The following is a 288,358-nucleotide window of genomic DNA, read 5'->3' on the forward strand; positions in this document are numbered from 1 at the left end:
GCAGCTCCACTGGTGAGGAGAGAGACCAGGGGAAGGGATGGGGCAAAAACTAGCAAGCAATAGGTAGATTCAGGTGAGGAGTTGATTGGCTGATGAGTCAGGGTGGAGATATTAACCAAGGCTGGATGTGACATGTGGAGAAGACAAAAAGGTGCTGTTTGTGCATAATTGCAAATGAGCTAGTACATTTAGGCTGTGGGCCGAGGAGCCAAAAGGCCTCTAGATTTTAACTTTTGTGACATGTCTGGTATCTATTTGAAATTTGGCACAGGTTTAGATAAAACATCATTGATAAGGAATTAATAACTCGTCAGTGCAAAAAGTCGAACATTAATTAAGTTAATTAGAAAAAGTAACATCGCGCTCAGGTGCTCAATCACATATAGCTGTTTATGGGTACATTGAATACGGGACTGCCGCAGAGGTCCAGGGTTTCACCGGCTCCTGAACCCACCTAATTAATGGCTGAGGGCAGATTGTATGCATTCCCCAGTATACTGAACCACACTGACTGCCAGTGTGCAGAGTGGGGGGGGTCACGACCATAGTGGGACTGTGCCAGTGCCAGGCTGGGAGAAGGCCAAGTCATCTTCCACTGAGAGGAAAATGCCTAACTGTAATCCTGACTCGCCCCCCTCCCAGAGCTGCCCACGGCTGGAGCTGGAACTGCTTTGGGACCAGCTGCAGGCTCCATACGTGTGGCCGCTCAGCGCGCCCACCTCGGCCAGCATGCCCTTCTGGATCATCAGCAACAGCCCACCCGAAGCCACGATTACACCGAATGTCAACATGGTGGGGAGCAGCACTGCCCTGCAAGCCGCCCGGGCCTCCGTCAGCACCCCACTAGCGCCAGCTCTGTCAGTCCGCCCACTTGCTCACTGCAACACCGGCCGGCCGACAGCCCGACCGACCCCTCACTGCACCCACTGGCCGCCCATCAGCCCGACCGACTGACTCCGTCTCTTCTCCCCAACTGCTCAGCTCTGCCCAGGGCCGCCTTCAGCGCCAGCTCCGTCAAGGAAGTCCTCAGACTGCGGGCTGGATATTTTCGGGTTATGGGCAGGATCTGGCCTGTGGACCGTAGGTTGCCGACCCCTGCCCTATCCGTAACCCTCTTCCACTGAGAGGAAAATGCCTAACCCTAACCCTACATTTTTACTTATCATTATTATTTCACAGTTCATAACATAACTTTACAAAGATAAATCAGTTGTAAAACAAAATTATCAGCAAGTGGTTAGCATTTTGAAACCTTGCTATTGTGATGTTATTAGGAGGCAGCCATGATCCCAGTGGCCTTGCTGCCTAACTAGCATGAAACAAAGCACGTGATTGGTCAATTGGCGTCCGACTCAAACATACTTTGATAGAACAATTACGACTCAGAAAATTGGATGTTTTTCTCATATTTTAAAAATATGTGCAGGTTTGGTTTCAGGTATGATTTCTATAATATTTTTACACAATATGTTATAAATGCAGGTAGTAACATGATTTGGGTCACGAAATGAAACGAAAATGCACCTCGGCCCACGGTCTATATGGACTGCAAGTCTACCTGGACTTTTTAATTCGGCTTTCAAAATAGATTTTACACAAACAATAAGTATCAATACAATAAAAGACCTTTTAGAAATGTGATTCTGTTCCTAACTGTAAAAAAAAAGCAAATCACTTCAGTTTGGAAATAAGTTTAGACCCTTTCCTTAAAACAAATCAAAAATAATTCTGTAACCAAGCTTGCAACATTTCAATTCAACACATGTAATTGATGTAAAATATTTAATTTTCCAACAGTTTAAATTGAAGATTAAACTCATTGAGCTTAAAAGCAATCTCTAATGCCACACAAGGCTAAACACCACAACAGCTGGACTGTTACTGCAATTATGCCATTAACTCAATTGAAATCAAATATTTTTAACATATTTGACCTTAAAATAAACAAGCATAGATTATACTTCTAAAACCATTTCAGCGTGAGAAGTCTTGAAATTGTGAATTTGAACCCATCTTGGGCACATATCTAGCCCATCACTGGTGAGAGTGCCAATTTTCATAGAATAATTAAACTACTGCTTCTTCAGGTGAATGGAAAAGGAGTACTGAACTTGAAGATGGACAGCATAGTTATCCCACAGTTTAAACAGATTAACTGAGGAATTGATCCTTTACAATAGTAACTGGAGATATTTCATTGTGAAGCTCTGGGGACAGAACTGTGGCCACAACAGACACCTAATGGCTCACCTGTATCTCCTCCAACCTCATCTAATGCATCCGCTGCGCTAGATGTCAGCAGATCTATATCGGCGAGACCAAGCGGAGGCTGGGCGATCGTTTCGCCGAACACCTCCGCTCGGTCCGCAATAACCAACCTGACCTTTCGGTGGCTCAGCACTTCAACTCCCCCTCCCATTCCGTATCCGACCCCTCTGTCCTGGGTCTCCTCCATGGCCAGAGCGAGCAAACCCGGAAATTGGAGGAACAGCACTACCTTGGAGTCTGCATCCTGGGGGCATGAACATTGATCTCCCAATTTTGTTAGTCCTTGCTATCTCCTCCCCTTCCTCAGCCCTCGGGCTGTCTCCTCCCATCCCTCAGCCTTCGGGCTCCTCCTTTTTCCTTTCTTCTTGTCCCCGCCCCCGATCAGTCTGAAGAAGGGTTTTGGCCCGAAACGTTGCCTATTTCCTTCGTTCCATAGATGCTGCTGCACCAGCTGAGTTTCTCCAGCATTTTCGTGTACCTTCGATTTTCCAGCATCTGCAGTTCCTTCTTAAACAGATACCTAATGGATGCAGGTTCTTTCTTAATTAGAAAAAAAGCTTACCTCAATGACTTGTAGTTAAGTCAGTTTACTCACAGGGATCAGACTTGATCTTTGGTTATAAATCAAGTTATAGATTAGGTTAATAGTATAGTGTTAGTGTGTGACGCTCGCTGGTCAGCACTGTCTCAGTGGGCCGAAGGGCCTGTTTCCACACTGGATCCTCTAAACTAAATAAAACTATGCAGGGCACTGACTTTAAATAACAATTTCATTATTTTAAGCCACTCGTTTGCATCGTTTCATTAAGACAATTTTGTGTGTACATTTATCATTGAATGTCATTTATTTAGTTTTTACCACATTTTGGTCACAGTTCCAAAGGGCATCCAAACTACAACTGCTTTCTGCATTATGATCTCTTTATTTCCATTTCCATTTCTTTTTCATTTTATTTGTTATTAAAAACTCAAAGGATTTATAATTTCCCCTAATTACTCCTAACGGTGCATGTATTTGCCACATTGAAGTGCCTAGGGCATGTTGTTGTGTTACACTAGTGTCTAAATAACTGATCATCACCTCCAATATTAACCAACCAGGCTCACCCTCTAGATAAATGTACATCAATACATTCTCTGTCATGGTAAGTAAATCCACAATAGATGAGGGGGGGGGGAGAGCTCATTGAAACTTACCGAATAGTGAAAGGCCTGGATAGAGTGGATGTGGAGATGTTTCCACTAGTAGGAGTCTCAGATCAGAGGCCACAGTCGCAGAATAAAAGGACCTACCTATAGAAAGGAGACGAGGAGGAATTTATTTTACTTCTTTAGTCAGAGGATGATTAATCTGTGGAATACATTGCCACAGACGGCTATGGAGGTCAAGTCATTGGATCTTTTTAAAGGCAGAGATCGACAGGTTCTTGATTAGTAGGGATGTCAGGGGTTATGGGGAGAAGAATGGGGTTGAGAGGGAAACATAGATCAGCCATGATTGAATGGCAGAATAGATTTGATACACTGAATGGTCTAATTCTGCTCCTATAACCTATGATAAAAATAAAATCATGACCAGCAAGTCTGGAGTGGAAAGAGGATAAAGCAATAAACCTCCTCCTCGAAGCAGTGTAATGTTAGACAAGATTTGAAGGGAAACAAAAGGTCACAAAATATAATGAGACAGGGAGCTAGAGTTAGTTATGATGCAATGCATTCAGTATAATTACAGCACGTGCAAGTATCAGATTTACGCTTCAATTAAGGCATGATTGTCAGAAATGTCCCAGCGCTTCAGTGGAAGAGACTGTGACAAGACAATTGGAATTAACTATTTTTTAGTGGGTTTCTTGCCAAGGGAGTGGTGAAAGCAGTTTTCAATGGGGCGGGCAGGCGCCAGCTAACGAGTATCAAGCTACAAAATGTGACACAATGTGTTCACAAACTCAGCTCAGATTATACAAGAAACAGATGGTGGGCTCCTTGCAAAATTGGCTGCTTGCAACTGACTGTAGGTGTTTGATCCAGACATAGCAACTACTGGATAACATCAATATGTAAGGAATAGGATGCTAAAACTACAACACTTATGTGTTTGTGTAACTTAATTTGTTTGCTATAGATTTTTTAAGATCTAATTAATATGGACTGAATTTGGTAACTGAAGTTATTGCAAAAACAGGAATTACCCATCGATTGATTTGCAGCGGGGGTATTTCATAATCAGTAGTTTTTGTGTGTGGGTAATATATGATCATGGAGTCAGTATTGGGACATAAGCAACATAAGCTTCGACTGCCGGCCCTGCGGTCTGCGGTGCTTCTGGCTGCAGCGCGGCGGGAACTTTAAATCTCTGACCGTCGGCCTGCACCAACCTGAAGCCGCGGTCTCCGGTGGGGGAGGCACTGATTCGGGACTTACCTTGACTTTCATTCATCTGGACGCCCGCAGGGGCGGCTGTGGAGGGTTGAGGTCCCGACCATGGGGGAAAATGGAGGAGGACTGGCCAAATTTTGTGCCTTCCACCACAGTGATGAATGTTTGTGTTAAATTTTTATTGTGTTTTTGTGTGTTCGTTTTCATTGTACCGCTGCTGGCAAATTCATTTCACTTGCACTTTATGTGCAAGTGACGAATAAAACGGATTGATTGATTGATTGACCCAGATACTGGCTTCATGAAAGGACGTGGAATGCTGGAGTAACTCAGCTGGTCAGGCAGCATTTCTGGTGAACATGGATGGATGACATTTCAGGTCAGGAGCCTTCTTCAGACTGAAGGTTCGGAAGAAAGGTATTGACCAGAAACATCACCTGACCATGTTCTCCAGAGATGCTACCTAACCTGCTGAGTTACACTTTGTGTCCATTTGTGTATTAACCAGCATCTGTAGTTTTTTTGTTTCTCCATATTGGCTTCATGAACCTGCCACACAAAATGGGTACATTTGGAAGAATAAGCTGTTAGCCAAAAGAAAGGTTAGTTGACACACATTTTGAAATACAATTCCTTGCAGACCACATTGCACATCTAAAACAAATCATCCCATTCTGATATACTAATCAAAAGTTACTTCAAGTGCCAAGTGCCATGTCACAAGACAATATGAGCAATTTCTAACAGAGGACATTAATTTTTATTTAAAGGAAAAAACATGCATTTCATATACAATGATGCTCACAACTACAGTGTATACACTGTATACATTTCAATTAGTACTGCAAAATGTCATTTTACCTCTATTCTTTAGAAAAGACACAATACGGCTATCAAAACAGTTATTGCAAGAACGAGCTGGTGAGACAGCGTAGAGCATCACAGCTGTCAAAAAGATTTAATACAAACAATAAATTATATGATGCACAATGTCTGTTGAAATTGGATTCAGCCGTGTACAAATTTAATTCTTGCATGGAGCACAAAGAGTTAGCCAGCACCAAAGAATGGAGCAAATCCAGGTCTTAATGACAAAGCAAAATTGGCAATAGATCAAATTGGCAATGGATCTGAGAATAATTTAGAGATACAGCATGGAAACAGAGCCTTCAGCCCACTGAGTCCAATCCTACTTTGGTGAATGTGGCCATTGGAAAAATATAGATTCAATCGAGAACTAAATCAAGATGTTTCAAGGTAAAAAAATTACAGTAGTCAGTGTAAATTTCTAAACACAATTTTTTGAAATCTATCACTTGCTCTGCAATCCAGCTTCAGGATTCAAGCAGTTTAAATGTTTCATAGTCACCTTGCTTGGATTTTACAGCTTTCACAAAGATAATTAGAAAAATATTTCAGCATTTGGAGTTCAGCTTGGCCTTAATTCATGCAAACCTATACCCAAGACATTAGGCTCACTGTATAGATTTCATAAATTTGGAAAATTAAGTCTCAAATTGACATGTTTAATAAGTGACGTCACAACAGTCACACAAACTCAATCTGTTGTCACCATATCAGTTAACTGACTTGAATATACATTATGGAAGCGAAGAGTATTTCTGTAAAGAAAATAGTACAATGCTGTACAATTATAATTGAAACACAACAAGTAATAACAGATATCTGACAAAGTATTTCCCTCTGTAATGCGAAGCAATGATTACAATTCATTATAAAATCCAAGGTACCTGGTTAACAGAACCATGGATTCCAAACATGAGAAGTTCATTTGAAGAGGCCCGTGTGCTTTTCCTACTGCATGCCAAACCACTGTTCTTGATCTGCCCACTGTGCAGTCTCACTGTCACTCCCCTCCAGGTCTCCCTCTTCTCCACTACCTTCCATGTCATCCACATCCTCCTCTTGTGCTGCCTCGGTCTGGCTTTCTTCCTTCTCCATCTTCTGCATGCCTTCTAAAGACTTCTGATCATTGGGGTCCAAGCTGCAAAAGATAACGTGAGTTACTTCTAGAAGTAATACCTTCTGGATAAGAGATCAAGGCCCATTTGCATTCATTATGAAATTGTCAAAATATGTGTGTGGAGAGAGGGAGAGATATGTTTATTGATTAGAATTCAAACATCTAGTCAAGAACAACAAAGAACAAAAGTAACACATTTTAAATAAGGTACAATTTAGACTTTACTTTAAACTTTAGAGATATAGCATCGAAACAGGTCCTTCAGCCCACTGAGTCCGCACCAACCAGGAATCACCCTGCACACTAACACTATCCTACACATTAGGACAATTTTCAATGTTTAATTTTTACCAAAGCCAATTAACCTACAAACCTGTGCAGCTTTGGAGCATGGGAGGAAACTGAAGCACCTGGAGAAACCCCACACAGTCACAGGGAGAACGTGCAACCAAGAATCAAACAAATTTCAACTTGTATTAAAGGATAAATACATCATGAATGAAAAATTGTATTTTACTCCCTACTCTTTACTACAACTGACAGTCAATTGCAATTCTTCTAAATTGCAGAATCTGAAGGTATTTTGGACCAGGGCATGAAACATCTATTTTAAACATGTGTCCTGCAAACAACAAAATATACTCATCCGAGATTTGTTCACCACGCTCAAAGATGACCCAACTTCCCGAGAAGCAGCAGAGGAAGACGGATGTCACACATGTGCTCAAGCTGGACTGGTTTCAGAAAAAGCACTTAATTCATTTGTGCTCAACTTCACTTACACTTTCTATAGACCTTTTTATTGGTTTATAAAAGTACAGGTGAAACAAGGAACTGCAGATGCTAGAATCTTGGCCAATATTGCGTACAGTTTTGGTCTCCTAATCTGAGGAAAGACATTCTTGCCATAGAGGGAGTACAGAGAAGGTTCACCAGACTAATTCCTGGGATGTCAGGACTTTCATATGAAGAAAGACTGGATAGACTCGGTTTGTACTCGCTAGAATTTAGAAGATTGAGGGGGGATCTTAATAGAAACTTACAAAATTCTTAAGGGGTTGGACAGGCTAGATGCACGAAGATTGTTCCCGATGTTGGGGAAGTCCAGAACAAGGGTCACAATTTAAGGATAAGGGGGAAATCTTTTAGGACCGAGATGAGGAAAACCTTTTTCACACAGAGAGTGGTGAATCTCTGGAATTCTCTCCCGCAGAAGGTAGTTGAGGCCAGTTCATTGGCTATATTTAAGAGGGAGTTAGATGTGGCCCTTGTGGCTAAAGGGATCAGGGGGTATGGAAAGAAGGCAGGTACAGGATACTGAGTTGGATGATCAGGCATGATCATATTGAATGGCGGTGCAGGCTCGAAGGGCCGAATGGCCTACTCCTGCACCTATTTTCTATGTTTCTATGTAAAACATAAAAGGCTGGAATAAGTCAGTGGGTCAGGCAGCATCTGCGGTGAACATGGCTAGGTGATGTTTCAGATCAGACTGAAGAAGAGTCCAGACCCAAAACGTCACCTATCCATGTTCTCCAGAGATGCTGACTGACCCGCTGAGTTACTCCAGCACTTTTGTGTTTTGTTAAAAAATACTGGTGTTTTGTTTTTTTTTTTAAAAAGGGGACACAGTGGCGCACTGGTATAGCTGCTGCCTCGCAGCAACAGACCAGGTTCGATCCTGTCGACGGGTCTGTTTGTGGGGAGTTTACACATTCTCCCAGAGACTGCACGGGTTTCCTCCGGATGCTCCAGTTCCCCCTCACATGCCAAAGACGTGTGGGTTTGTAGGTTAATTGGCCTCTGTAAATAGCTATTAGTATGTAGGAAAGAGAAAGTGGGATAACATAGAGCCAGTGAGAATGGGTGATCGATGGGTGGCATGGAATCAGTCAGCTTGAGGGCGCGTTTCCATGCTGTATCCCTAAACTAAACAAACCAGTCGGCTGGCAAGACGCTGTGTACCTTAATGCAATGCTGTATTGATCCATTGCTTCCTGATAATCGCTTATAGCCACCAGAAAATCTCCAAGCATCCGATGCAGAATACAAACACTCTGGTTTGCCAACGCATTTCGCAGAAGAGCTATACCTTCTTCGTACTTCTGCTCACGACCTAAAAGAGAGTTGATAAGATTTGACTGGCAAAACTAGTAAACGGCAAAGGTTAAAAATGCAAAATAAAAAGATTTATAGCAGATTCTTTATACCCTCCCTCCAGTTTCCCCGACACTGGGTGAGTGAGTCACCAGTTCTCAGGCTTGTGCAGTTCTCAAACAGGCTGCAGGAGGTGCCGGGCTCCATTTGTTCTACTTTTCTTTTCCCATCTATGGAGGAGCATTTTGCTTTTGCTCTAACCTCTCTCCGATGGTTCAAGTGAAAGGAAGAATCAACCATTTTATGAATTCGCAGACTTCCTGAGGCAATTAATTGTTAGAAACTTGATTTTCTTTTTTTAAACAAAACAAAAATCAAGCCATAAAATCTTCCACCCGACTCAAAAATTACACATTTAGTTGATTAAAAACAATGATATTTTAACACAATGCTAGATATGACCAACATTGGTTAATTCAATCTATCCCTTCCTAGTTGCATGCCTCAACATAAAATAGTTCATAAGTTATAGGAGCAGAATTAGGCCATTCGGCCCATCGTCTACTTCGCCATTATGGCAGATCTATCCAGCTCAACACACTCCCAATTCCCCCTCAAAATATAGGTATTATAGGTGAAAAAAATAAGTTTTTATAAATGTTATTTAAGACAATACCAAGCCAGTTTAGATCTTTTTTAATATTAGTATTTGTATAGCTATACACCTGTGACCCAAATGACCTTTTCCATTACATAGCAGCATTAAATTTAGCTGTTAGTTTTAAAGATACAGCAAGGAAACAGGCCCTTTGGCCCACTGAGTCAATGATGATCATTGATCACCCATTCACACTAATTCTATGTTATCCCACTTTCACATCCTCTCCCTACGCACTAGGAGCAATTTAGAGGCTTCTTAAAGCTACAAACTCGCATGGCTTTGGGGATGTGGGAGGAAACCGTAGCACGGGGTGGAAACCCACGCGGTAACAGTGAGAACTTGCAAACACCAGACAGGACTGAACCTTGGTCTCTGGTGCTGTGAGGCAGTGGCTCTACCAGCTGCACCACCAGTAATGCTAAAGGCTTAATGGCCAAAGCAGATTTTGTTTAGAAATGGGGGGGGGGGGGGGGGGGGGGGGGGGGGGGGGTATTTGCGTAAATATGAAAATTACATGCATCATTTCTGCCATAATTTTCCCCAAAACTCCAGAGAAAATGTACAGAAATGCAATTTACATTCAAAATGGACAAACATAAATGATGAGTTCTCTTGAACATTTGCAGACACTACGTAGCAATAATTTTGTCGAAGACCGCATTTGTTCTCAATTCCCCATACATTGGAGAAAGTCATTATTAAATGATATTTTTATACATAAACTTGCAAGTATGTGAATTATACATCGTCATATCTTACAATTGGGTCACAGAATTTATAGTATAAAGGTCAATAATGCTCATGGTTTACATTAACACCGGGACTCGCACCTACCTCTCTCCTCCTCCTACATTCCTTCCTCTAGTTTCACTATTTGCAACTCTTCAATCCTTCCATCTCACACCTTCTGTTTTAATCTCGGACCTATGTTGAAATCACATGCCTAGCAAAACCGCCTCTACTCCTGGCTCCAGCTAATACCTGCCGTGCTTTGTTCTACCTCTCTCCTCTCCCAGCTTTCTTGCCATCCCCCTCCCCCCAACAATCAGTATGAAGAAGGGTCTCGGCCTGAAACGTCACCTATCCATGCTCGCCAGAGATGCTGTCTGACCTGTTGAGATACTTCCAGCACTTTGTGTCCTTAAAATTTTTTTTTTGATTTAAGATTATTCCAAAATGCTCAATGAAGAATGGGGGATATTTAACCAGATTCCCTGCCAGCATTCTTTCCTACACATTTTGTCCCACCTATCAGTGTTTGGCCCATATCCCTCTAAACCTTTCCTATTCATGTACCTGTCCAAATGTCTCTTAAATGTCTCCTAAAATTCAATACATCTCTTTTCGTCTTGTATTTACCTCACATTTAACCACTTGTATAGATTCTTGTAATGAATGACACATTATACCACACACACACACGCATGGACAAAATGAAAGGAATTAAAGACATATCTTACTCAGAAGTTCTGCTTTTTTGACCACTGCTTTTAGATAGTCGGATTTCTGTGCCAGGGCTTTATCCAGAAGTGTTCTCGCCTTCTCTTGCGTCATTGGGTCTTCCAAGCAAACAGTGGCAAAAAGAGTCAAAGTCTGGGCATTTGGGCCCAGTGTTTTGAAGACATTATTTGCCATCACCATTGCCTCACGAATGCTGTTTGAAGCTAAATAGCATTCAACCAGTCCTGCAGTTAGAAAGTAAAAATTTATTGCATCCAAGAACACAGGAGAAATAGGAAAAAAAATCTTACAAAATTAAACTCCAAGATTATGATGGAACAAAGTTAATGCCTTGAAGACATAACAAGTTCTGTTTTTAAAATACAAATAAAATGTCAGCAGGTTTAGAGTGAGAAACAATATTTTTAATCAGTGACCACAGTAGAAATGGAAGAATTAGAGACATAATATAGAGCAAAAGTGCTAGATGGAATAAACAAAAGCAGAGATGTACAAGAATAGAAATTAATAGAAGCTAACGAATAAAAAGGAATGTGTAGGAAGGAACAGCAGGTGCTGGTTTAAACCGAAGATAGACACAAATTGCTGGAGTAACTCGGTAGCATGTCTGGAAAGAAAGAATGGATCGGGACCCTTCTTCAGAAAGGAATAATGTGCAATGCAAGTGGATAACGAGGATTCTCTCGGACTTATACAGGTGTGCTGTAAAAAATATTCTGTCAGGATGCATCTTAGCCTGGTTGAGCAACTGCTCTGCTCTTGACTGCTGAACCTGCGGAGAGTGGTGAATGCAGCCCAGTCCATCACAGGCTTGTCACTTCCCACTTCCTTCCATCCAGTACAGCCTCACAGTGCAGAGATGCCTGGCACACCGGTTAGTTCATTTCTCCCTTCTACCTCTTGGAAGACACAGGAGCTTGACAACTCAAACATTCAGATTTAAGAAAGCTTCGTCCCCACTGCCATCAGACTTATGAGTCAGCTACTTGTCCCTCACCACCTTCCCAGAGGTGCTGCTGCTTACTCTTACTTTTAACTCTACCCCATTCAGTTATCCCGTTATTGTACTTAAAAATTTATTTGCTCTACTTCAGATTGCACTAGTCTTTGCACCATTCTGTTGTTTTACACTTGTCGTACCTCGTACGTATTTATCATTATCACGTATACCGTTTACTCTATGAGCTTCACATGAATAAGGAACTTCATTGTACCCCGGTGTATACGACAAATAAATCTGAATAATGCGAAAGAGTATTGAACAAAGTCCAAGACTAAATGGCAATAGCAGAGTTTATAATTGTAGTCAAAGTACAAGCCTAATCGTATAAGGAGAAACTGCTTTGCACTGGAATACTGGTTTACACCGAAGAAAGACACAAAATGCTAGAGGAACTCAGCAGGTCAGGCAGCATCTCTGGAGGAAAGGTATAGGTGACGAATCAGGTTGAGATCCTTCTCCACCTTACAAATTTATTTTTTCTTTCCTCCTTCCCCTCCCATATCTTATAACTATTTAAATTTCTAATTTCCCAGCTCTGTTAAAAGGATATTAATCCTATAACTGTCTCTCTCTCTCGCTCTGTACAGTTGCTGTCCGATATGTTACATTTAAGCATTTGCTGTTTTAGTTTCAGCCACAACATTTTAAACTTTGCTTTTAAAGTTAGTGGTTTAAATTGGGACGAGACATTTAAAAATTAGGACAATAAGTTGAAAGGAAGATCTATGAGTATTCAGAACATCTGAATTGATCAGAAAATACCAAGTCAGTGACACCACGAACAAATCACATTAATTCTGGATTAGAAGTTGAGAACGTATTTTGCAAAGGTTATCAAGAACAAAATGCATTTGGCGGAAGAAGTCACACCGAGGGAACGAGTCAAACAGTGAAAGAAAGTATTAAAAGGAAGGAAAATAACAAATTTGGGATTCTGGGCAGAAGTGGCAGGGTAACCAAAGTGGTTTAAGCTATCTATCCAACCTTCCCTTATAATGATAAGTTTGTTATTATTAGCAATACACTTAGTTGTTTTTGCTTTGTAATTCCTATAAGATAATTAATTTTATTATTTAAAAGGCATGTTTATATTTTATATAAACTTTATCTCTCTATAAACAGGTTGAACACAGATTTTTCCAGCACTGGTTTTCTGGACCAACAGAGGTCACATGATAATGAAATGACAATACATCCCTGGCCCGCTAATGACACCACTTCCATGTCTCTAAAGCACTATGGAGTGCCAGAAACTTAAAACAAACACCTGGATAGGAAAGGTTTAGAGGGATATGGACCAAATACCAGGTAGGTGGAACTAGTGTGACTGGGACATCTGGTTTGTGTGGTCAAGTTGGGCAAAGGGGCCTGTTTCTATGCTCTATGACACTATGACTATGGATCAGATGACTGGTGGCAACATTTCAAATATCCACGGCCACTGAATTGGAAAAACTAACTGAAAAGCTGCAACTTCAATGCAGCAGAAGCCAACGGATCAAAATAATTCTGAGCCGTTCTACTTATCATTTCTTATGTGTTTAAAAAAAAAAAACAATTTCCCTGGCTAGAATTTAAAGTAATCATACAGACGCAAGAATATGTGAAGAATAAGTTAATACCCTTTATCATGTACACTGTGGTTGTCTCGATCGTAATCACATAATCTTTCCACTGGCTGGTTAGCATGCAACAAAAGCATTTCACTGTACCTCGGTACATGTGACAATAAACTAAATTAAATAAACTAAGAAATAACTTGCCTTCATAGCAATCCATTCTGCAAGGGGAGAGACGCATGGCTTCTCTGAAGTGTATAATAGCTTCCTGGATTCTGCCCAAGGCTCGCAAAGCAGCACCTTTTAACAGCAAGGCTTGCACACTGTTGCTATTCAATTGAATTGCTTTTGCTCCCAGATAAAGTGCACGTGAATATCGTTTGCTGTACAAACACTGATAACTGCAGAGACAGTAGGGCAGAGCAAAGTCAGAGGTAACATTACCATCATTACTTCAGTGACTGTGGTAAACTATTCTTACAGTTAAAGTAGGAAATCAAGGGATGCTTGATACTTCCCACCAGTTGCAGTGAGGATGCTTGATTAGATTGTACAAATTAACAGAACGCACGCCACTCCTGTCAAAATGGATCATTTCACAATTTTCTGCATTGTAGTCCATTTGCCAGATATTTGCCCACTCACCTAACCTTTGTGGGTTTCTTATATCCTCTTCATGAGTTATTTTCCTATCTTTCTTTTAGTCATAAAAAAAATTAGTAACTACCACTGATTTTCCGGCACCATTGGTTCCAGAGGCTTTCTACATTATCCTTTTTGCCAGATTAATAGAGGTCAGGGCCTTTGAGGGGAGTCGAATGCTACTGGAGCAGCCACGTAGGCTGCTGAGGGGCCTATGAATGTGATTCAGAGTTTTCCAAATCTGGACTGGTTATCCGTTTGGGTCAAGGCGTCTGCTTTTGTTCACACTGGTGATATTACATTACGCCCATTTAAGACGGAAGGAATTTCTTCTCTTGGAAGATTGTTAGACTTTGAACTTGTGTAATCACGAAAGCTATGCTGTCATGGCCATCAAACGGGTGACTGCAGGCTGGTAAATGGGATCAGTGTAGGTAGTGATGGTCAGCATGGACATGGTCAGTCAAAAGGCCTGCTTCCACGCCCCATTGCTGTCAACTTACTTGGCATCAGAAAGTTTGAAGTGAGGAGCGAGAAGAGAGGGAAGAAAACTATTATTTGTTCAAACCTTACTTGGAGCAAGAATTGGGGTTAGGCAAATGCAACGTGGTCTTGTGCAGCTCAGGTGTAGCACATAGATCAAGATGAATTGAGACCCTGCCCAAGATCTGCTAGAAAATGGAAAATCTGATAACTGCTCTTCATTTATCTCTACAACTGTCTAAACAAAGCACATTAAAATCTCTCTAGCAATGCTCAGAGCAATGAAGATCAAATTACCTGAAGAAAAATTACACTCTGTAGTAGAAACATAGAAAACAGGTACAGGAAGAGGCCATTCGGCCCTTCGAGCCAGCACCGCCATTCATTGTGATCATGGTTGATCGTACCCTATCAATAACCCGTGCATGCCTTCTCCCCATATCCATCGACTCCACTAGCCCCTAGAGCTCTATCATGGTTAATCATGGTTTCTATTAACCAGAAAAGAATGCTTTGTTTCATCTTGCAACAATAATAAAACTTTATACCTACCCCGAGACAACCCACGGTTCTGCATGCTGATCAGATATATTGAATAAACGTCCACCTAAATTTTCAACGTCCTCGAGTCGGCCCTCACCTGCTAGAAGATATCCATAGACATCCATTCCTGAAGTGGAGTAAATATTTGATAGCTTCTATTAGATAGTTTAAGATACCCATCATGCTTGTTTAGCAATATTTCACATTTCAAAATGTTATGTTAAGCTGGAAAGAATGCAGAAAAGAATTAAGAAGGATTGTTGTCAGGCCTTAGTTTAGTTTGGTTTATTGTCACGTGTATCAAGGTAGAGTGAAAAGCTTTTGTTGCATGCTAACCAGTCAGCGGAAAGACTACATGATTACTATCGGGCCATCCACAGTGTAGATATATGATAAAGGGAATAACCCTTTGTGCCTGAGCTACAGGGGAGGATGAGCAGGATAAGACTTTATTTCTTAGAGCGCAGCAGGTTGAGGGATGATCTTATAGAAGTGTATAAAATCACAAGGGAAATAGATTTAAGGCGAGGGGAAAGATTTAAACCTGTGGGCAACTTTTTTCGCAGGGGGCACTGGGTGTATGGAACGAGCTGCCAAAACTAGTAGTTGAGGCAGGTACAATGCAACATTTAAAAGACATTTGAACAGGTATATGGATAAGAAAAGTTAGGAAGGTTATGGCCAAATGCAAGCAGGTGGGACTAACTTAAATGGGGCATCTTGGCCAGCATGGATGAGTTAGGCTGAAGAGCTTGTTTCATGCTATATGACTATTACTATAAATGCCCAGTAGCCATCCAAACATCATTCTGCTTAAAAATTTAAGAAATCCATCTTTCTTCTGAAACATAACATTATAAGTTCAAGTACCATGTCAGAAACTGAGCTCACAACAAATTCTAAACAAATCCATTTTCCAATATAAAATAAGTGATGTGCAGATGATACCGTCTTCAGAATGAGTTACTCATCCATGATTCCAATTGCTCTGTGGTGGATGTAATAGATCTTATGGCACTCATTTAAAGAGTGTTTTAACCCTGGCATTCTGGCCAATATTCATCCCTCGAACAATATGTCTAAATAAAGGATTACATCAAATTGCTGCTCTGGGGAGATCGCAGTACAAATATTGTGAGTTATAATAACGGGCAAGTAAAAGCCACTATGTAAATGAAAAGGTCTTCTTTAAATATACAGGCTAAATACCAATTTAATTCTCATCAAGTCTTCAAACATTTAGGCATCCTTTTTAAAGCAAAATTTAGAACTATAATTGTAAAGTGAAAAGCTAGTGATTACTCTACTGAAAATTCCAAATAAATTTGTATCTATTTCAGTGTTACTTACCCTTAATGATATATGGATCCAGCATCTGAGCTTGTTCAAACTTAAGGATGGCATTTTTGCTGTCACCCACTCGGAAATACAAGTCTGCAAGGCTTCCCATTAAATCCACGTTATCCCGCAATAATGATTTCTTCTCTAACGAGCTGTGAATGAAATGATTGTAGAAGTATGCTGTTAATTGTTGTGCAGTGATTAGAAAACTACACCTTTTACAGAAAAGCCTTGCTAACATCCTTTCCAGAAAGGATCTCATGGGGATGATGCTCACTACATATAAAATTGCAGGCAGATTAAACCATGCCAATGTCCGACAGGCCCCATTTTGTTATTAAAACTGATAAATTAAAGTAAGTTTCCAGAAAAGGAATGCCCCTTTAAGTGGAGGTACAATAAATACCGATCAGCAGCACAATGTTTTAATACATATTCGTGCACTATGAGGTTCAGTCTCCTCACCAGATAGCATTGATAGCCCTGGTATTATCACCAGTGTGAACAAAAGCATACGCCTTGATCCAAACAGATAACCAGTCCAGATTCGGAATACTCTGAATCACATTCATAGTTAGAGATGCTACCTCCGCACCCTTCACAGAGAGGGATAGCAGACCTAGAGGAAAAGGACAGGAAAGAGAATTTATTAGTTTACTTTAGAGATACAACATGAAAACAGGACCTTCGGGCCACCGGGTTTATGCTAATCAATGATCACCCGTTACACTAGTTCCACGTCATCTCACTTTTTCATCCACTCTCTACACACTAGGGGCAATTTACAGCAGCCATTTAACCTACAAACCTGTATGTTTTGGGGATGGGGAGGAAACTGGAGAACCCAGAGGAAACCCACATGGTCACAGGGAGAATTTGCAAACTCCACACAGACAGCACCACAAGGTCAGGATCGAACATTTTTAACCATTTGTAAATAAGTTTTAAAAAAGGATATTTGAATAGCGATCATCTTATGATCCAGTATTTATTAACCTCAATACCTTATTTTTATGATTAAAGTAGCCCGATTAGGATAATTATTTTACCCTCAAGGTAGAAATATTTCTATGGATGAATTTCTTTAGTGTAGCTCTACTGGAAAATAGAGTGTTGATCAAAGTGTTTCTCCCAATTCAGCAACGGGCAAACACACCTCTTGCTCAACACCAGCCCTCAAACTTAGTCTTGTCACACCAAGGCAGGTGGTGATTACTTGCAGGATATGCACTGCAGACCTGGCAAACCAATGTGCAGCAACAAAGAGGCAGGGAGTTTGTATTAGGTTCCCAGCACAGCAGCACCATCTGTACCGTGTGTGTGTCTCTCTCTCTAAACAAAAGCTGTTATGATCAGTGCTTTCAGCACGGCTTCCGTTAGCTACCCTGGAAACAAATCCTTGGCACTAAATAAGGTACTATTACAATCAAACATAATCTCTAGGATAGACACAAAGTGCTGGAATAACTCAGCAAATCAGGTAGCATCTCTGAAAAATATGGATCCATGTTTTCCAGAGATGAAATCCAGTTGTCTCCCTAATCACCACCTGCTGGTTTTCAGTTCCATTTCTCCCCAGCTTGTCAATTGTTCAAATAAACAATTATAGCCCATATTTAAAATCCTACCTAATATCGCATCCATAGCCAAGGGACACTGTCGTAGAACTTCTTTATAGCTGGTTACAGCTGATCTTTCCTGCCCTGCCTTCTTATACAGATTGGCCAACATCATGTTAATCTATTACATAGAGAAAAAAATAAGTAGATAATAAATATAATTTGCTCTCTGGAATAATTCCAGATAAAGCAATGCAAAAATTACATGGAAGTACCAATATTTAAAAGTCCAATACACAGTAAGTCAACAACTAAACCATGTTAAAAATGAAATAGGAAGTTAAATCGACCTTGCTTCAATATTTTTTTTTTTTTTTAAAGAAAAACAAAATTTAAAAAAATTGTAAAATCATTTTTTTTAAACTGTTCATTAGCAACTGTAACTGTAGTTCCAAATTATAGAAAGCTAAATAAAGTATTTTAACACAATATTATAGAAAGAAAATACTTCCACTGTGTTTTTAAAAAAAGGATATCTTAAGGTAATTAAAAATAAGTTGCAAATGTGGGGAAAATTCTGCTTGTAACATTTTACTCAAATTGCACAAACTTTAATATAAAATGACTAATCAATGTTAACCTTTGGAGTGCGCTGCCTGGTGGGAATAGTGTCCAGTATTGCAACTGCATCTCTTTCTTGACGGAGCATTGTATAACATTCAGCCATTTTATATTTAACTTCGATCTCTGATGGCAGACACTAGAATACAAGTAAATATGTTATATACAATTCATTTATTTCTTCTACAATTTACATGATCTCCAGCTATAACAATTACTGTACAGATCTGAATACACAGTGCTGTAGAAAACCCTCTACTCCTCATTGTGAAGGATATACAGTGCCCAGCATAATGTTTGGGACAAAGACCCATCATTTATTTATTTGCCTCTATCCTCCACAATTTGAGATTTGTAATAGAACAATCATCACATGCGGTTAAAGTGCACATTGTCAGATTTTATTAAAGGCCATTTTTATTCATTTTGGTTTCACCATGTAGAAATTACAGCAGTGTTTATACATAGTTCCCCCATTTCAGGGCACCATAATGTTTGGGACACATGGCTTCACAGGTGTTTGTGATTGCTCAGGTGTTTAATTGCCTCCGTAATGCAGATATAAGAGAGCTCTCAGCATCTAGTCTTTCCTCCAGTCCAGGGGTGGGGAATCTGTGGCCTTCTAGGCCATTCAGTGCGGCCTTTTGAATGAATCCAAATTTTGTAGAACAAATCTTTTTATTATTATTAATAAGATTTTGTTCATTCTTATTATTTTTATTTTAATCTTAAAATGAACGTATTTAAAATACCAAAGAGTAAAAGAAGATTCAACAAAATAATCCTCCCCAACTGATGGCCACAATTAATACAATAGTAAGTCATGAGGGCTATTTTAACAAAAATAATGTACATTAAGAAGTATATCTAATTGAAGTTTCTTGGATGCGGCCTTATTAGATTACAGCTAACTTAATGCGGCATTCCAACATGAAAAGGTTCCCCACCCCTGCTCCTGTCTTTCCATCACCTTTGGAAACTTTTATTGTTGTTTATCAACATGAGGACCAAAGTTGTGCCAATGAAAGTCAAAGAAACCATTATGAGACTGAGAAACAAGTATAAAATTGTTAGAGACATCAGCAAAACCTTATGTTTACCAAAATCAACTGTTTGGAACATCATTAAGAAGAAAGAGAACACTGGTGAGCTTACTAATCACAAAGGGACTGGCAAGCCAAGGAAGACCTCCACAGCTGATGACAGAAGAATTGTCTCTATAATAAAGACAAATTGCCAAACACCTGTCCGACAGATCAGAAGCACTCTTCAGGAGTCAAGTGTGGATTTGTCAATGACCACTGTCCGCAGAAGGCTTTATGAACAGAAATACAGAGGCTACACTGCAAGATGCAAACCTTTTAGCCGCAAAAATAAGATGGCCAGGTTACAGTTTACCAAGAAGTAGTTAAAAGAGCAACCACTGTTCTGGAAAAAGGTCTTGTAGACAGATGAGACGAAGATTAACATATCTGAGTGACTGAAGGAGCAAAGTATGGAGGAGAGAAGGAACTGCCCAAGATCCAAAGCATACCAGCTCATCTGTGAAACACGGTGGTAGGGATGTTATGGCGTGGGCATGCATGGCTGCTGAAAGTACTGGCTCACTTATCTTCATTGATGATACAACTGCTGATGGTAGAAGCATAATGAATTCTGAAGGGTATATACACATCATATCCGCTGAAGTTCAAACAAATGCCTCAAAACTCATTGGCCAGCAGCTCAGTCTACAGCAAGACAATGATCCCAAACATACTGCCAAAGAAACAAAGCAGTTTTTCAAAGCTAAAAAATGGTCAATTCTTGAGTGGCCAAGTCAACCACTGAACCCAACTGTACATGCTTTTTCTATGCTAAAGAGAAAAATGAAGGGGACTAGCCCCCAAAACAAGCAAAAGCTAAAGGTGGCTGCAATACAGGCCTGGCATTGCATCACCAGAGAAGCCACCCAGCAACTGGTGATGACCATGAATCGCAGATTTCAAGCAGTCATTGCATGCAAAGGATATGCAACAAAATATTAAACATGACTACTTTCATTGACATGACATTGCTGTGCCCCAAACATTATGGTGTCCTTAAATGGGGGTGACTATGTATAAACACTGCTGTCATTTCTACATGGTGAAACCAAAATGTATAAAAATGGCATTTATTAAAATCTGTCAATGTGCACTTTAACCATATGTGATTTTTTCTATTACAAATCTCAAATTGTGGAGTACAGAGGCAAATAAATAAATGATGGATCTTTGCCCTAAACATTATGGAGGGCACTGTATTGCCTCTATTATTTTCTAAATAATGTGGAAAGTTTTGTGAAAATTGCAGTTGCATCCAATACATTTTCAGATCAACAAACAAAATGCAGTAGGCATTATTGACATGATGTGCCTGCACTTATTCATATTGCTGACCACTTAATTATAAAACATTGTTGCCATGGATTTCCATTTTTATAAACATTTAATTCAACTGCACCTATCATTCAAAATAATTGTTAAAAATGGACAAGAGAAATTTTGAGTGCCCAACATATTATAATGTTGGATTTCTAGTGCACTGAGAAGCAAGCCTATTTTATAAGCCTTAAGAGCCTGTCCCACTATCACGACCTCTGCCGCGTTTGCCCTTGACTCACACTCGCAGCATGGTCATAGGTAGGTCATAGCAGGCCGTGATGCTAGTCGTAGGTACTCGTGGCATCAAGTAGGCCGGGGCGTATTTCTAGCCTGATGAAAAATGTCCACGAGTAAAAAAGGTCGTGAAAGTGGGACAGGCCCTTTAGTTTGCTACCAACGCCATGACTCCAAGTTTATAAATGTGGTTTAACGAATAAAAGCTTCTCCTTTTAGTACCAGCACAATCTAATACAGGCATTTCTGCTAAAACACGATGGTGGCAATCCTAAGAAACTGTGTTCGACAAAATAGCATTATAACAAATTGATTCAAGGGGGAAAGGGGGCTGGGGTGATAAAGTTTCAGACATGCAATTTTCCTACAGGATTTTCAAAAATTAAGGACTTTCCAATAACAAGTTTATTTTTGTTACTGCTAACAATAGTTTAGCAGAGTATCATTGCACGTTTCAATAGAAGCCTGTGACTGTGGCACACAGACCCAGACAATGCCACACCTACTGTAATGTCCATTGCTGGATAATCCATGTACTACTGCAGACCTTGCACTTGACACTCCAATAGCACAACGATGTGTACAGCAGTGGCGAGCCACTATATAGCGGAAGACACGAGGACACGAAAGAAGAAGAATAGAAGCCATTATCGTCAATTTCAATGGCCACCAGGGCCAAAGTTTACAAGGATAAAGTAAAAGTTTCTGCAAGTATATAGAAGGAAAAAGATTAGTGAAGATAAATGTAGTTCTTCATCGTCAAAAATAGGAAGATGTATAATGAGGAACAAAAATTGGAAAGCAATTAAACAAATACCTTGGTTCTGTCTTCCCATAAGAGATAAATAATGTCAGAAGTGCTAGGAAACAAAGTTAACAGAACATCGCAAGAAAAGGAACTTCCACCCACAATGTCTGTGCCGACCATGATGCTAAACTGCACTGGTCCCATCTGTCTGCTCAGAAGATAGGCATGTGTCGAATTGTCCACTTTCACAGATGTACTGTAGAAAACATTCCCTCAGGATGATCACAGCTTGGTTTGGCAATAGCTCTGCCCAAAATTGCAGGAAATTGCAAAGTGTCGTGAAGTCCAGTCCAAGGTGCAAACCAGCCCCTCTCTTACACCCCCAACATCAACTCAATCTGCATGATGTTGAATTATTAAATGCCCTATTAACCATTTCCATAATGCAGGTAGTTTTGCCCCAATGTGTGTTTTCATAAGACAAATTGATTACAACATGATTTCTATCACCATTGAAAAGTTACTTTGGAAATTGACAAGCAGTTAAGAAAACAGTTTTGTAGAAAAAGTCGAAGGGAAATAAACTGTGATCATCTAAATCGGACACTATTGTCTCTTTAAGAACACAATCTGTCAGTTTGACTGTGGGTGGTCATTGAAAATGATAAGAATCACTTCTATTGACACACGTGCAATGATACTTTATTAACAGTTTTCACAATTGTTTGTTTGACCAAGAATCAAACAATAGCCCTTTTTTTAAATAAACTTACAAAAATGCTCATACGATGAACTCCAATCACAGGGTTTGAAACAGTACATGCTGTTCCACACACCACAATTAACAACTAGACAGTTGTTAGAGGAATGTAATTAGTCTGTTCCAAAACAGGTAATTTTGTTGTGATTAAAAGGAAGCACCATTGCGTAAAAAACACAATTTTAGCTGAAATTGTTTTATATCATTCATTGGTAGTCAACAAATTGAAAAGCCGTTTCAGATAGTAATCAGCAATGTTCATGGATTATCTCTTTCTGCTAATGGGACCTCCCTTTACCTTTCTTAACATTGCTAAAAGGGCGGCACAGTCACGCTGCTGGTAGAGCTGCTGGCTCACAATGCCAGAGACCCAGGTTTAATCTCCACCTCGGGTGCTATCTGTGTGGAGTTTGCATGTACTCCCTGTGCCCATGCGAGTTTCCTCTGGGTACTCCGTTTCCACCCACACCCCAAAGATATGTGGGGTTTGCAGGTTAATTGGCGTGTATATATTGCTGCAAGTGTGTAGGGAGTGGATGAGAACATTTAGTGTGAACAGGTGATCAAAGGTTGGCGTGGAATTGGTGGGCCGAAGGGCATGTCTCTATGCTGTATCTCCAAAATAAAAATTGCCCAGAGTACATCTAAAAAATTTGAAATCATACTAAATAAAATATTTTTAAATTCTTCTTCTTTACACACTACCTGTGTTTGTGGTGTTGATGGGGCGCTTCCACCAGCTGGTCTCACTTTTGTAGTTTTAGTCAGCGCCTTCTTCTGCTGCAAGGCGATTTTGTATTTAGATTCAGCATTACGATACTCCTTATCATGAAAGAGAGAATCGGCATGGTAGACAAGGAGCTGGTACTTCTGCACAGGAGAGAAGAATTCTCTAAAAGCAAAGCGCAAACATGGAGAATTAGAGCATAGGTAACGCCTTCTCCAACCTTCATTCGATTGACATTTCTGATGTAGTACGGAGAAAGTAGCTGCTCACCAAGATCACAACTGCTTACAATCACATTGTTCCAGATAACCAAATTAGTTTCTCAATCCCAATGTCACCTTTTCATTTCAGGTAAGATTAGAACGGGGCACAATTTTTGCAAACATTAGCCTAACTTCCACTTCAACATTCCAGCACACACAATTGTGAGAAGTCCAAAGGACAGATAAATGGACAGACAAAAAAAGACAACTATTAACTGCAAAATGTGAAGTGTAGAGTAATAGAGTCAAATAGTCACTCAGCTTAAAAATAAGGCCCTTCAGCCCAGTTCGTCCATGTGGACCAAGATGCCCCATTTGTCCTATTTGCTCACCTTTGGCCCATATCAGTCTAAACCTTTCCTATCCATTTTATTGAGCAACAGAAGTGAAAACTGATCATGTTACAAAAGCAGAACTGTGCAGTGCAGCATGGATATGCAGCTAAACACTGCTTCAGTAGAAAGGATCCCAGAAAACATCACAGCAAAGGCTAACGAATTTAAAAGCATTCAGTGCTGCTCCACCTATTCTGTTTTTTAAAACCCCAAAATGCTTTTGAAATCAAAGCATGGAAGCAGCTCATGTGGAGGATCAGATTTTTTTTATGAATGGGAGTTTCTAGCTTCTATTACTTTAGGGAATTAAGTCTAACTTGGAAAGTGTAGGTCCATGACTAGTACAAGTTGTAGGCAAGCTACAGCAAACCACCAGCGTGGTTACAGGGTGTGATTTTGTGACCATTTTATGATAGTATTTGGCTACTTTCAGGGATCTTTCACCATGGCATCAGAACACAGGGGGCCTGCTTCACTAACCTGGTTGTGCTCTTTCTGAAGACCAGACTGACGATAGTCCTGCATATCTTGATTTCCAATAAGTGTTCCGATAAAGCTAATGGAAAGAATTATATGGGATGACAGGACATATTATGCTAAATAATGAACTATTTTTAATACTTCAAGCAGGTGGCTATGAATTAACAGAACCAAGCTAAACTCACTTTTAATTATGAGTGGAGTTACAGAATATTCTGGGACCACTGCCCTTTCACATTTTCAGTAATGGCTTAGAATGTTTTAAATCTGCTGATGATGTTAAAATGTTAGTGATTTAGTCCTAAGCAAAACATTACAGGGCATTTTGAACAGGCAAATTACTCTGCTTTTGTCTGTATGAGCACTGTGTGCCATACAGGGTGTTATTGAACACACATGTGGCAGGCATTGGCGAATAAAGACAAAAGCAGTGTTTTGGGGGTATGGAAAGTTCAAGATACATTTTGAACATTGAAATGCATCTATTCAAAAGGGGAATATATGTTGTAAAATATATATTTATTTTAAATACAGAGAGTGGTTCCAACAGTCAGGGTTGGTAGTTGAGGCAGATATGACAGTGGCATTTAGGAGGCTTTTGCAGACATATGGATAGGCAAGGAATGGAGAGATGTAGATTATGCACAGGTCAATTATGCACAGGTCAATGAGATGGCCTTAGCTGCATATTCGGCAGACATTGTGTGCCGAAAGGCCTGTCCATGTGTTGTACTGTTTTATCCTGAAGATAATGGCATTTCAAAATAATAAACGTTTTGATATACGAAAAGAATTGGATTGTTAGATAGGGTTTAAAGAGTAATGCATTTACAGTAGTTGCTTCTCCTCCTTATTCTGAAGAAGTCCCTTGGAGTGGAGGATGATATGCTTCCAATAGGGCTTTATGATTTTGAGGGGGCTAATGGGAGAACAGCAGACTCTTGCACATATGAGGTTGATCAGATAGGCGGCTGGATAATTAAGGAAGTACCTTCCCCCTCCCCCTCCCCCTCCTTATGTGAAGCCTTTGTGTGCTCCTAATGCATAGCTTTCTCAATACCATTGCGAATGCTGCTTCTCCATTGAGTGGCCGTGGGCTTGAGGTTGCCAAGAGTCAGCAAGGACACTTCACAACGCTTTGATAAACCTATTCTTGGAATTGTATCCAGGAAATGCTTACTGATATACAGAATCTGGAAAATATGCAGAGTAGTATAACCTAAGGATTTCAGCCTGGAGTCATAAAGCCAGATAGCACAGAATGCTTTGGACAGACCATGTTTACCTTTTAAATGAAAGATTTGACTGGGTCAAGCTGAATAAGTGACTTGAGATAGGTAGGCGTGGAGGCCACAGAGACATGCAAATAAGATCCTTGGCTGTGAATTAGGTAACGAGCAAATACTTTCCCTCAAAGTTATCACTGTCTGGATATTGATTTCTGAAACTTCAGGGCGAGGCTTTCCTTGCATTGAATCAAAAGAGATAGGGCAATTTCGAGAGAAAATGAACGTAGTATTGGGATTAAGCTATTTGTTGCAATTAAGAGTTAAAGTCTTGGAGTTTAACGTGATTATCCTACATATTTAATGAACATCCCAGAGTTCAAATTCCATATGATTTTTACAATTCCATGGAGAATGCACTATTAAGGATGGATCATAAGGCATAGGAATAGAATTAAGCCATTAAGCCTATCAACCCCAATCTGCTTTCTCCCCATAACACCTATACTAATCAGGAATTTGCCAATCTCCGCCATAACAATATCCATTGACATGGCCTCCACAGCCATCTGTGACAATGAACTGCACAGATTTGCCAACATCTGACTAGAGATATTTCTCCTCACGTCCCTTCCAAAGATACGTTCTTTTATTCTGAGGCTATTGCCTCTGGACGGAGATTCTCCCACTAGTGGATCGGGCAGCATCTCTTGATCCATGTTGTCCAGAGTTGCTGCCTGAGCCACTAGTTTCCACTACTGGGAAAGTCTAGGACCAGAGTCTGGGATTCATGTTCTCCAGAGATGCTGCCTGATCCACCAAATTACTCCAGCACTTTCTGGTCATATTTAGCATACTTGTCTGACAAATGCATTGCTATCTGAATAATGACTTATTTTTCCATTTGCACAGATATCCCCTTTCTCCAAACATTCCCATTTCTTTACAGACATGTCTGTCCTTTACATGAATAGTACAGGTCATAACTGTAATTTCCTCCGAGACGTGTTGCTCGATCTCCAATTCCATGAGCTGCCTCTAAAGCTTCTGATCTGTGGCAAGACCATAAATTGGCATTTAGTTCCCTCAATGAATACCCACTCAGCAGAGGGAAAACAATAAAACCATCAATAAATTAAATGTGAGGATACTATTGAAAACAGATTCAGCAGCAAAGGAACAGTGAACACTGCAGTTGGTCAGCCAAAGTAAAAGAGGCAGGAAGATCTCTGCTATGTGCTCAACACAAAGAGCCTGGGAGTATACTGTTTTGCTGTGATCATAAGGAAGAAAATTTATAATTAATTTAAATCATCCATTTTTCAGAGTTTGGTGATTTTTTCATTTACATACGCCTCTTAATATTTTGCGTAAACCATTTGCAGTTATTTTTCTTTATCGAGATAATGTTGACTACATCAGATTCATAGAGCACTGAAACAGGCCCTTCTGCCTAACTTGTCTGTCGACCAACATGGCCCATCTATGTGTAGGAAGGAACTGCAGATGCTGGTTTACACCGAAGATAGACACAAAATGTTGGAGTAACTCAGGACCGGCAGCATCTCTGGAGAGAAGGAATGGATGACGTTTCAGGTCAAAACCCTTCTTCAGAATGATAACAAATGTTGTTATAGTACTAAGCAGCTCATTCCATATACCCACTACTCTCTGAGTGGAAAATGTTGCTCCTCAGAATTCTAATAAATCTTTCCACCCTCATCTTAAACCAATGTCCTCTAGTTCTGGATTTCTCTACCCTAGGGAATCAGTGTTGCAGAGTAGTCAGGTGTGCTACGTGTTTATCAGTAGACACTACCTAATTACAAACATTGTTTGGAGGTCTGTGAAATGACAAGTAAGAATTTAATTGTTGCGTTATCAGTACATAGACAATTAAACATTCTTAACATTCTCTTTGGAATTGTTACATCACAATGTTGAGAACCATATTCTGTACAATGTATATTTCCCTTTGCTATACCTTTTGTACCTGGCTATTCACGTATAGTATGATCTGATCTGTTTGGATAGCATGCAAAACAAAGCTTTTCACTGCACCTCAGTGCGTGACAATAATAAAGCTAAAACTAATGCAAAGTGTGTAAAAATTACTGCAGATGTTGGTTTAAACCGAAGATAGACACAAACTAATGGAAAGGACCATTTAACTCAGAGAGAACGTTATAAGAGTTGTAGGACAGCCCGGGGAAAGTTGGGTGTACCCACAGACAAGTTGGATAGGGCTGGAATGGGCCGGTTATCACTCACGGGTTGTTGTCGCTCATGGTGAGTAACAAGCTGCTGAGCAGCCTGACGTTGGAGTAGAGGCCGGCGGCCACCATGTCGCGGACGTGGTCGATAACGTTCATCTTGTTGCCGGAGCCGAACGCGAGCGGCCTCAAAAATGGCGCTGGGGGCCTTCCTCCAGCCTCCAGCTGCCCGGCCCGCGCCCGTTAGATTCACTCACTAAATATGCCTGAAAAAAAAAATTAGCTGAGCGAGATCTGTAGATTGAAAGACAAATACCATCTCATGGCGGCGGTTGTCATGCATCGAGATATTTAATGATTTGAAAGCGCGGCGTACAGGTTAAGGTAGAGGCGCAGCGCGGGCAGACTGCGCATGTGCGACACGGTCGTCGCTAGGCTGATTGCGCGTGTGCGGCGCTCCTGGTGCCGGGCGTACTGCGCGTGTGCGGCACGTTGTTGCTAGGCGGGGGGGAGGCGCGGTGCGGCCGTTGCTAGGCCGGCGTCGCGCATGTGCGGCACGGATGCCGGAGAGGGGGGTGGGGACGCGGGAGGCTCACAGGCCGCGGCCTCAGCCTCAGCCTGCAGGCGGCGAGCGCCTCGGCTACGGCCAGCTGGACGTGCAGCGGGCGTTCCTCACCTTCTACCTCACAAACTTGCTTTACTTTTGCTACCTGTTTCTGATACTGTACCTGCCCTCACGCCCTCTCCAATGATGAACGACCAGTCGACCCTGCTCCTCAGGAAACAGCTGGCAGGTACGTGCATCGCTGGAGGTTGTGGCGGCTCAGCCTCGACCAGTAGCTCCTCCCTGTCGCCTGTGGTGTGAAACATGCAAGTGATGTTCAATAGCTAACAATGGCCTGTTTCCTTTATAATCGTTACTTTATTGCATATCTTTCATTCATTTGTTCTTTATCTCTCTACATCACTGTCTGTACCTCTCGTTTCCCTGACTCTCAGTCTGAACAAGGGTCTCGACCCGAAACGTCATCCATTCTTTCTCCACAAAAATGCTGCCAGTCCAGCTGAGTTATTCCAGCATTTTGCGTCTATCTTTGTGTTCAATAGTAATGTGTGAATTCCTCCTGACCGACTAACTTCAATTAGGTCGATATAAACATTTATTCCTACTAGTGGATCAAATCTTCCTGTCTAACTCGAGACTCTGTCACTATTGATATTTATTCTTATCAGTATTTAAATTCTTCCTAATTTTAACTCGAGACTCTGTCACTATTGATATTTACTCCCTTTAGTGTTTCATTTCTTCCTGACTTTAAATCGAGACTGCCACTGGTGATATTTATTCCTTTTATTGTTTCAATTCTTCCTGACTTTAAATCGAGACTGTTACTATTGATATTTATTCATATTAGTGCATCAATTTCTCCCTCCTGTATGTTTTAGACCATTGTCATCTGTTATTTTTGCTAGCCATTGTGTTGTAACTTTGATTTATCCCCAACCCCTCCCCCCCAAAAAAAATCTTCATTATCATTAATATGATCATCATTAAATCTGAAGAAGGGACTGGACCCAAAACGCTCTCTGTCCATTCCTTCCACTGAATTCCTTTAGCAAACTGTTTTACTCAGTATTCTAACATCTGCAGTTCCTTGTGTCCAAAATAATTGTCAGGTTGAGCAGAAAGGAATTGTCCTAACGTTTCAGAACTTGCTACCTCTCCGTTTTCAGATGTGATAATGGCAGATAATTGATCTGAATTGTTAGATTTTCCACTGTTGCTACCAGGCCACCTGAGGCTTAACAGTATTTTCTGTTTTCTTGTTTCAGGTTTTCAGCATCTGAAGGATTTTTTTTAGCCAGTAGTAATTCTTTAGAGGAGTTTAGCCAGAGGGTGGTGAATCTGTGGAATTCCTTGTCACAGATGACTGGAGGCCCAGTCATTGGGTATTTTTAAACCAGAGATTGATAGATTCTTGATTAGTAAGGGCATCAAAGGTTACAGGGAGAAGGCAGGAGAATGGGGTTAACGGGGGAAAATTGATAGTCATAATTGAATGGTGGAGTAGACTCGATGGGACAAAGGGCCTAATTCTGACCCCGTCTTATGGTCATCTGATCATGCATGCAAGAAACATCTTTCCTGCCATCATTCACTACCATTATAACAGTTGATGAAGTATTTTTAACCTGAAGCACTAACTCTTTCTCTTTTCCACAGAAGCTACATGGCCTGCAGTGTCATAAGGTCATAAGGAATAGCAGTAGAAATAGGCCATTCGGCCCATCAAGTCTACTCCGCTATTCAACCATGGCTGATCTGTCTCTTCCTCCTAACCCCATTCTCCTGCCTTCTCCCCATAACCTCTACTAATCATGAATTTATCTATCACTGCCTTAAAAATATCCACTGACGACCTCTACAGCCTTCTGTCCCACATTCACCACCCTCTGACTAAAGAAATGTCTCCCATCTCCTTCCTAAAATAACGTCCTTTAATTCTGAAGCTATGACCTCTAGTTCTAGACTCTCCCACTAATGAAAACATTATTCTGTATGTTTCAATGAGGTCCCCCCTCTTCTTCTAAACTCTAGCGAGTACAGGCCCAGTGCCGACAAATGCTCATCATAGGTTAGCCTACTAATTCCTGGGATCATTCTTGTAAACCTCCTCTGGACCTGAAGTGTTTCCAGCCATTTCTGTTTTTTATGAAAAATGTATTGATTACCTACTTGGATTTGTTCTTTGAACGCTGCAAACATGAATGTGAAACATTGACCAGTAGCCCATGATGTCAATTACAATTATTATATGATCTTATGACAGAAATAGAGACACAGGAACTGCAGAGTCTGGAATCTTGAGCAAAACACAACATGCTTGAGGAACTCAGTGGGTCAGGCGGCATCTAATAATAATAATAATAATAAATTTTATTTATGGGCGCCTTTCAAGAGTCTCAAGGACACCTTACAAAAATTTAGCAAGTAGAGGAAAAACATGTCAGGGGAATGAAATAAATAGTAGAGACATGACTAGTACACAAATTAAAGACAGAATACAATTCAAAACACAATATGAGGCAATTAATGCACAGATGAAAAGGGAGGGGAACGTGGGGCTAAGGATAGGCAGAGGTGAAGAGATGGGTCTTGAGGCGGGATTGGAAGATGGTGAGGGACACGGAATTGCGGATCAGTTGGGGGAGGGAGTTCCAGAGCCTGGGAGCTGCCCTGGAGAAGGCTCTGTCCCCAAAACCGCGGAGGTTGGACTTGTGGATCGAGAGGAGATCGGCTGATGTGGATCTGAGGGACTGTGAGGGTTGGTAGGGGGAGAGGAGGTCAGTGAGATATGGGGGGGGGGGGCAGATGGTGGAGGGCTTTGTAGGTGAGGACCAGGATTTTGTAGGTAATCCGGTGGGAGATGGGAAGCCAGTGAAGTTGTTTGAGGACTGGAGTGATGTGATGCCAGGATTTGGTGTGGGTGATGAGTCAGGCGGCTGCGTTCTGGACCAGTTGGAGTCGGTTGATGTAGGTGGAGCTGATGCCAAGGAGAAGTGAGTTGCAGTAGTCCAGTCGGGAGGAGATGAAGGTATGGATGAGTCTTTCAGCAGCGGGAGGTGTGAGAGAGGGTCTGAGTTTGGCAATGTTGCGGAGGTGAAAGAAGGAGGTTTTAATGACATGGCGGATGTGAGGCTCAAGGGAGAGGGTGGAATCAAAGATCACACCAAGGTTGCGGAGATGGGGAGACAGTGGTGCCGTCGATGGTGAGAGTGGGGTTATTGATTTTGCTGGGTGGATTTGGAGCCTATGAGGAGGAATTCTGTCTTATCGCTGTTGAGTTTGAGGAAGTTATGTTGCATCCAGGTTTTTATAGCTGACAAACAGGAGTTGATATGGGAGAGGGGGGGTTGTGGGGGGATTTGGTGCCGAGGTAGATCTGGGTGTCATCGACGTAACAGTGGAAGTCCAGGTTGAAGTGGCGGAGTATCTGACCAAGGGGGAGGATGTAGATGATGAAGAGGAGGGGGCCGAGTACGGAGCCTTGGAGAACGCCTTGAGTGACTGTGGCTGTAGCAGAGGTGTGGTTGTGGAGAGAGATGAAGTGGGATCTGTTGGAAAGGTAGGAACGGAGCCAGCTGAGTGCAGAACCTTCAATGCCGAGGTCTTTGAGTCTGGTGAGCAGGATGTTATGGTTCACTGTATCAAAGGCTGCGCTCAGGTCGAGGAGGATGAGGATGTTGAGGGAACCAGTGTCAGCAGAGGTGAGGAGGTCGTTGAGGACTTTGAGGAGAGCAGTTTCTGTGCTATGGAGGGGGCGAAAGCCAGATTGGAGGGGTTCAAGTAGGTTATACGCAAGGAGGTGGGAATGAAGTTGTGACACAACGATACGCTCCAGGGTTTTTGAAAGAAAGGGGAGGTTTGAGATTGGGCGGTAGTTAATGAGAGAGGAGGGATCAAGACCAGGTTTCTTTAAGATTGGTGTGACAGCAGCAGTTTTGAAAGCGGAGGGGACAATTCCTTGGGACAATGAGGAGTTGAAGAGATTAGTGAGGTAGGGGCAGAGAACGGGGAGGCAGGACTTCAGCAGGGGAGTGGGGAGAGGGTCGAGGGAGCAGGTAGTGGGTTTGGCATCTGTGGAGGGAATAGCTAGATGACATTTAAGTTAGGAACCTCTTTCGGACCGTTGTGAATGGTCCCGTCCCAAGATGCTGCCTGTCCATTCCCTCTACAGTTGCTGCCTGACCTACTGAGTTACTCCAGCACTTTGTGTTTTGCTCATGGCAAAAATAGTTTTTAGATAATATTTGGTGATGCTTTTATTTGGCTAAGAGTTATCAGTCTGAAGAAAGGTCTCGACCCAAAACGTCGCCTATTCCTTCTCTCCATAGATGCTGCCTCACCCGCTCAGTTTCTCCAGCATTTTTTGTCCACCTTTTATTTGGCTAAATAAGATTTTTTAAATCCATCTTTTACTTTGGCAGTTACTAACTCTTGATAATCTAGCACTCTTTGCACTTTGGTGGCTGGCTGGCAAGCTTTCCACATTATCGTAGCATACTTTTGTTTTATTGTTTCTTTACATGATGGTATAATATATTTTCCAATTGACCCAGTGAGTTGCAATGGAGTGGGGAATGCATTTACAACTTTAGCTGCAAACTTGTACATGTTCATGACTCCTGGTGTTTGAGATCTGGATTCTTGCTTCATCTGGCCTGTACTCTGGACCCATGGCTCTAGTTGCATAGTCTGCGTGCACTCTAGACCGTGGCTTACATTCTGTACTCATGAGCAAGCCAGTTGCTGGCTCATCAGAATTTTTGAACAATCAGATGCTGACTTATCTTAGTTTTAAAATATTTGGGCTGTAGACTGGCAGTTGAAATGGAAGAATATTTACGTATATATGTATTTAGACTCGTACAACCTGAAAACAGGCCCTTTGGTTCAACTTGCCCACACTGGCCAACATGCCCCAGCTACACTGGTCCCACCTGCCTGCATTTGGCCCATATCCTTCCAAACTTGTCCTATCTGTGTACCTGTCAAACTTTCTAAAATGTTGCAATAGTCCCTGCCTCAACTATCTCCTCTGGCAGCTCATTCCATACACCCACCACTCTTTGTGTGAAAAGGTTATTTTCTGGTATGGAGTGAATATTCTGTTCAGAAAATGTTTTTAATCTGTAACACTTCCTTTTCTAACAATATATTTTTAATGGTACTAACAGAAGGCATTTTTGAAAAATGAACGAAAGCTTGCAGTCTCCTAATCACGTGCCAAATAAGAGTTTATACTCTTTGCACGCTAACCCACAAAAGGTTCAATATAGTCATGTTCAAAACTAACCTTTATAATCTAGAAACAAGGAACTGCAGATGTTTGTTTACCAAACAAAACCCACAAAGTGCTGTGGTAATATAGTGGGTCCGAACTTATCTCTGGAGGACATGGATAGGTGGTATTTTGGGTCAGGACATCCTGGACCGCAGTGTGAAGAAGGGTGCCAACCTGAAATGAAACCTGTCCATGTCCTCCAGAGATGCTGCCTGACCAGCTGAGTTACACCAGCACTTTGTTTTTTTTTTTAACCTTTATAATTGGATTGGAATACCAAATTCAACTTCCAGATTTAGAAATTAGTTTTTATTTCTCTTCAACATCCCAAGGGGTGAAGGAAAAGACCACTTGATAACTGAAGAAGGGTCTCGACCCGAAACGTCGCCCATTCCTTCTCTCCAGAGATGCTGCCTCACCAGCTGAGTTACTCCAGCATTTTATGGAGCCTGAAGAAGGGTCTCGACCGGAAATGTCGCCCATTCCTTCTCTCCAGGGATGATGCCTCACCCGCTGAGTTACTCCAGCATTTTGTGTCTACCTTCAAACCACTTGATATGTTTTATTTTGCCAATTTAATGACCCAAATGCAGCAAATCCTAATCCTAATCCATTTATACAAAAGCAATAATAATGTAATAAAAAGGAACTGCAGGTGCTGGTTTATACCAAAGATAGACACAAAATGCTGGAGTAATTCAGTAGGTCAGGCAGCATCTCTGGAGAAAATGGATAGGTGATGTTTCAGGTCGGGACCCTTCCGACAAAAGCATTGTTTCTGGTTAATTTAAAATTTCTTATGACACTGTTTCATTTGTGTGTCTTCTTTCTCCCAAGAACTAAATAAGAATCCAGTGGATGGGTTTTCTGCTGGATTAATAGATGATGACGACATATACCGATGGGAAGTTGTCATCATTGGCCCACCCGATACTCTTTTGTAAGTTTGTAACACCAAAAGTGAACTAAGCTGAAATACTAACTGAAATGAAAATTAACCACTTAACTTTCGTTTTTGGAAGGTCGGTACCGTTACAATATCAAGAAAGTTGGTATTGTTACAGATATTTCTATACTTGGAAAGTATCAGGATCTTGATACCAAATCAAAAGACCATTCTTCAGGTATGGGTAATCTGGGATTTGGTAACTGCATCATGTACTAATTTACATGGTTTACTTCACTTCAATACTTCCACTTAAGAAGTGCATTGACTGTGAGGCACTTTGATAAATGATGAAGAGGTTAAAAGCAAGGTAAATGCAGATTTTTCACCCTAGCTATGACCACTCGTTTTAGGTCTGATTTAACTCTTGGGGATTCTGTTGTTAAGTAACATACTTAAGTAAGAATTTCTTTGTTCCAAGGTTGTGCAGAACTTAAGTCCCTTAATACATTTTAATTTTCCAGCAAATTTGCCGTGGATGCTGATATATTGCTTGCATTTAAAAGCCACTTTTTACAATTCCTTGTCTCGTGGGGCAGGTTAATATAATTTGACTGAATTTTGTGATGTTCGTGACATCTAGGAGACTGATTAGGAAAATATTCTATTATTCAGCAATATCTTATACAACATGGGATATATACGATATATCCCACACTAAAAGGACATGCTTTTATTCATCCTTTTTAATTTATTTTTCCTAGTGAGGGTGGATTCTTCAAAGCTCACCTTACCTTTCCCAATGATTACCCTTTGCGGCCGCCAAAGATGAGTTTCATCACAGAAATCTGGCATCCAAATGGTAAATATGTCTATTTATGATATCAAACATATTGATTGAATTATCACTTTTAAACCTATAACACGAAAGATGAAGTTTGTGTCTTGTTTTATTTTATAACCATTTGAATCTCTTAAGTATCAAAGGTAGTGTAAACTGTAGTCCAGTTTCTGGACTTGATTATGAGCGTGGAGATCACAAAGTTGATACCCACTTGAGAGAGAATTTATATAATGGATTAAATCCTACAAATGTTTTATGCAATCCTCTAGCTCCATGTGGCCAATACTGACAAACTCAGCAGCAAGAATAGCTGGGTTAAATTAACAGTTAGAGTTTAGGATAGAAAGTACAGTTCTTGCTTTATATTTGAGGGATTGAAAACAGAAAACGCTGAAAGCATTCAGCAGATCTGGCGGCACCTGTAGATGAAAGATGGTTAATTTGGTTAACTTCAAATACAAGACTCTTTGTGAGAACTGGGAAAAACTGAGAAGAAGTTATATGGATTGCAGATGCTTGTTTATACAAAAAAAATACACAGATTGCTGGAGTAACTCAGGCAGCCATCTCTGGAGAACATGAACAGGTGACGTGTACCCTAGTTTTCAGTTGCTGAGGGAGTGGGGGACCGATAGGTTGAACCAATCTCTGATGGGGCAACACCAAATGGGATAATATGACTGTTATAAGGGATTCTTCTTTATACATTACTTATAGTATGGTTTTTGGACATGGGCTTACTAATGGAGAGAGACAATTTAAATTACAGGTAGACAACTGGTGGGAGAGTTCTGATATGATAGGAAGAAAGAGTCACTGAATGTTGGATAACTCAGTAGTGAGCTCAGAAGACTCAAACGTGCCCAGATGGAAAATGAGGTGTTGTTCTTCAAGTTTGTAATGTGCCTTGTTGTAATAGTGCAAGAGGATGCAGTCAGATAGGTTGGAGTGGGATGGAGAATTAAAGTGGCAGGCAAGTGGAAGCATGTAGTCACTCCTGTCAACTCCATTGTGGAGCTCTTGCTTTCAGTTACCGAATCTTCACAAAGTGTTGGAGTAACTCAGCGGGTCAGGCAGCATTCCTGGAGAACACGGGTAGGTGACTTTTTGGGTCAGGACTCAGTTCCTCAGCATCTGCAGTTCCTTGCTTTTACTGTCTGCAACTGTAAATGTGCCAACACCAGTATTGGATGCAGCCTGACCTGTTGAGTTACTGCAACACTTTGTGCCTTATTTTGTAAACCAGCATCTGCAGTTCCTTGTGTCTACTAAATCTGCACTTGGTTTCTCCAGTATGGAGGAGACTACACTAACAGTATTGGAAGAAGTGCTCGTAAAAATTGCGTCACCTAGGAAGGCTGGATCCTCGATAGGAGAAGGGAAAAGATTAAAGGACAATTGCACTGAATGCTTAGTAAAATACCATTAGGAGCGATTGGACGAGATAGAAGAGTGAATAAGCAATGGGAATGATTTATTTGAAATACAGAAAGGGTGGCGGCACGTTTGTGTCTAGTGTAGAACCTGGTTGGACGGGTATTCAAGGAGAGTCTTTTGAATGCAGGATCTGGTGAGTGGAAGATGAGGACTCTGGGAACTCCATTCTTGGTGTGTGGAGTAGGACTGAGCAAAGGTGCTCTCTCTATTAATGTAGCCCGGTGTATTGGCACAGCCCAAAGACAAAGAACCAGAATCTGCTACTGACTGTCACATTAATCCATTTAGACTCGACCTTCAGGGATATTCCCTTTGTTCTCACTATCGCTGCAGTTAAACTGACTTTTTTTTGTTTTCCATTCTAATGAAGGATTGTAGACCTGAAACATTAATGCACCTGTCCCACTTAGAAAACCTGAACGGAAACCTCTGGAGACTTTGCACCCCACCCAAGGTTTCCATGAGGTTCCAGGAGGTTGCAGGTGGTTGCCGGAGGTTGCAGGTAGTGGAAGCAGGTAGGGAGACTGACAAAAACCTCCGGGAACCGCACGGAAACCTTGGGTGGGTCGCAAAGTCTCCAGAGGTTTCCGTTCAGGTTTCATAAGTGGGACAGGGGCATAACTCTACTTCTCTTTCCATGGATGCAACCTGACCTGCTGAATGTTCCAGCATTTTCCATTTTTATATCAAATCTTTTGCATCAACAATTTTTTTAAATCTTTGTTTTTTTGTTCAGGGAAGGTTTAGAATAATACACAATTTATTTAATTGTACAAAATATTTTTTGCAGTTATAACTGATTTTGAAATGCTTTCCCTGATATTTGTAGATTGGTAAAACTGTGAATGTATTTTACAATGGGGTGTTGTAAAGTTACATAAACTGCTATAAATAGAATTAAACAGAATGCGTCCACATATCTAGTAGTTATTGTTTTTGGTTTAGTTTATTGTCACGTATATCAAGGTACAGTGAAAAGCTTTTTGTTGCATGCAAACGAGTCAGCGGAGAGATTATACATGATTACAATCGAGCCATTCACAGTGTCCAAATACATAATATAAGGAATAATGTTTAGTGCAAGGTAAAGTCAGATTAAAGATGGTCCAGGGGTCTTCAATGAGGTAGATAGTAGCTCAGGATCACTCTCTAGTTGTTGGAAGGATGGTTCAGGTGCCTGCATTCAGTTTATACGTCACTGTACCTTAATGAGCTGTTGATTTTATATTACCTGTCATAGCTTTGCATTTCATTGATAAAACTCAGGACCAATCAAACCACTTTTCATTTTACAGTTGGTAAGAATGGCGATGTTTGCATTTCAATTCTGCACGACCCCGGTGAGGATAAATTTGGTTATGAGAAACCTGAGGAACGTTGGCTACCCATTCACACTGTGGAGACTATTCTCATCAGTGTCATCTCTATGCTGGCTGATCCCAACAGTGACTCCCCTGCTAATGTTGATGCTGCAGTAAGTATTTAAGAATTATTCATTTTTTCATTGGCCAGGTGATTAGTAACTCACAAATTTCTTAAGGGGTTGGACAGGCTAGATGCAGGAAGATTGTTCCCGATGTTGGGGAAGTCCAGGACAAGGGGTCACAGCTTAAGGATAAGGGGGAAATCCTTTAAAACCGAGATGAGAAGAACCTTTTTCACACAGAGAGTGGTGAATCTCTGGAATTCTCTGCCGCAGAGGGTAGTCGAGGCCAGTTCATTGGCTATATTTAAGAGGGAGTTAGATGTGGCCCTTGTGGCTAAGGGGATCAGAGGGTATGGAGAGAAGGCAGGTACGGGATACTGAGTTGGATGATCATCAGCCATGATCATATTGAATGGCGGTGCAGGCTCGAAGGGCCGAATGGCCTACTCCTGCACCTAATTTCTATGTTTCTATGTTTCTAACTCCTTAGGGATTGATTTCTTGGGAAAACCAAATGTGTGCGGATAGAGATAAGAAAACTCAGTATCAAACCTAGTCAGGAGTTTAAGAGATGAAGAAAAACAAATTAAATACGTCATTTCCAGTTTGATTCGTACATCAGTTGAATAAAAGAAATCAGTTGAACCAACTTTTTCCTCTGTAAAACTGGAGCTGACAATTTTAAACTACAATTGTCATCCTTTCATGCAGAAAGAATGGCGAGATGATCCTTGGGGTGAATTCAAGAAGAAAGTTGCTCGGTGTGTAAGAAAAAGCCAAGAAATGGCATTTGAGTGAATTCTTCCTCCAACTTTGTGGTAAGTGTTTGTGAAAACTCCTAACTGAATAAGCTGTATTCATATTGTGACAAAATATTGAATTATTTGATCTATCATTCATTTATTTTCTTTTAATATCAGAATATAAATGAGAAACACGAGCAAGTTGGACAGTCCCTCTGTTCCGTGCCACTATTCAACAAAATCATGCCTGTTCTCCGTATCCTTGACTCTCCTTTAATACATAAATGTACATCAACCTTGAATATATTCAATGGCTCAGCCTCCATTAAATGAGTGTAGAGCATTTTAAAAATATGTTCCCCTGAGAGAAGTAATCCCCTCTCATCTGCCTTAAATGGATGACCTTTTATTATGGAAATATGGCCTCTGGTAGACACAAAAAGCTGGAATAACTCAGCGGGACAGGCACCATCTCTACGGAGAGAAGGAATGGGTGACGTTTCAGGTTTCAAACATATTGTGAACTGTATCCAATGCATGTACATCCCTTCTTAAATAAGGAAACCAAAGCTGTACATAGTAGTTGGGATGTGGTTTCAGCAAGGTCTTGTTGCAGTAGTAGTGGAAGTGCTTTCTTTCCTACTATCTCTTGCAAAATAATTGGAAAGTTAATGTTTGTTCTAATTATTTGCTTTACCTGCATGTTAATTTTGTGTGTCATGTATGAGAACACAAAGGGTGAGCTTTTCTCCTCTTCCTGCATCCACCCTGTCCAATCCTCTTAAGAATTTTATATATTTCTATAAGATCCCCTCTCTTCCTTTAAATACCAGCGAATACAAGACCAGTCGACCCGTTCTTTCACCATATGTCAGTCATGCCATCCCGGGAATGAACCTGGTGAATCTATGCTGCACTCCCTCAATAGCACTAATGTCCTTCCTCAAATTAGGAGACCAAAATTGCACACAATACTCCAGGTGCGATCTCACCAGGGCCTGTACAACTGCAGTAGGACCTCCTTGCTCCTAAATTCAAATCCTCTTGCAATTAAGGCCAACATGCCATTAGCTTTCTTCACTGCCTGCTGTACCTGCATCATGCTGACTTTCAGTGACTGATGTACAAGCACACCCAGGTCTCGTTGCACCTCCTCTTCTCCTAATCTGACACAATTCAGATCATCTGCCTTCCTGTTCTTGCCACCAAAGTGAATAACCTCACATTTATCCACATTATACTGCACCTGCCATGCTTCTGCCCACTCCTTTAGCATCCTTCTCGCAGCTTACACTGCCATCCAGCTTTGTGTCATCCGCAAACTTAGAGATTTAACATTTAATTCCCTTGCCCAAATCATTAATATATATTGTAAACAACTGGGGTTCCAGCACCGAGCCATGCGGCACCCCACTAGTCACTGCCTGTCATACTGAAACTAATTCCCACTCTTTGCTTCCTGTCAAAGGCTTTTTAAAGTCCAGATACACCACATCCACTAGCTGTCTTATCCATTCTACTTGTTACATCCTCAAACAATTCCAAAAGATTAGTCAAGCATGATTTCCCCTTCATAAGTCCATGCTGACTAACCGATCCCGTCACTGCTTTCCAAATGCGCTGCTTTAACATCTTTAATAACAGACCTGTCCGCCGCTCAGACTGGATGCGTCGTCTGCCCCGACATCTCCCAAGAGGCCCCTAACCTCCCGTATCCTGCAACAAATGCACTGCAATAACATTCCTGCTATCACAAGTTAAATTAAATTAAACAACCGATTCAAGTGTATCCTCCTTATCTCAGCCTCCTTGCCGAAGACTCTTGAGCCGAAGACTCGCACTTTACCTCACCAAGGCACTTCCCCCCCCCAACAAGGCCGCTCCCCTTGAGCTGCTTCATTTTATCTAATCAAGTCAACGATCCACACAACTAATTATGATGTCTCAACCAAGCCACCCACTCGCTACTCAGTCTGATCAGTCTGAAGAAGGGTTTCGGCCCGAAACGTTGCCTATTTCCTTCGCTCCATAGATGCTGCTACACCCGCTGAGTTTCTCCAGCAATTTTGTGTACCCACCCACTCGCTAGTCTGGCTGCTGCTCCTCTGCGACCTTCAAGGTAATTGCCCCGGGCTGACTCTTGGCTCTCTTCTTAAACCTCCTGAACTTTACTCACCTAGGAGAAAGCCTTCCTTCAGCCAATCCACCCACTCGCTGGTCTGGCTGCTGCTCTTCTAAAGGTCTGACATTAAGCACAACTTTAAGTTTGCTTACGAATGCTTATGATAGACATTTACATAATATAATTAATACAGAGCTATCTTCCCCCGCACAGAGCTCTTAAGTAGTGGGCTCTCTTTGCTGAGGAGGTGGTCTTTTAGCCCCTTTCCATGTTAGCCCACTGTAAGAGCAATCTAATTGATCCCGTTCCACAGTTCCAGTCCCGTCGAGTCACGCAGCCCAACACATCCTCATCAAACGCCAACCCTTTCAGTCCATGGCCCTGCAGTTTTTCTTCCTTGTTCATGTGAATCTGTTTTGAAACTCGCTATTGAATTTGTTTCTGCCATCGTTTCAGGTGGGGAATTTGAGATCATGAGTCCTGCTGCATTAAAGATCTTTTCTTCATTCTTTTGCCCATCACTTTAAATCTGTGCTTTCCGGCTCCCAACCTTCTGCTAACAGTTTCCCTTATTCACCTTGCCCAGCCTGGCTGATATTGAAAACTTATCGATTCACCTCTATACTGTCTGCTTTAAGGAGAAAAATCTCAGCCTGTCCAGTTTATCCATATAACCCAAGTCCCTAAATCTAAGGGAATAAATGGTGAATCTTCTCTCCTAGGGCTTTCACAGCCTGCCTGTGGTACAGTGATCAGTAGTGGACACAATACTCTCATTGTGAGTGAACTAATGTGTCGAGATCCTGTGGTTTTTGTTCCTTGGCCTTTACCTATAAACTTCAGGATCCCATATTTTCTTTTAATCACTTTAAAAAAACTTGAGCATATTTATATATATATTCATAGAACACTATTCAAAGAACACAGAACACTACAGCAAAGGAACATATCCTTCAGTCCTCAATGTCCATGTTGAACATGATGCCAAGTTAAACAAATCTCCTCTCCCTGCACATGATCCATATCTCTCCATATACCTGTGCCTACCCTGGACACCTTGTAAAATTGTACTCTTTGTACTCATTATCACTTTGTGTTCTTCCTAACATAATGCATCAGTCTACACCTTTCTGCATTAAATGTAATCTATCATGTATCCATCAATTCTGTCGGTCTTTCAACTGTCTACATTCTTTTAACAGTTAATTGCTCTCCTCATTGTTTACCACGCTTCCAAATATTAAAAAGGTGTTAAATATAACCAGATCCAAGTCATTAATATCAAAAACAAAGTGCCGGGCAGCATCCATGGAGGGAAATTAACAGGCGATGTTTCAGGTCAGGACCCTTCTTCTGATGGATGCAGTTGAGGGGAAAAGCTGGAAAAAAGGAGTGAGGGGAAGGGATGGGGCGAAAACAGGCAAGTGATGGGTGAACCCACAAAGAAGAGGTGTGATTGGCAAAGGAGTATCAAAGGCTAGAGGTGACATGAAGGGTGCAGACATGCAATCAGATGAGGAGGGTCGAGGAAAAGTAAAATATAGTATTTTTTTCACTATTTATAGAGCCAATTAACCTACAAACCTGCATGCCTTTGGAATGTGGGAAGAAAGCGGAGCACCTAAAGAAAACCCATGCAGTCACAGGGAGAACATGCATACAGCATATAATCAGGATCGAACTCGGGTCTCCAGCGCTATCTACCACTCCACCATGGTTTCCACTTGTTTGAGAAAAAATTCTTGCAAGAATCCACATTCGGCTGTATGCGACCCAGTGGTGACAAGAACAGCTTGTATAGTCCTTTCTTAAATACACTGTGTTTGTGAAATAATAATGGAAAGGAGTTCTTCAAACCCAATAGGGTGACTTTAAAAAAAAAAAAAATGACCATTGATATTATCTGTGATTTTAAATCTATTTTTAGGAGTCATGAAAGAGAAGAAACCTCATTTCTCACTGGCCGCTGATATTGTGGATGCCAGCCTGCAGCTCAGAATTCTACGCTGATAAGCTTGGACACAGAGAAGCCCTCATCCCAGAGAGAAACACTCACTGAGAAGAATTGTGCCCCCCATCCCCCGCAATTGATAGCAACAAAAATGTTTTAAAATACCTTAAGTTTCATCTCTGTTATTTTCTGCTCCCACCAAGAATTAGTTGTATTCATTTAGGTATATTTTGGATTTGGTCGCGAATCTGTCACATTAAGTGAGGCTTATCTTTGCACTTCTTAAGAGTGCTGCTGCGTTTGCCTAAAAGTAATTTGCTGAATCATTAGGTAGCATTTCTAGATCAGCAGTTTTGCAGACAAATCTTCTAGGTACAGTAATAGTTCAGAGCTCGGGATAAGAGGGATAACTCAAAATACCTTCCAGTTTCCCAGTTAAGCCATTTGAGCAATTTCAGGAAGTGCAGAGGCAGTTGCCGTTACTGCACTTGTTGCCATATATTTGTAAATTATATGTAAGACTTATTTTTGAATAACTACACATTTAGATTATTATCAGGAGCCATTCGGGATGTTATTTGCTGTTTTTCTTGCTGGAAAATATGACTAAAATTATTCATCTTTAATTCTTTCTATATTTGATCTGAGCCTAATAAACCAAATTTATTGTAGAGGTTGGTTGTGTCACCAATGGTTCTGTCTGTCATGGTCTTACAATTATGAATATAACAAGACAGCCAAAAGAAGTGGCAAATATAATTGTACAAATAAGTGTAATTTAGAACTCCATTATTTTCACAGTCAAATTCATTTTGGTGTGCCTAAGTGAAAAACAGAATCCAAAACACTTGGAAATTTGAACTCAAAGTGATTTACTTATTTAGAAACTGATTGGTATTACAATCAAAATATCAGTTTGGGCTGCAGTGTGTTCTGGTGCAGTGTAGCAGCTTGCTAATGCTTTTTCAAAGCTGCTTTTGCATTTTGAATTTAAACGTAGTCTACCATTTAAACATTTTTATAACAATTTCAGAGCACCAGCTGAGACAACTGCACGCGAAGGATTGATAATGTTATATGTAATGCCCATTTACAGCATTGACCAGGCCATTTCACTCAACAGGTCCATAGTGCTGTATTTTGTTAGTTTAAACCGGACCTTTACGATTGCATGATATTATTGAAAGAGGAAATCATTCTGATGGTCTACCCATCTACAATTAGGTTGACTTGCTGTTTATTGTTATTTGAGACTTTATGCAAAGTGGCTCCCATTTTTACTGCACCTTTAATCCATAGTCATGCACCATGGAAACTGGGCCATTGGCCTAACTTCCCCATGCTGACCAAGATGCCCCATCTAACTAGTCCTACCTGCCTGGGTTTGGCCCATATCCCTCTAAACCTCTCTTATCCATGTATCTGTCCAAATGTCTTTTAATGTTGTTATAATACTCGTTTCCACTACCTCCTGTGCCAACACGTTCCATAAAAGTTGCCCCTCAAGTTCCTGTTAACTCTTTTTCCTCTCACCTAAAACCCATGTCTTCTGGTTCTGCATTTCCCTACTCTGGGTAAATAACTGTGCATTTACCCTATCACTAACAACGATACAAATCGTTGATATAAACACAACCGTCATAGGCCAGCACTGATCCTTGAGGCATACCACTCGTCACAATCTACCAGTCTGAAAAACAACCTTCTACTGTCACTCTGCCTCCTTCCATGAAGCCAATTTTCTGGGCAGTTGGCTAGCTCTCCCTGGATCCCATGCTATCTAACCTTCCAGAGCAGCCTACCACACGGAACCTATCAACTGCCTCGCTGAAGTTCACATAGGCATATATGTATACTCAGAATACTCTCCAGTAGGCAAGTTACCACAGGTGTTCAGCTCATAGGTCTATAGTTACTAGGTTTTTCCTTGCAGCCCATCTTAAATAGAGGCACAACATTAGCCAGTCTTCCAGCACCTCACCTGTGTCTTAAGATGAATCGTAGATCTCAGCCAGGGCACCGGCCATTTCTCAGCTAGCATCCCACTGGGTCCTTGGATATATCTGATCAGGCCCAAAACATTTATTTTCCTTCATCCGCGGTGGGACATGCATGTTATTTATGATATTAATAATGAACACTCAGGTCCTCCATGAATACTTATTTTAATCTCAACATTTCTGAGGAAGGAATTGCCTTTATGCTAGAATCTTTTTCAACTTGCAGAAATGATTCTAGATTTTGTGGAAAATATTAACTTTTGTACACTTTTGTTGATATCATCAGAAAGACATTGTTCACTCTTGGTACTTCTAATGTCTCACTTCAAAATTATTGTCCCATCATTGTGTCTTTTAAGGGTTTAACATCGGTTCTGCAAAGCAGTCGTAAAAAACTTGCATGTACTTCTTCATGGCAAGACCAATTTAATCAAAGTTATTATACAACTCCACTCCTCATTGCTATCATAAATCAAAACACTACTGGCCTTTATTCATGATGAATCTAGTCTCATTTTGATTAATAAGCCAAAATGCTCTACTCATTGTAAATTCTGGTGAAACTCTATATATTGGAAAGTCAAACATTCACACTACATTGCATCTGGCATCTTTCAATCCTTATTTTTGAGTTGTAAAACAAAAGCAAAGGTGCTGGAAATATCTGCAATATATTGAGAGAAACAACATTAAAGGTTCAGGTTGTCCAACAATGAACTCTGGAACCCAAGTGACACTGTTACTCAAACTTGTTTCCTGGCCAGTGTCTGTTCCCACCCTGCTGTATTTCCTATTGTACTTGCCCATTATATTTAAAGCATACCACTCGTGCTACTGCGGTTCATTTTCATCTTATCACCTTACATAAAAATCACCAAGGTGATCATGACTATTTACAGAATCTATAGCATACGATTTATTCACCCATTTCCAATGTTTTCTATTTTAACCCTGAATTAGGAATTCAGAGGCTGCTCATAACTGGCATCAAACTCTCTACAGTTAACCGATTTGTTGCTCTTGAACAATGATCAATTATTCTTTGTTCCATACCACTATTTGCATGGAGCTCAGGGCTTTCTTTTGTGAAAAAAAACTAACTTCTTTAGTAGAGTATAACAAAAAAGTGCTGGAGGAACCCAGCGAGTCAGGCAGCATCTGTGAAGAGAATGGACCAATAACATTTCGGGTTGGGATCCTTCTTCAAACTGGCATCTTCAGAGTATGAAATAAAATTGTGTCAAACTTTGTCTGTCCCTTTCCTCCACAGATGCTGCTTGACCCAGAGGTCCTCTGGCACTTTGTTTTGTCCAAGATTCCAGCATTTGCAGTTTCTTGTCTTTAATACTGTAGCAAGTATTGTCTATGATATGTGCATTCTTACTTTGGCACCATTGATGCAATTCAACTGCACAATATTATCTCCATAGTTTTTTTCTACTCATTTACATATTTTTACTCACTTCAAGGTCTTTTGAAGAAGTCTCCTATTTCTAGTTTTGAAACAAGGAAGAGGGGGCATGATTTCTACATTAAAAGTTGAGCTGTGTTAAAGAAAGTAGTGATAAATGTTATCTCAGGAGACAGAATAGATAATAGGGCAAACAATGTGAATTATGTATTTGCTCCTGTGTACCAATAGAAGCAGGAGACTAGAAAAAAAAAATTACCTTACCTTACCTTACAGCACCTGCCAAATTATAACATTGCCTTGATGTAGTTTTATTAGTCTTTTAACAGCCAGTGTTTTTTTTAGAAAAATCTATTCTTTGGGAGTGTTTGGCAAAACTGCCAAACTAAGCACATATCTGGAAGAACTGTTCGTACAAGACAATAAATATTCTCCAATCACTCGCATAATTCATACGTGTTCCAAGTTTTTAACTCGTTTGTAACAAAAGTCATAACATTGGGGCGCAAGAGATAGAACCGCCACCAATTTCACTAATTTGCGCATTTCTGTTCATTACTGTGCCTTTAGCCGATTGGATCATCTTGAGATCTTCCTCGACAAAACCCATCTTATCCGTCAGATTCAGCTTTTTGAATAGTTGTCTTGGTTATTTCTCCTCTGCCGTTTATCTTCAAGAATTGATTCAATATTGTTTATCACAACACGAAGCACCTTGTGATATTTTCAACATAAAAAGTTCATAAATACAAGTTCATCATTTGTGTCCTATTCCAAAAGGATTAAAATGTAGCAAATATGTTTTTACTTGCTCAACTAAAGTGGGTACATTTAAATCATGTCTTAAAAGTAAAATTTAATGAATGAATAAAAAAATGTATTAGCCAAGTATGTATACATAGAAGGAATTGGCCTTGGTGCATTGCTTGGTTGCAAACATGATATACAGTAGGCAATTAAAAATAAGGCATTATAATTTAAACATGAAAATACAGTAGCAGAGTAAAAAGGCTACAGAGGGAAGTGCTTCAAATAGTTTGTGGTCAGGGTGAGAGGGGTCATAGATGATCTTACCCATTCACTTCCTGGCCTTTGGCAGTGTACAGTTTGTTAATGGGAGGGAGTGGAAGGCTGCAGCCAACAACTTTCTCGGCTGATCGAACAATGTGCTTCAGCCTCTGGATGTCATGCCTGATGGCTGAGCCAAACCAGACCATGATGAAGAAGGTGAAGACAGACTCTATGATGGTAGTGTAAAACTGGACCATCATTGCCTGTGGTAGGTTGTGTTTCTTCAGCTGCTGCGGGAAGTACATCCTTTGGCTTTTTTAATTGGAGTCCTACACAAGTTTTTTTTTTTTTAAATACATCCAGAAGCAACAAACCTATTTATAATCATCAAGTAGAAGAGACTGTTACTGTGAATACTCATGCCTATAAGCTTGTGGTTTACCTGGATAATGAAGAATACAGCTTTTGGTTTAAGGACCAGTATCTGTAAATATTATCAGTATTAACAAAGGCTCTTCTATTATTATTGACTTTCCACACGATGGGTCTCTTTAAACTGGTTCAGTGAATAGAGCCAATTTATTGAATTGAATTGAATACATTTTATTAGCCAAGTATGTACAAGGAATTTGCCTTGGTGGTTTGCTCGCAATGATAACAATATACAGTAGACAATTAAAAATAAAACATAATTTAAACATGTGACGAATAAAATACCAGAGCCTCATTCAGCCAGCAAATTAACAGCACAGATAAATGACCCAAATATAGACAGAGTAACTAATTGCTCGAATTGAGTATTCATTTTCATTTGCAGTGTTGTGTATCATTAAAAAAAGATAGGCTTGCTGTGTCATTCGCTGAGGTCATGACTTTGACTCTACTTTGTTTGAATTCCATAACCCTCTAGTTTCTCTAATCAAGGTTTCTTACCATATTTCCATGATTCCTACCAAACAGGATTCCTCATGTTATGTCACTTTTTGCCCATTCAGTTAACCCGCGCATATCCCTTCTGCAGTCCATCGCCTCATAACTTCATTTCTTTCTCACATCAACAAACCAAGATACAAAATACTTGGTCTATTTATTCAAGTCATTAACTTGCCAATAGATACCAATTCCTTGGCACACTACCAGCTATAGCCTGATAACTTAAAACAAACCTATGTATCCCTACGTCCTGTATCGTCAGCAAACCACACCGCGGCATCAGGCCTGGCTCGCCTACCGCGAAACCCGCCTGCCTAAGAGGGAGCCGCCGACCTTGCTCGTCCCCGAGAAATGGAGAGGAGCGTGGAGGGAGTTGGCAATGGCAGACCCAAAAACAAGAAGAACCAGGGTCTTACCTTCTGCACCCTCGTGGTCAACTGCTAGAGACGCCCCAGAGTACAAAGGCTGAATGGGGGCCCAGTGAGGAGGGACGACGGTTCGCTGGACAATCTGGATCGAGGCGATGACTGCAACAGGCCTTTATGGCCAGCTATAGCTGGGACTGAAAATGGTGCCAAAAACCTGGTGACTCTTGTATATGGTCTCAGTGAGCTATTTCATTACACTTTGTACTTAGATTACGTTTGGTAATAATTTACTGAACTTTATGCAACAAAAATAATTTCACTGTACCTTTATTATTATTATTATTGTGATAACGAGCCATTGAACCAACCTATTATCTGCCAGTTTGTTCTGCTCCTCCTCTCTTCTTGCTTTCTTCTCCTCCCCCTTCCTCCCTCCTCAACAATAGCCTGAAGTGTTCCAACCCGAAACGTCATTTATCCATGTTGTCCAAAGTTGCCGCCTGACCTTCTGAGTTACTCCAGCACCTTTGTGTCTTTTTTTGTAAACCAGCATCTGTTGTTCATTGTATTCCATTTATAGCATAGTTCTTCAGTGTTAATCTGTCCAACACAACATCAAATTGCCCGAACTCTATCTACAATTCACATACTTTATCAAAAAAATTAAACTTTATAAACTTTTAGAAACATTCGGTAGCATTTAACTGATCATCGCAATATTGCTGCCTCAAAACAGTTGAAACTTTAATATTTACATCTTTATACTACCAGTTCAGGGAATGTTTTTGTTAAGACGTATTTTTATTAACATTTATATTTATTGAAACTTTTCAGTAGCATGTCAACAACCCCCATTTCACAAATGACTTCAATCAGGTCTATTTGATATTTAGCATTTTATTTGAGCTTTTTAAAAAAAATCCACATCAGCTAAATCTTTGATAAAGCCTTATTAATCCAAAAGCTTTCAATTAACTCTTTTTGTGTTATACAATTTAGAAAATCACATTCATACACCTGAACTATGAATTCTGTTATACAAACCACAACTAATTTCATAATGGCAATCCAATGCCAGTTACAGGAGCAATAGGACCTTTGCTGTTAATACTAATATAGTTGTGCAGGAATCTTTAAATGATTAGGTACTCTTTTCCGATGCACAATATGCAATAAGAAGACCAACAGGGAATCAAGGTACAGCTTTGAAATACCAAAGACAGCCTTACCTTGTGTTAACTAATCTACTAAACACTGTTTAGGCACAAAATTCTGCAGACGTATTTTTAAAGATCAGCCATTAGGTAGAAGCTTTAAAGTAAATAACAAATCAAGCAGTTAATCTTGTTCACATTCAAGTGAAAAACTCTTCAGAATGACACTGTTCTTTTATTATAACCAAACCCGGTATAAAATCTTACAAGACAAAACAAAAACTTTGTACATCTTGCTGCGTGACACATTGGCCTGATGTTGCACAATTGTAATTATTACTGCCCAGGCGCTGACAGGCTTTTGTTCATGAACTGCTTCTTTATAAAGCATGTCCACCACTAGAAAGAAAAACAAAAAACAATATTTTAGGAAAAATTGCCGATGTGGTATCAAATCAATTTAATTCATCACCTGAATTATTTCGTAGGAAAGAACTGCAGAAGCTGGTTTAAATCGAAGGTAGATACAAAATGCTTGAATAACTCAGCGGGTCAGGCAGCATCTCTGGAGAGAGAATGGGTGACGTTTTGGGTCAAAACCCTTCTTCCCTCTCTCCAGAGATGCTGCCTGACCCGCTGAGTTACTCCAGCATTCTGTAGCATTTCTGCAGTGTTCTAAAATTTGCCATGCTATATGCAGTGCAGATTTTCAACTTTTGTCAATTTTCTGTCATCATCTTCTTAGACAAACCCGAATACAGTGTTAGTACACGTCACTTATATATCCAGTACTTTCTCGTGACAGTACATGACAGTATGTATTCCGGCACCTCTAAAAACATGACGGTGTGCATTGGAACCGTGTACCGGCCGGCATCTCTAACAAAATTACAGTACGCACTGATTCAGCATTCTGGCACCTCTAAAAAGTACTGAAACTGTACCCTAGGTGATGGCAGAAAATTGACAAAAGATGAAAATCTGAACTGGATAGTATAGATTTTAAAATTGCAGTAAAATACAAATAAAGCAGTTTTAAATGATTGCAAGAAATCAACAATATACTTATTTGCCACATAATAGACTGTCATTTAACTCGTATATTGCCAGCCAATGATCACAAAAGGCAAATGTATCATTTAAGGATAATATATAATGTTTGAAAAGTGTAATCCATTTAAGGTCTATGCAGTCTCATTTTAAATGAACCATAAGATTCTAGGAAGTCAAACAGTAAGATTTGTACAGTAAGTGTTGCTGCACTGAAAACTATGGTTAAGTCCCATTGATAATGGCAGGGCAGAAATCACTTCACTTTCATATCATGTGCATGTTTCCATGCTTTGTATAAGGTAATTCAAAAAAAATGATATATGATTAGCACAGGATAATTAAAATCTCAAATTATCAGAAGCAACAAAAATATTTCTGAATACCATAATAAAGGTAACAAACTCTATTAAATTAACACGATATAGAAATAGTTTATGATCATCCACATACAGTATTTTGTTATTTTTCTATGTTTCTTTTGACTGCTTTGCTGGGGTTAACATTTCATTTTCAGAGTTTAATCTGAGTCATGGCAGACTTCAGGAAACAAGTGTCGTTTGCTAAATAAACCACTAATCACCAGAGAAATAAAATTTGGCAAAACTGCACACGTTAACACTTCTAAAACTGCAAACCGATGTAATTTATAGGATAAAAAGGCTTTATAGGCCAAAAGGTTAAATTTAATTAACTGTTGCCATACGGCTGCATAAAAAGTTTGGTGTTTTCCAAATGATTATTCTTTTGAAAAACTGTAATGCTTATAAACCTGTTTAAATTTAAGTACAACATAATATTTCCACACAAGAATTCAAGCTTAAACTATCTCGCCTCACTCCATTGCACCACCAGTGGGCATAACAGAACATGTTTGGAGTAACTCACAGGTCAGGCAGAGTTATAAACCCGGCATCTGCAGTTCCTTGTTTCTACATTCTGTGTTTTGCTTTCTTCAACAAGATGAATAAATCACATACCCAAGTGTATTTTTAGCTGACCGTGTGAAAGATTTCATTACAGAGGTATCCTCCTTCAGAATGATGCTGGTATTGTGCCAGTTCAATATCATTCCCTTGGTCCAAATAAATTGCAACATTTTGTTACATTAGCTGAGAAGCCCGGGCAGCATTAATGACTGATCACAAACCCAAGAAATATCTTCTGTTGATGAGTCACAGTAGGTTTCTTTGCTGCCCCCTTTTAAAAAACATCACCTGTGATTAAACCTTTGTGGAGAGTAAGTGTTTAAGAAGGAACTGCAGATGCTGGAAAATCAAAGATAGACAAAAATGCTGGAGAAACTCAGCGGGTGAGGCAACATCTATGGAGCGAAGGAAATAGGCAACGTTTCGGGTCCCGAAACTTTGCCTTTTTCCTTCGTTCCATAGATGCTGCCTCACCCACTGAGTTTCTCCAGCATTTTTGTCTATCTTGGAGAGTAAGTTACTGTTTTAATCTGTTTCTAAAAAAAAACAACTAAATTAAGTCCTTTCTTAAAACCACAACCAGAACGCTTACCTTGCTGGGTTTGTCAGTCTGTTGATCAAACACTTTTTCACAAAGTCTCAGGCCAGTTTCTTGCCTGATCTGCTGCAAGTAACCCCTCATCATCTCTGTAAAGGTAACCAGAATTTCAGGATGTTGAGTAAATCAATTCACAGAACATCGACTTTCCTCCAAACAACTGGGCTTTAGACTTTGGAGATACAGCGTGGAAAATAGTTTTCCTTAATTACTGTTCCAAAGGATACAGAGGAATGCTTAAATGTATTTTAAATGCAAGAAATATAATTTCCTAAAACTAGGTCCCCAAATGGGAAGTAATAATTTACTGCAGAGGAACTTCCACAATAAATCTTTGGATAATTGAAATCTTGCTGGCAAACTAAAAATGTGTTATGAATTAGATATGTCACATTTAAGAAATAAATTCAAATTCGTGAAATTGAAAGAAGAAAAATGTTAAATTAACAAAATATATATCCTCTGGGAAAACAGCGGTCTTTCATTGTACGTACAATGAAACTGTTAATTTTCCACTGTTAGACTGTTCCTAAACACAGCATCCTGTTCTCCAAAGAATTGGGAGAACCGTTTACAAGTTTCAGAGTATCAATGATGGAGAGAGAGCAAATTTGGTGCCTTTTACTCAATTGGGGATAGGGAAATGATATGAAGAACAGGAGGAGAAAGGAGGAGAATGCAAGGAACTAGTTTTCAAAAAAAGACACCAAGTCTGGAGTAACTCAGCGAGTCAGGCAGCATCTCTGGAGATTTGGTGATGTTTCATATTGGTAGCCTTCTTCAGATTGATTGCCAGTGGAGGGGGGAAGAGAAAGCTGGAAGAGAGGAGAGGCAGAACAAAGTCTGGGAGGTAATGGGCTGATACAAATGATGGTGGGGGGGTTGATAGGCAGGCAGTGGGTAAAGGCCAGAGATGAAAAGGCAGAAGGTAGAATAGTAGAATTAGGCCTTGCGGCCCTTCATGTCTACTCTGCCATTCAATCATGGCTGGTCTATGTCTCCCTCCTAACCCCATTCTCCTGCCTTCATTCCATAACCTCCGATATCTGTACTAATCAAGAATCTATCTATCTCTGCCTTAAATATATCAACTGACTTGGCCTCCGCAGCCTTCTGTGGCAAAGAATTCCACAGACTCAGCACCCTCTGACTAAGAAAAATCCTCATCTGCTTCCTAAAAGAACTTCCTTTAATTCTGAGGCTATGACTTCTAGTCCTAGACTCTCCCACTAGTGGAAACATCCTCTCCGCACCCACTATCCAAGCCTTTCACTACTCTGTACTTTTCAACAAGATCCCCCGTCATTCTTCTAAACTCCAGCGAGTACAGGCCCAGTGCTGACAAACGCCCATCATATGTTAACTTACTCATTCCTGGGATCATTCTTGTAAACCTCATCTGGACCCTCTCCAGAGCCAGCACACCCTTCCTCAGATATGGTGCCCAATATTGCTCACAATATTCCAAATGCGGCCTTACCAGCACCTCATAGAGTGTCAGCATTACACCCTGTTTTTGTATACAAGACTACCAATTCGACTTGCAGATTAACTTTTTGGGAATCCTGCACCAGCACCTCTAATTTCTGGATTCTCTCCCTATTTAGAAAATAATCTATGCCTTTATTCCTATTACCAAAACGCATGAATCCACATTTTGCTACACTACATTCCATCTGCCACCTCTCTGCCCACTCTCCCAACCTATCCAAATCCTTCTGCAGAGTCCCTGCTTTCCCTACACTACCTGCCCCTCCACCTAATTTTGTAACATCCGCAAACTTTGCCACAAAACCTTCAATCCCCTCATCCAAATCATTAATATAGAACGTGAAGAGCAGCGGCCCCAACACAAAAGACATACGGAACTCCACTAGTCAGTGGCAGCCAACCAGAAAAAGCCCCCTTTATTGCCACTCTTTGCCTTCTGCCATCCAGCCAGCCCACTATCCATGCTGGTATCTGCCCTATGATACCATGGGCTCTCATCTTCCTTAGCAGCCTCCCGTGTGGCACCTTATCAAAGGCTTTCTGAAAACAACACCTACTGCCTCTCCTTTGTCTGCAAATTACAAATTGTGAAACTAGAGAAAGGAATTTAGAAAGGGTGAAAGAAATTTACCCCAAAATAAATTTGAATTAATCCACGACTGCAGATGGTGGAAGTTTGAGTTAAAAACAAACTGCTGGATGAACTCAGCGGGTCAGGCAGCATCTGTGAGAGGAACAGATGAGGATTTGGGTCGGGATTCTTCTTCAGACAAAAGAATCCCAAACCAAAACATCAACTGTTCATTTCCCTCACAGTGCTGCCTCACCCGTTGAGTTCCTCCAGCAGTTTGTTAAATTTGTTTCTCATGTTTTTAAATCAATTTTAAATAGAACTAAATTTGAATCTTTATAAATGCGCTACTTGTGTTGAGGATAAATCTTGTGCTATAAAATAATTTCTGAAGAAAGGTCAGGATTAACTGAATTCCTTGAAGCATTTTACATACATTTTCCTTGTTTTATATTAAAAAAAGACTAATGTTGCATTGACGTACCGTCTTCCTGCCTGTGTCCTGGCTTTGCATACATGGCATTGAGCGGGAATCCGGGCTCGCCAGGAATGGGGAAGTTAGTGATTCCCAAGGTGTACATTTCCTTCTCGCCCTGATTTTTGGAGTTGCACTATGTTGGGAATAAATATAAAACAGGTTCTTTAAACAGGTTCATTAAATATAATTAACAGGTTCTAAAGTAATCCAGAAGAGTTGAAAAATACTGCACCATAATTACAATAAAGAGATAACTGTTTATTAGTTTATTGTTATAGTCACGTGTACCTAGTTACAGTGAAAAACTTTTTGTTGAGTGCTATCCAAAAGACTATGCATTATTACAATCAAGTATAGATACAGGATAAAGGGCATAACGTTTAGTGCAAGGTAAAGTCTAATTAGGTCCGATTAAAGATAGTTAGAAAGTCTCCTATGGGGTGGATGGTAGGTCAGGACCGCTCTCTAGTTGGTGATGGGACGATTCAGTTGCCTGATAACAGCTGGGACGAAACTGTCCCTGTATCTGGAGGTGTGCGTTTTCGTACTTCTGTACCTCTTGCCTGATGGGAGAGGGGAGAAGAGGGAGTGTCCGGGTGAGACTGGTCTTTGATTATGCTGGCAGCGTGAAGTGTAGATGAAGGGAGGTTGGTTTGCGTGATGGTCTGAGTTGCCTCCACAGCCCTCTGCAACAACAATCTCAGTGGCAAGGAGTTCCTGGGATATTTCTACATTTTTCCTGCATAGAAGGAAGTGATCACTTCTCAAGCAAATGCAGAGCAAAACAGAACTATTCCAATCACAGTTCTGCTCGATTGAAATCACTTCCTGATTCCACGAAACAGTTCTTGAATTTCACATCATTTTGCATCAAATCATCTCAAGCAGCACAACAGAAATTAACACGCGTGAGTTGCCAGGGCCTTATATGGGCAGGGTGAAGGAAATTTAAGTATATCAGCATTCCTCCTTACCTTTTGTAGTTTTTTGAGGCATTCAGTGATGTAGAGGGTGATATAAATTAAGGTTCTATCAGCTTCATTCTGCAATAAAAAATTTGGACTTTCATTTGAATGTTATGGCATTCAGTATTGAAATAGAAGAACTTTTGTATGTACCACTGTTTAATTAGTTCCAGGCTGATCGGCATTCTAACTTAAGTTCATAAGTTGTAGGAGCAGAATTTAGACCATTTGGCCCATCAAGTCTAATCCGCCATTCAATCATGGATGATCTATCCCTCTCAGCCCCATTCTCCTGCCTTCCCATAACTCCTGACACACATACTAATCAAGGACGGCACGGTGGCGCAGTGGTAGAGTTGCTGCCTTACATCACCAGAGACCTGGATTCGATCCTGACAATAGGTGCTTGTCTGCACGGAGTTTGTACGATCTCCCCGTGACCTGCATGGGTTTTTGCCGGGATCTCCGGTTTCATCCCACACTCCAAAGACGTACAGGTTTGTAGGCTAATTGATTTGGTATAATTTTAAATTGACCTTAGTGTGCGTGAGATAGTATTAGTGTGCAGAGAATCACTGGTTGTTGCGGACTCAGCAGTCAAAGGGCCTGTTTCTGTTCTATCAATCTCTACCTTAAAGATATTCATTGACAGCCTCCACAGCCTTCTGTGGCAATGAATTCCACAGATTCAACACCCTCTGACATTATCCCCTGTCTTAACTTGAGAGTCTTTAATAGCAATAACCAAGGCAAATCCATCACAGTTTGTGGGTGCTTTGCAATTGATCTATCTTTGGAGTTTTCAGATACAGCATACACAATTCTTTTTATTTTGTAATAATTTCCTGAGTTCAAGAAATGAATATTAAAGAGGATGCCCCAGTATTAACTGAAAAATCTGCCAATCAAATGTCAAATGACGCAACACAACATTTAATATGTGAGAAAGTTTTGTACCAGATTTTAAACAGTATAAGATGTTAATCCTGTATGACAAACGCTATGGTCTTCTGGCCTGACACCATGTAGTTTTAGACACAAATGCTGGAGAAACTCAGAGGGTGAGGCAACATCTATGGAGCGAAGGAAATAGGCAACATTTCGGGTCGAGACCCATTTAGTTTTATGTTCTTTTTTAAAATGTTTCTAATTTCTTTATCTTGTTACCAACATCAAAGGTATCAAAGGTATTTTATTGGTCACATTCACATACACCGAGGTGTAATGAAGTGAAATGCTTTTTGCCATTTTGCAGCACACAAAGAAAGAATACAGACATAACACCAATGTGAGTCTTAAACACAAAGAACATCCCCCCACAATGGCTCCCACCATGAGGGAAGGCACAAAGTCCAGTCCCCAACCCCAGTTCACCCATAGTCGGGCCTATTGAGGCCTCCACAGTTGCCTCTACGGAGCACCAATGTTCCAGTCCGTTCTCGCCGGGTGGTGGTGCTCCGGCGTCGGGAGAGTCCTCACAGCGGCATGGGAACCCTGAAACGGCCGCCTCCGTAGTGGAGGCCACAGCTTCTGAAGCCGACAAGGCCGCGCCGGTTGGAGCTCCATAACTGGCGATCTCGTCGCGAGATCCTAGGCTCCCGGTGTAAAGTTCGGCGCCGCTGGCCGCTCCACAGTCCCGCAGCTCCGCGATGTTTTACCCGGCGGTCTCAGCTCACCGGAGCTCCAGCGCGGCGACCCAGGCAAGGCATCGCCCGCTCCACGATAGCGCTCCAGCGCTGTGCCGCCGCCGATAAACCATACCAGGGCTCTTAAGTTTTACAACATCTATCTAATATCAGGAAATAATGAATAACTCATTCATCGCCAATCTATTTCCCAAATTTTGTCAAAGAGAATTCACTTGCTGCATTCTCTGCATTATTCCCTTCAATACTTTGTAGATATGACAATTTTCTAGCCAGTGTTATATTCTTCAAAGTTGTCACAACGTCAAACTTACCTTTATTTCATAGTTTTTAAAGAAAACATTTGCTTTAAAATAGTAGATGGCTTCTTCAATTACATCGAGATCTTTGGCTGGAAGAGAAAAAACATTGTTGCTACAATAACCAATGTGTATGGCTGCATCCTTCAAGCCAGTAATTAATACTATTCCTTATTCTGTCCTCCCTGCAATCCAGCCAAGCAAAACATTCTACTAATTCATTAACATTCTTCGAAAAGCAACCCAAGCTTGCAAAGGGAAACTTTGGGTATAAGTGTGGGCAGATCACAAAAAACTATGATTTATTGTTTGGTTTCCACAGCTGAGCTGCCCACTAAACAAAGTGATAGTTTTCTTAGAATATAGAACAGTATAGCACAAGAATAGGCCATTCAGCGGACAGTATCCAAAACCATCTCTGCAGCCGAAGAGCATCTCTTATCTACCTGCACATAATCCATACCTCCATTGCCTGCATATACAAATGCCCATCAAAAAGTATTTTAAATGCCACTATTGTATCTGCCTCAACCACCACTCCTGGCAACATATTCATCTTCTGTGTAAAAAAATTGGCATGCAATTCTCCTTTAACCTTTGCACCTCTCATCTTAAAGTCATGCCCGCTAGTATAGCTTTGTAAATATGTGTACTAAATCCAACACTTTGCAGGGACTTGTAGACATATATGCTGCAAGTCCCTGCAAAGTGTGTGGATTTAGTACACATATTTAACCAGTCTTTACTGGAGTTAAGAACTGCATTTTATAATAGAGCACTAAGTGCCTCAAAACAAAAATGCTCTCCAGCTAATTTCATTGCCCAGACTTGCTCACATCTTTATCGGGAAGCCCAGAAATACAATTTACTTCATAACCACTCCTTGCATTCTCTAAAAAGCACCTCCCCTCCCCCTATTTAACAGGAAGTAGGTAAGTGTGCTGCCAACACTAGTGTTAAAAAGCTACCAGGTCTAAACATTAACAACATTATTTATCTCACAGTACCTCAAACATATTACCAATCATTGATCTCAATTATTTAAATGATTGGGAGAAACTTGGAGAATGAAAGCTTGCACTCAATAATTGCAAAGTAATAGCAGCGGGGCTAATTGCGTTGCAGTTTAGGAATTTAAAAAATAGAAATACTGACAGGGGATGACCCTAATACAATGTTTAATCTGTAAATACATGTGTAATGCAGCTCTTTGTTTATAAAATGGCAACATGCAAGGACAGAGTCTGGAGGGTGAATGTTAACAGTCATGTCATCTGTACATACTTGGGTAACGCAATTCTTTGTTTCTAAAATAACAACATGCAATTGGGTGCACAAATGTTTGTTGATCACTAAATCTTTTATTCTATTCCACTGAGTAGCACTGAACATACATTTCCCTAAATTGCATACAAGTTATTTTAAGCATGCAGCTACAGCTTCTCATTTAAGGTTTCCGTTTCCTCTGGTAGCATGAGAATTTATAAATTACCGTATTTCCCGGCGTCGAAGACGCTCTTTTTTATCCTAAAATAAGGCCCGAAAATTTACCGGCGTCTTGGAGGCTGATGGTTAGGTTGTTAGCCAAGAAAGATAGACTTGGCCATTCCTCAGTACAGCAACATCAAGACGTTGCTTTACTGAGGGATAGCCAAGTCTATTCCTCATTGTTGGTAGCTGATTTACATTCTCTGGTTGGGTGGCTAGTCCCAGTGTCATCCTTGTAGCCAATTTGCTGATGGCGATATTCTACCAGGACTCAGGGTCCGGTCCCCAGGGCTGGAAGACGGAGCAGCTTTCCGCCGGGACAGCAGGGACAGTGGCCGTCCGCTGGAGTGGAGTTGGCCACTCTCGTAGTGGCTGCTCCGCGGAAACCTGCCATGCCTTCAACCCTGGAACTGTGTGAAGTGGGAAGCGGCTGTAAAAGGACCGCGCTGCGAGGGTGGGGGAGGGAAGAAAGAGTTCCTTGCCACAGCGTGTGGGGAGTCTGGCCCGGGTCAACACGGCCTGGGCAGCAAACTTGGCAGGGTCGCCAGGGGTAAAGTTGGGGGGAAGGCAGGAGCGTTGAGAAGGAGGGGGTCGGGAATTGAGCCAGTAACTCACTCAGTAGCTCGGGTGGCTGCAAGCGGCTGCCGGGGCCAAATAGCGGCACCGGCCACCAGCTCTGCACCTTTAGCCACCCCGCCCACCAGCCACGGTGTCCTTCAGCACAGGCGCAAGTGATGGTGGTGGTGGTTGGCGGGTAGCTACTGGGTGGACGGCTGGCTGCTCTGTCCTGGGCTCTGTCTCTCTCCCCCCATTATGTGATCTCCCTGAGCTAGGAAGCCCCCATCCCTCAGGCCTGAACCACACAGCACATTGTGGGACAGGCGAAGATGGAGGCTCCCCCGTCCTCATTGCCTCCTTGAACCAAATCCTTGATCCTGTCTCACCAGCCTTTTTTCAAAATTTAGCAACTCAAAACGGGGGGATGTCTTCGACGCAGGTGCGTCTTCGTCGCCGGGAAATACGGTACTGCACACTTGCTTCCCTCACGCTAGGAGCTTATTCAAAATAATGTTGTAATTTAAAATTAGGTTTATTAGATTACAAAATTAACACCTACGCTGCTTTCCCTCAGCACAACAGTATAACTATATTTAATGCATGAATCTTAAAACTTACTCTCTTTTGGAGCTGGCCCTTTGAATTGAGTTTTCAGTGGCAATAATGCCATATTTCCAATGAGCTTCACATCCTGGTCCATGAGGGTTGAATGATAAGCCTAAGGAAGAGAGATACAACAATCAAACATGCTTTTCCCTTTCTGTTCAATTTGAATATTCAATATTTGTGTGCTCCCACATTAAGACTTTTTTTGCTGATGGGCATCTCAAATCCTAGAATAACCTATTTAAAAAAGTACATAACTCAAGTGTGGAGGAATTGCCTTCTTCAAACAAATCAGTGGGGAGAGTAAGCTCAAAAAGAGAGGCGAGTCCAATAAATAATAAACTAAACTAACAAAAACTAAAAATAAGTGAGGAGGATGCATGTGTGACAGGCAGGTGGGTGGAATAAGCAGCAAACAGGTCAGGTAAAGAGAGAAGAGGAATGAAATGTCAAGCCAGGTTTGTGGATGGAAGGGGACGAGTGGGGATGCAAGTGCGCCAGGATAGTTGGAGATATGGGAGAGGGACACAGAGAAGGGAATGGAAGGGGCATGTCAGGTTCAGGGACAGACAAAAGAGAGATGGATAAGGGGGTTGTTACATGTAGGAATGAACTGCTGTTGTTGGTTTAAACCGAAGATAGACACAAAAAGGTGGAGTAACTCAGCAGGTCAGACAGCATCTCTGGAGAAAAGGAATAGGCGATGTTTCGATTCTGAAGAAGGGTCAAGACCCGAAACGTCACCCATTCCTTTTCTCCTGAGGTGCTGTCTGACCCGCTGAGGTACTCCAGGTTTTTGTGTCTGGCAGAGGGTCGTTAGGGTTGGTGTCAGGGACACACGAAAGTGAGATGGAGAAGAGGTTTGTGTAGGAAGGAACTGCAGATGCTGGTTTAAACCGAAGATTTTGGAGTAACTCGGCAGGGACAAGCAGCATCTCTGGAGAGAAGGAATGGATGATGTTTCAGGTCGAAAAGTCACCCATTCCTTCGCTCCAGAGATGCTGCCTGTCCCGCTGAGTTACTCCAACATTTTGCGTCTATCTTGGAGAAGGGATTTGTTAGGGTTGGGGTAAGGCAACAGGGGAGAGAGAAGGGGGAGGGGGATGCTACTTAAAATTGGAGAACCTGTTTAAAGGTGCAGCCTGACAGCACCAAATATTATAAACTTCAATTCATCTATTTCAAGAGGATGAAGGGAGGGGTACCCGACGAATGGGATCAAGAAGCTTAACGATGCTGAGTCCATTGCCTAGGCCTCAGTCACTGACCTACTTCCTGATCCCTCACACCCCACTCCCGGTATTAATTTGACATTTTCAATGTCACGAATTAACTCGCATTCACCGAAACTATAATATATTCCAAGAGGTAAAGCTTTAAAGCAGAATCAGGTGGAAAACTTACCGGCATTTTGCAAACTTCAACGGATCGACACAACCCTTTCACTCAGTGTCTGTCGCTTCCGCTTGTCCCACCCTGCCGGGAGCGCGCACGTCGACCGTCCGAGAGCGCGTCCGCACGTCGTCGGCCGCCTTCCCGGGAGCGCGCACAACACCGCGCCCACGTGACACAGGGGGACCCACCCACCCGCAGAAGCTGACCTCCGCCCGCATTGTGACCAAAGATCTTAGAGCGAAGCAAGATAGGTTACTCTCACGCAAACGTGAGGTGCGCTCATGGGCGGTTTCATGGGTGATTACAGGACACATTTTAGCAAGCTGACTCCGCCATCTTGTTCCGCCATCTTGCTCCGCTTTCTTGCTCCCGCCTTCTTGCTTCCGGCCAAAGATGGGATCCGCAGCGAGGAGAGAGAGTGCAAGGCCCGGGGCAGCGGGGAGAGAGAGTGCGGGGCCCGGGGCAGCGGGGAGAGGGAGTGCGGGGCCCGGAGCAGCGGGGAGAGAGAGTGCGGGGCCAGGGGCATATGGGGAGAGAGAAAGTGCGGGGCAGCGGGGAGCGAGTCAGTGCGCATCCCTGGGCAGCGGGGAGAGAGAGTGCGGGGCCCGGGGCAGCGGGGAGAGAGAGTGCGGGGCCCGGGGCAGCGGGGAGAGAGAGTGCGGGCCCCGGGCAGCGGGGAGAGAGAGTGCGGGTCTTGCTTTCGGGGAGAGAGAGTGTGCGGGGCCCGGGGCAGTGGGGAGAGAGAGAGTGCGGGGCCCGGGGCAGTGGGGAGAGAGAGAGTGCGGGGCCCGGGGCAGTGGGGGGAGAGAGTGCGGGGCCCGGGGCAGCGGGGAGAGAGAGTGCCCCAAGACAATGTTTCTTATTTACAATGTTTCTTATTTAATGTCCCTTGTCTAGTCTGAAATAAAGTTCATTATTGGTTTAGAATAAATATAATTGTGTGTGTTATATACATTTATATAATTTTCATGTATGTGTGTTTATAAACATTTTATTCCTTAACAAGAATCAACAGAATTATGAACTAACAGAATTATGAATCTAACCCTATAATCACGCACAAAAAGTCCCCCCTGTCAATCACCCTGCGAGCCGGGTCGGTTCCGGTTACTACAAAATCAACTCAAACACGGCTTGTGAGCCATTTAAAAAGAAATGATTTAAAAAACATTAAAACAGACAATTACCAGAATCAAATTTTATTCTTGACAAGATGTTTGAACTGACAGATTTATGAATCTGACCCACACAAACTGTTGCCCCGCAGCATTGATTACAGTGCGAGTCGGGTCGGGTTAGGTAGGCTCAGGTTGCTAAAATGGGCGTGGAAAATGCCCATGATCCTCTCCATAGCGTACTACACGTCAGTCCATTGCATTTAGCAGGAGTAGCCTATCTTGCTCCGCTATAAGATCTTTGATTGTGACACTAGCAGTAACTGAGTGGGTCGGGGAACATGGATAGGTGATGTTATGGGTCGGGACGCTTCTTCAGACTGCAATTCCTTGTGCCTTCCGCCTGCATTGTGATCATTGCAGCGTGGTGCGCGGAGAACTCCTCTCCTACTGTGCACAATGCGTCCAAATATCTGCACAAGTTATCCACCCGTGTTCAAAGGCTTATCAGCCCCCCATGCATTCGTGTAGTGGTTAATAGGGTGATTTCACCAACGCGTTTGCTCGCTGAATTTCATCAAAAGTAAGTTAATAATGCCTTACATTTGATGAAATTCAGCGAGCAAACGCGATAATTCCCGATATTTTGGATCTTAAAATCTCCACGGCAAATGTCAGCTGTTCACTTCCGCTGCTTTCTACCTTCAGTTCCCTCTTGTAATTACCTTACTTTCTATCTTTTTTTTTGCCTGAAAATTTAGGTCGATGTGCTTCACGGTTCGCCCGACTAGCACAGAAAATTTCAGCTCAAAAATCGGCCGTTTTCCATGTTTTTAACGGGTGGGAAAGTGCGCGTTTCCCCATTCACTAACATGTACCGATCTGACATATGTCCTCCAGTTAAAATTTTCGGTCACGTGAGGGGGGATCTACGCTCATTTGACCTTTGGTGAAATCACCCTATTGCATTTGGAACAAACTGGTAGCTCCCATGTGCCCTGCAGCCCATTGATAGCTTGCATGTCTGGAGCCAACAGGCCAATTAAGTGGAAACAGAACTGCATATGCTGGATAATACCAAAGTGCAGAGTAACTCAGCGAGTCAGACAGCATCTCTGGAGAGAAGGAATGGGTGTCGTTTCGGATCAAGACCCTTCTTCAGAATGCTGCCTGTCCTGAGTTACTCCAGCATTTTGTGTCTGCCCCATCTACATAGTACTATTTGCTTGTCTTGCTTTCTCAGCCACTCACTACACAACATGGACAAGCTACTGAAACTAATTAATCCACCAACCTGTACATCTTTGGGATGTGAGAGGAAACCTACCGATCACAGGGAGAACATGCGTCTCTGGTGCTATAAGGCAGCAGCTCTACCCGCTGCACCACCCTATGCCAGGTGTATCAACATTAAGTACAAAATATCCTGTGACTCAAATCGGCTTCCTTTATTACAAAACAATTAAACAAAACATTAGATTTTGTCCTTGGTGATGGGGGAGAGTAACATGGATTTGGTTTGAGCTTACCCTTTTTGTTAGCATTCAAACTCATCCTCCAGACTCACATTCATTTTGAGTGTGCACACAATCTTCACAATTAACCATACCCAAGAACATGTATTGATAAAACATGGTTGGTTGATTGACTAAACAGACATAGAGAACACTTTTCCGTTTTCAGTTCAATCCTTTGAGCAACCTAATTCAAGAACTATTTTATCAATTCATATTTTGCCAACATCAAAATCTACATCTTCCAGCAAAGGTGCTTCGGGACACTTCCTTCAAACAAGACATTTTAGACAAGCCAGGAATTTAAGAAAATTGATTGAAGAGTTTACAAATAAATGATCCACGACATCTGTAATTACTGTAAAATTATAATTGCAAAATATCTTCAGCTGTTACAAAAGTATGGTTTATGTGCATTAATATCTCAATTTTATCGATGAAACAAAATAATTTCACTTTAGACTTTTACTATAAAATCAGGCGCTAGTGAGTATGACAACAACATTTGAACAGAAATAAAATATGAATTGGGGACTTTTTTTCCATGAAATACAAATGAAGAAATAAGTTTGATTTCCAGTTAAGCTGTGAATGTAGCCAGTAATGTTGTAACAGGAGGAAATCAACTTTATGCTCCATTTACTGAGGTTAAGAATTACCTGTACCTTAATTCTATTTTTTTTTACCTTTGTTCCACATTCCCAAGTAATCTGTTTAAAGTCTGCCTTTATAAGAAATGTTAAATTGGAACTAGAAGGCATTCGATGTTATTTCAACTTTATATTAACATTTTATAAATAATCTTCCTGGGATTAGAATTATTTTGACATGTGTGTGTGTAAATATATATATTTACACACACACACACACACACATCTTGTGCTATGGAAGTACAAAGGGTACTATGCGTAAGACAGAACATGATAGATTCTACTGATCTCTGCTAACCACACGATTAAAACTGTCTTAAGTAGAAAGCATTCTGGTGTATCCAAATATGAGATTTACCAAGATAAAAACCATTGCTGCTAATTTTACAATTCCAGTCATGTCTCACTTTGTAAACTATCATAAACAACATTCATAAGGTGCCTGCAAAGTTTGCAGTAAATAAATGGGGAAAATATACTTAAATCTTTGCAACAATTTCCAGCAAACAACCTTTTACGATCCTGATATTTTATAGTTTAAATAAAATTGGTTTGCCAGTGGTCATTCCAAACAGCACTGAAATGTTATTGGCATCAAACAGAAGACCTCTTCAGCAGTTGGTAACTTGCCAGCACATAATTAATCCAAGCAACTTCAAAAATAGTCATCACTTTCATATACCTATTGAAGGATCTGATTCATCTTCACACAACAGTGCAAATAAGCCAAGTTCCTAAACAAGGTCTTAAATTGCCTGGTAAGGCACAGTGTTAATGGTTTCCAAATCGAATGTTTAACTGGGTCCAAGTACTCGATCACATCCAGGAGTTCAGTCAGCACTTGCACCTTGGAAAAATTGATCGCTCATGCTTGGAGCATCAGGATCCTCTTCTTGCTCCTGCAATGAAGAATTCATTAGTAAACTTCATGATGCAAGTAAATGCTGAAAATCCTCAGGTCTTTCAATGCAATGTTTTGTATCTGAAATATACAGTGTTTTACTATTATCTACATGTTAGCATAGGATTTTTGATACTAATTTTTTCGTTTTTAAGATAATCTATGGGAAACAAAGTAAAGATCACGCTTTAAATAAAGGTATTAATTTATTGGTCTCAACATCCCACTTTCACAGCATCAGCATTTGTAAATCAATTAGTTATTCTCCCTGCTCTCCTGGAGAAATGTCGTCTTGGATTTCATGGGCATCAGAAACCCTTGGATAACTGATCAAAGTAAAACATAGAACAATATAGTAGAGGAATGGGCTCTTCGGCCCATGACATCTGTGTCGACCATGATGCCAATATAAACTGCAAATTTGCCTACATATGGTCTCTCTCCATTCCCTGCCTGTTTGTATGGCAGTCTAAATGTTGCTTAAACGTTGATGTGCTTTTAATGTCACTTGTTTGCACACCTGTTGATGTGCTTTTAATGTCTAGTCATACAACACAGAAACAGGCAAATTGGCCCAATTCATCCATGCCGACCAAGATGCCCCATCCAAGCTAGTCCCAATCCCTCTAACCCTTTCCCATCCATGTACCTGTCCTTTAAATGTTGTTATAACCTGCCTCAATTACTACTTCTGGCAGCTCGTTCTGATTCAACCTGTGTCGAGGTTGGAAAGGCAGGTTTTTTTTAATAAATGAGAGATGCAAGGTAATGCAACAATTGATTACATCAATTGCATCACGTGCTGACCCATCACGGAATACCAGTCCATGGGGGTGAAGATGATTGGCTGAAAGGGGAAGAATAGTATCACTGAAATAAAATCCTATACATGAATAACTTTCCACACTCACCTTTGGTTCTTTGACTTCAAAGTCCTCTCCATACTGAATGGAAAAGTCAATATGCTGAAGAGTGATGGAAATACTTTCATCATCGGAACGGTCAAATGGCAAAAAACGAACCATGCTGTAGTCATCAACCTAAAAAGACAGTTAAGGATCATCCCAAAAAATCTTCCCGATGGCAAACCCAACAAATAGCTTAGCAAATTCTGGATCCCCAAAATTTTACCGGAGATGGGGCGGCACAGTGACGCAGCAGTAGAGTTGCTGCATTACAGCGCCAGAGACCCAGCACCAATCCTGACTACGGGTGCTGTCTGTATGGAGTTTGTATGTTCTACTCATGACTGCGTGGGTTTTCCCCGGATTCCTCCCACACTTCCAAGACGTACAGATTTGTAGGTTCATTGGCTTTGAAAAGATTGTAAATTGTCCCTAGTGTGTAGGATAGTGTAGGATCGCTGGTTTATATTCAGCTAATTACAATTTAGTTTCTTTGATTTCAGCAAATGACACTTACCAATCCACAAATTGCTTTGGTTAATTTCTTAAATTTCTTGCTTTTCCAAATATCAGAGGAGTCTTGCATCAGTGAATACATATCGGGGTCTAAATATCTTAATGAAAATAATTAGATGGAAATATTATTGATATTGCCACAGAACAAATTCTGTAAATGTAGACACCGATTATGAAATACAACAATTTTGCAAAGTAGATTTTCAAATGACGATGAGATCAAGGAGATATCAATAGACTATCGACTGATGTCCATTATAAACGTACTGACTCCCAGAGCTATCTAGGCTACACTTCTCACCTTGCCTTTTGCAAAGACTCTATCCTCTACTCCCAATTCCTCTGTCTATGCCGCATCTGCGCCCAAGATGAGGTATTCCATACCAGTCTTTAGGGAATGGGGGTTCCCCCTTTCCTCATAGATAAGGCTCTCACACGGGTCTCCTCGGTATCCCGCAGCTCACTCTTGTTCCACCTCCCCCCAGTCGCAACAAGGACAGAGTGCCCCTAGTCCTCAACTTTCACTCCAACACTTTCACCATCTCCACATCTTCCTATCCCCTCCCCTTACCGTTTCCCACATAGACCGTTCCCGCTGCAGCTCCCTGGTTAACTTATCCCTTCCCGCCCAAACCACCTCCTCCGTAGTTACGTACTTTTCCCCTGCCACGGCAGGAGATGCAACATCTGTCCCTACACCTCCTGCAGCGTCTCCATCCAAGGACCCCAACAGTTCTTTCAGGCGAGGCACAGATTCACTTGCACCTCCTCCAACCTCATCTACTGTATGCGCTGTTCCGGAGTGGAATCTTGTATATCGACGAAACCAAGCATAGACTGGACGATCGTTTTGCTGAACACATTTGCTCAGTCCACTTGGGCCTACACAAATCGGCCAATTGCTAAACACATTAACTCACCATTCCATTCCCATACTGACCTTTATGTTCTAGGTCTCCTGCACTGTCAAAGTGAGGCCAAACACAAATTGGAGGAACAACACCTCATATTTTGTTTGGAATGTTTACAACCCAGCGGTATGAATATTGATTTCTCTAACTTGAAGTAGCCCTTGGTTTCCCTCTCACTGTCACTCCCCCACCCTAGTGCTCCAACTAGTTTTACTGTCCTCCTGATTAATTTTGTGTGCCTTGTTGTCACCTTCCCCTCAGCCAACAATTATTCTACATTTCCTTGATCATCGTCTGCTTTGAACTGTCCTTTTCACAAATACATTCTCTTTATACCCTTCCATATCTAATTTCCCTCTCCCCTAGACTCTCAGTCTGAAGAGGGGTCTCGACCCGAAACGTCACCCATTCCTTCTCTCCAGATATGCCACCTGTCTCGCTGTTACTCCATCATTTTATATCATCTTCATTCTAAAAGTAATTATCATCTGCAATTTGCTATTCAAAAATGTAAAGGCTGGTAAACAAAATTCCTCTCCGAAACCGTGCACCACTTTATTTGTCAATACCACGTGTATTTGCCAATATAATAATTAGTCACAAAATACATTTTCGCTTACCTTTCAATTTCTTTTTTTGCTTTCTTGTTAAGTAAATCCATTTTTGTCATGATGTTGACCTGCGGAATTTCCAGAGACACCATAGCACTGAGGGCTGCCATTACACCTGATACAAACTAAGAAAATTGTAGCGTTACATATCTGCATGTTTTGCAGAAAGAAACAGAATTATGCCATGCACGTACAATTAAGAGAAATCATGCATAATTTAAGATTGGCACAGTGAGGCAGCTGGTAGAGTCGCTGCCTCACAGCGCCAGAGATATCTGGGTTCGAACCTTGGTTGCTGTCTGTGGAGTTTGCTCCTTCCCCCTGTGACTGCATGGGTTTCCTCCGGATTTCTCCTACATCCCAAATTCATATGGGTTTGTAGGTTAATTGGTCTCTGTAAATTGTCCCTAATGTGTAGGGAGTGAATGAGAAAGTGCAATAACATAGAACTAGTATGAACGGGTGATCGATGGTTGGAGTGGACTCGGCGGACTGAAAGACCCGTTATAAAAGATAAGATAACCGAACATTTGGATAGCAGTAAAAGGATCGGTCCGAGTCAGCATGGATTTACGAAGGGGAAATCATGCTTGACTGATCTTCTTGAATTTTTTGAAGATGCAACTAGGAAAATGGACAAGGGAGAGCCAGTGGATGTAGTGTACCTGGACTTTCAGAAAGCATTTGATAAGGTCCCACATAGGGGATTAGTGGGCAAAATGAGGGCACATGGTATTGGGGGTAGAGTGCTGACATAGATAGAGAAGTGGTTGGCAGACAGGAAACAAAGAGTAGGGATTAACGGGTCTCTTTCAGAATGGCAGGCAGTGACTAGTGGGGTACCGCAAGGTTCGGTGCTGGGATCACAGCTATTTACAATATACATCAATGATTTGGATGAAGGGATTCAAAGTAACATTAGCAAATTTGCAGATGACACAAAGCTGGGTGGCAGTGTGAACTGTGAGGAGGATGCTATGAGAATGCAGGGTGACTTGGACAGGTTGGGGGAGTGGGCAGATGCATGGCAGACGAAGTTTAATGCAGATAAATGTGAGGTTAGCCACTTTGGTAGCAAAAACAGGAAGGCTGATTACTATCTAAATGGCGTCAAGTTGGGAATAGGCGAAGTACAATGGGATCTGTGGGTCCTTGTACATCAGTCTATGAAAGTAAGCATGCAGGGACAGCAGGCAGTGAAGTATGCGAATGGAATGTTGGCCTTTATAACAAGAGGAATCGAATACAGGAGCAAAGAGGTCCTTCTGCAGTTGTACAAAGCCCTAGTGAGACCACACCTGGGGTATTGTGTGCAATTTCGGTCCCCTAATTTAAGGAAGGACATTCTTGCTATTGAGGGAGTGCAGCGTCGGTTTACAAGGTCAATTCCTGGGATGGCGGGACTGTCATATACTGAGAGAATGGAGCAGCTGGGCTTGTACACTCTGGAGTTTAGAAGGATGAGAGGGAATCTCATTGAAACATGTAAGATTGTTAAGGGCTTGGACACGCAAGAGGCATGAAACATATTCCTGATGTTGGGGGAGTCCAAAACCAGATGCCACAGTTTAAGAATAAGGATTAAGCCATTTAGAACGGAGACGAGGAAACACTTTTTCTCGGAGAGTGGTGAGTCTGTGAAATTCTCTGCCTCAGAGGGCAGTGGAGGCAGGTTCTATGGATGCTTTCAAGAGAGAGCTAGATAGGGCTCTTAAAAATAGCAGAATCAGGGGATATGGGGAGAAGGCAGGAACGGGTGCTGATTGGGGATGATCAGCCATGATCACATTGAATGGCAGTGCTGGCTCTAAGGGCCGAATGGCTTACTCCTGTACCTATTGTCTATTGTTTCAGTCCAATCTATCAAAAAGAATGCTGGTGGAAAATGTTTGGGTTAAATGTGTAATATAGATCCTACATTCTATTTCTGACATGTTGATTTCACCCGTCTCAGATGGAGTTAGTAACAGATGACCCAGGTGTTATTAATTTAAAATGGGGGGGGGGGGGAACAAACTCTGCTATCTAATCTCTTAAAAAGTCCATCCCAATTAATTAGAAAGGAACTGTATCAGACGCAAACCTACTACTGTGGCTCCAGTAATCGAATAGGCAGCTGGTACTCAGAATCTAACCCTACATAGAAGAATGTGTACTATACTGCCGGTTGTCTGGATTTGTTCTGCAATAAGTCAAAGATTAAACCAATGCTAAAAAAATTGAAAATATAATTGGGGGAAAAGTAGATTACACGTTCTCCTTTTGCATGTCAATCTATTAGATATAATAACTCAAGTTAAACAATAATAAGATACAACAACATCTTCAATTATTGAATGGTGTTCATTACCTTAAACGACTCCACCATAAACTGAGAATCAACTAGAAATACCCCACAAACACGAAACTCCCACTGCTGTAACTGGTCCACAAGCTGTTTCATTATTGGCAGGTGAGTATATAGCTCAATCTGTCCTATAAATAATTGATAAAAACACATTAAGATACAATGCATTTTTAGATCCAATAGTTAGAACATTACAATTAAAATAAAAGGCTCTGATAGGAAGCGAATCCGGAAATACAACTCTCCCATAAGAAATGCCTACTTAAACCCCAAATCAAAATCACCAGATGGTGCTGTGGTAAAAGGATCATGCAGGATGCTTGGTTGTACAGATCACTAGATCCTATCCAAAAATACCTCTGCATGTAAGAAATGCCTAATATGGATGTTGAAGAGATCAAATCAAAACTCACCAGATGGTGCTGTGGTGAATACTATCATGCAGGAATTCGCCAAATAAATAAAGGTTTTGGGGCTACTAGACATCATTAGATCCTATCCCCATACCTTTATAATCAACTGTAGAAGGGAAAAAAACTCACCTATGGATTTGAATGAGAGATCAGTCAGGACCTGCTGAGTTTCTCAACACCTTTTTCCTTTGATTGAGCATCTGCGGTTCCTGATCTACATTCATACTAAAGAGTACGTTAGCTTCAGAATTTGCCAAATAATAATAAGGGTTTTGGGGCTTAACTCAATACATTCAATTATCATTGCTTTAACTAATTTATATATATTTTTAAATAGTATATGTCATTGGGTTAAGGTCTTTGAATGCAGTACCTTCATCAAACACAGCATTAATTTAAGATGACCACCATTTTAAGCAGAATTCAAGATGGGAAATACATTGTGGCCTTGTTAATGAATGAATGAATGAATGATTAACAAAAAAAGATTTTGCTGCAGGGGAAGCTAATGTTACATGAACCTAATAGCATTTTAAATAAAAATGATTGTATAACCAGAGGTCTCAGATTTAAAGTAATTGGCAAAAGAGCCAAACCAGAAATGAGCAAAACACAAAGTGCTGGAGTAACTAAGCGGGTCAGGCAGCATCGGTGGAGAGTATGGACAGATGACATTTCAGGTCAGGACCCACTTCAAGCTCCACTGAGCTACTCCAGCACTTTGTATTTTGCTCAAGATTCCAGCATCTGCAGTTCCTAGTGTCTCCATAGATTCTTGATTAGTACGGGTGTCAGCGGTTATAGGGGAAAAGGCAGGAGAATGGGGTTAGGAGGGAGAGATAGAACAGCCATGATTAAATGGCGGAGTAGACTTGATGGGCCTAATGGCCTAATTCTGCTACTGTCACATAATGGTTTCCTATTACACAGAATTGCTAAAATTTAGAATATTTTTCTTGTAAAGGTGTTGATAGATGAGAAATTGAAGGATGAAAAATTGAACAGCTATTGGGTAATGGGAGAGAAATGGGACTAATGAGACAAGTCTTTCAGAGATTCACCAGAGGTACGAAGAACCTCTGGTTTCTCCCATATCACTCTATGATTCTATAACTGGTGAGTGCCTGGAATAAGCTGCCAGTGGCATTTAGAAGCTTTTAGATAAGCACATGCATATGGATCATGCGCAGGCAGATGAGATTAGGGTATTTTAGCATCACATTCGACACAGATATTGTGGTCCAAAGGGCCTGTTTCTGTGTAAGAAGGAACTGCAGATGCTGATTTAAACCGGATAGACACAAAAAGCTGGAGTAGCTCAGCGGGACAGGCAGCATCTCTGGAGAGAAGGGTGACGTTTCGGGTTGAGACCCTTCTTCAGCCTTCTGTGCTGTACTTTTCTATGTTCTCGGAGGAAGATCATAGTTCAAAGCCTCCTGGAAGATATGCAACATCCTCTTTTGGGAATTATCAGACCATGGGATGTAGGCCAAACGGGGCAAAGGGAATAGTTGAGATCAGGTATCTAGGTTGGCATGGTCAATTTGTGCCAAAGCACCGAAATGGTCCTTCCATAAACTAGGGTACTGTCCAATAACCTCATTGTGGACATTGGATTATGTCTTTGGAACTGCTATGCTAAAATGCTGAGAACTATATTCTGCACTCTGTGTCTTCCCCTTTGCTCTATCGAGCTTAAACTGATGGTACATCTGGTCTGTTTGGATAACATGGAAAACAAAGCTTTTCACTGTACCTCAGTGACAAGTGACAATAATAAACCCAATCCTAAAAGAACCCACTTACCGTCACCATCAAACTCCATCTGCGGTGGTTTGCAAATTCTCACTTGTTACCTGACAACCCACAGAACTGCCAACAAAGATACCCAGAGCAAAGATACCCAGAGCAGTAGAGGAAATAAATATAGATCAGTACGTACCTGGACAATCAAAGAGTATATAATCATCCTCCATGTGCCCAAGGCAATCTGCCAACCAATCAAAGTTGTTGGCAAAGTATTCCATGCAGTAAATGAGCCCACCATTTGGACCAAATCTCAATGAGTCATCTTCCATCACATCGTCTACTTGGATGAGCTCCCGGATATCTGAAGTGAACACATTTTATTAGCCAAGTGTGCATACATACAAGGAATTTGCCTTGATGCTTTGCTCGCAAGTAACAACATAACATACAGTAGACAATTAAAAATAAAACATTATAATTTAAACATGTGGAGAATGAAATAAAATACCAGAGCAAAAGGAGGCTACAGATCTCTGGCTGTTGAGTAGCGCTACTGCTTGTGGAAAAAAAGCTGTTTATGTCTGCCTGTGGCGGCTTTGACAGTCCGGAGTCGCCTTCCAGAGATAAGTGCTTCAAAGAGTTTGTGGCCAGGGTGAGAGGGGTCAGAGATGATCTTGCCCGCTCGCTTCCTGGCCCTTGCAATGTACAGTTCGTTGATGGGGGGGGGGGAAGGTTGCAGCCAGCAACCTTCTCGGCTGATCGAACAATGCGCTGCAGCCTCCGTATATCATGTTTGGTGGCTGAGCCAAACCAGACCATGCTGGAGAAGGTGAGGACCGACACTATGATGGCAGTATAAAACTGGACTATCATTGCCTGCGGCAGATTGTGTTTCCTCAACTGCCGCAGGAAGTACATCCTCTGTTGGGCCTTTCTGGCTATGTAGTCGATGGTGGCCTCCCATTTAAGGTTAGTGGAGATGATGGTTCCAAGGAACTTAAATGACTCCTCAAATGTGACTGTAGTGTTGTTGATGGTGAGTGGGGGGAGGGGAGAGGGAGCTCTCCTAAAATCTACAATCAATCCCACCGTCTTAAGAGCATTGAGCTCCAGGTTGTTGCGATGGCACCAGGACACCAGCTGTGTCACTTCCTGTCTGTAGGTAGATTCCATCCCATCCTGGATCAGCCCAATTAGGGTTGTGAGGTCCGCAAACTTGAGAAGCTTGACAGAGGAGTCTGCGGAGGTGCAGTCATTGGTGTAGAGAGAGTAAAGGAGAGGGGAGAGTACACAGCCCTGCGGTGTTTCTATGCTGAGGGTCAGCGGGTCTGAGATGTGCTTTCCCAGCCTCTCATGCTGCTTCCTGTTTGTCATGAAGTTGGTGATCCACTCACAAGAGGGGTTCAGGCAGTCAACTGGTAGAGTTTGGAGAGTAGTAGTAGCTCTGGCACAATAGTGTTGAATGCAGAGCTAAAATCCACAAACAAAATCTTTGCAGAAGTCCCTTATCTTGATCAATTAACACAAGAAAGCTTAACTTGCTCTGTAATTCCAAATTTATATCCATTTTAAAACTGGACATTGCATCAAAATATTTAAAAGTGAGAATTGTGACAACTAAATGTTCACTTTCTTTTGCAAAACCACGTAAATATATCATAAAATCGGAATTAAGCTTATGAAGAGCTGCCAATTTTTCAGTGTACCCCGTTCCAATTCCCACTCGGTTATCTAGCAAGTCTTTGTGAGAATAATAACAACTGTGTACAAGGTGTCTTGGAACTTATGTCCCAGTGTATGTAAAAAGGTACAGTATGGGGAGGAGTACAATGACAATTTAGCCTGCAGGCATTTTCTTGCTCCAAAGAACAGACTGTAAACTTATTAGGATATTACTAACTAGACTCTGGACCACATGCATAATCAGGAAATGGAGGGATATGGATCATTTATTATTAGTTGAACTTCGCACCATGTATGGCGCAAACCTAGTGGGACAAAGAGCCTGTTCCTGTGCCGTACTGTTCTATGCTAACTACAGGGCCAGAAACAACACTCCTATTCTCCCGACTTCAATGAGTTTCTTCAGCTCATAATCAGCGAATTATATTTTAATGGATTTATTAACAGCCTTATTGTATTTAACTAAAACATAAGTACCGGCATCACAGTGACAGAACATGTAGTGCTGCTGCCTCACAGTTCTGGAGATCAGGCTCAAACTTGGCATCAGGTGTTGGCTGTGCAAACGCACAGATTCTCCCTGTCTGTGTGGTTTTCCTCTGGGTATGCCAGCACTTCTCTGGGATGTTGGAGGAAGCTGGCATACCCAGGGGAAAATCACACAGACAGATTGTTATTTTGCTACTGCAAATTACCTCCCATATCGGTGAAGGGAAAGTTAATGGGCATGGGATAAAGAATAGATTACAGCGAATGGGGTTGATTTGAGAGCTGGCATTGCCCCCAATTGGTCAAATGGTCTTTTTGCTTACTGTAAAGGAATATGAAATGTGAAAATAAAATTACATTTAATTAAAATCCCAAATTAAAGATGTTTCACAAAGGAGAATGATAAAATTGAGGAATTTGCTCATATGTCTTCAACACTGAAGGATATTAAAAATAAATTACAAAGACAAAATATTAAAGAAAATCATCAGTCTTAGACTTGCCAGTAAATCAACAGAAAAGGAAGTCTAGAATCATAGAGTTCTACAGCAGGGAAACTGAGCCTTCGACCTAACTCATCCATGACGAGCAAGGTGCCTCATCTAAGCTAGCCCCATTTGCCCACGTTTGGCCCTTATCGCTCTAAACCTTTGCTATCCATGTACATGTCCAAATGTCATTTTAATATTATTACTATATCTGCCAACTATTTCCTCCAACTCATTACACATACCCATCACCCTCTTCAGGCTCCTAATATATATTTTCCCTCTTTCCTTAAACCTATGCACTCTAGTTCTTACTTCCCCTATATTAGGTAGTAGGACTGTTCAGCGACAACGATGAGTCAGCCTACAGGGAGGAGATCCAGCACCTGACAGCCTGGTGTGCCAACAATAACCTCGTCCTCAACTCCAAGAAGACGAAGGAGATTATTGTTGACTTCAGGCAGACCAGAGGAGGCAGTCATACCCCCATCCATATGAACGGGACTGAGGTGGAGCGCGTCTCCAGCTATAAATTCCTCAGAGTACATATCTCGGAGGATTTGTCCTGGTCCCCCAACACCTCCAAGCTGATCAAAAAGGCACAGCAGCGCCTTTACTTCCTGAGGAGGATCAAGAAAGACCACCTGTCCCCCCGGATCCTGACCAACTTTTACCGCTGTACCATAGAGAGTATCCTGACCACCTGCTTCACGGTATGGTACAGCAGCTGCACTGCTGCGGACAGGAAGGCACGACAATGGGTGGTGAAAACCGCGCAGCACATCATCGGTGCCCCGCTCCCTGCCATGGATGCCCTCCACCGAAAACGGTGTCTGAGACGGGCTGGGAAGATCATCAAACCTCTCACACCCCAACCATGGACTATTTGCCCTCCTCCCATCAGGGAGACGGTACAGGAGCCTCAGGTCACGTACTAGTAGGATGAGGAACAGCTTCTACAACAATATAATCACATTGCTGAACTCGGAGTCCTGCCGATAGATTTCTCCGGTCCCTCCGTCCCCATTGTTTAATTATTCTGTATTTTTTGATGATTCTGTACCTTCTCTCTTTCTATTTTTTTTATTTCTTTATGCACAACTACTACGGACTGATGCAAAACTGCATTTCGTTGTACTCATACTTGTATTTGTGCGATGACATTAAAGTTGAATTGAATTATGGGAAAAAGAGGGGGAGAGGGCCATGGCAGCAGCAGTGAGTGAGTGAGTGAGTGAGTGAGTGAGTGAGTGAGTGAGTGAGTTGCTGGCATGATCCCCGACCCCGTCCTTCTCAACGCTCCTGCCAACCCCGCAACTTTACCCCTGGCGGCCCAGCCAATTTGAGCGGCCCAGGCCGTGCTGACCCAGGCCAGACTCCCCACACACTGTGAAAGGAACTCTTCCTCCCCCCCCCCCCCCCCCCCCCCATGGTGCTGTCCTTTTACAGCCGCTTCCCATCAGCTGCCAGCGATGAGGGATACACTTGGATATCCCTCAGTACAGCAACGTCGTTCTTGATGTTGCTGTACTGAGGGATAGCGAAGTCTATCTTTCTTGGCTAACAACCTAACCTTCAGCCTCCAAGACGCAGGCAAATTTTCGTGCCTTATTTTTGGGTAAAAAATAGCACCTTCATTGCCGGGAAATATGGGTACATCATTTTGTTTGCACGAGATATTAACATACTTCAAAAGTATGTTTATAAATCTAATGTATGTATCATTTTTTTTATCAACATTTTAAAGATAATTTGCAAATATCATAAGCCAACTTGCCTGCCAAAACAGAATAGTCAAAGTATTCGGCAGCAGGGTCAAGGTTCACAACCTGCACAGACCGATTCAACACCTCACATTGCTGCTGTATGGTAGAACAGTAAGTGCTCTGGAATGAAAGAAGATTATACAGTATGGACCACACGGTTAAATATACAAATTAAAGAACATTAACATTTTCCTACATCTCTGCACCTATAATGGATTATGATTCAAAATTTGCAATATTGTAGAGGGTCAACTTTGTCAGCGTCGGAGGTGGCTGCATACATTGTGTATGCAAGCAAAGAATCTCACTGCGCCTAGTCACATGTGACAATAAAGTATTCATATTCCTAAAGCAAACATAATTAATTCAATAAATTTAAAATAGTATTAGTTCAAAACAGAACAAAGCTTGAAGCATCTTATGCAACCAAGACAGTTTCTAGTTTGGAATTTAGTTGGTCTTTGTAGTGTTCATTAGCCTGATGGCTTATGAGTGTTACCAAAGATCTATAAAGTGGAATAAGAATACAATGAGAGGTATGGGATAGTTTTAAGTATCCTGTTACAGAAGCTATAAATGTCGTTTTGAGAAGAAAGTGAGCAGTTTGTTTTTAATTGTAAAGGATCGGAATAGAAGATTTATCTTCTGATTCCTGGCATATTGAAAGGGTTTAACAACATAAGAAAATTTAAAATAAGTGTCGTAATGCAGTTGTTTAATCTGAAACGCGTTGCTGAAGAGTTGAATCAGGGACCAAAGGATTTTAATTATTCCATGTTACACGAATGCTCTTTAGTCTCGAGGCAATCTTGACATCGCAAACATCATCAAGACCACTGCAGAATGACTGAAAACGGTGCAATAGATTTATTTGGTGGAGTTTATAGGAGTTTAACGAAGCCATGAGGACGGCTGACGCAGCCAGGCTCAGGCTCAGGCTCGGCCGAGGTTGTCCACCCTCCGCGAACGCGCGCCGGCGCCATTTGCTGCCAAAGACCGCAAGTACCTTGCCACTGCCGGCGGGCCCCATCACCAGCTGGGCATATCGAGGCATCCCGGGCCAGTTAATGGCGGGGAATCTCTTCGGATTCCGCGGCCTTCAGGTAGGGGTAGGCCTCCACCTCGTCGCCATGGCGCCCGGCTACGGAAGCCCGGTCGCGGTGACAGCGGCGTAATCGCGCATTTCGCTCCGCGCCTCAAACACGAGTGGCAGCAGTCTGCGACATCATGGCTTTAGTAAGAGTCCTGTTTAGTAAGAGGCTGAAGAAGGGTTTCGGCCCGAAACGTCACCTACTTCCTTCGCTCCATAGATGCTGCTGCACCCGCTGAGTTTCTCCAGCATTTTTGTGTACCTTTAGTAAGAGTCCAACGTGTTTAATTATCATATGTACAGACTGCAGCACAACGGGCCTTTCACACAATACACAGAGACTATTGTACAAAGTATTGGTGAGGGTATGGAGGAGAGAAGTTGGGAAGTAGACAAGGGTTTGCTTAACATCCTAGCATCTGTAGTTAACTGTGTCTCAAAGATATGGTCACTAGGTAATGCAGTGAGAAACTGTTAGAGTTATCTCCATCACCTCCACAAGACTAATCTTTTATACCAGCATCGCCCCATCTCTTGATACCTAAAATGTTATTGCTCTCCATCTTGAACTGAACCTCCACAACCTTCTTTAGTATAAACTACCAAAGAGTATTAAGAATTTGTTTAAGAAGGAACTGCAGATGCTGGAAAATCGAAGGTACACAAAAATGCTGGAGAAACTCAGCGGGTGCAGCAGCATCTATGGAGCGAAGGAGATCGGCAACGTTTCGGGCAGAGACCCTTCTTCACTGGTCAGTTTTCTCAGGCATTTCCATTGACAAAATTAAATTTGGTTAATAGAGTTGTCACCACATTAGTGATGTACTTTGCATGATTTTTTTCTAGTGGACACATCTGATTTGTTCTCAGTATGTTATTCAAAAGAAACAGAGTTATTATCGGGAAAGCAGTGATTTATTTTCCATTCAAAGTCTTTCTATGAACTAAATTCCAATGAACAATTGGGGTTAAAGGTGGAAGCTTCATCCTTATATATAACCTTTCACAGGGAATAACTAATCCACTAATTGTGATCCATATGATAAAATTAATATTTCCAATATCCCTTTCATGAGCATATTAACACGCCAATCAAATTTTCAATGGCAAAATCTACTTGCTAATTGATCTTGTATTAACTATTAAGTATGATTTACAACCGAGAGAGTGTAAAATATATCAATTTATCATCGGCATATGTGTAGGATAAAATTGTAGATGCTGATTTAAACCAAAGATAGACCACAAAATGCTGGAGTAACTCAGTGGGACACGCAGTATCTCTGCAGACAAGGAATGGGTGACGTTTTGGGTCAAGATCCTTCTTAGGAATGGGTGACCCAAAACGTCATCCATTCCTTCTCTCCAGAGATGCTGCCCGCTGAGTTACTCCAGCATTTTGTATCTGTCATCTGCATATATTGAACTCTGGATTCAATTGGATGAATGTGAAGTTTACATAAAGACGTTTGATCATTGAACCATTTAACTTAAATTGTAATCCAGATTCAGATGAATGTAGATAGTCACCAATACAATTGATTGCAATGGGGGTGTCTCCATTACTGTGTCCTACTTAGCACATTAATGATGGAATGAAAATAGAGTTATCTATAAGATAGCAAATTATGTAAATTGATTTGTCAATCCAGTATCAGATGTTTAAGCAGATTTTTTCAGAATATACAAGAAACAGTAGATACATTGCAATGGAAGAGGGTGTAGAGAAAAAAAAAAAAATGGTCAAGGCGGGGTATGAGGGAGAGAGTAGAGAATGGGTTGGGGGGGGGGGGGGGGGGGGGGCGGGGTATGAGGAGGTAGGAGGGGGGGGGGGGGGGGGGGGAGGAGGAGGAGGAGGAGGGGGGAGAGAGAGAGAGGGGCGTTGTAAATGTTACCTAAAATTGGAGAATTCAGTAACGGCGTTTGCACTGCAAGTTACCATTGCAGTTCATAAACAACTGTTGTAACACAACAGGCATTGACTAGCATTGTACATGTATTGGTGCGTGCTTACCCTTCACTGATTCATTTAAAAAACCCGATTAAGATAATTAATGAAAATGACATTTTAAAAATGACCCAGACAAAACACGTAACAGTTAATTGAGACGTAGTTATTAAATCAATTGTAACATAAATGGCACTGGGTGTGTTTTTATAAATCCCTTACCTCAAGAGGTTATGAAGCAGAACCTTAAAGAGATGTGAAGTTTAGTTGGCATTTTGTCTAACGGCGTTAGAACTCTCACGTTGTTACACTCCGCTTTGTATCAATTTCTCCCGCTGTCGGCCACGCCCACGGTGAGCAGCATCTCTGGAGAGGGAGACTCCCATAAAACAACCTAGCTGGTGATGCTCGGATCTGCAGCTGTTTGGTTGCGGTGGGGGTTGGAAGTAACGGGCGCTAAACGAGATATGGACTCCAGGAAACAGGTCACCTTTCTGGAACGAGAGTCTGTTTGCCAAGACCTGCAGCAGCTAACCAAGACTAACGCAGGAGGGAGGCAAGGAGCACATTTATTATGTCTTACTTTTTTCATTCTCATCCTAGCTCTGACACCTGCAAAAATCAAAACCACAGCTTTTGCTTATTGCCGGGATAAATCAATGAATTTCGCACTTGGAAACCAATTTAACGTAGCTTTCGCTCTTGGAAGCTTTTAACGCAGAACACAAAGTGCTGGAGTAACTCAGCGGATCAGGCAGCATCCCTGGAGGGCTAGATAGAGGACGGGACCCTTCTTCAGACTCAATAATTTCAAGTGCTCAATAATATCTCAATGATATCTGTGGCAGGAAATTAAAATCTGCGAGGAAAATACAACTCTTTGGCGGATGGAGACGAAAGTCGATTGTTTTAAGTTAAGTTTTATTCGTAAAACGGTTAAACATACGATGCGTCTCACACAACCAACAAAACAAATCCAGTCACAACGGTGGTCTAGAGCGACGGAAGGGGCAACGCCCAGAAAGCATGGGAAACGCAACCCCTCCCCAGTGTCACATGCCCGAGGCACCCGACTGCAGGGTTCGACTACCTGCGAGCACCAGCAGGTGCCACTACAGGTCCCCCCAGATCCTGAGGTACAGAACCAAGCAGGGACCCAGATGATACGTCCAGAACGAACGCGTGGACCTCGCAAGTGGGGTGGACGTAACAGTAGGAGCCGGCCAAACAGGGCCGGTAGGACACGTGCGGTGAAAGTGGGACGGTCGTAACAATGGGGGCCGGCGGAACAAAGCTGGAAACAGATGTGCTCAGCACGGGCGGAACGGCTGGCGGATGACCTCTACGTCGCGGTGGAGCAACGACCACCGGGTTGTCCCCTTCCACGTGGGCGGGCTTGAGACGGCCGATGGAGACGAACTCCTGCTGGCCACCCACGTCCAACGTGAACGTGGCGACTCCGGCCCGCAGCACCTGGAAAGGCCCTTCATAGACCCGCTGCAGTGGCGAGCGGTAAAATGTGGCAAAAGATCGACGAGGTCCAGGTGCACTTGCAGAAACCTGCCCTCGATGACAGCGAAATCCTGCAACGGAGGCCGTACGTGTCCCTGGTCCTTGGAGGTCTGGCACGGGATGCAGGGGTGGGCCCAAGCTGCCAACTGCTTACGGAGTCTGCGCCAGACGAACTTGTCAGCCAACAGGGCGGACGTCGCGCGTATATGGACGGGTGGGCCAAACAATGAACCACGTCGAAAACCCACTGTTTCCAACTGATGGGGATGACCGGGCAGGCACGCCCTGTGGAGACGTCACACAGGACCATGACACTTGCCGCGCCGCAAGGAACTTCGGCTAGCCGAAGACCAGTGCTGGCGGTGTGGTAGTCCTCCATACTGGCATCGTACTGGCTGTTGCCAGTTCGCCATAGTCGACGCCAGGGTCTAGAGCTGAAACGAAGGGAATGGCGGGGCGGGACAAGGCGTCGGCCATGACGTTAAGCTTCCCGGCTACGTGACGGATATCTGATGTGAATTCAGACGTAGACAAGGTGCCGCTGCTGTCGGGCAGACCACGGATCAGCGATCTTACTGAGGGCGAAAGTAAGAGGTTTGTGGTCCGTGAACGCGCTGAATGCGCGGCCCTCGAGGAAATACCCGAAATGCCTGACGGCCAGGTAAAGCTCCAGGAGCTCTCGGTCGAAAGCGCTGTATTTGCACTCTGGAGCCTGCAGTCGCCAGCTGAAAAACGGCAATGGCTGCCAGCGGTTGTCAACAAACTGCTGCAGAACTGCACCACCAGGAGCATCCGAGGCATCAACGGTGAGCGCTGTGGGGGCGGATGCTCGTGGGTGCGCCAGCATGGTGGCATCAGCTAACGCTGCCTTGGCACCCTCAAACGCCGCGTCCGCCTCTGCGGACCACACAAGGTCATCGGGGTGGACGGGGATTTGGTTATAACTCTGGACTAGGTCTACCTTGGAGAAAAACTCGGCGCCCTCGAGGTGCGCGCAGAAATCCTGGATGAGGCACCGGGTAACGGTCCACCGTGGTTACCGCATTAAGGCGCTTGTAATCGCCACACGGTCTCCACCCCCCCAGATGCTTTCAGAACCACATGTAGCGGGGAGGCCCATGGGCTGTCGGACCGCTGGACAATGCCCATGTCCTCCATCAGTTGTAATTCATCCCGGTCGATGCGCAGCTTGTCCGGCGGGAGGCGGCGCGCCCGGGCATGCACAGGGGGCCCCTCGGTGGGGATGTGATGCACGACCCCGTGCCGGGGAGCCGCCCCGCTGAAACACTGCGTAAGGAGCTCGGGAGAATCGGAGAGCAGGGCGGCGTAAGAGCCCTCTACCCCGGCGACGGCGTCAAGCTGCGGGACCGGGGGGGGGGCTGCGCGGTGCAGCGGAGCAGATGTCTGACTGTAGAATCATGCGATCGTCCCGTAAATGGACAATGAGGGAGAAAGCGCGTAGGAAATCAGCTCCCAAGAGCGGCTGGGCCACATTCGCGACAATAAATTTCCATTTGTAGGGGCGGGAAACGAAAGTGAGGGTAAGGGTCCGTGTACCGTACGTTTGTATGTCGCACCTGTTAACGGCCGAGAGGCCAGAGCCCTTCTTACCACCACGGGTATCACGGCTGGTTGGGGGCAGTATGCTGTCGATCGCGCCGGAGTCCACCAGTAAAAGGTGGCCGGATTTGCGGTCGCGGTCGTCGTTATGGCCGATTGCGATCGCCTCTACAGACGATCGGCCGAGGCATTTCACTGAAACATGCAGGGATGGCGGCAGCGTCGAGCCTCCCTGCAAAAACGGAGGTGGTAGTAGCACCAACGGTGCCTACTGCGAGTCTCGGGACGCTGTTGCGGCACTTCGGTGGAAGCTGATGGCGTGCCTTCCTCGCGGAGCGAAGGGCATGCAGGTGCGGGCATGTGGTCAATGGCGCAGACGTCCTGATGCCTGGTCATCCAGAGCTCATCAGCCCGCTCCGCGAGCTGCTGGGGATCGTTGAAATCCGCGCCGACGAGCATTAGACGGACATCATCGGGCATTTGTTCCAGAAACGCCTGCTCGAACAACAGGCACGGCAGGCGGCCGTCCATGAGTGCGAGCATCCTGGCCATCAGGACGGACGGCCGTCGATCTCCCAAGCCGTCCATGTGAAGGATGCGGGCCGCACGGTCCCGTCGGCTGAGTCGGAAGGTGTGCAAAAGGAGGGCATTGAGGCCGTCATACTTGGCGGTTGCGGGTGGATCCCGCAGGTAAGGCAGTAGACAGGAGGCAGACTCCTGAGGCAGGGTTCCCACCACATGGAAGTATCTCGTCTCATCTGCAACTATGTGGTGCAGATGAAACTGTGCCTCAACATGGGCGAACCACACCTGAGGTTGATCGGGCCAAAACGCGGGCAGCTTCAGGCTGACAGCGTTCTGATGGGCCTGGCGGGAAGATAATTATCTTGCATCTCGTCGTCCAATCTTCGGATGGACGCGTCGGGGTCACCAATTTGGCGGATGGAGACGAAGGTCGATTGTTTAAATTACGTTTTATTCGTAAAACGGTTAAACATACAATGCGTCTCACACAACCAACAAAACAGATCCAGCCACAACGGTGATCTAGAGTGACTGAAGGGACATCGCCCAGAAAGCCGCGAAATGCAACCCCTCCCCAGTGTCACATGCCCGAAGCACCCGACCGCAGGGTTCGACTACCTGTGAGCACCAGCAGGTGCCGCTATAACCCTTTACTAAAGTGGAAATTGTCAAACTAGTAAATCTAACGATGCAAAACGAAAAACAAAAATCATATAGTCATATTGGCTTCACATTCAAACATTGATATTTAATGCAAGCATTTATAAATGGCCCATTAAAATGAATAATAATTATTGTTTGAGTTCTAAATCTTTTCCCCGGTCACATTTCGGGGCGGTGCAATTGGTAGAGCTGCTGCCTCACAGTGCCAGTGACCCAGGTTTGATTATGACTTTGGGTGCTGTCTGCGTGGAGTTTGCATGTTCTCCTTGACCACGTGGGTTTCCTCCGGGTGCTCCTCTAGTATCTTTGGTTTCATCCCACATCCCAAATGCGTGCGGGTCTGTAGGTTGAATGGCCCCTGTAAATTGCCTTTAGTGTGTAGGGAGTGGATGAGAAAGTGGGATGACATAGAACTAGAGTGAATGTGTGATCAATGGTCGAAGTGGACTCGGTGGGCCGAAGGGCTTGTTTGAATGCTGCGTCTGTGTTTGTCAATTAATACATTTCATAAACCATTCGCCACCAGAGTAAATATAGTGATATTTTATCAATATGTTATTCATTTAGGACAATTGGATTTCAAGTTCCAAAGGTTCGCAGTTCATTTGGTAAGTAGAAACTTATTTTCCAGTTTCTTGTGTGCAAGCCAAGAACTTAATAATTTGTAAAGGTGATGTAGTTACCTCTGTAGTGACTCATTTACTAAATGTAATAAATAAGGTCTGAAGAGGGGTCTCGACCCAAAACGTCTACTATTTCCTTCGCTCCATAGATGCTGCCTCAACCGCTGAGTTTCTCCAGTCTACTTTGGATATTATAATGAGGCACAATTTCGGCTGACTGCATTACAGTGAGGACCATACTTATTTGTTTACACTGATTTCATGCATTTTTGTTGGTTGGTAAATAGATTGCAGTCTTTTTCCACAAGGCAATTGAAGGGTAGAATTAAGACAAGCGAGGCCCACATTGGTGAAGGAGAGGATCTGGTTTGAGAGCCATTCCTCTCTGTCCATGCTTATACAATATAATTATATCTATTATGTACTAAGAAACCAGTTACATGGCTTAACTAATAAGTGAAAAGACACTTTATACTCTCAGCATCCTGTGTATTTGCATATAGATATTTGAAGATCCATTGTAATCCACAGATGAAGTGCAATCAAAATCACTCGGACTGTAATTCTATTTATGCGCATTAATATGGCAAACTATACCTATAAACGGTTTAGAGAAACAAGGAACTGCAGATGCTAGTTTACAAAATGCTGGAATACCTCAACAGGTCAGGTAGCATCTCTGGAGAACATGGCCAGGTGATATTTCAGCCCGGGGCCCTTCTTCCGACTTAATTTTTTAATTAATAATTAATTAATAAGAGTTGCTGCCTGGCCTGCTGAGTTACTCCAGCACTTTGTGTCTTTCTTTTAACTGCAGATCAATGCTGATTTATGAAAAGACCATAAAGTAACTAAGTGGGTCACGCAGCATCTCTGGAAGACATGGATAGGCGACGACTCGGGTCGGGAACCTTCTTCAGACTGATTGTGGTAGGGTGTAGAAAACTGGGAAAGAGGTGGGGCGGGACAAAGCCTGGCAAGGGATAGGTGGATACAGGTACATATCAGTAGAATGTTGTCTCGATGGAATCCGTATCTGAGACCAACAACTGCCACATAAATAATTACTTGTATTGTGTTTGATGAGTAAACAATTTATATTACATTACACAGATACAGCTAGATTGTCAAATGAATAGTTTAAAATATTAAAACCTGAACTGTTATGACCATCCTCACACATTTGCACAAACAGTAAGGCTATGAATATAAAAGGATTTAGAGATAATAGACACAGAAATTGGATAATATTCTTAAGCATCAAGCCACATTTGTTAAAATAGTAGCTTTTGTTCACCCATTTCTGCTCATGTAACATTCAATGTGGATTTATGATGTCCATATAAATACAGTGAACAAACCTGAGATGTAACATTGTTTCTGCATAACTTGATATCAAAAAGGTATAGTGGCGCAGCGGCAGAGTTTGCTGCCTTCCAGCGCCAGAGAACCGGGTGCAATCCTGACTATGGGTACTATTTGTATGGAGATTGTTTGTTCTCCCTGTGACCACGTGGTTTTTCTCTGGGTTGTCTGGTTTCCTCCAACATCCCAAAGACATGCAGGTTAGCAAGTTAATTGACTTCTGTAAATTGCCCCTAGCGTGTAGGATATAACTAATGTATGGGTGATCGCTAGTCAGCGTGGACTCGGTGGGCCAATGGACCTGTTTCCACACTGTATCTCTAACCTAAACTAAACAATTAAAAACATTCTATAAACCATCGTTTCACCCTTCCCCAAATAATGTAAACCCCACACCAGATTTTCACCACTATGTCAAGATGCTTCTTCAGACCTTTCAGTCTGAAGAAGGAACCCAACCCAAAACGTCACTTGTCCGTGTTCTCCAGAGATGCTGTCTAACCCATTGAGTTACTCCAGCACTATGTTTTTTTTCAATCTAAACAATTTGTGATGTAATCACACACACTTGGCAAGCTGTTGCAAATCTATGCAGATTTAAGAATTGATACTTAGAAAAGGATAAAGGTGTTGATTAGGGTAAGATAGGACAGTGCATGAAATGCCACTCATGACGGTTCAACCTTTGTTACAGGTGCTCAGGAAACCTACCAAAAGATGAGCAGCAAAATTGTTTCACCAATTCCTCCTCCATTTGATGGTTGCAACAGTGTTCAGACAGCAACCCCTGAATATGGCAGCCAACGAGCTGATTGGAACCAGGAGGAGGAACATAAACCAATGGCAATTTCTACCTCAGATATTTGCCCGATTCAGAGAGACCATCCAAAACAACAAGAATTTTCAACTGAAAATGCCAAGAAGAGAGGCAAAAAAAGCAATACGTTAACTGAGGGTGAAGTAGATGTGGGAATGGGAAAGGGATGGAAAACACAGTCTGATTCTGATCTCCCAGTCAGAGTGGTAACACTGCAGACCGATGGACTGCTCCAGATGGGGGAAATGAAAAAGAATTTGCAATCTCGGCTAGACGAGCTCCAAGTCAATTTTCAGACTGGGGTGAATAAGCTTCAGAATGCATTTGAGTCCGGTAATAGTCAGGTTGAATTAAGTGTGGCCAAAGTGAGCTCTGCTGTCACTTCAATTGAGACCACACTGCAGAGTGTGGATTCTAATCTAGGCACGATTAACTCCAATCTGTTGCAGCTCCAAGAAACGGTTGAATTTGGTTTTAAAGAGCTCACCCAGGAAGTTGCTTCTCTAGTCAAGTGGCTGTGCCAGAATCTAAGCGCTGGACCTGCAGAGAATCAGTAAGTTGCAATCTTCATCAGAACTGCCAAAGGATGCTTTCTAGTAGAAAGCAGGTTGCACTCAATGGCTATCCCTCAAGAACAACATGGCCAATAAACTATTAACACCTTTTATTATCTTTATTTGCCAGCAAAAGGTTAAGTTAGGACCATTAACAACAAATAACATGGAAAACAGTTAGTTTAGCTGCCTGCATATTAAAAACATGTCTCAACATGTGTCTGATTGTAAAGGGCCAAAAGCATAGCACATAGAACATTACAGCACAGGAACAGACCCTTCAGCCCACAATGCTTGTGCCAAACATGATGCCAAGACCAACTCTTATCTGCCTGCACATAATCCACATCCCTGCATCCCCTGCCTATCCATGTACTTATGTATAGATTCAATGTGATGAATTTACGGGGTTTTTTGTGAGCTATTGGCAAAAAATTTATCACTGTTAATATTATCATTAAATATTATTCACTGTTATTTAGGAAGATGGCAAGTTTGATACAACTTTCCCATTACACTGGCATCACAAGCTTTTCCAAGTTGCTACGATGAAATGGATATGAAACCAACAAATTAATTTAACAACCAAACGTGGAGAATAAGTAATTTAAAAAATTGGAGTTAGGATTTTTGAGATTAGATATTTTCAAGTAATTGCAGATTTTTGCCATAGCCATATATTTGGTCAATCACAATTCTCTGGTGTAATCTCCTGACAAATCCATTGTGACATCTCTCCTTTCCACACCAGTAAATGTATCTTCTATTTGAGTCAGATTGTTAAGTTATTTCCAAAATGGAGAGGGTTTTTTGATGTGGATCAGTATCTACACGATTGCAAGAAAATTAATGATAAGTTTCATTTCATCTCTGGGGGTTCTGGCAGTGTAAGTTAATGTACAAGCCTTTGCCCCTTTGAGGTGGTACAGTGCTAGGGTGATAGAACTCAAGTCAATTATCGTCATACAAGATGATTCAGGCCCTTCAACTTAACTTGTTCATGCCGACCAAGTTGCCCCATCTAAACTATTTGCTGACATTTGGCCCATGCCCCTCTAAACCTTTCCTATCCATGTACCTGTCCAAGTGTCTGTTAAATGCGGTTATAGCACCTCCCTCAACTACCTCCTCTGGCAGCTCGATCCATATTCCATCTTTGATCAGAGGGTGGCGAATCTGTGGAATTCATTGCCACAGATGGCAGTGGAGGGCAAGTCATTTAGTATCTTTGAAGCGGAGATTTACAGATTATTGATTAGTAAGGATGTTAAAGGTTACAGGGAGAAGACAGGAGAATGGGGTTGAGGGAAAGATATATCAACCATGATTGAATGGTAGAGAAGGCTCAATGGGCCGAATAGCTTAATTCTGCCCCTATAACTTGTGAACATAAATTCCAGACTACAATTAATTGGGCTGTAAGAGAGCCGATGATCTAAAATCCTACTGCAAAAAAAAATGGTATGTACAACTAAAATTATGCACTGAGGAAAACTATTATAAGACCATAAGTCATAGGAGCAGAATTGGGCCATTTGGCTCATCAAGACTGCTCCAAAAATAGACCCTAGCTGATTTAATTTTCCCTCTCAACCCCATTCTCTTGCCTTCTCCCCTTAACCTTTGACACCCTCACTAATCAAGAACCTATTAATCTCCACTTTTAAAAATACACAATGACTTGCCCCCCCCCCCCCCCCCCCCCCCCCCCCCCCCCCCACAGCCATCTGTGGCAAAGTATTACACATATTCATCTACCCTCTGGCTATTGGCAATTCCTCCCCATTTCCAATCTAAAGATATGTCCTTTTATTCTGAGGCTGTGTCCAGATCCTAGACTCTCCCACAAATCAAGGGATGTGGGGAAAAAGCAGGATCGGGGTACTGATTTTAGATGATCAGCCATGATCATATTGAATGGCGGTGATGGCTCAAAGGGCCGAATGGCATTCTCCTGCACCTATGTTTCTAACTAGAAGCATCATGACATACCTGTAGGGTAAAACTTTGGAATAAAATTCTTAGATATCAAGCATTCATTTAAAAACAAACAGAGTACTTTCTGAAGATAGACACAAAAAGCTGGAGTAACTCAGTGGGACAGGCAGCATCTCTGGAGAGAAGGAATGGGTGACGTTTCGGGTCGAGACCCTTCTTCAGCATCTGCAGTTCCTTCTTACACATAAGAGTACGTTAGTATGTTTCCCACAGAGAGTAAAATTAGCTCTGCTAATAAAACTTGTTAGTGGTTCCATTCTGTGGGAATGCTGCATAGATTTCCATGGGAACCAGAAAACAAAATAAAAACTCTTCTAAATGCCAGTTAGATCATAAACAGACCCTGCAACTGCATCATTCAGAAGCGCATATGCACTCCAATGAAGAGTCAGGAAAATCCTACTGCCCTCTGTCTCCTTGTCTCTCCATAAAGTGACATTTGAAATCATTCTGCTATAGATTTATGGGTATGGGAACTGTGCCAACATATTTGTAAATTAAATGTTTTTATTCTACCAGCAGTAACTGACTCGATTGCTACCAATTTATATATATTTCTATAGAAATTAAATACTTTACGACAACTATTAAATACAATTAACTACAAATGTGGACAGCAATAATGGAATACTTCAATGCATGCATTTACATCACTTAAAGAAGAAATGGATTTGTAAAAATACACAAAAGAATGTTTTGCATTCATGCTATAATACCAACAATACCAATCCTAAAGCTCTGTTATGGTGTTTCATAAAGCATTATTTATGTTAATGCTTGATGAAAAGTCAATGACATAACCTATTTATAAATGACACATATAACCTCTTTTTTGCAGTGGCCTTCATAAGATTACTATCAACTGAAATTATTTTTTTAAACATTTTTTTCTTCATGTGCTTATGGCCTTGCATTGTCTGCCCAAAGGATAATATATTATGACAGGATACCTGTCATAACATTCTGTAACTAAATAGCTTAGGGATAAGCCTTGCCCTACCTTATTATTGGCATGGAAATACGGGAAGGACACGAGCTGGCAAATCTGTCTTTTAACCTATCTAAAGATTTTCTCAGGCTTAACTGGACAGTGCACTTGCTTGGAACTAATCTCAAATTTTCATATGGATCATATGGAGGCAATTAGGACTGGTGTAGATATGGCTTCTTTGTCGGCAGGAAAGAGTTGGATTGAAGGGCCTGTTTCCATGCTGTATGACTCTATTACCCAGATTACAATCTGGTATGTGGTTGTGCACCCATGTAGGAGTATATACACAAAAAAATGACTTTACACAGTAAAGGATAGGGCGGCACAGTGGTGCAGCTGGTAAAGCTGTTGCCTCACCGCGCCAGAGATCCAGGTTCGATTCTGACCCCCCCCGGGTGCTGTCTGTGTGGAGGTTGCTGGTTCACCCTGTGATCGCATGGGTTTCCTCCCACATCTTAAAGATGTGCGGGTTTATAGGTTAATTGGCCTATGCAAATTGTCCCAAGTATGCGGGGAGTGGATGAGAAAGTGGGGAAACAGAACTAGTGTGAACAGGATGGTCGGCTTGGACCAAAGGGCTATTTCAATGCTCGTTCCCTCAATTAATCTAAACAAGATGCTTTTGGTGGATATATAGTTTAACATATTTAAAAATAGCAGAAACTGCATTATATGGCTTTTAATATAATCCACTTTATTGAGTTTCAATTAAGTAATTTTTTTTTGTCAAGTTTTGTTAATCTATTTTTTCTGCTTCTGCCCTTCAGGCCTATTCTGTCCATCGACAATGAAACTAGTTGAAATGATAGAATGGAAAGCGAGGGAGCATCGGGGCATGCTACAGGAACTGTTCCCAAATACACAGCTTCTTCTTCTTTCGTGTGGCATGCACAGCTTAAAGTTGTAGGACAACTTGTTCTATTTGATCTTCTGTTTGTGCACGTCTAGTTGATTGCATTAGTCGAAACAGGGCGGACCACGTGAAGGTTGCAATCTTCCACCCCAATACACAGCTGAAAACCATACACATTCCCACATCAGTGGAAAATGCACCATTTTTGCAGGTGTCTGCTCTATTTAACAATATCCTTCTAAAATCAGTACCTACCTGCAACCACATAATTCATGAATGGAATTTGAGAATATGGGGGTGGTTCTGCTGCCAATAAACAGTTTGTGAAATTATCTTTTTCCAATCATATAAGAACGGGTGGGGGAAGAGTATGTGTAGTTGTACAAATGTCTTCAGATCAATCACTTGTATCCATCCTCCATCTTGTAGAAGCAAGGAATTGCAGATGCTGCTTTACACAAAAGGATACAAAGTGCAGGAGTAACTCAGCAGGTCAGGCAACATCTCTGGAGAACATGGATAGGTGACGTTTTGGGTCGGGACCCTTCTTCATCCATCTTAATAAGTTCACCAACAAATAAATCCACTAAACTAGCAATCCATTCAATGCTCTGCCTGTGAAAATGCAAATCTTAAAGCATTATTGATAAACAAAATGGGTTTCATGGTCTGTGCAAAGTGACGATGTATTCAGTTATACTTTGGATAGTCTAAAACCTGTAATGTTCATTAACATCACACTACATTCTATTAAAATGTGCAACGAGATCTAAAACACAGTTAAAACACCCACAAATTTATCAGCTGATCAAACTGATGCTCTGTGATACACAGGAATGTGGCATTGCTGAATATGCAGTCCTTCAGGTGAAATGATAAACTATGTCTGCCTGGTTCAATACCCTGGACACACAAAAACAACTGCTCAATGCCATAGGTCTATTGGGGTTCATCGAGATTTTTATTTCAGACAATACCATCAAGAGCAGATTAATTGGTCATAAAAGTTTTCAAGAGTAAAGAGTTTAAATGTCATGCAGCAGAAATGGAACAATGATATCCTTACATGCTGCAGTTTTACAGGGGCATTGATGCAACACAATAAATAAATATATAATAATCATTAATGCCATACATTATCAGTATTGCTGGGTAACTAGATCATAACAGTGCAAACTAAAGTACGTAGTGCAAACTAAAACAAAATCCATGTGACTGGTTGCTGAGGTATTGTTTATATAGATACATAGAAAATAGGTGGAGGAGTAGGCCATTCGGCCCTTCGAGCCTGCACCGCCATTCAATATGATCATGGCTGATCATCCAACTCAGTATCCCGTACCTGCCTTCTCTCCATACCCCTGATCCCTTTAGCCACAAGGGCCACATCCAACTCCCTCTTAAATATAGTCAATGAACTGGCCTCAACTACCTTCTGTGGCAGAGAGTTCCAGAGATTCACCACTCTCTGCGTGAAAAATGTCCTTCTCATCTCGGTCTTAAAAGGATTTCCCCTCTATCCTTAAGCTGTGACCCCTTGTCCTGGACTTCCCCAACATCGGGAACAATCTTCCTGCATCTAGCCTGTCCAACCCCTTGAGAATTTTGTAAGTTTCTATAAGATCCCCCCTCAATCTCTTAAATTCTAGTGAGTACAAGCCAAGTCTATCCAGTCTTTTTTCATATGAAAGTCCTGACATCCCAGGAATCAGTCTGGTGAACCTTCTCTGCACTCCCTCTATGGCAATAATGTCCTTCCTCAGATTTGGAGACCAAAACTGTACGCAATACCCCAGGTGTGGTCTCACCAAGACCCTGTACAACTACAGTAGAACCTCCCTGCTCCTATACTCAAATCCTTTTGCTATGTTAGGGTTGTGCAGTGTGGCTCAAGTGTTTGATTGTTGCTGGGAAGAATGTGGGGTCACGGTTCTCAAATTCCTGTATCTTCTTCCTGATACTGCCGCTCCTATAGCAGCAAGATGAGTGTGGCCAGGGTGGTGTGGGTCCATTAGCTACCTTTTTGAGGCAGTGCTTCCTGTCGATTCCTTCAATGGTGGGAGGTCGATAACCATGATGGACTGGGTATTGTCTACCAATTATTGCTACCTTCTTGGTTCTTGGGCATTTGAGTTACCAAATCAGGCTGTGATGCAACTAGTCAGTATGCTCTCTACTGTACACCTGTACAAGTTCGATCAAGGTTTCAATGACATCCCTGTTTATGGTATCCTGCTGTGAATAAAATAATTTTCATTTTATATACTAATCACTGCACCTCAAGCAGCAATTTATTTATTAAATGTGACATACTTTTAGATCCACCCGAGACACAAATAAATCAGTCTGAAGAAGGGTCCCGACCTGAAACATCGTCTGTCCATTCTCTCCATTGATGTTGCCTGACCCACTGAGTTTCTCTGGCACTTTGGGTTTTGGTCAAGGTTCCAGCATCTGCATTTGCATTTTCTTGTGTCTATAAATAAATGTTTTTATTTATAGACACTGCCGCTTCCTCACAACTGTCTGTGTGGGGTTTGCCCGTTCTCCCTGTGACTGCATGGGTTTCTTCCGGTGCTCTGATATCCTCCCACATCCCAACAGATGGGTTTGTAGGTTAATTGGCCTCTGTAAAATTGCCTCTAATGTGGAGGCAGTGGGATAACATAGAACTAGCTTTGACAAGTAATCGAAGGTCGGCGTAGATTCAGTGGGCCGAGGGGCCTATTTCCATGTTCTATCTCTAAATTCTAAACTAAACTAATCATCTTCAGAGGCCCACATCTTGTGGACAGATCATACCTGGACAATTGTCCTCATGGTCACGTAGATGTCAGCTACTTGATAACTTTATGGTTTTTATATCAAAATTTGGAGAATAATTTGAGATTTTTCTTTCACACCTTGCCCAAAGTATTTATTTAGCTGGTGTTTGTAAGCAAAATGAAGCTGATTATATGTTGATGTTGCTCTAAATTTCTGATATACTTTGGTAAAGTGTTTTATTTTAACAGTACAGTGTCTCTCTGTGAGAAAAAGTGTTTCCTCGTCTCCGTTCTAAATGGCTTGCTTCTTATTCTTAAACTGTGGCCCCTGGTTCTGGACTCCCCCAACATCGGGAACATGTTTCCTGCCTCTAGCGTGTCCAAGCCCTTAACAATCTTATATGTTTCAAAGAGATCCCCTCTCATCCTTCTAAACTCCAGAGTGTACAAGCCCAGCTGCTCCATTCTCGCAATCCCGGGAATTAACCTTGTAAACCTACGCTGCACTCCCTCAATAGCAAGAATGTCCTTCCTCAAATTAGGGGACCAAAACTGCACACAATACTCCAGATGTATCATTCAGTTGGACTTCTAATTGTAAGGCGAGCAATGGGGGAAGAGGAGTGGTCAAAAAGGAACACATTTAATTTTTCCAAAAGTAAATGGTAATTTTTCCCCCAATCACTAGCAAAATTGTCAACTGATATTGATGTGTTGTAAAAGATTGTAAGATAACTCACAATTGTAATGATCTTAAAATTATGTACTATAACATTTTCCCCCCTCCCCAAAAGTTGGTCACCTACTGTCCTGTCTCACCTCTCCCTCTCTCCTCTTTATAACGGCCATCTTCCCTTTCCACTCTCAGTCTTGATGTAGGGCTTCAATCCAAAATGTCCACAATACCCCCCCTCCTCCCACAGATGCTTCATGACCTACCGAGTTTACTTTAGTTCAGAGATGCAGCATGGAAACGGGCTCTTCAGCTCACGCCGACTATCGATCACCTGTTCACATGCGTTCAACATTATCCCACGTCCGCACCCACTCCCTACATACTAGGGCAGCGGTTCCCAACCTTTCTCGTCCCGTTTACCCCTGGCAACTTTAATTGCACATAACAATGTTATTTCACTTATTTATGAACAACTAATGATGAACAGATGTACAAATGCAGAATCAACAAATTTACCCCCTGGGTAGGTGAAATTATGAATTTACACCAGGTTGGGAACTCTTGCACTAGGGACAATTTACAGCAGCCAATTAACCTACAAACTTGCACGTCTTTGGGATGTGGGAGGAAACCGGAGTACCCAGAGGAAACCCACGCAGTCACAAGAACATGCAAACTCTGCAGACACAGCACCCGAGATCAAGATCGAACCCAGGTCTGTTGCTGTGAGGCAGTTGGTTGTTTAGCTCCAGATTCCAGCGTCCACACGTCTCTAGAAAATTACAAAGTTTATTTAACACACTTTCCTTTCATTGGCCGTAGTTGATATCATTACCAATCACCATTTCTTCAAGTTCACAGCCCCAGTTTTTAATTCTTGTAATCTATTTATTCCTTTTAAGTGGTCTAAATATCATATCTTCATTATACGCAACTTGAATGTATGTAACTTAGTTTTTCAAAATTTAAAACTGCAATATTTAATTAGTCATTACTACCCACTCTAAACTTTCTGCAAAAGATCAAGGGAAATAATCAAATATTCTACGTGTCATGTCAGAATAATGATTCTATGGATCGAAGGATGAACAACAAAATTATGCAAGTTTCCAACGTATTACTTCAAAACTATGCCACCATATTTTAATAGAAACAGCTGTTTTACGTAACATTATTAGAACACAAGTTTGAAGCCGATTATAAATATTTAAGACTTTACAGTATTAAACAACTGAATTGTAAGATTCTAATCACTTTTCCAACGAATTGTAAATCTAAGTATAGGTCAGATAAGCATCGTAAGCTAATTGAAGAACTATATTAGGTGTAACCAGTGGTGTTGCTCATGTCTTGCAGCGGATTTTTCCAAGTTTATAAATTTTGATAGTCATTTCACGATTTAAATGCTATATCCATGTCTTAAAATATAAAATAAAGGTTTCTGTGCACTTGACACTGATTCCATGCTTATTATGCATTCCCGTTGTAATATGTAGATTTAGCATATTTTAAAGTTCCCCTTCTAAACAACCAATCTCTGCTATAGGCTTACTTTCAGGAACAATTTCAAAATACATTTTCTGTTGATTATTACTTAATCTCTAAGAGTGTGTTCTTGGTTATGATAATTTATCTGTTCCAGGATCAAGTACATTCAAAGTACAGTTAATGCCTTCAGAGGAAGTTATCAGCAAAAGCAAAATAAAAATATATACTTTAATATTTCCAGTCTACTCTACTAGTATTTCTTCAACCAAAAATCAATAACTAGGATCATTTGGAATACAGGTAGTTCTGCCACAGTGTGATAGCTGTGTCCCCAAGAAACCTCATGTTAAAGAAATGATTGTGTCAGTGAGGTGAGAAGTGGAAGAGGTTACGCTAGAGATATTCAGGCTGACAATAAGAACATTCTCTCTCCCACATGATTTTAAAAGAATAAAAGTATTTTTAATAGCCACAAGCTTATTTTTGTTACTGCAACCTTAAAATATTAAATGCTGTTACATTGCACACGTATCAATAGAAGCCATTGCTGGACAATTTCAATGGCCACCCACAGTAAATCTAATCGACTGTTTTCTTAGAGACAATTGTGTCTGATTACCGCAGGAAGGTTACTTGGAAACACCGTAGACGTTTCCCCACACACCCGCAAGACAGATTTTTCTCTGGTGACTTTTAAGTGGTTCTCTGGTTATTTTACATTAGTTTTGGAGATACAGCGGAGAAACAGGCCCTTAGGCCCACTGAGTCCACACCGACCAGCGATCCCCGCATATTAACACTATCCCACATACACTGGGGACAATTTACACTTATACCAAGTCAATTTACCTACAAACCTATACGTCTTTGGAGTGTAGGAGGAAACCAAAGAAATCAGAGAAACCGGGGAGAATGCACAAATTCCATATAGACATCACCCATAGTCAGGATTGAACCTGGGTCTCTGGCGCTGCAAGGCAGCAATTCTATTGCTGTGCCATCCCTGTTCCTGATACAAATCATGTTATAACCAATTCACCTCACACAATACAAATTCTCTGATTTGCCAATTGTGTTATATCCATATATCAATTTGTGTTATGAAATAAAGAAATAGCAGAACTAGCTGTTAAATTCTAGTGTTGAAACTTTAAAGGTAATTTTGTCAAGAACCTGATCAATTTAGTTTAGAAAAGTAGATTCAGTTACTTATACACTCGTTTAAACAAATCCATAATCAAATTAGTTGAACCAGAATCTAACACATGGATTAACCAGGAGCTAATGAAGAAAAATCCTAGAATATTGATGTTGTAACTGTCACAGAATGATTGAGATATGCACACACATACAATTGCATTATTATCCATTTTCTTCAGCAAAACAGAAAACGGTTAACATCAAGGGCTTGAAAGAACATTTATTTGTGTTTGTGGATGATGGACCAGCACTTTACATAGACCAGCAGGGCTTCAGAAAGCAGAAATAAACAAAAATGGCTCAGAATTTCATGCATATTAATTACATGATATACTACACCATTAACAAAATGAAATATTTACAGGATTGAAAACCCTCAGTAATTCAAGAATGTGGCACTTTCTTCCGCAAGATTGTAAACTACTCTATATCAGACCGAGCAATAAAGTTCCTTTCATATTGCTGGAATAGTTAGCTAGTTTAGGTGGAAATTAAACTTACAATTTACATATATTATACATTTAAAGACATGACGATCAAGATTGAAAATGGGGATAGAAATTGAAAAGGAAAGAAGGAATGAAATTATAAAAAAGCAGTTGTGGCAAAAGTTTAGGATTTTTTGTATTCAATCCGTTCTACTTTTACATCATCAGAGATCAGTTGATAAACATAAGTGACTACTGTGGATGCCTGAATGTCCATTAATACGAATGAAGGGATGATATTTCTGGAAGAGAGAGTATAAAACTAGTTAGTCTCTATATTTTTTCTCTATGGCAAGCAATGCACAAAAGTTATTAGTAACAAACCTCTCTGGAAACTAAAAAATAACTTTGTGTTGAACTTCACAAAGGCATTTTGTGCCTTTTTGTACTTTGCATGTTATAAACACAAATGAATACTAAATCCAATATTAAATATTCAGCTTTGTACCATTAATGTATATGAAATCGTTATTGACCTTGTTTTTAAATGAACAGACATTATATTCAATTCTGTGCCACAGATATTTATTGCTTGATTGTAAACAGGCCCTAGGGCCCATCAAGTCCTTACCGACCACTGATCACCCATTCACATTAGTTCTCTCATCCCATTTTTGCATTCACTCCCTAGGGATAATTTGCAGAGGCCAATTAATTTATAAACCCACATGTCTTTGGGATGTTTGAGGAAACAAGAGCACCCGGAGGAAACCCATGTGGTCACAGGGAGAATGCACATTCCAGACACCACAGGGTTGGGATTAAACCCGAATCTCTGGTATTGCGAGGCGTCAGCTCTATCAACACTGTGACGCTCCTCATTTTATTGGTTGCATCTTCTGAACTTTAAATGAATGCACTAATCCATCTCTTCCAATTCAAACATGTACGACCAGATCCAGCAGACTTTGGTGTCAACTTATGAGTTGATGAATCAGAGTTTCACTATTCCAGTGAAACAAAAATTATGAATGAAAATTAATTACGAATGAAAAACCAAAGTTCTTGGAGAAAACCCACGCGGTCATGGGGAGAATGTACAAACTCTGTACAGACAGCACCCATAGCCATGATCAAACCCGGGTCTCTGGCACTGTAAAGCATCAACTCTACCGCTGCGCCATGTGATTATTATTTTCCCCAAATAATTATTTTCATAATGCCATTATTTGATACTATATCTGAGTACTTACCCTTCCAGTGCATTTCCAGCACCTGTGGCTGAACCTGGGTTGATATAGAACTTGCTCTCCTGTTCAAAGGCCTCAAACTTGTGCGTGTGCCCAGATATTAGGATATCGACATCGAGCTGCCGTTGTAGCAGAGCCAGGCTGGTCATGTCACCCCATGGGATCACCTGGTGACCATGGATCAGTCCGATTTTGAATTGGCCCACTGTTACCACTTTCTGCTCAGGATAATTCAAATTCTGAAATTAAGATGAGAGCGGTTACATATTTAAAATAGTCTTAGATAGATACAAAATGCTGCAATAATTTAGGGTGTCAGGCAGCATCTCTGGAGAAAATGGATAGGTGAAGTTTTGGGTCAGGACCCTTGTTCAGATAGATTTTAAAATCAACTTTACAGTTGCAGCCCTACAAGAACTGATCTTTACAACTACAACAACACTGATTAACATGCAGAGATGCTAAGAATGTTACTCCTGCTCCACATCATCCACTGTTATTAGTAAAGGATTCACTGCCATATTTCTTTGGTCAAATACACATTTGGTGAACTACCAACAGAAAAATATATATTTTCACAGACCAAGAATTAATGTCTCCAAGGTAAACTGGGGGGCATGAGTAGAATGGTTGTCACATGTACCTCAGTACAGTAAAATTACTTTCTTGCATACAGTTCAGTAAAATTCATACTATGCATAGGCACAATTGTACTTCAGTAAAAGAGTTTAGTATAGTAGATTATATCAAGACACTGAATTGATTTATCAATGTGATACATTTATCTTCCTATTTAATGTAATTAATTGTTCAGAGATAATTAATTTCTACAGCAGCAAAAATCATAACATTAAAACAGTATCCCTTACCTCATCAAAGTCTCCTCTGACAATATGGACATCTCCAGCCAATGTTTTAAGATAATCATAGCTCTCTTTGGTGCAAAGATTGCCTGTGCACAAAATGTGCTGGATCTTACCCGGCACCAACAGCTTCTTGAACTTGGCTGGCAACGTATTACAGCGATGAGGAATGTGAAGGTCTCCCAGTACCAGCACCAACTGCGAGAAAAGCAGAAAATAAAAGTGCTAATAAATTATTCCGCACATGCAAATTAACAGAAATATATGCCATATCTTATGATTTTATTGTAAAGTTTCATTTGTCAGCAGTCAAATAGCTATAATGAACAGAATATATAGCTTCATGAATGTAATTCAGAATTTGTTAGTAACTAAAGAGTGAATAAATCGCACAGCGCTTACAAGGCTCCATTTGGCAATGATTAAGGTCAAGTCTTTTCATCCCCTCAATTTCGAGGATAAAAGTAAAAATAGTTCAGCCAGACACAAGTTCTTTGTTAACAAAAACATGCTTCGAAATTCATGTTTACAGATCACACAATATATCTTGCATACACTTGATTAGGAAACAGATTTTTGAAGCCAATACTTCTGAGGATGTCACAGTGGCGCAGCTGGTAGAGCTACTGCCTCACAACGCCAGACACTCGGGCTTGATTCTGACCACAGGAGCTGTCGGTGTGGAGTTTGCATGCTCTCCCTGTGACCACATGGGATTCCTCCCACCTCCCAGACATGCAGGGGTGTAGGTTAATTTCTGCTGTAAAATTGCCCAGAGTGTGCAAGGAGTGGATGGAGAAAATGGGATAACATTGAACTCTGCAAATGGCCGATCAATGGTCCCGTGGACTTGGTCTGCCAAACGGCCTGTATCCATTCTGTATACCTCACCTAAATTAAACTACTGCAGTTTACATTTCACATCTGCCACAGGCCAGGCCCATGATTTTCTTTGTGAATAGTTTTGCATCATGCTTACTTTAATCAACTTGTGGATATCTAGTTAGCAGTTTTAACGTTGTGTTTAAGCCATTTCCTCTCTTTCTGCAGGCCAACACAAATTCATTTCTAGTTTCAGCACTCCACAAAAGACCTTTGTCAGGATTTGTTCATCAGACAATTACACCACATGAGCTGAATGTAATAGTTATCCTTTTACAGTGAGAATATTTATAGTTGCCAGGTCAGGCTCAAGAATTTTAGCATCAGGAATCTTGATTTGGCATCTAATCTCAAACGGCTGTGATAAAAGTAGTTCCGTTTCTTAATATGACATTTGTCCAATTTTCACGGTTGACAAAGCAGGATTTCCAAATAAAAAGGCAGTCTTTTTTTTTTAACATTGTGCTCGGTTTTAGTTTCGTCTGTAGATTAGTAACTCTCAGTTTAAAGGTGTTCAGAGTGTGTCAATGGCCAAAATTGCCAATTAATCATACTCATATTCATCCCATGGCTGTGTACATTTTACCCGATCTGCATACAGTCCAGGCAAAAATCTAGACCATGCCTTAAAATAAGATTCTAAACCAATGGAAATTTCAGTTACAGTTATGGAAACAAGGTGCTATCTCTATTTCCTAAATTAAGAACATTTGAAGACATGGGGAAACAGATAACAGTTGCTAAGTCTGAGCAGTCTGAAGAAGGTGTCTGCGTTTAGTCTCGCCGATGTATAAGAGTCCACATCTTGAACAACAGATACAGTAGATGAGGTTGGAGGAGGTGCAAGTGAATCTCTGCCTAACCAGAAAGGACTGTTGGGGTCCCTGGACAGAGTCGTGGGAGGAGGTATAGCACAGGTGTCGCATCTTTTGCGGTTGCAGGGGAAGGTACCCGGGGAGCGGTTGGTCTGGGTGGGAAGGAATAAGTTGCAGTGGAAACGGTCTCAGCAGAAGGCGGAAAGGGGTGGAGATGGAAAAATGTGGCTGGTGGTGGGATCCCGTTGGAGGTGGCGGAAATTTCGGAGGCTTATTTGTTGTATGCAATGGCTGATGAGGTGGAAGGCAAGGACTAGGGGTACTCTGTCTCCATTACGACTAGGGGAGGGGGAGCAAGGGGTACCGAGGAGATACGAGTGAAGGCCTCATCTATGATGGGAGAGGGGAACCCCCATTCCCTAAAGAATGAGGACATCTCAGATGTTCTAGTATGGAACACCTCATGTTGGGCGGACATGCGGCATGGACGGAGGAATTGGAAGTAGGGGATAGAGTCTTTGCAGGGGTGCATATCTTTCATTGATTGTTCTTTATCTCTCCACATCACCGTCTATATCTCTCATTTCCCTTATCACTAACCAGTCTGAAGGGCCTCGACCCAAAACGTCACGCATTCCTTTTCTCCAGAGATGCTGCCTGTCCCACTGAGTTACTGCAGCATTTTGTGTCTATTATCAGAATGGTGTCAGATTAGGAAAAGGGGGGGGGGGGGGGTGCAACGAGACCTGGGTGTCCTGGTACATCAGTCACTGAAAGTAAGCATGCAGGTGCAGCAGGCAGTGAAGAAAGCAAATGACATGTTGGCCTTCAATACCAAGAGGATTTGAGTATAGGAGCAAGGAGGTCTTACAGAAGTTTTAAAGGGCCCTGGTGAGATCACACCTGGAGTATTGTGTGCAGTTTTGGTCTCATCATTTGAGGAAGGACATTCTTGTTACTGAGGGAGTGCAGCATAGGTTCACCAGGTTAATTCCCAGGATGGTGGGACTGATATATGATGAAAGAATGGATTGACTGGGCTTATATTCACTGGAATTTAGGATGAGAGGGGAACATAGAGAAATATATAGAATTATTAAGGGATTGGACAGGCTAGAAGCAGGAAAAATGTTCCTGGTGTTGGGGGAGTCCAGAACCAGGGGTCACAGTTTAAGAATAAGGGGTCAGCCATTTAGTACTGAGATGAGAAAAAACGTTTTCACCCAGAGTTGTGAATCTGTGGAATTCTCTGCCACAGAAGGCAGTGGAGGCCAATTCGCTGGATGTATTCAAGAGAGTTGGATTTACCTCTTAGGGCTAATGGAATCGTGATATGGGGAGAAAGCCGGAACGGGGTACTGATTCTGGATTATCATAATCATATTGAATGGCGATACTGGCTCAAAGGGCCGAATGGTTTACTCCTGCACCTATTTTCTATGTCTCCACCTGACATTATGGCCACTTATTCTGTTCTGTCTGCGCAGAATACAAATATTTCAGGATATTTAGGCATTTCATAGATGGAAGAGGCGGTTCCTGGACGATATTATAAACCATAAACATTGGTGCAGACTCACTTAAAACATACAGTGGATGTTTCTGGACGGTCTGTCCAAACATCCTCAACCCCGTCCCTCCCTCCAGCTGATGGACATCACATGACCATTCCAAGCCCACTGCAGGCCCCGAGTCACCAACCACCGGCCCCCGACCATTGGAACCTGCTGCTCCGTCACCAGCTACACGTTAGAGACTCTATGCACACCCGTTATTAAGCTGAGGGGACAAAACGCAATCAATCAATCGACCAGCCGACTACGGACTCACCATTTTCCCAGCGTCCGAACGGGAAGCAGCTCTTCAATGAAAAGACACGGCAGCGATCGAAGGCGCGGCCAATCCGGTCGCGGTTTAGGAGCGGGTGCCGACGGCGCTGCCACCAGGCCAAAGTTAGAACAGCCGCCGTTTTGAGTTATAAATTCAAAACACACCACACAATTCCAACAGTACTTCCAGAAACTCTAGGATTCATTGTGCACAAGCGGGGAAATTAATAAGTAGATACAAAGAAGTGCAGGTGCTGTTTGCAGAAAAATACACAAAGTGCATAAGATCAGGCAGCATCTCTGGAGTAGTTGGATAGGTGGCATTTCGGGTCGGGACCCTTCCTTCAGACTCAATGAAGAATTAGTAATTTGGCTAATTTTCTGAGGTAATGGACAATTCCTGAAGTCAATATATCTATATTTTGCATTCTGTATTTTCCCCATTGCTCTATCAATTTTACTTGTTTGAACTGATTGTATCCATGTTTGTATCCACATCTGATGTTTGACAAGCATGAAAAACATAGCTTTTCACTGAACCTAAACTGTCTTTCATGATAGTCCACTCATTTGTTCACTGTCAGAATCATTTCATTCTCTCATTGCTCAAATCATAGCACAATGAAAGGAAGTAAAACTGCACAATTAATACTTTCCCAGCTGCGACACTTACCTTTGATTTGGCTTTCTTCAAGCCTAGTTGCCCACAGTAGTCGCAGGATAATGGAGTGACTGGGAATTGGTAATGTAATTGTACCACTGACATGGACAATGTAACTGAGGTATTTTCCTTCTCAGTTGGAGGGAAGGTTTCCCAGCAGGGCAAAATTCACATTGGCAGTAGCTTTTATGGTGATTATAACCATGAATTTGTTACGGAGAATTTTTGAAATAGACTGTCAGTTGCTTTCATCAATTTGAAATTTATGCCCGAGCTTCAAAATTAAAAAATGTCAAAGGTCATAAAAATTGCAATTGATTGATTTGGTGCACGGACTGGAGCAAAGATTATAGAGGATAGGATCCTCTAGGATCTTTGGACTGAAGTAGCCACAATAAACATAAGCACATATAGTAATGCAAACTTAGGGCAGCACAGTGGTGCAACTCTAGAGCCACTACCTCACAGCGTCAGAGACCTGGGTTTGATCCTGACCTTGGGTAATGTCTGTGTGGAGTTTGCACTTTCTCCCTGTGACCGTATGGGTCTCCTCCGGGTACTCTGGTTTACTCCCATATTTCAAAGACTTGCGATTTTGCAGGCTAATTGTCCTCTGTAAATTGCCCCCTAATTTGTAAGGAATAGAATAACATTGAATTAATGTGAACGGAGGATTGATGGTCGGCATTCCCTGGGCGGTATATGGGCCTGCCTCCCTGTTGTATCTCTACACTAATCCAAAAGCCAGATGCTGCATTGTGAGAAAAATGATTGAACAAAGGCATAGAACATGGAAACATGCCATTCGGCCCATCTTGTCCATGTGGGCAAGGGCATATTGGGCCAGTCTTATTTGCCTGTATTTGGCTCATTGCCCTCCAAACCCTTCCTATGACTGAGATCTGAATGAAACAAGGCGACAAACCACAGGTACATGGTTTGTACAATTTGTGACGAAGTAAACCCTTTTTTGTGCACAAAGGGACTGCAGATGCTGGGTATACACTGAAGATAGACACAAAATGCTGGAGTAACACACACAGCAGAACAGTCCTCATTTCTGGAGAGAAGGAATGGTTGAATTTTTTAGGTCAAGAACCTTCTTCAGACTGAGAGTCAGGGGAGAGGGTCGAGAGATTTGGAGGGGTAAGGTGTGAAAATGACAGATCAAATCAGTTGAGAATCAAGGAAATGTTCATTGTTGGATAAGGGGAAGGTGACAAGCAAGACTTACAAACTAAAATGAATCAGAACAGTGAATAGTCGGAGAACTAGGGTGGGGAGGGACGGAGAGAGAAGTTGAGAAATGAGAAAGTGAGGAAATCAATATTTGCAAGGTATTTGATAAGGTGCCGCCTACGTCACCATGGCAACCGGGATCCGAGCGAGAGAGGGGCGGACTCTCCCGCGCAAAGCTCCGGGAGTCGCGCACGCGCACGCGCTTCCTGACTGCCGGTGCGTCACACGCTCTGCACAGCGGTCCGTTGGCGGGAGACTGGGGGTGAGGGACAGGACAGGACAGCGGGCCGAGTGGCTCTGTGGGCCAGAGGGGGGGGAGGGGGGTCACGTGATAACGGGCTCGTGCGCGAAAGGCGCCAGGTTTGAAGCGCGCCAACGACAAGGTTGTCATGGAAGCCTTGCAGCGGCCCGGGAAGCATTGAGGGGCTGGGGCACCCAGAGGAAACACAAGATTAATCTTCAAATCATTGCACTGACTCGCTTGTTGAAATCAAGGTTTGTTGTTTGTGTTGCCAACAGGTGAAACACGATCACATCAAAACAGCTGCCGGCACCATGAAATGCATAATTCCCGCAAACAACCTGAGAGGTAGATTTCAAAATATTTATATTAATAGCACAAGTATGTTTAATCGTGAAAAATGCTATCTATACCGCAGTTGTTTATAGGAATATAATATATATTCTTCAGTAGCAGATTTAACCAGTCTTTTATTCAAATCACTTCGGATGCGAAAATCATAATTTTGTTTTATGATTTATTAATTCTCTAAACCTTCCATGAGCTATATTTTAAATAAGGTATGGGGCACTCTTGGCCTTTTGGATCCGTTCTCAGAATTGTCAGGTCATATTTTATTTTTAATCACTATTAAAGATGAAATCTTAGGATTTAATTATCATATGCTTTCTTTACTTCTGATATTATAACATTGGCAGGTTTTCCCCTTTTGTATAAGGCAAAATATTTAATTAACAGTCAGCTGTATTTGCTATAATAAACGTTTCTTTGTTATCATATGTGGCTTTGTTTGTTTCATATTACAACAACTGAGTGCTGGAAAATGAACCAGTAGATAATGTTTAATCATGAAAAATGCTATCTTTCTTTGCAGCGTTTGGAAAAGCAATCCATGCCTTATCCAAAATTGGCGATGAGATATGGCTCGATCCTTTAGAAAATGGTGTAAGTTGTGGATATTAACAATATGTTTGTGACACTGACGGTATGGGAAGGTAATTCAAGTTGGATGAAGCATACCCTCTCCTAATGTTCTGATTTTAATCTTTTACTATAGAAACATGATGATAGAAAGTAGGTGCGATAGACCACCAGGTCCGAGACCCGCACCGCCATTCGCTCATGGTTGGACACAAACAGACACACTTGGTAGACACTGTGTAAAGCTTTGCCTCCCCTCTATACCTCTACACCCCTCTCCACTACATCGTGTCTCCTGGGGGAAAAAACCGGTACAAATTCTAGATTCCTCTCCGCCCCAATCCAGTAAATCGATTGTAGATCACTCAAAACAAAATATAGGTCCATATCCCTGCCCTGGACAGATTGGACCATTTTTTAGTCTTAAATATGCCCTTTCTGCTTCCATTCTCACCATAAATTAACCCCCTCTGGGTGAAAAGTCTTGCAAATCTTTGGCTTATTCTGAAACTATGTTAGTTCTAGCCTTCATTGGGAACTCCTGGTGCATCCACCCGATGGTCACGATCTTGTTTTTCAATGAGATCGCCTCTCATTGATTAAACTGCCGTAGAGTCACATCAACCTTGTCGAAGATGTCAATCCCCTCAAATTAATCTTTCCTTCGCTGCTGCCTCCAGGGCCATCCTTTCAGGAGATTTGCAAACTGTATATTCTTTCATAACTGTAACATGCAGCAAGCTCACTCAATCCCCCTAGCATAAAGGCCAAAAGTCCATTGGCTTCCTAATTGCTTGCTGCACAATTTCAGTGTCATTACTAAAATCCCTTAATTCTAAAAAATTCTAATTGCAAAATGGTTATTCACATCAAAGTGAAGAACTGAACTTCACCATGAGTCAGGACATTAAAATAAGAAATATGGGGCAGCAGTGTCGCAGCTGGTAGAGCTGCTGCTTGACAGTGCCAGAGACCTAGTTTCGATCCTGACCTCGAGTGATGTCTGAGCGGAGTTTGCATGTTTTTGCTGTGACCATGAGGGTTTCCTCCAGGTGCACCATTTTTCCTCTACATCCCAATCATGTACGGGTTTGTAGGTTAATTAGCCTCTAAATTGCCCTTAGTGTGTAAGGAGTGGATGAGAAAATGGAATAACAGAACGTGAGAACAAGTGATTGATGGCGTGGACTCGGTGGGCTAATGGGGCAGTTTCCATGCTGTGCCTCTTTAAAAGAAACAAAACATTTTTTTTTTTTAAAGATCTTTTTTGATTAGGCATTTTTGATCATTTAAATATTTACAGCATCACTTCCTTAAATAGGAATCATTTAATTTTCTGCACCTTGAATATGAATCTCTTTACTTATAGTACCTGTATATTCTTTGATTTAACTTGTCAAAGTGTTTTGAATATTTTTCAGCTATATTCTAGAATAGTTAATCATTTAATGTTTTGTTTTGCAGCTTGCACTGAGATCGGTTAATTCTTCTGGATCGGCATATGCTTGCTTTTTATTCTCTCCCCTCTTCTTCCTGCATTACAGCAGGGGTAACAAGCAGCAACAGGAAACCTCTGAAGCTGAGGTTGTACCCCTCAACTGTAAGATGGCAATTAAGGTATAGTTTGGGTTTTCCGAAGCTAAAGGCTACAACATAGAAATATAGAAAATAGGTGCAGTAGTAGGCCGTTCGGTCCTTCGAGCCAGATGATCATGGCTGATCATCCAAAATCAGTACCCCATTCCTGCTTTTCCCCCATATCCCTTGATTCTGTTAGCACCAAGAGCTATATCTAACTCTCTCTTGAAAACATCCAGTGAATTGTCCTCCACTGCCTTGTGACAGAGAATCCCTTATTCTTAAACTGTGACCCCTGGTTCTGGACTCCCCCAACATTGGGAACATTTTTCCTGCATCTAGCCTGTCCAATCCCATAAGAATTTTACGTTTCTATAAAATATACTCTTATCCTTCTAAATTCCAGTGAATATAAGCTCATTCGGTCCATTCTTTCATCATATGTCTGTCCCGCCAACCCGGGAATTAACCTGGTGAACCTATGCTGCACTCTCTCAATAGCAAGAATGTCCTTCCTTAAATTAGGAGACCAAAACTGCACACAATAATCCAGGTGTGGTGACTCCAGGGCCCTGTACAACTGCAGTGGGCCCATTTTGCTCCTATAACCAAATCCTCTCGCTATGAAGCCCATCATGCTTTGCTTTCTTCACTGCCTGCTGTACCTGCATGCTTACTTTTAGTGACTGATGTACAAGGACACCCAGGTCTTGTTTCACCTCCCCTTTTCTTAATCTGACACCATTCTGATAATAAACACAAAATGCTGGAGTAACTCAGCGGGACAGGCAGCGTCACTGGAGAGAAGGAATGGGTGATGTTTCGGGTCAGGATTCTTCTTCAGACTGATGTCAGGGGAGTGGGCGGGACAGAGATAGAATGTAGTCAGACTTCAACAGTAAGACTGGTTGGAGAACTGGGAAGGGGGAGGGGTTGGAGAGAGAGGGAAAGTAAGGGCTATTTGAAGTTAGAGAAGTCAATGTTTATACCGCTGGGGTGTAAACTACCCAAGCGTAATATGAGGTGCTGTTCCTCCAATTTGTGCTGGGCCTCACTGGAGGAGTGGAGGAGGCCCAGGACAGAAAAGTCAGATTGGTATTGGGAGGGGGAGTTAAAGTGCTGAGCAACCGGGTGATCAGGTAGATTAAGGCGGACTGAGTGGCGGTGTTCAGCAAAATAATTGCCAAGCCTGCGCTTGGTCTGGTCGATGTACAGAAGTTGACACCTGGAACAGCAGATACAGTAGATGAGGTTGGACGAGGTGCAAGTGAACCTCTGCTTCACCTGAAACTGCTGTCGGGGTCCTTGGATGGAGTCAAGGGGGGCGGTAAAGGGACGGGTGTTGCATCTCCTGCGGTTGCAGGGGAAAGTACCTGGGGATGGGGTGGGAAGGGACAAATTGACCAGGGAGTTGCGGAGGGAACGGTCTCTGCAGAAAGCAAAAAAGGGGAAGATGGGAAGATGTGGCCAGTAGTGGGATCCCGTTGGAGGTGGCGAAGATGTTGGAGGATTATATGCAGTATGCGGCAGCTGAAGCGGTGAAAGGTGAGGACAAAGGGGACACTGTCATGGTTACAAATGGGAAGGAGGGGGAGCAAGAGCAGAGCTGCGGGATATTGAGGAGATCCTAGTGAGAGCCTCATCTATAATGGAAGAAGGGAACCCCCATTTCCTAAAGAATGAGGACATCTCCGATGCCCTGGTATGGGAAAACCTGGGCGCAGATGCGGCGTAGACGGAGGAATTGGTAGGGGATAGAATCTTTACAGGATGCAGGGTGGGAAGAAGTGTAGTCTAGATAGCTATGGGAGTCAATGGGTTTGTAGTAGATGTCGGTCAATAGTCTGCCTCCTGTGATGGAGATGGTGAGATCCAGAAACGGTAGAGAGATGTCGGAGATGCTCCAAGTGAATTTGAGTGCAGGATGGAAATTGGTCATGATGTTGATGAAGTCAGTGAGTTCTGCATGAGTGCAGGTGGTACCATTGATGCAGTCGTCAATGTAGCGGAAGTCGAGTTCAGGGATAGGCCCAGTGTACGTCTGGAACAGTGATTGTTCCACGTAGCCTACAAAGGCCGGCATAGCTAGGGCCCATGCGAGTGCCCATAGCTACGCCTTTCATTTGAAGGAAGTGGGAGGAGTCGAAGGATAAGTAGTTGACGATAAGGACCAGCTCTGCCAAGCAGAGGAGAGTATTAGTAGACGGAAATTGGCTGGTTCTGCGGTTGAGGAAGAAACGGAGGGCTTTAAGACCTTCCTGGTGGGAGATGGAGGTATAGAGTGACTGGACATCCATAGTAAAGATGATGGAGTGGGGGCCTGGAAAACAGATATCAATGTAGATTAAGTTCTTTCCTAAACATTCTGATAATAATCTGCTTTCTTGTTTTTACCACCAAAGTGGATAACCTCACATTTATCCACATTGTACTGCATCTGCCCTGCATCTGCCCACTCACGCAACCTATCCAAGTTACCCTGCAGCCTCATAGCATCCTCCTCGCAGCTCACACTGCCACCCAACTTTATGTAATCCGCAAACTTGGAGAATTTACTTTTAATTCCTTTCTCTAAATCGTTGATACATATTGTAAATAACTGGGGTCCCAGCACTGAGGATCTAATTCCTTTTCTTTGCTTCCTGCCAACCAGTCTATTCATGTCAATACCCTATCCCCTTTTACCCTCACATGTTTAGCAGGGGTGACTAAATAATGTTCCTGCTGAAATAGAATTTAAACGAGATTTGTGTAAGTTTCTCAGTACACCCTGATTACAATGCGTTGAGGCAAGTTGGTAAGTGCCTAGCAATGTTATGTTAATATTGTTTCCTTCGTGTTAGCTGACGGGCAACATGTTCATGTTGGTTTAATGTATGGTCTGTAATTTATAATGTCCTATGATCTTTTATTCTGTTTAGGTTGAATAATGATCACAAAAGATTATTACCACACTAAATCTTGGTATGAAATATGGCATTGGCTGAATTTTGAAAAAAAATCTTTATGTAACCCCTTATTTTTAAGTTTGCAAACATAATATCATGGTGTCTAAATTCAAACTATAATATGAATTTTGACAGTAAATCTGCATATGTTTTTTTTCCGCAAATCACCTCCCCACCCCCCGGCAGATTACTTGGGTTTTTTTGATATTGGATTTCATCAATTTGCTGTTTTATCTTTTGCGCTACATATTATGTTAATTTTCAACAGAAGCTGAGAATTGAATAACTTCCCATTTAAAAATAATACTAAATTGGCACTTTGAAATACTATTTATGCCCCAAATAATGTTATTTATCTTTACAGTTTCATTTCTTAACAATTTTGTGCAAGTTGCAATGTGACATTATTAATTAGAGCTTTTAAAATAAAAATCATTGAATTATTTGAACAAAAGATTTGATTTAAGTGCAAATCTCATGATCATGTTTTTTAGCTCCTTTTAAGAACATTCAGAAAATTGTGTTTGTTATATATGCTCTCACCTGTGTAGTTAGTGTTAGTGATATGACTGGATCTTGAATTTAATCTTTTGGAATGAGAAATATCCTATGTTTATGATTAAGAGGTCATTGTTTTTATTACTATTGTAACAGACTTCTTGGCCTTTTTTGTTCTTTTACTCAGTATGTTCTTCCAATGTTTCGATGCCTAACTACATTAGAGAGGAATGTGGAGAAATGCAAGATTTATGTAAATTCACAGGACTGCCGAGTTGTTTTTCAGTTCTGCTGCAAACACGGTACAAAAACAAATTTACTAAATGTATCTTGAGATTTCATGGTGCCATTTAAAAAAAAAAATGTAATCGTCCTGATAGAGGAGATGGGGCCATAGCTAAATAGCTCATGTAAAAGAATAGTACCTCAGCTCCCACTCCAATAATCTATTAGAGCATTGGAAACGATTTTGTGCTCCAGCCTTTGGAGGGAGAACTGAGCTGCCTTCTGATTTGAAGGTGAAAGTGCTGTTAACTGTGGCATGGGTGAATCTGTAGAACCTACCTGACAGTTTAATATGACATGTCATGTGCAAATTGGCACTAGGGGCGGGGAGCATTTGCTTATTGATACTCCGAAATGTCAGCCTCGAATATCCACTGGGGTCTTGAGTGCTGCATAAACTAATGGCCTTCTAATGATACTTCCAGAAGTACATCATTGGCTATGTAATTGAGCTTTCTGACAGTGTGAAAGCTACTTTGGCTACAATTTGTTTCTGTAAGTCCTGGAGAAAAAATAATAATTCTCTGCTCACAGTCTATAAGAGTGTGGCAGCTGTCAAGTGATGCATTTTATTTTATTTTTTCACCTGTTTTTGTTCCGTGACTTTCTATTTTGCTGGTTACAGGAATCACTAAAGCTCACCATTTGGCATTTCAAGAGTGTGAGACCCTACAGGCTGTGTTTTCGAAACAGTTATGCCCAAATATAGTGCTATCTCATGCAAGGTAGGAACAATCATGCACTACAAGTGGAATGAACTATAATGGGTGGAAATAAATATTACTATTATGAAGAAAATTTAAGCCAAGTAAAGGGCAAACTCCATGCGGCATTTTACTAGTTCCATTAGATTGGAAATTTGTAAAACCTAAAAATTCAGGCACACCACTATCTCAAAAGGGCCTGGCACACAAATACTAAGTTAACAATCTCTTCACTGACACGGCTGTAAATGTCGAGGTGTGCTATCAATGCTGTTACCTTCAAGACAGAGCCTGACCCTGTTGACTGTTCTGCTGGTTGACAACTGAAACCTGAAAATTAAATTAAATTGCAGATGCCAGAAATCTGAATTAAAAACAGAGAATGCTGGGAATTCTTCAACTTGAAATGTTAGCTTTCTGTTTATCTTCCTTCAGATGCAGCCTGCCCTGCTGAGTATTTCTAGTATTATCTGAATTGTGACCATGCCAGTGCTCCCTATAGGTACTACATAGAACAATACCTCGCAGGAACAGGCCCATCGACCTATAATAGCCGTACTGAATATGATGCCACATTAAAAATATAAAAATGCCTGCAAGTCATCCATTTCCTTCTGTTCCCTGCATACACATGTGCCTATTCAAAAGCCTCTTAAATGCCCATATTTTATCTGCCTCACTGCCACCCCTGGCAGCCTGTTCCAGGCACCCTCTGTGTGTCAAAGAAAACTTGTGTACACACTTTAAACTTTGCCCCTCTCACCGTCAACCTAAGCCCTGTGGTCTTTGACATTTGCACCCTGGGGGGGGGGGGGGGGGAGGTTCTGCCTGTCTACCTTATCCATGCCTCTCATAATTGTATACGCTTCTATCAGATTTCCCTTCCAATGCTCAACCTCCTATGCTCCAGAGAAAACAATCCAAGTTTGTCCACCTTCTCCTTGTAGCTAATACTATGCTGATTGACCCTGCTAAGTAAATATATCTTTTTCTGGTTTAGCTTTTGCTTTCCAGTAATTGCATTTTAATGCTGTTTACCTTTAACTTGGGACTAAGTTCCCCTCTTCCTCCTTACATTAAGGGCCACCGTTATTAAGTATTAATGAAGTAACAATGAAATGTGAAAGTAAGTGCTCTTGAAAATAATGGAAATTGTGTTGGAAAAATATGAAAACTATGACACGTGAGAGAATAAATGAAGGAGACCTGTCTTGGGAATCAATAAATACTTCATTAAAATAAAATGATGCATGTGATTATTTTTTTTAAGGCTTCTGGCTGACGTTGCCATTCATTTCCCAATGTCTCAAGAAGAAATTACATTGACTGTAACTCCTCTGAAAGCTTTCTTCAAGAGCTATGTAGATGAAGACAAAGGTAATTCGATCATCACCACAATGCAAGTGGAATAGAGTTCAATTATCAGCTAAAAGAGATAACGGTCTTTTAATTCTCTCCTTATGTAGACTTTTCTTGTTTATATACAGATTTCTCAAAAGTAATGCAAACTGAAGTGAGTTTAAAACCCAATGAGTTTGAATATCTGCAGATTGGAGTTGACGCTGAGATAACATTCTGCTTGAAGGAGCTTAGGGTATGGAACTTAATATTGTTATTGTATATTGACGTTTTTGAATTTGGTGTCACAAAATCACATGAAATTCAATCCAATGGATCCATATCAGATCAATTTTCAGTATGTCAGTATAATTATTTTAATTATAAATTAAAGGATTAAATACACTAAGAATATTTATGTAAGGTTTTTTCATAAAGGATTTAATCTTTTCATAAAAACAGAGGCAATTGTGATTTCTTAAATTCATCTACACTTCCTCCCCGATATGATTGGGAGTATGAAAGCCAGATTTATCGTATAAGCTGTTTAGTTCATATCTTGGGTTTTACAAATAATTTAAATTAAAACTTTGAGATGGTATTTTAGGGACAGTTTCTAACCATCCTATCAACAACTAGAGAGCGGTCCTGAGCTACTATCTACTTCAGTGGTTCTTAACCTGGGGGGTTGTTTGGGTCTTTACCGGAGACATGAAGGGGTCATAAATAACATATTCATTTGTTGAGCCCCTTTTTAGGAACCTAATAAAGGTACATACCACATACAGTATTTTGTTCGCGTATGCGCGTAGTATACCAAAAAGGTTAAGAGCCACTGATCTACTTCAATGGAGACTGTCGGACTATCTTTTATCAGACTATCTTGCACTAAATGTTATTCCCTTTTTCATGTATCTGTATACTGTGGACGGTTCAATTATTCATGTATAGTCTTTCCGCTGACTAGTTAGCATGAAGCAAAGAGCTTTTCACTGTACCTCGGTACTTGTGACAATAAACTAAACACGGCATTATTTTTACTGCATATATAACCAACAGTACTCGGAAGGTTCATGCTCAAAGATAGTCGTGTAGCTTTTAATTGTTTTAATAGGAGTTTGCCACGGTAAAATGTGTATTGAAGAAAAAGCCACATCCAAGGTAACTCAAAGACAGTTGTTTTAATTGGATGCATTGAACGTTAACGTTACATGTTGTGGTTTACATTGTACAATCGATAAAACATAAGAATACACTACAGACTGTAAATAAGTGGTATGCACCTTGTCTTATGGGATTCTGTAAAATAAAAATATCTAGGACATTTTAACCTTATTACTTGGAAGTGTCAGCATGCGAGTCCAGGCTATTTTTGTACTTTGTTCAACTTCCTACAGTGTTGCAGGTGACACATTTTAAGGTAATTGGTGCCTCCACGGAGTTAATCAAACAGAAGTTAACGCAGAGGACATCCTGTGATTTCCGGGTGGGGGGGGGAAGGAGGGGGTAGAAATTAAATTTGGAGTTAGTTGGGTACACAGTAACGTCAGCTGAACTTGAGATTGATAAAGATGGTAATTATTGCTGACTGCATGAAGCTGGTTGCTGACATTTGTGGAGCAGCTCCTAATGAGAAAGCTCTGAAATAGAAAGTCCGCATGAAGCATTGTGAATAAGGTTAAAATTAGGCTTTGTATTACATGGTAGGATTTGTGATATTCCGTAGTATACTTTATATTGAGAGTACTGCCTTGCGAGTGCTTTTAATTATGTAGGTAATGTCATTTTAATGAATACCCACAGGAGTAAAATAACAAATGTTTAACAATTCCTGGCTTTTTCATTAATCTTCTCTGCATGTTTCTAACTGATTCATGATATTTAATATTTTTTGTTCAGAACTGAATCATTGCAGATTATTTTCATCTTCCACTCTGACTTCTCAACTAAAGAAGTGACTGGTTTGGGAATGTTAGGTTGGCACCTTGGATATATTCTTGATGCCCAGATAGATCCTTGTATGAGAATTCTACAATGGAATTGCTTTTGGTGATAGTTAGGATGTGATTGAGAATAAAATTGTGAAAAGAATAGATCTGGTAAACAAAATCATGGGAGGAATAGATTGGGTGAATGCATAGAGTCTGTTGCCCAGAGTAGGGGAAGCACCAGAGGTTTAAGGTGAAGAGGGAAAGATTTAATTGGAATGTGAGAGGTAACTTTTTTACACAAGGAGTGGTGGGTATATGCAATGAGCTGCCGGATGAGGTAGTTGAGGCAGGTATTATCATAACAGTTAAGAAACATTTGGACAGGTACATGGATAGAATATGTTTTGAGGGTTATGGGTCAAGCACGGTCGGGTGGGACTACTGTAGATGGGGCATGTTGGTCATTGTGGGCAAGTTGGGCTGAAGTACAGTTTCCACGCTGTATGACTTTGACTCTATAATACTCATTTCAGCATGTTTGAACATGTGCAGTTTAGGCAATTGGGACTGTATTGTATCATTCTCTCGTGTTCCTTCATTTCCTGTAGTTCTTTCTCAACGTTTTGTGCTTTCGCTTTTTAACTCGTTCCTGATAAATGGTGACAAAGGCGGCTAAGCCAAAACTATGTGTAACTTTCGACTTAACTTCTTAATAATATATATTGCTTGTGACAACATAGTCTTCACTGTAGGTACATTGTGTAAGTATTCTGGACCAGAATCACAGAGTGAGAGAATCATGTTTTTTGCTCAGTTGTAATTTTGGGCCAAGATTAGTGCCCCAGGGAACGTCCACAGAATGGAATTATTATGACGGCTGCTAAGCCAACAATTTGTTTGTGGCAGTACACCAACTTCGCCCCTTTCTGTTCATAAAAATGAAAGATCTTGTGTGTTCCACATAAAACAACATGAACCCTATCAGTGTCAGCTTGCACCATGGGCCAGGCTGCAGACTGCAAAATCTTGAATACGCTTTGTCTGCTTGTCTATATGAAAATGCCTCTTTTTGTGCAGACATTGAAAAGCTTTTATCACCAGGGAAAGTCTGGTTGAAGCCATCTATACAAAAAGTAAGAGACGTGGTCGCTGTCAGCTATGATTGTTTTGTCCCTTCCTTGTTTTGAAATTGCAGTGTTGGCATATTTAAGTGACTACCTCTTTGGTGAAGATAGGTAACAGAATTTGGTGAAGGATTGGAGATGAACATACTGAGGAGGGGGAAGAAACGGGGAGACTGGGGTGGTGGGAGAAGGTTGGAGAAATGTGTACACACTGGGGTGAGGGTGCAGGGGGAAAGGGGGCGGGGGGGCTAAGGAGAGTTACTTGAAATTAGAAAATTCAATGTTCATGAGTTCATCAAGAGACTGTCTGGCCTGCTGAGTTCCTCCAGCAATTTGTGTTTTGTACAATTTAAGCCTTGAGTTTTTGAAAGAAATAACAGCACATTTACAAGTTAAAACATTTTTGGAATGATATAAATATTCCTGCTGAATAGAGTTCTATTCTTTTGATTAAAAAAAAAAATAAATAAATTATGCCTCTAGCATTATTGATGTCAAGAAGGGGCCTTTACTTGGAATAAAAGGCTCCTTCTCCACATAAAAGATGCATCCAAAGGGGCACAAAATTAATTAAAAAAATTAAAAGAGAGCCAGAACTTTCTAATTTAGAACAGACTTGCAGCCTTCACTCTCGTGAAAACACATTATCTGTAAATAATGCACTTTATAATGTCTTGAATAACATTCCAATAATGGGTGTGATGCTCTTTGACGAGAGCATAAGCTAGGTGATATATTGGACAGCAAGTAATATATCTTTGTTGGAACTGTGTCATTGAAGAAGGTGAGATTGTTTTGAAGTTAGCTTGTGGGTTGGCAAATGTTACTGACTTTTCTCGCCCTCTGGATAAATTGGAGAAGCTGTTTAATCTACGATTCGCATACAATATTGTGCAATTTGCTCTTAGAATAACAGTTATTAATGTTTCCAATTTACGTTTTAGAAAGTTTAAATACTATTTAAATTAATACTTCTTCCCCCCCCCCAAGAAAAAGTTGTAGCAACACATATTTATTGCTACATTTACATTCATTTCCATTTTTTACACCACTTCTACGTTCTTAAAATTTATAGGAAATTGCAAAGAAAACACTTCAATTATGAATGCCAGTGCTGTTTATTATTTGGTGTATTCATTTCTTAAAATGTTCAAGTTCTTGCTATAGGACTGTGTAATAACCTGCACCAATCATAAATATGTTAAAGCAATCTCATTATTTGTGTTGTAATAAATTGTGGTTTTCAAGATAATCTGCTTGTTTTGATAGTATTTTGTCAATTAACTTACTCGGCTTCCAAGTATGTTAATTTTTATTATAGCTGGCTTCACGGACATAAGCAGTATTTAGCACCTTACACAATTATACTTCATTCATGCATTCTTAATTATGTTTATAACATGTAAAAACATATTTGGATATTTGACTAATGAGGCAGCAATCCAAGCTCAAAGCTGTGCATAAATGTTAAATGTTCTACAGCAGCTTTTAAAATAAATATCATGTTCAAAAAGGTCCTCGTCATTAGTTAAACTTCAACCATAGCATTAAATTTGAAGAATAAACGATTGATTTCCCATTATATCATATCTGCATTGTATTATTCCAGCATTTGTGTTTTGAACTGGATTTTCACTTACTATAATTTGTACTTGGTCATCCGGAAACCTACTGGTTGATTTCAGAGCAATTTGAAATCACTATAGTTGGAAAAAAAATTGTTTCAGTTCAAGATGTTGTTCTGTTGTATTGGTTTGTTCTACACTGCAAAAAAGAGCACATTGTTTTAAAAGTTTATGGTACTAAGTTTTGCTACATATAAATTATATTTTTTTGTATTGAAGGGTCTTCTGGCATTTGCTGAATCTATGAGCCTTTCTGTATCAGCCCATTTTGGAACAGCTGGGAAGTAAGCTTATTTTCTACCTGAGATTTACTGAAACAAACCAAAAATTATTTGCATATTTGTAGGTTATCCGTAAAGGGCAGCACAGTGATAGAGCTGCTCCCACACAGAACCAGAAACCCTGGTTTGATCCTGTCTGTGTGGAGTTTGCATGTTCTCCCTGATACTACGTGGATTTCCTCAGGGTGCTCCGGTTTCATCCCGCATTCTAATGATGTGTGGGTTTGTAAGTTAAGTGGTCTCTGTAAATTGCCCTCATTGTGTAGGGAGTGGATGAGAAAGTGGAATAACATGGAACTAGTGTGAACATGGTCAGCGTGAACTTGGTGGGCCAAAGAGCCTGGTGCCATGCTGTACCTTTATCAATCAAACTATGAATTCCAACAATTGTAGACTGCTTGCGGCTTAACAACTTGCATTATTTCATTCAAACAGCATTTGTGACTAGAAATACAGATAGCCTAAAGCTCATCTAAAGAACTGAATTTCAAAATGGGTTGATGGGAGTTTGAGGTGGATGTGTTCAGAGAGCCACGGTGCAGGTGCAAGTGAAGGGAAGGGGTGTTAAAGAAATATATGGTGCAGAGGTAGACTATTTAATTTATCATGCCATTATGGTTTAAACCAAAAGAACAATTTTGACTAATTTGCCCATGACCCTTTAGATCACAGTCATGGAAACATACAACACGGAACCGGCCCTTCGCCACATCTTGCCTATGCTGATCAAGATGCCCCCATCACCACTAGCCCCACCTGCCCGTGTTTGACCCATGTCCCTCTAAACCTTTCCTTGTGTACCTGTCCACAATACTTGAGGTATTTTTAATTCATGGTATTGCTTCTGCCTCTACCACCCATTCATAGAAACATAGAAACATAGAAATTAGGTGCAGGAGTAGGCCATTCGGCCCTTCGAGCCTGCACCGCCATTCAATATGATCATGGCTGATCATCCAACTCAGTATCCCGTACCTGCCTTCTCTCCATACCCTCTGATCCCCTTGGCCACAAGGGCCACATCTAACTCCCTCTTAAATATAGCCAATGAACTGGCCTCAACTACCCTCTGTGGCAGAGAGTTCCAGAGATTCACCACTCTCTGTGTGAAAAAAGTTCTCCTCATCTCGGTTCTAAAGGATTTCCCCCTTATTCAAAAGATGAAATCTCTCTAGTTCTCTTTGGATTAAAAAAAAAAAAAAAAAATCCTTCAATCAGTGAACCTGAAATATGATGCACCCTTGTTGATCTCTCTCAAAGACATGCAAAGACTAGACAATAAGAATTCCAGTTTATATTGTCTACTTTGCAAAATTGGATGCAAATCAATTCCATCTCCCTTTGGGATTTCTCCTTTAATGAGAACAATCTTTGCCAAGCCAGTCTTTCCCCTTAAGTAAAATTCTCCAACCTTGGTAACATTCATGTGATGTGCCTGAAATGTACATAGTGCTCAAAGCGTAGTGTGAGCATTTTATACATCTTCTGTATAACCATGGCTAAATATTTTACAACTTTCTGCATCACCTTAACTGTATGTCAGGTAACCTTCAGCAACCTGTGAATTTGCACTAACATATTCCTCTAGACTGCCTCATTCCCCATCCCAAATCTACTACTTCATACTTTGCTCACTTATTGCTCACTTGGTCAGTTCATTGATATTCTGATTAAGTCAAAGAGCGATTATAAAAGCATCAGCACTTGAATCACCAACTCTTACTATCTAGAGCCCTTGGCACAGAATAATTAAACATTCAAATTCTTCTAAGCACATTTTTGTTCATAAGAACATAATATTTCTGCTAATTACATGATATTGAGATATTATTTTCTAAATGCTTAGTTTAGAGATGCAGCATGAAATGGTTTGCATCTGAAGCCAGTTCAGGCAATTTTGTCGTTGAGATAAGGTTTATCTCCATGAAATTAGTCTTTTTATCCATTTGATTTTACAGGCCAATTGCATTTATTATTGATAATATGATGCTTGAAGGTATTTTCGTACTGGCTACGTTAACTGACATAGGGAGCCAGGCATCATCACAGCACACTCAGAACTTAAAGACCTATGGCAATAAGAGGTAAGAAATTGTGGATAAACCTTTGATTATTATAATCCAGTTAACTGAAATATCCTTTGATGCTTTATTTCCCCAACTATTATTTCCTTTTGTTTGTGTAATGCAGCATTTGTAGTTCCTGGTTTCTACTGTTGTTTTGTTCTGTTTAACTGTTAATATGTTCACCCTCTATTGTATAGGAAATGTTTTGATTAATATTGTTACTTGTGATCCTGAAAACCTTGCTTGATCAAATCATGCTATACACGATTTGATTGATTCAATCAAAATAGTATGATTTAGACACAATGCTGGAGTAACTCAGCAGGTTAGGCAGCATCTCTGGATAGAAGGAATTGGTGACGTTTCATGTTGAGACCCTTCTTCAGACTGAAATTCAGGGGAGAGGGGGACAGAGATAAGGAAGTGGATTTTTAGAAATCCACTCCTCTGTACATTTGGTACATTATTTTCCTGACTTTATTAAAATTGTTGACCAATCTGACCTTTTTTAAAAAATCTGACCGTTGCCCAGCTGCTGACGTTACAATAACAGTGACATTTATTCTTCTGGTAGAAATTTTCTTTATGATTTCAAAAATCCACTCCTCTATAAATTTGGTGAATTATTTCCTGAGATATTTACTAATATTTATCACCAAACTGACATTTTTTTAAAAATAACGGTTGCCCAGCTGCTGACCTCACAATGCCTTTCCTTGTGGCCCCCCCCTCCCCAACGCCGCTCTGGATTAATGCAGCTGCTGTCAACGCGCATGCGTAGTTTTCCACGAGGTACGTTAGCCCACACCCCCGTTCTTCAAAACGCGCAGAAAGAGGCGTCGCTCACAGCTGCTCGCTCACAGCCGGAGGCCACCGGCTTGCTTCTGAATCCTCTCCGTCTCCCCCGCCCGATCGTAGAACATGGTGGCGGTAGCCGTTATTGTCGCGCGGGGCACGCAATGAAAAGGTGGCACTGGCGGCCATTACTCCCTCTATGAGAAACCCGTGATTCCTCCGTTGATCGCAGGGACACGGGGAATCGTAACGCGAAAGCTGCAGAGACTCTCCACGCCGCCCGATGTCCAGAGAGCTGCCGATGCTCGCTGCCCTTTCGCAGTCGGCCCCGTCCGAGCCGCCCGCTCGCCGAGTTCAAGTCCGCCCTCACCTTCTCTCCCCATCCTCCTCCCCACTACCCCCTCTCCCGCTCCCTACCTCCTCCTCTCCCTTCCTCCCCTCCCCTCCGCCCCCCCTCCTCTACCCCCCCCCCCCCTCATCTCCCGCCCTTTCCTCTCCCCCCCGTCCCTCCCTCCCAACCCCTCCCCACTCTTCCCCCTACCCATCGCCCTACCTCTCCCTCCGTTCCCTCTCCTCCCCACCCCCTCTTTTCCCCCCCACCTCTTCCCCCTTTCCTCTCCTTCCTCTCCCCTCCCTCTCTGTCTCCGCCCCTCTCTGTCTCTGGGGTCAGGAAGCATCTGTCGAGAACATAGACAGACTTCTTCAGACTGCTGAAATCTGCTCCACTTTGAAATGTAAATTAACTGAGGTTACAATCTCGTATTCCAAAGAAAACAACCCCTAGTTCATCCAGGCTTCCTTCATAACTATAACTTTCTTATCCAAACAACACTTTCATAAATTTTCTCTGTGTCATCCAGTAATGATAGCCCACAACTGTATGCAACATTCAAACTGTGGCCTATCCAGTTTTATGTATAGTTCAAACATTATCGTCTAGACAGACACATCAGTGAATCAAATATTATCTTGCACTAAATGTTGAACCCTTTATGTGCACTGTGATTGTAATCATGTGTAGTCTTGTCTTTGACTGGATAGCATGCAAACCAAAGCTTTTTACTGTACCTCAGTACATGTGACAATAATAAACTGAACTATAACATTTATCTACCAGCAGTGATGATCAGCCAAACATTCAGACTGAAGATGTGAATGAATTGATTAATGAAGAAATTAATTCACCAGCAATACCCATAGTAACCACTACACAAAAAGATGGTCGGTCCCAAATTCAGAAAAGAAAGGACCACTGCAGGAGCCCCAGATTTACAGAAGATCTAAATCAAAATGTCAAGATATCCTCTGTGTTTAGCAATTACTTAGCGGATGGAGTTGAAAATGAAATGGTGCCTGGAACACCACCAAATAAAAAGGTAGAGTATTGGTTTTTTTAAATGAGATGTTTTTGTTGAAATAAACTTAACATTGAAATGCAGATTAAAATAATGTACTTTGGACTATTTAGCATTATACTGCAGGTAACCTCTACATTTGATTTAGTTTCATGTTTCCCTAACAGAACCATGCTTCCTTTCTCTCATGTATTAGCCTCCACAGGGGGGTAGGGGTGGGTATTTAGGTCTCACAGATGGATAGTCACATTGGGAGCACTGAATGCAGTAAACTAGGTTTGGGGAGGTACATGTGAAACTTCACCTAACCCAGAAAAGCAAGCTGCTGGGGTCCCATGATAGATATAAACATGATCTGGTGATGTTCAACATGAGCATCTCCCGCTGGGAAACTCATTGCAAGAGGCCGTCATATCTAATCACACTTAAACACTCAGCTCTGTACTGACAAGGAGCAGATGACTGCATGCTGGCAATAGAATCACTTAGTAGGAACACTGCAGTGGATCTAATCATATGCATCGTACTCGGTAATGAGCGTAGTCCCCGATTTCCCAATGGGTAGTTGTAGTAGGAGAGGGTGCGGATTAGGGAAAAAGCAGAGGATGCCCATTCCCAATCACTAGGAACTGGAGACAGGGGTTAGGACAGACTCCTGCACGATTACAGGGAAAACAGTGGCAGCCTCTACATGTAATTGAAATATTACATTATTTCTCCTACTTTTCCTAAGCAGTACATGAAGGTAGGAATAAAAAGTTTCCTTGCAGGTTAGAAATATGGCTGATGATCTGCACTTTGCCACAGGTGGGGCAGATGGTACACGATGAGGTAGCTCAATAGATTGCTTAGAATGTTTCTGTGACGTTGAATTCCTCCAGCACTTTGTTTTGCTCAAGATCTCAGCATCTGCAGTTCCTTGTATCTCCACGATCCAGGACAAACTTCCATGGCAAAGATATTCTAGTTTTTCTCAGATCTGACAAGGGAAGTGTGCCTAGTTGTGCCGTTTTTATGCAAACCACAATTATTCTGATCAGTTACTGCCCCAACAGTTGAATGAATCTAGGGGGATTTGTTGATGATTCAGGACAAAAAATAGATAAAAGATACGAAACAATAGACCATATGCCCCAGTCTATTGTCAGTCAATAAAATCATAATTGATTCAGTGTCATAAGGCCACTTTCCCACCAATCCAATTATCTAAATTTCTAACCTACTAAATTATGACAGTCACTTTGACAAAACAAGGGAATGGCCATTCAAAACACGCTGGAGGGTAGTGAAGCTTTAGAATTTATCATGGATAATTAACTCAGTTGCTGAATATGATTAGTTTTTTGCGAATTTAAGAAAGGCATATGGAGTGAGTGCAGGAAAATGTGGCGCTTGGGTCAAAAATCAGTCATTACTCTGCTTGAAAGTGGGCATCAGATCAAATGGCCACATACCTATACCAGATTCTTGTGAACCAATCTAATCAATGATTTACATAGTTTGATAGTAATTCTGATTTTGCGTTCACTGTTCCTGCTTATAAAAGTCTGACCTGAGAATCTTGAAAGTTATGTCCTCTAACATGTTTAATATTGTTATGTAATTTAAAGATTTACAATCTTGGTATTAATCCTGTTTCTTTCCAAAACAGTTGTGTTCACTATTCTTCAGTGCTGTGTTAACCAAACATCAGAAGAACAGTCATCAAACCTTGGTGAGCCTAGCAGATGACAGTGAGGAGGAGGATATTAAGGAAGGAAAACACAGGCAAAAGTTCTCAGAACTCTGAGTGACAGTCCTGGGAATATCTAACTCAATAGCTTCAGGATCAGGACAGCCAATGGGCAGCTTTACGAGGAAAGCAAGAATCTTGCTGATCTTAACAACTGCAACAATGGGATATAGACATTGCATTTGTTTCTGCTCTTCAGCATGTTATGAACGGACTTACAGTAATGATTAGATGCATTTACATTTGTTTTAAAGCATCACAATCATTGACTTCACGTTAAGCATTAAGAATGGCAAATTCAAAGTTGCAAGTTGAGATTTGAATCAAATCTCTTGCAGACAATTCATTTAAAAAAAGTTTAATTTTTTTTTAATGAAATGCAAGTCAATTTGAATTTTGCAAATTGTAAAAAATCTCCAACTATACTTACACCAATCAAATGTGAAAATAATTAAATGCTTTAATCACTATAACATTTTATAATATGTGAATAAATTTGCCATTTTTTGATAATAGCCAATCTTCTTTTGATAGCAAAGATGTTTAAGTTTAAGGCAATTATTTGATTTATTGCAATCTTTTGCATTTTAGTCTTTCAAAACATACTAGCAAGATTTGTAATGGCAAGATCTTGACTGAATTAAAAGTTTTTCATGTAACTTACTTAAACCAATGACCCACGGAGAGTACAAGATCTGGTGATTGCTGGAGCAATTTTTCAGAGCGATGCATTTCTAAAATTCGAGTTTAAGAATGCTGCCTACTTTACTTAGTTTCAAATTATATTACAAGTAAAATCTCAGCATAATACTTAATGGTAACTGACTAACCAGTAAATGGTGGCATATGCATTATACACTTAAGATGTTCAATTGCAAATATTTTTCTAGTTAAGATGCAATATAATGTAAATTCAGTAGATTGAAACAATCAAGACAGCTGTTAATAAACATCCAAAAAGATTTGAACAGGTGCGGCATGACGTACAAGTTTTGAACATGTCAAAATTAAGATAATTAATAGTGAGCAGTGGAAAATACTGGCAACTAACTTGGCCCTATGATTGTTTAAAAATAGAAGCACAGCAGAGGATGCTATTTAGCCTATTATATATATACACAGCCTTTGGTAGAGGAAAATAAATGAAGCTCCTCAAGCCTGCAAAACTAAAATAAGATTCACATGATGTCTGGCATTACCACTGGAGCATTATTTTGCAATGCTCAGCAGAAACGATTACAGCTTTAAAATTGTACTCTATTTGCTGATTTAATAAAATTAAAATAGTTTCACTTGGACATGGTACAATTGCACCATCCATATTTACCTATGTCAATGAAAAATTACAAATGCAGAACAATTGGCTACTTACATATTCAATACCCAAGTACTTTTATATTCTACATCATCCATTTTGGAAAGGTTTTTTGTAAAGATGAGTAAAGTTGGCAAAGTTAAATATTAAATAGCATATTGGAAACAAGGGATAGAGAGAGCCAAGCACCTAACCTTGACACTTCACTAATCCATGTTTAGATTTGACATTTAGAATCACCAGCTGGTTAAAGATGAATGTCAAGATGAAACTGAAATGAAAATATTGGAACGTAATGCTCTCCTTTTGGAATTCAAGCCACTGTTTAGGTTACAGTAATGTTAACCTTGAAAACATTGCATTTGACATTAAAATACTGGATATACACTTGGTTAATACTGTAATGCATGTAATTACATACAACAGCATGCAGCGAAAGCATAATGTTGGTGGTCACTTTAAATAATTTTGAGTAATGAGGACTTCCATATTCAAAATTCAAGGCAATGCACATCTCTGGAATTTAATCATGTATATTCCCAAGAATTTGTGCTCCCATGTTCAAAATCAGAGTGCCAGAGACCCAGATTTTATCCTAACCTCAGGTGCTCTCTGGAGAGTTTGCACATGCTCCCTGTGACTGCAATGGTTTCCTCCCACACCCCCACGAAGTGTAGGTTCAATGTTCACACATGGGTAGAAACAAGTACTTAGATACAATATTTTATTAACTAATTGTACAGCTTTTCAACATGTACACAATTATTCCTGCATTTATATTTACGTTACAGTTGAAGCATACAATAGTTAGTTACTTCGATGAGTAAAAACATCACCCTTCATTGGGAGGGAATATACCCTTTCACCAAGTTATATACTTTTCCACACACACCAATTAAAATTCCGTTTAGTCCAAAACAAACTAACTTGAAGGACAATGAATTTTCCCAATTTCAACAATTGTGAGAATTAAAGTTAGCTTGCCTTGAAAAATATTGTCAAAGGCCTGTAAACATAACTGTCCAATTATTTTGTGCGCAATTTTTTTGTTTAAAAAGAGATGGCTTCAGTTGAGCACTATCTCCTACACATACAGTAGTGCATTATAGAACATACTCTAAAATTAAAACTCTAGCCCAAAGCAGGTATTGTGTAATGTTTCAGTACAGTATTGCTTAAAAACTAGTTTCTGTGTAGGGGAAGAAAAATGCATTCTGGTCTTTGGTGTGTACTTGTGACCATATGAAAGTTTATTTCCCACTAGGAATAATACAATTTTAGTTTGCGATTATCCAGCATTCAAGTGTGGCAAACAGGTTTTTTTTAATCTTCACCTTTACAAAAAGTCTTTTACTGGATCACTTCATACAAAAATACCCATTTAAATAAAATTGGAACTAAAGCTTATTTTTGCCACGTGGAAGAGTCTGTCACACAGCCACCACCTCCTTCAACCCCAAATTATTCTTTTTGGTAAAATGTAAGGCCTCATGTTGTCAACATTACATATTTTTTTACCAAGAAAGTGGAAAATGTGCATAACCTACAAAGATGCATAAACAACTCATAACGTGGAATGTTGCTACCTTTATTTTTGTATTGTGTAAAAATCTACACAAATTTGTATTATGCAGTCAGGAAAGTTCAAAATGAAATTCAGTGCAGAGCATGCAACTCCATAGACAAAATTGAAAGTAGGATTAAAGGAAGACTGTTACTAAATAGTTTTGGTGCTCTATTCTGGCTTGAATGGAAATTTAAGACATTTTGTAAACTGTCAAATCCAATTTTATAAAGGACAACTTTTCTTTGGGTGGAGCTCCATTTCCCCCCAAAATTTTAGATAGTTACAAAGATGTCTGCTTCTAGATCGGTTTAATTTTTCAATCTGGATAAATATATTTGTCCACTCCAATATCATCGAATAAGCAAAAAATGTAGTAACAAACCAACACCCTTCCTAAAATTAGCACATTTTGATAAAAACGTTTCTTGAATAATTTGTGGTGCAATATAACCATAAGTGGACAAAAAGGTTTAAGTATCTGCTGTCCACCAAAATACTGAGTTTTAAAAAGGTTCCAAAGCATTCAGACAACCAAAATCTAAAAAAAAACATAATTGGAACTCAGATCCATAAATGCAAGCAATGTGCAAAACCAAGGAAGGAGTATAAAGTATTCTAGTTTATGTGACTAACAAAAAAAAATGCCTGTTACAAGCATGTTTAAATAGGAAATTGACATGTACATGGTACATGTAAATAAATTAAGTCATACTATGTACAGCATACATAATGAAACATAACCCCCATATAGGAAAATAAAACAAAATACACTGGCCATATCTTTCTCAAAAATTACCTGATTTACTATGTAGTTAGAAATGGCTTCATGGCTTTAATCTCTCCATGGGCTGCATGCTACAACATTTTATAGCCAATTGTTCTCTACACAAAACCAGAACAATTATGCTAATCCATCAAAATAGTTTTCTGCATCCAGCTATTAGCATAATTAATCTCAACTATTTGAGGCAATTAATAAAGTTAAACATCCATGTTGTTCAGTGGGCGGGTGAAGGATTTTAATATTACGTCATGTGCCATCAACAACGATCCTCAATTTTCAACTTTTATCAGAACGCAATTCTGAACATTGAATACAGGCGACCCCATTATGAGGATTGCTTTCCTAGAAAATAGTCCATATTATGAAGCTGTGTCAAGAAATTCAAGTTGCAAAACTAAGTGCATTTCCTTGCTCGTTCCCCTCCTTCCCTCCCTTCCATCAATTCCAAGCACATTTTATCCTGTATCTCAAATTTCAGTAATTAATTCTGTAAGGGTGAATTTCTGTTACCTGAAAACCCACAATGTGGGGGTCGCCTGTATTTTAAAGCAGTAGTGCCGATGCCTATTGGTTTATGTGCCATCCAATCAAATAATTGGCAAATTATTGGACTACAGTACTGTTACAAACCAAGCATCATGTGACAGGCCATTATCCTTTCTGAACTACTGCCCTAGCAAAGTACTGCTGGAAGAGGTTTATTTTTTCCCTGTATTCAAGCTCATTTAAGATCATTTAGAATCTCTTGCTGACTTTAGGGCTTGTTTTGTAGTGTCAAGCTTTTGCTTGAACGAAGGAAAAATTGTACAGTGAGAATGGCCAGCCTATTGAGAAGTTATCATCGAGGAAATGAAGTCCTGCCAGCAGGAAACAGTGGAATTTGAATTTTCAGGTAAAATGATGCAGTTAGTCTGTATATTCTGCTACTATTGACAGTAGAACAGTGATGTCATCTGGTTTACCCCCTGGAAAACAAAAAAATGGATTTGAAATGCAAATGACTCAACTTGCCTTGAAAAATATTACCAACAACCAATTTTAAGAACGTATGCACGAGAAACATTAGGTTTCTTTAAGCTACAAGGTACATTCTTCATTTTTAAGCCAAACCATACCGTCATATTTTCATTTCATCTTTCAGTGGTTTCTACCATATTCATAAAAAAGTGTACTGTGAGCACAAAACTTCAATTGAGTTATTTTTGCTGTACATAATTTAAACACCCACATAATAATGATTGATAATCTTACCTCGTACATTCAATCCATTATCACAAGCAAATTGTGCAAATGGTGACATGTAGTTTGGATCATATGCTAGTTCATGAGCCTGTTCTGCAATGCTTCTTGCTGTTTGCTGTATGCTTTCATAGTTAGTTTTCTGCAATCACATTGATATAAATAACATCATTCCTACAGAATACAATTATTTAAAAAGACAACACGTGTGGTATTTTATATTAGCTGGTATATTCTGGGTAAATACAAAATGAGCCTTGTAATTGTTGGCAACCAAGCTTCAAGACATCAAAAGAATTGCATTTCGCTTATTATTAAACCACTTATATCTATTTAAATGGCTCACGAAATTCAGCAATTATCCCATATCCATAAAAGGGAGATTACAACTATATACAATAACTTAATAATCTTAGAATATGCATGCACAACTCTTAACATGTAGGCAGCAATACCTGGATACCATTTACCATCCTGGCTGTTCATGGTAATTTTGCAAAACCATTTACCAAGGAGCTTCTTTAAATACACGTACACACCTTGCTCCAGAAATGGATTCCTTGTTCAATCTAATGGTGATAATTGACTTTCAAATTTTAACTTTATTTTTTGATCTGTTCAGATTATCATGGACTATCTCTGCCTTGTCCCGTTTATGATATCTTAAATATAAAATGATACAGTATGGAAACAGACCCTTCAGCCCAACTTGTCCAAGCTACAATGGTCCCACCTGCCTGCGGTTGGCCAATATCCCTCCAAACCTGTCTTATCCATGTACCTGTCCAACTGCTTCTTAAACGTTGAGATAGTTCCAGCCTTAACTACCTCTTCTGGCAGCTTGCTCCATACACCCACCCACCTTGTCCTGCCCATGTTAGACTTACCAAAATGCAACACCTCACATTTCTCTGTATCAAATTCCATCAATCATTCCTCAGCCCACATGGCCAATCGATCAAGATCTTGCTGCAATTTCTCACAACCTTCTTCACTATCTGCAAAACCACCCACTTTTGTATCATTAGCAAACTTCTTAATCTTGCTATGTACGTTCTCATCCAACTTATTGATGTAGATGACAAACAATAATGGGCCCAGAACCGAACCCTGAGGCACACCATTAGTCACAGACCTCCTGTCCGAGAAGCAACCTTCCACCAACACCTATGAAGCCAATTTTCTGTCGATTTAGCTATCTCTCCTTGGAAAGGCTTTTTGCTGTTTTGAATTTCTCCTTTTAAATGGACTGAACCCAATTCAATGGTCAATATTAGACACACGTTCTAATTATGCTTAATTGGCCTTTGTTGTTACAAGGACTATTCCAAATATGTTCGAGAAATATTACCATCTTTCTTATCCCATAATTTTGGAAGTTAAACCTCCCCAACAAAAAGCATTAACAAGGTGTTGGTCTCACTGTTACAATATTATATTTAGTCATTTCACCGATGTCACAAGGTTGCTTACACACAATTACCATTAGAATCTTAAATTCATTCGTGTCTCACTCGTACCCACAAAGTCTGAATGAGCTGCTCTCTAGATCTTACATATTTTACAGTTGAACTAATTTCATCCTTGACTGCTGGTTTAGAATGGCTACATTTCTTTAGAACCTATGTTCAATTCCTAATCCAACTGAAATAGTTGAATATGAATTCTTTGAAATTAAGAATATAGGGGTGATCTTATTGAAAGACAAGACCTTTATGAACCATGATTGGGTTGACATTGGGATGATTCCACAAGTGGGAGATTCTCAAACAAGACACAATTTTTTCAAAATAAGGGCCCATTAATTTAAAACTGAAGTGCGTGGGAAAAGGGTAAAGAACCGTTGGAATGTTCTACCTAGGCAAGTTGTGAAGGTAAGCTCACTGGAGGATCATTAAAATGAAAATAAAAGATTAGGGAATTCAGGGCCATGGAAAAATTCAGGGTCAGGGAACTGGCATGGAAAAAGATTTGAGGGCTGGGGGGGGAAATCATTCATGATAATATTGAATAGCGAGCCAGGTTTGAGGGGCAAGCTGGCCTATTCCTGTTCCTACCTTATAACCATTCTATAGCCATGTCTCAGTCATGCTACCTTGGCATCCCTTCCAAGTCGTATTTACTAAAGCAATCGTAGATTTTCCATATATAGAAATGCAAAGAGCCGTTTGGCAGTATGCAAGTCTAATGTCTCAATCTTAAATTATTTTATACCAACAGCTTTTCTCCTACCTAAACATTTTTTTTCAAACTGATCTAATTCTAACATAGCACCCCGGCTATATTTTAATGGGGAATAATTGGTTAAGTGCTGTGCCTTAGAGCCTTATGTTTTACAGTACGAGTCATCCATGAGGGATCATCTGAAAAACTGCACTCAAATGAAAACCAGCCATTTTGGGATTTCACATAATTGCGTAATGCAGCAGATGACTAAAGCGTGTTTACAAGGAGATTTTGTTTGTGAATTGTCAATTGCTTTTCATCAAATCTCTAGAGAAATTTCAGATCACCAACAGCCAGACAGTTGCACGATAATTGCACGTCAGTGTGCATCTAGATCAATTTAAAACAGCTGCAAATACTGATGTTGGTAACAACTTGTATTTACAACCATTAGATTATGGGATTGTATCCAAGGCAGATCAGTAACACTGCTTATTTCTGAACACTCATTGATCGGACAATCTTCATAAAGGAATTAAGGAAAATTATTATTTTATTGATTATACAGGAAAAATTAGTTAAACACTTTTAGCAAGTTGTGAGATTTCAAGAGTGAATCCAAGGGAAAACGCAGAAATCACAAATCCTCCCCAGCTACTATTTTCCTTTATGGTCATTGTGTCCTTGTATGTTGTGGAAATTGCTGAACCAGTGTTTTATGGTTTCTTGAGGGAGCAAGGAGATTGCACATTCCATTTCACAGCACAGTTAAAGCATATAAAGGTTAGCCCTGAACTATCTAACCAACAAATCTTGATCAAATGACTGATAGCTTGATATTTCTGAGAAATAGCACCAGGTCAAAAGTGACTGGATTTGATTTTTAAGAAAATAGTTGTAATTTAAAAAAAGTACAGATATTTAGCCAAAATATATTCCTGGCAAAAGACTTTTGAGCTCCTAAAGATATAAAGAAACGTGGGGGGTGAGAGCGAAAGTGGTTGACTGAACCAAACAGTCGAGTTTGCTAAAGGCCAAGTGTATCATAACACAAAACTGACAGTATCAAATAGCCACGAAAGGCTGGAGTAACTCAGCGGGTCAGGCAGCATCTCTGGAGAAAAGGAATAGGTGACGTTTTGGGTCGAGATACTTCTTCAGACAGAGTCAGGAGAAAGGGAAAGGAGAGACATAGATAGTGATAGAGAGATATAGAACAAATGTATCAAATAGCCACTGCTTTCACAGCCAACTCAAATGAAAAACAGGATTAAAATGATGTGATCTAAAATCATTGTTCAAAGGTATCATATGAAAATATGCACAACAACAAGTGAATAACTCCATACGAATTTTTACATTATCCAATCTCTTAAAAAAATGCTATTGCCAACTTCTGCTTAGGCAGTATGCCCTGACACAAAACTGACAGTATCAAATATCACTTCTCTTTCACAGCCAACTTGAACAAACATGGTTAAAATAATTAAATCTAAAAGCATTGTTCAACAATAATATGGGGTGGGAGATTGCAAACTTCACGTGGTCCACCCTGTTTCGACGAATGCAATCAATCTGGTGTGCACAATCAAATAAGATCAAATAGAACACGTTGTCCTACAACTTTAGGCTGTGCACGGCATTATCAAGAAGAACAACAATAAACTTATGCACAACAAGCGAACAGCTCAATGAGAATTTTGACATTAAACAATCTTTCCTTAAAAAAACCCCAATTTAACCATGATCCAAATCAATATTCAACAAGGTCATCTGGACACTGCCCCAACACGAATACAAAACATACATTAAAATATCAGTACATTAAGCAGGATGCAGTTATACAATTGATCTAATTGATCCAAACAATGCCCCATATCTATTAATAAAATGTGATTTGTACAGACAATATTATCTGCCTGAAGCCAAGGAGAATAAATTGGTTTTTTGGAGAATAGTCCTATGTAAACTCTCGGTAACCTCAGATTTAATAGTGTTTAAGTGACATCATGAAAAAATTAGGCCACTTTAGTTTCTTACAAAACGGCTAATTCTACAATGTAGCAGGATACACTTTTAAAGGGATTTAACTTTAACCTTTGGTTGCTTTACAGTTTTCACTGAATAGGAAATGACAAGCATTTTGAAAATGTATTGCATTTACACAAAAGATACCTTTAGCTTCTTTAGCTCTTGCAAAATCATGTAGTCAGGCATGTTATCAAATAATCCATCTGTTGCTGTCAAGATGATATCTCCTATTTGGACATCAATGGAAGTGCTGTCAGCAACATCAGGGCTGTGTGGACAAATGCATTAAAGTTTTCAGGCCATCAGAAATAAATGCAAATCGGGTAACATTTATTCCGACAATTAATGGAATTAACATAATGGCAACACTTACAATCATTTAAATTGTTTGTCATAGCCACATTATAAACAACCCTTGTTTTCAAAGCACAGCAGACTTGAAATTGCTGATTCTCTAGCAGGAAGACTATTAGGCATTTTTTGCTTATACTGTATTCAAGTAAATGTGTGGGCTTCAGAGGCCGAGCCAGCATTTAATAGTCCATCCTAATTGCCCTTGCGAAGGGCATGGTGAGCTGTCCTCTTGAACTGTTGCAGCCTTGGAATGTGAGTATTGAGTAGGGAATTTCAGGAATTTGACTCAGCAGAGCAGCAACAATATGTTTCCATGTCAGGATGGAGTGCGACTTAGAGAACTCCCAGTTGGTGGTGCTCCCATATTTTTGGTGCGCTTGCCCTTCTAGCTAGTAGAGGATGTGGGTTTGGAAGGTGTAAATGGTACACACTGCTACATCTGTGCATCAGAAGTGGAGTGAGTGGTTTTGGATGGGGTGCCTGTGCTGCTATGTCCTGTATGGAGCAGTGCTTTGTGTTTTTGAGCGCTCCCTGCAAGAGAAGAGTATTCCATCACACTTGAGCCTTGTAGATGGGGGATAGGCTCTGGGGAACTAGGAAGTGAGTTGTTCGCTGCAGGATTCCTATCTTCTGGTCTTGTCGCCACATCAAGTATATGGATCCTCCAGTTCAATTTCTGGTCAATAATAATACCTAGGATGTTGATAGTGGGAGATTCACTCTTGGTGGCGCCGAATGATGGCTGCCTCACCAACGGTCTGTCTCATCTTTTTCCTTCTTTGTTGATTTTAGTTGTTGAATGTATGTTTTAGTGTACCTTTAGATTTGAATTATGTGGGGTGTGGGGGAGGGAACTTTTTTAATCTCTTTCCCCAACGGAGACGCGGCTTTTATCCGTATCGTATCTCCGTCCGCACTGCAGCCTAACATCATAGGAGCTGGCGACATCTCGCTGAGGATCGACCTCGGTAGCTCCAACTGCGGAAGCCTGCTGACTTAACATCGCAGAGCTGGTGGTCCCTTTGCCAGGGATCAACCTGGGAAGCTCCAAGCGTGGGAGCCTGCGGACGTAAAATTGTGGAGCTCGGGGTCCCTGTTTAGGGACCGACTTCAGGAGCTCCAACCACGGGAGCTTCGACCGCCCCGACACGGGAGCTTCGATCGCCATGACGGTTCAACTGCCCCGACCTCAGGAGAAAAGGAGGAAAGAAGATAATACTTTGTTGCCTTCCTTCACAGTGGAGAATGTGGTGGAGCCGCTGTGGTGGATGTTTATGTTAAATTTTATGTAGTTGTGTGTCTTGTTGCTATTTTTGGTATGACTATGGCAAACCAAATTCTTTGTATGTTGCAAAACAAACTTGGCTAATAAAATTACGATTACGATTCAGTGATGGTAATGCCAGATAACTGGATTTTTTTACTTGTTAGATATCAACATTAATTGCCCAGCATCTGTGTGGCACAAGTATTACTTGCCACCCAATGGCTGAGGCCTGGATATACTCCAGATCTTGCTGCATTTAGTTGTAGTCTACTTCATTATCTGAGAAGTGAATGGCACTGAACATTGTGCAATCATCAGTGAGTATCCCTTGTTCTCATCTTACAATTGAAAGAAGGCCATTGATGAAGCAGAAAATGATAGTTTGACTATACACTATCCAGATAGGCTGTGGGCCGAACATCATAAATGTGTACCGAGATCGTTTTTGCTATCAAGGCAAATTATACCATACAAAAAAAAGCCACACCATACCAAAGCACCCAATTATTTTTATTTTTTTTAAAAGAGAAACAGAAGTATATAGTATTATTTGTCACATCTTTCCCACATTCTTCCATTTTCAAAGTTCTGAATGGAATGCTATCAAATATTTTTGGAAGAATGGACATCTCCAGTCCCTTCCAGCTAAAGATCATGAAGCTCAAGATCAATCTTTTGTCCTCAAGATAGAATCCATCCATTGAGTTGGCTCTGCAACTTTCCCCAATCTCGCTCCACATTTTGTTGCCCAACTGAAAGTTTCTCCCAGCAGCCACACCATGACGTGATTTTTTTGTTTTCCTTCTAATTTCTTTACCCTTTCCTGGCCTCCTTTCTTATCAATTGCTGGCTGCACAATCACTTTCTGGTCCATCCTTACGAATTAACCTTTAGACATAGTTCATAAGGTCATGTGATAGGAGCAGACTTAGGCCATTCGGCTCATCAAGTCTACTCTGCCATTCAATCATGGCTGATCTATCTCTAGCTCATAACCCCCATTAACTTGCTTACTCCCCATAACCCCCGACACCCGCGCTAATCAAGAATCTATCTCTGCCTTAATATTCATTGATTTGACTCCACAGCCTTCTGTGGCAGAATTTCACAGATTCACCATCCTCTGACTAAAGAAATTCCTCCTCATCTCCTTCCTAAAGGGACGTCCTTTAATTCTGAGGCTATAACCTCTAGTTTTAAACTCTCCCACTAATGGAAACATCTGCTCCACATCCACATCCCTTTGCCAGTCTTGTTGGTAATTATAGCATGCTTCATCCCACATTCACTATCATAGGTGTCATTAAGGGTACCATGGAGCAGAAAGAAGAGAAAGCTCAAATGATTCCTGCAATATAGAAGCACTCTTTTTTTAACATTAGGATCTGGTTCGCCTGCAATCTACTTGCAGATTCATACAAGACTAGGATGAAGTATTGTGGCTCATAAATAACCTTGAATCCATAATTTAGCAGATTTAATGCCTTTAGAATTATTTTTTAAAAAGCATCCAAATAGACGTTAATTCAACACATAGTAGGCAGTCTCCTTCTATACTAATGATAAACATTTTTATATAATGAACCATGTTTTACCTGTCACTCAGAACTACACCTTCGGCTTCAGGTGGCGGTATTGACAATTGGAAAGGGGTGTTAAAATAATGTTGTTGCTCGTCTGACCGGTGAACCACTTCACCTCCCCGGACTACCAGAAACCCAGAATCCCCTAGGTTTGCTGTGTGCAACTGATGGCTTCTTCGGTCCAGAACAACTAAACAAGCGGTACTACTTCCTGCAAGGGAACAATGGATTAAATTAAGCAGAATGCTGAAAGGAAGATAGATACAGATTTAAAGGCAAATACAAAGTGATTATAAATATGAAATGTACTATTGTAAGATGAAAAAACACTTCTTGCCATTTAATGGTAGAAAGCAAGATAGATTTTAGTTCCAAATGTAGAATTAAGTATTTGTGTACAATTAGATACATAGCAAAGATAGAATAAACCACTATCTAAACAAGCATGGTTCTGGTAATTAAAACATAAGCTGATATCCAACAATATGCTTGCTGTATGATGCAGCCGTGAATGATTTTGATATTCTGGATACAGGATGCCTAAAGAGTTTTATTAACTAAAATTAACAACAATATTTTATAGTTATTGACTATGACTATCAAAAATTAATATAGCCTTGTACAATGTCACTGTCCAATCTGTTTATGATTTTTATTTCTAACTCATTAAAAACCCAAAAATAACAGCTGTAGAGAATTTATTGCCCCCAAATTGTTTAAATTATTATCATAGTTTAGAAGATCCAACATATAATGGTATAGCATTTCCAGATGATTTGCAATTGACAATCTGGACAGATCATATACTTAAAATTAAGCTGATTGTTCAAAATTCATTTTAATGTGATGAATGTCATGAGAAAAATTAATTGACCATTAACAGACTTTGCATAGAGGTCGTGGCAAGTCATTTCCAGAACTACTAAAGCGTAACAGACCAAGTGATTACACATGAATGGTGATAGATTTTTCTAAGTTCGAGTTATAATTACGATCTGGAGCTGAAGCTGCAAGTGGTGGCACTCTATTGCATTTGATGCCTTTGTACTCTGTGTTGTAAAGGCCATAGGTTGGAAGGTCTGTCAGAGTTCAAGCAGTTGAGTGCTTTGTAAAAAATAAGAAGTGTGTGAATATTCAAGGTAGTGGGCGGGTGCCAGTCAAGCAAACTGCCCTGGATGGCACCAACATTCCTGAACAATGTTGGACCTGCACCCATTTAGGCAAGTGCACAGTATTTCATTACACTCTTTGTACTTTGCAGACAGTTAAATATTTGGGGTGTCAGAGAGAAAGCCATTCATTGCTGGATATCCCTTCTGTGAACTTCCCTTGCAGTTACAGTATTGCCAATATTTTTTCTCAGATTTCCTTTGTTGCTTGACTGCTTTATTGAGAAAGTATATTTTGTGCATTCATGGTGAATGTTCCATTTAACCCTATGAAAGGATGCGGGCCAATGAAGCAGGTGAACACAGCAAGACCTAGGTTATATTTGCGGTGTCTGATATAATTTGCATAATCAAAATATTCAATGAACTGGCAAGATTGAATACCTTAACAGAAAGCAATTTCTTCCCCCAAATATTCATAGTTAATAATGTTAACTGATACAGACTTTAGGATAGCTGAAAACAGATGTTACAGAACAAAACTTTGAGCAACAAAATCTTTAAAAAATTGAAAATGTCTTATACATCGTATTAAGTAATAATAAATTGGTGGCGCTCTCCTGTGCACGGCTGCCCTGCCAGCAGTTGTCTGTCTTTTCATCGTTTTATTTTAATTTTTAGTTAGTTAAAGTGTTTTGTTTTGAGGTCTAGACTTTTTTGTGTGGGGGGGTTGGGGCGGGAGGGGGAAACTGCCTTTCAGGGTCCCTACCTGGTCGGAGAGGCAGCTTTTCTCCGGGCTGCAGCTTCGACCCGTCCTCGTGGCCTACCAGCGGGCCTGGAGCGGCGTTTCCTGTCGCGGACCGCCCAGAACCTCGGCTTCGGCGGCAGCACAGCGCTGGAGCGCTATCGTGGAGCGGGCGATGCCTTGCCTGGGTCGCCGCGCTGGAGCTGCAGGGAGCTGAGACCGCCGGGTTAAACATCGCGGAGCTGCGGGACTGTGGAGCTGCCAGCTGCGGCGCCGAACTTTACACCGGGAGCCTGGGATCTCGCGACGAGATCGCCAGTTGTGGAGCTCCAACCGGCGCGGCCTTGTCGGCTTCGGAATTCGGGGCCTCCAGTATGGAGGCGGCCGTTCCAGGGTTCCCATGCCGCTGTGAGGACTCTCCCGACGCCGGAGCACCACCACCCGGCGAGAACGGCCAGGAACATCAGGCTTCTGTAGAGGCAACTGTGGAGGCCTTAATAGGCCCGACTATGGGTGAACTGGGGTTGGGGACTGGACTTTGTGCCTTCCCTCATGGTGGGAGCCATTGTGGAGGGATGTTCTTTGTGTTTAAGACTCTCATTGGTGTTATGTCTGTATTCTTTCTTTGTGTGCTGCAAAATGGCAAAAAGCATTTCACTTCATTACACCGCGATGTATGTGAATGTGACCAATAAAATACCTTTGATACCTTTTGAAATAAATAATATTCAATATTTTAGCTAGGAGACAGACTGGATTATATAATGTTTTAAATTAATATTAAAGATTACATCAGCTTTAATTACATAAGTGCAATCTGCATTTGGAGTTCGTGGAAGTCTGGCGCTACTTTCAAATTAATTGTACAACTTTAGGCCTCAACCCCTAAAAAACAGAAAAATCTCCTTTGCATTCTTTTTATACAGTAGTGCTTTATAAGAAGGTTGGTAACTGAATGCAAGTTTGAACTGATCCAAATTTTAATTTTTATTTACCCTATTTAATATTGAAAGCATATATAGATCAGCCACGATTGAATGGCGGAGTAGACTTGATGGGCCGAATGGCCTAATTCTGCTCCTGCAGCTTATGACCTTGTGATATACATAGTTGATACCTTAAAAATGTTATACTTATATCTGCTTGACCAATCATATCTACTTTTCCATCCATTAACCATTGATGCATGCATTTAAAGAAAACATGCCAGGCTTGACTGAAAACCTACCAGTGTTAGAGATGTTATAATTAAGATAAAATGCAAAATATTACACAAGGGTTATTAAAATGAGACAACTAAAGTCAACCAATTATAACATGTAAAAAGGTCACAAATCGATGGAAAGCACAATATCTGAGCAAGCCTCAGTAGGAGAAACTGTCTGAGCTTAACTGGCTAGCCATCCGTATGCAATATAGGAAAGCAGTAAAAAGGGTGCATTTGTTGCTAGAATTTCCAACAGGATGGCTTTGAGAAACTAAAACCATAAGGCAACCCTGAGGCATCATTCTATAATTACATAATAAAGTATGGACAGTTGAGAGCACTGAAGGCATAGACCATAGAAGAATATGACAAATGTGGAGCAAAACAAATTGCAGATGTGCGGGCAGGGTTGAATAATGATCTGCAAAGTACTTCAGAGCTTAAATAAAATGAATGAGAACTGGCTTGAGTTTATTTCTTTCCAATGAAACAAGTCCAGCTTACAGTGCCCTCCATAATGTTTGGGACAAAGACCCATCATTTATTTATTTGCCTCTGTACTCCACAATTTGAGATTTGTAATCACATGTGGTTAAAGTGCACATTGTCTGATTTTATTAAAGGCCATTTTTATACATTTTGGTTTCACCCTGTAGAAATTACAGCAGTGTTTATACATAGCCCCTCCATTTCAGGGCACCATAATGTTTGGGATACATGGCTTCACAGGTGTGTGTAATTGCTCAGGGGTGTTTACATTCCTCCTTAATGCAGGTATAAGAGAGCTCTTAGCACCTAGTCTTTCCTCCAGTCTTTCCATCACCTTTGGAAACTTTTATTGCTGCTTATCAATGACCAAAGTCAAAAAAGCCATTATAAGACTGAGAAACAAGAATGAAACTGTTAGATACATCAGCCAAAGAATAGGTTTACCAAAATCAACTGTTTGGAACATCATTAAGAAGAAAGAGAGCACTGGTGAGCTTAATAATCACAAAGGGACTGGCAGGCCAAGGAAAACCTCCACAGCTGATGACAGAAGAATTCTTCTATAATAAAGAAAAATCCCCAAACACCTGTCCGACAGATCAGAAACACTCTTCAGGAGTCAGGTGTGGATTTGTCAATGACCACTGTCCGCAGAAGACTTCATGAACAGAAATACAGAGGCTACACTGCAAGATGCAAACCACTGGGATGGCCAGGTTACAGTTTGCCAAGAAGTACTTAAAAGAGCAACCACAGTTCTGGAAAAAGGTCTTGTGCACAGATCAGCAAAACTTAACATATCACAGTGATGGCAAGTCCAAAGTATAGAGGAGAGAAGGAACTGCCCAAGATCCAAAGCATGCCACCTCATCTGTGAAACAGTGGTGGGGGTGTTATGGCCTGGGCATGTATGGCTGCTGAAGGTACTGGCTCACTTATCTTCATTGATAATACAACTGCTGATGGCAGTATCATAATAAATTCTGAAGTGTATAGACACATCCTATCTGCTCAAGTTCATACAAAATGCCTCAAAACTCATTGACCAGCGGTTCATTCTACAGCAAGACAATGATCCCAAACGTACTGCTAAAGCAACAAAGGAGTTTTTCAAAGCTAAAAAATGGTAAATTCTTGAGTGGCCAAGTCAATCACCCGATCTAAACTCAATTGAGCATGCCTTTTATATGCTGAGGAGAAAACTGAAGGGGACTCGCTTCCAAAACAAGCATAAGCTAAAGATGGCTGCAATACAGGCCTGGCAGAGCATCACTAGAGAAGACACCCAGCAACTGGTGATGTCCATGAATCGCAGACAGCAAGCAGTCATTGCATGCAAAGGATATGCAACAAAATACTAAACGTGACTACTTTCAATTACATGACATCGCTGTGTCCCAAACATTATGGTGCCCCGAAATGGGGGGACTATGTATAAACACTGCTGTAATTTCTGCATGGTGAAACCAAAATGTATAAAAATGGCCTTTATTAAAATCTGACAATGTGCACTTTAACCTCAAGTGATTTTTTCTATTACAAATCTCAAATTGTGGAATATCTCAGAGGCAAATAAATAAATGATGGGTCTTTGTCCAAAACATTATGGATGGAACTGTATATGTAAACACTTTCTTACTTACACCAAGATCTATTTGTGTTAAAGTAAAAGTATATTGGATTCCTAACATAAAATCAAAGGAATACAACTAATTTTAACCATAAAAGTAAAATTGTAGCAACTCTAGAAGATACAAGTAAATAACCCCTTTTCAAAGCCAAAATCAATCCTTCAGTTCCTTACCTAGCAAAGGGACTTTATTTTGTAATAATTCACAATAGCTTGCAGTAAGGATTCCTACAGGATTAGATGGTGCAAAGCGCCCTTCCCGTACCAAGCGCTCACATGTTCGCATCAGGGTCCCCGAGAATTGGGAAGGATCTACTCCATAATCTCTCCAACCTCCAACCCCATCTGCGACTCCTAAGAAAAAAAACATCAGTTGATATGCAAATATTAGTGATACTTTCAGTCTAATTTTTTTCCAGTTTTCCAAAGTTAGTTACTGGAAAATCACAGAAAAATCATGTGTCAGAGAGCCACTGGTCCAGCATTTGCTCAACCATTTCAATACCGGAACACACGCGGTATGCCCGACTCATCCCACAGGCCTCCCAAGTGACTGTGGTGAATCTGGGCGGTGAGGCCTGTCTGAGCCGAAGGAGCCTCAGCGGTGGCGGTGATGGGAGCCTCGGCAGCAAAGTTGGAATCGGCGGCAACAGGAGCCTCGGTGGTGGTGGGGCCTCGTGGTCAATGAGCATGAGAGGGAGGGGAAGATAATGGAGACCCATGGTGGGGGGGCCACCATGAAGAACAATGGGGACCCGGCATATGGGGACAGCCGTAAAGAACAATGGAGGACCCAGCATTGGGGGACGGCTGTGAGGGACGGTGGGAGAACAAAGGGGGGCCCGGTGTGGGAGCACTCTAGTGTAGAATCCTCTGTCCAGGGGATAAGTCTGTGTTCGCTTGTTTGTTCATTTGTTCCAGCTCTGTTCCAGCACACGGCAGCCAGCCAACTGTCGATTGTTTTTTTCTTTTTGTTTTCACCATTAATTTCAAGTTTTTGTGCGCCTTGTGTGTTGTGACTGTCGGCAGACCAATTTCCCTCCGGAGATGTATAAAGTTTTATCGTATCGTATGAAATTTTACAGCAGTCAACAAGTCTCTTAAATGCCACTATTGTATGTTTCCATCACTACTTCTGGTGTATGTTCCAAGCACTTAAAAAAACCTGCCCCACAATTATACCCTCTAATATTTGACCATTCCACCCTGGGAAAAGATTTATGACCATCAATTTTATAAACTTCTATTATGTCTCCCTTCATCTTCCAATATTTCAGCGAAAATAATCCAAGTTGCCCAACCTCACCTTTAAAATGAATATCCTCTAATCGAGACAGCATCCTGGTAAACCATATTTCATATTTTTTTTTAATCAGGCAATCAAAAATGCACAGAGCGTGGTCTAACCATAGTTTTATAAAGCTGCAATACGACTTCCTGAGTCCAATACTGATGCCCCAACCGATTAAGGCCATGCAAGTCCATTCTGACTTCACAAAGCTGTGGAATGGGACCCCAAGACCCCTTTGCACAGCAATGTTCTATTAAAGCCCTGTCCCACTGTACGGGTTCATTCAAGAGTTCTCCCGAGTTTGCCCTGATTTGAACTCGGAGGTTTACGGTAATGGCCGCTCGTAAGTACTCGGGGCTCTCGTGGACATTTTCAACATGTTGAAAAATCTTCACGAGTCTTCCCGAGCTTACCACGTTTCCCGAGTACCTGCCGTTAGCGTTACGAGCCGCTAAGAGATGGCCCCGAACTCCGACGTACCCGCTAAGTACATTCTACGTGCTTCCACGAGTTTGATTTTTTTTAAACTCGGGAGAGCTCTTGAATTAACTTGTAGTGGGACAGGGCTATCCTGTCATTAACTCCCTACTTTCCCCTTGATTTGACCTTCCATACCTCACATTTACCCGGAATAAATTAAATCTGCCATTTCTCCGCCCACATCTGAAACTGATCTACATCCTGCTCTTGAAGTCTGAAGAAGGATCGCAACGGGAAATGTCACAAATACATGTCCTCTAGCACTGTTACTCCAACCGTGTTTTGCCGCTGTATCCTTTGACAGTCTTCTTCCCAATTTGCAACTACGTCAATGTTGTGTTGTCTGCAAACTCATTTTCGTATACATACGATATCCCAACACTGATCCCACGTGTTGAATGCAGTCGTAAACTAAATTATTTCAACTTCTTACCCATTTAGAGGTCTTCCCAGTTTTTGTGAATGTCAATAAACAGATATTTACAAGCAGTCGCAAAGACTTGATAGTAATTAGCTGTCACAAGACCTGTCAGGGCGGTCCGTTTCCGTTACTTGAGGCCTAACAGGGCTCGCAGACTGCTCCATCTTGCGGAACAGCCTCACCAACGAGATCGGCACAACGCTGAGAACCAAAGGTATCTTGGAATCCAACTCACTGAATCAAATGCAATTAACCAGAGTGTTTCAAAATGAAGTTTCGTAACGAATTCGCGTCCACGTTAAAGTAAATTGTATCCGTTTCATTTCAATTTATAAATGCGGAAGTCAGGCTCAGAACTACTGTAGTTTGCAGTATTATTACTGTGAAAAGGTTATGCTCAATTAAAATGTTGTGGCCAGGCGGGGTAACTACGAAATGCACAATTTTAACATAGATGTAGGTGCAAGCTAAATGGTGGTAGGTGGATATTGGTTATCTACCCCATTAGAAACGATTGTAATAATTTGGGTGATAGATTATTTAATGACTAGGAAAGAGTACAAAAAAATGGTTATGTGAAATATTACATGTGATCTTTCTCGTGTAGTGAGCAAGCAGTTCACGACTTAACAGATGGACAGCGACCTGCGGGTTATCGGGTGATTTAAAGACAAAATGAGCCGATGTAATAATCAGAACTCGCTGAATTTAGTCATTCTAAGCCCGTCGCTACCGCGTAGGCCTTTGTCAAGAGACTTGACTCTCTCAAACCTAGTTGCTCCATGCCGTCGTTTTCATTCTTCCTTGTATACGCAACGAAATAGCTTTTCATTTACCTCGGTACACGTGACAATAAACTCTATTTAAATATAATTGACCGAAAATAAATACACCAAGTGATAAAAAAAAGTGAACCGCTCACCCAAAACGTCGGCACTTCGGTGTTTGGCTATGAAGCACGCGTCGTCACCGTAGCACATTCCTTTCTTTAAAATCCCTTTCCTGAAGTCCTTCCCAAAGCCGCAGCTGGCTGTCACCAGACTATAATCCCGAGAATCAGTCTGGGAAAGTCCCCCCAACACCGCCCTGGCCACCAGTCTTCCGTAGGAAAACACGGAGAACATGCCCGGGAGCTGATGCGGCGGCGACCTTCCCGCGCACCGTGACCTGCTCCGGGGACCTCGCCGGCTCGCCCGAACGCCCAGCCCACTTCTCGTCTTGCCCTCACAACGTCTCTCGTCACTCAAAGTCTCCGATTGAGGTGGATTGGATGGTCGAGACGCGGCCTGACCACCGCCATCTTCCGCTTGAAGAGAAGACGTCCTGGGGGGGGGGGGGGAGGCGAGGCGGACGCTCGCTGAACCCACTGGATGGATGGATAGATGGATGGATGGACGCCCGACGATCCCGCTCCGCAGCTCGAGCCCGCCGCTCTCGTGACTCCCCACCGACGTCACAGGCAGGGACTTTGCGTCACCCGCCGCTCTGACGCATCAATCGCCTCCAGCCTGACCGCCGTCTCGCGCGCGTCAATCAAAGGCAACCGCCGTCTCGCGCGCGTCAAGCAAAGGCAACCGCCGTCTCGCGCGCGTCAAGCAAAGGCAACCGCCCGCCGCGGCCGTTACTCTCCGTTTTACCCAAAGATCTTAGATCTTAGATCTAAGATCTTTGGTTTTACCCATCAGATTCAAAGCACGAATGCGCGGGAACTTCCTCGCCAATCGCTCCGGGATCGAAAATTCCCCGCCAACTGTGTGTGTGTGTTTTTTTTTTACGAGGGGTAATTCCCCGCGTATCGATATTATTTAAGTTAATTGCTTCATTGGATTCGTTTTTATTTGCAAAGGTGCTGTGGGAGTTGTGAGGTTTGTGGCAAATGACGGCTTTTTGTTTGCATGACTTTCGGTCATCCCACAGGAAACGGATGTTGGCGGTTGTTTAATGGTTGCCCACGGCGATGGGTCGGTCGCCCGCTGTAGTGAAACGGTCGCCCGTGGCGATGGGATGGTTGGTCTCCCTGTGGATGTTTTGGGGGCTTTTCCTGATCGATGCAGCGTTTAAAATGCAACCGAAAATAAATGCGGATCGAACAAGCACTCCGAGCCTCTTTGATCCCACCTCTGGCGACACCGCGCTCTCTCAGTTGCAAAATTCCACAAATATAACACATGTTTTGACCAAAATCACTAAAACAACTGCCCAAGAGACACCGAGGATGATTCTGCTCCGGGCAAACTCCCTGCCAGATCTTAAACTAGACGGTAGGTTATTGATTTTGCTCAAGATGCCAGCATCTGTAGTATCTTGTGTCTCCAGATTTATGGCTTTATTTCATTTCATTGGCGTTCACATTTCATAAAGTCATACAGCGTCGAGACAGGCACTTGAGCCCAACTTGTCCATGTCGTCCAAGATGCCCCATTTGCCCGCGTTTGGCCCATATCCTACTAAACCTTTCCTCTCCGGGTACCTGTCCAAATGTTTATTAAATGTTGTTTTGTACCTGCAGCCTTCATGACTCGACATTGAGTTCAACCATTGTAGATAATCAGCGTTTCTAGTCTTTGTTTTTCACCATGTCGAGAGTTCACCGTCACTGAATTCACTGACTGACCGAGGGAACTGATGATTCTCTGGTTTAGGTTTATTATTGTTATGTCTATTGAGGTACAGTGAAAATATTTATTTTTGCATGCTATCCAATCAGATCAGATAATATATGCAATCAAGTCAAACTCAACTACCATAGGGCGAGCAAAGGGGAAGGTGTAGACTGTAGAATATAGTTCCCAGATTTGTAGGGTATCAGATCCATAAACAAATGGATGCAACCCAATCAGATCGGATACGAATGTAATCAAGTCATTCTCAACTACAATAGGTAGATCAAAGGGGGATGTACAGAGTCCAGAATCTTGTTCCCAGCATTGTAAGGCATCAGATCCATAAACAAATGTCCTCAATGGGGTAAAGGTGAATCGGACAGTACCCTGGCTTATATAAGTGTTCAGAAGCCTGATAATAGAACGGATGCTGTTCTTGAGTCTGGTGGTACTCTCCATGTATGGACCTTTTGTTATCCACCCTTTTATTATAATATTTAATTTGTTCAAATGTTGCCTGATCAGCTTACTTTTACTTTTTGATAAATTTCCATGAATTCTTTGACGATAGGAGAGGTGATATATAGGTATGTTTAGATTTCCAAAAGTACACTTGTACATATAATGTAGATTCTATATTTAATTTCGTGAAATATTAAGTTCTATAATATGCATTTGCTGTGCAAGGACAATTGTTATATTGGTCATAGATGCAAGGATGGATGGATTCATGTAATTATAAAAAAAATCATTGCATCAGCTATAACGTTTGCCTTGGTGTAAGAGGATTATTTGTTCAAGATTTGGTGCATTTGAGCATATAGTTAGGCTAATATTGTATTGCATTCCCAAGAGTGTTCTGCGTTTTCTGTAGTGCTCATTTTTGGATGGGCTATTAAACCAGCACTCTGCCTATTTTCAGATAAACACAATTGATCGTAGAGAATTGCAGTATGGGTGTCCAGGCCAATGCTTATCCGTAATGCTACACTATAAGAACTAATTAACTAGTTGCTTAACTCATAAAGGTCATTGTTAAATTAACACTGATATATTTTTGTTATTTCAGTTCACACTTTGTGTGTCTGCAATTTACTGGTTGAACAATGTGATATAAATTGTTGCTGTGATCCAGACTGTACAGCTTCTGATGTCTCTACCTTTACAACATGCGATGTTCATATTGTCACGTAAGTTAAACCGCAAAATAGACTAATTTATCTGTGGCCTAAACTTGAATTTATTGAATGTCTACTTGTATCCAATAAATACGTCATAAGTCAGAAACAGGTGAGTTGATCATGGGGAACAAGGATATGGCGGACCAATTGAATAACTACTTTGGTTCCGTCTTCACTAAGGAAGACATAAATAATCTGCGGGAAATAGCAGGGGACCGCGGGCCAAAGGAATTGGAGGAATTGAGTGAAATCCAGGTTAGCCGGGAAGTGGTGTTGGGTAAATTGAATGGATTAAAGGCCGATAAATCCCCAGGGCCAGATGGGCTGCATCCCAGAGTACTTAAGGAAGTAGCTCCAGAAATAGTGGATGCATTAGTAATAATCTTTCAAAACTCTTTAGATTCTGGAGTAGTTCCTGAGGATTGGCGGGTAGCAAACGTAACCCCACTTTTTAAGAAGGGAGGGAGAGAGAAAACGGGGAATTACAGACCAGTTAGTCTAACATTGGTAGTGGGGAAACTGCTAGAGTCAGTTATCAAAGATGGGATAGCAGCACATTTGGAAAGTGGTGAAATCATTGGACAAAGTCAGCATGGATTTACGAAAGGTAAATCATGTCTGACGAATCTTATAGAATTTTTCGAGGATGTAACTAGTAGCGTGGATAGGGGAGAACCAGTGGATGTGGTGTATCTGGACTTCCAGAAGGCTTTCGACAAGGTCCCACATAAGGGATTAGTATACAAACTTAAAGCACATGGCATTGGGGATTCAGTATTGATGTGGATAGAGAACTGGCTGGCAAACAGGAAGCAAAGAGTAGGAGTAAACGGGTCCTTTTAACAATGGCAGGCAGTGACTAGTGGGGTACCGCAAGGCTCAGTGCTGGGACCCCAGCTATGTACAATATATATTAATGATCTGGATGAGGGAATTGAAGGCAATATCTCCAAGTTTGCAGATGACACTAAGCTGGGGGCAGTGTTAGCTGTGAGGAGGATGCTAGAAGACTGCAAGGTGACTTGGATAGGCTGGGTGAGTGGGCAAATGTTTGGCAGATGCAGTATAATGTGGATAAATGTGAGGTTATCCATTTTGGTGGCAAAAACAGGAAAGCAGACTATTATCTCAATGGTGGCCGACTAGGAAAAGGGGAGATGCAGCGAGACCTGGGTGTCATGGTACACCAGTCATTGAAAGTAGGCATGCAGGTGCAGCAGGCAGTGAAGAAAGCGAATGGTATGTTAGCTTTCATAGCAAAAGGATTTGAGTATAGGAGCAGGGAGGTTCTACTGCAGTTGTACAGGGTCTTGGTGAGACCACACCTGGAGTATTGCGTACAGTTTTGGTCTCCAAATCTGAGGAAGGACATTATTGCCATAGAGGGAATGCAGAGAAGGTTCACCAGACTGATTCCTGGGATGTCAGGACTGTCTTATGAAGAAAGACTGGATAGACTTGGTTTATACTCTCTAGAATTTAGGAGATTGAGAGGGGATCTTATAGAAACTTACAAAATTCTTTAGGGGTTGGACAGGCTAGATGCAGGAAGATTGCTCCCGATGTTGGGGAAGTCCAGGACAAGGGGTCACAGCTTAAGGATAAGGGGGAAATCCTTTAAAACCGAGATGAGAAGAACTTTTTTCACACAGAGAGTGGTGAATCTCTGGAACTCTCTGCCACAGAGGGTAGTTGAGGCCAGTCCATTGGCTATATTTAAGAGGGAGTTAGATGTGGCCCTTGTGGCTAAGGGGGTCAGAGGTTATGGAGAGAAGGCAGGTACGGGATACTGAGTTGGATGATCAGCCATGATCATATTGAATGGCGGTGCAGGCTCGAAGGGCCGAATGGCCTACTCCTGCACCTAATTTCTATGTTTCTATGTAATACAGCATATCTTGCCAACACAAAACGTAATTTCAATTATTTTAATGATTGTATAATTTCTAACAGGCTATTTTGAAATCAGTAGCAATGAATTGACCAAAGATACTCATGGAGATGTCTGTGTGTGCCTTTGCCCCATTTTCTGACATCTAATGTTTTCTTGTTTCTCCAAGTATTTTGCTCTTCAGACTTTCTTTTGTTATTTTGTTTCCTTTTCCTCTTTGCATTTGTTTCTTAATACATTTTCTTTCTTTCGCTTTCCATGTCAATATCATGCGTTAATTTATTATCCTTTTTGGAGTTTCCGAGAATTGATATGTCATTCAAAAGAAAACTGATCTTTTTTTCATATATCAGATGTGAAATTAAGTATCTCAGTTTATTATCACCTGCAATACTCCTTCCCAGGTCCTTTGGCACTTTTTTGTGGCCATGAACAGGTTTGTTATGGACGATGAATTATTTTCTCCCTCATTGATGTAGTTTCAGCATTAAATGAGAAGTCCAAACTTAAAGGCAGGCGAAAGCAGGTTAATACTAATAATATATTTACGATCTGGTACAGATAAAGTGTTAGAATTAAAGAAGCACGTAGATTTTGAAAGCTTATAGGATTAGAGATGTGCGGCATAGAACTATTTGAAAATGACATATAAAAATTCAGACATTGTTGTAACAAGTTATCCATCATAGAGTTTGACAGCAAATACTCGGATCAATATAAATTATAGCCAGAATAGCCAGGAGTCTACTGATATAGTGGAAGGTATGGATTAGGATTAGGCTGAGTGACCTGAGGCTAGTCACAGATGAAGCAATGATTAGAACATGATTGTAATTTTAGACTAAGAGCATTCCACCAAGAACATTCTGTTCCTATCTTTGATTATCACACTGCTTATTTCAATAGACAATAGGTGCAGGAGAAGGCCATTCGGCCCTTCGAGCCAGCACCGCCATTCAATGTGATCATGGCTGATCATCCTCAATTAGTACCCCGTTCCTGCCTTCTCCCCATATCCCCTGACTCCGCTATCTTTAAGAGCCCTATCTAGCTCTCTCTTGAAAGTATCCAGAGAACCGGCCTCCACTGCCCTCTGAGGCAGAGAATTCCACAGACTCACAACTCTCACAACTCATCCTCATCTACGTTCTAAATGGCTTACCCCTTATTCTTAAATTGTGGCCCCTGGTTCTGGACTCCCCCAACATCGGGAACATGTTTCCTACCTCTAGCGTGTCCAAATCCTTAATAATCTTATATGTTCCAATAAGATCCCCTCTCATCCTTCTAAACTCCAGAGTATACAAGCCCAGCCGCTCCATTCTCTCAGCATATGACAGTCCCGCCATCCCGGGAATTAACTTTGTAAACGTAGGCTGCACACCCTCAATAGCACGCATGTCCTTCCTCAAATTAGGGGACCAAAACTGCACACAATACTCCAGGTGTGGTTTCACTTCGGCCCTGTACAACTGCAGAAGGACCTCTTTGCTCCTATACTCAACTCCTCTTGTTATGAAAGCCAACATGCCGTTCGCTTTCTTCACTGCCTGCTGTACCTGCATGCTTACTTTCATTGATTGTTGAACAAAGACCCCCAGATCCTGTTGTACTTCCCCTTTTCCCAACTTGACACTATTTAGATAATAATCTGCCTTCCTGTTTTTGCTACCAAAGTGGGAGCACATTTATCCACATTAAACTGCATCTGCCATGCATCTGCCCACTCACCCTACCTGTCCAAGTCACCCTGCATTCACACTGCCACCCAGCTTTGTGTCATCTGCAAATTTGCTTATGTTACTTTGAATCCCTTCATCTAAATCATTGATATATATTGTAAATAGCTGTGGTCCCAGCACCGAGCCTTGCGGTAACTCTTTGAGGTTGAGCCAGGCTGCTTTTACCTTGCTCTGTTTGATTGTTTCAACCATCTCGTGCAAAACTATTATTATTATTTTATCTTGAAATGAGACCCAGATGACCCATCACCTTTTTTGTTTTCTGATTGACTCCTTCTTGTGTTCATATCTCTTGCCTTTCCTGGACTTCAGAAAAAATCTTTAGTACTTTATCCTGTGCATTGTCCTGTGCATTGTCATAGTCTGTCATACATAAACAAGTAGGAGAGCAGAATTGCTGCCACCAGTGCATCATGAGCTTTGCACCAGGTTTTGAGATCAATGCAGAATGATGTGATGATCATGTCAAAATTAATTGTCCCTATACTAGGGAGGTTCCATCTAGCAATGTACAGATACATTGGGGGGAGGGAGGGGGGGGAGGGGGGACTAAAGGGAAGAATGATTCATTATGAATGTTGAAAAGACTGCAATAAATTCTGGTGAAAGTTTCTTTTGGAAGCTTTGTATTCTATTGATCAGGCAACAGTGTTTTTTTCATTTCAAGTTTTTGCAGTACTTGGTAACCTGTCATTATCAAACTACATCCGCATTTTTAATTCCCATTTATTCCATAAGGGTTAAAACAAATATAAACATCATTTGATAATTACTTATATCAACCTTTCATGATTTCCATGCAGAGGAGACAGAGAACTTTGCAAGCATGAGGCAGCAATATACTTACCAGTTGCAAGCAAAGTTGTGACCTTGACCAACCCCAGCATCTTTTGTATTAAGACAAACAACTGTGAGTGTATTTTTTGTCAGCATTTAATCTGTTTTCATAATTGTTTTGTTAAAATGTAATGAATTATAACACTTACATTTAAAATATGATTATTAATAGTTCCATATAAATGAATGATCTTTGTATTTTTATGGCAATAAAACAAGGTATATAATAAACTAAAAATCTCAACCAATATCTGATTAGTCCATGCTTCATTTATTAAATATATATTCTAATTAGATCTGCAAAGTAAAACTAAATCAGAATTGTAGATGTATTTCCCAAAGTTAATGAAAGCCTAAATAATTGTAATGGCATAAGATAAACCTTTTGTAAGGTTTATATTATGCACAACACAGAAAAAAATAAGCATCACATCTGACCAATGGTTGCATTTATATAAACATACATTTTTATAGATGTTATGTTTATAACCTTTGCTCCCTTCTGAATAATAATTCATGTTGATAATTTGTAAATTTGTTTCCAAATGTTTGTTCTCACCCAACATTTTTCTGTTTGTTTGTCTGCAATTTACTCCTCAGACAAGAAAGGATCATCTTTTTTTACCCCTGAATTGCCAAGTACTGATAATTTTGATCGTTTGGTGAAACAGTTTGGTGGTTTTTCCTTTGGTACTAATGAAGCACCTCCAAGTACATCTAGTTCAACTTCAAATGGCTATCAGGTAGTTTTGCAAATTAATATATTTTACTATGCCTGAAATTGTATTTTTATTCTGGTCTCTACTTAGATTAGACGAGTTTATTATTCATATACGCCAGGTTGCAATGAAATTCCTTGTTCACATGAAGAAGCTCACACAGTAAACAATATACATACAATAATGATAAACACAACAATAAATATGACCAGTGAAAAACAGCAGAATGATGCAACATTGTAGTGCAAGTAAAATAACGGAGTAACCGAATGAGGCAAAGTTTAGAATAAGAATGGCAATGTCTCCATGAAGGGGATGTGAAAGAAGTGATTGGTTCAGGAGTGTGATGGTAGTGGGGAAGACGCTGTTCGTAAGTCTGGATGTTTGTCTGGAAGCTCCTGAAATTCCTCCCAGAAGGTAGAAGTAAAAAAAGGAATGGCCTGGGTGACAGGAATCCTTGATACCTTCAGCCTTCCTGATGCAACGCACCAAAATTGTAGTTTGACTCCTTAATCCAAACTTCATTCATTTTGTTTCAAATAATTTCCTTGAAATTGCTCATATGGTTTTATTTTTGGCGCTAAGTACAACATTCTGGATCCCGTGTATTCTTTATTTGGATCACTTTATTAACATAAAATAATCTCAGAGCTATTGAGTTATTTGGTAAGTGGCCAGAAATGGAGATTAATATACATAAATGTAACTCATTTGTTAAACTTAGGGAGATTATGATTTAATTGGTATGTTGGAAACAAAGTCAATTTGTTCAATTTTCTGTTAGAGATGTTTTGTACAAGCTTCTTTTTTTTTCTTAACGATATGATACAATAGAACTTTATTTATCCCAGGAGGGAAATTGTTCTGCCAACAGTCATAAAAACACAAAATACATGAAACATGAAACTAAAGTGATGAGTGGAAAGGATTGGGGGGATGTGCAAAGATTGGGGCGGAGGGGAGGGAGCGAGGGAGCAGAGTCAGTCTCGGTCTACCCATGACAGAAGGGGGATGAGTTGTACAAATTGATAGCCACAGGTAAGAAGGATCTCCTGTGACGTTCTGTCCTGCATCTTAGAACCAATCTGTTGCTGAAAGTACTCCTTAGGTTGACCAGTGAGTCATGGAGGGGGTGAGCTTAGGATGTTTAGGATATTGTTTAGGATGCTCCGCAGTTTGAGGAGCATCCTCCCCTCCAAAACCACCTCCCAGTAATCCAACTCCACCCCCGGGACGGAGCCAGCCTTCCTGATGAGTTTGTTGATCCTATTGTCGTCTGCAACCTACGCCCTACTGTCCAACACACAACAGCGAAGAAGATGGCACTGACTACCACTGATTGGTAGAACATCTGCAGCATCTCACTGCAGACGTTGAAGGAACGGAGCCTTCTCAAAAAGTACAGCTGGCTCTGTCCTTCTTGTACAGGGCCTCAGCGTTCCTGTACCAGTCCAGTTCAATGAAATAGCATTTTTCAAATAAATACAATAACCTATAAAACAGATGAACTATTATTATTATCCCAGAATTAAATTTTGGAACAGAATATCAGCTATCATAGATACTAACTATATCGAAGCATAGAGGTATTAAAAAATATTTTTCGTTTGTGAAGCCATTATGCATTACTGTTTCATTTGGCTGGTAGAAGTTCTTTGGCTTGCAGATGTTGGGTATATGGTAAGGTGGTCTTTCATATGCTTCAGTGAATTATTCAATTATAACCTCATTTTGGCCTCCAATCTTGCACAAGAGCATATCTGAACATTGCAGCTCAATGACTGGAGATGTTGTGACCTTAGGTATTGAAGGAATAAGACAAAGTTCTCCAACTCTACTAGAAATACTCAGCAAGCCTGACAGCATCTGTGGAACGAGATAAAGGGTTTACATTTCAGTTTGAAAACTGTCAGACAATTCTGATGAAGTGTCATTAAGCTGAAATGTATTTCCCTTCGCACAGATGCTGCCTGACCTGCCGAGTTCCTTATTCGTTTGTCTTGTTGACAAGCGTAGGTCCCCTTATACCTCAGCACTATAGTATCTTTTCATATGTTACATGTTTCCTTAACTTGTTTACATTCTCTAAATACATAAGATAACACTTTCCAGGCTGAATTTCATTTACCTCAATTCTCCCATTGATGAACTGAAATATCAGTTCCGTTGATATTTATCAGAAGCCCACAGGTTTCGACCCTGTTGTTAACTGCCTGAGCAGTTTTCGTATCAGTTTCAAATTTACTTTAAAAAAAACAAAAAAAGAATCTGATAATATCTCTCGTGTCGTTGCTTTGTTTCTTCTCAGTATGGTATGCCTATTAAAGTTAATGGTGGTTATCTAAAGCTTCCTGCTCCTCTGGCAACATCTGCATGCACTGACAACAACCCTGCAGGTAAGAGGGAAAGTGAAATGTGCTTAACATTAAAAAATATATATATACTGCTTCTAAACTCCATTCAGATATTACAGAACTGGGATGATTGTTTTCACTTTTTTGTAACATTGGGCCAGAACTTCATGTCACTGGTGAGCATTCCATGCCAGCTAGACATTACACTTGGCTACAAACTTTTTATGGATTTTTCACTTAATCTCCTCTAATTAGAAAGCAATTTCAGTAGATCAAGGCTTATGTGAATCAAACAAGAAACGTTGCATCTCCTTAACCAATGAGTCTGAAGCAGAAAATATCAGATGGATTAGAATAGCAAAAAAAGCAGCAGCTAGTAAAAGACTGAGGTTCATTCCTGACCTTGGGTACTGTCTGGATGGAGTTTGCATCTTCTCCCTGTGACTCTGTGCGGTATCCTCTGGGCACTCTAGTTTCTCCTTGCATCCATAGGTGTGCAGCTTGGGAAATTCATTGGCTGGTTTAAGTTGGCCCTAGTATGTAAGTGTGAGGTAGAATCTGAGGAACATTGAGAATGTGGGGAGAAGAAAAATAGGATTAATGGTTTAGTGGAATAATGAATGATGGTCAGCACGGTGGGCTAGGGGGCCTGTTTCCAAGTTGTATCTTTCTATGACTGTGGTTGCTTGAAATCTGAAATAAAAAAATAAAATACTTGGCAGACACCATCGGTAGAAGACAAATTGAGTTCACATTTCCCCAAATATAGGAAAGGTTCCTGAGGACTAGAAAATGACAAATATCTATAATATTAAAACTGGTGCCTGCTGGCGGGCTGCTGGCTTTCTGCCTGACTTTTGGTTGCCAGCTTTTGATTCGTTGCTACGCCAACGTCAGACCCAAAGACGCTGACTTTTTTCCCATTTCGGTAGAGATTTCACTTTTCATTCCAAGAATCCACTCCTCATTAAATTTTGTTGTGGTTATCTACACATTTTTAATAAAATCCTTCTCCCCCCCCCCACTCACTCATTTTGCCGCCTCCTGCTGGCCAGCGACCATAACAGCTGCTGGCGCCCGCATCTCGCCTCAAAGACGCCCACATCTCGCCTCAAAGATGCCATTTAAAAACAGCCGCACTGCTGATTCCTGAGCCGCTTGAGTTGGAGGACCACGTCTCCCGTGGGGGCTACGGGTAGGCAATGGCAGCGTTGGGGGAGCAGTCTCTGCACTTGGTCTAGTATTTCATAAAAGGCTATTAACAAATTTGAACCATGAATTAACAGCCGGTAGCAGCATGGGAAGGAAATTGACTTAAAAGCAGACCACAGAGAATAGTGAAAAATATTCCCCAGGGATCCATGAATGAACAATGCAAAATCTTTAAAATTTAAATCGATAGATAACAAATAAATCAATAAATAAGAAAAACATCTATCAAAGGTAGTACAATGATGATGGGGGCTTTGAGGTTCATATAGACGGCACCAAAACCAATTGGCAAATGATGGTTTGGAGCTGCAATAGTCAATAGTCAATTTAATTGTCATCTGGACCCCTGGAGGTCCAAACGAAATGCCGTTTCTGCAGCCATACATTACAAACAAATAGACCCCAGACACAACATAATTTACATTTTACATAAACATCCATCACATTGCTGTGATGGAAGGCCAAAAAAAAACTTATCTCTCCACTGCACTCTCCCCCCCCCGATGTCAGAGTCAAAGTCAAAGCCCCCGGCTGGCGATGGCGATTGTCCCGCGGCCATTAAAGCCACGCCGGGTGGTGCGAGGTCGCACACCGGGTCTTGATGTTGGAGCCCACGGCGTGCGCTCGCTCGCAGAGTCCCGCGGCCATTCCAAGCCGCGCAGGGCTGTGATGTCTGGCCCCGCTCCAGGAGCTCTTCGACCCCGCAACTCGGGCAGGAGAAGTCGCCGTTGCAGGAGCCCTGAAAAGCGGTCTCCCTTCAGGGACCCGCGGGCTCCCGGTGCCGCCGTCCGCAGACCCGCAGTTGCAGCCGTCCGCAGACCCGCAGTTGCAGCCACCGCATCAGCAGCAGCAGCAGCGCTCCACCACCGCTCCTCCCGCTCTGGACTCGGCCAGCTCCGCGACGGTGAGGTGAGTCGGCACCAGAGTCCCCGGCTTCTTCTGTTGGAGGCCGCTCCTCGTTGCAGCCCCAACGACAACTGAGACCCGACAAGAAAAGGTCGGGTCTCCCGTGCAGGGAGAGATTTAAAAGTTTCCCCCTCCGTCCCACCCCACCCCCACCCCCCCACACACACACCCCAACATAAAATAACAAAAACTACATATAAACATAGACAAAAAATAATAAAAACGCGGACAGGCTGCAGAGGCCGCTGCTGACCAGAGTCGCGCCGCCTACCGGAATTGGCATTGGTGTGACAACAGAACACTGGACCCAGATATTATGCACTTTTATTTGACTTGCAATTTTAAATTGACAAGTTTACCTCAAGATATTTTTGAAGGTATGAGGACTGCTATGTCTAAGGTTGATTAGGAAGTTCGACAATGGAGACCATTTAAAGAAATATTTCAAAATATTAAGTAAATATACATTCCATTGAGGAAATGCAAACTCAAAGAGAAAAATGATTGACTCATGGAAAACAACGGAAGTTAAGAATAGTACTGGATTAGAAAATATATAAAATGTTGCCAAAAATATATAAACCCTGAGGTTCTGGGGATTGTAGGAAGCAGCAATGAATGACCAAAACATGATAATGAAATTCAATTGATATTATGATTACATTAGAAATAAAGGTGGCATGGTGGTGTAGCTGGTAGAGCTGCTGCCTCAGCTCTAGTGACCCAGGTTCTTGAACTTGGGTGCTACCTGTGTAGAGTTTGGGTTTTCTCTGGCACTTCAATGCTTGATGTTTTGGTCAGTTTGATGTGAGGTTATTGCTCAGGCATGTTTTAGGTTGCAAAAAATAAATAGGCAAATTTGGCTGGGCTTTTACATTTACACCAAGCCAATTAACCTACCAGCCTATACATCTTTGGAGAGTGAGAGGAAATCGAAGATCTCGCAGAAAGCCCATGTAGGTCACAGGGAGATGATACAAACTCCATACTGACAAGCACCCGTAGTCGGGATCAAATCCGTTGTAAGGCAATAACATAAGCAGAGTAATTTCATGCCTTTCTATGTATTGCAATATTGAGTTTGTCAGTGAGAGATTGGTTTCCCACTATGAGATGCTGGTTTCCCACATCCTAGATGTGGATAGTAACTAAAAATAACTGCACTGACCTGAATGTATGAAGCATTTCGTTTAGTAATTTTTTACTCTTATTTCTTTGAATCACAGCTTTTTTGATAGATCAAACAACACATTGCAGTAGAAGGATTCACAAACCAACAAATTGCACAAGTCTTCCAGCATTAAACATAAAAAACTACCTCAATTTTAAGATTTTACCAGTAAGTTTTCCATAGTTTGATGTTTTGTTTTGATTGGTAGTCCTAAAATGAAATGTATCAAATTATTTTTGCCGACGTGGAACTGTTCGATTGGTTGAATGTCTGTGAGACTGAGATTTAGATACAAGGAACTGCAGATGGTGGTTTACAACAACAAAAAAAGTGCTGGTGCATTTCGGTTCTGGTCCCTTCTTCAGACGAAGCTGTTGTCTGCCCATTCTCTCCATAGATGCTGCCTAACCCACTGAAATGCATTTTTTTTGGTTATGAATTCAGAATAGCCTCCTAGAGCACAATTGAGTAAACTGTTTTGTACTTCCAATGGTCAACTGATATATATATAAATTTTGCAAAACAAGCAACTGCATATGCTGGTTTACAGAAACCCCCCCCCCCCCCCCCCCCCCACAGTGCTGGAGTAACTCAACGGTTCAGGCAGCATCCCTGCAGAACATGGATGGGTGATGTTTCTTGTTGGGAACCTGTCTTCAAACCGAAGAAATCCGAAATGTCGCCTATCCTTTTTTTCCAGAAATTCTGCTTGACCCGCTGACTTTTTCCTGCACTTTGCACCATTTTTTAATATAAATATTGTGGTGTGTACAAAATTTTATGAGTGAATGTGAATTGTTAAAATACAATTACTTACTAATTAATATTAATGAAGAATTTGGTAGCTACTAAATATTGGCCTAGATGTTGCTAGATCAGACCAACTACCTACAATCTCTGCTCTTAGTCCTCAAATGCCTGTACATACGTGGGCTGGATGTGGAGCGCCTAGAATGCTAGCTCCTTCGCGTCCTTCAGGTCCAAATAGTTACTTGTAAATCGCAGGAGTGGCATCCGGTGTTGTTGCCCCCAACCACGATAGAAGGTAAAGCTGGGCCAGACTGTGCTAACTATGGAGATCTTGAGGCATTCTAACAGATTTGAAATGTGTCTGCCATTCAGTCATTTAAAATCAATAACCATTGCAGTAAATATTATTTTCTTAATTAAAGGTAATTCAACAGGCAAATGCAATGGCCATGAATCACAGTCTCACAACGTGCTGGGTCAGGCTGCTGAGATCCTCTAGCACTTTGTGTTTTGCTCAAATTACAACATCTGCAGTTTCATGTGTCTTCTTCTCTGAATGTAAACATTTAGATACGAGGTTTCATGTAATGTGTCCATATATGTAGACAGTTTCTAAGTTGAATAGATTTACAGCTTCTGATAGAAATATACTTCCTACTGAAACTTCGTGAACTGATCTTTTGAACCAACAAACTAAAATATGGAAACACAATATATTTTTTCAGAGTCCGAATGCAGACTGGAATAGTGGAGTAAGTATATACTTTTAAAATCTTACTAGTTTATGTACTTACATTTTGTAAGTGTGAACAGCATAAAGGAATACATTGCAACTCATTATTTTTTCATTATCTGTTCAAAAGGATAATCAACCAGCTGGCAAAAGCTATAATTGCCAATATGCATTGAATTTAAACAATTCTTACATAGTTTAAAAAAAATGTATTGTACTTAAAAAATTTACCAGCTCAGTAAGCATGTTTATTTAGATTTTTTTTAATTAATCCTTGGCAGCAATATTTGTAATTTCTTGCTGCTGCAATGAGATCACAGCATTGGAATCTGCAAGAATGCCACCATTATAATTTGTATTTTGCTAGAATGTTCATTCAGTGATTTACAACCAGGACTGCAGTTTGCCAAAGTTTGATTTAAGAAAGTAGATGTATAATCTATATTTAACAACGCGTTATTGAATATTGTTTCTAATGAAAATTTAAAATGTTATACAATAGGAAATGCAATTACTACATACATAATGTAGATCATTCAATTTTAAGAAGGCTTCTTAAAAAATGAATGTACATTAAAAAAAAATCACATATTAAAGAGCTAACTGGATTTTAGATTTTTGTCTTAGTGTCAAAGACTTTGTTATGTTTTAATCGAAATGTATTGGCAATGAGTTTACAATGTTAAAAGTATAACTTGACTTAAAAAAAAACACATTTCAATTATATACTGACATTAGATATGTACACTTAATAATTAATTTTGGCATCTTTCCAGATCCCAGTCCTTCTTACCTCTATTATTTTAAGATCTCAGAAAAGAACATTAATACGCTTGAAAGACTTTGCTGTTAATAATTGGACTCCTAACCAAGTTGTTAATGTTTGCAGAAATATTGTGCTAGAGGTAAGTTGTGAGTTATGTGTTTTCTAATGAAAACGTATCACCAATTTTGTTTTATTCATCGCATCTAGCTTCTGTAAAATGTAATACATAGTTTATACATATTGATTTTCATGCAAGAAATTCTCTATGATTTCAATCATGCCTTGTTCTTTATTTTTATGGTAGGTAAAATATGTAATTGAGTATAACAATAAAGGGAATATTATAAATGCAACTGCTGCTTTTGTTCTTGGAGCTATTGACAGCAGCATGGGACCAGTACAACAGCTCTTCCAGATTAGTTTCATTCAGGTATGGTAACTTCCAAATTATTTAAATATTTGGAAAACAAACTGAGCTGGCTCAATGTTGACCACTAGTAAATTATATATTTTCAGAGTATGTCCTCACAGCGCTATTATTTAAAATTAAAGACCATTGCAACAACAAGATTATTCTCTAAATGTGTATTGTTTAGTTGGACCTAGTTAATATTTTCTATTTTTTCTCTCTCATTTTAAGTTCTTCATACTTTTTCGGGGAAGCTTACTGTTTAACATATGGAAAATGATGATCATGCAATGTTTTAAAACCCAGGTGATAGGACAAACATTGTTTACACCTACAAGTAATCATGATCAGGATTTCACTGCCTGAAAGGGTGGTGCAAGCGTATTTAATTCTCAATATCTCCAAGTTTGCGGATGACACTAAGCTGGGGGGCAGTGTTGGCTGTGAGGAGGATGCTAGGAGACTGCAAGGTGACTTGGATAGGCTGGGTGAGTGGGCAAGTGTTTGGCAGATGCAGTATAATGTGGATAAATGTGAGGTTGTCCATTTTGGTGGCAAAAACGGGAAAGCAGACTATTATCTAAATGGTGGCCGATTGGGAAAGGGGGAGATGCAGCGAGACCTGGGTGTCATGGTACACCAGTCATTGAAGGTAGGCATGCAGGTGCAGCAGGCAGTAAAGAAAGCGAATGGTATGTTAGCTTTCATTGCAAAAGGATTTGAGTATAGGAGCAGGGAGGTTCTACTGCAGTTGTACAGGGTCTTGGTGAGACCACACCTGGAGTATTGCGTACAGTTTTGGTCTCCAAATCTGAGGAAGGGCATTATTGCCATCGAGGGAGTGCAGAGACGGTTCACCAGACTGATTCCTGGGATGTCAGGACTGTCTTATGAAGAAAGACTGGATAGACTTGGTTTATACTCTCTAGAATTTAGAAGATTTAGGGGGGATCTTATAGAAACTTACAAAACTCTTAAGGGGTTGGACAGGCTAGATGCAGGAAGATTGCTCCCGATGTTGGGGAAGTCCAGGACAAGGGGTCACAGTTTAAGGATAAGGGGGAAATCCTTTAAAAACCGAGATGAGAAGATCTTTTTTTTCACACAGAGAGTGGTGAATCTCTGGAAACTCTCTGCCACAGAGGGTAGTTGAGGCCAGTTCATTGGCTATATTTAAGGAGTTAGATGTGGCCCTTGTGGCCAAGGGGATCAGAGGGTATGGAGAGAAGGCAAGTACGGGATACTGAGTTGGATGATCAGCCATGATCATATTGAATGGCGGTGCAGGCTCGAAGGGCCGAATGGCCTACTCCTGCACCTAATTTCTATGTTTATATGTTTCTAATTGTGGCTTTGAAGAGAGAAATTAATAGATATCAGAAAGAACATAACTGCAGGGCTGTGATCCTCATTTTCCAGAATTCAGCCTCCACATTCTTCACAATATCTACCACCTTCATCAAGGTTCCACCATCATATTTATTGTCCCCGCCCTCTGCATTCAGGATTCCAAATGCACGGTTCTCTTTGCAACTCTCTGGTCTTTCTCCTGTGTTTCCATCAACCACTCCTTTCTCTGATGATTCCGATGCAACCGCAAGAGATACACTATTTTTCCTTTATCACTTCTCTAGAGATGCCTATGAAATATCTAATTATTACACCAGATACAGAGGGTTTTGGAGGGCTTAATATTGAATTTAGTTTCATGAGCTTCACTTGGAGCTCCCTTAATATATTTGTCACCTTAAAATCCCCATTGAAAGAACATTTTAATTGACTGACATTTTTTGAATTTGTACGTATTGATCCGTTTAATAGATCAACATCCAGCTAAATGCATTTTTTGTCATTTTCAATATTGCTAGAATTAATAATGTTTGCTTTTAAGGAGTTCCAGTTTTTGGTCTATTCATAAATGTGCCTTTCAATTGCAGAACAACAGCGTAGGAGTTCCTCTCAGCGGAAATCCAGGCTATATGGTTGGACTCCCTCTTGTGGCTGGATTTGGACCAAATGCCACATATCCTTCCCACACTACTTTTCAGTTTATAGAATAAATCAGATCAGATTAGTTTATTGTCACGTGGGTGCAAAGAAATTCCTTATTCACCTGAAGCCCAAAAAGTAAACAGTATACATAAGTAATGATAAACACAACGATGAGTGCAAACAGCAGAATGGTTCAAATTTGCAGCACAATCCAAAATGGTGCAAAAATATATTAAAGTATAATAATGGAGTAACTGAATGAGGTAGAGTATATGGCAGCATCTCTGGGACTGGGGGAAGAAATTGTTCTGGACAGTCTCAACCTTCAAGCTCCTGTATCTTCTCCCAGAAAGTAGAAGGGAGAAAAGGGAATTGCCAGGGTGGCTAACATCCTTGATGGTCTGGACTGAAAGACCTGCGCCACAAAGGCCTGGACTATGTTCACCTCTGCAGGTTCTGGCGGTCAAGAAAGAGCAGACTGACATGGATCCATCAGATTACTGATATATATCATAACAGACATCTGACCGACATCTACTACAAACCCACTAACTCCCATAGCTATTTGGACTTCACTTCTTCCCAACAAATAATCCTCCACCATTTCCGCCACCTCCAACATGACCCCACCACTCGCCACATCTTCCCATCTCCCCCTATGTCTGCCTTCCGCAAAGACCGCTCCCTCCGCAACTCACTTGTCAATTCTTCCCTTCCCTCCCGTACCACCCCCTCCCCGGGCACTTTCCGTTGCAACCGCAAGAAATGCAACACCTGTCCCTTCACCTCCCCCCTCGACTCCATTCAAGGACCCAAGCAGTCGTTCCAGGTGCGACAAAGGTTCACCTGTATCTCCTCCAACCTCATCTACTGCATCCGCTGCTCTAGATGTCAGCTGATTTACATCGGGGAGACTAAGCGGAGGTTGGGCGATCGTTTCGCCGAACACCTCCGCTCAGTCTGCAATAACCTACCTGAACTCCCGGTGGCTCAGCACTTCAACTCCCCCTCCCATTCCCAATCCGACCTCTCTGTCCTGGGTCTCCTCCATTGCCAGAGTGAGCAACACCGGAAATTGGAGGAACAGCACCTCGTATTCCGCCTGGGTTGCTTGCATCCGGATGGCATGAACGTTGAATTCTCCCAGTTTTGCTAGCCCTTGCTGTCTCCTCCCCTTCCTTAACCCTCGAGCTGTCTCCTCCCATCCCCCCTGCCCTCGGGCTCCTCCTCCTCCCTTTTTCCTTCCTTCTCCCCCCCACCAATCTGAAGAAGGGGTTCGGCCCGAAACGTCGCCTATTTCCTTCGCTCCATAGATGCTGCTGCACCCGCTGAGCTTCTCCAGCATTTTTGTGTACCTTCTTCCCACCCTGCTTCCTGTAAGGAGTCTATCCCCTACTCCCAATTCCTCAGTCTACGTCGCATCTGCACCCAGAATGAGGTGTTCCAAACCAGGGCATCGGAGATGTCCTCATTCTTTAGGGAATGGGGTTCCCCTCTTCGACAATAGATGAGGCTCTCACAAGTGGCTCCTATGTCCCGGAGCTCCGTTCTCAATCCCCATCCCCTCCACTCGTAACAAAAACAGAGTCCCCCTTGTCCTCACCTTCCACCCCACAAGCCGTCACATACAACAAATAATCCTCCGACATTTTCGCCACCTCTAACGGGATCCCACCACTGGCCACATCTTCCCATCTCCTCCCCTTTCGTCTTTCCACATAGACCGCTCCCTCCGTAATACCCTGGTCAATTCGCACCTTCCCACCCAAACCACCCCCTCCCCTGGTACTTTCTCTTGCAACTGCAGGAAATGCTACACTTGTCGCTTTACCTCCCCCCTTGACTCCATCCAAGGACCCAAGCAGTCTTTCCAGGTGAGGCAGAGGTTCACCTGCACAACCTCCAACCTCATCTATTGCATCCGCTGCTCTAGGTGTCAGCTCTTCTACATCGGTGTGACCAAGCGTAGGCTTGGCAATCGCTTCGCCCAACACCTCTGCTCGGTTCGCACTAACCAACCTGATCTCCTGGTGGCCCAGCATTTCAACTCCCTCACCCATTCCGAATCCGATCTTTCAGTCCTCCATGGCCAGAGTGAGTCCCACCGCAAATTGGAGTAGCAGCACATAATATATCGCTTGGGCAGTTTACACCCCAGCGGTATGAACATTGACTTCTCCAATTTCAAGTTTTGCTTTCTCCCTCCTTCCCAGCTCTCCCACAGCCTACTGTCTCCCCCTCTTCTGCCCGCACCCCCCACCTCCACATCAATCTGAAGAAGGGTCTCGACCCAAAACGTCACCTATTCCTTTGCTCCCTAGATGCTGCTGAGTTTCTCCAGCATTTTTGTCTACCTTGGATCCATCAGAATATTTCTGTAGCACATTTGTAAAAATGCACAAAAATCCTCATGGATATGCTGAATCTTCTCAGAAACTTAAGAAAGTAAATATACTGATGTGCTTTCTTGATCACTGCATCAGACAGGGACCAGGTTAGGTTGCTGGTGATATGGATACCTAGGAATTTGTAGCTGTCAACCATCATTACAGTAGCTTTGTTGATGAGAACAGGAGTGTGTACTTCCCCCTCCCCAACCTCCCAATCACTCTTTCATCTTACTGATATTAAAGGGCTAAGTTGTCCTGACACCATGATACAAGGTTCTCGATCTCTTTCCTGTACTTCATCCCATCATTGTTGTTGATCTGACCAAAAACATTGGTATCATTGGTGAACATAAAGATTGAGATGGCATTGTACTTGGCCATGATGTCCAGCAAGAAACTGAGCGCAGACCCCGGAGGGGACCTGTATTGAAGTCATCGTGGAGGAAATGTTATGGCAAATTCTAACTGTCTGAGGTTTAGTTTTAGTTTAAAGGTACAGCATGGAAACAGGCCTTTCAGCCCACCAAGTCCACGCCAACCATCAATCACCTATTCGCACTAGTTGTACGCTATCCCACTTTCACAACCACCTCATGCGCACCTGCAGGCAATTTACAGAAACCAATTAAAATACAAACCTGCACGTTTTTGGGATGTGGGAGGAAATTGGAGCACCTGGAGGGAAGCCCACATGGTCACGGAATTAACATGCAAACTCCGCACAGACAGCACCCAAGGTCAGTATTGGGTCACTGATGCTATAAGGCAACAGCTCAACCAACTATGCTAGGTGATATAATAAGCATGGTTTACAAACTAATCTACATCAGCATATAACTGAACATTGCAAAGCTGGAATCTTTGACAAAAAAATGTGGGTTTTATTCATTGAGAAGGATAAAAAATGTTATTGGTTGCAGAAATGCATTCTTCATGATTTTATCCAGAAAATTTTGCTTAACTGATTATTTCCACTGTTGGTATAATTCAGACCACAGACAGATTTGGTCAGCTGACAGTCATGAAAAGTTCAAGCCACCAGGATTGTCTTCAAATGGAAGGGCTTCGGACACCAGTATTGTTTGGATACAATTTAATCTCTGGCTGCCTCATGAGGTAACCATTGCCAAATATTTTGTACTTTCTTAGACTAGGCCTCAATCCTGGCAATATTTCAATGAAATGTCATGGACCAGTAGAATTATAATTTTTAAACTAGCATTATAATTTCCATTGGGTAAATTAATGCAGTTGAACACTTAATATTGGAGACTATAGCAACATCAGATGGATGAATACATCAAGCTATATCAAGCAAATCACAACTTTTCTTGTGTAGGTCTATAGCACCAAATTAGTGGTGGACATGTGGAATGGACTTTGGACATTTTATTTTTCCTTGGAAACAGCGCCAAAATATGGCGACTGCATATGTGGATTGTGCAAAAGAATTTCACTGCTGCGCATATGTGACAATAACGAACCATTGAAGGTACATTTTTCTTCTCTGTCTACATCAGGGATATATCTAGCTTCGGTAAATGTCAGCAGAGGAAGGAAATAGGGGGAGGTGTGACACAGCTTCCTGCGCCATTTCTTTCCAGCTTGCTCCTTTTATGACAATGTACAGACTGCCCTATCAGAGATGACAACAGTCCTGAGATACCGCCATTCCCAATTTACACACGAAGGTCAAAAAGCAACACGTCTTCCAATATGGTTTCAAGAACACACAAAGGTTCCAATCCATCAAGACTTGAGAGTGCTATAAATCTCACAATTCTTGCAAATCAACTGAGCACTGCTTCTTCGACTTTGTTGCAGCAACTTTGCCCGATATCTCTTGTCACAGGAGGGTTCCATTTACACTAGGAATCTTGCTTCAAATGGGTGATATCTTAAAATCCTACCAAAATCAATACTGATTATATCAGTGCAGGAGAGGCTTGTTAACAGAGAGAAAAGGTACGATATCATTTGTAATGTTTAATTGAGCTTGCCTCCCCTCATTTCCTTCCTCTGCTCACATTTACCAGAGGTAGGTGGAGATAAGCTGACTAAATATTGAACTAGTGTAGGTGGAGAAGAAAATGTTAGCTTTATCAGTAACTTAAATATCAGCCTTCCCCTCAAGAGATTGAATTGCTTTCCTCCATCAATGGGCCAGATAGGTGAAAATCCATCCGTCTGGCGTTGCTATAGTTTTGATATTAACTGTTCTGCTTGTGCAAATTTTATTTAAGTAGAAATCTACAGAGCACACTGCTGTACGTTCCATATTAACTTGTCTTGATTTATACTCCAGTGTTCCCAACTGCTTCCAGTGCTACTTACCATCTATAATAGGCTTCATAAGTAATGTATCTGCTTATTGCCCTGTGATATTTATTTCTCTGTACAATTTAGAAAGCTATCTGGCATTTTGTCTGATTGTTACATATTGGCAGATAGTGAAGATGGTTGTGAAAGATTGCAGCAGGATCTGGATCAATTCGCCAGGTGGGCTGAGGAATGAAATTTAATACAGAGAAGTGTGAGGTGTTGCATTTTGGGACGTCTAACAAGGGCAGGATCTACACAGTAAATGGTAGGCCTCTGGGGAGTGTTGTAGAGTAAAGGGATCTCGGAGTTCAGGTGCATGGTTCCTTGAAGGTCATTGTAGGTAGATAAGGTGGTCAAAAAGGCTTTTGGCACATTGGCCTTCTTCAGTCAGAGTATTGAGTATAGAAGTTGGGAGGTCATGTTGCAGTTGTATAGGACGTTGGTGATACTGCATTTAGAATATTGTGTTCAGTTCTTGGCACCTTGTTATAGGAAAGATATTGTCAAGCTTGTAAGGGTTCAGAAAAGATTTACGAGGATGTTGCCAGGACTAGAAGGGTGTGAGCTTTCGGGAGAGGTTGTGTAGGCTGGGTCTCTATTCCTTGAAGCGCAGGAGGATGAGGAGTGATCTTATTGAGGTGTATAAAATCATGAATATTCCTCAGGTCTCCTAATCTGAGGAAAGACATTCTTGCCATAGAAGGGAGTACAGAGAAGGTTCACCAGACTGATTCCTGGGATGTCAGGACTTTCATATGAAGAAAGACTGGATAGACTCGGTTTGTACTCGCTAGAATTTAGAAGATTGAGGGGGGGGATCTTATAGAAACGTATACAATTCTTAAGGGGTTGGACAGGCTTGATGCAGGAAGATTGTTCCCGATGTTGGGGAAGTCCAGAACAAGGGGTCATAGTTTAAGGATAAGGGGGAAATCTTTTAGGACCGAGATGAGGAAAACCTTTTTCACACAGAGAGTGGTGAATCTCTGGAATTCTCTGCCGCAGAAGGTAGTTGAGGCCAGTTCATTGGCTATATTTAAGAGGGAGTTAGATGTGGCCCTTGTGGCTAAAGGGATCAGGGGGTATGGAGAGAAGGCAGGAACAGGATACTGAGTTGGATGATCAGCCATGATCATATTGAATGGCGGTGCAGGCTCGAAGGGCCGAATGGCATAATCCTTCACCTATTTTCTATGTTTCTATGAGAGGTATAGATCGGGTAGATGCACTCTTGACTAAAGGACATAGGTTCAAGGTGAATGGGAAAAGATTTATCTGTAATAGGAATCCGAGGGGTAACTTTTTCGCAGCTTGTTCCATATACCCATCACCCACCCAAGGATAAAGGGTGATGGGTATATGGAACAAGCTGCCAGAGGAGGTAGTTGAGGCAGAGATTATCCCAAAGTTTAAGAAACAGTTAGACAAGTACATGGATAGGACAGGTTTGGAGGGATATGGACCAAACGCAGAGGGGTGGGACTAATGTAACTGGGACATGTTGGCCGATGTGGGCAAGTTGGGCCGAAGGGCCCGTTTCCACACTATCACTCTATGACTATGACAAGGAGCAAAAATAGTTAATAGGTAAGGGACAGTGATGTGAAAGAGGAGGGTCTAAAGAGGAGAGGTAAAGGAATAAAATAAACTGAATGCCGGTTGCTGGCTCAAAGGACCGAATTGCCTACTCGTGCACCTATTTTCTATGATTCTTATTTCTTTGGCTGATCATCCAAAATAAGTACCTTGTTCCTGCTTTCTCCCCATATCCCTTGATTCTGTTAGCCCCAAGAACTACAGTATACCTAACACTCCCTTGAAAACATCCAGTGAATTGGCCTCCTACCTTCTGTGGCAGAGAATTCCACAGATTCACAACTTCCTGGGTGAAAAGATTTTTCCTCATCAGAGTCCTAAATGGCCTACCCCTTAAACCATGACCCCTGGTTCTGGACTCCCCCAATGTCAGGAACATTTTTCCTGCTCTAGCCTGTCCAATCCCTTAAGAATTTTACATGTTTCTATAAGATCGCCTCTCATCCTTCTAAATTCCAGTGAATATAAACCATGTCAATCCATTATTTCATCGTCTGTCAGTATGCAGCAAGTGCCAGGTCATAGATGGACAACAAATGTCCCACTTCACCTCATTTCAATAGAAATGTTTGGATCGCTGCACTATATAAAGTGTGATTAGTTTTTAAGGAGCCAAACTAGTGCTCTTTTCCTACTCTTAGCATGATAACACCACCACCTGCAGGTTCCCCTCCAAGCTGTGCACCATTCTAACTTAGAAATATTGTTGAGATGCAAGGATAATTAGGGGTAGGGAATAAATGCTGTCCTTGGTACCACCAACCACATTGTAAATTTAAAAAAAAGAACTGCTAAATTTCCATTCAGCCCCTGGGAGTGCAAGAAATGGGGCCTTTTTGATAACTTAATTGAAGTTTTTTTTTTAATTTATCCTTAAAGCATAACCAACATTACAAATTGCCGTCAGTGGTCGCGAATCATCAAAAATATGTTATTAGGACCAAACTTCCCTCAAAGTGTGGCATCATTTGGAAACACTCCTGTGCAGAATGCCAAAGACTGGGTGACCATCAAGCATGCTACTTCAATAATTCAGGTATGAGAATGATGAAGGAAATCAGTTCTGAATGTAATTCTTCACAGAAAGTGTTATTGTTGTAAATATATACATCTGCTAATAGCAGCCACAAAATCAATGGTGAGCAGGATCACACACGGGCCACAATTGTTTCTGCTTATACAGAATGAAAAATCATTAATTAGATATGCATTCTAAAAGCAGTAAGTATCAATGAGAATCTTTGAGATGGCCAATCATACTTGGTACTAGTTTAGTTTAGAGATACAGCACGGAAACAGCTTTTGGCCCACTGAGTCCACACTCTACTGTACCATTGGTCATCCATTCACACAAGTCCTGTGGTATCCTACTATCTTAACCACACTCTGCACATTGGGGGCAATTTACACAGGCCAATTAACCTGCAAAGCCACATGTCTTTGGGATGTGGGATATAGTTAAAGCAAAATAAAGGTAAGGAAGATTAGATTTAGAGATGAGATATAAATAAATGCATTTTGGAAAACTCATCAATAATTACAATTTGATAGAAAGAGACTCCATGCTTGTCATTGTTTACTTTTGGTGTTGTGGAGGTTGTTTAGCAGTTGTCAAGACATGACTTTGTTTGGTTTTGGCATGCTATTTTCTAACAAGGTTTGTTATGTTTATAAGCTGATAATTTGCATGATTGCATTGCTATGTTCCAATCAACAAAATAATTAAAAGAACCATCTACTTGCAGAGATGTGGTTGTGAACTTGTCGAATCTTTGGTGCTGGAGGTGAAGTGGACAAAGTATGGTTCCTTAATAAACCCACAAGCTAAAATTGTAGAAGTCACACTAACATTTGAAGAAACATGCATTTTGGTAGGTAATTAATTTTCCTGAAAAAAATAATGTAACATTAACTAAAAGCTTAACTTTTGGAAATTAGAATTTGCTTGTTGATGCAGTAAAAGGAACATCTTTATTTAACACTCTTACAAATAATAGGGCATTTGTCATGGATTAGTCTTGTACCTACATTAGATAATGTAGTGCAATGGATTTTGATAACACAGGAGAATGATAAACAAGGTTACAGCATATGGAATTGGGAGCTAATCTACTCGCATGGATTGAGAGTTGGTTTGATTGAGAAATAAAACTGGTTCTTCTCATTTTAGAGTATAGTGATACAGAATGGGAACAGCCCTTCAGCCCAATGAGTCCATACTGACCATTGATCACCTGTTCACATTAGTTCTGTGTTATCCACTTCCACGTCCACTCGGGGCAATTTACAGAGGCCAATTAACCGACAAACCCACACGTCTTTGAGATGTGGGAGAAAACCGGAGGAAACGCACGCGATCTCAGGGAGAAGTGCAGACACCACACACAGTACCCAAGGTTAGGATCAAACCTGGGTCTCTGGCACCATGAGACAGCAGCTCTACCAGCTGTGCCACCGTGCTGCCCAGATGTTCAAAGTCACCCGATGTCCTTGAGTGCAAATCACCAAAATGTGACACGCCGATGCAGCAGTCAGTTAAAGGGTCAAATGATAACCTTATTTCCAAGAGGATTTGAATACGAGCAACAATAACTCCAATTACAAAGCCTTGGTAAGACTACTCGAAGTATAAAGTCCACAGTATTGCACAAGAAAATTGATAAGATAAAATTCAAGTCTGTGACATTATCCATGTGTTATCAAGAATAAAGAATTTGTCTGTTTAGCAAGATCCCACATGGTGATCTGGAGCTTCTTCTTCTTGTGAATGAAACATAAATAAACCAAAGGAATAGTTAGATCTCAAGCCGGGTGTTGAGAAGCCAGGTTGTTATCAGTGTGACAATGTCTGCCAGGCCCCGAGCTTCATTTGGTGGGTGGTAGAGTGGGCACCTAGAGATGACATGGTTGGCTGTCTGTTGTTCTGCCCCGCAATCACAGGCTGGGCTCTGGCGGAGCCCCCATCTCCACATGCTGGCATTGAAACGCCCAACTCCAGTACAAAGTCTGTTGAGCTTCACCCATGCTCCTCTGGGGAGGCCAGACTCTGGACAGCTTTCATCTGGTGAAGAGATGTAGCTGTGTATGGAGATGAGGTTGCCTTCCACTCCTCTGTGCATTTGGTGGCTATCCAGTTTGTCTCAGTTGGCTGGATGGATGCTAGTTGTTTTCCATGTGGAGCAAAGGGGTGACGGGACTTCTGTCGGGGTGGCCTCCGCTCTCTGCTGATAGCCTGATGGAGGAGGTAATCTGGGTCCATGGCACGACGAGATAGTGTCAGAGTTGCTGCTTGCCGTCGGATCCCTGCAGGCTGTATGCCTGCAAGTATAGGGAGCTGCTCGACTGGAGTAGGTTGAAGGCACCCAGTGATGGTTCGCAAGGTGCTGTTTAAGCTAGTGTCCACCAGGCTAGTATGTCTGCTTCTACTCCATACGGGTGCGCAGAACTCAGCTGGAGCATACACAAGAGCTCCGGCAGAGGTGCGAAGAGTTGATGGGCTGGCTCCCCAACTTGTTCCTGCCAGGCGTCGGATGAGGCCGCTACGTGCCATGACCTTGTCAGAGACCAGCCAGGTGTTGACGAAATGCAAGCGACCTGTCCAGCTTTACACTGAGGTATGTGGGTGTTTGTTGGAAGTCCAAGCGCCTATTGTTAAAAAAGACAGCTAGCGCTTGCTCAGCTTCCTCGTTATTTAGATGGAATGCTGTTGATTGTTTTGCCTTCGCTCGGCTTTCGACGCCACTGTCGTAGTTATAGTGCCAAAGTCCCCATGTCTTGACTCAAGGAGCTTTCGATTGTCTTCCACTCTGTGTCTCATGATGGCTAGATCATCAGCATACCCATATTTTCCAGCGATGGTCTCTGGGAGGTCATGGATGCACACGTTGAAAAACAGCGGAGCCAAGACAGGATCCCTGTGGGACACCATTCTTCAGTCTAAATAGCCCACTCTGCTGCCCATCACTGGTCTTAAGCACAAAGCTGCGGTTTGATATCAGCTCCATGTGCCTGTCTGGCAGCACCTGAAGTAGCTTTGCAGTTAGTCCCCGGTGCCACACTGTGTCTTAGGCAGCTGTCAGATCTATAAGAACAGCTCCTGCCTTCTCATTTGCTTCAAAGCAGTCCTCGATGTCTTGGGTTACCTGGTCCGCAGTAGATCGACCTTGGCGGAAACCAGCCTGCTCATGGGGCAGTTGAGGGTCTATGATGGGGTTGATACGCCCGTGGATCAACCTCTCAAGGAGTTTGTATGGATGCAGAGGAGCGAGATGGGCCGGTAGCTTTTAGGATCATCCTTTGGCTTGTTCGGCTTCGGGAGTGCGATGACTGTTGCATGACGCCAGATCTTTGGGATTTTGCACTTCTCCATGGAGGTCAACAGGTACTGTCAGATCTAGTTGGTAGCAGCGTCTCGAGAATGTAGTAGAAACTCCGGGTGTATGCTGTCAGATCCGGGGGGCTTTCCTGCTTTCAACATCTTGAGTGCTGTAGCCATTTCCTTGGAGGTGAAAGCCATTGTTAGGTCCGTATCCACTCTGTCAGTTTTCCATGACTCGGCCACCTCTTTGCTCACTTCGCGCGAGAAATCTCAGTCAAGAGTTTGTGAATCGACCATTTTTGATGAGTTGAGATGCGATTGCGTTGCCAGTCACTGGGCATTTGCCGGGTTTGGATGTAGCTCTGCCGGTCAGGCGGTTGACTGTGTGCCAAGCTTTACGGCTCAAGTGGGTGAAGTCAATCGATTCAACCGTCTCAATCCAGTGTTCTTGTTGTTTCTCATCCAAGCGTGTGAGCAATGTAGTGGCAGTGGTTTCAGAATCCTCTTTGGTGCCAACAGTATGATCATCATATTAGCTGTTGACACTCATCATCCCAACATGGAATGTAATCCCTCTGGTAGCCACAGGGGATGGTTTTCTTGCCTGCACTGATAAGCATGTTGCAGTAGATTATTCACATGCAGGACTAGGTAGTTCTTGGAAGTCATGTCTACCTAGAGGTTTATGCCACTTGGTTAAAATATTCTCAGTTGCCTAAACATGATTATTTTAGAAAAGTGTAGGGCAAGACCAGAGATAAATGAACAACTATTAATTTAGTTTGCAATTTAATTGCATTTGCCAAATACTGCAGGAACCTCTTGCATATTTAATTTTTACACTGCTCAAATGCAATTAATTTTTTGCCCTCTTTCTTCAGAAACCTTTGAAAACTGCAACAACTTTACACATCTCTACCTCAGTTAAATTTACAGATGTGTCTGCATCTGCCCAACCTGGATACAAAAGCAAACCAAAGCTAGATGCTAAATTACCCTACGATTTCTTCTTCCCTTTTGTATGAAATACTCTCAACTCCTTCTGTGAGGCTGGTTATAATAATCTGTATCTTGCACTTGTTTGATCAATAACTACTTTGTATAGCAATTTAGATGTACCGATTTATAATAATGTTAAATTATGAATTGTAATTTCCTCAGACTCTTTTGGCAATAGTCATTTGCTTTTCCAATTGTGTACATGAATACCTGCTTATGCACAAACTTCTGAATGGACTTACACTTATGGATTATAACAACTGAATTTATAATTCTAGAGGAGACTGAAATACATATGTAAAATAAAACAAGCATCAAATACCTAAAATGCTGGAACCTTTCAGGTCAGGCTGCATTCTGTGAAGAGTGTTAACATGCCTGGTCAATTACACCAGAACTGAGGAAATAGAAAACCTGTTTTAACTTGCAGAGAAGGGAACAGGCAGAGAGTGAAAAAAAGATTGCCGGTGATACTCAGCAGATGAATCAGCGACTGCAGCCAGGAAAACAAAATCAAGTTTTCAGCAATTGCTAAATTCTGCCTCTCATATTTCCAGCATATTCTTATTTTAAATACTCTACCCTCATTCATGTATGAACTTGTTAGCCCTGAAAATATTGTGGCACCTAAGCAACCTGGGTATTTACTCATTCACAGACACTCCCTTTACTTTATCTGCTTGTTCCCTTCTCTACAGCATAAAACAAACTGGTTTTCTCACGTTTTTTGGTTCTGATGAATGGCAACAAACTTGATATGAACTTTTACTTCTCGCACCCGAATGACTCACTGCTCATTGCCAACACTTGCAGTTTATACTTAATTTAAATACGAGAGACAACATTTTTCGACTTGGGCTGGTACCGATACCTTTTTCTTTTTTTTTTTAAATAAAAAAGTTTCCACAGAGGGAGTATTGAGACTGTTAATTTATACTTATTATAGTTCATACATACTAAGTGCATATATACAGTATATGCATGGCCATTTGACAATGGTGGGGAAATGGGAAATGCTGACTGCACGAGAATTGTGAAGAGAAGAAAAAAATCTGCATAAACCTTTAAATAAATTGCCAAACTACATGTCATCTTATTGCCCTTTTAATTTTTTTTACACTGCTATTTAAAGGTTTCAAAGGTTTTTATTGTCACATGTACCAATTACGGTAGAGTGATATGCGAATTATAAAAACATCCGTACAAGATTTTTTTTTAAAAATCCAAACTAAAACCTGTTAATGCAAAATACAGCAAATATAGATGAAATGAACGACTATTCACCCTCACATGAAGTACCAAATCCTTAGTGAATTCAGTTGCACTTCCCCTTTCTATGAACAGAAACTAAAAATGTTTTTTCATACTTATTTTGCATTACACTGGAAATACAATTCACAATTTCAGCTTGTTTTCATAAAAATAAAACTTATTTAAACTATGCATAGATGTTTTTTTTAAAACAGGCAGCCTAGGCTCGAATACTTCTTAAACTAAATTCAGTGCAATTTATTCACTGTTCTGAAAAGCCTCATGGCATGTCATCGAGTTCAAATGAACTTTTGCGAATTGGAGACAAAGGTTTAATATTCTCCAAACTGCATGTTGCACGTGAAGTCTGCATGCATAAACACTGGATAAACAACGGTTTACTTTTCCCAGCAGATTTTAAGATTTGTTCGCATTCTGAGGGAAGGGAGATTTTGTAAATCAAAAGTACTTCATTGTAAGAATGTTATACTAATTTCCACAATATTTAGAGGCTGGCCATTAAATAAAATGAATGTAAAACACATTCATGCAACAATTTGGGAATTTATTAAAATGTATTAATTCCAGTTGAATATGCGAAACGTTAAATGGACACAAAATGCTGCAGTAACTCAGCGGGTCAGAGAGGCTGCCTGACCCGCTGAGTTACTCCAGCATTTTGTGCCTATCTTTGATATAGACCAGCATCTGCAGTTGCTTTTTAATGACAAAAGAACCTTAAACTGGACAAAGTTCTGTATCCTCTCTTGACACCCCCCACCCCCCGCAAAGCACGTTGAGAAAAGCCAACCCGATTTCAAAACAATGGTCCAAGAACATACAGAGATACAATGCCCTCCATAATGTTTTGGACAAAGACCCATTATTTCTTCATTTGCCTCTGTACTCCGCAATTTCAGATTTGTAATAGAGAAAAAAAAAAGAAAGAAAAAAAAATATCACATGTGTTTAATATGCACATTTCAGATTTTAATAAAGGCCATTTTTATACATTTTGGTTTCACCATGCAGAAACTACAGCTGTGTTTATACATAGTCCTCCCATTTCAGGGCACCATAATGTTTGGGACACATGGCTCCACAGGTGTTTGTAATTGCTCAGGTGTTTAATTGCCTCCTTAATGCAGGTATAAGAGAGCTCTCAGCACGCAGTCTGGGTGGGAAATTGCAACCTTCACGTAGTCCGCCCTGTTTCGACGAATGCAATCAACCTGGCGTGCACAATCAAATAGAACAAGTTGGCCTACAACTTTAGGCTGTGCACACCACAAGCAGGAAGAAGCAGCACCTAGTCTTTCCATCACCTTTGTAAACTTTCATTGCTGTTTATCAACTTGAGGACCAAAGTTGTGCCAGTAAAAGTCAAAGAAGCCATTATGAGATTGAGAAACAACAATAAAACTGTTAGAGACATCAGCCAAACCTAAGCCCAACCAAAATCAACTGTTTGGAACATCATTAAGAAGAAAGAGAGCACTGGTGTGCTTACTAATTGCAAAGGGACTGGCAGGCCAAGGAAGACCTCCACAGCTGATGACAGAAGAATTCTCTCAATAATAAAGAAAAATCCCCAAACACCTCTGACAGTTCAGAAACAGTCTTCAGGAGTCGATTTGTCAATGACCACTGCCCGCTGAAGACTTTATGAACAGAAATACAGAGGCTACACTTCAAGATTAATTTATATCAGAGTGATGGCAAGAGCAAAGTATGGAGGAGAGAAGGAATTGCCCAAGATTCGAAGCATACCACTTCATCTGTGAAACATGGTGATGGGGGTGTTATGGCCTGGGCATGTATGGCTGCTGAAGGTACTGGCTCACTTATCTTCATTGATGATACAACTGCTGATGGTAGTAGCATAATGAATTCTGAAGTGTAAATACACATCCTTTCTGCTCAAGTTCAAACAAATGTCTCAAAACTCATTGGCTGGCAGTTCATTCTAGAGCAAGACAATGATCCCAAACATACTGCTAAAGCAACAAAGGAGTTTTTTCAAAGCTACAAAATGGTCAATTCATGAGTGGTCAAGTCAATCACCCGATCTGAACCAAATTGAGCATGCCTTTTATATGCTGAAGAGAAAACTGATGGGGACTAGCCCCCAAAACAAGCATAAGCTAAAGATGGCTGCAATACAGGCCTGGCAGAGCATCACCAGAGAAGACACCCAGCAACCGGTGATGTCCCTGAATTGCAGACTTCAAGCAGTCATTGCATGCAAAGGATATGCAACAAAATCTTAAACATGACTACTTTCATTTACATGACATTGCTGTGTCCCAAACATTATGGTGCCCTGAAATGGGGGGGACTGTATATAAACACTGCTGTAATTTCTATATGGTGAAACCAAAATGTGTAAAAATGGCCTTTATTAAAATTTGACAATGTGCACTTTAACCACATATGATTTTTTCTATTACAAATCTCAAATTGTGGAGTACAGAGGCAAATAAATAAATGATGCGTCTGTCCCAAACATTATGGAGGGCACTGCAGATTTCACATCAAAAGGCACTAATTTTCCAAATGTTTATCCTGAGGTTTTTAAATTGCACTTTTAAAATACTTCACTGTTTTGGATATCAAAACCCATAAATTGAATTTAAGTTGACAAGTCCTTCGTGAAAGCTGAAAATACATCTCCTTTGCACCATGAAACAGCCATGTTGTGGAAAAAGTATAGAAACTATTCTCGATCTCCACAATAATAGTCAATTGGGTCTAGGGACAATTTGCAATTGATAAGTGTTTCAAAGTCACAAATGGAATACCAAAGGATGGTGGATGTTGTGATAATTATTCCCCAGGAAGGAAATGCATCTTTATGACACAGGGATACCATTTTTGTAGCAATCACACATCCATGTTTACAGGAAAATAACTGCAGTTCAATGTGAAGCTTTTGCAGAAACAGACAAACCTGGAGAGACCGTTCCCTCCGTAACTCCCTTCCCACCCGAACCACCCTTCCCTTGCAACTGCAGGAAATGCTACACTTGTCGCTTTACCTCCCCCCCTTGACTCCATCCAAAGACCCAAGCAGTCTTTCCAGGCGAGGCCTTCACCTTCACCTTCACCTCCTCCAACCTCACCTATTGCATCTGCTGTTCTAGGTGTCAACTGCTCTACATTGGTGAGACCAAGCGCAGGCTTGGCAATCGCTTCGCCCAACACCTCCGCTCAGATCGCAATAACCAACCTGATCTCCCGGTGGCTCAGCACTTCAACTCCCCCTCCCACTCCGAATCCGACCTTTCTGTCCTGGGCCTCCTCCATGGCCATGAGCTTCCCGCCGCAAATTGGAGGAGCAGCACCTCATATTTTGCTTGGGTAGTTTACACCCCAGAGATATGACCATTGACTTCTCCAATTTCAGGTAGTCCTTGCTTTCTCCCTTCTTCCCCTCCTCTTCCCAGCTCTCCCACAGCCTACTGTCTCCGCCTCTTCCTTTCTTTCCCCCCTCCCCATCAGTCTGAAGAAACGTCGCCTATTCCTTCGCTCCATAGATGCTGCCTCACCCTCTGAGTTTCTCCAGCATTTTTGTCTACCTTTGGTCATTTGCCAGGGTTGATTCAAGACCAATATAATGCAATAATTTGTTGTTGAAATAAAATTAGACCTAATGAACAGCCACTTTAGTTATGGTGGCTACATTGAACAAGCTGCCAGAGGAAGTGGTAGAAACAGATACACTCACAACATTGAATAGATATTTGGACAGATACCTTGAAAGGAAAGAAATATACGGGCCTAATGCAGGCAAAATTAATTCATTTAGATAGGTTTCATGATAGGTATAGGCTAGATAGGCCGAAGGGCCTGCTTCTGTGCTATACAACTATAGTGTATTAAGTACAAAATAAAGTAACAGTGTGTTTGATAATACAATAAATTAAAAAAAGCTTTGGTTGTTAATTCTTTGGTTTATTTTGAAACGTAAGGTTAATTAACATTTTTTGGTCACTTTGCTTTCTTGGAAACACAAAACTGCAAGTCTCAGTTAGTCTGCTAGATATTTTTTACGAAAGTCATTTCATCTGTTTTTCATAGTACAATCTTCACTTAACACACCACACCTCTGGAGAAATGTCTTAGTCGATCTGGTAGTTTATCCTGTGTTCCTGCAGCAACTTACGAAGTCTCTCAACTTCTTGTGTCTGTAAAAGGGATTGCAATTTAACATCTAGTCATTGAAACATAAATAAATGCCTCTGCAAGATGGATTCTCTTACCAGAACGGTGCATTCACCCTGGAGCTCACCCACTCTGTGCCAGAGATCACTGTTAACTTGTTTCAACTCAGTTTCTTTCTTCAGTTGACGTGACTTCACAGTCATGAGGATACCTGTACAAGAATAAAACCAGGAAATGCACACAATATTTGTCCTGAAATATGAAGTTCGTTCAAGTTCAAGTGAGTTTATTGTCATGTGTCCCTGTATAGGACAATTAAATTCTTGCTTTGCTTCAGCACACAGAACATAGTAGGCATTTACTGCAAAACAGATAGGTGTCAATAAACCATGATATAAATATATACACACGAATCAGTTCTTTGGTTTTGCTGGTGTTGAGGGCCAGGTTATTGCGCTGGCACCATATGGACAGTTGCTTGATCTCACTTCTATACTCCGACTCATCCCCATCAGTGATACGCCCCACAACAGTGGTGTCGTCAGCGAACTTGATGATGGAGTTCGCACTGTGATTGGCTACGCAATCATGGGTATAGAGTGAGTACAGCAGGGGGCTGAGCACGCAGCCTTGAGGTGCTCCCGTGCTGATTGTTATCGAGGCTGACACATTTCCACCAATACGAACAGACTGTGGTCTGTGAATGAGGAAGTCGAGGATCCAATTGCAGAGGGATGTGCAGAGACCCAGTTCTGCGAGTTTGGTAACCAGCTTGGAGGGGATGATTGTGTTAAATGCCGAGCTGTAATCGATGAACAACAGCCTGACACATGATCAACCTCTCAAAGCATTTCATCAACACCGGGCGTTAATGCCACTGGTCGATAGTCATTGAGGCACGTCACCTTGCTCTTGTTGTGCACCGGTATTATTGATGCCCTTTTAAAGCAGGTGGGGACCTCAGACCTCAGAAGTGAGAGGTTGAAAATGTCCGTAAAATCTCCAGCCAGTTGGTCCGCACAGGTTTTTAGAACACGACCGGGTATACCATCAGGTCCAGGTGCTTTTCGGGGGTTCACCCCTCTGAAGGATTTCCTGACGTCGGCCTCTGTGACTGAGACTGAAATACCACCACAGCAAATGGGGGATCGGGAAGGCACATCAGTATTCTCCCTATCAAAGCATGCGTAAAACGCATTGAGCTCGTCAGGGAGTGATGTTTCGCCGACATTCGAGCTGCCTCCTGGTTTCGCCTTGTAGGAGGTGATTGCATTCAGGCCCCGCCACAGCTGCCGAACATCTGTTTCATCCTCCAGTTTGGAGCAGAAGTCCCTTTTGGCCTTTTGGATGGCCTTACCAAGGTCGTATCTGGACTTCATGTAGGCCACTGTATCATTGGAAGTGAATGCCCTGTGTCTGGACTTCAGAAGAGTGCAGATCTCAAAGTTCATCCAAGGTTTCTGATTGGGAAACACTCGGAAGGTTTTTGTAGGGATGCAGTCCTCCACACATTTCTTTACGAAGTCTGTAACGACTGTGGCATATTCGTTCAAGTCTGTTGTCGAGTCCTTGAATATTGCCCAGTCTACAGACTCCAAAGGGTGGATTAGCAGCTGGAGACTTTCAAACTCTCAAATAGTCACTTTTCCCCACAGGTTTTTAAAAATAGCGGTTGTTTCGATAGCAATAAGTTTGTTTTTGTTATTCCAAGCTAAAAATACTAAAGACTGTACAAAAGCATTCTCATTAATTACAATGGCCTTTGCAGTTAGAGTTGCAACTGTGTTCATAAGAGTATAACTTATAGGAACAGAATTTGACTATTCGGCGCACCAAATCTACTCCGCCATTCAATCATGGCTGATCCATCTCTCCCTCCAAACCCCAATCCCGTCTCCCTGTTCTTAAGACACAATGTATTGGATTACTGCGGGGGGACTTACATGGAAGCAGGTTTTTTTTTCTTCCATTGTCAATTTCCAAAGTAACTTTTATGTTTTAGGTTTTCCAATTCTCAATCAAATTAGTGTTATAACCAATTCAGTCCATGTAATGCAAATAGTGTTCCCCAATTCATCAAAGATAGACACAAATGCTCAAGTAACTCAGCGGGGAAAGGCAGCATCTCTGGATCGAAGGAATGGGTGACGTTCCGGGTTGAGACCCATCTTCAGACTGAGTCAGGGAACCATCACTAGTATTAGATCTACTTTGTGTTATGGGAACGCTTGTAGCAGAATTATTTGCAGGAGTTTTTTTTGTTTTTTTTTGTTTTTTTTTATTTTATATTTTTTATTTAAAAAAAATTTAAATGTGATCCCTTCAGGACACGGATATGTTATCACAAGCCTCAATATATTTAAGATTTATAACATACGTAAAATCTGGTAAATATGCACCTGGTTGGTATTTTTAAAAATGACAAATTCAATCATGAAGTCAATGATAACATATATATTTTGTGAAGCAAAGAATTCACCCAATGCCAGGTGAAAATAGTTAAAACAAAAGAAATACATCACCCCGCTATTGTGTCCCACATTTTAAGATAATCAATTATAAAACGTTACCATTTATTATTCTTGCCACTCTCCATAGTCGAAGTAGAATGAGCAAGCCCACACCATCAAAAGCATCTTCCCGGGAAATGTAGACAATATCCAGAATGAATGATACAATTACAATGACTGCATCCAGAATTTCAAATTTGTGCCAAAAAAACTCCAAGCGAAAGGCATATAATTTACCCGCTAACTCCAGAATAAAAAAAGTCAGAATGATAATACTCAGGTAGTGAAACACCTGTAGAAAACAGAATATTTTAAAATTTAGTGGGGGGAAAAAAAGGATAAAAAACACTGATTTTGAACATCTCTTTTAAAAAGTGCAATTGTCTTAGTTACCACAATCCTCAAAAAAATCATTGTTGCATAATACATTTGACATTGACAAACCAAATAATTCCTAGTTTGTGCATTCCCTGTAAGATGAATGTACAAATGTATCATAGAAACATAGAAAATAGGTGCAGGAGTAGGCCATTCGACCCTTCGAGCCTGCACTGCCATTCGATATGATCATTGGCTGATCATTCAACTCAGTATCCCATCCCTGCCTTCTCTCCATACCCCCTGATCCCTTTAGCCACAAAGGTCAGATCTAACTCCCTCTTAAATATTGCCAATGAACTGGCCTCAACTACCTTCTGTGGCAGAGAATTCCAGATTCACCACTCTGTAAAAAAATGATTTTCTCATCTCGGTCCTAAAAGACTTCCCTCTTATCCTTAAACTGTGACCCCTGGACTTCCCCAACATCGGGAACATCGGTTCTTTGTGGCTCAGTCTACATGACGGTCTACATGCGATATTCCATGTTTAAATACTTTATATCAAATATTAATTGTGTAGTAAAGAAAAAATGAAAATATTATAATTAATATTTTTCTCAATTTCTGGTCAATTTCTGAGTTACTCTAACTTGCCTCACTCCTACAAAGTCCTGAACAGCTGTCCCTCTAACCCCAGTCTCTTATATGTATCTCAATTCCTTGGCAGCAAATACCTGGTGGTGTTCACCAGGACATGCAGCATCTCTGGAGAGAAGGAATGGGTGACGTTTAGGGTCGAGACCCTTCATCAGACAGTCTGGAGAAGGGTCTTGACCCGAAACATTACCCATTTCTTCTCTCCGGGGATGCAGCCGGTCCCGCTGAGTTACTCCAGCATTTTATGTCTATCTTTGGTGTAAACCAGCATCTGCAGTTCCTTCATACACACATGTGGTGTACCATCCTTTAATTTTTCTACATATCCCTCATGCTTTAACCGAGTTCCAAACACAACCCATTGCTGTTGAAAATAATAGAAGTTCATGCAACCATACCTGGGGAACTATTCTCTCTTTGTCTGCTTCAACGATGGATAAATCCATTAGCAATTCACAAAACACGAACAGAGCATCCAGAATGACTAAACACACAACGGCAATCTGTGTATTTTATAAAATAATCAGAATTAGTACAAAGTATCAGCAGGTACAGCAAACAAGACCATTGTAAGCTATTTGCGCTAATCCTATTCAAAGAAGGCTTTTAAACTCCTTGCCGAAATGATCATTATTATCATTTCTTTGACTGCCTGGAAACTGTTGCCGACTGTAGAGAGAGAAAACACAAAGCAGTATCTGCCTTTGCGATAAGGTTCTATGCGCAACAAAGTATGATTGTACACATTTAACGCATGTCTCTGCAAACTGTGCTATTTTAATTATTGCGTAGTTTAATAAAGAATCTCCAAATATATTCAAGGATAAGATTAAAAGGTTTTTGGACACTAAAGGATACATTAAAAGAAAAGAGAAAATGGACGAAACATTGTCAAATTAAACAGTGTACCATCTTCCGTTCAATTCAATGGTCGGCGCAGACTCAGTGAGCCGGTTTCCATGCTCAACCTCTAAACTATAAACTAAAATTAATAGATGGTTCAAGAATTGGAAGGGATAGGTTTAAAGTGAGAGCCAAAGGACAGGTTTAAAAAAAAAATGTTTATGGCCTGGAGCTCACATTATACAAGGGCATAGTTTAGCAATGGAAGCAGATGACTATGTATCACCGCAGGTCAGCTTCCTCATCCAAGATGATCCTTTCCAGCTCAATCCCTATATTCTTGATCCCTCCAAAGTCCAGAAACCTGACAGCTTTGACTTGAATGCATTCAATGATACATTCACTCCCTCCACTGATAGTGAAGCACTGGCTGTTGTAATATTTTAGATAATTATGAACACCATGCTACAGGATGGATTTGAAGATTCACGGGGAGGGTCAGATCAGATCAGTGAAAACAGAGTCAATCAGTGCCATGCAAAAGGAATTGAATAATTGCACAGACAGGTATGTCCTCAAGAGAAAGCAATTTGCACAGCAATGGGGAAAAGAGTAGGGCAATGGGGCCAAAAAACCTATTTCCTCCACTCTTTCCCCATTGCTATGTAAATTATATTCTCTCAAGTACATATAAAATATCTTATTACTACAAATTTCTAACATTGGCCTGGCCAAGAAACGTCATTAGATCAGCCAATTACATTGTAATAACAGAATCAATTTTTATTTAACTTTAATTGGATTGGATAAAAACACTGTGCATTGAATGTGCATCAGGTGTGATATACTACAGGGAGAATCTTTAAATACAAGGACTCTTGAATGATAGCATCCGGTGCAACTTGCTTCCTGGTTTAAGTAAACATCTTAGTTTCACGAAACAGCTTGACATGCTGTTGAAAGAATTGCGGGGTACAGTTGATTCATGAGACTTTAAACAAAATCACCTTCCATGCGAATTAGAGGCAGGTTGTCACGTTAAGACAAAATATCAATGTAATATCAGTACAATATCAATGTTACAATCATATTGGGGGCAGCACAGCGGTAGAGTTGCTGCCTTACAGCACCAGAGACCCAGGTTCGATCCTGACCATGGGTGCTGTCTGTATGTTCTCCTGTCTGTATGTGACCGTGTGGGTTTTCTCTGGGTGCTCCGGCTTCCTTCCACATTCCAAACACACACAGGTTTGTAGGTTAATTGGCTTAGGCAAGTTGTAAAATTGTCCCTAGTGTATAGGATAATGTTAGTGTACAGGGTGATCGCAGGTCGGCATGGACTGGGGTGGGCCGAAGGGCCTGTTTTCACACCTTAAGTCTAAAGTCTAATCAACTTATTATGAAATAACTAAACTATTCTATCCTTACTATTTTGTTTTAATTTAAATATAGTACACATTACTTCTGTCATAAGAACATTTAATGATAAAAATAAAAACATTCAATATTAGAAGAACTCCTGTATTTCTGATTTTGAGTCTTGGTGATTAAAAATGCAAGTCATACCTGAAATTTGTTGGAGTTAAATATCCATTTGAGAGTATCTCTGAAAGAACTGAATTGAGGACATATTTCTTCTTCAGCATCTTCCTCTTCTTGCCACTTCTGGTAGTTATCACCCACTGCAGTGAAGTATCTCAAGAATCTTGCCATTGATACAAATGTGTTACCTCTCTTTTAAATCCTACAAAGCAATGAGATAAATGGATCAAAATTGAAAACCTGCCTTCATAGACTAGTTGAGAAAGACTAGCCAACCTCCCTTCCATCGACTCCATCTACACTTCCAGCTGCCTTGGCAAGGCCACCAACATAATCAAGGGCCTGTCTCACCCTGGTTACTCCTTAATCTCACCTCTTCCATCAGGCAAGAGATACAGAAGTCTGAAAACACCTCCCTCCAGATTCAGGGACAGTTCCTTCTCAGCTGTTTACAGGTACCTGAACCATCCTCTCTCGAGTTCCCATCTACATAGTCATCCCATTGGAGACCTATAACCTACCTTTAATCGTATTTTACCTTGCGCCAAACAATATACCCCTCGTCCTGTATCTGCACATGTGAACATATAACCATATAACAATTACAGCACGGAAACAGGTCATCTCGACCCTTCTAGTCCGTGCCGAACACGTATTCTCCCCTAGTCCCATACACCTGCGCTCAGACCATAACCCTCCATACCTTTCCCGTCCATATAACTATCCAATTTATTTTAAATGATAAAAATGAACCTGCCTCCACCACCTTCACTGGAAGCTCATTCCACACAGCCACCACTCTCTGAGTAAAGAGGTTCCCCCTCATGTTACCCCTAAACTTCTGTCCCTTATTTCTCAAGTCATGTCCCCTTACAGCTTGATTATAATCATGTATAGTCTTTCGGTGACTGGATCGCACGCAACAAAAAGCTTTTCACTGTACCTTGGTTCACGTGACAATAATAAAACTAAACTAAAGGTGTTCAGATATGTTTACAGTCAGATTACAGAGAGCCACGGTCAAAATATCTAGAACCAACAAATACTATTTAATTTTCATAAAAATAATGGCATTCAATAAGTTACTCATTTTATATTTTAATTACACGCTCTTCGTCTACTCCAAGAGTTCCGTTTTCTAGGCCCCCATTCCCTCATCTTCAACATGGATGTCCATTCACTATACACGTCCATCCCCCACCAGGACGGTCTCAAAGCCCTCCGATTCTTCCTCGACCGTAGAACTAACCAATCCCCGTCTACTGATACCACTAACTTCCATCCGACACTCAAATACACCTGGACCATTTCCGACACTTCCCTACCATTTCTTGACTTCACTATCTCCATCGCAGGTGATAGACTATTGACCGACATCCACTATAAACCCACTGACTTCCATGGCTATCTAGGCTACACTTCTTCCCACCCTGCTTCCTGCAAGGACCCCATCCACTACTCCCAATCCCTCCGTCTACGCCGCATCTGAACCCAGGACATCGGAGTTGTCCTCATTCTTGAGGGAACGGGGGTTCCCCTCTTCTACTATAGATGAGTATCTCACCAGGGTCTCTTCTATACCCCGTAACTCTGCTCTCACTCCCCGTCCCCCCACTTGCAACAAGGGCCGAGTCCCCCTTGTCCTCACCTTCCACCCTACCAGCCGTCACATACAACAAATAAACCAACATTTTCGCCACCTCCAACGTGATCCCACCACTCCCCACACCTTCCCATCTCCTCCCATGTCTGCTTTCCGCAGAGACCGCTCCCTCCGTAACTCCCTGGTCAATTCGTCCCTTCCCACCTGAACCACGCCCTCTCCGGGTACTTTCCCTTGCAACCGCAAGAAATGCTACACTTGTCGCTTTACCTCCCCCCTTGACTCCATTCAAGGACCCAAGCAGTCTCTCCAGGTGCGGCAGAGGTTCACCTGCACCTCCTCCAACCTCATCTATTGCATCCGCTGCTCTAGATGTCAGCTGCTCTACATCAAGTTGGCGATCACTTCGCCGATCACCTCCGCTCGGTTCGCAATAACCAACCTGATCTCCCGGTGGTTTAGCACTTCAACTCCCCCTCCCATTTCGAATCCAACCTTTCTGTCCTGGGCCTTCTCCATGGCCAGAGTAAGGACCACCGTAAATTTGAGGAGCAGCACCTCATATTTCACGGGCAGTTTGCACCCCAGAGGTATGAACATTGACTTCTCTAATTTCAGGTAGTCCCTACTTTCTCCTCCCCTTCTCAGCTCTCCCTCAGCCCACTGGCTCCACCTCTTGGTTTCTTCTTCCCACATCCCCCCACCCTCACATCCCTCTGAAGAAGGGTTTCGACCCGAAACGTTGCCCATTTCCTTCACTCCATTGATGCTGCCTCACCCGCTGAGTTTCTCCAGCATTTTTGTCTGCCTTATATTTTTTAACGTTGTCACAAATAATTTCAAAGTGCATTAAAGCTGTTACAAGACGCCTTAAATTGAGAAGCATCTGATCCCCAAAATAACTGATGTGTTAAAAATAATTGCTAGTTATTTTCTTGGGAGAGGATGCAGCCAATTCTACTTCTGATTCAGCAAAAAGGAAATACATGACATTCTTCAATTACCTCCCCATCCCATTTGATGGTCCGTTGGGAAACACAACTTGCAGAGAGCTGTAGAAGCAGCCCAGGCCACCACACAGACTAGACACCCCATGATTGACTCAATTGACACTTCAGGGTAGAAGATATGGATGCTTGAAGGCAAACACCATCAGACTCAGGAACAGCTTCTTCCCCTCTGGTAAAGTAGTCCATTTTACATGATGTCGACTATCACTTAGAATTGACGATCACTTAGAATGGTTTCAAACTTCCCAATTTAACACTAAGCATGACCATAAAATGCAAAACTCCAGTGTGAAGTGTCCAATCCAAATATTGGCAATTATCGCGTTTGCTCGCTGCATTTCATCAACAGTAAGGCATTATTTGTGTTTTTTTCTTGATTCCTTTGGCATCTAAAAAGTTTCTGAAGTGATAAATCTGGGTGTAAATTTTTTTAAATCGCCCATGGTTCTCAAGTGGGTTTTTACATACAAAAAGAAAACGCCTCTGATGCAAAATTTATCATTAACCCAAAATAAATAAATAAATTGCAGACCATACGTGGGTTTTGAATTGCATTTTACTCAGATGCAAGCCAAGGAATGGCATGATTTTTAACTGTTAATTGGACATAATCAACCTCAGCAAATTGACAATATCCTATTGAAAGGGAGTGGGTGTTTAAGCTGCCAGGACATTTTTTATTATTTGCCAAAATATATATCTCAATAGCATAATGGTAGAAAACTTACTTTTCCACACACCACTCGTAAGTCTGGAGATTTTTGTTAATGATAAATTTAGCTTCAGAAGCTTTTCTTTTTGCAATTAAAAACCCACTTCAGAACCATGGGCGATTTTTAAATTTTACAGCCAGATTTATCACTTCTGAAACTTTTTAGCATCCCAAGGAATCAAGAAAAAACACAAATAATGCCTTACTGTGGATGAAATGCAGTGAGCTAACGCGATAATTCCCAATATTTTCAATCTCGATATCTGCAAGCCAATGTTCGCCAAGCACTTTAGCTGTTGTTGGCCCTTCAGCTGTTGCTTCTCTTTACCTTCATTTCTCTTCACTTTTGGAATTCTGAAGTAGGATAGATGTCTCTCATGGTTACCCCGACTTCCACAATTATTTACAGCGCAAAAATTCACCATTTTGGCGTTTTTTTTAACAGGTAGGAAAGTACGCGTTTCGTGCATTAACAACATATACCAGAAGCTGCGATGTCCTCCAGATGGATTGAGCGGCTCCATGCGTCAAGCCCTTTGACCTGGTGATCTTACGTGCAACCCCCCCATAAACCAAAGACTTGTCCTACCCCAGTCATTCCTTCATTCCCTGCTCCCATCCAGCAGAGTATCCAGAAGCTTGAAAGTGCACACGACCAGACTCAGGAACAGTTTCTTCCCCTCCGTCATCAGGCTTCTGAACAGTTCTTCCATAAGCTAGGGTACTGTCCAATTCACCTCTACCCAATTGCTGACATTGGGCATTGCCTATGGAACTCTTGTTACAATGATGAGAATTATATTCTACACCCATTGCTTTACCTTATACTGGATTTATTACTTGATAGTATTATGTATAGTATTATCTGCTCTGATGAGATCACATGCAAAACAAAGCTTTGCACTGTAAACACGACAATAATAAACCGAAATTAATGGATTGGTGAACCAAATGTGCAAACCACCAACTTGTGCAGGAAGCTTCTGCAGATGTTGGTTTAAACCGAAGATAGACACAAAAAGCTTGAATATCTCAGCGGTTTCAGAGAGCATCTCTGGAGAAAAGCAAACCACCAACCTGCACTGATCAAGACCATTGAAAGCTTTGGATAACTTCAAGACACTTTGTCAGCCAACAGTTACACCAAGAACATCCCAGTTTAATCAGTACCCGTGTTTTGCTCGATTCCAACATCTGCAGTCCCTTGTGACAACATCCTCGTTTGATCTTGGTTGGTCTCAGATACAACCCCCAATCATGGGATTTAGTAAAGCACAAAGTGCTGGAGGAACTCAGCGGGCCAGCCAACATCTGTGGAGGAATGGGCAGACGACTTTTCAGGGTCGACACCCTGCTTCAGACTGACTGATTGGAGGGTCCTGACCGGAAATGGTGTCTGTCCATTCCCTCCACAGATGCTGCCTAACACGGTTCGAGTTCCTCTTTAACACTTTGTGCTTGGCTCAAGATTCCAACATCTGCAGTTCTTGGTGTTTCCAATTAGATTTAGCGTTCGAATAATTAAATAAAAAAGCTAAACGAGCATCTAGCTGCAAAAGAACCCCAAACCTCAAAAAAGTGCAACATTTACAAAGAGCATTTCTCAACCACATGAAGACCAGGGATCACTTAAGTGGTCTCTCCTGCAAGAACTAGTAGAGTCCAACGATGCACTGCACACTGGTGATGAGCGACAGCTCTATTTGAAGGCGACACTGATTGAAAGATAATTACCAGCCAGGTCATCAGATTAAATTTCGGTGGCGATACAACGACTCCTGTTATAAACGGCTGGATGAATTGAACGGGTCGCTGGTGCAGAGCGACAGAGGGGAAGTTCTCAGTCAGGGTGCATGTGACCAAAGATCCTAGAGGAGCTCTATAATCTTTGCATGTGACCGGTTGAGCAAATTCGTGATTTCCTCCCTTTTTTGCAAACAACAAGAGCCCTGACGGACCCTACCCGAGCCAAGGAAACTCAGCAATCCTATCCTGCAACAGAAACAGCGGATTTAATAGATGTTTGCTTTTGCAAATGCAAACGGATGAACTAAAGTCCCAATCGGAACAAAGTGTCCTCGGATCCTGGAGCCCTCTGCAGTTCCTCTCGAGGCCTCTCCGTGTACATTCCCTGGTTCACCTGGGGGCTTCAAGTGCACTTTGACCCGAATCCTTGCCCAGACTTTTCCCGGACTGGGAAAATCTCTCTTCCCCTTCCGCTTTTCCCGACTCAGCCTCGAAGTTAGTTCCTCGCTCTCTCTGTTGTTTCTGTGGGCGCTTCCCAGCCCCTGAATCTGCACGACCACTGAGTTCTCCAATTTCAAGTCCCACCCCCACCCCCTCTCTTCCTCCTGCCCCCAACCTGGTCCGCACATGTTTTTCCCACCTCCCAGTTCTATTTTTTTCTCCAAAAAAAATAAACGTTATTCGTAATTTAAAAAGTTGCGAAACAAAAACTCTGAATATATAAACCAAATGCTGGTTTATACCAAAGGAAAGCACAACATGCTGGATGAACCGCAAAGTTACTCCAACGTTGTGTGTCACTTTTAATAAATTATCTGTTCTATGTTGCTCGTGTAGCGTTAGCATCTGTCTTATGAAAAAACCCATGTCACTCATGTGCCCCCCCCTGGGCTGATATCCCTTCCCTTGTTTAAAGGGAGACTCACACCGCACTCCGCCCCTCAATGTCCAGCCGTGGAAGGACCCTAACCTACTCCTCTCCCCTCCACTGTAAGCTCAACTCCCTTCCCAGAGTTGCCTATTTTCCCTTTGTTTCCCCTTCCATCCATATCCCTCCCTTCAGCTTTATATTTCACCCTCTTCTCTCCTTATCTGATACCCCTTTGTCTCCTTTTCACCTCTAATCGTCGTCCCGTATCCACCCATCAGCTAATCACCCCCCCCCCCCCCTTCATCTCTAGCCACCTGCCACTTGCCAGGCTTTATCCCACCCCTCCTCTTTACCAGCTTTCTCCCCCCTACTGCATCAGTCTGAAGAAGGGTCTGACCCGAAATGTCATCTGTCCATTTCCTCCACAGATGCTGCCTGACCCACTGAGTTCCTCCAGCACTTTGGTGGTTTTTTTTTTTGCTCAAGTCCAGCATCTGCAGTTCCTTGTGTACCATGATTTTGTTTCAGCTTTCCAATCTCTGCAGTGTTTTTTACTCTGAGCTGTTTTCAGAACATATTTTCTATGTTCTATGTTTGGTCAGAATGGAAAAGATGGGCAGAAGGGCCTGTTTCCATGCTTAATACATTAATGATAGGAATACAAAGCACCATTGTGTCCAGAAACAACTCCAGGACTGTTTGGAGTCTGTAGACTGGGCAATGTTCAAGGACTCAGCAACGGACTTGAACGAATATGCCACAGTCGTTACAGACTTCATAAATAAATGTGTGGAGGACTGCATCCCTACAAAAATGTGTTTCCCAATCAGAAACCTTGGATGAACTTTGAGATCCGTACTCTTCTGAAGACCAGACACCCGGCATTCATGTCTGATGATACAGTGGTCTACAAGAAGTCCAGATACGACCTTGGTAAGGCCATCAAAAAGGCCAAAAGGGACTTCTGCTCCAAGCTGGAGGCTGAGATATGTTTGGCAGCTGTGGCGGGGCCTGAATGCAATCACCTCCAACAAGGCGAGATCAGGAGGCAGCTCGAATGTCGGCGAAACATCACTCCCTGATGCGCTCAATGCGTTTTACGCACGCTTTGATAGGAAGAAAACGGATGTGCCTTCCCAAGCCCCCATTCACTGTGATGGTATTTTGGTCACAGTCACAGAGGTCGACGTCAGGAAATCCTTCAGAGGGGTGAACCCTCGAAAAGCGCCTGGACCTGATGGTATACCCGGTCGTGTTCTAAAAACCTGTGCGGACCAACTGGCTGGAGTGTTTACGGACATTTTCAACCTCTCACTTCTGAGGTCCCCACCTGCTTTAAAAGGGCATCAATTATACCGGTGCCCAAGAAGAGCAAGGTGATGTGCCGCAATGACTATCGACCAGTGGCATTAACGCCGGTGATGATGAAATGCTTTGAGAGGCTGATCATGGCACAAATCAACTCCTTCCTCGACCAAAGACCTGGACCCTCTGCAGTTCGCTTACTGCCACAACAGATCAACAGAGGATGCAATCTCGCTGGTTCTCCACTCCACTCTGGACCACTTGGACAACAAAAACTCATTTGACAGGCTGTTATTCATTGATTACAGCTCAGCTTTTAATACAATCATCCTCCCCAAGCTGGTTACCAAACTCGCAGAACTGGGTCTTTGCGCATCCCTCTGCAATGGGATCCTCGACTTCCTCATTCACAGACCACAGTCTGTTCTTATTGGTGGAAATGTGTCAGCCTCGATAACAATCAGCACGGGAGCACCTCAAGGCTGCGTGCTCAGCCCCCTACTATACTGATGACTGTGTAGCCGGTCATAGTGCGAACTCCATCATCAAGTTTGCTGACGTCACCACTGTTGTGGGACGTATCACTGAAGGGGATGAGTCAGAGTATAGAGATCGAGCGACTGTCCATATGGTGCCAGCACAATAACCTGGCCCTCAACACCAGCAAAACCAAGGAACTGATTGTGGACTTTGGAAGGAGTAGGATGGGGACCCACAGTCCCGTTTATATCAATGGTTGAAAGGGTCAAGAGCTTGAAATTCCTGGGCGTGCATATCTCTGAAGATCTTTCCTGGTCCGAGGACACTGATGCAATTATTAAGAAAGCACATCAGCTCCTCTACTTCCTGAGAAGATTACGGAGAGTCGGTTTGTCAAGGAGGACTCTCTCTAACTTGTACAGGTGCACAGTAGAGAGCATGCTGCCCGGTTGCATCGTGGCTTGGTTCGGCAACTTGAGCACCCGGGAGCGGAAAAGAATGCAAAAAGTAGTAAACATTGCCCAGTCCATCATCGGCTCTGACCTCCCTTCCATCGAGGGGATCTATCGCAGTCGCTGCCTCAAAAGGGCTGGCAGTATCATCAAGGACCCACACCATCCTGGCCACACACTCATCTCCCTGCTACCTTCAGGTAGAAAGTACAGGAGCCTGAAGACTGCAACGACCAGGTTCAGGAATAGCTACTTCCCCACAGCCATCAGGCTATTAAACTCGTCTCGGACAAAACTCTGAACATTAATAGCCCATTATCTGTTTATTTGCACTTTATCAGTTTATTTATTCATGTGTGTATATATTTATATATATATATATGTATATATGGACACTGATCCGTTCTGTAGTTATTCCTACTATGTTCTGTTATGCTGAAGCAAAGCAAGAATTTCATTGTCCTATCAGGGACGCATGACAATAAACTCTCTTGAATCTTGAATCACATGGACCCTGACCATTTAGATCCTGAACATTATTGTTGAGACAAAAGGAACTGTAGATACCGGAATCTTGAACAAAACACAAAGTGCTGGAGTAACTCAATGGGTCAAGCAACATATGGGGAGGGAATGGTCAGATGACATTGCAGATTGAGAACCAGCATCTGCAGTTCCTTCCTACATAAAATAGAACTGAATGGGTAATTGATGGTCAGCTTAGATTCAATATCAAATGACCTATTTCTATGCTGTGTCTTTCAATCAATCAATTTAGGTCTGAAGGGTTTCGGCCCGAATCGTTGCCTATTTCCTTCGCTCCATAGATGTTGTTGCACCCGCTGAGTTTCTCCAGCATTTTTTTGTACCACCAATCAATTTAGGTCGTCATTCTAGAATGTTTTTAAATGGTACCTGCTTCTTTCAGTCAGTGCATTCCAGATTCCAGTCAACCTCCCAACAAAGATATTCTTTCAGTTCTCTTCCAATCTTCCCTCTTCCCCTAAACCCGTCGTCCAGATTTTACACCTTTCTTATGGGGAAATGCCAACCCTGTTCACATCCTCAGAATTATGTACATTTTAAATCAGGTTTCTTTACTGCCTCCTCTCCTTCAAGGAAAACAAATCTAACCTAACTGATATCCCTCATATTTGAAATGTTCCACCCCAGACAACAGACTGGTGAATCTCAACAGCATCCACTCCTTGTAACCATGCCACCATTCTAAAGCATGGGGATCAAAACTGTAACATAGAACTTTGACCACACTCAGCAGGTAGCAAGCCATAGTTGCTGCACCAGAGAGCTGGGTTCAATCCGGACCACAAGTGCCATCTGTAAGTGTTAGTTTTCTCCAGGTTCCTCCCACATCCCAAAGACATGCAGGTTTGTTAGTTACTTGGCTTCTTTAAATTGCCCCCAGTGTGTAGGATAGAATTAGTGTAGGGGCGATCACTGGTCAAACAGACTGTGGTCTGAAGGGCCTGTTTCCATGCTGTGCCTCTAAACTAACCAGCAGATGCTATTTTACAAAAGACAGGGTGCTGGGGTAACTCGGGTCATGCAGCAGCTCTGGAGAACAGGGATAGGTGACATTTCAGGATATGTCCAAATCGGGACTAAATTCCCAATTTAAGCATTTTCAATTTGTGTGTAAAGAGCAAACCTTACATTTTCCTTTCCCTTTAGTGGACAATATTCCAGTCTAGTACTGCAAATATTTACAATGCCATCTTTAAGAAACACTTACTTTTTTACAATACCTAAACTTTAAAGAGTGCAAATGAAAATTGTGTAAATATGGATCACATTACTCTTAATTTCATATTTGGCTTTCCATTTCTGTTTTATGTTAAGACACTGAACCAATCTTAAAATTTCAGCCCTTGCTGCTCCAGTGCTTTGAAAATTGCACGTCCAACAGAATTCTCCTTTGCCTCCTAGTCAAAGTACACACATCATTCAAGGCAGCCAAGCAATAATTTACAGTCTTCACACTTTGTTTCCATGGTGCAAAGTCCCTGTGTTTGTCAAACAGCTCATGCTCCAGTTTGTACAGTGTGCAGGATTTTCTAAAGTCAAGCTTCACTAACATTCGAAAAAAGACAAGGAGTGGTAGGTCAGTATTGTTTGAAGGTGCCAATTTTGTCCAACGGTATTCAAACTAATAAAGTGACTGGGAAAGATCTCACACCAGGCACCAAGCAAGGTGGAGACAATGCACGGGAGAATTAGGAGCACAAGAGCAGTTTAAGCTGTTTGGTATCCAAAAACTGGAAGGGTACATTTTGCTGGATTACAGGCAAGACCTTGTTTTAAAGAACGACTAGTGCAATAAGAAGCTTGGGAGCAATTATATAGTCAGAGACAAAAGTGCATTAACCATATAGTTTAGGAATTCCAATGTTCAACAAATGTAATGCTTTTGAAATGCATCACAATCTATCTTCTATCTATATATGACTCTCTCATCTTGTTATCTTCCAGTTTGCATTATTTTTACATTTGTGCAGAAACGGTACAAGATAGCGCAAAGATTTTTCGCCACCTTACTCACCATTCTCCTGTGCTGCAATCGCACCATGATTTGTTCCAATCAGTGGCATATTTTAAATGTCAAGGTTTAAAAATCTTTAAAACCGCCCATGTGCCGATTGGTCCCCTCTCCCGTCAGTCACCGCCCCTTCCTGCACCATCGTCGCACTTATTGGCCGTGTCCGCTGTCAGTCACCTGCACCCGCCTGCCTCTGCGGCTGATGCTCCTCCGGGGCACGCAAGAAGGGAGAGAAACGGCAAACTCGAGATCCTGGGGAGGTAAGGAGGGAGAATGGGGAGGAGAGGGGGAGGAGATTGAGGAGAGGAAAAATGTAGTTATGGAGGGACTGAGGGTAGGGGAAAGGAGAGGTGAGGGAGGGATTGGGAGAGGGGAAAGAAGAGGGAGGAGGGAGAGCAGGAGGAATAGAGAGGAGGGCATAATGGGGGGGGGGGAGATAGGGGGAGGTGAGGAGTGTGATAGAAAGGAGCTAGGGAGTGGAGATGAGTGACTGAGGGTAGGGGAAAGAAGGAGGGTGAAGAGGAAGGCGAGAGAGTGCTGGAGATGAGGGGAAATGAGCCGCGCCTGCGCAGTTGGGGGCTATGGGCGAGTGGTGGACTATTGCGTTGGGGGAATGGGTTGTGTTGGGGGACCAGTTCTCCCATGTGACCGCTTAGTCTAGTATTGTAATAAATGGAAACACTGCACTTAACGGAGATGACTGCAGAGATAGTTGTAATCGACCAAAACGCACCAGATTCTGGATAGAGATCCCAAAGGATTGTAAAACCACAAACATAATACCATTATTTAAGAAAGAAGGGAAACAGAAAGCAGGAATGTATAGGCCAAAAGTTGATTTCATTTACTTTCCTCCGTTGCTGAATACTTAATTCACATACACACAAAACCATGACCCATCAAAATACATCACAATTGGAGTCCTTTTCTCACATCTGGCATTAGAAAGGCTGTTGCTTCAGAGATGATAAATATAAATCAAACATACACACAAACACCACAGGAGTCCATGTTTGTAAAAAGGCTTTATTTTTCTTCCCATTTTTGATCTTCATGAAATTAAATTACCTAGTTGACAGTAAAGGCATACAAATTGATGCCCAGGGATCTGCCACTGCCACAATTAAACCAACCACTATGCTCCAGTGGATTTGCCCAATTTTGACCTTCCCCGGCATGGTAGTGGAGATGGAGAAAAATAAAACAGTACCCCTTGGCTCAACCAGTGCTGACAGGAATGTTGTGTGGACATGCTTTAGTGCTAGTTTTGATTTTTAAAAGCGTTGTGAGGAAAAGTACAAATGTCAAGGAGTAGGGGGTAAATAAGAGGAAACTGTTATAATATTAATTCACTTAGAGGAATTTTGATCAGAATGAAAGGGCACATTGTCCATTATATTAAGTGACCCAAATGAGTTGCTCTGAACTACAAATACATGGAACGAAAATGTAGAGGAAAGTTTAAAATTTGAGCACTCCCAACTTTTTTTTTAACGTGGTGGCCAATTATCTAATGACACAGATCCTCAAGTAACGTTTGCTTGCTTGCTTCAATGCCAGGGATGACAATGGCATGGAGGAACAGGGACAACCTCCCAGTCCCATTTTAGGAATGGGTGAATGACAAATAAAAGTTCATAAATCTTCTACGCTAGGCATTACTTGATCTGTTCTCCACCAAAAGTTAATTAACTCATGTTAGCCATTATAAACGCAAGGAAGGAATCTACTATTTGACAAATCAAAATGCCAAATGTAAAATAATGGCTTTATTTCATCATCTAAAATACAGTACAGGAAGTGTGCTTAATAAAATTTATGCCATTTTCTGTGAAGCTGGCAGAGTGGAGAGGCAGATCCTTCTAATCATGACATCTATACAAGACAGTTGTTTATATGACAGGCATGAAGACTTGGAAAAAGCAGACGCATTCCTCTAAATAAAAAAAACATTAAGTACAAAATTGTTGAACGGTAACTTGAGGTTTTATAAACAGTATGCCATTTCCTACACTTAGTGAGTCCCCCCCCCCCCCTCCGCCCCAAAAGTAAATTACCAGCTCACAAGCACCTCTTTAGGTCTTAAAAAAGGAAAAACTCAACTGTTGTCACATTGCATTTACAACACTTTTGTGAACTGTACCAAAAATGTCAAATTTTATCAATTACTAACCCTCATTTATCCCCCACCATTAACACCCCCCTCCCCACCCTCCCCATGTTGAAGCCTGCTGTATAATAGTCAAGCACACACTATTGCTAGCAGGTACTGCTAACAAGTAGGAGCACTGATGCAGGCTAGAGAGCTACCGTATTTTAATAATCTTCCATCTCAAGGGGCCGAGTCATCTTTGCTGTTCTAGAACAGCAAATATGGTTCAGCACATCACAGCAGATAAACCACAAGTCAACAAGTAGAAATCTAACCCAAGCAAGCCGACAGGTGCACTTTACACAAAAAAAAGTTAAAAATGGAGACAAACTGGTATAATACATATCCGAATAGGCAATGCCAGAATTCCTGGTTTTATTTCTTGGCTTGTTTTGTGATCATGCTCCTGGGTGGTGTTACAGGCCGGCTTGTATTGGGCTTCTTTTTCTCTGCTGGTTTCAAAATCTGAAAAAAAGGTGTTTATTAAAGTGAAAATTTCCTTCAGTCTTCCAACTTTCATACATTGACATAACAAATGTAATTACTTGATTTTATATCTTAACCGAGAAACTTTAATTAAATTCTTAACCTGTTGTGACAACACAGATTCTTGAATTATTTTATAAAGGACATGAATAGATTGAATAATAAAGTTCATTATCTTTCATCTAACTTAATGACTAGTTTAGAATTCTTAGCACCAATAGATTAGTAGACTTGACATTAAATGGTAATGTTGACAACTTACTGGGGACAAGTAGTTTCGATTTAATTTACCTTTTAGATTAATTGTTGGCAGTTCAGCTATAAATGTTTAATTTTGAGAAATATATTTTTATGGCAATAAGAGCTTGCCAGTAGGAAGTGGCAAAATCTTTCTTTTTACTTTTTTTTAAAAATAAGATAATGAATATGAAAATAGCACTTGTGAATGCCAGATAGAGATAACAGCAATATTCCTGAACCTTTGCAAAGCAGCAATATTCTTGATCACCCAACCATAAAGTGCAAAACTGCTCAAAGTTCAGGAGTTTATAAGCAATGGTAAACTATTCCAAAGACAGGTTTAACTTAGATTATACACTTCAAAATGTATGCTGATCCGCAGATTTTTCTCCTCCCCTGTCAAATAACATGGGATGCAGATACGCAGTTGAAGTTAAAGATGTAGCATTGCTACATTGAATAGACTACACAAAATCAACATACCTGAAAAGAGCACATCAAGGTTTCATCTACACTCATCATAGCACCGGCATTATCAAACTCTCCACAATAATTGGGCGCAGAGAATAAAGTCACCAACTGCCTCTTAGCGAAGAACTCGTATCCATCTTCTACAACCTGGTTCAGGAAACAAACCGAAGGAGAATCTTTATATATCAACTATGTATGTCATATAAAACCAATACCTTATTAATTCACATTTCAAATTGTATATGGTAAACTGCATTGATTTTAAAACAGATTTTTTAATTTGAATAAAGTTGGGGCAAACCAGTATATAATGGAGACACCATTGGTCCAATTGAATCAATAGATTGTCAATCACGTACCAAGTACCATGACAACATTTTGGAAATTCAATGCAATTTAAAGTACAGTGTGACAATTGTTATATTTAGTTTTAAATGTTTACATTCCAGGTGAAGCGTTATATGGGACATCCATTCTAAATGTCAAGTTCCTCATTCGAAATGTAATCAAAGTGACTGATGTGCAGCATGCTGTATTATCTTTAGATTGTTTTGGAACATTCATTCAAATCACAAAGATCAGCACTTGTGACAAATTAAAAAAATCAAAAACACAAAATGCTGGAGTAATTCAGTGGGTCAGGCAACACCTGTGAAGGGAATGAATGGATGACGTTTTGGGTCTGGACACTTTTTCAGCCTATCTATTCCCTCCATTGATGCACTTTATTCTGCTCAAGATTCCAGCATCTGCAGTTACATACATCCCCGCAAGATAATGACTCTCGACTCAAATACAAATCCAACCTTGAGCAAGTTAAAACATTTAACCTGTTCAGTGCCCAGTGCTTCTAAGTTGCGTCAAGAGCATTTCAGTATTCTAGTATCTGACAATCAGTATTTTGCTGAGGAAATCAGTATTTTTACACGGTGCTATTTTGCTGAAGTGTTAAATTTTGATGTGCGGTCACACCCATGTAAGAGTACAAGAATGCATAACTTCGCTACCAATTAACATGTCTTCTACACACCTTACTTGACAGTGCATTAATTGCCATCTCTTTGTATACTGCTGTTTAAACAGCTGCTTCCTGCTTTTAGCACCATTTGATGATGTAGAAGCCATTTTGGAAGCCTCCCTCTCCCCCCCCCCCCCCCCCCCCCCCCCCCCCCCCCCTTCCCCCTCCCCCCTCGTTCCCCCCCCCCTCCCCTTCCCCCCCCCCCCCCCTCCCCCCCCCCCCCTCTCTCCCCCCCCCACCCTCCCTCTCTCTTTCCCTCCCACCCCCCCTCTTTCCCTCCCTCCCACTCCATCTCTCCCTCCTCTAACAGTCTGTGACCCATATCGCTGTGGTCATAGCGCTTCGTGTAAAACCCATAGCGCTGTGTGTAAAGGCAATAGCGCTCCAGCTGGGAGTGCTATTTTTAGAACCCATAGCGCTGTTCGTTCAAATCCCCACGCTTTAAACTGACAGCGCTGTTTAAACCTGGAGCGGGACAAGCAGATCAAAGCTTCCAGATTTTGAAATTTGAAATACTAATAAATTTAATCTGCTATAATTGTTAGAGGTACAGTATGACTTTTTATATCCTTGGATTTTTTAAGCAGCAAGATGAAAAAAACAGGAGGTCGGGCCGATTTAAAAAAAATAAAAATCATATTTTACAAAGCAAACCCGTACATTAGGTATTTTGCAAAATCTACCTTAAGCGTCGCTGCAGATCTGTCCCCTCCCCTTTATTGCGATTTTGTGCGCCGTTGAGAGGGGGGCCCAGGTTTTAAAAAAATCGATTTTCCCTAGGGCGATGTTCAAATCGAGCTTACTATACTTCAGCCCATACTTAGTTGCTGACGAAAAAAACCATCTATTTTAGTCTTAAGCATCGCTGCAGATCTGTCCCATTGCGATTTTGGCGCCGTTGAGAGGGGAGCGGGTTTAAAACGCGATTTTCAGCTAAATTTTTCAGCCTACTTTTAGAAAAATCGGGTTTAGCTTTTTTACATTATAGTAGTTTTAAAAATTATCCTCCAAACCCGCAACCGCCGACCACGGGCCGGATCTCATACAGGGGACAACGGTAGGTAGGTTGTTTATTTTTACATTAAAAAACGCTTCTTAAGATCCCTTTATACAAAGTTTTATGTTGCGAGTAGCTAATTTGGGGCCCCATTAAATCCCGCAGTATTTTTCTGGGCATATGGGGTACAAATCTACCGCAATGGGAACGTTCTAAACCAGCGCGTTCCACAGGATCCCACTCGAAAGCTGATTTAAATGGCCATTAATTTACAGCAATTGAACACTAAATTCCTTCCATTTGGCCTATAAATTAATATCAATTAGATTTAAAAATCATGTTTTATTGTGAATTCTTTGTGAATGTTATTTGGACACAGGCCATTTAAAAATGTTAATCTTTTCTTAAGAAATGGATAGATGTTTAGATCTAGTAATTGAAGTTTGGAATTAGCTACAATTGGGTAACTAACTAATTATATGCTTTAATTACAGGTCATCCAAGTAAGATTGTTTTATATTTGTTTCAGAACGCTTCAATCTATGATAACTGAACATTTTTCAGAAAGCTATGGTCTTTTGACTGTCCACGATCACAGCTTTTTTGTTATGTCCATAGAAAATCAATAGTGAACAAGATGCTAATTTCCGAGTATGTAAATGGCCATAACTTTTTTAATAATTGAGATATGAAAGTGAATTAGGTGTCAAATTAAACTTATTTTTATGCTTTATCTGATGGGATAAATTGCAGACTTGATTTTTAAAATCTCAAAATTTTGTAACATTGCTATGTACATCCGTATTCTGATCGCATTTCCGTACAACACGGAAAATCCGTACTACTTGGCAGCTCTGAGTTCCACCACTGAGTACACTCGGGCCATGGCCAATATAACTTGGCCGTGAACAGGTTAAACTTGGGCAAGAAATGAAAATTAAAAGTGAGGGCTTCACATTGCAACACTGGAGCTATACAAGCAATGAATGTGGTGAAATGGAAGATTTAAGTGTAAAAGCAAGCAGATATGGCTACTGACATACACTGATCAGGTTGGGTTAACGCAAAGCCAGTCATGATGCACCCATTGAAAACTTTTGATTCAACTTTTGACTACTTCTATAAGAACTTTTCTAGAAATGCATATTCCCTTTTTTTGAATTAGTTGATCATGATTAAAATAAAATTCATAATTTGAGCCTTTAAACACAAACACAACTTGCAGCTGTTTAAATGAACTCTCCATGCCATACCTGATGGGCTCTGCAGATCAGATCCAAGTCATGTTTATGAAGGAACTTTGCAACTACTTCTGCCCCGAATGTGAAGGAGACACCTCGATCATTCTCACCCCACCCCAATACATCTTTGTCTGGATCAGACCACAAGAGATCACACAGAAGTCCTTGGTCGGGCACATCAGTGGGCCGCATGATCCGCCTGATTTGTTCCATGGACTGAAGATCGGGTGACAAACCTGATAAACCACAAAATGTTATGTTGATTAATACTTGCAAGTTTAGTCTACCTTTTCATACCCTGCAACATGCCATATAAATGCACAATATATATTGCCTCCTTCCAAACCACAGCCCAGGATGAGCCATGAAAAATCATGTTTAGCATCCAATAATTTTTTAATAAAATTGCAGGTTTAAGAGGAAATATGGCGAACATAAATAATACATACCACCATGGCAACAAAATATCTTTTCATCCACAATGGCTGCTATTGGTAAGCAGTTGAAACAGTCTGTAAAGGTTTTCCACAATTTAATATTATACCGTCTTTTACCTAAGACAAGGGGAACAAGAAAAGGACTATTAAAAAGTGATCATAACTCAAAATTGGGTTTTACTTTTATTTCCAAGTGCTCCCTTTCATTTGCATTTCGCGATTTGAAAATAAAAATACTGAACGAGGCAAGGAAAATTGCAAAAAATAAACAACACTAGGAATACTGGGCAGCCAGGATGTAAAGAAAAACAATGTGTCAAGTTAATTGCCTTTTATCAGAACTGAGAAGACTGAATTCAAACATATTTACATTGTTAAGCAATGTTCAGGAAAACAAGATCTGTGATGAGGGATGAGACCAAGAGAATCCAAATTACAAGTGATGGCTGAGGGGAGCGGAAGGGTTGTTAAGTCAAGTCTCATACACATACGAGATGTGCAGTGAAATGAAAAGAGGCAATGCTCGCGGATTGTGCAAAAAAGCAAACTACAAACAGAATCACATATTCACATATTTGTGGGAGGGAAGAAAAAGGAAAAAAAACAGCAATTTAAAAAAGACACCACACAACAGTTAAGTTGGTCCCTGGAGAGATAGGAGTTTACAGTCCTAATGGCCTCTGGGAAGAAACTCCTTCTCATCCCCTCCGTTCTCACAGCATGGCAACAGAGGCGTTTGCCTGACTGTAGCAGCTGGAACAGTCCGTTGCTGGGGTGGAAGGGGCCTCCCATGATCCGGTTGGCTCTGGAGTTGCACCTTCTGATGTATAGTTCCTGCAGGGGGGTGAGTGTAGTTCCCATAGTGCGTTTGGCCGAACGCACTACTCTCTGCAGAGCCTTCTTGTCCTGGGCAGAGCAGATCCCAAACCAAATTGTGATATTTCTGGACAAGATGCTTTCCACAGCCGCTGAGAAGCACTGGAGAATCCTCAGAGACACTCTGAATTGCCCGAAGTGGTAAAGGCGCTGCCTTGCCTTACTCACGAGTGCTGCAGCGTGTGATGTCCATGTCATATCCTCAGAGCTGTGGACTCCCAGGTATTTAAAACAGCTCACCCTATCCACAGTATCCCCATTTATCTTTGGACATGATAGTAGATCAACAATGCAGAAGCAATAGGAAAATGAAGAGATACAATGACAGGCAGCTGAAAGCTCTGTGTCAGTCTTGAATACTGCACTGAGTTCCTGTGCAAAATAACTACAGATGTCTGGAAATATAGATGGAAGCAATGCTGAAAAACTGAAATAAAAAGATGGGTTGAGATGCAAACCCTACCTTTTCTCTCTTCCCTTCCCACCATTGAGACCCAAACACCTTTTCCAAGTGGAATAGCAAATAAAGTATACGTCTGCCAACCTAGTGTACTTCTCAGTACGTGATCTCAAACTGAGCAGCCATTTTGCACAGGAACTCAGTGCAGTATTCAAGACTGATACAGACCCTTCAGCTGCCTGTCATTGTATCTCTTCATTTTCCTATTGCTTCTGCATTGTTGATCTACTATCATGTCCAAAGACTGCTTAGGAAACAGCATCTCACCTTTTGTTATGGTAATGGCTGTGATGGGGCCTAAGCAGCAACCGGAGCCTCAGTGGCAGTAGAACATGATGGGGGGGGGGGGGGGGGGTGGGGGGAAGAAGGGGAGAAAAACAGACACAGACACACACACACACGAGACAATGAGGACCCGGAATGGGGGGACCGCCGTGATAAACAATGGAGAACCTGGCGTGGGGGCACCACCGTGATGAACAATGTGGTACCTATTCGATTCCGTTTGTTTGTTGTTCGTTCCGGTTTAGGTGCTGTGCACGCGGCAGCCAGCCTACAGTAATTTGTCCTTTAATTTTGCACTTTTAATTTCAAGTTTGTGTACCTTGTGTGTTGTGACTGTTGGCAGACCAATTTCCCTCCGGGGATGAATAAAGTTTTATCATATCGTTTATTGCTGCCTTCAGGCCTGACGATTCAAGGCAAGGGTGGTTTCAATTTTTTATCAGAACAGCTAGCTATGATGAGTACTGCTCCACAGTGACAGCACAATTTGCTGAGTATTTCTCGCATCCTTAATTTTCATTTCAGATTACCTGCATTGGCAGTCTATTTTTGCTGGAGAAAAAATCCAACGTGTAATTTCTACCATTTAGTTTCCCAGTACAGGGTTTTATTAAGCATAAAGCTTAATACAAAAAAATTCAAAGTATATATCAATACAGGCAAGGCAGCAGTTACTGCACCTTAAATACATCGTTTGCTTAAAAATATTGGAGATCAACAATCTAATATTCAAAAATACTCTTTGAATTCCGGTTGTATGATGCAAATGGCAACTATCCAGGAAAGGTTGGACATCAATCCTTCAATGAATTAGGCAGATATTTTAAACTTTCAACCAAATAGTTACAGAAGCCAAGTGATTTACATTTAAAATAATTGTTTTAATTTATTATTGTCACGTGTATCGAGGTAGAGTGACAAGCTTTGTTTTATATGCTATCCAAAGAGATCAGATATACCATACATAAATATACAAGTCTGTTGTGTCTTGGGTCTTTTTCTTTTTGTATGTATGACTGCAGAAACAACATTTCATTTGTACCTCAACGAGGTTCAAATGACAAATAAAATTGTATTGTATATTGTATTGTATAATCCTCCCGTTCGATTGCAACCTTGTTGTGATCGGAGAGTTTGTGCGTCTCAGTGACCCCAAGAGCTATGCCAGCGGGAGATTCACCTCCTGTTAGGGTCTCCCATGCTGGACAGGTCGAAGGGTAGAGGCGAGGTGAAGAGCGATCCACTGGTCCTCCAGGCTGGAGGTTGAGCACAGGGTTAACAACCCTGTCTTGTAAAACAAATATGTTACGGAAACAGCAACTGAAGGAATCAACTACTGGGCATGATGGACTTCCAGGGCTATCGACAGATGCTAGGATGAGGAAATGAAAACAATGGAAGAGAACCAGACAGCATCCCAAAAATAGCCCTGCCACCGGAAGGGAAAAGGACCTGACCTGGGGTAGTGACCAGAAGCTAGCCCAGAACAGACAGGAATGGAGAACCTTTGTATCTGCCCTACATGCCAGGAGGCATAATAGGCAGTAAGTAAGTAAATATAATCAAGTTGAATTCTAGTACAATAGGCAGAGCAAAGGGGAAGATAGAGTGCAGAATAGCTATCAGCATGTAGCACATCATTTCCGTAGCCAAAGTTCAACGTCCACAATGGTGTTGAGGTGAAATGGACAGTGCCCTAGCTTATGGAAGGACAATAAGCGAGTTTGGTATTCCGACTGTGCATGCCCAGGTCATAGGTCACTCAAGAAAAACATTTGCGGCAGCTGAGCTGCTGCATGTATGCAGACCTGCGCTTTATCCATAGTCAGGATGGAACCGGGTCTCTGGCGCTGCAAGCGGTGTTGAATTGTTACTGGAGTTAGCAACACTATTTCTCCCTTCTCCACTGGTCCATGCAGAAATCTCAGCAATGACAATCTAATGAATCAAGGTCCGGTCCCCCTCAGCCTGGGTGTATGGGTTCCATTCTCACTCGGGCTGCCCTCCCAGGTTATTATACAGGGGCGAACCACGCACCCTTCTCCTGCATAACCCCAGGAGGCAGATTTGTAAGCAGAGTCTCACTGCCGCCCACGTCCGAGAGTCACATCCCTGTCCGGGGGCGGCCGGAGTTTCCAGGGTGACCCTGGACTGACGTGACACCGGCCCGGAGCAGTAGCAGCCCCAGGCTTACAGCCAGCCCGTAGAAGCAACGTTAACTCCAGCTCAACTCTGCTCCAACTCCCGAGTGACCCATTCCCCAACAGACTGGAGACCGTCCAACTCCCGAGTGACCCATTCCCCGACAGACTGGGGACCGTCAGCTGCACCTCTCGCCTTATCCAGTGGCTGTCGGTTAACCCCCATCGGTGCCGGCGAAAGCCAAGCACCAGTCATCAATGGGAATACACACAAAATGCTGCAGTAACTCAGCGGGTCAGGCAACATCACTGGAGAAGGGTCTCGACCCGAAACGTCACCTATTCCTTTTCTCCAAAGACGTTGCCTGTCCCGCTGAGTTACTCCAGTATCTCCAGCCACTCCTGGACAGGGATGGTACACTCGGGAGGGGTTGGTCCAGTAGCAATTCAACATCGCTTGCAGTGCCGGAGACCCGGGTTCGACCCTGACTACGGATGAAACGCAGGTCTGTACACGCTCAACAGCCGAGAATGTCTCTGTCGGTCTAGTCTCTCCCACTGCCTCCTACTCGCATCTGCCCCCTCTCTCTCTCTCTCTCTCGCTGTTACACCCCGCTCTCCCGCTACCTGGCACCCCGGTTCCTCAGGTTAAATATATTTTACACATAAATAAAGGATGAGAAAATGTTTCATACACACAAGTAATATTTTCTTTTTCCAGTAGCAAACACATTAAGTATTAAATGAAAATACCAAATTCTTTAACTTTTTTAATATCTCATAATTGCAGATTAAGGAACTGAACTAGAACTGGGACTGTAAGTAGTGTGTGAACAGCAGAACAAGAAAGGAAGCTATTGAGTTGACAAGAATTCTAGATGAATTAATTGGTCGAATAGTTAACAATTTATACAGCCAGCACTTCGTTCACTTTTTCTTTATCACAAATGACCTTTGACAAATCCCATGGTAGACAAAAATGCTGGAGAAACAGACAAATCCCATGATTCCTTGCGTTTTTAGGAATACCAAACTCGCTTATTCAGAAGCCCAATACCAGAGGGAATTCTCGATTAGGGTGGTGTGCGCTTTCAAGCTTCTGTACCTTCTGCCAGACAGGAGCAAGGAGAAGGAGTGACCAAGGTAGGACAAATCTTTGAATATGTTAGCTGTTTTGTCGATGCAACATGGAGCGGAAATTAGAATGTGGATTTGCATTTGGTGGTAATTTGATGGCAAATTTGCATTTGCTTAGCGTTAAATTGGGAAGTTTAAAACAATTCAAAGTAGTCAACTTCATACAAAATTGATTACTTTTATTCTAAGTCTGAAGTATTATGCAAGTCAGTGTTTACCAAATGACCGCACAACATCATGTACTAAGCACATCAATTCAAGTGCAGTCCAAGTGGAGAACAGATGAGCTTTTGAGAAAGCAATGCAGAACAGTTGTGGAGTGGTCACCTTTGATGAGAATGAAGGTATCCAGAAGGGCAACAATGAAATAAATAACATGAGTCCAATTTTATCTATTTACGAGGGAAGATACACACATGCATATAATCACACGCTTTACTGCTTCTGGAGAAATATACAAAAATATAAAGTTAGAAGTTTTAAGATGAGTAAATGTTTTCTTACATTCATCATAAAATCCATAAATCCTGTTTATGCTGGCACATTCATGGTTTCCACGCAGAAGGAAAAAATTCTCTGGATACTTAATTTTATAAGCCAGCAAAAGGCAGATAGTTTCCAATGACTGCTTTCCCCTGTCCACATAATCTCCCAGAAACAGGTAGTTGCTCTCCGGTGGGAAACCACCATATTCAAATAATCGAAGCAAATCATAATATTGGCCATGAATATCACCTAGAAAAAAGAACAAGTCAATTAGAATTTTGTTTTACAAAAACAGTCAAGTATGGAGTAGCTGATTTGGTTAGCAAATAAAATGACAAAGACCATTCCAAAAATTCCATGTTCCATGTATCTTGTTGTGTTTTATGACTGTTGGCAGACCAATTTCCCTCCTGGGAGAAATAACATTCTATCCTATCGTAATGAAAAACAAGACAAATTTTCATCAAGACACCATATTGCACACGCAAAAGTCGGCTCGAATTAACAATAGGCACAACAAAACATCGATTAAAATCACATAAATCATTTAAATTATTTGCTTCCACGTGCATTCCAATATTATTTTGATAATATAAGCCAGAAGGTTTCCCGACAGGCCACGGCTGTAGGCTGGGAATGCAGCCGGGGGCCTTTATCAAGGCGCACGGTCTCGATGCCTTCCAGACCACCGTGCAGAAGGATGGGGCAGGGCCCAGCCGGGGCCTCGCGTGTCGGATGGAGGAGCCTGCGGCTGGGGTCCGGGTCGGCACCAAGGAGACGTGAAGTGAGGCGTCGACCGCAGTGAGGCCTCGGCGCAAGTGAACTCTCGCGACTATGGGGCAGGGGCGGCGGCGATGCCTCGCGAGTCGACTCGCGGTCAACAAGAGCGTGGAGGACCACCGTGAGGGGGGAGAAGAAGAACAATGTAGGACCCGGCATGGGGGGGGGGGGGGGGGGGGGACTGCCGTGAGGGGAGGAACAATGGAGGATCTGGCGTGGGCCGTGAAGGGGGGGGGGGGGGGGGGGGGGGGGGGGGAAAGAGAGGAGAGAGAGGGAGGAAACAAAAGGAGCCAACGTGCTTTGTAACTTTGCCAGCGCCATAGGTGGCTATTTGTATACATTGGGTACGCAGCAAAGAATTTCATTCCAATATCAGACAATTCTATTTTCCAGCATCAATAACAAGGTTACAAATGCATTTCTTGAAGAAAAATATTTTAAGCACAAAATAAAGCATGAGACGTCTTACCACATATTTTTAATGGAGCCTCGAGTTCCAGGAGTATAGGCTGACTGAGAAAGATTTCACGTGATTTGAGGCACAAGCCTCTGATCTCATTCTCCTGGAGCTGTACATTTTTTCCAGGTTTTGAACCTCGTACTAGATCGAGGAAGAAAAGTGATAATTAAATGCTTGTATGCATTGGTGACACTGTCACACAAGCTCAAAATGCACCACTTCTACACTTTGAATAACTCTAAGTTACTGTCTCCACCAACATAAATGATCCATCGCATACTTGCAGTTTCTAAAAATACTCCAACATCGAAATCTGTGACTACGTCTCCAGCAGTGAGTAGGTGATTACGGAAAGTAACCTTGTCCTGAATGCCACCGAATACGGAAGTTCAAAACTTCAAAAGTGCTCACCTATGCCGACTTGGATTTCAAATGAGCACACTGTTTGCCAGAGTCTATCAGCAGGACTGAAGCAAGATTAGTGGAACATGCCAGGCTATGTTGTTACAGAGTAAAGTAATATACATTTTCTGGTGCTGACAGTTTACAATTCCACCTAGATGCCCAGTTCTGACTTCCCAGATCTGTTGCGTTCTCCCTCATTGAGCACATTTGTCATGGTAATAAATGTTATTGTGAAGATGAGATTTTTTCTCATGTCATATCAATTTTAAAACCAACTGACGCAGAGACTACAGAGATTGGCAAGAACAAGGTCAATTACTCATTACATGTCAGACCTTATAGAAAAAGAGTGCATGTTCAGGATGGAAAATTGCCTAGTTTTATCCTGACTAAAGTCAGAAAATCCAATTCCATTAATTGCAAACCCATCTGTCTACTCTTAAATCAACAGATGTTGCATCGCTATTAAACAAGAATATTTTGACATCCAGGCACCATTAAAGAGTCCTGATAATTAGTCTATGTGAATAAAAAAAACTTTTCATAAGCTGGTATCAAAGATAGTTCTAGTTGTTAACAGCCAGACATCTCAGCACCAAAACAAGAGATGCCAGGATCAACCACCTTCAAATCCCCACTCTGCATCTGAAGTTACATTGCCGAAGATTCTCATAACCAATTTATGTTGATATGCAACATCTAGATAATATTCATCAATGGATTAAGTGATAAGTAAACGCACAAACCATGATAGTCTACAACACAAACCTATCCAGTTAGACATCTAATAGTACCATTGCCATCGCCCCTGTCATCAATTACTGGCCTTAACTTAGTCAGTTTGCTAAACACTACATTTACTCGAGGACAGAAGCTGGGATTCTGCAACATTCCCCAATTCACCACGACTCTTTAACAGGATGGGGGGGGGGGGGGGGGATGGGGATTAGGATGGGGGGGGGGGGGGGGGGGGGGGGGGGGGGGGGGTGTTGTTATGAAGATCCGATCCTCGGCACTTGTGAGACGCCGGCTCTGTAGCGCTGGCTGTTCCATCGCTGCTGGAAAAGCAGCGGTTGAAGATGAGATGTTTGGCTTGAGGCAGCGTGACAGAGCCGGGCCGGGCACCAGCGGCAGGGAAACATTTCGGCGTTTTTGGAGCAGAGGCGGGTTTCAGCAACCGTTATGGTCGCTGGCCAGCAGGAGGCGACAAAATGAGTGAGTGGGGGGGGGGGTGGAGGATTTTATTAAAAAATGGGTACATAACAAAGTAAAAATGTTTTGAGGAGTGCATAATTGAATGTAAAAGTGAATGAGCTAGCGAAATGGAAAAAATGACGGAGTACCAAGGAATCAAAGACCGAACCCAAGCAAAGAATTAAGGTTTATGAAGGAACTGCAGATACTGGTTTAAACCACATATCGACCACAAAATGCTTGAGTAACTCGGCGGGACAGGCAATATCTCTGGAGAGAAGGAATGGGTGACTTTTCAGGTTGAGACCCTTCTTCAGTCTGTAGCTAGGAGATGGTAACAACAAAATAAGTAAAATGTAGCTGGAGACAGTAAGACTGGTCAGAGAACTGGGAAGGGGGAGGGATGGAGAGAGAGCTTGAAGTTAGAGAAGTCAATGTTCATACAGCTGGGGTGGAAGCTGCCGAAGCGAAATTCGAGCTGCTGTTCCTCCAATTTGCACTGGGCCTCATTCCGACATGGAGGAGGCCCAGGACAGAAAGGTCAGTGTGGGTAGACACAAAATGCTGGATTAACTCAGTGGGACAGGCAGCATCTCCAGAGAGAAGGAATGCGTGATGTTTCGGCTCGAGACCCTTCTTCAGTATGGAAATGGGAGGGGAAGTTAAAGTTTAGCAACCAGGAGATCAGGTAGGTTTAAGTGGACTGAGCAGAGGTGTTCAGCGAAACATCGCTGAGCTTGTGCTTGGTCTTGCCGAAATACAGGAGTCCACACCTGGACCAGCGGATACAACAGATGAGGTTGGAGGAAGTGCAAGTGAACCTCTGCCTCACCTGTCAGGGTACTTGGATGGAGTCGAGGGGGAAGGTACAAGGACAGGTGTTGCATCTCCTGCAGTTGCAGGGAAAAGTTCCTGGGGTGGGAGTGGTTTGGGTGGGAAGGGACGCGTTGACTAGGGAGTTGCGGAGGGAACAGTCTCTACAGAAAGGGGTGCAGATGGGAAGATGTGGCTCGTGGTGAGATCCCGTCAGAGGTAGCGAAAATGTCAGAAGATTATGTGTTATATGCGACCGCTGATGGGGTGAACAGCGAGGACTAGGGGAACTCTGTCCCTGTTACGACCGGGGGGGGGGAGGGGGGGGGGGGGGCGCAAGAGGGGAACGGCGGGATATCATGGAGACCCTAGTGAGGGCCTCATCTATGATGGAAGAGGGGAACCCCTGTTCCCCAAAGAATGAGGACATCTCTGATGTATAGGTATGGAACACCTCATCTTGGGCACAGATGCGGAGTAGATGGGGGCATTGGGAGTAGGGGGGGGAATAGAGTCTTTACAGGAAGCAGGGTGGGAAGAAGTGCAGTCTAGATAGCTGTGGGAATTAGTGGGTTTATAATAGATGTCAGTTGATAGTCTGTCTCCTGTGATGGAGACAGTGCAATCAAGAAACGGTAGGGAGATGTCGGAGATGGTCCAAGTGAATTTGAGTGCAGGATGGAAATTAGTAAAGTTAAGGAAGTCAGTGAGCTCTGTATGGGTGCAGGAGGTAACACTGATGCAGTCGTCAATGTAGCGGAGGTAGAGTATGGGGATAGGGCCAGTGTACGTCTTCGCCTGGAACAGTGATTGTTCGACATACCCTACAAAGAGGCAGGCATAGCTGGGGCCCATGTGATTGCCCACAGCTAAGCCTTGGCTTTGGAGGAAGTAGGAGGAGTCAAAGTAAAAGATGTTGAGGGTAAGGACCAGCTCTGCTAGGCGGAGTTAAGGTTTACGGTAAAACTATTAAGATTATTTTTTCAGCTTGTATCGTAATATATAATATTTTTCTTATTCCTGTTTTCCTTTTAATGTTAAAAAATTCACTTTTACCACCCTGTTTGTGAAAATGATTACATATATTCAGCTGCACAGTAACACCAGAAATCCATTGGGAACTGATGCCTAATAGCATATGACATCAGGAAATGGAAAATCAATGCCACAGATGGCTAGGTCTTTGCAGATGGTTTTCTTTTGAGCTTTGTGACGTTTTGGCACTATCCTTATTTGCACGGTTTTCAATGCACTATTTCACCATAGAATTTAAGTAAAATCAAAAGTAGAATGCATAATTATCAAGACTAAGAACTACATATAAAGTAGTGAACACCTTTTAATGGAATTTGGAATGCTTTTTTCCCTTCTATCCACAGTCAAATTGTTAATGTCGCAGAAATATTGCTGTTGCAATCAACTAACTTAAGGGCCAGAAATAATCAAACTAAAGAATTCCCCAATCCGGATTTAATTTCTTACAGTGCACCTCACATTGATTTACGCAAGTTCTTAGTATAATTCACTGATTCAGACTAAGAATTATAAATACTGTTATCAAAATTTATTCTGTTCTACAATCTAATGTTTGATAATTTTCTAAATGAGCTGGAAATGCTCAAATCAGACACCATCAGGACAGAAGAGCAGCTAACCAGATCAAAAGCTTTCACCAAATTTAGAGAATGTTAGAAATCAGGTTTTGAATTACAGAAAAGTAAAAGTGAAACAAAAAAGGACAAGTCTATGATAGGGTGGAAACGAAGAGGATGAATAATAAATGGCAGTGATGCTGAGAAGCAGCTGGTCATATGCATAAAAAAAAATGGAGATAATAAGAACAGAAGAGGCAATATTGCAGCAACCTTGCAAAAGTCAAACACCAGCTTACACTTCATTAGAAGGCCAGAGCCACTGTCTCCTAAACTGCCACAGACCTAATTTATTCTAGAGACCTTCTCTTCACAGTCTAACCTCAGCTCCCCACACATGCCCAACCTGATTCTATTACCTCCAAAGATTCACACTGGGACCATCATGATAGATCCTTCATTTCAGTTTCCAGAATTGCTTGACTATTCTTTCCCCACGTGCACTTACACCCGTGATACCGCTGATGCCTTCCAACACTAATAACTACAAATTGGCATATTTTTTATGATCAAGAGAGTGGTGAATCTGTGGAATTTTCTGCCACAGAGGTAGTTGAGGCCAGTTAATTGGCTATATTTAAGAGATGTGGCCCTTGTGGCTAAAGGGATCAAGGGGTATGGAGAGAAGACAGGGATGGGATACGGAGTTGGATGATCAGCCATGATCATATCGAATGGCGGTGCAGGCTCGATGGACCTACTCCTGCACCTATTTTCTATGTTTCTATAAGAGCTTTTGGCTTCCTTCATCCCTTTGTCATCTCCGGGGTGGCTAACTTTGTTTGCACTTGTTTACTTAAAGAGTCTCTCTTTAAGACCATTTACTACTTCCAAATCGCATGTAACTGGGAGTCCAAGCTAGGTTGGGCTCTTTGTGGGATCCAGACCCAATAAAACAATATTTTTAAATTTTGGGAATACATGCACAACATCTCTACTAAGACCCTTCAAGAATGTCAGTAAATTCAATGCAACATTGCACTAGCAATTAGCACCTTAAACTTTGAGGTAGCATGTCATTTAATGCAGTAAATGTATCACCATCAGAGGGCAAGAATAATCAACATATTTTGATTGAGAATTCTTGAAAGGAGACTTTTTTTTAGTTATTTTATTTTTTTTTAAACTGCTGCATGAACTCCTACAAGCTTTTACAATATTACATTATCTGTTACATGATGCACAACAGCCACATAATGATCTAGCAACCAAAGCTTCGATTGACTCAGTCATCTGATGTGCAAACACTGGAGGTAAAGAATAGATCTGATTTCCACATGGAGCAAGAAAAATTCAACTTGATTTGAAAGATATCTCCAAATCCAAAATATGGAGTTTAGATTTTAACTAAGAGTACAAAAAAAAGGACATGGAAGACCAAATGGCCAATAGGAAATATTGTTTTGCAAGTATTGATTCACTACATAAAAGGAATGGAATGTAATAACAGTAAAATCAGTTGAAGACCAGCCTGCTTAACAATGTCAATGTCAAGTACATTTGAAAATGTATGCGATAGGCAGCAAAGCGCTTTGGAACACTGAAGTCATGGATGGTGCATACTATAAACTTGCAACCATTGGACCCACTTCAACCCTGGTATTGAACTCATTTTTACTGTAGAAGCACAAAGCCCTCAGGCTATCGCATTAGTCCCAGCTGTTTATTTCAGTACCCATCCACCAAATTGCCTACAATTTAGTTCAATAATTAACTGATTCATTAATTTTTCCTTGAGAAAAGCTATACATACACATGCTACAGCTAAAATACGACGTCAAAATTGCTGATGGACGTTGGATCAAAGTTCACTGGATTTACATGGATTATATATGGAGATTAAGTGCCAACCATTTTATTAAATGAGGGAGTTCTCTGCCATCATCATGACTGCAAATTACATCCAGCCCTAGCACTTGAGGAATTTGAATCTGCGATCAACAAGCATGAAACGTTTGCCAAAGGCTTTCCTTATCAATGCCAGGGATTTTAACCCAGCTAGCCTGATCTCGTGTATGCCTAACTACCACCAGCACCATAAACTTCAATACCAGAGGACCCAATACATTTGATCACTGTTGCACTACCATCAGGGACACCAATGAATTAATGAATTTGGGTGCTCTATTCCTCACCTGCACTTTGGACAATCTGCCCATCTGGGTCTGCTGCATCTTCCCGAATATACAGACTGAATAGCACCAGACAAGCAAAGAGGACTATGAAGTGCTCATCAGAGTAAGCAGAGAGCAGTTACAAGGCTGTTTCAAATCAGTGGACTGGGTTATGTTCAACGATGATCTGAATTAATATACCACAGTCATCATGAAATGCATGTATAAGTGTGGACCTATTGAAACATTTAGAATCCAAATCAGGAGATCCATAACAGCATTTAGGATTGTCCAGTATAATCTCCCAAAGGCCTTTGTGAACGTGGAGATAATTCTGATCCAAGCTAAAATCAAAGATGCATTAATAATTGTGGCATGAACGCGATGGTCCACATCTTGCACAACTGTGGATTCGTTTTCCAATTGTGTCTTGCACTATTATCTTGTTTTTGCATGGTCTTTATCCATTTCACTGCCTTGCAAAATATGTATGTTTCTATGTTGGAGTCTGTGCTTGTGCTGCTGCTACAACATTTTCAATGTACCTGTACTTATGGTCATTTTGATAAACTCGCCACGACTTACAAACAGCAGATACCCAAGCATTTTCAGTGTCACACCTCAATGGGTGATTTTACAAGTGATTATTCCAAATATAGAACATACAATAAACCAGGTCCTATAGACGACATTCAGTAACTAATTCAGGAAACAGCTGACCTGAATACAGCAAGGGAGAGTTATAAATGTCTCATCTTAAAGGAAAAATGGACACCCCAATCAGTTATTTTGCCTGCAAATGTAGTTTAAAAAAGCCAATTTCTAATCTTAATGATCAAACAATATGACTATTTTAACTAATGGACGTAACAACAGTAAATCACAAGTTTACCTGGATGAACTATTAGCAAAAAACTTCAAAAATGCATGAAAATAGAAATTTTACAATAACTGGAGGTATCCTACTCTTGGTTGTTACGAACCCAATACTCAATAGAAGCAATATTTATTTTTGCTCAAATAAAGTTGGTCTATATGGTTTTATGTTCCCAAAGAAAAATAGATTGAAAGGCCACATTAGCTCCAATCACTAGCTACTTGGCTTTAATCATCTGGACTCCAATCCAAAATTCCCTCCCCAAACTTTTTACCATACCTCTTTCCCCTCCCCCCCCCACACAAAGAAACCACTTGGCCAGTATCAGCATCCATTAGTTTGAGCTCCTTAAGGTTGTTTCTATATTAGAACATTACGAGCCATCATTCACCATTCTTTTAAAAGTATGCCTATTTATGACTTTCCTCAAGGCACCCAATACATTTACAGAAGCACCTAATTTTTCTGAAGAAGGGTCTCAACCGGAAACGTCACCCATTCCTTCTCTCCAGAGATGCTGCCTGATTAAAAGGGACCCAAGAAGCACCTTTGTCTGCCTAATTTCTCTTTGTTCTCCACAGCCTCAGGATGACCTAAAACATCCAACGTATGCAATTTATCAAGCGCAGATAACTTTCTCTGAGCAAGATGTCAGTCAACTACAAGATAAATAACAAGACAAACTATGTCTGAGGTGCAGAGCAGGAAGAGAGTCACAACAATGTCAAAGTATTCCCAACCATGCAGTATTCTTAGTACTGTTTTGAGAAATCCCTGATGGGATACAAAATTACCTCATTCCGATGTAACTAAGGTGTGTGTTGAAGGCATATTGCTGGTCTCGACATATCAAAGATCCCACAAATATCCGTGCAGAAAGGGACAGACTTTTGCACAGCAAGCAATAGATCTCACCATCCTTTGTGTAGCACACATGTATTTATACAGTACATTCTGATTGCTGCACTGTAGAAAATTAGCTAATTTATTAGTGTTATAAAAAATTAGCACACATTTGTTGAACAAATGAATAAAACATACAGCTCCTCGTCAGAGTTCTACAGCATAGAAATAGGTCTTTCAGCCCAACCTGCCCATGCTAAGCAATGAGCCTACATTTGGCACATACATATTCCTTTAAACCATTCATATACATGTATCTGCCCAAATGTCTTTTAAACAATGTAATTGTACTCACCTCGACCACTTCCTCTGGCAGTTTGATCCACATACCGATCACTTTCTTGTGGGAAAAAAAGGCGCTCCTCAGGTCCCTTTTAAATCTTTCCCCACTCACATTTAATCGAAGTCCTCCAGTTTTTGATTCCCTTACCCTGGGAAAATACTTTGACCATTCAATTTATCTATGTGCGTATGATTATACACCTCCATAAGATCACCCCTTAGCCCCCTATGATCCAGGGGGGAAAGTCGCAGCCTGTACAGTCCCAGTAACATCCCTGTGAATCTTTTCTGTACCTTTTCCAACTTAATGACATCATTTCTAAAAAGGGGGAACCAGAAATGTACACAATATTCCAATTGTGGTCTCACTAACATTGTGTACAGTTGTAATATGATGTCCCAACTCTTGTACTCAATGCCAAACATCTTTGTCACCTCCTTCTCTACCGTTGTCATCATTTTCAAGGGACTATGTACTTCTACCACTAGCTCTATGTCATATGATCTATAACATTCTCCAGGACACCGATATTTACTGTGTAAATACCTAGTTTAACTTACCGAAACGCAACATTTCTAAGGAATCCTTAAAGGACGTGCACAGATAAAGAATCTTGTAAAGATTTCTCACATATCAACAAATCTAATGAAGAGTCAGACAAGTTTTAGTCCTTTAGTCCAAGGACCAATTCGGCATCTGTTTACCCAAACAAAAAAAAGCATTTTGATCGTACTCTAGAGGGATGTGGGTCAAACACAGGCAAGTGGGACTAATTTAGATGTGACATTGGGGTTGCCATTGAAAAGTTGGGCCCGTTTCCGTGCTGTATGGCTCTATGCTGGTCGTATACTGGAGTCTCATTACAATAGTGTGAATTTTCCAACTACATGAGATCACATTTTATAAAAGCCAACTGAAAAGGGCAGCCATGGTTATTTGGTTACTATTCAACGACAAATTAGGTACGTTTATTTAAAGAATTGGGATGGGTTAGATTGCCGTCCTACTTTTCTAAGGACAGGATGGAGGAGGCCCCCAAAACATCTTTATTAATGTCCACATGCTTTTGTAAGGGATTCATCCAGAAAATACGTAAAAATCCTCTTCAAATCCATTTAAGAATTAAGATCCAATTAATTTTGAAACCCTTTAATCCGATGGGTAATTGAGCAATCCATTTCTCCAGCCTGAAACAAGTTTTATACTGTACCACAATCCCACTATATATCTTGTAACTGTGTCGTCTTTCCAGCTATTTAACATTGATTATACTGGTAGCAGAAAAGAAACGCCAATGGCTATTTGGTTACTCTTCAAAGTAATTTAACCACTAATTAGATAACTATCTGATACACAAGGCAGGTTAGATCATCCTATATTTCCAGGGACATATATAGGTGATACCCTCAATAGTGGTTCCAGGGCACTGAATAACATCAACACATTAGATAACCTCTCGCCACCAAAATAAATGTTACTGCTGTCCTACATAGAACTCAAAGTGGCCTCCCAGTCCCAATTCTACATACTATCAATAAACAACAATGCGAGACAGTGATTTGCTTTGACATGGGTGAGATATTTGATTAAAAAAAAGACAAAGTGCTGGAGTTACTCAGCAGGGCAGGCAGCATCTCTGGCGAAAATGGTTAGGCCATGTGATTGACAAGGACATTTTGTTTAAAGACAGGTATGAACACAACAGAGTGTGAGACGCTTGTATGCGTAGACACAGAATGCATGAAGAATTTATGCATAGTTTTTGTTTTATATATTTTTTAAATTTGGAATAGTTAATTTTGGAGAGGACAAAAAAATGACTATTCTCCAGCAAAACTGCCTGACTTACAGAATTACTCCAGCACTTTGTGGCCTTTTTAAAAAAATAAACCAGCATCTTCAGTTCCTTGTATTTACTAAATGTACTGTTCCTTGCATCTCTCAAGTATCTATACACACACACACACACACATATCTATATGCAATACATATACATATAAAACATCAAACCCAAGGGGGAGGGGGGGGGGGGAAATCTCCTCATACATCAGTGTCTATACATTCAGTCACTCAGCAGTGTTCGACTTTTATATATATATATAAAACAAATACATATATAACATGTATACACACATGTATATTACACCCACATTGTAATGTGAGATTATATATATATATATATATATGTGTGTGTGTGTGTGTGTGTGTGTGTATATACACATATATACACACACACATCAGAAAGATTGCTGAAATGTACCTCGATCACTAAGTACTCCGCCATTTCAGCCACAGTTGTGGGGCTTTTTTATGTAAAGATAGAGGCGAACACTGCTGAGTGTGACTCTATTGTATGTATAGATAATGATAATGTACGCGATTTCCCCCCCCATGGGATTGATGTATATGTTTGTCGTTACACATTAAAATAAATGGTCCACAGCGCCAGCCATGATGCCACTAACACGCCTCCAGCCCCACTCTCCAGCTCAGCCTCACCCCGACATCAAAATGGATCCCACATCCTGCTCCACTGGACGGGGAGCCGAGGCCCAGCGCTCGCACACGGGCGGCCGGGGCTAGTGGGGGAGAGGCGAGGGCCGAGGGCCGAGGCCCGGCGTGGAGATAATCACTGAGAGCGGCGATGGGAGGGAGTGGGGCCGGACGCGGGCTCCCGGCTCCGGGGGGGGGAGATCCCCGGGCAGCCGGTGAGGCGACGGCGGTGGTGGCGGCCGAGAGGCGCGGCCGCTCCCAACTCCCTCCGCAAATCCTCGCCAACCTCACCTTCCAGCAACCGCTGAATGATGCTGTCGATGTTGAGCTTGTCAATGTCGGCCATGGTCTCGGGCGCTCCCTCGCCTTCCTGTCTCCTCCCGACCTTTTCTTTCCTTCTTTATTTCAAAAAAAAATCCACCAGAAAATGGCGTCACCGCTCGGCGCAAGGATACCCGAGCGGGCTCGCGGACTATTTATCCGGCTCCCGACGCGTCACTCAGCGTGGGGGTTTCTTTACATCTCCGCGATCACGTGTTCTACATGCCCTAGAACAAAGTCCGCCTGTGTGCTGATGCAATGTTGTGACATTTAGAGTCATACAGCTTAGATTAGTTTAATGTCTCATGTTTAAGAGGGAACTCATATGCTGGAGAGATTACACAAAAAAGTTTCAGCGGGTGCAGCAGCATCTATGTAGGCTTTCGGGCCCTGGTCGCTCCTTCGCTTCATTGCTCTGCCCCGCTGATTTCTCCAGCTTTTTGCAACCAGTTTAATGTTCAGAAACAAGTTCAGAAATGTGAAAACACGAACCTCCAGATTCAGAAGTTGCACATCTTCCCCAGACCAAAAATGGACCATTATGGACAGTGGCGGACTGGCCAGGGTGTCGGCTTGCTCAATGGCAAGTGTGCTCCTGATGAAGTGGGGCCCCTATAGCAAGTGAGCCCCCTTTGTCTCCTGGCAACCAATATTTTTAGACCCAGTCTGCCACTGACTACACCCTATCTGGGGCCAGCCCTGTTTTGTTCTGACTTCGATCCTTCAGTCTGAAGAAGTGTTCTGACCTGAAACGTCATCTATTCCGTTTCTCCTGCGATGCTGCCTGACCCGTTGAGTTACTCCAGCATTTTGTGTCAATCTTCCTGGTTCAGCAAGTTTCCTCCCAGCTGTTATCTGCTGAAGAAGGGTCCTGACCCAAAACATCACCTACATAGATACATAGAAAATAGGTGCAGGAGTAGGCTATTCGGCCCTTCGAGCATGCACTGCCATTCAATATGATCATGGCTGATCATCCAACTCAGTATCCCGTACCTGCCTTCTCTCCATACCCCCTAATCCCTTTAGCTACAAGGGCCACATCTAACTCCCTAACACCTAACCATGTTCTCCAGAAATGACCTGACCTTCCTGAGTTGTTCCAGCATTTTGTGTGTTTTTGCAAAAGTTATAAATTTCGGCAAAGTTAAGTGACCAAAGAACTTGACTTTTACATGACAGTCAGACAGGAATTACGGTATGTTACAAAGAAAGTAGAATTTTCCAAATGCCACACATGTCCTTACAGGCATCCAGGGTTTCAACTAATGATGTATAGTCTGAAGAAAGGTCCTGACCTGAAATGTTGTCTGTCCATCTCCCTCCACAGATGCTGCCAGATCTTTTGAGTTTCTCCAGCACTTAGATTTTTGTTCAAGATTCCACCATCTGCAATTTGTGTCTACATCATGTATCTTACCCCTGCAAAAGCAAGTCACTCTTTTCTGTTGTGATGTATTGATTGAATGAATGCATGAATGAATGAATAGGTTTATTGGCCAAGTATTCACATACAAGGAATTTGCCTTGGTGCTCCGCCTGCAAGTGACAATATGACATACAGTGACGAATTGGGACTGGGAGACCACTTTCAGCCCAGAATAGGCCAACAGTAATGTTTTTGCTAGTGAAAGGTTATCTAATACGTTGATTTTGTTTGTAGATGACACTAAAGTGGGTGATGTTATAGATAGCGAAAATGATTATAAAAAATTACAGCAAGAACTTGATAATATGGGCTTCATCAGTCAGGGAATTGAGTATAGAAGTTGGGATGTTATGTTACAGCTGTACAATATGTTGGTGATGCTGACTAGAACCCATAGTTTTCCTTATCGTATTCAAACATTCTTTTATGATCTATTTTGGTGCCTGCCTCAATAATTCCATTTAAAATCTGCAAATCTGGCCGATTGCCAACTGTGCAAACCAACTGTATCATGCCTGCTGCACAGCTGGAAATGGGCCTGCAATAAATGGACTTCCAGCCTACAAAGGCAGTGGAAGGCTCAGTGACTGATGTTAGTGCGGTGTGAACTTGTTATAGGCGGCTCAGGCACACATTGTAAAGTATTTGACCCTTGCTCATTTTTTTGCTCCGAAAAACATGCTGCGCTGTTTAGATTTTAGACTATTAGCTCTAACGCACGTTAGATGTAGGCAATAGTTTGCCAGCTTTCTGTGACGTAGTTGGGAATGTTTACTCCATTAGCTTGAGAGTTGACTGAACACTAATCTAAATATTATCCTAGCTCTGTTATTTTCTACTGAAGTTATTAAGTTGGCCATGTTCACTTTCAGGAAGTGTTAGTGATGTTAATGGCACTGGCAACTACTCTCGAGAAGAGAGTAGAACACAAAGTGCGCGAGTTACTCAGCAGGTCAGGCAGCATCTCTGGAGGACATGGATAGGTGATGTTTCATGATGTAACCCATCTTCAGACTGAAGTTTAAGAAGGGGCTTCACTATACTTTGTAAAATGAGACTAATGGGTTATGTGATGATTCCAATGTATTGATTGTTTGGTAACAAATTAGTAATTTCTAAACGTTGGGTAGGTTATTATAAGTGAAACACATCACATTGCATTCATACCTAACATTGAGAAACTATTCCAAAGAAATATGCAACTGTGGCAATGGAAAATATAAAAATGGTAACAGATAAATATACTATTGTGGTGACACAAGGAACAGCGGAGGTGGCATTGTGGGAGAGGTGAATCGGACAGTAACCTTGCTTATCGAAGGATCGTTCAGAAGCCTGATAGCAGAGGGGAAGAAGCTGTTCCTGAGTGTGGGGGTGCGCGCTTTCAAGCTTCTGTATATTTTGCAGGATAGGAGCAGGGAGAAGTAGGAGTGATTGATGTGTGACAAGTCTGAGTATGCTGGTTGCTTTTCCGAGGCAGCATGAAGTGTTTATTGACCTGAAACACTAACTTGGTTTCTGTTCCCACAGATACTGCCTGCTCCATGGAATACTTTGAGCTTTTCCTGTTCTGTTTGAAGATATCTGGCATCTGCAATTATTTTTTGCATTTTAATTATCCAGTCTAGTCTATTTGTGTCATCATGAGGTGATTTTATTATTGCCTAACAAACCAAACAGTTTGAGGGACTATTAGAGATATTAATATATTATCTCTGACTCTGAAAACCCTTCTTTTAATGGAACATGCAAGAAAATAATAAGACCAAAATGCAGAGTTCATACAATGCAGAACACAGCTGGAAGAGGGAGAGTGGGGGGGGAGGGGAGAAAAAAGAAAGAGAGAGATGTTTACTACTTGACCATCTTTACAGATGAAGCCTCATCTATACATTTGGAATACACTGCTTCCTAGAGAAGATCACTGAAACTCATTAAATGCAGAGAGTAAAAACGTATTTTCATCTCTCTTGCCAGAGGCAAACTGGCGGTGTAAGCATGAGTGTTTGCAAGGAATGTAGAGTTTCTGACAATGCAGGGTGTCATAGTCTGTTCATACCTGACTTTGTAGGCACTTTAATATTTACTCTGTCACCAAACAGGTTGCCAATCCCTTGAATGTAGCTGGTATTTGACCACAAACAGCACATCACGCAGGTTGAAACAAGGAAATGCAGATGCTGGTCTACAAACAAAGACACAAAGTGCTGGAGTAACTCAACAGGTCAGGCAGCATCTCTGAAGAACATGGATTGACGACGTTTCGGGTCGGGACCCTTCTTTAGTCAGTGCCTGGCATCCTCAAGCCATTTACAATGCATGGTGGCGCAGAAGGTAGAGCTGCCTCACAGCTCCAGAGATCTGGGTTCGATACTGACCTCCAGTGCTGCCTATGTGGAGCGGTACCTCTCATCCCAGAGATAGCCTGACCTGTTGAGAGTTTCTAGTATTTTAACTTTCATGTCTGAGCTTACCCTGGCCCTGGTACGATCCTTTCAATCCTCCCTGCTTAACTGACGTCAATTGGCACTCATTACTCAATTTCTTACAGAGTTAAAACTCTCATTGCAGCCACTCCAAGAATGAGTCATTGAACAGGTAATTAGGTAGGAAAAGGCATACTGAAAATTTCTGGCATTTTCAAATTTCCTGCATCTGCAGTTCTTTAATTTACATGTATGGATTAATTTACATGTATGTGGTAATTGAAATGCAGAGAAGTAATGGACTGTTTGCAAGATGCAGCATGGAAATAGGCCATTCAGCCTACCATGTCCAAGCTGACTATCAATCGCCCATTCACACTAGTTCTATGTTATCCCACTTTCAAATATCCACTCCCTACACACTACAGAGGCCAATTAACCCGCACGTCTTTGGGATGTGGTGAGAAACAGGAGCGCCAGGAGGAAACAAATGCCGTAACAAGGAGACCGTGCAAACTCCACATAGACAGCACATGAGGTCAGGATCGAACCTGGGCCTTTGGCATTGTGAGGCAGCAGCTGCGCCCCTGTGCTGCTTTCTTTATGAGTTTGCGCCTCCCACAACCCTTCCATGCTGCTCTTTAAGTGACAAAAATATTGTCTCCTCGACTCTCAAATAGATAGAATATATCATAATGTTTTGCTAAATTTAAAACATTTCCAAGGCTTCCTATGGTTTGATGCAATGTGTTAATATTTAATACAAGATGTACCTGCTATGTGGTATAAAATTATAAAGTTCCTTGGAAGACGGTAAAGATTTCCATATATGGTCTGTCAAAATTAGACTTTAAATCCTAATGTATCAACTGAAGACAAATAAAACAATTGTATTTTGTATTGTTCACTGGCTTTCTGGGTGGTTGATGGTGAAGTGTAAGGTAATGGGTTATTGCAGAAGCTCCTGGAATAAACAGATAGCAAACTAGAATTATTTTTATTTTAGTTTTCTGACAATTTTCTGTGCAACAATCTGTACAATCTTACCCAATGTTTTGTTATTCTTTTTTAAAATTGAAGGTCCTTTTCAGTTTTACTTCCACATCCCCCTACGTTCTTTTCAGTTTGAGATTACTTGCCATGGAAAATTCTGGAGTTTGAGAACATAATCTTATGTATTTTTGTGCAATAAACAAATCACCAGATGGCTTGCACAGAGGAGCGTATAAATTATGCAGTGAAAATTCTGTAAAGCTCTGTAATTGTTCATTCAGTGAGAGTGAAGCCATCTTAAAATACACAGTTCAAGATTATCTGATGTAAGAGATTGTGACATTTATCTGTTGTAATTCAATAAACTAATTTTGTTCAATAATTCAGATAAGACTTTCAAAAGGCAATGCATTATTTTGATTGATGTCTGTGCATGTTTTACATTTGCAGCTGCTTATTTTTATAATATTTTTTGTATTTCAACTCTTCCCTTGCAGAATAGTGGAAAGGGGCACAGGCTGATTAATGTCCGAGATGTGATGAAAATCATTGTTATATCCGTTGACAAGGATAATTTGTTGGTTTTCATAGACTCATTGAATAATACAACATAGAGACAGGCTACTAGACCCGTTTTCCACACCACCAAGTTCAGGGAACAGCTACTTTCCTACAACTATAAGATTCTTCAGACCAGCCAGTGAGTGTACGAGTCAGGAAGGCATGTTGTAGCTCTGCAGGCTTTTGTCTAGATTGCACTTGGAGTATTGCGTGCAGTTCTGGTCGCCCCATTACAGTGAGGATGTGGGAGGCTTTGGACAGGGTGCAGAAGAGGTTAATCAGAATGCTGCCTGGATTAGAGGGTATTAGCTACAAGGAGAGGGTGAACAAATGGATCGTGTTCTCTGGAGTGTCAAGGGCCTGGGGGAGACCTATTAGAAATATTATTACTATATATAAAAGTTTGCGAAGCAAAGATAAGATAGCAATTAGAACCGCCTCATATGCACATTGATGATGTGGGACTGCTCCCCCACGTGGACCCGGACCAGCTCGTCACTATAAATAAACCATATCAAGTGTTTCACCTTACTGCGAGTGTCAGTGTGATCACTGTTGACCCAACATCATCCCCGACGCACAAGGGGTATAGGTCATGCACAGGCAGGGGATATTAGTTTAACTTTGCATCATGTTCTATGTTCTATACGCAACCTGAACCCTACCTCACCAACAGATTGAACCTACGTCTCTGGCGCTGTGAGGCAGCAGCTCTACCGCTAAGCCACTGTGTACACTCTGCCTTCCCATAATTAACGCTTCTATCCCCACACCCATTATTTCTCCCCTTCTCTTCCTTGTATTTTTGAGCACATTGTATCCATGAATATTAAAGAGCCAATCACACCCTTTCGTTTAGTCTTTTCACTACTACAGTACTGCCACAACATTGTATGACAACAAGGTCAATTAAACATGCAGTTCTCCAATCTTGTTTAATTTACATTGTATGTTTGCCTACAGTGGCGACGAGGACAACTCTCCATGCTATATGACTCTCTGGCTCTGTGAATCCAGAGAACCACTCCACCAAATACTATAGGACTACTCCTGGGCAGTCCAAATATTTGCTGTAGCCTGATCATGCTCAATCATAGATAGTAGGAAACAGATTGGTGAGAAAGGTTAACAATGTGCAAAGTGGCACCATCCATGAGTTAGATTTAAATTCACAATCTAAAATATTAAAGCATTCATAGAGTTGTACAGAGTGGAAACAGGCCCTTTGGCCCAAATTGCCCACACCGACCAACACATCCCATTTACATTAGTCCCACCTGCCTGCGTTTGGCCCATCTCTCTCTAAACCTATCCTATCCATAAATAATAGCAACCCATCGACAATAACATTGAAAAAGGCAAAGGCTCCCCAGTGCTTGAATCCAAAATAATCTGGATGGAAAATTATTGAGGTTATTTTGAAGAAGATTGAACCTCTATATCAGGAAGAATACAAGGGCAGAATTAATTACAGATAATTAAAATGTCATGATGTAAAGAGAGATGACTCCAGCAGAACCATTTTGGCAAGCACTGCCTGATTTTGGCAGTATTTTAGACTAGAGAACAGATTGAGTTCTATTTTCAAAATCACTTATCTCAACATTGGCTAATGTGGTTGACATAACAATCAGATAATATTCCTGTTTGGGTAATTATTATGTAATCAAATCATAATTAGACCCTAATGTGAATTCCCCACAAGGGGTAAACCTAATAACTATTTCCTTTGGGTGGTTAGATTCACTATAATATATTACAAGCAGAAATGAATTAAATCGATGCTGCCTGACCTGCTGAGTGTTTTCAGCATTTTCTATTTTTACATTAGATGTAGCTGATCACAGTTAAGATACTGTGGGATAAAAATTAAGAAGTAAGAAAGGCAGCACAATGGCACAGCAGTAGAGTTGCTGTCTCACAGCGCTAGTGACCCGGGTTCGATCCTGACTACAGGTGCTGCCTGTACGGAAGTTGGTGGGTTACCAAATGGGTTAGCGCCGGTTTGCTCCCACACACCAAAGACGTGCAGGAGGTTTGTAGGTTAATTGGCTTTGGTAACATAGTTCCTAGTGCGTGGGATAGTGCTAGTTTGCGGGTCTGTTGGACTCAGTGGGCAGAGGGGCCTGTTTCATGTGCAGCATCACTAAACTAAACTGGTCCACCTGGGTTGACAAGGAGCAGGGCTGACGAGGTGCAGGTGGGTTGATCCAATAGACAGTAATTGTACGCAGCTGTTTCCCCTCTGACTGTGGCCGCGGCTCAGTCCTGGGCTCCGGGGTTTTCCAGCAGCCGGGGTGCTGATTGCGGGCTTATTCTGGCCTCTCTGCCGGTGACAGGGATCGGATTGGATCGGATCGGAGCAGATCTTGGGGAGAACGTGTAACAATCTTTCAATAACGTGCGAATATATAAGCAGGGTTGCGAGGACTGGAAAATTGTAAACGTCACACCCTTGCTCAGAAAAACATCTGTGGAGGCAGGTAGTAATTAACCTTATTTATAATTAACCACCTATAACCCTCCCACTGGTTTCACATTTCATATCTCTTCTCTCCTTATCTCATAATCTTTGCTCTTTTCATCTCTGGCCTTTGTCCACCCATTTGCCAACAACCACCTTGGGTGCTGCACATTTCTACAGACACAATGGATGCCAAGTCCACTGTTAATTTAAATTCACAAAAATTCCTATACATCTGCAGGAATTTGGGGATAAACCAAGTTTGTTTCAAATTACCTCACACATTAATCATGACATCTAATAGTAAAATGACCGAGGGGGCTAATAAATTCATGTTCATAAGCAGTAGGAGAAGAATGAGGCCATTCGGCCTTTGGGGGCTAGTCTGCCATTCAATCATCACTGATCTATTTTGCCCTCTAAACCCCATTTTCACCTCTTCTTCCCATAATCTTTGACACCCTTATTATCCACAGATTCATCACCCTCTGGCTAAATAAATTCTTCCTCATCTCTCCCCTTTCTAAAGGTACATCATTTTATTCTGAGGTTGCATCCTCTAGTCAAGTCAAGTCAAGTTTATTCGTCACATACACATACGAGATGTGCAGTGAAATGAAAAGTGGCAATGCTCGCGGACTTTGTGCAAAAAGACAAACAAACAAACAACCAAGCAAACTACAAACAGAATGGAACAGAATCACATATTATTTTACATATTAAATATTGTGGGCGGAAGGAAAAAGGGAAAAAACAGCACTTTAAAAAAAAAAGCAGTAGAGTGGTTCAGTAAAGTTAGTCCCTGGTGAGATAGGAGTTTACAGTCCTAATGGCCTTTGGGAAGAAACTCCTTCTCAACCTCTCCGTTCTCACAGCATGGCAACGGAGGCGTTTGCCTGACCGTAGCAGCTGGAACAGTCCGTTGCAGGGGTGGAAGGGGTTTCCCATGATTTTATTAGCTCTGGAGTTGCACCATCTGATGTATAGTTCCTGCAGGGGGGGCAAAGTTCCCATAGTGCCTTCTTGTCCTGGGCAGAGCAATTCCCAAACCAGATGGTAATATTTCCAGACAAGATGCTTTCCACAGCCGCTGAGTAGAAACACTGGAAGATCCTCGGAGACACTCTGAATTTCCTCAATTGCCTGAGGTGGTAAAGGCGCTGCCTTGCCTTACTCACGAGTGCTGTGGCATGTGATGTCCATGTCATATCCTCAGAGATGTGGACTCCCAGATATTTAAAACGGCTCACCCTATCCACAGTATCCCCATTTATCCTCAATGGTGTGTACGTCCTCGGATGATGTGCCCTCCTAAAGTCCACGATCAGCTCCTTAGTTTTTTTGATGTTCAAGAGGAGGCTGTTGTCCTGACACCAGAGTGCCAGATCCGACACCTCCTCCCGGTAGTCCTAGACTCTCCAACTAAATGATGTATTCCTGCAATATTATTCCAAATTTTAATATCTCTTAACTTGTATATCTCTCTCGCAATTCTTATTTTGGTGATTTCGTTTTTCTAATCATAAAAAAAAGTAATATTGGTTTGGATATTCACATCTACATTTTGTCCAGAGTTGGATAGAAGCATGCTTTAAATTCTATCTGACTATCTTGGCAACTATGTTATGTACAGTCCCCAAATGCCCCCAAACACACCAATGCCGCCTGGGACATGTAGATTGATTTGATATCATTTAATTTTGACAAAATGCTGGAATTTTTTAATAAAGGAAATAATTAAGTAACCTGCACTTTCTTAATACTGAAATGTCAAAACTTCTTATGCCAAAATAAGGTCTTGTGGCCTCTCCAATAGAATCCTTGACAATGCAGTATTAAAGAAAGTGCAGGTCTCTTGATTCTCTTTGTGCACTTTAAGAAAAAGTTCCTGCTTTCTTATTCTTCAGAGTCCTGGTTGTCATGGTCACCCTGGAATAGAAGGCACAAATAATCGCGTCACTAGCCTTTATAACCATGGCAACAAAGAATTTCAGTTACTTCAAACTTTAAGACGAAGCTTGAAGGTTCTTCATCTTGTCTGATTTTTCAACTCAATTTCTCTCTCTTTTTAACAGTGTTTAAGTAAGTTTTTATAATGTGATCAAAACATTTGTAATTAGATGTTTCACACTTCTTAAAGTATGTTTTGTGTTGACTTAATGCAGACCAGTAGATGTTGGGTTATTCTCTTTATGTGAAGCGATGATTTGAGGGGAAGATGTAAATAAGATGAACTGCTTCCTTGCACAAATTATGCCCCTGCACAGAATGTTAAATGATTTTTAGCTTTTCTGATGAATGATTATGTCAATTAATTTATCCTTACTTTGTCTAACGACGTTGACTCTCATAGCTATATTTTCTTCTAGTCTCCTTTAACCATGCTCCTTTAGTGGTTGGTTTACGCAGAGCCTCAGAACAGATTCACATAATCTACCCACCACTGAATTTAATTAACTATGTGAAATATTGACAGTGAAAGTAGCAAATTATTCAATGGTAAAGAAACAAGGAACAGAGTAGGAGAATCAAAAACAAGAGGACAAAAGATTTAATAAGAATCTGAGGGGTAACTTTTTCCACACAAAGGGTGGTGAGTATATGGAACAAACTGCCAGAGGAGGAAGTTGAGGCAGAGACTAATTAAGAAACGTTTAAGAAATGTTTAAGAAACAATTAGATGGTGTAGGAAAGAACTCTTAGAATAAAGGGGAGGTCATTTAAGACTGAGGTGAGAAAAAACGTTTTCACCCAGAGAGTTGTGAATTTATGGAATTCCCTGCCACAGAGGGCAGTGGAGGCCAAGTCACTGGATGGATTTAAGAGAGAGTTAGATAGAGCTCTAGGGGCTAGTGGAGTCGAGGGGTATGGGGAGAAGGCAGGCACGGGTTATTGATAGGGGATGATCAGCCATGATCACAATGAATGGCGGTGCTGGCTCGAAGGGCCGAATGGCCTCCTCCTGCACCTATTTTATATGTTTCTATGTAACTGCAGATGCTGGTTTAAATTGAAGGTAGACACAAAATGCTGGAGTAACTCAGCGGGACATGCAGCATCTCTGGAAAGAAGGAATGGGTGACGTTTCGGGTCGAGACCCTTCCTCAGACTGATGTCAGGGGAGTGGGCGGGACAGAGATAAAATGTGGTCAGAGACAGTAAGACTGATGGGACAGGTTTAGAGGGATTTGGGTCAAAAGCAGGCAGGTGGGATGTGTAGATGGGACATGTTGGTCAGTGTGGACAAGTTGGACAAAAGGGCTTGTTTTCATGCTGTATGTCTCTATGACTATAACTGCAGATGCAGGTTTACAAAAAATGACACAGTGCTGGAGTAACTCAGCAGGTCATGCAACATCTCTGTAGAACATGAATAGTTGACGTTTCAGGTCGGGGCCTTTCTTCAGACAAGAGAAGGGTCCTGACCTGAAATGTCACCTACTCATGTTCTCCAGAGATGCTACCTGACCCGTTGAGTTTAGTTTAGTTTAGAGATACAGCATTGAAACAGGCCATTCAGCCCATAGAATCCACAGTGACCATTGAACACCCGTTCACACTGATTCTATGTTATCCCACTTTCTCATCCACCCCCTACACAACAGGGGTAATGTAGAGATGGGCAATTAACATACCAACGTCCAAGTCTTTGGACGTGGAGTATCTGGAGGAAACCCACGGTCACAAGAACGGGGTGGAAGATTGCAACCTCTGTTTCGACGAATGCAATTAACCCGGCGTGCACAATCAAATAAGATCAAATAGAACAAGTTGTCCTACAACTTTAGGCTGTGCCATACCTGCTGCGCCACAGTACCACACTCATCTCCTATCCCCGAGTCCCCCATTTCTTTTTTATCCACCCATTTCCCTCACTTCCTTTACCCACCCACGCATGTCCCTCCCTCCAACTTTACATTTCACTCCTCGTCTTCTCTCTTTGTCTGACACCTTTTTGTCACCTTTTCGCCTCTAGCCTTTGTCACTTATTCCAACCATCTGCAAATCACCCCCTTCACCTGTATCCCTCTCTCCCACCTCTTTTTCCAACTTTTGCTCCCCCAGCCAACTGAATCTGTAGATGGGACACAGCTCAAAATGTTGTCTGTCTGTACCCTCTACAGATGCCGCCTGATCCGCTGAGTTACTCCTGCACTTTGCATCTTTCAAAGGTAGAGACGTACATCAAACATGTAGCACAGGCATGGACCACCAGGTTAAGATCATAAGGCATAGGAGCAGAATTATGCCAGTAGGCCCATCGAGTCAGCTCCACCATTCAACCATGGCTGATCAATTCTTCCCTCTCAACCCCATTCTCCCCACCTACTCGCCATAACCTTTGATACCCTTACTAATCAAGAACCTATCAATCTCTGCTTTAAAAATACACAGTCAGCCTCCACAGTCATCTGTGGCAATGAATTCCTCAGATTCACCACCTCTGGCTAAAGAAATTTATCTTTATTTCCATTCTGAAGATATGTCCTATTATTCTGAATCCCAGCCCAGATTTCAGATTCTCCCATTACTGGAAGCATCTTTTCCACGTCGACTCTATCTACGCTATCATTTCTTTAGGTTTCAATTATATCCTCTCTAATTCTTCTAAACTCCAATGAGTACAGGCCCAGAGCCTTCAAAAGAACGCCAGGATCATTTGTGTAAACCTCCTCTGGATCCTCTCCAAACCCGTCACATCCTTCCTCAGATATGGGTCCAGAAACTGTTCACAATATTCCAAATGTGGCCTCATCGGTGCCTTATTAATCCATTAATCCATAACATGACATCTTTGCTTTTAAACTCTGATTCCCTTGAAATGCTAACATTGCATTTGCATTCCTTGCCGTCAACTAAACCTGCAAATTAAACTTTAGGAAATCCTGCACTAGGATCCTGCACGAGAACTCCCAAGTTCTTTAAGGGTTACTCCTTTAACCCTTTTACCAAAGTGCATGACCTTGCTACGCTTATTCCATTTGCCACTTCTTTGCCCATTCTCCCTGTATTTTAGTTGCCTTCTCTTTGTTTTTCATAGGATCCAAATCCTCCAGCTTCCCACTAATCTTTGCCATGTTATATAACTTCTCACTTGCTTCTAATGCTATCTTTGACTTCCCTTGTCAGCCATGGTGGCCTCATTCTCCCCCTGTTATGTTTCTTCCCCTTTGGAATGAAAAGATCCCGCAGCTTCTCAATTATTCCCAGAAATTCCTGCCATTGAGGTTCTCCACCATCATTCCTGCTAAGTTCCCCTTCCAATCAACTTTAGCCAGCTCATCCCTCTTGCCTCTGTAGTTACCTCTACTCAACAGTAATAACGATACATCCAATTTCCACTTCTCCCTCTCAAACTGCAGGTTGAATTCCATCATATTATAATCAATGCCTTCTACTTCAATCACCTTAAGCTCCCTAACCAAGTCTGGTTTGTGGCACAACAGCAAATTCAGAATTGCCTTTTCACTGGTGATCTCGACCACGAGCTGCTTTAAGAAGCCATCTAGTAGGCATTCGCAAATTCCTTCTCTTGGAATCCAGTACCAACATCATTTTCCCATTCTACCCGCATATTCAAATCCTCCATGATTACTGTAACATTGTCTTTCTCACATGCCTTTTCTATTTCCTGATGTAATTTGTGCCCTACATCCAGACTACTGTTCCTAGGCCGGTATATAACTCCCATCAGGATCTTTTTACCCTTGCAGTTTCTCAGCTCTACCCACAAGGGTTCTACATCCTCTGATCCTTTGTCGTTTTTTGCCAACAGAGCCACCCACCCCCTCTGCCCATTTGCCTATCTTTTTGATAGGATGCGTAATCTTGGATATTCAAATTCCACCTCTGATCCTCTTTCAGCCACATCTCTGTAATGCCCACATGGGCAGAAATCCTGGCGGGGGGACCCCCTGCCTCCCCTGCCCCCCCCCCCCCCCCCCCCTCCCATGGTTCAATCCCCCCCCCCCCCCATGTTATGTGACCTGGGCGCTACAGCCAGTCCCAGGTCAGCTTGCCTGCCCCACACTCCAAAGACGTGCAGATTTGTAGGTTAAGTGCTTCGGTAAATTGTAAATTGTCCCCAGTGTGTCGGTGCTAGTGTATGGGGTAATTGATGGTCGGAGCGGACACGGTGGGCTAAAGGACCTGCAGTTCCCAGGTTGCCCGCGTGCCCCAGACTGGCTGCAGTTTCCAGGTCGCGAAAACGAATTGAAAAAAAATACCCCCGCGGGCCAGATGATTTCAGGTTACGGATCGGATCCGGCCTGTGGTCTGTAGGTTGCCGACCCCTGTCCTAGAAGTTAGGCCTCATTGTGTGTGTCCCCCCCCTTATTTCGTATCCTTCGTGAAGTTAGATATAATACCTTCATTTCAGTATTTACCACCCCCTTCTCAAAATGGTCACCATATTTCCTGACATTAGACTTTCATCCCTTTCTCAACTTCCTGTCCTATTTCTTATTCTGAAGACCTTGGTAACCTCCCTTGTGCTCTCCTTCTGTTTAATTTTGTCCAGCCCTCTCCAAGGCATTGAATCCACCCCCCCCCCCCCCCCCCATCACCCCCCCCCCTTCCCCCCCCCCCACTCCCCCCCTTCCCCTCCTCATCCCCCAAATCCCCCCCCATTCCCCTCCCCCATTCCCCCCCCCATCCCGTCCCCCATCCCGTCCCCCCCCATCCCCCCATGTCACTATTTAGTTAACGTCCTATTCAAGTCCTGTCTACAGTCCTAGTTATGCAATTCTCCAGGACCCTGATCCCAGCAGGATTCAGGTGGAGTCCCATCCCATCGAAACTGTTCCTTCCTTCCCCAATACTGATTCCAATGTCCCACAAATTCAAACCCCTATCACCCACACCATATTTGAGCCACGCATTTAACTTTCTAATCTCATCAACCCTTTGCTCCACGCTCTAGTAGTAATCCAGAGATTATTACCTTTTTGGTTCTGATTGAACTCCCTGGCTCAAGTTTATAGTAGAAAAAACCTCCTCCGAATCTTAATTTGAGACCCATCCAGTTTTGGAAAAATCTTATCCAAAAAAAACCCAACAACTTTACTGCACTAATCTTTGGTGTCACCATTAACATCTTAAAAAAATCTAATGAAATCAAAAATAACAATCTGACTAGTATATTCTGAACAATCATAATCGTATTTTGGTTAGGAGTTTACTAGCTTTCCAACAATCCATCACTAAAATGTGTTGTAGTTTTGACACCCAGGACATTCAATACATGAATCACAATACCCTGTGAAATGACACTAATGGTGCATGAGTGATGTTTCCATGGTATTGATTGTTTGGTAACAAGTCAGTACTATGTAAATCCCCATGGCTGGATAGAATATTATTAGTGAAACACATCACTTTGCATTCATACCCGACATTGATAAACTGTTCCAAGGAAATTGGTAATAATGGCAGTGGACAATAAAAGGTAAAAAAAATATGTGCATTATTGTGGAGACACGAGGAACTGCAGATGCTGGAATCTTGCGCAAAATACAATGTGCTGGAGGAGCTTAGCAGTCAAGGCAGCATCTGTGAAGGGAATGAAACTGCGAGGTTTTGAGTCAAGACTTAGATAGAGTAGATGTGGAGAGATGCTTCCTGTAGGTGGAGCGGCTAGGACCAGAGGGCAAGAGTCAAGAGTGTTTTTATTGTCATATGTCCCGGATGGGACAATGCAATTCTTACCTGCTGCAGAACAACAGAATATGTAAACATGGTACATAACGGGGGAAGAGAAACAAAAGACAAAGTTCAATAAATGTCAAATATAGTGCAATAATAATATAGTCTTTTGCTGTTCAGAGCTCCACCCCAGAATAAAAGGACCGTACCTTCAGAATGGAGCTGAGGAAGAATGGGGCTCAGGGTGGTGAATCTGTGGAATTCATTGCCATAGATGGCAGTGGAGACCAAATAAGTCATTGGGTATTTTTGAAGTGGAGATTAATAGATTTATGATTAGTTAGGGCATCTAAGGTTATGGGGAGATGGCAGGAAAATGGGGCTGAGAGGGAAAAATAGATCAGCCATGATTGAATGGTGGAATAGACTCAATGGACTTCAATGGAATGGCTTCCTGCTGCTCCTATGTCTTATGGTCTGAAGAAGAGTCCCATCCCGAAAAATTGCTTATCCATTTCCCTCCGCAAATGCTGCATGATATGTTGAGTTTATATACCATTTTGTTTTTTGCAATACATGCCAGTGTATAGTTTTGGCTACCCCATAGCAGGTGAGATGAGAGGTTTTGGAACAAATTCAGAGGAGGTTTGCCAGAATGGTTGCCTGGATTGGAGGGTGTTTGCTGTGGGAAGGGGTGGGAGGGGTTGGATTGTTGTATCTGGGGCATTGGAGGTTGGGGGGAGACATAATAGAGGTATGTAGAATTGTAAGAGTCGTGGATGCGGCAAACAGTCTTCATCTTTTTCTTGGGGTGGAAATGTCGGAGACTGGAGAGCACGGCTTTGGGGTGGGAGGGGCAAGGTTTGGAGGCGATGCAGGGAGGGTGGTGGGTGCCTGTCTCTAAAGTCAACAGGTTGGAATGCACTGCCAGGGGTGGTGGTGGAGGCAAATACCATAGTAGAGCTTAAGAGGCTTTTAGATAGCACATGGATATGCAGGGAATGGAGGGATATGGATCATATCTTTCATCAGAGGGTAGTGAATCTGTGGAATTCTTTGCCACAGAAGGCTGTGGAGGCAGTCAGTGGATATTTTTAAGACATAGATAAATTCTTGATTAGTACAGGTGCCAGAGGTTATGGGGAGAAGGCAAGAGAATGGGGTTAGGAGGGAGAGATAGATCAGCCATGATTGAATGGTGGAGTAGACTTATAGGCCGAATGGCTTAGGTCTACTCCTATTCCTTATGACCTTATGTGCAGGCAGAGGAGATTAGTTTATTTTAGCATCATATTTGGCATGGACAATTGCGCCGAAAGGGCTGTTCCCGTGTTGTACTGTTGATAAGTTATAGGAGCAGAATTAGGTCATTCGGCCCACCATGTCTACTTTGCCATTCAATCATGGCTGATCTATCAATGTTCAATATTCTCTGTTCTACGTAACAAACTTGCACAGATGAGTTTTTGGTGGGGGCATTATAAAAGGACAGAGGAGGATGCAATGTTACAAGGATGCAGTAAGGCAATTCCTGGGGGGCGGTCTGTGGGTGAATGACGCCTCAGACAGTGGAGGGGAAGGAAGGAGATACGCACAAAGCTTGAAGTTTGGCGAATGGAGGGAAGTGAGATGGGAGATAGACTTCACACTCCCAAGGCTTTGTTCTGCCCCAACTTTCCAGCTTTCTCTCCTCCCCCCCCCTCCCACCTGGATTAACATGTAAAACAAATAATCTTACAAAGTACTGATATTTTGAGCCTTTAATGCTATTCGAAATTATTTGAAATAAGAAAAAGGAAATACAATTCAAAAGTTGCCTAAGGCGTATCCTTTGCTTTTTACCATTTTGTAGCAGCATGGCGAGCATTCAATCATCTGCGAGTATGCTGTTAGACACCGAGACAGAGACAGAAGCGATGGCGACATCAGTCAAAGAGAGACTCATGCTCCAGTTACGCAACATGGAAGGCGACCAGAGGGCTTACCATGACGATTCTGAACGCACCATCACCAGGCAATTGTAAGTTCAAACGAGACGGGAGATAAATCATTTTTGTATTGGAAGTGAGCAAAGCAGCACTTGGAGGGGTCTCTAATGAGGTCGACAGTAGCTCAGGACTGCTCTCTAGTTGTTGGTAGGATGGTTCAGTTGGCTGATAATAGCGGGGAAAAGTGAGACATTTTATGATAAGTTTAGCTCCAGGTTAAAGGCTGAGAACATAGAAGTATCTAGAGCATAGAAAAGCACAATGCTAAACGTCATTCTTGCACTGGACCTTATTTTCTTTATCATGTATCTGTACAGTGTGGATGGCTCGATTGTAATAATGTAGTATTTCCGCTGACTGGTTAGCACGCAACAAAAGCTTCCCACTGTACTTCAGTACATGTGACAATGAACAAAACTAAACTAAAGCACAGGGACAGGCCCTTTGGCCCACAATGTCGGTGCCAAACAAATGTCAAGATAAACTGATCTCATCTGTTTGCACATGATCCATTTCCTCCATTCCCTGCATATCCACGCACCTATCGAAATGTGGTTTAATCATATCTACCTCCAATGCTAACACCCGCAGTGCATTCCAGGCACCCACCACTCTCTGGAAAATACTGTCCCTGCACATCTCCATTAAACTTTGCCCCTCTCACCTTATAGCTCTGCTCTATAGTCCTTGACATTTCCACCCTCAGAAAAAGGTTCTGACTGGCTACTCTCTATGCCTCTCATAATTTGATGTCTATAATTTTTCAGAACAAAATGGTGTTGTTAACTTTCAATGCAAAGATGAGCAATTTATTTTAGACACAAAGTGTTGGAGTAACTCAGCGGGTCAGGCAGCACCTCTGGAGATAAGGGATGGGTGACGTTTCAGGTTTGGGGCCCTCCTTCAGTCCTGACCCGTAAGGTCACGCATCCTTTTTCTCCAGAGATGCTGCCAGACCCGCAGAGTTACCCCAGCACTTTGTATCTATCTTTTGTATTAACCAACATCTGCAGTGCTGTGTTTCAGCAACTTATTTTGTTCAGTGTACAACTGGTACAATTCCCAGGATTTATTCAAAGCATTGAAGTCCCAGTAAATGTTGAAGAATTACATGTAATATATATGATCTGGATCCCAAAGTTTGCTAAAATATAAAAAGTAAAAAATAACTGCAGGCAAAAGCTTAATTATGAATCCAGTTTACTGTGGAGAATGCAAAGCATCTATTATTATTACCTTTATTTTCCAGATGAAATAACATTCTAACAGCTATTGCATTTAATTGCTAGTTCAGTAAGTTTGTTTGGCAGTTAGTTACGATCTAAAAAAAGGTCAAGAAAAAATTTGGCTTGGAAATTCTGACGCACCAAAAAAACCCCTCAGGAATCCACATTTGAAAACCGATTACATTTTCAGGGTAAAATGCATTTCTATTCATTATTAGGTTGAATTCTGCCATTCTAATTATTCAGCTGGGCACCTCTAGTCAATGTTCACCCTTGTCAAGAGAACAGAACAGTACAGCACAGGGACTGGCCCTTCAGCCCACAATGTCTGTGCCAAACACGATGCCAATTTAAACCAATCTCTGTCTGCACGTGATCCACATCCTCCCATTCCCTGCAAATCCATGTGTCTATTTAAAAGCTTCTTAAACACCACTATCATATCTGCCTCCACTTGACGGCACATTCCAGGCACCCACCACCTTTTGTGTAAATGCACTTGCCCCTCACGCCTCCTTTCAACTTTGAATCAAAGATAGAGACAAAAAGCTTAGCGTGACAGGCAGCATCTCTGGAGAGAAGGACGTTTTAGGTCGAGACCTAAACTGAACGAGTAACTAGACCTTAGACTTATACCCCACTCATTATAATAAGAAATGCATCCAATACTTGCCTTACATGCTCTTGCTTTCTATTTTATCACTTCTTCATTCACTCTGGCTTCCCCAGTCATTTGGAGTTGGAGCACACTGTAGCCAATTGCAGGCTTGCCCATTAACTATTTTTTCTGAGTTAGATTGAACAAAGGTGTTATGAAGGGTAACGAGTAGGAATGAGAATAAAGGAGATACAAGGAACTGTAGGTGCTGGTGTCCCAAAAAACACACAAAGTGCTGGAGTAACTCAATGGGTTAGGCAGCATCACTGCAGAAGATGGATAGGTGGAGGTTGAAGAGTTGGAGGCGAAAAAAGACCACGACCAATCAGGGTTAGCCACTAATGACCTGAGGCAGGGTAGTGTCCTGGTAGGTCCATTGTTGGCTAGGGAAGGTGTGATCAGTCTGAAGAAGGGTTCCAACTCGAAACGTCACCTATCTTTTAATCTTAAGAGATGCTGCCAGACCCGCTGTCTATGTGATAGGTTTGGTTTAGTTTAGTTTAGTTTGGAGATACAATGCAGAAACAGGCCCTTTGGCCCATTGAGTCCGCACTGAACAGTGATCACCGCACATTAACACTATCCTACTACACACACAAAGGACAATTTTACATTTATACCAGGCCAATTAACCTACAAACCAGTAGGTCTTTGGAGTGTGAGAGGAAACTGAAGATCTCAGAGAAAACCCACAGAGGTCACGGGGAGAATGTATAAACTCTGTACAGACAAGTGCCCATAGTCAGGATCAAATCTGGGTCTCTGGCGCTGTAAGGCAGTAACTCTACCGCTACACCACCGTGCCGTCCGAAAGGTGGATGCAGATGAAAGGAGGGGGGAGCGGCGTTTATTGTTTGATGGGTGGACAAAGGCCAAAGGGCCCTTCTTCAGACTCAAATGAGAATACTTGTGTTGATTAAATTGGGGCACATGGAACTGTTTCCATTGGAAAATGGCTCTCTCTTCAGGATGTGTTTGTGCTGTCATGCATCCAATATTAACCAATGGCAATAAAGCTTTGTCAAGTGCTAATCCCATGAGTAACTTGCAGATTCACCAACTGATTTAAAACACTTCCTTGTTGATTGAGAAACCACCTGTTGAGCTAATTCCCCAGCAACCATTCACAGGTGAATCAATTTGCACAGACTATTAATTTACTGTTCTCAGCTGAAGTATATTCACAAGGTATAATTCTACAGCATCTTATGGTCATCTTATGGAATTATATAAAAAGGCAGGAAAAGTGTTTATGAATTTAGTCATTTAACTATGTATCATTCGGCGAACAATATAATAAGTAACAGGTAAAATAATAAAGTTGATGGTTAAATTAAGAAAGTAAGAGTGGATAAACTTGCCTCAGTGATTTCTAGTTCTGTACAGCGCAGCTGTAGTTTATATTAAATCATAATTTATCTCAAATAATAATGCTTTGCAAAGAAATATGTTCTTCATTTAGCTTTGTTGAATTGAGATCAATTAGACATAGTTCATGTCTGCTCTTACTTTTAATCATTGGATAGTATACAATTAGAACTTATTGCTTTTGATCACTGACATGCACTCCTGTACAGTTTGACTGTAATCTCAAGGGGGTAATTTGTATCAGAGTCCCATGTTTATTCTGTGAGCTATTCCTGAGCATTCATTTTATTAACCTGGAACTGGATTTCATCCAATAAACATCTGATTTGACTTCACCCAGGCAATTCAGAGCGTCAGTGAGAAAAGAGCACACAAGAGTCATGAGCATCTTTCTGTTACCATTTTCTTAGATCCTTTGCAAACTAATGATAGTGATAAGACAAAATAATGATAGATTTTCACGTTCAGCATCTAAGATGGGATCGGCCTCAGCACGATGAGAGAGGCCTTTTCTTTTTGGTGTGGGAATGCAGAGGAAGGGGCACATAACAATCATGGACTCAATGTGTTGGAGTAACTCAGTGGGTCAGGCTGCATTTCTGGAGAACATGGATAGCTGATGTTTCGGGTCGGGATCCTTCTTCAGACAATCATTGTTGTGAAATACCAACATTTTGATATTTTTATTCAGAGGGCAAGTGCCAACTTAATTGGTGTGGACAAGGTGGGTAGATTGGTCAGATGTATTGCTCCATGATGTATTGTTAGACATAGGAGCCAAGCATGACGAACCAAGGCAACCGTGGCACCCGAGCCTGGCGACTCCCTGAGTGCTGGTCCCAAAAACAGATCTATAATCATTCCTTACAATCACTCCATTCTTTTAAGCCTCTACTCCAACAGAAACATTAGAGCCCTTATCCTGTATCTGTGCACTGTGGACGGCTCCGTTTTAATCATGTAAAGCCATTCTGCTGAATGGAGAGTGTGTTACAAAAAAGCTTTCCACTGTACCTCGGTTAATGTGACAAAAACTAAACTAAACCAAGGATCAGAGTTACGCCATTCAGCCTATCAAGTCTGCTCTGCTATTTGGAGTAATACTGTTCTATTACTCTCTATCTTGATAGTTTTCATGAGAAAACAGCAATGAATCTGGCCCTAAAGTCGGTGTCAACATGTGCCATGTGATCGAAGAATGGAAATACAGCACTACCCTTCAAAACAAGGAGCTAGGGACAAGGCAGGGACATGAGCTAATTCCAGCACAGTTGTTGAACAATACTAGCAGTAGAAATACACGCAAAGTGATAGACTAACTCAGCAGCAGGCAGCCTCTTTGGGGGGGTATGGACAGATGACGTTTTGGGTCGGGACCTTTTTTCAGACAGAGGAAACACACATGGCTGGGGCAGCGAGTCTGGGTCAGAACATGCTGGTAGAACAGGAGAGCTGCAGGAATCACAGAGGGGAGCAGTGAGAGAGGATCTCCTGTCAGAGAGAGGAGGAGAGCAGCTTCAAACTAGTCATATCTCGAGTAGATTTCAGTGTGGTAGTAAAATGTAGAGAGAAGGAACTGGAGATGCTCGTTTACAAAAAAAAGGCACAAAGTGTTGGAGTAACTCAGTGGGTCAGGCAGCATCTCTACAGAACATGGATCGGTGACATCTCAGGTCAAGACCTTTCTTCAGACTGGTCTGCTGTTACTTCAGCACTTTGTCTTTTTTTTAAAAACTGACACCTGCAGTTCCTTGTTTCTCCATCTCTCTCGTAATAAGAGAACACAAGCTTTCCGGTTTATCCCAAATAAGGATGTGTTGTACAGAAAGAAAATTACACGGGCAGTGGACACGATTCCAGCGCCTGCAGTCTCTTGTGCCTCTCGTTTCAGGTCATTCCCCCTCCTACAGTACTGGGAAAAATTAGAACAGAAACAAATGAAAAAAACTAGAGTGGGGAGAATGTAACCTGTCATATACTTTGCTTTCCACTCCATTCCCCAACCCGGTTTCTTTGCAACTGTTAGTTCCTTTCACTGCTAATTTTCCTATTTCCATAGAAAGATCAACCAACATAGAAAATAGGTGCAGGAGTAGGCCATTCGGCCCTTCGAGCCTGCACCGCCATTCAATATGATCATGGCATCTGAAACATTATCTATCTCTCTCTCGCTCTATCTCTCTCCCCCCCCCCCCTCTCTCTCTCCCTCTCTCCTCTCTCCCCCCCCCCCCCCCCCCCTTCCCCCCCCCCCCCCCCCCCCCCTCCCCCCCCCCCCTCCCCCCTCCCCCCCCCCCCCCCCCCTCTCCCCTCCCCCCCTCCCTCTCCACCTCGCCCATCTCTATCTCTATCCTGACCGGTGAGCATTTTCTGTTTATAATTTAGGATTTTCAATATCAACATTATTTTGCTTTCCGGATCGCTGTTTGATGAGTTTACAATTTCAAGTGAAAATAGGTTTTAGTTTTTGTGTTTTAGATGTTAGAAATAGAGCGTGGAAACAGGCCCTTTGGCCCACCAAGTCCATGCCAACCAACAATCACCTGTACACCAGTTCTATCCTATGCTGCTATCCAAGTTCTATCCACACCTGCACGTCTTGTTTTCTCCCATCTGCATGTGGGAGGAAACCGGAGCACCCAGAGAAAACCCACGCAGTCATACAGGGAATGTACAAAGGGAATGCACCCGTAGTCAGAATTGAACCTGGGTCTCTGGCGCTGTGAGGCAGCAGCTCTACCACTGAGCCAACATGCCGCCTCCAATAGAAAAAACAAAAGATTTAATTTAGACTGTAACTGGGTCACAGGTTTTTTTAGAGTTGAGTTCAGAGTCATGCTGTGACCCTGAATGTTCTTTTCATTTACGTTTTATTTATTATTAAACGTTCCTGAGATGTTGATGGCTTTGTATTCTCCGTGAACCGCTGTAGGCTATGAGAGCTTACATCTAATAACGGATGAGCAAAAAGCAAAGGATTTACCACAGTCATCTCTACCCATTGTACAAATAAAATAGAAACTTTCTAGAAGATGTTGCATTGCAAGATTCATTGAGCAGAAAGAAATAACAGTTTAAAAAAAAAAATCCCGTGACTTTTTATGTGTGTTATTGATTTATAGTTTATGACATCTTAAAAAAGAATGAACCATTGGTTTCAAGAAACAGTCTTGCCAGGAATTGCTTACTATATCTGGAACTTTATGGCAGCAATTAAAATGTGAAAAATTGCAATTTAGGCAAGGACATTCAAAGATTGCAGGCAGAACATTGAATAGACAACAAAACAAGTGCGGAAATAATCAAGGAGAAAGCAAATTGTCCAGGAGTCATAGAGCGTTACAGCACGGAAACAGGCCCTTCGGCCCATCTTGTCAATGCTAACCAATGGCAATCTGGAAGCTTGTCCAGTAATTAGTAATTTATTCTCTGTCTTAATATGTTATATCTGCTAGTTGTCTTCTTATGAATGCTGGGGAGAGATGCTATTAAACAAGGAAGAACGCATCAGCAAATCAATTGCACTTTGCAGTGACTGCCACATCTACTATTGTGTACTATTCATGTAAAGGAGTCTTGCAGCACCCAATTAACCAACTCGGGTGAGATTCAGGCCATCAGTTTCACGCCATCACACCGCCTATCAAACAGTTGTTGTGGGCTCCTGACACTCACTATTGTGTTGTTCTCCGACCAGACTATCTAATAACCCTGACCCAGCCCAATTCTCCCTTCATGATCATCTCCAATTCGTCACCTCCACACAGTAGCTGGTCAAGCCTTCAGCTGCCAGGGCCCTAAAATTATAGAACATAGAACAGTACAGCACAGGAATATGCCTCTCGGCCCAAAATGTCCGTGGCAAACATGATGCCAAGTTGAACTAATCTCCCCTGCCCGCACGTGATCCACACCCAAATTCCCTCCTTAAACTTCTCCACCTCTCCAGCTATATCTAAGCGATCCCTCATTGACCTGCCAATTGGCTGTCTACACGACTATCACTCTGTGACATATTGTGTCTGATAACCATCCTCTGATGCAACTGTGGGCATTTTGAGACATTGATGGTGATTCATAAATACAAAGAGTTATTGCTTAGTGTTGCAGAGTTTAGGCAGAAGGTGTAGGTTAGCTGTTTAAAAAAACCCTTTCATTTCAAATGCAGTTTATTCTTCTTTGCAAAACACAAAATGCAGAAGCAACTCAGAGGGTCATGCGGCATCTGTGGAAGGAATGGACGAATGATGTGTTGGGTTAAATTTGTAGACCCATTTCAGTGCAATTCCTCATGATCTGATCCCACCTCTCCTCCCCGTCAGTGCCACTTAAAGCTTCCGTTCAACAAGAATACATTGTTTGCTGTGTACTCGGTAGGGCATTGGTTCAGAAAGTTCCATTGTTGTGTCCTGTGGAAGGGCGCCATCCTTGAAGGGCATGCAGTCCGGCCACTGGGTTCCGCCGTTGATCTCCATTGACATTACACTGCTGATGCCTTTAGGGATTAAACCGAATGGTGGATATCTCTCTGTAATTTTTTTCTAGTTTTTTGTTTTAGAGATACAGCATGGAAAGAGGCCCACTGATGCCGAGTCGACCAGCAATCACCCGTACACTAGTTCTATCCTACACACTTGGGACAATTGTCAGAAGCCAATTAACCTACAAACCTGCACGTCTTTGGAATGTGGGAGCACACGGAGAAACCCCATGCGATCACAAGGAGAATGCAAACTCCACACCGACAGCACTTGTAGTCAGGATCAAACCTGGGTCTCTGGCACTATGAGGCAGCAACTCTACCGCTGCGCCACTATGCCAGCCCTATGATCGATGGTCATCGTGGGCTCGATGGGCTGAAGGGTCCGTTTCCCAACTCATTCATTCATTCAACTAATACATTAATTTTAGTAACACTTACTTCCACAGAGCTTTTTAATCTAGTTGGTCGATAGAGTGGTGAAGGCATATACTTTAGTGGCATTTAAGAGGCTTTTAGATAGAGACATGGATATGCAGGAAATTGATCGATAGCTGGCGAAGACTCAGTGGGCTAAAGGCCTGTTTCCATGCTGTATACTTAATCTAAACCAAAGAAAAAGTGGACCAACTCCCATTGTAGGGATTGTGTGTGACCTGATGCAGTAGGTCCAGACAGCATCTCTGGAAAGAAGGAATGGGTGACTGCCTGGCCCGCTGAGTTACTCCAGCATTCTGTGTCTATCTTTGGTTTAAAGCAACATCTGCAGTTCGTTCATACGCAGCAGGTCCAGAGGTGCCACACCAGGAGCTGGTGACCTGTGTCGGTCCTGGATGATAAAGTAGAGTCTTTTTGCACCACAACTTTGGGCCTTTTCATATTTTTCTTCACAGGCGAGAACTAAGTCAATTACAGCACGAACATGAAATTCTGGCAACAAACATAGCCCTGGCCACGTCCCCACAGAAGGTACGGAAGGATGTTAATGATTCAACAGAGATAAAGACACTGCTACAAAGCAAGGAGGAGTACGACTGCCTGGCTGAACAGGAGAAGAATCTGATTGCTAAGCTTGATGCACAGGTAACTTTCTAGAATGGAGTAACCATTGTTGAAGTGATGTTTCAAGGTTCTGATATGTAAAAAATTGCATGCCATGGTAGAGGATCCAGAGTGAGACAGAATTAATTTCAATATCGGCGAGACCAAACGTAAACTGGGCGATCGTTTTGCTGAATACCTTTGCTCAGTCTGCATGGGCCTACTTGATCTCCCGGTTGTCAAACCATTTAATTCCCCTTCCCATTCCCATACTGACCTTTCTGTTCTGGGCCTCCTCTATTGTCAGAGTGAGGCCAAATGCAAATTGGAGGAACAACACCTCATATTTTGCTTGGGAAACTTACAAACCAGCAGTAAGAATATTGATTTCTCTAACTTCGTTAGAGTCCCCTCTCTCTCCATCCCACCCCACCCAAGTCATAGTACTAGCTTCAAAGTCGTCTTGTCTGGTCTCATTGTCTGTAACTCATTTTCACCTAGCCCACAGCTAACAATGGCCCGTTTCCTTTACAATCGTTACCTGTTTACATATCTTTCATGTCTGACCCGCTGACTTACTCCAGCTTTTTGTGCCTATCTTAGAATTAATCTCAAGTCTTGTTTCCATGATTCCGCTTTACATTTGAACTTTGATACACGGTATCATTGATTAAAAGGAGAGGCATAAAAATATTGCTAGAAATCTTATCTAGAAGTAGATAATGTTGGCGGTGAATCTGTAGAATTTATTGCCATAGACAGTGCTGGAGGCTTAGTCATTGGGTATTTTTAAAGTGGAGATGGATAGGTTCTTGATTGGCAAGGTTGTTAAAGGTTACGGGAGAAGGCTGGAGAATGGAGTTGAGAGAGAAAAATTAGATCAGCCAAGATCGAATGGTGGAGCAGACTCAATGGGCCACATACAGTAGCCTAATTCATCTCCTGTGTCTTATTGTCTTATGGTAATTGACAGAACAGTTATCAACTGAATGAGAAAAATACATGAACATTTCAAGTGAGAATATTTCTAGAGGTTGGCGTTCATTATTGTAATGTGTATCAAGCCAAAGCCAAAAACATTGTTTTGCGTACAATTCAGTCAAACATACTGTACACGAGTACAATCAAGCCACACACACGTGCAAAGAGAAAAATATCCAAGTTGCAAAGTGTTACAGTTTCAGATAATGTGAAGATTAAAAAAGTGCAAGGGCCACAGTGTGGCAGGCTGGGGAGGGAGATCAGGACTGCATCCTTTTGGATTAGAAGGTATTAATTATAAGGAGAGGTTGGACAAAATTGTGTTATTTCTTTTAATGGAACAACAGAGGCTGACGGGAGGCTTGACAGAAGTATATAAAATCATGAGAGACATAGATGGGGTAGACAGTCAAAACCTTTTTTCCAAGCAAGGAAAAAATCAAATACTAGAGAGCAAAACTTTAACGTGAGAGGGGCAGAGTTGGGCAAATATTTTCACAGTGAGGATTATGAGTGCTTGGAATCCGCTGTCAGGAGTGGTGATGTAGGTGGATACAATAGTGGTGTTTAAGAGGTTTTTAGATAGACACATGCATATGCAGGAAATGGAAACACATGGACTACATGCAGGCAGAGATTAGTTTAATTTGGCACCATGTTCAACATGCACATTGTGGGCCGAAGGGCCTGTTCCTGTGCTGTACTGTTTTATGTTCTTAGCTTATGAAAGGTTAAGTCAGTCGTCGGATAACAGCAGGGAATAAGCTGTTCCTGTACCTGGTGACATATGTTTTTCAGTTTTTGTACCTTCTGCCCAATGGGAGATGTGAGAAGAAGAAATGTCCAGGGGCGTAAATGGCCTTTGATTAAGTTGGCTTCTTTCCCGAGGCCGTGTGAAATGCAGATGGAGCCGGTGGTGGGGGGTCTGTCTCATCTGTGTGATGGACTGGGCTACATTCACAACTCCCTGCAATTTCTTGCGGTCTTGGGCAGAGCTGTTGCCAATCCAAGCTATGATACAACCCGACAGTACGGTTTCACCAGGCCATCTGTAAAACTGGGGAAGAGTTGTTGGAGATGTGCTTTCATCTCCTGAGGAAGTAGAGGTGAAGGTTTTGAATTGAATTGAATTGAATTGAATACATTTTATTAGCCAAGTATGTATACGTACAAGGAATTTGCCTTGGTGCTTTGCTTGCTTTTGGTTGTTGAGTAGAGCTACTACTCGTGGAAAAAAACTGCTGTTATGTCTGGCTGTGGCAGCTTTGACAGTCCGGAGTCGCCTTGCAGTGGGAAGTGCTTCGAAGAGTTTGTGGCCAGGATGAGAGGGGTCAGAGACGATCTTACCCGCTCACTTCCTGGCCCTTGCAGTGTACAGTTTGTCGATGGGGGGAAGGTTGCAGCCAACAACCTTCTGGGCTGATCGAACGATACACTGCAGTCTCTGGATGTCATGCTTGGTTGCTGAGCCAAACCAGACCATGATGGAGAAGGTGAGGACAGACTCTATGATGGCAGTATAAAACTGACTATCATTGCAACAGCTCCGCCCAAGGTGAATTGGCCTCAACTCTATAAATGGGGAATAAAGTTATTACACGGGCGGCATGGTGGCGCAGCGGTAGAGCTACTGCCTTACAGCGCCGGAAATCCTGGTTCGATTCTGACAATGGGAACTTGTCTGTACGGACTTTGTACGTTCTCCCCATGACTTGCATGGGGTTTCTCCGAGATCTTTGGTTTCCTCCCACACTCCAAATACATACAGGTTTGTAGGTTAATTGGCTTGCTATAAATGTAAAATGTAAAAACATTGTCCCTAGTGTGTGTAGGCCAGTGTTAATATGCGGGAATCACTAGTCAGTGTGGATTTGGTGGGCCAAAGTGCCTTTTTCCGTGCTGTAAACTAAACTAAACTAAACTAAACTAAACTAAACATGTAAAGCAGGAAGAAAGTGTTGCCTTTTATGGCATATTGCTGACTTAAAAAATAATAATTGGAAGTGACATTGGTTTCCAAATTCTGCTGGATTTCTTGTGTTGGTCGAGTGAATATAATAAGAATAGGTGGCCCAGGGTACTGTGCAGTGTTTTATGAAACATATATGTAGATTGCCTTCAAAAATCTTCTATGTAGGAACAAAGAACTGCATAGAAACATAGAAACTTAGAAAATAGGTGCAGGAGGAGGCCATTCGGCCATTCGAGCCAGCACCGCCATTCATTGTGATCATGGCTGATTGTCCCCTATCAATAACCCGTGCCTGCCTTCTCCCCATATCCCTTGACTTCATTAGCCCCTAGAGCTTTATCTAACTCTCTCTTAAATCCATCCAGTGACTTGACCTCCACTTCCCTCTGTGACAGGGAATTCCATAAATTCACAACTCTCTGGGTGAAAACGTTTTTTCTCACCTCAGTCTTAAATGACCTCCCCTTTATTCTAAGATTGTGGCCCCTGGTTCTGGACTCACCCAACATTGGGAACATTGTTTCTGCATCTAGCTTGACCAGTCCTTTTATAAAGACTGCAGTTGCGGATTTATTTCAAAAATGAGCACAAAATGTTAGAGTAACTCAGCGGGTAAGGCAGCATCTCTGGAGAAAAAGGATAGGTGACGTTTCGGGTTGGGACCCTTCTTTAGTCTGAAAGTAGGGGGTGAGCCATTGAGTTAATCTAGCACTGAGTCTATGAAACATCTTCTACATGCCTGTAATAAGGACAATAAATGCCTGTACAATGAATGTATTTCTTCACTGATATTCTCCATTTATTGGTCTGGAACATGCACATGGCTGCATCTCATTCATTCATTCATCTAATAACAATCTCTCATGTTAAATGATGCATCAAACAAAATCTGAATTTTTCATTCATCCCAGTCTCTGGAAATATTTGCTGTCCGACGCATAATACATTAATATACAAGAGAAAAACAATTGCAGATTAGGTACCTTTCTATTATGCAGATAAAAGAACAAGAAGATAAAATTTTGAAGCACAAGATGTCGACAGGCGGGATGAGGAATGTTCACCAACGACGGAGACATTTGCAAAAACAAATCCATACTTTGGAGAATCAACTAAACTTGGTAAGTTGATGTTAATGTATGTTGTATGTATATCAAAAAAATGTTGTTATATGATTGTGATGAAATTTTTTGTTATTGAAACAGTGTAAATATCCAAAGGAATCTTAAACATTTTGGGTTATTTGCAGCTCTTGTACTTCTGTTCTTGACATTGGCCTCCACCACATTGGCCTCCACTATTGTGTGTTGGTACAACACAATGACAATGGTACAACTAAAGACCAAGGTTTACTATTGTTGTGTGCGCCGAGGTACAGTGAGAAGCTTTGTTTTGCATTCAATCCAATGCAGCCAGATAATATGAATATAATCAAGTCAAATGCAAATACCATTGGTAGAGCAAAGTGGATGATACATAGTGCAGAATGTCCTTCTCAGTATTGTTGTGCATCAGTTCCAGGGACAATGTCCATTATCCGCAATGAGCTAGTGAATCGGACAGTACCCTAGCTTATTTGAAGGATTGTTCAAAAGCCTGATAACTGAGGGGAAGAAGTCATTCCTGAGTCTGGTGGTGCGCACTTTCAAGCTTCTCTATCTTCTGCCCGCTGGGAGTGGCGAGAAAAGCGAATGACTGGGGTGGGGATAAGTCTTTGTTTATGTTGGCTGTTTTTCCGAGGCAGCGTGAAGTGTCAATGAAGTCAATGGTGGGAAGGTGTGGTCCCTGTGATGGACTGGGCTACAGGTACATCTACAACTCTCTGCAATTTCGAGCAGTCTTGTGCACAATATTCTATTCCACTAGGACTAATTGTCCTTATTGTGTCGTTGCTTTGCCATGAAAGTAGATGCATTTCATTCTAACACGGAGAGAAATAATTTTACATAAAATTCAAAAATAAATGATAAGCATGACAAAGGTTCTAACTTTTTTGCACACATTTGACGGTGTAGACATTGGAGAAAAGTTCTTCCTATGGCAATTTAATACCCATGACTGACAAATAGCAATTGTTTGTAGAAAGAATGTGACTTTAATGAGGCTGTTGCAAGAAATGGGTGCAGCTATTGCAGCTCGTCAGCGTTAGTGGGGATTAGTGGTACAACTAAAACAGTTTTGGGATATTCTGGTGTTGGATATTAAGCCATTGAGTCTGATGAAGGGTCCTGTCCCGAAACGTCGACTATCCCTCCACTGATGCTGCCTGACCCCCTGTGTTACTCCGGCCCTTTGTGTTTTGCTCAAGATTCCAGCATCTGCAGTTCCTCGTGTCTTCATTAAACCATTGTTCCATGCTGTTGACTGAGTCCTTAGTAACAAAGACATTTTGTTGGCAGCAATAACAGGAAATTAAAATTAACTGAAACTAATATTAACTGTTTTACATGTAAGAAGTAACTTGGCTGGTTGTAGATATAGAATATGTTTTACATGTAAGAAAAATAAAAAGTATTTATAATTCTTGGCTTATGGTAATAACCGGGTAGATGTAGTTCAATATTTTGTCAGGATAACCGCTAGATGTACAAACAGGTTGCAGACTCAATTATGTGGATTTAGATTGATCATATATTGCTGAGGGAGTGGTATTCTGTGGCGAGTATTATGTTGGGGTGAAATATTTAAATAATGCCCCGGCATCCAAATTCATACAAGGTAGACAAAAATGCTGGAGGCGGGTGTGGCATCTGGAGCGAAGGAAATAACAACGTTTTGGGCTGAAACATAAACTTTTTTTCCTTCCATAGAGCTGCTGCACCTGCTGTTCATTTTTTGTTAGATTTTCCAGTTTTGTGTTCAACATTTTATCTACTCCAAATTATAGAGACTGCACCCCTAAAGTCATTGGTTCGAGCGAAGAGTGGTAAGTTCCAAAAACAGGACAACTTGTGTAAAAACAAGGAACTGCAGACGTGATTCATGTGGATTCAGATTGATCATATATTTGCTGAGGAAGAAGGGTGAAACATTGCCTACTATGTTCTGTGCTGCGAGTGAATTACTCCAGTTTTTTGGGTGAAAAATATTTACTGCAAATAATGCCCCCCTTGAATGACATCCAACATTCATACAAGGTAGACAAAAACATAAAAACATTGTCCCCTGCCTCCCCTCTCTCTCAGCTCTCCCACATTTCTGCCACCCCCCCCCCCCCACAAAACAGCCAAAAGAAGACCTTGTCCATGTGTTTGCACTATATATTTGTGTCTTTTTTCTGTATTTGCAGTTCCTATTATGGTTGTGTGTTACCCGGTATATACTGATTATTATTATTTATTGTGTTATCCGGTATTACTGATTATTAATTTATTGCATTGGGGATGATTGTATATTTATTTGTGTATTGTTGCATTAATGGGCCTATAGAGCTGCAACAAGTAAGAATGTCATTGTTCCATTGCCAGTACATATGACAATGAAATGCTCTTGACTATCGTGAACATCACCAGCCTCCACTCCCAGTGTCTTATAACTGTTGTCAAAACTGTTATTGCTGCCTTTGTTTCGAACTTGTTAATGTTGTCCCTGTCAGCCTTTTATCCTGAACCATCCACAAATCTAAGTTATTTATAACATGCCACTTTAGCTGAGCTCACCCCTCAGGTATACACAAAGATTTGGAGGAACTCAGCGAGTCAGGCAGCATCTCTGGAGAAACGTTTTGGGTCGGGACCCTTCTTCAGACTGAAAGACGGGGGTGGGGAAGGGGTGACGAGCTGGAGGTGAGAAAGACTAGGGCCAATCGGAGCCAGCCACAAATGACCTCAAGCAGGGCGGTGCCTGGTAAGCCCATTGCGGGCTCGGGATGGTGTGATCTCAATGTGGAGGAGGGAAGTGTAAGTAGAAGTTATTTAAAATTAGAGAATTCAATGTTCATACCGCTGGGTTGGAAGCTACCCAAGAGAAATATGAGGTGCTGTTCCACTGATTTCAAGTGGCAATGGAGGAGGCCCAGGACTGAAAGGTCAACCAGTACATTGAATTTACAATCCTCAAACTCGCATCAAATCCAAACTCTTCTCGGCCCTTTAATTAAGAAATCCATGATGTGTTTCCATTTGGTCATTACCTTCATCCCGTCCTCTTTGTATAATCATTTATCAGACTCCCCAGTCAATATCCTCAGGTAAATCATTCACCGTTTCTTTAGGAAGCTCGCCTGCTTCCCATGGAATTCATTGCCACCAACTACTATCTAGGTCAAGTCATCGGGTATTTTTAAGGTGGAGGTTGACAGATTCTTGATTAGTCAGGGGTTATGGGGAGAAGGCTTGAAAATGGGGGTTGAGAGGGAAAGATAGATCAGCCATGATTGAATGGCGGAGTAGACTCGATGGGCCGAATGGCCTAATTCTGCTCCTATGACATGAACTTCCTCTGCCTGCGTTAATTAGTTAGTCTTGAAGCTCCAATTTTATCTAAGCATACAGTCACGTCTCCCATTTGGAAGAGTAAAATAACCTTTGTCAGATGATGTGCGATGTAATATTAAAAGCAAGGAACACCTATTTCTGTGACTCATTCTTCACTAAAATGAAATGTTATTGCGATCATAAAGTTATACCTATAAGTTATATATATGTAAACATGAAATGAGAAGGAACCATTAATCTTATGTCAACAAACATTAACTACTTCAACTATTATTTGCTGAAGGTGTGTTGTTAAATGTTACAAAAGTGTGTAAAAATGTGCTGCAGGGAATGGTGGTGCAGGTAGATACAATAAGAAGCTTTTAGACAGGCACATGGATATACAGGGAATGGAGGGATATGGATCATGTGCAGGTAGATGAGATTTAATTCATTTTGGGATCTGGTTTGGCACAGATATTGTGGGCTGAATGGCCTGTTCCAGTGCTGTACCGTTTATGTTGAACAGTCAGGAATAATCTTTAAAATCCAGTCTATGTACATTATCTGCCTTGTATCGTCTGAATGGTCTTTCAGAAAGTATTTTGTAAGTTTTAACAAATTTAGCACTTTGTTTTTCAGTCGACAATAAAGTTTAACTCCATACTGACGGAAAATTGCAAGCTCCGTGAAGAAATTAATGTTCTGAGAATTAATAAAGAGATCTACACCAAACTATACAACAAACTTAGCACAAAACTCCAAGAACAAAAGAAAATAATGAAAGAAATAGTTGAGGAGTCTGTGCAAGCTTATGATCAACGGTGAGTATTTGTTTGATCAATCGCTGATTGATAAGGAAGAACAGCATGTTCTTTTAAATAGCTGCACCTATCATGCAAAACTAAAGTCCAATTCAGCCTTTTGAGTGTCAATTGCAGCCACATCAGTGTTTAAATGGCAGAAAGGACCAGTGATGTCAATCTGAATAGTAATTATGTCTAGTTTAAAGATACAGTATGGAAACAGGCCATTCAGCCAACTAAGTCCATACCCATCATTAATCACTCATTTACACTAATTCTATGTTATAGACAATAGACAATGGGTGCAGGAGTAGGTCATTCGGCCCTTCGAGCCAGCATCACCATTCAATGTGATCATGGCTGATTGTCCACAATCAGTATTCCGTTCCTGCCTTCTCACCGTATCCCTTGACTCCGCTATCTTTAAGAGCTCTATCTAAAGGGCCTGTCACACTTGGGCGTCATTTGCGCGTAATTTACGTGTCACGACGCATGGTGCGTGGTGACATAGGGAGTGACGTGCAGTCGCATGCGGCTTCCCAGGATTTTGGAATGTACAAAATCTTCATGCATCATCTGCATGATGCGCAAATGACACCCAAGTGGGACAGGCCCTTAACTCTCTCTTGAAAGCATCCAGAGAATTGGCCTCCACTGCCTTCTGAGGCGGAGAATTCCACAGATTCACAATTCTCTGGGTGAAAAAGTTTTTCCTCATCGTTCTAAATGGCCTACACATTATTCTTAAACTGTGGCCCCTGGTTATCCCAATTTCACATCCACTCCAGACACACTAGGGGTAATTTATAAGGGCCAAGTAACCAACAAGCTTGCACGTCTTTGGGATATGGGAGCACCTGGAGGAAACCCATGCGACCACATGGACAATGTGCAAACTCCACAAAGACAGTTCCTGAAGTAGGGATTGTACCAGGGTCTCTGGCACTGTGAGGCAGCAGCTCTACAGCTGCGTCACTGCGCCGCCTGTTTCACTTACTCTTGGCTTTCAGTCAAAACAGTGATGAGAATTTGAGCATGGAAGCATTTGCAGAGAAAACGAGAAAAACGAGAAACAGAAAAGGGTGCCCAAGTATGACTTAAAAGATAGACCCGAAAAGCTGGAGTAACTCAGCAGGTCAGGCAGCATCTCCGGAGAAAAGCAATTGGTGACGTTTTGGGTCGAGACCCTCCTGCAGACTGGACAGTCAGGGGAAAGGGAAATGAGAGATATAAAACGATTGCTGAGCCTGCGCTTGGTCTCGCCGATATAAAGGAGTCCACACCTGGAACAGTGGTTACAGTGGATGAGGTTGGAGGAGGGGTGCAAGTGAACCTCTGCCTCACCTGAAAAAAACTGTCGGGGTCCTTGGACGGAGTCGAGGGAGGAGGTATAGGGACAGGTGTTGCATCTCCTGTGGTTGCAGGGGAAGGTACCTGGGGAGGGGGTTTGTTTGGGTGGGAAGGGACGAGTTAACCAGGGAGTTGCGGAGGGAACGGTCTCTGTGGAAAGCGGAAAGTGGGGATCAAACAAGACCAAGTGCAGGCTCGGCGATCGTTTCGCTGAACACCTTTGCTGGGAGTGAGGTTCCTGGTTTTGAGCATGTGGGAGGTACAGTGACGCAGCGGTGAGTTGCTGCCTTACAGCGCTGGTGACCTAGGTTCGATCCTGACCTCGGGTGCTGTCTGTATGAGGTTTGTACGTTCTAGTGTGTAGGATAGAACTAGTGTACGGAATCACCGAGTCCATACCTACCATCGATCACCCATACACTAGTTATATCATACATACTAGGGACAATTTACAGAAGCCAATTAACCTACAAATCTGCACGTCTTTGGAGTGTGGGAGGAAACTGGAGCACCTATGTGGTCACAGGGAGAACGTGCCAACTCCGTCAGACAGCACCTGAGGTCAGGACAGAATGCGGGTCCCTGGCGCTGTTAGGCAGCAATTCTACCGCTGCCCCATTCATTGTGCAGAAGAAGTTCCCTGTTTCTACCGATCGAGATAATCGCTGCCCTGCACTTCCAACCAATGCCACCGGGGGGAGTCGGAACATAGAGACACAGCAGGAATTCTGTTCTTCAGGAGCTGAACTAAGAAGGTGACAGAGTTGGAGATGATTTGGCCTTATCTCTTCCCTTCCGCACACCTGCTACTTGATGCCAGAAAGCGGGTGCTATAACGTTTGGAATTACTGGTACAAACCAGTGAGAAACTTTTTATAGCAAAGGTGGAGAGACAACACTTTGTAGTCCCTGGAATCTGTAGCAATATACAATCTGCTGGAGGAATTCAGTGGGTCGAGCAGCATAAGGAATATTTATACAATGGTCTTCTCTTGTAGGTTAAAGGTCACCTGGGTGAGGGTGTCTGATGTTGTGAGACCCGAAACTCCCGATGACCCCAGGTCACATGACTGAGGATGTGTCCCAGCGCATCTAGAAGATGTATATTTTTCACACTGAAGTCTGGCTCAACCAGTGGCACCTAGGAATAGACAACCAAGAATAGTTTGGTGACTGCTGGAGAGACAGTTGCCGGCACCCGGGCAAGGCTGGGTCAGCACCACCAGTCTGTGTCTTTCGTGAGAAAGTCACCCAATAAAGCTACGGAAAGGCCTAATGAAACACCACGGCCTAAAAATTCATCAGGCGACAATGAAATGCTCGGAGAGGGAGAGAGAGGTGAAGCGCACAGGCCTTGAACCTGGTGAGACACAGGAGGAGCCCGGCCAGGACTCGCCCCACAGAGCCCAGTCCCTCCACGCACTAGAGTCTCCCAACCCCTGCAGAGTAGTTATTAAGATGGCTGATCCATGGGCGGTTGCTGCTGGGACGCAAGTCGGGGCTTTATCATCCCTGGCTGGGTTGCCTGGGCGAGGGTGTCTGATGTTGGGAGACCCGAATTACCCGATGACCCCAGGTCACATCACTGAGGATGCATCCCAGCGCATCTAGACAATGTATATTTTTCACACTGCCTTATTTTTTAAAATAAATTATTCAGGGTCCCCTAAAACAGAAATTATGTCCGACCCTCCTGACAGTCCTAGAGCTGTACAGCGTGGAACTTGGCCCTTCGGCCCACCTCGTCCATGCTGACTGAGTTGGTACATTCGGCTGGTTCCATTTGCCTGCATTTGAGCTGTAGCCCATGACGACCTAGTAACCATAACACTGCCCAATAGCTCTGCCATCTGCCTCACAGCACCAGAGACCCAGATTCAATCCTGATCTTGGCTGCTGTCTGTGTGGAGTTTGCACATTCTCCCTGCGACTATGCAGATTTCCACTGGGTGGTCCAATTTCCTCCCGCATCCCAAAGATAAATTCATAGAACCATTGCGCACGAAAGCAGCCCCTTCGGCCCAACCCATCCATGCTAACCAACATGGCCCATCTAAGCTATTTCCATTAGCCCCATGGGTTTGTAATTTAATTGGATTTTGTAAAATTGCCCATAATAAGTAGGGAGTAGATAAGAAAGTGGGATAACATAGAATTAGTGTGAACGGGTAGACACAAAGTGCAGAAGTAACTCAGTGGGTCGGGCAGCATCTCTGGAGAAAACGAATAGGGGATATTTAGGGTTGTTACCCTTCAGTCAGTCTGAAGAAGGGTCTCGACCTGAAACATCACCTATCCGTTTTCTGCAGAGATGTTGCCTGACCTGCTGAGTTATTCCAGTGCCTTGTGTCTATCTTTGGTATAAACCAGCATCTTTAGTTCCTTCATATTACATTAGTGTGAAGTGATTAGGGTGATTGATAGTTGGCATGGACTCGGAGGGCCGAAGGGCCTGTTTCCATGCTGTATCTCTAAACTAAACTATACTAAACGGCCTTTGAAAGGACAATTCTCCTTGCCAGCTTCGCTGTGATTAAAACCTGTTGGAAAGAAGGACTCCAATAGCAATGCCACTCAAAACTAGGACTGCGCACAATTGTTGAACAATTTATGATCTGCACGATTTCGTTAGTGTCTCAGATTATTCTAAAAATAAGTGAATGTTTCTCCTTCCCAGAATGGAGGCAGAAACTAGAATACATGCAGTGAAGGAACGAAGTGCAAAAGATATCCTGCTGTACAACACAGAAATAAAGGAACTGATGCGTGTTATTGATCACGAGACAAAACTCAAGGACTTCATCCTGATTAAATTTCGACACTTTTCGAAAGAAGGTAGACTATCAGCATGAGTAAAGTTTAAAAGACTATAGTGATGATCGGGAGAAGTTGAACATGCTGGGAATCTATTCCTTGGAGTTCAGGAGGATGAGGGGTGATCTTATAGAGGTGTACAAAATCATGAGAGGAATAGATCGGGCAATCAGACAGTCTCTTGCCCTGAGTAGAGGAACCAAGAACCAGAGGACATAGGTTTCAGGTGAGGGGGAAACATTAACTAGGAACCTGAGGGGTAACTTTATTTACACAAAGGGTGGTGGGGTATGGAACGAGCTGCCGGGGCAGGTAGTTGACGCAGGTACAATTGCAATGTTTATGAAACATTTAGACAGGTACATGGATATGATAGGTTTAGAGGGATGTGGGCCAAATGCCAGCAGGTGGGACTAGTGTAGATGGGGCATGTTGGTCAGTGTGGGAAAGTTGGGCTGAAGGGCTTGTTTCCACACTGTATGACTCTATAATTATGAATTTATCTATTAAAATAAGATGAGGTATAATATCCACTCTGAGAAAGGTTTCACGACCTGTCCGTTCCCTCCACAGATGCCTCCTGAGTCCTGACTCATTGAGTTCCTCCAGCACTTTGTGTATTGCTGTAACATCTGGTGGATAGTGGGGCATTGCTTCTAATCAGTGTCTAGATTCTTTGCTAATTTTGCTTGTGGATAATTCTGGCTGGATATAGACACAAAGTGCTGGAGTAACTCAACGGGCCAGTCAGCATCTCTGGAGATAAAGGATAGGTGACGTTTTGCGTCGGGATCTTTCTTCAGCTGGACCTGTTTGACCTCAGTAAGTTGTGACGGGTTTTATTTCACTAAGCTCCAGTTATGGTACCAAATTGAACGGCAAATGATGCTGGGAAGTCCCCAGTACAAGATGGACTTCTATATGTCCATGTTAGAGAGGTGCAATGTAGTGCGGTTGATGGTAGTAATTTCCATATGACATCCCGCCTCTCTTCTGTCTCGTTTGTAGGATAAACGGGGAAGGGAGATACTGTTGAAGCAACATCTACGTCATAGTCATATCGTATGGAAGCAGGCCCTTCAGCCGAGCTCGTCTGCGCTGACCAAAATGCCCCATCTACGCTGGTCCCATTTCCCCATGCCGAGCTCATATCCCTTGAAACCTTTCCTATCCACCAGAGACCCGGGTTTGGTCCAGACCTCGGGTAATGTCTGCGTATGGAATTTGCACATTCTCTCTGTGACTATGTGGGTTTCCTCCGTGTGATCTGGTTTCCTCCCGTGTCCCAAAGACACGCGGGCTTGTAGGTTAATTGTAAATTGCCCCTGGTGTGTGGGTAGTGGATGAGAAACTGGGATGATGTGGAATTTGAAAAATGTATAAACTGTATTGAACAATTCGTATAGCCTCTGAAAATGTTGGATGAATTTTTCGCACGGTTCACGTATTGCATATATTTATTACTTGAATAAATTCTATTTTGAAATTTAAAAAAATCAAAGAACTAGTAGGAACGGGTGATCGATAGTTGACACAGGCCAAAGGGCCGGTTGCCATGTGTGTCGACTGAGAAATTAAAATACGCATTTGGGCAAATAACCTCAATAAAAGAAACATTTTTTTGTGCATTTTGTTTTCAGATCATTCTCAGGATAAGATTAGTAAGAAAACTGCTCAGGAAATTGAATACGAGGCATATGAGGAAGTGTATAATCAACTTAGACATTTGACTGGCAGAGACAATCTTTACAGTTTGGGTGGTGAGTTTATTGCCACAGAAGAGAAAAATTATGCACTGTTCAATTTTATAAATGAAATTAATATTCAACTGGAACACAAGCAAGAGAAGATACAGAATATTAAGGTTTGTGAAATAGAATTGTACAACATAGAATGAATAATGTTGAATTGCTTCATCATCACGGATAATAGCAGCTGTGTCCAGTGTGACTTTGATCTCGCACTGAATTGCTTTCCCCCTCTTTAATATTTTAATTTATTGGAATATTTGTTACACTTGGTTCACAGAAATATTGCAGTTAGCTATAATCTAGAGGCTGTAGGATATTTCATTAGTGAATTATATGTGCAGCAAGGTTTTGTCAGATTGTGTCCTTTGTAGTTTGATTCAGACGATGCAGCATGGAAACAGGTCCTTCGGCCCACCAAGTCCATGCCGACCATCGATCAACTGGTTCATAGTGGTTCTATGCCATTCCACTTTCGCATCCACTCCCTACACACTAGGGGCAATTTTACAGAGGTCAGGAAACCTACAAACGTGCACGCCTTTGGGATGTGGGAGGAAACCAGAGCAGCCTAAGGAAACCCATGGGGTCACAGGGAGAACGTGCAAACACACACAGACAGCACCCGAGGTCAGGATGGAACCCACATCTCTGGCACAGTTAGGGAGCATCTCTACCAGTTTGCTGCCCTTGCTGAAGCCAGACATGGTAAGTTGTCACTGCTTTGAGATGAAATTTCTTCTGAAATTAATAGCATGGGTGATGGAGCAAGATTGTATTGTGCCTAGTAATAAAAGTTAAATAATTAACTTCTATTAATCGTTGTTTTAAATTTAAATCACTACCTGTGTAATGGGCAGCATGCAAACCATGTTCTATATGTAGTGGTGTCAGTTTTGATCTTTGGTCTTGCTGTATATAATAGAACATTTGCGTTTTCTGAACAAGAAACCTGATCATATACATGAAAGGATATGTCACGACAGAAATCTGCACAATATTGCCCATGCACACATTTATGTACACTGTTCAACAATGTCACCTCTGAAATTTGGTTGCAGGGTGAAGTCCACTTCAAGAAGTCCCCTTTCAGATCTGGACGTGCACTGTCTTCCAATGGAGAATTCTTCCATCATTTTAATTTCTGTTATATATAAATTGTGTTATACGTGGGCGGTACAGTGGTGCAGCGGGTAGCGCTGCTGCCTCACAGCCCAGAGACCCGGGTTTGATCCCGACCTTGGGTGCTATCTGTGTGGAGTTTGCACGTTCTCCCTGTCACCGCGAAGGTTTCCTCTTCAAATCCCAAACACCTGCAAGTTTGTAGGTTAATTGGCCTCTGTAAATTGCCCTTAGTGTGGAGGGAGTGGATGAGAAAGTGGGATAACATAGTGCTGGTGTAAACAGGTGATCAGATGGTCGGTGTGGACACGGTGGGCCGAAACGCCTGCTTCCATGTTGTATTTCTATACTTAAACTAAACAAAACGTAACCCTTCTAGGATGAGGACCACGCTTGCAGATGCAAGACCCTTGCAGCTCATGTATTGGTCGAACTTGAGGAGGTTTTACCTGAACAGCAGACTTGCCTTTGGAGCATTCATCAGTCATGAAACACAGCAGCGTGCAATCCCACTCCCATCTCTCCCAGCACGGGATATGTAGGAAGATGCTGGTTTATGACCAAAAATAGGCACAAAATGCTGGAGTAACTCAGCGGGTCAGGTAGTATCTCTGGAGAAGGGTTCCAACCTGAAACATCACCTATTTCTTTACTCCGGAGATGCTGCCTGACCCACGGACTTACTGCAGTGCCTTGTGCCCTCCTCCCAGCACAATCTTGGCCAAGCTGCCCCAGGTCACGAACCCACGCAAGGTATCTGCAACCCCAAAATAATGTAGTCTGTATTTAGGCAACATGTTATATTGTATTGTAAGGGTTAAACACGTCTCTCCACTGTGTGCAAGTACATGGATTAATTTTAAATCTCATTGTATAAAACAAGAGGTGGGCGGCGCGGCTCTGGCCACAATCTGCAGTGAGAAATAATTAACCTCTCCCTGCAGAGTAAAAACGAGGAGCGGCCTCAAGCGGGGGACTATTACGCTGGCCAATGTCCGGAACGGTTGGAGCTTTATGACTGCATTTATAAACCAGGTGGGACGGCGGCACCGGGAGCCCGCGGCTCCCTGGAGGGAGACCCTTTTCAGGGCTCAGGACTTGGTTGCAATCCTGTAACATGGGCGGCTGGGAATGCTGCTCTAACACCAAGACCCGTCGAGGCACCACCCGGCGTGATTAAATGGCCGATGAGATTTGACCTCACTGCCCTTTTTATTTGGCAACAGCGATGAACGAATCCTAATCTCATTCGTTTGGACCTCAAGGGGTCCAAATTAGGTTTTATTATCTTATGAATCAAGCTGTGTTACGCTAATGGTCTGAGGTACCCTCAGGATGAAAAATGCTTTATTTCTGCATGAACTAACCCAAGGTTTAGGTTTATTAATGTCGGTTCAGATAGACTGCACACCAAACGTATACCACATACATATACCACACATAAATACAATCAGTTCAATTTCAAGTACAATACGTAAGGGGCGGCATAGTGGTGCAGTGGTAGAGTTGCTGTCCTACAGTGCCAGAGACCTGGGTTTGATCCTGACTACATGTGCTGTCTGTACAGAGTTTGTACGTTCTCCCTGTGACCGACCAGTGATGGGTTTCCTCCGGATGCTGCGATTTCCTCTCGTGCTCTAAAGACGTGCAGGTTGGTTGGTTAATTGGCTTTGGTAAAAATTGTCCCTGGGGTGTAGGATGGTATTAGTGTACGGGGTCGGCGTGGACTCAGTGGGCCAAAGGGCTTGTTTCCATGCTGTATCTCTAAAGTCCAACGTCCAAAGCAAAGGGCAAGATACAGAGTGCAGAATATAGTTCTTAGCATGGTAGTGCATCAATTGTTTGGACAAAGCCCAATGTCCACAATGGGATGGAGATGAATCAGACGGTAACCTAGCTTATGGAAGGACTGTTCAGAAACCTGATAACAGAGGGGGAAAAAACTGTTCCTGCTCGCTTTCAAGGTTCAGTACCTTGTACGACAGGAGAGGGGAGAAGAAGGAATGAGTGAGCATGAATACTGGGAAGCATTTGATGCCCTACTCTCCCTTCTTCTCAGTGAATACTCAGTGACCTGGAAAGCAGGCCCAGGGGCAATGCCTTTGAGTCCAGTAAGCTTTGGACCATGTGCAATAGAACCCTCAGGGGAAGCATTTCACATTGCAACCATAACAATATTTGACAGGCACCAAAGAATTTCTAAGAAGCAAAAATAGAATACACATTTCTTATTCTAATTACTGGACCTGGAATGATTATATTATTAAACCCACTGATAATTTTGCATTTTTAAATGTGCAGGAAGAAATATTACAAATCCAAAACCAACGTCGCCAGAGCGAGGAAGATATGCACAAACTCATCAAGGAGATCGAGGTAAATGTCTTCTATTTTACCAGATGTACGACTCCATGACTTTATGGAGGCACAGGGAAGGGCAGAAGCTGGGATTTTGGGAAAAACAAGGTGCTGGAGGAACTCAGCGGATCAGGCAGTATCAATGGAGGAAATAGCTAGATGGTTTCAGGTCGAGACAAGTCTAAGGAATGGTCTCTGTCCATCCCCTCTCCAGATACTGAGTTCCTCCAGCACTTTGTGTTTTTACTCTACGACTCCGTGACTCCACCAACATGGATACCCACATGTGCATTCTGTTTCTGTTGCTGCTAATAATAATATCTATTTTCCTCTTGATTTTCTCTACCCTTCCCCTTGACTCTTTGACTTGTTGTGAACTAAAAGCACGTTGCCTGTTTTCCACAGCACTCCCTTGAGGACACAACCCAGCAGACGAATACATATGAAAGGATGTACATACATGTTAGCAAAGCTCTGGATGAGCTGAAATCCAACGTGGAATCCCTTGCCAAGAAGATACATTGTGACTTAACACCAATCCAGAGGAAACTGTGCGGTAACGATGGGATCTTAAATTTCAACGCACTGGATTATTTAGGTGGGTGCTATTGATCAGTCACGGTCAGTCAGTGGAGAGTTGACTGGAACACTGCGCGGTGGGACAGATTGATAGGGTCCCTTGATCAGTAAAGGGTGTCAAAGGTTATTGGGAGAAGGCAGGAGAATGGGGCTTGAATAGATCAGCCACGATTGAATGGCGGAGTGGACTCAATGGGCCGTATGGCCTAATTCTGCCTCAATGACGTATGAACTTGTGGATAGGGACACTAAGGTGGTCTGAGGGCAGTTGGAACCATCCAATTATGGAGGCCAACCACTGAATTGACCCACGGTAAGAGATGTGCACTAGAAATGTTATTTTTTAATTTAAAGGAAAATTGAGCAAATGTAATTGTTTAATACATCAATGTATTCTTGGCAAGTGCACACCGGCAAGTTATAAATTCCTGTTGACTTCCATCATTGTTTAGTTTAATTTAGAGATACAACGCGGACCTTTGATACACTGAGTCCGCGCTGACCAGCGATCACCCCCTACACTGGTTCTATCTAACACACTAGGGACAGTTTACAGAAGCTAATCAATCTACAAACCTGCATGTCATTGGAATGTGGGGAGCACTAGGAGAAAACCCACGCGGTTACCAGGAGAACATGCAAACTCCATACAAACAGCACCTGCAGTCACTCTACTGATGCTCCATTGTGTCATTGGACAACGACCCATGAAATTACCTTTCACCTAAAGGTCACAATTTTTTTTAGGTTTGGGTTATTATTTCCGCATGTGCTGGGCTATAGTGAAGAGTTTTGTTCTGCACACTATCCAAACAGATCAGATAATACTGTACATAAGTCATATTCAAGTACAATAGGTAGAGTACAAGGGAAGATATGGAATGCCGAATATAGTTCTCAGTTCCGTAGACAAAGTCCATTGCAACGGGGTGGAGGTGAATCAAACAGTATTCTAGCTGCGGAACCTAGATGGGTCAATGATCTTAATATTTCTTTGTAAGACAAGGACACCATTCACAGTGTGTCGAGAAGCCATCACCTTTTGTTATTGTCAATGAGGAGGTGTCAGTCCTGATAAAGATGCAGTACATCTCACCTCCTGACTCCCTGCCTCTACATTCTACAAGACAGGACGGAGTTGGATGCACTAATCTGCACTCGCCAAGATGAGTGCAGCTCCAACATTACTCAAGATGTTGCCACCACCCAGGTCAGGGCAGCCGCCTTGACTGGCATGTCCATCACTAATACCCACTCCCTTCTCCACCAACACAACGTGACCATGAATCACCTACAAACCGTTTGCTGCAACTCGCTGAGGTCTCTTCACCAGCATCCCCAAACACAAATCTTTATTCCATAAACAGAAGAGGCTCCCCTTCAAATACACTCAGCGGACTTAGTTTATGTTTATTAATGTCATCTGTATAGTGGTACAGTGAAAAGCTTTATTTTATGTGCTAACCAAATAAATCAGATAATACTATACATAAATACAATCAAGCTCAATTCCAGTACATAGGTAGAGTAAAGGTGAAGGACAAAAACTGGATAAACATTGAGCTTATCGTCCGTGGCACTTTGAAGAATCGGACTATCTTTAATCGGAGGTACACAATGCTGGAGAAACTCAGCGGGTGCAGCAGCATCTATGGAGCGAAGGAAATAGGCAACTTTTCGGGCCGAAACCCTTCTTCAGACTGATGGGAATTGGCGGGGAGAAGAAAGGAAAAAGGAGGAGGAGGAGCCCCGAGGGCTGAGAGATGGGAGGAGACAGCAAGGGTCGTCTTTAATCGGACTCTACCAGACTTTATCTTGCACTAAACATTAGCCCCTTTATCCTGTACCTGCACAGTGTGGATGATTTGATTGTAATCATGTATAGTCTTACTAGCACGCAATAAAAAAGCGTTTCATTTTACCGTGGTACACGTGACAATCAACCAATCTAAACGAAAGTGCTTCAACAAAATAGGTTGTTGGTGTTGAACACACTGATGGCAGTGGGATATCTCCCCACCAGATGGCGCTTCAAGGCCAGGTTTCATTTGTTGCCATAAGTTAATGGTAGGACCAAGCAGTTCCCTCTGCCTTGGAGCACTCCGCTCTAATGGAGTGCGGTGGGTCATGGGATCCAGTCATCTGAGAAACCAGCACAATTTCCATTCCTCTCCCAGCCTGCAGACCTCTGCCTCTCCCAAATCCCAGGCACACATTGGCAGGTCTGGAATGGCTATACCGGGAAAACAATCCAGAAGATGTTACAGCCAAGTCGCACACTGCCTCACAGCCACCCAGAGACCCGGGTTCGATCCCGACCTCGGGTGCTGCCTGTGTGGCGTTTGCATGTTCTCCCCGTAACTGCATGTGTTTAATCCGGGTTCTCCGGTTTCCTCCCGCATTCCCAAAATGTGCAGGTTTGTGTAATTACCCCCAGTGTGTAGGGAGCGGATGAGAAAGTGGGATAACTATACTATGATAAGCTTATGTTGTTAAGCGTGGAAATTATGCAAAATAGATTTACAAGGGTGTTGCCAGGATTCCAGGGCCTGAGCTACAGGGAGAAGTTAAATAAGCGAGGAGGTGAATGAGGGGGTCATCTTATAGAAGTGTATAAGATCATGAGAGGCATAGATGGGGCAGACACACAGAGTCTCTTGCCCAGAGTAGGACAATCAAGAACCAGAGGCCATAGGTTTAAGGTGAGAGGTGAAAAATTTAATAGAAAACTGAGGGGCAACTTTTTTACACAAACTTGTCTCTATGGACTCAAGCTGCCAGAGAAGGTAGTTGAGGGAGAAATTATCGCAATGTTTAAGAAACGTACATGAATAGGATAGTTTCAGAGGGATATGGGTCAAACGCAGGCAGGTGGGACTAGTGTAGATGAGGCATGTTGATCAGCATGGGCAAGTTGGGCCGAAGGGCCTGTTTCCCCACTGCATGACGCTACAATTGCTTGCTACATTTTCTGTGTCGAGATGATTTCTATCAATATTTTTACCTCCCCCCTTTTAATCAATGACACCGTGTATCAAAGATCCGGTTTCTATGCTGTTTGATCAACTAGTGTTAACGGTCGCTTGACGGTCGGTGTGGACTCGGTGGGCCTGTTTCCATGCTGCATCTTTCACTTGTAAAGTATATCAGCTTCTATGGGTGCAATGATGGCTGTTCACTGAAGCTCAAATATTTGTTTCATTACAGGCATCATTGAAAGGAAATCAATCGATCTTCTACAGCTCCACATGCTGACAATCCAGTTAGCAGAGTTGAAGAAGGAATCTCCCATCCTCAGTCCTGCAAGCAGTTTATCCAGTATTCCCAAAGTGAACATCCTGATAGCTGGAGCAGACCTGACCAGACATGTGAAGCCCATAAAAATCTCCTCGCCGATCATCGAGGATGAGGTTGACGTCGAGTTGGAGAAAGAATCTGGTAACTAACCATGCGTTTATGTGAGGTTATCCACTTTGGTGGCAAAAACAGGAAAGTAGACTATTATCTAAATGGTGGCCGATTAGGAAAAGGGGAGATGCAACGAGACCTGGGTGTCATGGTACACCAGTCATTGAAAGTAGGCATGCAGGTGCAGCAGGCAGTGAAGAAAGCGAATGGTATGTTAGATTCATAGTAAAGGGATTTGAGTATAGGAGCAGGGATATTCTACTGCAGTTGTACAGGGTCTTGGTGAGACCACACCTGGAGTATTGCGTACAGTTTTGGTCTCCAAATCTGAGGAAAGACATTCTTGCCATAGAGGGAGTACAGAGAAGGTTCACCAGACTGATTCCTGGGATGTCAGGACTTTCATATGAAGAAAGACTGGATAGACTTGGCTTGTACTCGCTAGAATTTAGAAGATTGAGGGGGATCTTATAGAAACTTACAAAATTCTTAAGGGTGTTGGACAGTCTAGATGCAGGAAGATTGTTCCCGATGTTGGGGAAGTCCAGGACAAGGGGTCACAGCTTAAGGATAAAGGGGAAATCCTTTAGGACCGAGATGAGAAAAACATTTTTCACACAGAGAGAGTGGTGATTCTCTGGAACTCCCTGCCACAGAAGGTAGTTGAGGCCAGTTCATTAGCTATATTTAAGAGGGAGTTAGATGTGGCCCTTGGGGCTAAAGGGATCAGGGGGGATGGAGAGAAGGCAGGTACAGGATACTGAGTTGGATGATCAGCCATGATCATATTGAATGGCGGTGCAGGCTCGAAGGGCCGAATGGCCTACTCCTGCACCTGTTTTCTATGTTTCTATGTTTATCAGTATTAACTTCCACATATTGAGGTTTAACATCGTGTAGTAAAGTCTGGCTTGTCCTTTTTGTCCACAGATTCGGAGGTTTTATTTCCCATGAATTACTACCAGTTGCGAGACCTAGTTTTACATGAACTGGAAGGAGCAAAGTAGGGGGACAACGGCATTAAACTATCCCTGAAAATTCATCAGGAATAGTGTGTAAAAACCTGTGGTAATCGCTACCCGAGGATGAATCGTAAATAAATGTTGTTTTTAACAAATACATAATAAATTTAAATGTTTTTCATTGCTATCTTGTGATTCCGTTGTGTTATCTTTTGAAGTTTTCCGATATGTTACATTAACTTTTCAGTTGATCCTTCCTGATTCATCTGCAGCTGTTTTTTATCACCTAAAGCAATGTGTCCTTCCCTGTGGATACAAGGAACTGGGGTGGGGGAGCATGGCGTATCTCTGTAAACTTTGATTTCCTTCCACACTCCAAAGACATATAGATTTGTAGGTTAATTGGCTTGGTACAAATGTAAAATAGTCCCTAGTGTGTGTAGGGAAGTGCTAATATATACGGGAATAGCTGGTTGGTGCAGACTTGGTGGGCCGAAGGGCCTGTTTTCATGCTGTATATCTAAACTGAAAATAAACTAAGCTGGAATCCTGAGTAAAATATTTACCTGGTGGAGGCCGGATCTATGGATACTTTCAAGAGAGAGCTAGATAGGGCACTGAAAGACAGCGGAGTCAGGGAGATGGGGAGAAGGCGGGAGCAGAGTACTGATTGGGGATGATCAGCCATGATCACATTGAATGGCGGTGCTGGCTCGAAGGGCCGAATGACCTACTCCTGCACCTATTGTTTATGGTCTATAACATAAAGTGCTGGAGTAACACAGTGGGCCAGGCAGCATCTCTGGAGAAGGTGAAGAGGCAACATTTAGAATTAGAATTAGAATTAGATCCTTTATTTGTCATTCAGACCTTACGGTCTGAATGAAATGTAGTCACCTGCAGCCATACGTACAATAATAAACAACAGAACAGACAGTAAACACAAATTAACGTCCACCACAGTGAGTCCACCAAACACCTCCTCACTGTGATGGAGGCAAAAATCTTAGAGCTGCTGTCTCTTCCCTCCTCTTTTCCCTCTGCGCTGAGGCGATTCCCCACCGGGCGATGGTAAGTCAGTCCCGCGGCTCACCGAGCTCCGCGAACGGGCCGGTTCAAACACCGCGGCCCAGGAGTGGTCGAAGCTGCAGCCCTCCAGTCCAGCGGACGCAGCTGTTGACGATGTCGTCCACTGGCCCGCGGCCGAACCCCGGACTGAGGCCACAGCCGTCAGAATGTCGTCTCAGCCACTGGAGCATCATTCCAGCCCCGAGCCGGGCCGCCCTCACTTGAGCGTCGTTCCATCCTTGAGCCATGCCGCCCTCACGGGAGCACCGTTACCCTCGAGCCGGGCCGCCCTCACGGGAGCGTCTCAGCCCCGCGCCAAGCCGCTCTCACGGGAGCACCGAGCCAAGGTCGCACTCACGGGAGCGCCGTTACCCTCGAGCCGGGCCACCCTCACGGGAGCGAGCCCAGGACGAGTCCTGACAGGCTCTGCCTCCGGAGCCTCGAGGTCGCCAGCTCCGCCATTAGGGCCTCAGCGCAGACGGAGGCAGAGAAGTGGGATACGACAAGAAAGTCGCATTCCCCCGAAGGGAGAGACAGAAAGCCCTGTTTCAACCCCCCACCCCCCCCCCCCCCCCCCCCCCCCCCCCCCCACCACACACATAACACAAACCTAAAAACAAAAACTTAACTAAACAAGACGGAAAAAAACACAAAAAAGTAAAAACAAACGGACTGCAGGCGAGCCGCAGCCGTTCACCAGCGCCACAACATTTTGGGTTGGGACTGCGTTTAGTGGGAATGTTCCCAGACTTTCCTTTCTCCAGGAATATCTGAGCAGCCCACTACCTCCCAAATCAGGCCTAATGAAGCAATCTAGGAACTGATCCTTTCCTCAGATCCAACCAGTGAGGCCAAAGGCCACTCTGCTGCAGGACCAGCAACACTCTGGTCTTCAGACATTGACCTTTAATATGACAGGGAGAGAATTGCACAATTCAGAGCCAGCTTTAGACTTTGTTGGGATATACCCTGTTTTGGCTGTGTCTTTGGTTGCAGCACTGATTTGTGTGTTTTTTTTTTGCATTATTATGGTATTATCTAGTATTATACTTGTTAATTTATTGTATATTTGATATATATATATGCTGGTTATTGTGTTTGCAGTTCTGTTAAGCTTATAGACAGTCATACAACATGGAAACAGGCCCTTCGCCCCAACTTGCCTACACTGACCAACATGCCCCATCTACATCAGTCCCACCTTACTATTTCTCAAAGATTGGACATTGATTTGATTATATGAGGATTCATTCACTATTGTATCTAAAATGATGAGAGGTACAGACAGGGTAGACAGTCAGAATTGGTTTTTTTTCCAGGATGGAAAAAGCAAATATTAGGAGGGACAGCTTTAAGGTGAGAGGGGCAAAGTTTAAAGGAGATGTTCGGGGCAACGTTTTTACACCACGGGTGCCTGGAACATGCTGTTGTGGATGGTGGTTGAAGTAGATGCACTAGTGGCATTTAAAAGACTTTTGAATAGGCATATGTATAGGCAGGGAATGGACGAATATGGGTTTTACGCAGGTAGATAAGATGTGGAACCCCCCCTCTCCCCTCCCCCTCTTCCCAGGTACCTTCCCCTGCAACCGCAGAAGATGCAACACCTGTCGTTATACCTCCTCCCTCGACTCTGTCCAGGGACACCTCCTCCAACCTTGTCTACTGTATCCGTTGTTCAAGATGTGGACTCTTACACATCGGCGAGACCAAACGCAGACTGGGCGATTGTTTCGCAGAACGCCTTCGCTCAGCCCGCGCGAACCAACCTGATCTCACAGTCGCTGAACAATTTAATTCTCCTTCCCATTCCTACACAGACCTTTCTGCCCTCAGTCTCCTCCATTGTCAGAGTGAGGCTAAAAGCAAATTGGAGGAACAGCATCTCATATTTCACTTGTGCAGCTTACAGCCCAGTGGTATGAATATTGATTTCTCTCACTTCACGTTGCCCCGGCATTCCCTCTCTCTCTATCCCTCCACCACCCAAGTCACACAAGCTTCTAATTTTCACCCTACAAACAGCTAACAATGGCCTGTTTCCTTTATCATCGTTACTTTTTTGCATTAATTGTTCTTTATCTCTCCACATCACCATCTATATCTCTCGTTTCCCTTATCACTGACCAGTCTGATGAAGGGTCTCGATCCGAAACGTCACCCATTCCTTCTCTCCAGAGATGTTGCCTGTCCCGATGAGTTACTCCAGCTTTTGTTGTCTATCTAAGTGTGATGGTCTTGCCATCATGTTTGACACATACTTTGTGGGCTGAATGGCCTGTTCTTGTGCTGTTCTATATTTCTATGTTCTATGTGCTAGGTTCTATGTTCTATGTTCTAGGTTCTATGTTCTATATTCTATGTTCTATGTTCTATATTTCTATGTTCTAGGTTCTATTGCTTTAAGTACATTTGGCAGAATGTGCAACATTGGATTTCACACCAAAGGAAGTTGAAGGTCGGATTTATGAGTGTTTTGGTAAGGATTTGCTTTATCCAGAAGGCTTAAAGAACTTGGGAATTGAATTCTCAAAGCTTTTCATTTGGGCATTTATATAAATGTAACAGAGCTTGTACTTTTGGACATTACGTACAGTTTGCATACCATGCCGTTATATTTCTTATCTGTTTGCTATCCCACCGTGTCTGCCGTTTTGTACCTGAGCTACTTGAGATATATTTGTGGTATACCACCTTGACTCCCCATCCTTCTCCCACTATGACCAATCTGCTAGAGCCTCCTGCACTATACCAACAATGCTCAAAGTAAGTTTGAAAGGCCCGGGTTCGATCCTGACCTCAGATGCTGTCTGTGTGCAGTTTGCATATTCTCCCTATGACTGTGTGGGTTTCCTCCTGAGGACCTGCTGAGTTAATCCAGCACTTGGTGTTGATTTTTCATTAAAATGGAAGTGGCTGGGAATTATCAAACTGGCCTTTTAGATCTCTACCTTTCAAAGACACATTTGAGAATCTATGATAACATATGCACCTTTGTTTTGCTATATATGTGTTGTTTCTTGCATGTTCTATGCCGGTGGCATTTTAATGTTGCTCTTTTGACAAGTCTTTTTTTTTTCACAGCAAGGTCACCACCAGATGCTGCCTTGATAGCTGTAGCTGTTATGTTTGGCTTGAGAATGCCAAAGGGCTTTTGTTGGCAGTGATTGATGTGAATGATGAAGGGAGGTCTGTGCAGAGGGAACAAAGACAGGTGGAACCCTTCCTTAGGCATTGAATCCCACTCTGCCTTGGGAGATGCATTTTCAGTAACAAACTTCACTGATTTTCCCTCGCTACTATATTTGCATCGCAGATTCAATGGTCAAAGGTCTATTTATTAATGCGTGTACCAAGGTACAGTGAAATATATTTTTTGCATACAGCTCAGCAAGACTATCACTGTACATAGCCACAATCCCTTGGTTGGTACAGAATGTACAGAGCAGCCCACTGAGTCTCTATGCAAGAGGTGTCGTTTTGGTGTAATTTTATGCTCCCGGTTACAGCTGGCCACAAAGCCCCATTGCTGCCATTCTGTTTGTCCCGTGAACCGTCATCCCTCTCCTTGCGCGGGCTCTTCAGTCCCTGTTCCCCGGGGTGGGGGCACCTCCTGCAGCCAAGCTTGAAGGTGAGACCCACCCAGTACTTCCTACCGGGCCCTTTGTCCAGCATCTCCCTCCAACCTCCTCACCGCAGATTCCCTCTCCGAGCGGACCAGGCCTGTCGTTGGAATCCAGTCACCGGGAGCCTGGAGTACCGGCAAACTCACTGGAGCATTCGCAAACAGAGGTTCCTTCCACCCCTGGAGTGGATGTACAGAGCTGATGAATAAAAGATCAAACTAAGAGGTTTAATGAAGGAATTCTAGAGCTTGGATTCTCGGCAGTTGCCGGGACAACGGGCAGTGGTGTAGCGACGAATCCATCCTGAATTTTAAAAAGTAGAAATAGAATGGGAAGTAATTGAAGGAGAGGGAGGTGTGGGGGTTGGGAACGAGGCAGGGGAGACGAGGAAATGGAAAGCTGGTGAAAATCTTAAAAGGGACATCTGAAGAAAGGTCCTGACTCCAAACATCGTCTATTCATTTCCTCCACAGATGCTGCCTGACCTGCCGAGTTGCTCCAGCACTTTGTGTTCTTTTGCTCAGGATTCCAACATCTGCAATCTCTTGTACTTCTCTTTACAATTGAGGTGTTGTTACCACGGACTCACAGTGGATCTGCAAACCTGGTGTGATGGTTGAGCGGGAACTTGGCAATTTTTGGGGCTGTCTGTGCAAGGACTGCTCTCTATGTTTCTTTAGAGGGACAGGCTCGAAATTGTTGCTTGTTTCAACTAGCGCGGGCTGTGAAAATCAATACATCATTAAATGCTCATGTAACGGGAATCTTCCATGTCATTTATCTCATCAATCTTTAGTTCTCCAGTATATAAAACTAGCGCTTTGCTTCTACAAATGTTTTCATTGCTCTTGTCGTTATAACTCGTCAAAACACACACCATGTCGAAACGAACAACTGCAGATGCTGGTTTATACCAAAGACAGACACAAAGTGCTGGAGTAACTCAGCAGGTCAGGCAGCATCTCTGGGAAAAAAAAGGATGGGTGGCGTTTCAGGTCGGGACCCTTCTTCAGATATGCACCATGTTGAGCCACCGATTGGATTCCCAGAAATCAACGTTTCTTTTGGTGGGACACACACACACCATGGTCATATTCACAAATGAGAAAGACTCTTATTCCTCCAGTTTAACTCATTCCGTAATAACGAGGCACTGGTTCTCCTGGTAGTATTAATGCTGCAAATTTGTAGCTCTAATTAGGCTGGTCGTTCTTTGAATCAGAACATTATCACATCATATCCCACACCAGAGACTTGGGCTCTGCGCTTTAGGCTCTTGAACACCACACAACACTAGGTTTAGGTCTATTATTATCAGGTGCACGGAGGCACAAACAGATGCTTTGTTTTGCATGCAATCCAATCCAATCGGATAACACTATATATGAATACAATCAAGCCAAATGCAAATACAATGTGTAGAGCAAAGGGGATATACGGAGTGCAGAATATAGTTCCCAGCGTTCATGTGTGTATATATATTTATATAATGGTATATGGACAAACTGATCTGTTCTGTAGTCATGTTCTGTTGTGTTGAAGCAAAGCAAGAATTTCATTGTCCTATCAGGGACACATGACAATAAACTCTCTTGAATCTTGAATCTTGAGCATTGTAGCACGTCACTTCCAGCAACAAGGCCCAATGTCCACAATGGGGAAGAGGTGAATCAGACAGTACCGTAGTTTATGAAAAGACTGTTGAAAAGCCTGATAACAGAGGGGAAGAAGCTGTTCCTGAATCTGCCGGTGTTCACTTCCAAGCTTCTGTATCTTCCATCCGACGGAAGCAGATACAAGAAGGAATGATTGGGTTGGGACAAGTCTATGAATATGTTGGCTGCTGTTACCAGGCGGTGTGTAGTCAACTATGGACTGTCTTTGGTTGCACTGAGGGCTTTGGGCTTTTGTGCACTAGTATTGGAGTTATTAATTTATTGACTTTTTAATGATTATATGCCCTCCGTGTGTATTGTGTTTCCAGGCCTGTTATGCTGCTGTAGGTAAGAATTTCATTGTTCCGTTGTCAGTACATGTGACAATTAAATTGTTGTGACTGTTTTCATCATTTGAGAGTGTGTGTATAGTCAGTGATGCGGTCCTCCCGACGGGCTTCTAGCAGCGGCTGCCAGTCTCACAAGCAAATGTAATAGATTCTGGGCTGCACAGGGGTAGAGTTGCTACTTTACAGCGCTAGAGACCCGGGTTCGATCCTGACTACGGCTGCTGTCTGTATGGAGTTTGTACATTCTCCCTGTGACCATCCAGAATGGGTTCTCTCCTGCTACTCCGGTTGCTTTCCACACTCCAAAGACGTGCAGGTTTGTAGATCAATTTGCTCCTGTAAATTGTCCCTAGAGTGTAGAATGATCATTGGTCAGGTGGGCCAAAGGACCTGTTTCCACGCTGCAACTCTAAATTAAACTTAACTTAACTAAAGATCCAATGGTTCAAGTTTGAAGAAGAGTGAAGGTGAACGAAAAGGTTTGCTACCCAGGTCCCAGATATCTTATTGGATTTCTTCTTGAAGCCCACCAAAGAAGTCATGAAGAAGTGGATGAATGATGGAATAAGTCTTCACAAACCTCCCCGAATCAGCCTGAACGAGGTTGAGATGGAAGAGCAGGAGGGATAGGAATCTCTGTAATCCCACGAAGATACCAATAAATACCGTGAATGATCAATACACGTGATGTGAGATGCTGCAACTGAGGTAAGACAGGGGCTGATTTATTTGTTACCCTGAAATGCTGTTGTGAAAGGATGCCCAGGTGTGTTCCCACTCCAGGTATGTTCCCACTCCAGGTATGTTCCCACTCCAGGTGTGTTCCCACTCCAGTTCAGGGGCTGCTGGCATCAAAACATGCTTGTTTGCATCATTAGTATTGGACTTGCAACTGATTTCTTATTTTACAGCCACTTCTTCTGTTTCTTTGGGTGTTAAAAGCTTTGGGACATAAAAAAGGGAAATAAATTTCCACTATGAAGTATATAAGATTATGAGAGCCATAGATATGGTAGAGAATCAGAACCTTTTTCCTAAGGTGGCTATATCAAATATTAGTGGGCATAGGTGAGAGGGGTAATGATTAAAGGAGATGTGCAGGCAAGTATTTTTTACGCAGAGTCAGGGGTTGTGGGTGCCTGGTACACAATGCCAGGGGTTGTGGTTGAAGCAGCTACGATAGTGACATTTAAGAATCTTTTGGATGGGCACATGGATATTCAGGGAATGGAGGGATATGGATCACATGCAGGCAGAGGAGATTAGTTTATCTTGGCATTATGTTTGGCACAGACATTGTGGGCCGAATGGCATGTTTCTGTGCTTTACTTTTCCATGTTCTATGTTCCAAAACTTGGGAAGAAAGTGACATTGTGTGTAAAAAAAAAATAAAAAATTCTAGCTATATTGGTAAATAAAGGTACACTTTCCTTCAATAGAGGGAGACTTAAAAGCTCAGTTTGCATTGCAATTCACAATAACATTAATAAGTATGGGAATATTTGAAATGTAAGATCTGATTTTGGAGACTTCTTTAAATATTTAATTAAATCACAATTTTGAAGCCCTGCGATCTTTGAATCGCCGAAGTGCAGACAAGGAGAAGGACAGAATTGGCTTTACAATGCAACATTTATGACATTCCGGAGCAGATTTTAGTTTGCATGAAACGTAGTCACTTTTGTAGCAAGTTTGGTTAGGATTATGTAGAACCAAAGAACTGCAAATACTGGTTTATACCAAAAATAGACACCAAGTGCTTGAGTAGCCCAGCGGGTCGGGCAACATATCTGGAGAAAAAGGATAGGTGACGTTTCTGGTCAGGACTTCTGAAGAAGTGACCCAACCCGAAATGTCACCGATTCGTTTTCTCCGGAGATGCTGCCTGACCCGTTGGGTTACTCCAGTATTTTGTGTCTATCACCGGTTAGGATGATATTATGCCCCCAGCTGACACAGTCAAAATATAAATTCAAAATCATCTTTTGGACATTACAGAGTAGAAATAGTCTATTCAGGCTTGTTGTAGTGGTGGGATGGGAAGATGGGGTTGGTGGCACAATTCTGACACACACAAGCCCCGAGGGTCATGCCTGCATGTTGTGCCTTGCAGACTCCCCTCATGGATCTTGTGTGCATAACATGAAGTTGCGGTGATTGCTTAGATGTCTGTATATTATGGACAAAATTAACAATTCTGAAATTATCCAGCAGTTATATATTTTCTGTGCCATGTAGCTCACAGCTGCTCATTAGGGTTCCTCGAAGAGGCCACAACGTGTTGGAGTAACTCAGCGGGTCAGGCAACATCTCTGGAGAACATGGGTACGTTTTGGGTCGAGATCCTTCTTCAGACTAAGTAGGTGGGGAGACAGAAAGAGGGGAGAGGCGGGACAAAGTGTGATTGAATGATACAGCATGGAAACTGATCCTTCGGCCCACGAGTCCATGGAGACCATCGATCACCCCTTCACATTAGTTCTATGTTATCTTACTTTCGCATCTACTCCCTACATACTTGGGCCGGGGCAATTTTTGGGATCTTTGGGATGTGGGAGGAAATCGGAGCAACCGGAGGAAACCGATGAGGTCACAGGGAGAACGAGCAAACTCTACACGGACAGCATCTGAGGTTAGGATCAAACGTGGGTGTCTGGTGCTGTGCGGCAGCAGCTCTACCCGCTGCACCATTGTACCGCCATAAAGCAAATTTTAATTGAATGGCACATGAAACCATCACCAAAAATCATAGATACTTAAGGCCAACATTTATGTTTTACTTGCTCAGAAGAAGTATCCCAATTGCATTTTGTATGAATTCTCTTTATTTTCTCTTGCAATTTTCATACGTTATTGAATATCTGGTTTTGGTGGAGTTTGTTTATTCGGGTCTAACAAATTACACAAAAACGTGACAAACTAACGATAAATTCTTGTCAGTTTGAAAGTAATATGTTTTTTTTGACACTCTAAGCAACTTATTATCACAAAGTTCCTATAAAACGTGAACAACAGGATTTGTGGGGGGAATTTTGAGTATTTACAAAGAGGATGACTAAGTATAATTGTAGCTTCCATTTCTTGATGGTCTCTGCACACTCAGTTTGACAAATGACATTTTCTTTCACAACCATTTTACTTTTTTAACCAATTTTTAAAAGCTATCTCGTCTCTTTTGGATACAAAAGGAAACTGCAGATGCTGAAATCTTGAGCTGAAGAACAAAGTGCTGGAGGAACTCAATGGGTCAGGCAGCATCTGTGGAGGGAATGGACAGGCGACGTTTCGGTTTGGGATCCTTCCGCTGATTTTCTGAGGCTTGTGCAGGAGTTTGCTTTCTACTTGCGTTTTGGAACAGTTAAATAGAGGAAGTATAATAACAAAGTGGCTGTTTATAGAAAGGGAAGCGGAAGGTGCAGAAGATGATCACGGTGGTCAGGAAGGATTGTTTATTCCTGGTCTTTCTCCTCTCCGTGGGTGATGATGTGTACCAGGTTCTTGTAGTCCAGGTTACCAGTCACATCTGGGGGGAAGGCTGCAAACATCTGATCGATCTGAAAAAGTACAGCAGATTTATCAGCATTGGTTTTTTTATTGCCAATTGTACCGAGATATAGTGAGAAACTTTGTTTCATGTGCTATCCAGGCAAATCAAGCAGTATGTGAGCACAACAGGTCGTGTTAAGTGTAGATGGAAGAAAACTGCTGGAGTAACTAAGCGGATAAGGCAGCATCTCTGGAGAAAAAGAATAGATGACTTTTCAGGCCGTAACCCTTCTTCAGACTGAAAGTAGAAGTAGTAGAGTGGAGGGGGGGGGGGGGGGGGGGGGGGGGGGGGGGGGGGGTGTAAAGAGAAAATAAACAATGTGTTGTGGTGCGTGGATCTCAAAATGAGGCAAGTAGTCCAAAGTTTGAGAAGCACTTTTATTTTATTTTTCCCGGTTGAAGGGAAGACGAAACCAGAGGAAGATGGCACCCAAACCCTGCCTTTTAAACCCTTCGGCTGAGGGCCGCCTCCGGACTGCACCACTCCTGTGCCGAGGGGTTCGGCAGTATAATGGCACGACCCTTAGGAGCCGCCACAGTGTTATAGTTTTAGTTTCGAGATGCCGCATGAAAAAAGGTCCTTCAACCCACAGAGTCCACACTGATCATTGATCAAAGATAGACACAAAGTCCTGGAGTAACTTAGCGGGTCAGGCAGCATCTCTGGAGAAAATGGATAGGATGTGGGAGGAAACTGCAGCAGCCGGAGGCAACCCACAGATTCACAGGGAGAACATGCAAACTCCACTGTGAGAGCTCCCGAGGTCAGGATTGAACCTGGGTTCTCCGGCTCTGTGAGGCAGCAGCTTTACCAGATGCCTCATTGCGCCACCATAGTGTTACAGCTACAGAGAAAGTGTAGATTCGAAATATTAGTGCAAGGATGGCAACTGAAAAGCGGAGATCGTATTTGCAAAATGTTTCAAAGTCTCTGCTGGAGATATTTTATGTAACACCATCACTTTAGATGCTTTTTTTTGGCAGCTGTTATTTTTGGAGAACATATTGATGGGGAGAAAGTGCACACTTGTCTCTCACAAGCTCCTGGCATCTCCCCCAAGAGAACTTCGCTTGTGGCGGGGGGGTCTGGGTAAATGGACAGTAATTGGGTGAAGAGAGTATTTAGGAGATGATTAATGTTCATACTTGTCTCCCAATGTGGGACAGTACTTAAGCCCACACCCCTCATTAGATAAAACAAGCTGTACTTCAATAAATTAGTAATCCGCTCCTCTCCAAACAAATGGCCTCCGAGCCAGGGAATAGAAACGATGACTTCTGCAAGTCAACAGAAGTGAAATGGCTTGCCAACTAATGGTTATCCGAGAATACTAGCTCTTGGAATGAGCGCGATGTAGAGGCCTCACTTGGGAGGACAGAAGCCAACAGAACTGCTCTTTACACGTGAATAATGATCGTTGACTGTGGAGCAAGAGAGAAGGGAATCTAATGAAGAAGCATTATCTCAAAATGGCCAATTTCTGCTGAGGCATTTACTTGCGTATACGCTTAGCATACAGTAAGTCAATATTACAACGGGCAAGGATCTACAATTTTTCTTCCAAGTTAATTCACTACTTGAAAGAACCTACCTCTTCCTGGCTAAATCGTTCTGCCTGAGTCATCAACATTTCTTGAATGCTGCGTAAAAGGAGTTAAAAAATGTTCAAATAAAAGCAACCAATTTAGGATCTTTAAAAATCAGACACAAACATTAGCACGATGAAAGGTCAAATACTGTGTGTACTTACTAATCTTTTCTTAACACACCCTTGCCTTCAGGATCAAATATTTTGAATGCATTTAAGATTGATTCCTCTGGATCTGTACCTGTGAAAATATGCAAGCAAAAAATCTTTCTATTTCTGTCTGACAACATAAGTTTAGAGAATTGCAAGTAGATTTTGAGTTGAAATGCGTTATAGTGAAATATACTATTGTCAATTTCCTTTGATTCACGCCATCACATGAAAGATCAGAAGGGAACAGCCTATCTTAAGTCTGAAGAAGGGTCTCGACCTGAAACGTCATCCATTCCATCTCTCCAGAGATGTTGCCTGTCCTGCTGAGTTACTCCAGCTTTTAGTGTCTATCCACCACTTACTACAACCATCTGCCATGCCACAAACCCCCCTTGCCTGTATCTACCCATCACTTGCCAGGCGTTGTCCCACCCCCACCTCTCTATTGCAGCTTTCTCTCCCACTGCCCCACTACAATCAGTCTAACGATGTCCATTAGGTGGTGCCAGCAATGGCTGCCTCGCCAACAGTCTGTCTGTCCCTTCCTTCTTTGTGTTTAAATAGTATGTGTTAAATGTATGTTTTATAGTGTTCTTTAGCTTGTTTTATTGGGGGGAGGTTGGGGGAAACTTTTTCTAATCTCTTACCACGACGGAGATGCAATTTTTTTCCATATCGTATCTCCATCCGCACTGTGGCCTAACAGCGAGGAGTTGGCGGCGTTTGCTGGAGACCGACTTTTGAGAGCTCCACCGAGGGGAGCCTACAGGACTTTAACACCGCGGAGTCCGCGACCCCTTTGCCAGGGATCAACCTCGGAGCTCAGACCGTGGGTGCTCGCGGACTTAACATCATGGAGCCCGCGGTCTCTGGTCAGAGATCGACATCGGGAACTCCAAGCCACGGGAGTTTCGACCGCCCCGACACGGGAGCTTTGACCGCCCCGACGGATGGTTCGACTGCCCCGACCGCGGGAGAATAAACAGCACGAAGGTTGGACTTTTTTGCCTTCCAACACGGTGAGGAATGTGGGGAATCCACTGTGGTGGATGTTTATGGTGACTTTTATGTAAATGAGTGTCTTGTTGCTTTTTTTCTTCCTATGGCTGTATGGTAATTCAAATATCACTGTACCTTAATTGGTACACGTGACAATAAAAGACCTTCGAAACCTTTGATGCCTTTGAAGAGTCCTTACCCGAAACATTATCTATCCATTCCCTCCACAGATGCTGCCTGACCAGCTAAGTTACTCCAGCACTTTGTGTTATACCCAATCTCTTATGGAGAGATTCAATATTATAGTCACCCAATCCTTCTCTCAAGAGTTGCTGCCTGTCCCGCTGAGTTACTCCAGCTCTTTGTGTCTATGTTATTGAGTAAGTATACACTCATAAATCCATGGCCCATGACATAGAAATCAATATTGCAACTGCTATTTTGGTTCATGGAATCATGGAATAATTGAGTTAAACTGCAAAGAAAACAGACACTTCTGCCCAGTCTGTCCATGCTGACAAGATGCCCCATCATTTGGCTCATATCCCTCTTTGTTTCTTTACCTTGGCCAGTGCCTTCCATGTACAGTGATGTCAACTTAATCATGGCCGTTTTTCTTAAATAGTTTACCAGGGGTTACCGTTTGCAAGGCCAGATTTTATTGCTCATCTTTAACTGCCTCCAGCAAAAACACAAAGTGCTGAAGGAACTCTACGAGTCAGGCAGCTTCTGTGGGGGGAATGGACATGCAACACAAGCTTGTTGCAAATCAGCACCAGTGTTGACAGGTAACTGTTTATTTTCCATTCGAACATAGAACAGCACAGCACAGAGAGGCCCTTCAGCCCACAATGTCTGTGCTGAATATGATGCCAAATTAAACTACTCTGTCTGCACATCATCCTTAATCCTCTATTCCCTGCATATCCATGTGGCTCTCTAAAAGCCTCTTACACATCGTTATCATATAGCAACTGAATCATTCTATCACCAACTGGAGACCGGTCCTGACCTTCCATCTGCCTCAGCTGAGACCATCGGACTATCTTTAATCGGTATTTACCGGACTTTATCTTGTACCAAACATTATTCCCTTTATCCTGTATCTGTACACTGTGGGAGGCTTGATGGTAATCGTGTATAGTCTCTCCGCTGACGGGATAGCACGCAACAAAATAGCTATTCCCTGTACCTTGGTACATGTGACTATGAACTAAAACTAAACTAAACCACCACCCCTGGCAGCTCGTTCCAGGCACCCACCGCTCTCTGTGCCCGCACACCTCTTTTCACTTTGCCCGTCTCACTATAAACCTCTGCCCTACAGCCCTTGACAATTTGTTTAGTTAAAATGTTTCTCATCATCTGTGGCGTTTTTTTGTTGAGGAATAGTACATTAATATCACTTATTCCACTCACCCTTGAGCTTCTCACCGAACATGGTAAGAAAAACTGTGAAGTTAATTGGCCCAGAAGACTCTTTAATCATTTCTTCCAGTTCTTCATTTTTTACATTTACCCGGCCTGTAGAATAGATTACTAATCATTAATAATATTCTCTTGACCTCAGCAGAAGAAATCTGTTTGTGATAGTAAAACTAACCCAGAGCGGCAAATGTGTCCCTTAGGTCCTCCTTATCAATGAATCCATCTCTGTTCTGATCCATTATTGTGAAAGCCTGGAATCAAGGCAAAATCAATACAGTATTAAAAACTGGTATCCTTGATTATAACTTATGGTTCAGGTTCAGCAGAGACACATTTAATATAGTGGGTCTGTGGCCTGTGCCATGCATCATTCCTTGTCTAACAGAAGCATCGACCATGGATTCCTTGTCCTTTGCCAGTGTTAAACATTAACGTTTAATTGAGGGCTGTGGTCTCAAGCAGTGTCTCACTCAAGGGCTGTTCACGAGCACCGTAACATTCTGCACTACGGAGTGGCCTCACACAGATTCACAAGTGCGACTCCCTTCACTTTGTGAGGGGAAAATAAAGATTAGGAATAAATATTGAATGGAAAAGTGCCAAAGGAAACAGATAATTTATCTGCAGCCATGATTAGTTCCTTTAGGTTTCATTTAGGACGCAGCCCCTTCAGCCCACTGAGTCCATGCTGACCATCGATCACCCAAGCTCACTAGTTCTATGTTATCCCACTTTCTCATCCACTCTCTACACACTAGGGGCCAATTAACCTACAATCCTTCACGTCTTTGGAATGTGTGGGAGGAGACCCACTCGGCCACAGGGAGAACATCCAAACTCCACACAGACAGCACCCGTAGTCAGGGTCCAACTCGAGTCTCTGGCACTGAGGCAGCAGTTCTAACACTGTGCCACTGTGCCACCCTCTTATAGAATTATAGATTATTCCTATAGAATTCTGGCCAGTACATGTCAACAGTACATAGACTTGAGAACCCCTCAAAAACTTAACCTATACCAGAATGATGCATGGATTAGGAGGCATTAGCTGTAAGAAGGGGTTGGACAGACTTCAATTATTTTCTCTAGAATGCCAGAGGCTGAGGGGAGATAGAAGTATAAAAGATTATCAGAAGCATGGATAAAGTAGGCAGTCAGAATCCTTGTCCGCAGTGTGGAAATGTCAAAGGCATAGCTTTAAGGTGAGAAGAGCAGCATTTAAAGGAGATGTGCAGAGCATGTTTTTTTACACAGAGGGTGGTGAGTGCCTGAAACATGTTGCTGGGGGTGGTGGTAGTGGAGGCAGAGAATGGAGAGACACAGATATACAGATCTGCCTGCTCACTGGCAGAGAAGATTTGTTGACTTTGGCATCATATTCAGCATGGACATTGTGGGCTGAAGGGCCGGTCCCTATGCTATACTGTTCTATAGGTAGGAAGCAATACCCGAAACGTCAACAATTCTTTCTCTCCTCACCCCGCCGGGTAACTCCAGCATTTTGTGTCTACCAAGGAATAACGAATGCTGGTTTATACTGAAGATGGACACAAAGTGCTGGGGGTAACTC

General features: G+C 42.0%; 13 protein-coding genes across 25 annotated transcripts in view; 5 read left to right on the top strand and 8 right to left on the bottom strand.

Annotated features, from left to right (window-relative positions):
• Window positions 1-5,381: 5,381 nt before the first annotated feature.
• anapc7 (anaphase promoting complex subunit 7) lies at window positions 5,382-28,414 on the bottom strand. Of its 2 annotated transcripts, none has more exons than XM_055655767.1 (11): window positions 28,306-28,414; window positions 23,451-23,637; window positions 18,618-18,737; window positions 18,047-18,158; window positions 16,884-17,037; window positions 16,428-16,570; window positions 15,087-15,204; window positions 13,614-13,810; window positions 10,847-11,071; window positions 8,594-8,744; window positions 5,382-6,649 (listed from the first exon to the last, which is right to left on the bottom strand). In XM_055655767.1, exons 3-11 carry the CDS (start codon window positions 18,702-18,704, stop codon window positions 6,460-6,462), a joined length of 1,377 nt encoding a protein of 458 aa, XP_055511742.1. In that variant the 5' UTR covers window positions 18,705-18,737; window positions 23,451-23,637; window positions 28,306-28,414; the 3' UTR covers window positions 5,382-6,459. The 2 variants fall into 2 exon arrangements, with proteins under 2 accessions (XP_055511742.1, XP_055511741.1); XM_055655766.1 differs by lacking the exon at window positions 28,306-28,414 and adding an exon at window positions 28,048-28,279.
• Window positions 28,415-28,521: 107 nt separating this feature from the next.
• ube2g1b (ubiquitin-conjugating enzyme E2G 1b (UBC7 homolog, yeast)) lies at window positions 28,522-43,915 on the top strand. Of its 2 annotated transcripts, none has more exons than XM_055655768.1 (6): window positions 28,522-28,783; window positions 34,673-34,775; window positions 35,486-35,583; window positions 38,298-38,476; window positions 39,140-39,246; window positions 43,221-43,915. In XM_055655768.1, exons 1-5 carry the CDS (start codon window positions 28,537-28,539, stop codon window positions 39,224-39,226), a joined length of 714 nt encoding a protein of 237 aa, XP_055511743.1. In that variant the 5' UTR covers window positions 28,522-28,536; the 3' UTR covers window positions 39,227-39,246; window positions 43,221-43,915. The 2 variants fall into 2 exon arrangements, with proteins under 2 accessions (XP_055511743.1, XP_055511744.1); XM_055655769.1 differs by lacking the exon at window positions 43,221-43,915 and adding an exon at window positions 42,859-43,157.
• A 5,933-nt stretch (window positions 43,916-49,848) lies between these two features.
• On the bottom strand, window positions 49,849-62,350 carry arpc3 (actin related protein 2/3 complex, subunit 3). Its single transcript, XM_055655770.1, has 7 exons — window positions 62,205-62,350; window positions 60,813-60,912; window positions 58,164-58,240; window positions 56,213-56,281; window positions 55,245-55,371; window positions 52,693-52,787; window positions 49,849-50,520 (listed from the first exon to the last, which is right to left on the bottom strand). Exons 1-7 carry the CDS (start codon window positions 62,208-62,210, stop codon window positions 50,458-50,460), a joined length of 537 nt encoding a protein of 178 aa, XP_055511745.1. The 5' UTR covers window positions 62,211-62,350; the 3' UTR covers window positions 49,849-50,457.
• Window positions 62,351-64,739: 2,389 nt separating this feature from the next.
• Window positions 64,740-79,435, bottom strand: gpn3 (GPN-loop GTPase 3). Its single transcript, XM_055655782.1, has 8 exons — window positions 79,260-79,435; window positions 78,265-78,373; window positions 74,021-74,188; window positions 71,669-71,793; window positions 69,328-69,443; window positions 67,798-67,894; window positions 67,287-67,415; window positions 64,740-66,373 (listed from the first exon to the last, which is right to left on the bottom strand). The coding sequence occupies exons 1-8, from the start codon at window positions 79,305-79,307 to the stop codon at window positions 66,305-66,307; spliced, it is 861 nt and encodes a 286-aa protein (XP_055511757.1). The 5' UTR covers window positions 79,308-79,435; the 3' UTR covers window positions 64,740-66,304.
• Window positions 79,436-81,514: 2,079 nt separating this feature from the next.
• Window positions 81,515-93,082, top strand: LOC129709416 (uncharacterized). Its single transcript, XM_055655780.1, has 4 exons — window positions 81,515-81,847; window positions 86,119-86,159; window positions 88,234-88,909; window positions 92,667-93,082. Exons 1-4 carry the CDS (start codon window positions 81,696-81,698, stop codon window positions 92,698-92,700), a joined length of 903 nt encoding a protein of 300 aa, XP_055511755.1. The 5' UTR covers window positions 81,515-81,695; the 3' UTR covers window positions 92,701-93,082.
• Window positions 93,083-99,085: 6,003 nt separating this feature from the next.
• vps29 (VPS29 retromer complex component) lies at window positions 99,086-105,093 on the bottom strand. The gene is made up of 4 exons (XM_055655787.1): window positions 104,950-105,093; window positions 101,429-101,620; window positions 100,563-100,798; window positions 99,086-99,611 (listed from the first exon to the last, which is right to left on the bottom strand). The coding sequence occupies exons 1-4, from the start codon at window positions 104,950-104,952 to the stop codon at window positions 99,494-99,496; spliced, it is 549 nt and encodes a 182-aa protein (XP_055511762.1). The 5' UTR covers window positions 104,953-105,093; the 3' UTR covers window positions 99,086-99,493.
• Window positions 105,094-105,202: 109 nt separating this feature from the next.
• On the top strand, window positions 105,203-127,971 carry LOC129709415 (cell cycle checkpoint control protein RAD9B-like). 5 transcript variants are annotated; one of them, XM_055655778.1, is made up of 12 exons: window positions 105,203-105,334; window positions 107,368-107,437; window positions 107,964-108,034; window positions 109,475-109,627; window positions 113,222-113,336; window positions 113,945-114,044; window positions 115,294-115,400; window positions 115,511-115,617; window positions 120,261-120,325; window positions 122,281-122,406; window positions 124,301-124,559; window positions 126,190-127,971. In XM_055655778.1, exons 2-12 carry the CDS (start codon window positions 107,404-107,406, stop codon window positions 126,325-126,327), a joined length of 1,275 nt encoding a protein of 424 aa, XP_055511753.1. In that variant the 5' UTR covers window positions 105,203-105,334; window positions 107,368-107,403; the 3' UTR covers window positions 126,328-127,971. The 5 variants fall into 5 exon arrangements, with proteins under 5 accessions (XP_055511753.1, XP_055511749.1, XP_055511751.1 ...); XM_055655774.1 differs by lacking the exon at window positions 105,203-105,334 and adding an exon at window positions 107,028-107,110; XM_055655776.1 differs by lacking the exon at window positions 105,203-105,334 and adding an exon at window positions 107,028-107,110 and having other exon boundaries at window positions 124,304-124,559.
• Window positions 127,972-128,295: 324 nt separating this feature from the next.
• Window positions 128,296-147,082, bottom strand: LOC129709417 (protein phosphatase PTC7 homolog). The gene is made up of 6 exons (XM_055655781.1): window positions 146,871-147,082; window positions 143,931-144,110; window positions 138,589-138,787; window positions 135,517-135,640; window positions 131,188-131,317; window positions 128,296-130,901 (listed from the first exon to the last, which is right to left on the bottom strand). The coding sequence occupies exons 1-6, from the start codon at window positions 147,070-147,072 to the stop codon at window positions 130,843-130,845; spliced, it is 894 nt and encodes a 297-aa protein (XP_055511756.1). The 5' UTR covers window positions 147,073-147,082; the 3' UTR covers window positions 128,296-130,842.
• A 203-nt stretch (window positions 147,083-147,285) lies between these two features.
• tctn1 (tectonic family member 1) lies at window positions 147,286-178,280 on the top strand. 3 transcript variants are annotated; one of them, XM_055655772.1, is made up of 15 exons: window positions 147,286-147,407; window positions 147,866-148,209; window positions 149,621-149,741; window positions 154,169-154,275; window positions 154,803-154,945; window positions 157,230-157,317; window positions 160,620-160,732; window positions 162,040-162,066; window positions 162,824-162,952; window positions 163,118-163,243; window positions 165,160-165,241; window positions 168,576-168,720; window positions 172,402-172,558; window positions 173,268-173,393; window positions 176,722-178,280. In XM_055655772.1, the coding sequence occupies exons 2-15, from the start codon at window positions 147,906-147,908 to the stop codon at window positions 176,863-176,865; spliced, it is 1,812 nt and encodes a 603-aa protein (XP_055511747.1). In that variant the 5' UTR covers window positions 147,286-147,407; window positions 147,866-147,905; the 3' UTR covers window positions 176,866-178,280. The 3 variants fall into 3 exon arrangements, with proteins under 3 accessions (XP_055511747.1, XP_055511748.1, XP_055511746.1); XM_055655773.1 differs by lacking the exon at window positions 147,286-147,407 and adding an exon at window positions 147,515-147,704; XM_055655771.1 differs by lacking the exon at window positions 147,286-147,407 and adding an exon at window positions 147,515-147,700.
• Window positions 178,281-182,023: 3,743 nt separating this feature from the next.
• hvcn1 (hydrogen voltage-gated channel 1) lies at window positions 182,024-193,775 on the bottom strand. 3 transcript variants are annotated; one of them, XM_055655786.1, is made up of 6 exons: window positions 193,592-193,775; window positions 188,151-188,328; window positions 186,140-186,244; window positions 184,825-185,056; window positions 182,353-182,465; window positions 182,024-182,277 (listed from the first exon to the last, which is right to left on the bottom strand). In XM_055655786.1, the coding sequence occupies exons 2-6, from the start codon at window positions 188,295-188,297 to the stop codon at window positions 182,212-182,214; spliced, it is 663 nt and encodes a 220-aa protein (XP_055511761.1). In that variant the 5' UTR covers window positions 188,298-188,328; window positions 193,592-193,775; the 3' UTR covers window positions 182,024-182,211. The 3 variants fall into 3 exon arrangements, with proteins under 3 accessions (XP_055511761.1, XP_055511760.1, XP_055511758.1); XM_055655785.1 differs by having other exon boundaries at window positions 193,415-193,775; XM_055655783.1 differs by having other exon boundaries at window positions 193,186-193,775.
• A 6,099-nt stretch (window positions 193,776-199,874) lies between these two features.
• ppp1cc (protein phosphatase 1, catalytic subunit, gamma isozyme) lies at window positions 199,875-223,730 on the bottom strand. Its single transcript, XM_055655788.1, has 7 exons — window positions 223,555-223,730; window positions 212,539-212,670; window positions 211,308-211,538; window positions 205,917-206,021; window positions 205,480-205,703; window positions 202,224-202,358; window positions 199,875-201,479 (listed from the first exon to the last, which is right to left on the bottom strand). Exons 1-7 carry the CDS (start codon window positions 223,607-223,609, stop codon window positions 201,390-201,392), a joined length of 972 nt encoding a protein of 323 aa, XP_055511763.1. The 5' UTR covers window positions 223,610-223,730; the 3' UTR covers window positions 199,875-201,389.
• Window positions 223,731-231,240: 7,510 nt separating this feature from the next.
• Window positions 231,241-273,462, top strand: LOC129709422 (coiled-coil domain-containing protein 63-like). Of its 2 annotated transcripts, none has more exons than XM_055655790.1 (11): window positions 231,241-231,476; window positions 240,954-241,121; window positions 249,712-249,901; window positions 253,811-253,933; window positions 257,870-258,051; window positions 262,061-262,218; window positions 263,838-264,061; window positions 267,369-267,443; window positions 267,831-268,023; window positions 271,212-271,442; window positions 272,343-273,462. In XM_055655790.1, exons 2-11 carry the CDS (start codon window positions 240,958-240,960, stop codon window positions 272,417-272,419), a joined length of 1,617 nt encoding a protein of 538 aa, XP_055511765.1. In that variant the 5' UTR covers window positions 231,241-231,476; window positions 240,954-240,957; the 3' UTR covers window positions 272,420-273,462. The 2 variants fall into 2 exon arrangements, with proteins under 2 accessions (XP_055511765.1, XP_055511764.1); XM_055655789.1 differs by lacking the exon at window positions 231,241-231,476 and adding an exon at window positions 238,847-238,904.
• Window positions 273,463-281,880: 8,418 nt separating this feature from the next.
• The window catches only part of LOC129709423 (myosin regulatory light chain 2, ventricular/cardiac muscle isoform), a 16,389-nt gene continuing 9,911 nt past the window's right edge, over window positions 281,881-288,358 (bottom strand). For both annotated transcript variants that reach the window (XM_055655792.1, XM_055655791.1), the window contains exons 3-7: window positions 286,964-287,039; window positions 286,780-286,884; window positions 284,371-284,449; window positions 284,212-284,260; window positions 281,881-282,627 (exon numbers count right to left, since the gene is read on the bottom strand). In XM_055655792.1, coding sequence (XP_055511767.1) covers window positions 282,523-282,627; window positions 284,212-284,260; window positions 284,371-284,449; window positions 286,780-286,884; window positions 286,964-287,039 — 414 coding nt within the window. In that variant the 3' untranslated portion in view covers window positions 281,881-282,522. The remainder of the gene's footprint in view (window positions 282,628-284,211; window positions 284,261-284,370; window positions 284,450-286,779; window positions 286,885-286,963; window positions 287,040-288,358) is intronic.

This window comes from Leucoraja erinacea, chromosome 25 (genome assembly GCF_028641065.1).
Source record: "Leucoraja erinacea ecotype New England chromosome 25, Leri_hhj_1, whole genome shotgun sequence".
Classification (NCBI taxonomy): Eukaryota; Metazoa; Chordata; class Chondrichthyes; order Rajiformes; family Rajidae; genus Leucoraja; species Leucoraja erinaceus.

What these genes read in the sequence shown, in the direction of transcription:
- ube2g1b (XM_055655768.1), top strand. Translation starts at nt 28,537, where the DNA reads ATGTGCGGCACGGATGCCGGAGAGGGGGGTGGGGACGCGGGAGGCTCA. An exon ending in GGCCCACCCGATACTCTTTT is followed by an intron (nt 34,776 to 35,485) that starts GTAAGTTTGTAA and finishes TATTTTTCCTAG; the next exon opens with TGAGGGTGGATTCTTCAAAG. An exon ending in AGAAATCTGGCATCCAAATG is followed by an intron (nt 35,584 to 38,297) that starts GTAAATATGTCT and finishes TTCATTTTACAG; the next exon opens with TTGGTAAGAATGGCGATGTT.
- hvcn1 (XM_055655786.1), bottom strand. Translation starts at nt 188,297, where the DNA reads ATGGCAAGATTCTTGAGATACTTCACTGCAGTGGGTGATAACTACCAG. An exon ending in TTAACTCCAACAAATTTCAG is followed by an intron (nt 186,245 to 188,150) that starts GTATGACTTGCA and finishes TAAAATACACAG; the next exon opens with ATTGCCGTTGTGTGTTTAGT. An exon ending in AAGAGAGAATAGTTCCCCAG is followed by an intron (nt 185,057 to 186,139) that starts GTATGGTTGCAT and finishes TGTTTTCTACAG; the next exon opens with GTGTTTCACTACCTGAGTAT.
- LOC129709415 (XM_055655778.1), top strand. Translation starts at nt 107,404, where the DNA reads ATGAAATGCATAATTCCCGCAAACAACCTGAGAG. An exon ending in TCTGCTTGAAGGAGCTTAGG is followed by an intron (nt 115,618 to 120,260) that starts GTATGGAACTTA and finishes TTTGTATTGAAG; the next exon opens with GGTCTTCTGGCATTTGCTGA. An exon ending in CATTTTGGAACAGCTGGGAA is followed by an intron (nt 120,326 to 122,280) that starts GTAAGCTTATTT and finishes TTGATTTTACAG; the next exon opens with GCCAATTGCATTTATTATTG.
- gpn3 (XM_055655782.1), bottom strand. Translation starts at nt 79,307, where the DNA reads ATGCCTCGATATGCCCAGCTGGTGATGGGGCCCGCCGGCAGTGGCAAG. An exon ending in TATACTCTTTGATTGTCCAG is followed by an intron (nt 71,794 to 74,020) that starts GTACGTACTGAT and finishes AATTATTTATAG; the next exon opens with GACAGATTGAGCTATATACT. An exon ending in CCAAAGCAATTTGTGGATTG is followed by an intron (nt 67,416 to 67,797) that starts GTAAGTGTCATT and finishes CTGTCTTTTTAG; the next exon opens with GTTGATGACTACAGCATGGT.
- vps29 (XM_055655787.1), bottom strand. An exon ending in TCAGAGGAGACTTTGATGAG is followed by an intron (nt 100,799 to 101,428) that starts GTAAGGGATACT and finishes TCTTAATTTCAG; the next exon opens with AATTTGAATTATCCTGAGCA. An exon ending in GCTGGAAATGCACTGGAAGG is followed by an intron (nt 99,612 to 100,562) that starts GTAAGTACTCAG and finishes TCTCTCTTCCAG; the next exon opens with AAATATCATCCCTTCATTCG.
- ppp1cc (XM_055655788.1), bottom strand. Translation starts at nt 223,609, where the DNA reads ATGGCCGACATTGACAAGCTCAACATCGACAGCATCATTCAGCGGTTG. An exon ending in CATTCAGCGGTTGCTGGAAG is followed by an intron (nt 212,671 to 223,554) that starts GTGAGGTTGGCG and finishes TCCTCGATCTAG; the next exon opens with TACGAGGTTCAAAACCTGGA. An exon ending in GATATTTTGTTGCCATGGTG is followed by an intron (nt 205,704 to 205,916) that starts GTATGTATTATT and finishes GTGGTTTATCAG; the next exon opens with GTTTGTCACCCGATCTTCAG.
- LOC129709416 (XM_055655780.1), top strand. Translation starts at nt 81,696, where the DNA reads ATGCTCGGATCTGCAGCTGTTTGGTTGCGGTGGGGGTTGGAAGTAACG. An exon ending in AAGACTAACGCAGGAGGGAG is followed by an intron (nt 81,848 to 86,118) that starts GCAAGGAGCACA and finishes TTATTCATTTAG; the next exon opens with GACAATTGGATTTCAAGTTC. An exon ending in AAAGGTTCGCAGTTCATTTG is followed by an intron (nt 86,160 to 88,233) that starts GTAAGTAGAAAC and finishes CCTTTGTTACAG; the next exon opens with GTGCTCAGGAAACCTACCAA.
- arpc3 (XM_055655770.1), bottom strand. An exon ending in GCCTCAAAAAACTACAAAAG is followed by an intron (nt 55,372 to 56,212) that starts GTAAGGAGGAAT and finishes TTCCCAACATAG; the next exon opens with TGCAACTCCAAAAATCAGGG. An exon ending in AGGACACAGGCAGGAAGACG is followed by an intron (nt 52,788 to 55,244) that starts GTACGTCAATGC and finishes TTACCTTTACAG; the next exon opens with AGATGATGAGGGGTTACTTG.
- LOC129709417 (XM_055655781.1), bottom strand. Translation starts at nt 147,072, where the DNA reads ATGTTCTCCGTGTTTTCCTACGGAAGACTGGTGGCCAGGGCGGTGTTG. An exon ending in CCGAAGTGCCGACGTTTTGG is followed by an intron (nt 144,111 to 146,870) that starts GTGAGCGGTTCA and finishes TTTTTTTCTTAG; the next exon opens with GAGTCGCAGATGGGGTTGGA. An exon ending in AAATAAAGTCCCTTTGCTAG is followed by an intron (nt 138,788 to 143,930) that starts GTAAGGAACTGA and finishes GTTCCCTTGCAG; the next exon opens with GAAGTAGTACCGCTTGTTTA.
- LOC129709422 (XM_055655789.1), top strand. Translation starts at nt 238,885, where the DNA reads ATGGCAGTGGACAATAAAAG. An exon ending in CGCACCATCACCAGGCAATT is followed by an intron (nt 241,122 to 249,711) that starts GTAAGTTCAAAC and finishes TTTTCTTCACAG; the next exon opens with GCGAGAACTAAGTCAATTAC. An exon ending in TTGCTAAGCTTGATGCACAG is followed by an intron (nt 249,902 to 253,810) that starts GTAACTTTCTAG and finishes TCTATTATGCAG; the next exon opens with ATAAAAGAACAAGAAGATAA.
- tctn1 (XM_055655772.1), top strand. Translation starts at nt 147,906, where the DNA reads ATGGGTCGGTCGCCCGCTGTAGTGAAACGGTCGCCCGTGGCGATGGGA. An exon ending in ATCTCTGGCTGCCTCATGAG is followed by an intron (nt 168,721 to 172,401) that starts GTAACCATTGCC and finishes TTATCCTTAAAG; the next exon opens with CATAACCAACATTACAAATT. An exon ending in ATGCTACTTCAATAATTCAG is followed by an intron (nt 172,559 to 173,267) that starts GTATGAGAATGA and finishes ATCTACTTGCAG; the next exon opens with AGATGTGGTTGTGAACTTGT.
- anapc7 (XM_055655766.1), bottom strand. Translation starts at nt 28,148, where the DNA reads ATGAACGTTATCGACCACGTCCGCGACATGGTGGCCGCCGGCCTCTAC. An exon ending in ACCATGAGCGACAACAACCC is followed by an intron (nt 23,638 to 28,047) that starts GTGAGTGATAAC and finishes CTTTGCTTTTAG; the next exon opens with AGAATTCTTCTCTCCTGTGC. An exon ending in GGATCCATATATCATTAAGG is followed by an intron (nt 15,205 to 16,427) that starts GTAAGTAACACT and finishes ACTCCACTTCAG; the next exon opens with GAATGGATGTCTATGGATAT.